At 40.2% G+C, this 243,793-nt stretch overlaps 1 long non-coding RNA gene across 1 annotated transcript; it reads right to left on the bottom strand.

Annotated features, from left to right (window-relative positions):
* Positions 1–21,645: 21,645 nt before the first annotated feature.
* On the bottom strand, positions 21,646–243,378 carry LOC139356192 (uncharacterized). The gene is made up of 4 exons (XR_011607646.1): positions 240,937–243,378; positions 210,314–210,374; positions 69,802–69,912; positions 21,646–21,729 (listed from the first exon to the last, which is right to left on the bottom strand). It is a non-coding gene; the product is annotated as an uncharacterized lncRNA (long non-coding RNA).
* Positions 243,379–243,793: the final 415 nt, after the last annotated feature.

Below are 243,793 nucleotides of genomic sequence, written 5' to 3' on the forward strand. Positions count from 1 at the left end.
TTCTAGTCAAGCCTTAACCCCATTCCTGACCTGATGTCCTTCACTTATTAAAAAGAGGAAGTAGAAAATATTTAACTCTTCTCTCCAGTCTTACCTCCTGCTTCTCATTAGAACATGACCTGTACTCCAGCCATACACTTTCTTCCAATAAATCACAATTCTTCCCAATTGCAAGCCATTGCTCAATCTATTTTATCTCACTGGCTAAAAACACCCCCTTTCCTCCCCTTCATCTATCAAAATTTTATTTATCCTCACAGTGAAGCTTAATCCCAACCTCTATCACAAATTACTTCCCAATAACTCCATGTTCAGCCTACTGACACTGACTTCCTAAAAAATGCATCTAAAACATGTTGCTTTCTGTTAAGTAGCCAATGGTTTCTAGAACTAGAACCGAAAACAGTGGGTAGATTCTAGTCTGTAGCAAGCCTTGCCTCTTTCTTGAGCAGCTTACTGTCTATGAGGCGGCGGGAAACACACACACACACGCAGAAGACATTTGTGTGCACAAAACAACAAAAGGTTTAAATATCCACTGATACAGAATTGTGCCAAGTTTCTGTGTGTTTCCTGGGAAGAGAAGAAATACCTTGTTGGAATACGAGGACAGAATCAAGAGAAATGCCAGGGAAATCATTGCTCCTAGAATGCTTTGACCAGAAACTAACAAGCAAGAGTTATCAGAAACACAAAGCTATTAAAAACCAAAAGAAATATAAAGTTTAGGTACCAAGCACTGCCTCTCCACATAATTTTCCTCCCATTCTATTCTATGGGGGTCGGGGGGGGTCTTAGCTCACTTGTTTGGAAACAGCTATATAGTACCTTGGTATGGCCCACTTCTCACTCCTTGATCCTCTGCCCCTGATCAATTGGAGCTGAGCAGAGGGAGGTGATCCTAGCTGGAGCTATGAGCCTCCCAGCCCTCTCACCCTGCCATACTCACATGCAGCAGTTGGCAATTTGAAAATGAAGGATGATGTAATAAAATTGTCAGTAAGTCAAAATCTCTATTAATTATAACATTTCAGGTAGCAATGGCTAGATTCATCATGCTGCATAATAGTTTTCACTGAAGGCACTGTCAAAGCCAGGAATATCTTCTGAATCTTCAAAAACAATTCCTCCTCCATTCACTCTGCTCCAGGCACATCCGCCTCCTTGCAGCTACTCAAGCACTGTGGGCACACTCAGATCTCAGAACAATTGAACTTATTGTTCTCCCTGCTTGGATAGAGCTAGCTTGTTCATATTCTGTGCTAGATATTCTCTGTTCTTTGTCCCTCCATATCACTTTCCACTGCTCAGTCTCAAGAAGCTGACCTCTGTGGACAGCATCATCAAGCTCCTCTGCCTTCTGATTTCTGGTTGAGTTCAACCAACGTGAAGCATTGACAAGAATTAGGCATAAGGAAGAAAGAAGGTTAGGGCATTTCCTCCCTCAACTCCCTCTCTTCCAGCCTCAATTTTGCAGTGGCTGTGATGCTCCATTCAAGGCACAGTTCATGCCAAGCAAACCCTCTCCAATGGCTATAATATTCCTTCAAGCCTTGGTGGCTATAGTTTTTGAGGGCTTCACCATGCTTCCTAGACTTCCTTCCTAGGTATTCTTATTTTGGGGGAACCATCTTTTCATTAAACTCCGTTCAAACACTCATTTGAGTTAGTCAACCATTTCCTACAGAGACTCTGCCTAATATACCGTCTTTGAAACTTGGTACAAACGTGACTTGCTCATGAAGGCTTCCCTTACTACTCTGTTAAAAACTGTAGTTCTTCTGTGAAATAGTTTCCAGAATCAGACTTATTTAACCTAAAGATCTAGAGGAAAGGGAAGGTTTTAAAATCTCAGTACCAGGCTGGGCGCGGTGGCTCACACCTGTAATTCCAGCACTCTGGGTGACTGAGGTGGGCAGATCACAAAGCCAGGAGCTTGAGACTAGCCTGGCCAACATGCTGAAATCCCGTCTCTACTAAAAATACAAAAAAAAAAAAAAAAAAAAAGCTGAGCGTGGTGGCTCACGCCTGTAATCCCAGCTACTCAGGGGGCTGAGGCAGGAGAATTGCTTGATCCTGGGAGGCAGAGGTTGCAGTGAGCTGAGATTGTGCCACTGCACTCCAGCCTGGGCAACAGAGTGAGACTCCACCATGGCGGGGGGGGGAATAAATATCTGAGTACCAGCTAATGAAGCATTACAGTCTGCTTGCGTCTCCATTTCCAATGGGAAAGGAGGACATGAGGTCAACAGAGCAAGAAAGATTGAGGCAGGACCTCAAGAATATCTTGAGGACCATGAGGATTGGCAGACACAGAAGAGTGTTATGAGAGAGGATGTGGAGTTTCTGGGAAGTAACCCCTAAATCAGAACCTTCTGTTCTACATGTGGAGAGGCTCAGTGGGAAAACGTCACCCAGGTGGAAAGATCTTTGGTATGTATATGCCCACTGCAGTCAAGAAAGTATCCAGTAAATCATCTTAATTGAGGTTTCAGACTGAGCAGAGATTTTTTAGAGGAAGAGTCAGAAAGAGGAGATGAGTTTACTTGTATTCCCAAGGAAGCCACTTCTGGAGTGTGGAGCACACTCTGATTGCCATTTAGCTTCTCAAAAACTGAGAAGTGCAGCTCAGAGACCATGTGTCTGAGAGCATGGAAGAGTCTGGAATATCTCAGGTTCATTACTTTGTTATACCTCATCTCTCCCCTACATGATCAGAAAAGATCCTATGGGCTTCCTTCTGGGCCAACAGGGGGTATTTTTGTTAATCGCACCCCTCTCTACAGGCCTTTGTGCTGGAAAGGACGGAATCCCTAGAGACAGTTACCAAGGCGTGAGAGAGCAGGGGAAGTACACGTTTAAGAAGCCCTGGTAACCTTCTTACTCAGAGATGTGCAGAGATGAAAATAAAGGTAGGCAGGTATCTCCTGTTTTTCAGCTAGAGTCTTGTATTGAAGAGCCTCTTTAAGAACATTCCAGTCTTCTAAACTTATAAGGATACAAGCCAAGAAAATCCAACAAAAATTCAAAATTACAAAAGAATCTTTAAAGAAGTGACAAACTTGGTTGACCCTTCTCTTTCTCCTCTTTGTACAAGGCTCATCATTGTGCTCTTCTAAGACAAGACAAGGGATGCCAAGTTCCCAAGCATGCGTGCATTCATGCATCCACATATCTAGCTGATGTTTATTAAATATTTACCATGTGTCACACACCATGACAGACACTAGCAGTCTATTGGTGAACAAAATGGACAAACTCTGGACCTCCATGAAACTCACAGACTTGTTGGAGGTCATAGACATTTTTGTCTGTTTTTTATTTAAATATAAGATAAATTGTAAAATATATATATATATATATAGTAGTAAACACTTACTGTTTTCCTTTGCCTGAAATCACATTCTCAGTCCCTATCATTTGGGGAGGCTTTTATTCTCAGATTCTAGGAGGAGGCAGAAAGCCCATGCTTGGTCAAAAAGAGTTTAGCTTTGAGGACTAAGATCTGATTTTTTAAATCTTGTCCAAATTCCTATCTAAGGGGTCTAAGGAGTCATGCCCTACAAACCACAAATTCTCATCAGATGGTTTTTATTTAACCCTGTATATAATGACTTACTTTCCAATCTGACTCTGGAATAACAAGAAAGTAAATAAAATTATTTTACCCTAAAGCATATTTCTCTGTCACATCTTGAAATGACAATACAAAGGCATCCCTTGCAGGAAAAATCCACATTCTACAGAGAATCCTCCTTTCCCCCTTTTTTTTCCTTCCTTCTTTTCCAGATGCAGGAAATAATCAGCTAAGAGCCAGGCACCCTTTTATGTCTGATAAGAAACATTTTACAACCTGTTCTCTCTGAAGTCTGCTATCTGAGAGCTTATCCTGCACAATAAAACTTGGTCACCACAATCCTTCATCAACCTGAACATTTCCTTTCTCTTTATTCCAGGTCTTCAGATAAATTCAACCAACTGTCAACCAGAAAATGTTTAAATTTCCTTATAGCCCGGAAGCCCCTGCTCTGAGTTGTCCTACCTTTCTGAACCAAACCAATGTATTTCTTAAAAGTATTTGATTGATGTCTCATGCCTCCCCGAAATATATAAAACCAAGCTGTACCCCGACCACCTTGGGCACATGTTCTCAGGACCTCCTGAGGGCTGTGTCACAGGCCATGGTCACTCACATTTGCTCAGAATAAATCTCTTCAAATATTTTACAGAGTTTGCCTCTTTTTGTCAATAGCTTCTTGGGGCCACAGTGATTGTTTCTGGCTCCAGGCATGTACATCACCTAAGCCAGTCTGTTCAGAGCCAAGGGAATCAGGTATGGGTGCTTTAATATTGAGAAAGAGGACTCCACTAGGATTGCTGAGCTGATGGGATATAGATATGGAGCTATCTTAAATTCTAAATGCAATCATCTCTGAATTTCCTAATTACATGATTCAGGTTCCCTTCACTGAGCAGTTTAGTTTGAGTTGGATTCTATCACTGTGACCAATACTCTTTGGAGGGAATGGAGCAAGGAGTTAAGAAAGGAAACAGGTAGGGGAACTACGGTATTTTAAGTAGCAAGGAGAGGTTTCTGTGAGTCAGTAGCATCAACTGATGAAGAATTTGGAGGAAGGCAGAAGGTTGCTAACACTGATTAGGTGCCAGGCAAAAGCTTTGCCATGTCCATAAGCAATTACAACTAAGATAAAATCAACTTTTCAGTTTTTTTCTCCCAAGTCAGACTCTTTCTCTGTACCTGTCAACCTGCCATAACTTGTGTTAATCACTCCTTCTCTGCTGCCATGTTTCCAATTCACCAAAAGGCAGTAACCTGACTCAACACTCTCCCTGGGTCACATAGCTTATCTTTTCAAGTGACTGGCCAAATGGGGCTCTCCTCATGCCTGAATACTTGCTTCCGGCTTAAGATCTCTCTGAGGAGTTGGCACTCAACAGGTAGATGTTGTTTCAAAGCCTTAGGAAAGGAAGAATAAAAGAGAATCCCCGGCCTCATCTATATGTAGCCATGAGAAACACAGCATGGGCTCTTCACCACTTGGGCAGCCTTTTAAAGCTTCTGATCTCTGGTAGGGATTATTATGAAAGACAAGAAACCTATGGGTGTTTGATTTGTACCAATGACAGGCTTCTTTTAAATCAAATATGGATGGTTCTCTCCTTCATGGATGCACCACTGTCACACACATACACACACACACACACACACACACACACTGACATTTTACTTCTCAGACTTGAGTTTGTTTGCTGGAACCAAGGAAACCCTACTTTCAGATTCTTGCCCTAGAGACTCTTTGTCACAGACTGGATACAGCAATCAAAACCAACATAAAGTCAGAATGCCAGCTCTGGGCCTGCTCAGGGAGGGGGCCCTCTGTCTTGGAGGGTTCTGTATGTGTGTACTGCAGACAGGTGTCTCTTCTCCTCTTAATAATCTAGAGGGTGAGGATCCAGCAGGGCTGGGCCTTTTCTGCTCAAAGATGAATTTTCTTCTCAGAGATACGCCTCCCTTTTCTCCTCCTCAGGAAAGCTAAGAAGCTGAATTTAGTCTCAGGCCAGGTATACAAAGCCCAGGTTCAATGTCAACTGGATATGTTATATTGAGAAGCTCCAGGAATTGTTCCCAAGGTGACACTAGGATTCCTACATGGCTCAGTTCCCCAACAGGCAACCACGTCCTCAGAGCACATCAGAGACCCCTGACGATGAATGGTTAGATTGATCTACCAACGGGAGAACAAACGAAGGCTACTTGCAGCAGAAAATTCCTCTAAATTTCCAGTGCAGGATTACTCATCGCAGAGAAATAAAGACAGGTACCTCATTGGCACAGGCAGCAAAAGGAATCTAGCCAATGCCCAAGGCTTGCCACCATCTGAGTCTATTTCCAGACTGCATCGGTGACAGCAGCTCCAATGGCATCTGCTTTTACTTTCCTCACACAGGCTCCTGATGGAACAGACCTGGGACCACACCCCATTCTAGCACTTACTGTTGGAGATTGTGGGTAGGTTACTTAATTTATCTGACCTTCAGAGTCTTCCTATGTAGAATAGGGTTATGTGGAATAGCAATGAGGTTATGTAGAATAGGCTATGTAGAATAGCAAGCACCTGTCTCATGGATGGTTATGTGAGTTAAATGACAAATGTAGGTCAAGTATCCAGCACAACCTGACATGCAGTGAGAGTTCAATAAATGTGAGTCCTTCCCCTTTCCCTCTCTTCCCCACTACAGAAAACTGACAGCTTCACTCAAACCTGAGACAGCCCCAGCTGTGTAACCTGTGTGCCCCTTGAGGCCTGGCACCAAGATCCTGAGGTGATGACCAGGAAGATTATCTTGTTTTTGTACACCTGGTTAATAGCAACCAAAAAGCCTTTAAAATAACCAAAGAAGTGAAGATGAACAATAACAGATCAGAAGTGCCAATTGACTTAACAGTTAGCCTAGGTACACCAACAGCTAGCTGCTCTTCACATAACTGGATGCAGTATATTCACTCACCAAATGCCTCTTTAGCAAGAGATTCAGAAACTCTTCTGGCCTCAGGCAGCTTAATGCCTAACATAATCTCCTAATCCTGATCCAGGCACTGCATATGAAAATGCAGGCTGGACTGTGCTTCTGTAGGAGCCGAAATTCAGCCCAGGCTTCACCTGTAAGCCAATCATGTTGGCTCCAGGCTCTGACTGCTCAGAGGAAAGGGAACCTATTTTGCTTTGCACAATAGCAGTATATGCACCAGCAACAGCTCTGGTCCTATACACAATCCTGACCCTGTCTTCCCGAGTATTGTCCCCTCTGACTTCTATGTCTGTTTTCTGCTTTCATGTGGTCCTATACCAATTGGCTTCAGGAGTTCTGGGGTTCTCGGGTCCTACTCTATTTTGGCTGGAAGCTGATATTTTTCCAGTGAAAGAGCTTGTCACCATTGCACAAGAAAATTCCCTGCTGCTCTCCATCTGTGTGCTGTGATATATCTGCCCTACCTCAGGGCCTTCTCACACGCTGTTTCCTCAGCCTGGAATCAATACTTCCTGCGGCTGAATTCATCTCACCCTTCAAGCATTCCCTTAAACATCAGCTCCTCAGAGGGACCTTCGAAAGCACCCCAATTTAAAGGAGTCTCATCCTCACCCACGCTATTCTCTATTACCTTATTGGTAGTGATAAGTGCCATGTGATAAGCAAAAATAATTTATAATCATGTTTATTACTTATTAATTTCCTGTCCTCTGCTTTAAAAGCTCTAAATTCTCTGAAGCAGATAGCCATGTCTATTTTAGTCACCAATTACTTGTATTTCTAGTACATTCCCTGGCATAGCCTATTAATTGAATTAATTCCTATTAATTGAAGAGTGAATGAATGAGTGAGTGAGTGAAAGCTGGGATCATTCATTCCTCAGAACTCTTTTCTGGGCTGCTCAATATCCACTTTTAAGGCAGCCTATTCTCCTTGCACCAGATGAGACTTGATTCTAACAAACAGGGAACCAAACTCCTGAGGAGCCGTCTCCACTGGGCCAGTCTGGCTCAAGTGGGAAAACAAAATACTCTGCATAGTACAAAAAGAAAAGGTCTTTTTAACAGAATTAGGCCTTATGCAGCTACGACAGGAGCTGGGAAAGTGAACTCAGAGAATCAAAGAGATGGCTACTAACCAGCCTGCCTAGTCTACCTCATGCAAGTGAACAAGTTGGAGCTGACAGAGGAGTTCAAGAGGCCAAGCATGCCTGCCTCAAAGGCCTCAAAAGAGAAGCTCATAGAAAAGTCTGTGGAGCTGCTGCCTTTGTGGGCCAACACCAAGTGGCTGGTCGCGGGCCTGGAGCGCTATCAATGAGAGGGGCTGGCCATCAGCAAGATGAGCCAAGCAGGGAGAAAGACAGCACAGCCAAGCCAGGACCCATGAGCACCAGGGTCCCTCTGTCACTACAGATGGCCATGACCACTTTCCATGAGGAATGGCAGTTTCACTGCCATCTTCTAAATCCACACAAAGTCCTCTTTGGTTCCATCTTTGGTTCCACTCTGACCCAGAACCCTACAGTGATGAGATTTCTGAAAATAGCTCTAGCTTTTGCCAAGGTGACACAAAACTGCCTAATGAACTAACCCTGCCTTGTCAATGCCACAGCTTCTCCAAGGGTCCTGCTGATGCTGATGGCTCCTTGGCCCAATCCTGTCCACACATAAACTTCTTTCCCTACCTTCTATGACTGACTACCAGGGCCTCCTCTGACCATGTCCCCCTCTGCTCAAGTTTAAAGGTAACCCAGTGACAGAGCCCCACTAAGGGCAGGAGTGGATTATCTCATCCCTGTGGTTTAGAGAAAGGAGGAATAGCTTCTGGACAAAATGCACCCAGAAAGACTGAAACAAAGGAAGCTATAACTTTGGAGACAACCAATCTTTTCCTGCTTTCTCTTCACAACTATCCCTTAGATGTACCAGGTAAGCAAGGGTAAAAATCACACTCTTTACAGATCAAGAGTTTCCCTGTTCTGTATAAAAACCCCATTTTTCCATTTGCTTGTGTCCTCTCCGATTTCTTTGAGAAGCGTTTTGTAATTCTCACTGTAAAGACCTTTTACCTCTCCCCACCCCTACTTAGCTTTATTTCTAGATATTTTGTTCTTTGTGTGGCTATTGCGAATGGGATTGCATTCTTAATTTGGCTCTCAGTTTGGGAATTTTTTTATGTATAGAAATGCTACTGATTTTTTTTTACATTTATTTTGCATTCTGAAACTTTCCTGAAGTTGTTTACCAGTTCTAGGAGTCTTTGGGCAGAGACTATGGGATTTTCTAGGCATAGAGACATATCATCTACAAAGACAGATGGGTTTGACTTCCTCTTTTTCTATCTGGATCCCTTTTATTTCTTTCTCTTGCCTGATTGCTCTGGCTAGGACTTTTAGTACTATGTCAAACAGGAGTGGTGAGAGTGGGCATCCTTGTCTTGTTCTGGTTCTCAGGGGGAATGGTTCCAGCTTTTGCCCATTCACTTTGATGTTGATTGTGGGTTCCTCATCAATGGCTCTTATGATTTCTAGGTCTGTTCCTTTCATGCTTAGTTTGTTGAGGGTTTTTAACATGAAGGGATGTTGAATTTTATCAAAGGACTTTTCTGCCTTTATTGAGATGATCATGTGGTTTTTATTTTTAGTTCTGTTACATGATGAATGACATTTACTCATCTGCATATGCTGAACCAACCTTGCATCCTGGGAATAAAGCCTACTTGATTATTGTGGATTAGCTTTTGGAGGTGCTGCTGGATTTATTAGTATTTTTTTGAGGATTTTTGTGTTTATGTTCATCAGGGATATTGACCTGAAGTTTTCTTTTTTCATTGTGTTTCTCTCACATGAGTCAGAATGCCTATTATTAAAAAGTCAGAATATAACAGATGCTGGTGAAGTTGCAGAGAAAAGGGAATGTTTATACACTGCTGTTGGGAATGTAAATTAGTTCAGCTACTGTTGAAAGCAGGTTGGAGAGTTCTCAAAATGCTGAAAATAGAACTACCACTCGACTCAGCAATCCTATTACTGGGTATATATCCAAAGGAATATAAATCATTCTACCAAAAGACACACAGGCACTTCTATGTCCACTGCAGCACTGTTCACAATAGCAAAGACATGGAATCAACCTAGATATCCATCAGTGATAAACTGGATAAAGAAAATGTGATATATATATACACCATGAAATACTACACAGACATAAAAAAAAAGAATGAAATCATGTCCTTTGCAGCAACATGGATGCAGCTGGAGGTCATTTTCCTAAGCAAACTAATGTAAGAACAGAAAACCAAATGCTTCATTTTCTCACTTACAAGTAGAAGCTGAACATTGAGTACACATGGACACCAAGAGAAGTACAATAGACCCCAGGGCCTACTTGAGGATGGATGGTACGAGGAGGGTGAGGATCAAAAAACTACCTATCAAGTATCATGCTCATTACCTGGGTGATAAAATCATCTGCACACCAAAACCCAGTGACATGCAATTTACCCCTACAACAAACCTGCACATGTATCCTGAACCTAAAATAAAAGTTAAGAAAGAAAAAAAAAACTTTCTGAATTCCCTAATTCCTAATTATGTCCTCACTAGGTATGGCCAGGTCCCAGCAACAGGAAGGGTCAGGGAAGCCAAACCTCAAGGGCTTATCTGGTGCCCTCCCTGCTCTTTGCTTGCAAGTCAGTCTTGAGCAGTTGGATGGGAAGGTATTTTGCCACCTATTCTTCAGTCCTCCTTCAACTATCCACTCTCTTCTCTTCTCCCTGGCCTCCCCTAGGGCATGTGACAGCACCCCAGTGCTCTAGAACAAATGAGAGCTTCTAAGGCAGAAAAGCACCCTGCTTCCCCTTTCATTTGCTAGGCAGCTGTCACATCCCCACTGGTTTTCTTTGGAGGTAAGAACTGTCTGACTCAGCCCCCCCATCCTGCTCCAGAATGTAAATTACAGGAGGCCTCCTGCCTGGGAAAAACAATTAATATGAAATACCAGGATTACCGTCTGCCACGTTTACAAATCTGTCCAGCTTACATTTGCTCTTTCAACAACTTATGCCTTCACAGTGGGATGCTATTCAAATGCCCCATCTTTCCCCCAAGTGACTAACTGGTGGTGCTTGGCATTGCTTTGGCTATTCATTATAAAAACAAGGGCTATCAGCAGCAATAACCCATCAGAAGAGCTCATGCCATGAGCTCTGGGAAAGAGTTGTCATATTTCTCTTTCCTTGTCTCACCAAAGTGAAAGCACGTCACCTCTTTCCAGTGAAAAGGAAACACAAAACTCCAACTTTTGTTTTTTCTCTCTATGCTGGGCATGGTTGGCATCTCATTTCTGAGATGTTCAGCATAACTGACTATCCACAGTCCAAGTCATAAAGATAATAAACGGTCAGCACAATGGGTGTGTAACAATAATCCAGTGGCTCTCAACCAAGGGGACATTTGCAAAATCTGAAGAAATTTTTGATTGTCACAACGATGGGGTTGGGAGCAGGGGTTCTACTAGCATCTAGTGGGTAGGGGCCAGGGATGTTGCTAAACATCCTACATGGCACATAGGACACCCTCCTTCCTCTATAACAAAGCATTATCTGGCAACAAAATTTCCATAGGGTCGAGATTGAGAAGCATTGCAAATAACCCAATGAGTTGGCTTCTCTCACATTTTGCTTCATAAATCATATTTTAGAACATTGCTTCAAGGCAAGATGGATAACAAGGGAGAGAAGGGGCCAGTTAGATGAGTCAATACTTTCCGATCTCTCCAACACCTCCAAGAAACAGCCATCTGATAGCAAGACAAGGGAGAAAGAACACTTTACCAAACATAAGCTATACACATTTGGGTATTCATCACCTGCATGCTCAGTTTCCTTATCTGTAAAATGTGGCTACCTAGCCTGGCTCACAAGCCTATCCCAACACTCAACAGAGGTGGTGGTGTATTGGAAGACTCTCTGGGGCTCCAGGGATTTTAAGTAATAGGAGGATACATTGCAGTAATGATTAAATGAAAAGAAGTATTAGCCTAGCAACTGGCACAAGAATTTCTGATGAAGAGAATGTTCTCTTGCCTCTCTTCCTTCCTTGTTTCTGGGGGTGTGGGGGTGGAAATGATGAGGACACTTGAGGTGCAGAATCACCAAGGTTTCAGAGGAGAATTATTAAATTGCTTGGTGGAAGACAAAGAAGGAAATATGTTGTTCCTCACAAGGTGGACCCAGCCGAAACTCAATGGGATAAAGAGCTCCATGGAGTGAGGAGTCTGAAGGATTTCTTAAGGTAGCAATGCCAACATTTCCATTTGAGCTGGTTTAGGATGATGTGGTATGAATCCATTGATAGTTTGGATGTGTGTCACCACTTAAACCTCATATTGACATGTATTCCTCAGTGCTGGAGGTGGGGCTTGGTAGAGGTGATTGGATCATGGGGTGGATCCCTCATGAATGGTTTAGCATCTCTCTCGGTACCATCCTCGCAATAGTGAGTTCTCATGAGATCTAGTCCTTTAAAAGTATGTAGCACCTCCCCCCTCACTCTCTTGCTCCTGCTTTCACTATGTGACTTGCCTGCCCCCTCTTTGCCTTCTGCCATAATTGGAAGCTTCCTGAGGCCTCCCCAGAAGCAGATGCTGCTATGCTTCCTGTATAGCCTGCAGAGCTGTGAGCCCATTAAACTTCTTGTCTTATAAATTACCCAGTCTCGGGTATTTCTTTATAGTAATGTGCAAACGAACTAATATATCCATCTACTATCTTGCTCCCAAATTCTGGTTCTCATGAATGCTTTGGGAATGTGAGAGTGTATATGTGTGCCTGTACATGTGTATGTAAATCATAAAGGGTACTGAGTTTCACATTTGAATCAACATAATGTAGGGTAAAAGCAAGTTAAGTGGACATAAGAGCCCAAACACTGAGCCATCCCCTACACACACACACACACACACACACACACACACACACACACACAGAGAGAGATGGGGCAGGAGAAGAGATTCGCAGGCATCTTGAGAAAAGTCATAAAAGTTCAAGGAAGAAAACATTTGAATCACTGTTATCTATATCATAAGGGACAGGAAAGCACTCTGCTCAACTCTGGGTGTATTGCTGGCATCAAAGCAGGATTTTTGTTCATTTGTAGGGGGCCTGCATTCATAGCCTACTCCTTGGCATGCTGGAGATCTCTGGTGTGTCAACTCCCCACCACTACCAGTTGCTAAGGATGGGTTGCTGCAGAGATGCCTGCCTGGCCAGCTACATTAACTTCTAAAATACATCCAGCCAAAGTGCAACATGGCTTATTGTCAGTGCAGAGAGCCTCTCCCTCCCTGAAGAAACAAAATTCTAGAACCTGAAAATTGCTTCCTCTCTCCTCCCAGCTTTAGATGAATTTGACACTCACAATTTTGTCTAAGGAGCCATTGTTGGATAGTAGCCAAGTTGGCTTTTGGAAAGAAAAAGTTTTTTTAAAAGATCAGCATTGATTAGTTTGGTTCTTCATTAAGTGAAGCACGTGTGGTAAAGGGAATAATTAGTGAAGTTAATTGCGGCTTCACAGAGAACCAAGGGAAATCCAGCGAAATGTCCTGACATTCACCGAGAGCAATATGTTCATTGCTTCTGCAGCTAATTGCAATTAGCAAGTGAAGGAACATACATACAGTCTCCACGTGTAATTAATCATGTGCCTTTATTACAGTAGATACAAGCTGCTGACTGACAATAGACACCTGCCTTGTGCTGTGCCTCCACACTCCTGTGTAGATCCTGTTGGTTACTGCTGTATTTCTTTACCTTACTTGTATCTGTGTTTTGTGCTTCTTGCACATTCTAGTCCTATATTTCTGGGACAGGGTTTCTTGGTCATGTCTCCTCTTAAAACAGACATCTAAATATTCCTGACATAAAATGCACACTCAGTAACTATTTGATAAATGAATGGTGCATAAAGGGAAAGGATCTTCTCCCATTTGTACAGATTACAATGGCCATTGACTCTTGACAGTCACAGAAAGGCTGACTCTGAGGATATGACATAGTGAAAACAAGGAGACTTCTGAATGGGGCTAGGATGAGGCACACGTCTATAGGTGGTGGTTCCTGGGTTGCCTGGGTTGAATAAACAAGATGAACCCTGAAGAGAGTCCCCCTTCCTCTTTTTCTGGCACTATCTTCTCAACTATGACTTTGAATTGTCAGACACTGGCTTTCTTGTTACTGCCGTTGTCACCCTTAAATTGTATGTCTCTAACACCCCACCTCCAAGAGAATCCATGCTGACTTGTTTCTTCACTGTTTTTACAAACCTTAGATTAGCAAAGAGATAACGCCTTAGAAAAAGATTGAACCTTGACCCTTTTATACCCTGGAGACTTGAGAAGTTATTTCAGTTTTGGAGTGCATAAAGTCTTAGATATAAAATCATTCTAGAGTTGGAGCTTGGACTCAGAGTTTGACATGTATATATCCAGGAATTTGATGTGGTTAACAAAATCTAAGTTTCTGCTAGTCAAATGATGTCCATGTTCTTCTAAGTTACGTCATCACCTCAAAAAAATATGATTAATCTATTACAGTAGAAGCTATTTAAGAGATTCCCCCTAATTCTGTGGCTTAAAGTCTTGGAAGGTCATTGCTTTCTCATGTGCCGGGGCAGCTGGCCCATTCTGCTCCACAAAGTCATCCAGGGGAACAGGCAAATAGGAAGTCCCTGTTATCCTCAACACATGCTTTCCAAGGTTGTTTGGCATTGCCTTTCCAGTCAGTGGAGAATAAATAGTGGAAATTGGTAGCAAGGGATTTCCTTTTAAATAAAAGACACAGAAGTTACACTCATCATTTTTGCTCAAACTCTAGTAGGGAGAACTCAGTGACACCAACCTGAAAGCATGGTTGGAACACGCCTTCTCTCTAAGGATGCACTTTTTTTTTTACATCCAAAAAAAAAGAGAGAACAGATGGTGGTGGGAGACAAATACTAATAAGAGAAGGCTGGTTTTAGAGCCCTAAAATACTTAGTAAAAGTAGCTTTATCTTCACCATTTTAGTTAAACAGAGATACATGCCACATGGTATTATAATGACCCTTCCATCAATCTATCATGAGCTCTTTGACACAGGAATTGATATAGTGCCTAGCACACAGGAAACACTAAGTAAATATTTGGGACACGAATGATTGAATAGATTAATGAATGAATGCAATATCACCTACATCCCAATTTGGCTTGAGTCCAACCTTGTTTGGAGGACATATTTCTAAACATTTTCAAGTATCTTTTCTCTTCTCATATTTCAGCTGCCTAAATGAGGTCCTGAGTCTAATAATCTGGCAATCCCTTAAAGATTCATGCAACTGGAGGCTTCTGAACTGCACCCACCTCTCTGTCCAACTGACCTCTGGGTCCTGGTGTCACTAAGGCCTTACTATCTCCTCAGTTTTATTACACTTGATTTTTACCTAGAAAAACTCATGACAACAGTATAATACCTGAGAACAATTTAACTTTCAGGATTAAAATCAAATCAAACTAAAACATAATAAGACCTTCCATCAAACACAAGGGAAGAAGAAGGTAAAAGGGCATTTGCTGGGTACTTATTGCATTAGGAGTTTGAAAACTATCAAGGGAGATCTTGAGTACCCAGAATATTGACACCAACCCAAGGAGGTAGTTATTATTGTTTCCAATTTACAACTGAGAAAATAAAGGCTTAGGGAGGCTAATGACTTGCCGTAGGTCACCACTTAGTGAGATAATTCTGACCTAGCACTATCTGGATGAACCAGTTCAGTTCCCACTAAACAAAACCATTCACTGAAGGCCAGCAAACCCAGAGCTCATTTTAGAGTTGACTTGTGTAACTTATTAGGGTTTTAACTCATCTTTTTGTGTCTTGTCACTTTTTCTTAAGGCCAAAGTAAAACCATCCTGCAAAAATGGCCCAAGCTGGTAATTAGAGACCATAGCTTCAATCTCAAAGAAGGATTTTACTGAAAGGTTGGAGAGTCTCTATACCAGGGGAATTTGGGTTATATCACAGTTCACAGCACGAGCAGGATGAAGTGTTTTGCAATAACTGACTCAAGTGACAGGTGATGACTTCCCAGTTGGGAAGTCACTCTTTAGGGAAGAGACAACCTGATTATTTCAAAAGAAAGCCAGCCAGGCAGACTAACAAATCTTGCTCTTTTCTTTGTTAGGAAACCATTGACTTTTTAGAGATGCCCACTGCATAGATGATAAGAATGAGAAGGCATCAAACAAAATCATATCTGATGAGGTAATTAGAAATAACTGTTGAGGCCAAAACTTGCACATCATTGTCAAATGCAGATGTAGAGGTGCTGAACAAAGGGAGGAAAAGGAAAACTGTGTGTGGAGCTGCTTCTAGTGGTGATATGGTTTAGGACTAATAAACCAGTGTCCCACTAGTCTCTCAAGGGATCTTCTACCTTCGAAGCCTAGATTATGAATGGTAAATATCTAACACACATGCTTCGTGCCTATGCCGTAAGCACAAGTTATTTATGAAATACCATCAGACCCTGGAATCCTTCTTAATTAAACTAATCCCTCAGCCAGTAACAATCAATCTGAATTGGCAAAAAATAATAGCTAATTGTCACCATTTGCCTAAATCAACTTCCTGTAAAGTATCTTTGGTGAAGAGAAGCCAGAATCACCTTAAGTAATAGAGAAGCCTGAGAAAGTGTAAGGAAAGGGAAAAGCTACCCTCCCACATATTGGGCAATAGTTGCAAAGCATACTGGGTAATTCCCATAACTCTCAAACTCTAAACAAAGTCCAAAGAGACAGCCATAAGGCTTTCTTCCCTAGTCTGTCTAAAAGAGAGATAACACCAAGACTACGTCCGATACCACTTGAAGCACTGAGGAGAGAGTTGTCAACAATGGTTACATTCTCCTGAAGCTGTAAGTTGTTTCTAACCTGCCTCTGGTAGACCGATGGCAAGCTTAGTCCCATATTCTTGTTCACAGGACTCTCTCTTGTCCCCCCAGTTTTCCTCTACACATGTGTATCTCATTCACAGAGTTTCTCCCATTCAGTAGGTTCCCTTCTCCTGTTGTTGATTGTTTCCTTTGCTGCTCATAGGTTTTCAGTTTGATGTGGTCCCACTTGTTAATTTCTGCTTTTGGTGTCATATCCCCCAAAAAATCATTGCTAAGATCAATTTTCTATGTTTTCTTCTTCTAGGAGTTTTACTGTTTCAGATCTTACACTTAAGACTTTAATCCATTTCAAGTTAATTTTCGTGTATGGTGTAGACAAGAATCCAACTATTTTCCTTTGCATGCGGATATCCAGTTATTATCTCTTGCCTGTGGATATTCAGTAATTATAAACACCATCTACTTAAGAGACATTTCTTAAATAGTACTGGAAGTCCTAGCCTGAAAAATGAGACAAAAAAGTCATCCAGATTGGAAAGGAAAAAGTTAAATTGTCTCTGTTTGCAGATGACATGATCTTACATAGAGAAAATCCTAAAGACTTCACCAAAAAAACTATTAGAACCAATAAATGAATGCAGTGAAGTTGCAAGATATAAAGTCAACAAAATTAACAGGCACATTTCTATACAATAACAATGAACTATCTGAAAAAGAAATCAGAAAGCAATCATATTTTCAATAGCATAAAAATTACTAGGAATAAATTTAATCAAGTAGGTGAAAGATCAGTTTATTGAAAACTACAAGACATTGATGAAAGAAATTGAGGAAGACACAAATAAATGAAAATATTTATCTTGTTTATGATTGGAAGAATATTGTTAAAATGTCCACACTACCCAGAGAGATCTACAGATTCAATGCAATCTTAATCAAAATTCCAATGGCAATTACAAACAGAAAGAAAAATCATAAAATTCACATGAAACCAAAAAAGACCCCTAATAGCCAAGGCAATCTTGAGAAAGAAGGACAAAATTGGAGGCATTATGCTTCCTGATTTCAAACTATATTACAAAGCTATAGTATATTTTAAAAAACAAAAAAAGTCTAGTATTGGCATGAAAACAGACACATAGACCAACGGAATGGAATAAATCCCAGAAATACAATTGATTTTTACATATTGGTCTTGTATCCTGCAATTTTTAAACTCGGGTTTTATATTTAGCAGCCTTCCTGAAACTTCTTTGGGACTATTTAGCTTTTACCTAGGATATTTTCTCAGTAATATTGAAATAAAAAATACAGCTAGTTTCCTAGTTACAAGGCACACTCTCAAAGAGACAAGGTGACTAGCTATGCAAGGAGATTAAAATGGCAAATGAGGCACTTCTTTGTGTGGAATTGTCTATGCATATGTGTACAGGAGCACTCTATCTCTAAGCTTTTAACACAGACGTTGCAGAACTGAGGTCTTGAAAGTCTTCTAAGGACATGTGGTACCACAATGCTTGGTGTCTATTGATTATTCAAGGCTTCCTGATCCTCAGACAAGGAAGCCACAGAATACTGAAGACTATCTCAAGATGGTCTGTAGTATGTAGCTATTTAGGAAATATAATTATCACATTCATCCATAAATTTAGGCCAGCAAGTAACTGCAAAAACTGGTAACAATATTTTTAAAAATATTTTTCTGTTGTTTTTCTTCCCCCTATTTGTCTCCCTTATTTCTTCTAAGATCACTGAAAACGTTTCAGGTCAATCAAAATAAAATTTTAATTACTCGTTTGTGTGTGGGGTGCGGTGGGTATGTGGGCATGGGTGGGGCTGTAAGGTGCCAGTTATCTCAGAATAAAATGGCCAATCTTAGAAAATTCATTTAGCACACACTTAACATGTTTCGAAGTATTTGAATTCTAAGTTTGACATCACTTTTCATTTTGAGATGAACTCCTCTAGCTCCTTAAAAATGAGGCTGGGCCAGGTGCAGTGGCTCACACCTATAATTCTAGCACTTTGGGAGGCCAAAGTGGAGGGATTGCCTGAGCTCGAGAGTTTGAGACCAGCCTGAGCAACATGGTGAAACTCCATCTCTTCTAAAAACACAAAAAATTAACCGGTGTGGTGGTGGGCACCTGTAATCCCAGCTAACTGGGAGGCTGAGGCAGGAGAATCGTTTCAACCCGGGAGGCAGAGGTTGCAGTGAGCCGAGATCCCGCCACTGCACTCCAGTTTGGGTGACAGAATAAGACTCCATCTCAAAAAAAAAAAAAAAAAAAAAAAAAAAAGAGGCCGAATCATAGGCAAATTTTTGATTTCATCAGTAAGGGCTCATAAATATTTGTTAGAATAATGATGTACAAGGCACTGTACTTGATTCAGAATGCTAATTAGGGCTCCATTATAGTACTCTAATAATGCAGGTGTGTGTGTGCATATGTGTGTACATTTATGCCTACTTGTGTATTCATAGCTTTCTCTTCTGTTACTCTCATTCTCTTTCTTTTACTCTTGATCCTAATTACTCACTGAATCTTTTCTTTCAAATTCGTACCTTTTAGTCTTAATGGCTTGGACAACTGGTTAACCACTTAGTACTGTGTGCTACAAGAGTCAAGAAGACCAGGAAACAGAGAATTAGATACTTGAGGCAGAATTATTACTGTGTTCCATCTGGTTGTTTCCTAAACTTTAATGTGCAATGAAGTCACTTGAAATTCTTGTAAAATGCAGATTCTGATTTAGCTGGCCTCAGAAGGGACCGAAGATTCTTCATTTCTGACAAGCACCTGGTCATGCTAATGCTGCTGATTTACAGACTACACTTTAAGTAGGTTAGACTGTTGGGGATTAGCACAAATTTGGCTGTTAGTTTTAAAGGGCATTATTGTTAAATTTTATTATGTATATTTATCCAAATGCCATTTGCACATGGCACACTTTGAAAAGTGTTGGCTTCTAGAGAGTAGCGGGGATTAGAATGATTTAATGTTGATCCTTCAACATTGCAAAATGTTGACTCAAGCACCATTTAAAAATCAAGTACTCGATTCAGGTGATGGTTACATGAAAAGCTGAGACTTCGCCACTACACAACATATCCATGTAATACAATCACACTTATACTCCTTAAATTTATATAAATTTTAAAAATAAAGAAAAAAAGAAAGAGTTTGGGTGTTTTGAGATCCATGAAATACAACAGTTTAGGATAGATTACATAAAATTAAATTTATCGGAGTGCTTGATAGTATCTGGCATACCACAGATACTCAGTGACCATTATGTCCAGTTCATCTTTTATTTTCTTGATTGGTTCTGCATACTTTGTGCCTATCTTATGCTATTCTATCGTTTTTAAATACGTGTGTGAATTTTTTAATCCATGTGCTTATGATCTATGTCCCTTACTGAATCACCACTTCCTTGAGGGCACAAATATGACATATATATTGAGTGTTTCCTCATATTGCAGAATGTGGTCTCTTGTACCTGTGGTCACTTATCTTAACTCAACTGATTAGAAAAGTGCTAATAAAAAATGTCTGTCCATCCATCTCTCCCACAAGCCTGCCTGAACTTCCTCCATTACCAGTTAGTTCCTTGAGTTAAGCCAGAGCTCAGAGCAAATGTGAAAGTATCCACCAATAGAGAGGGAACACACTGATTTATTCTCAGTCTTTCCTACCTAATGAAGGAGTCTTTGGTCTGTAGTCAGAGTTCTTCCTCACGATGGGACGAATCAATTTGAGCAGGGAAGGAAGCCAAAGTCTAGGTTAAGGTGTAAAGGGAGAGTTGGACACCTGAGAGCTAACTTAAAAGAGGACATTAATCCAGTACCCTATAGTCAGCCAAGGACAGCACAGAGAGTCCTGAGAGACGTGGGGTAATGGGTGGGTGGCAGAGGCGGGAGGAAGGCAAGCAGAAGCACTAGGAAGCCACTGTATTGCAGATACCCTTCTGTTTGCCCACTCACCTTTCAGCCACTTGGTGGCACTGACCTCTCACACAGGCTCTTAAGAAACAGCAGCGTGTCACACACTGCAGCATGCAGTGTGGCAGTGTGCTCTGGTGCCTCCTACTAGCCAGAGGGGCGCCTGCAGAGAGGTTGACAGTTTCCATCCTGTCACCACAGGGAAGGGGCATTTCTTGGAGTATCTCATTCCCTTTGTGGTCAGTGCTCACGTCAGTGTGATCCTCTCTGTATCTTCTCTGAGCTCAGGAGCCAGTACTAAAGGAAAAACATGGGGGGCTGTATTCTAACTGAAGAAAGGTGAACTATGGTATTTTCCAGAAAATTCCACTAGTGCTTTCAGGACTCTGGGTACCACCTGGGACACATAAATAGCATTCACCCAACTCCATGGCCTGGCTATATCCTCAGCCTCCTCCTCGGAGCATCCATGAAGAATGACATTGAGCAGAAAGGATGAGGTCTTCCTTTAGGCTATTGCAAGGGCCAGATTTCTATGAAGAGGAAAGGCACATCCTTCTATATCCAAAAGCCAGCCTCTCTCTAGAGGCTTCTCCTACTCATATCATAGAGCAGAGTGGCCAATGCTGGGCCCTGAATCCACACCATGGCCCTGTTGACCGCTGCTGTGACTCTATCCACAGCCCAGAGAAAGGTCAGTGCTCATCGCAGAGGACAGTAGGCAGTGGGGTATCACAGGAAGAACTCACTGCTGGGCATGTAATGTAATCCAATTTTCTATTGTTTATTATATTTACATGTATAAAAGATCCTTGTTTAATATTAGTACTGTGAAGGACACCTGCTTGCTGCTAGGGGATACAATGCTAAATAAACATAGTTTTTGCTCATATTCCAAGCATGGAGAGTTTAGGAAGATGAATAAATACAATTTATTGACCATTTTCTAGGCACTGTATTATATCAACTTTTTATATCTTTTATATATATTTGTGAGTACATATATATATGTATACATACACATAAATATATACTTATACATTTATATATCTTTTTAAATATATATACATTTCTGTATATAGATATGAAATATCTTTATATATACCATTTATAACAGAATGTATTTCTGTATGTATGTGTGTGTGTGTATATATCTTTCTATATACATATGTATTTTGGAAATGACAATTCTTTTTCTAATAATAAAAGCAATAGAGGAGTGGTCAAGAGCACATGAATTTAAAGTCAGAATGCCTTTTACCTTAAACAAGTTACTTATCCTTCCTTGAGCCTCTTTTCCCTTCTGGAAGATAAAGAGATAGAAAATAATGTGAAGACTGAGTGAGATGAAGCATAATCCAAAAGTACATGCTTGATAAATAAGTTAACAAGTATTATCATCATGTGTATTGTTTAAAAAAAAAGAGTCAAGCAATTTTCAAAAGGCACAGAGAAGGAACTAACAGTGTCCTGTAAACCCATAATTCAGAAGTAGAACAGTTAATACCTTGCTAAATACAAGCAAGGTATTGCAATACAAGCAATTGTGTGCTTTCCCCAACACACAATTATGTACTCTGATTTTACAGAAAGGATATAATATTCTAGTGACCATACATATCCTATTTTTCCTCAATATGGAGGAAGCATTGTTATAATTCAGTACATAGAGAATCCTGTACTGTTTTAACAGTTTCACAGTGTTTTAGTCTGCAAATCATCAAGGTGTCTCCACTACTCATTTTATTTCTCTTTCTAATGGAATTGGCACATCTAGAAAAAAACACCACCAGATAGTATTTATGACAATGAACATTCTTTTCATGTTTCTTATCTTAATGGGAATTTTAACACTGAGTTTGAGGCTAGCCATGTTATAACGCTATGAACATATTCATTTATTGATATTTGATTGAAAGTTCTTGGATCAAGAATGGATGTTAATTTTTATCAAACGTTTTTCAGTATTTATCAAGTTGTATTACGTGTTTTTCTTTTGCTCTTAGTAAATTGAATTATAACCACTGATTTCCTAAGATTAAACAATTAATGAAGTCGTAGAAAGAACCCTCCCTCGTCATGGTGATTTTTTCTTTAACGTACTGCTGGGTTCTGTTTGCTGATGATTATAGATGTCCAAATCCCAAATATAATAGCTATAATACATACGATATTCTTATGTGCTCTTTGGACTTATGTTAGTGCTAATGCTATTTTTTATAAAAGTAATTGGAAGTATTTTGTTCTATTTTTATGCTTAAAAGTCTAGGTAGATTTGTTCCCTAAAGGTTGAAAGTACTTGCCAGGAAAATAATCCTTTACAAATTTCACAATATTTAACACTAGATCCCATGGTATTTTAGTTTCTACCTCTCCTAGGGTCTTTTTTGGTCATATAATTTCCCATCTGGGGGTAAAACTGTCACAAAGCCCTGAGGCTTTTCAGCTATCTTGTGGAGTCAGCATGTTTTCCCTCCACATAGCCATCTTTGTCTGATAGTGTTCCTCATTCGCTGTGAAAATGGCTTTTCCCTCCTCTCCTACTATTTTCCGAAATCTCCAGGTTAAGGATTCATTCCTCCTACAACATCAGAATAAAATCACATGGCTGTAGAAAAGCTGGATCAAAACCACACAAAGTCTGGTGATAGTTGACCTTGAGTTGTATCCTCCATTCCTAACAGTGCTGTTTTCACAGTGAAGAAAATTGGGCATAGCCTGCCATCCCTGGCCTTCCCAGCCCTCCAGCCCTCAAATCCTTAACAAAGGAAACCAATTTTATATCATTAAATATGTACTTTATGAGGACATAGCTACAACCTCCATTTTATAGAGGAAAGTGAACATGGACACATTTCTTCACCAAGCTGACCTCACAGCAGCACAGATCCAGCATTTGAATCAAGACTGCCTCCAAAGCTCATGGCCCCTCCATTGCTGTCACCAGCATATTTGAGATCTGGGCTGCAGTGGTCCTTGAAGCCCTATTGTACTTTGTCTCCTATAGAGTTTAGGGACACATGGAAATAAGTAATAGAGTTAGAATTCTGTCACTTGCAACTTAAAAGTACCAAATTAATAGAGGTGCTAATGTGTACTCATCCATCCCTACCTGATCGTAAACACACTTAATGGTGCACTGTGCTCCGTCCTTCAAATCTTTCTAGTGCAGAGACTCCAATGGAGTAGGAGCTCAAACTTCATAAACCATAACGAAGAAAATCAAGTTCCAAGTCAGTAATCATTAGATTGATTCTGTCTCTAGGTTCTAACTATAAATCATAGGAAAACTAACTTAAAATGTATAACATAATTAAACATTAACAAGCATGATATATAACTAGAGAAAAATGGCAAGCTAGAAGGGATAAATTTCAGCATCCTACACAGATATTATGTAGTCAATCCTGGCTAATCTGGTTATCTCTTTAGATTTTAATTTCCACAGCCATAATGTAAATCACTGAGCTCATACAGGATAAAATGTGTGTGAATCCTTGAGGATTAAGTGCTGGCTGCAACCAAATATTAATAAAACTTTTTTAGAGACAAATAGATCACAAATCTCAGATTCCCCTGATGACAAGAACATGATTACAAATCTGTTATCTCAGTTTCATGGATAACGAATCTGACCTTGGGCAAGTTTCTTCGCAAAATTAGTTTACCTGAAGTGGCACTAATCATATTAAACAATTCCTGAATTCCAAGGTATAAGAGAAGCTAAAACCTCCAGAAACGCCCCTCACTTCCTTTTTCACTTGTTTGGACTGGTCTAGAAGTCACTTTATGACATGGAAAATCAGTGCTAAAGGAGCAGTGAGATTTTTCTAAGGTTTTCTTTTCCAGGGTTTAGGTAGTTTCACGTTTAGAGATGTTTGCCTTATCTTTGGAAGGGAAGTATTTGTCATCCAGGAGCATACTGCATTTTTTGCAGTTCTTATATTGCTGATGTTGCTAAACACTATCATTTCCTTTAATGATATTATTCATAAGAACAGTAATTGCTCTCAAAATGACAAAATGTTCTGTGTTCCCAAACACAGTAACAGTCACTCTCCTGAAATGTGCCCACTTTCAAAGAATGGAAGGAGACCCATCCCCAGCTACCTAAGAATCACTTGAAGAATATTTACTACCATGAGCTCACTGTTAACTAAAAATGCCCCAAACAAATCATATAACAGTTATTTATTGGATTTACTCACTTAAAATGTATAAAATCCACTTAAAAATTGAACAGTTATTTCTTCTTCTATCTTCAGATATAAAAATAAATTATTTGCTTGAGATGATAGCTGAGTTTCAACCATCACCTGATGTGCTGGAAAAAATTAATTATGCAGCAAAGATTTTTGCTAAATCAGGGCTTTCTACAATCCTGAGATATAAACGTTGTCTATAACCATATCAAAGGAAAAGATTAGATGTTGAGCTCAGCTTTATTTTGCCAATGTAGAGGATGGAAAGAAAAAAAAAATGAAAAACACCTTTTCTTGAAAAGCAATTAGTCTCCAGGGGCTAACACTGTACTTGATGTGCCAAGAAAAATAAAGAGACAAAGAGAACATTTGCTGTGAAATTACATAGGATGTCTTTGCCTTTAAGAAAAGACCTTACAAACATAGCTCTTGACCTCTAAAAGTTGAAATGTGAATCTAGCCAATTAGTGGGAATTTCTGGGTATAAGACATTCTCCATATTCCCGCCTCTGCTTCTGCTGTTCTCCATCTAGATGCCCTCTCCTTCATCTGGGTGATGGAAAATCTGTCTGTCCTCCCACAATCTCTGGTCTTCCTCCAGGAATAGCCCAGTGATGGAGAACACCCTGTATGCTAGGTGCTAGGTCCTTTGTCTGCGTGACATCTAATCTTCACGACAGGTCTACTGTACAGATGTTTGTGCAATGGGCTGAGCCAATTAAGTCAATGGCACAAACCACTCAAAAGTTACAAGGGAAAAAAGGCAGGCCTTTACGTCAGGGAACTCATAGCTGAGCCTCTATGATAGTACACATATAGTTGTTGCTGACAGTAAAATCATACTGTTCTCCCGCTTGTCACAATCGCACAAAACATCCACTCAGACAGGGTCACTTCACAACACAAAATACAAATACCACTTTTTCCCTTGGCTAAATGAGTGGCTGCTAGTTCTTTGCCAGTTACAACTTTATTCTCTCTCTAGTCTACCCTCCCTATAGATAAGATTTATTAAGATAGTTTATCATAGAATTGCAGAATTCAGAGAGAATATCCAATTCCTTGGACACTCCCAAAATTACCCATACAAATCCTAAATTTTATTATACGTTCTTTCTAACATCCTGTTACTGAGAAACCTTGCAGTTTCACATGATATGTGTTCCCCCATGTGGCAAGAAGTAATTGACCCAACTTTTTCAACTATAGGTGTGTTTCTGTGGTCTAAAGTATGTGCTTTCTGATCACTCTGCCACATTCTCACTTGCTCCCTGAATGGCCTGGGCCTCTGTTTTCTCATCTCTAAAATGGGAATAATAAAAATATCTAATTCATAGGGTGCTTGTGAGAATTAAGTGAAATGATGAGATGAATAACTGTGAGCTGCTCTTATTATAATTCCCACTGCCGTCTTTACTATTTTTATTACTATGGCACCAGGACACCACACTGCTTTACCATGACCTTTTTGAAGAGCCTGGCTTCATAAGGGTCTCTCCCTCTATACCTCATACATGTATTAAGCTTCTGCTATATGCAAAACACTTTTCTATACCTCTCAGAATTCCCCTTGCTGAAAACATGCAAAATTTTCAAGTGGAAAGCCTTTGCTCACTATTAAAAATGACTTTTATGTTGCCTTGTATATTATTTCTACTTTTATGCCATTTGTCTATGATGAGATGGTTTCTGCCCTTAAGGAGCTTACTGTATCTGGAAGCCGTAACCTCCATAGCTCTTGGCACTTAGTATATGATCAATAAAACATGTGTTGATTGACAGATTGAAACAAAAGGCCAGCAGAACAGAAATGTACCACTGAGAGTGTAAAGTAGCACATTCTTCAAAACGTAGGGCTCTGAGGCCTTGGATGAGTAGAAATGAGCAATTCAGGAGCCCTTTGGCTTAAGGCCCCTCTTGCTGGCTGCTTCCCCCCTCTCAGCAGTTCTGGTTTTGCACCCTCCAGGTTAACAAGATCACAATGGTTTAAGCATTTGCCTGCCTTCATCTTAGGAAAAAAATAATACAAAAGGAGCGAATTTCATAGCATTATCTTTCAGGAATGGTTTTCTTATACTCCTCTTCTTTCCCATTCTACCACCTAACATTTTTTCTTGGCTCCAGATAGCGTAAGTTTCTATTAGTAAAAGAAAGTTCCTTTCTAATAACTAATTTTCCACACACCCCAAACAACTTCCAGTTTTTACTTTTTTATGATGCAGGGGAGGCTTTCAATAGAATATGAATGTTTAATTTGCTGTATGCAGCAAGCATTCCTTTGATGTCCTCCTAAGACCACTGTGGTAGATTTTCAGTATTCCTTGGAAGACCAGGTAGGGAAACTCCTTTTCCCTCTAGTAAATATATAACTTTCTTTGAAAATTGTTTGGTTTTTATTACCAAGGAAAGAGTTGTTTTCTTTAAAACTAATGAGCAATGCTCCCTACTCACAGCCTGATGGATTCTGAAACACCATAATGATTGGAGGGTCCTGGTGTGTGTTCTACCTGGACAAAGATGCTTAACTGTGCCACTCCCACAATCCAATTCAGATGGCAAAACTTGTCCTCCTTCTCCCCTTCTCACCATGGCTACTGCGAGAAGGACAATTCCTCTCCTATTCCACAACTATTTGCATTTGCTCCTTACTTAATGAAAATGAATCCCCAGGACTGAGACTGGGAAGGGGTATCCATGTCATGGCATACCATTGCATACATTCAGTCAGTATCTGCGCACCTGAGATAGCCTCCGTGCATTATTTTAAATAATAAAAAAGCAAGATATAGACATACATGGTATATTCCCAAATTCCCACTTATGTAAACTCTCACAACTAAAATCCCTGTATATGTGCTTAAATATTTATGTGATTGTTGAACATGTGGAAGGTATAGATGGACATATCTTAAACCACAGATTTCCCCTGGAGGCAGGAGACATGGGAGGAAAAGGGGAGTACAGTAGAAATTACCACCTTTCCCTGACATATTTTGGAAATTTTTTCACTTCTTAGATCATATGATTTTTTAAAAATAAAGAAGAAAAAATCACACAAAGAAATCTTTTCATCCTTTCTGACTCTTGAGGTTGTACCTGCAGTGCTCAGTAACTTTTTTCTGGCAAGGGTAAGCAACAGAAGCCTCAGAACACCACAGTGTGATGTGAGAAGAGGGTCCTGGGCTTGCAGCAGGAACATGTGGGTGTAAGAAAATTTGGAGTAAGCAAAACATATTATTGAGTATCTCCAAAGGAAAATTATGCAGTGTTTTGCTCATACCCTTCAGGATTATCTGATTCTAGCCTTTCATTGCCTTTGAGAAATTTTAAAACTCTGTACATTATAGATGACAGCAATGCAAAATAATTTCTTACTATACACATGCAATTGAATTTTTCCCAGTAGAATGACATATCTCTTTCTCTCTCACTTTTCTGATCTTTAAATGTGTATGTTCTTTGGATTTTCTGATTATACTCCGTCTCAAAAAAAAAAAAAAATCAGTTCTCTCATTAATGGGTGAATTAAATAAAATCTTTAACACATCTTCATTTTATATCTCAGTCATTCATGATTTTGCTTTTTTTAAATGAGTGGCCCTTCATATTGGATTAGACCCCACTGTGACCAGAACAAGCACCACCTATGTCACATAGAGGAGGTCTCTTCACTTCTCTGACCCCATCCATCCATCTCCCTACCCTTCTTTCTTTTGTTTTCTCTCTCGCTCACCCCACTATCTCCACATAGAATCAGAAGGCTACGTCTGTAATGATGCTCAGTGGTAATTTCTGGGTGGTGGGATTTGAGGATATTTATAGCTTTTTTTGTTTGTTTTACTTGTCTGCATTATTGAATCTTTTGTAATGGGCATTCACCATTTTGATAAATCAACAAAGTGTATGGGAGCAGAGTTCCAAAGCTTGTCAGGATTTCTCAGGTACTCCTTTCTCTCCTAATTGTTTTAAAAATGTTGTCTTCAAAGAACCAGTGCAGTGAGAAATCTGACATATTCATAGGAGTTGATAAACTTTACCAAAGAATAATCTTTAAAATGCCCAGAGTTCAAAGAGCAAAATTTCTGAAGGGCTGCCCCAGGTGCTCAGATGCCTCTGTCATAATATGGTCTTTTCAAAGGGACGTTCAGGTCCTGAGACACTACTAGAGGCCAGCAACTCTGTCCCTGGGTTTCTCCAGCACTACTGTCCCCATGGGGCCTTTTCAAGATGGACGTTTGTTGGGGCAGATTTCAGTCCCTGATGTATCCCTAGCTGCACCACGGAAACCAGCACATCCATTTTGTAAGAGTATGCACCACAGGCATTTAATGGAAATAAACCATTCTGACAGGTATGTGCAATATACTGAAGCTTACAAAGGACATTTATGGACATTATCTCATTTGATCTGCATCTAACCTAAATGAAAGAGGCAAAGCAGATGGTAAAGCACTCCTCTTTACAGGTGAGAAAACAGGTGCACAAGTTTCAGAGCCAGAAATCCCAGGAGCAAGTGTAGCCTTGATGTTCCGAAATGACCTCATGACCTCCTATATGTTCTCCACTATAAAGCGCTCATCAGAGTTTATGGTGGGGGAGGGGGCCAGGGAGAGAAAATTATTCTGGACTGTAACATTTTAAAATCTTGGTCTTTAACATCTTTAAACTTTCTGTTTAAAATTGTAATTAATGATATGTGATTAAATCTCAAAAAATTCCTCTTGAGAACTTATTTTATTTTAAAGATATTCTTTAGGGAGAATGAGGAGGTCAGGACTTAAACTCTCTTTCCATTTACTCACTCGTTCTGAGAAGTGGTGGAGGTTAACTTTGTGAATAATTGCAAAACACCAAACCTCTCTGAGCCTTAGTTTACTCTACACTTTCAGTGAATAATTAGGAGGCTTCAGGGCAGTATTGCATGTAAATGCTAAGCACAGGACCTAGCCCCTAGAAAGCATTCAAAAACTTATCAGTTAATAATGATTGGATAAGACACCAGTTATGACACCAAGCTCAGATCATGTAAACATTATATTAAAAACTAATAACTGCATTTTTGGCAGCTACAAAGCTTTCTTCTTCTAGATCTCCAGTAAACTCACATTGTATGATGAATAACATTAGATTCAATTTACCATGGGAATCACTCTCATTTATCCATACTATTGGAGGTAAACAAGGTATAGATCATTAAAAACCATGAATAATTGAAAAACGCTGTTACTTCAACTTTAAAATACACTACCTTCTTTCTCAGTTCCCTACTCTGCCCACCCTCTCTTTCCATCACATTTATTTCCAACTTTTGATAGAATTACACAGTGAATTCTGATTGTTGGAGACAAACGATCCATGGAAATAGACAACTTAATAATTTATGGGCATCCAAAGGAGTAGATTGGGATTATATACTTAATCTAGTGCAGTGCTTCTCAACCTTAACACTATTGAAATTCTGGGTAATTATTTGTCGTGAGGGGCCATCTGTTCATTGTAATATGTGTATGAACATCCCTGCCTCTGCCTACTATGTCAGTAACACACTCCCATTTACTCACTCCCCAGATGTGACAACCAGAAATGACTCCAGACATTGCCAAATGTCCCTTGGGGAGTAAAATCAATTGCATTTGGTTGACAACCACTGGAGTGGTTCATTGAGCTGCTTCTCTAAGGCACTGTGTTAAATTCTGGAATAAGAATGCTGTGTACAACTTGGTGTTTACAAGTTAGTGGGGGAGATTACCTAGGGGTAATGCACTTGCAGCCCCTTGAAATGGGACCTCATGATCATTTTAGCTGAAAGCAGCATGTAGGGCTTGTGTTTCATAAGATTCATTGAAGAATGCTGTTGAATATAGTTTAAAATTACTCACATACCCTATGATGCCATTTGCAGCATAAACCAATGCTACAAAAAAATACCTTATAACAACCCAGCATGTCTGTCCTTCAAAGTAATGCCCATCTATCTCTCTGGGTCCAGCTCAAATGATTATTATTTGTCAGTTTCATAATAGTCAGACACCAATACTCCTAAAACTCTTCATCTGATTGGCACATCAGATTATGTCTCTTCTGCAGCCCAGAAGGGTGCTTCAGTCGATTGTGGAAACTTGAAACAAAGCAGGAAGAATTGTTCAGGCACAGCTCATCCAATGAGAATGGAACCAACTAGAACTTCTAGTTCTCTTTCAAAGTACCAGTGTCTAGGGCTAAAGAAGATGAGGACCACCAACCATTTCAAGGATGGAAGCCTGAATTAATGGAGATAATTGGCCAAGGGTCACAGAAAATGTCCTTTTAAAAATAATAACGCTTACTCTTTTTCTTAACTGTCCCAGATAACACATTCAAATGAGCTTTTATTCATCTTCTTATATACTCACATAAAAGTCTGTTTTAAAATGTTTTTTGCTCTGTTGCCTTTTTTATTAGAAATTTTTATTGGAATTCTTTTTCACTCTTGTATCAAGAGCTGCAAAGCCTTGGAACATGAGATGAAGCCTAGTGCTGCTGTCTTATAGAATCTACCAGGCAGGTAAAATTTTTAACACAAGCAAATTCTGCATCCTTAGCTGTGCAAACAACAAGAAAGCAATGATTCCTCTCCAGTAGGTTTCTCCACATCTCCACACTGCTTCTCGTCACATAAGGGACACAGTGCCCAGCAAATGCAACTGCCCTGCTTACCTTGGCTAGGCTGTAGTCATGAGATGAGCCTGCAGATGGACTAAGTCCTCGGCATTTCAGCTGGAGATTCCCAGACTTGGCTGATCAACAGAATGATCTGGGAACATTTCAAAATTCAGTTTCTGGGTTTGCTTCAAAACTTGTTGGATAGAATCTCCGGCCATGATGATTTAAATTTTTGTAAAGTTCTGCAGGTGATTTGATGATTAGCTGAATTAGAAATCATTGTATTAAGTTTTTAGATTCTGAGACTTGGTGCTATCTTGGTAATGTCATTCTTCAATAAGGAGGTTCAATGATAATTGAATCAGCAGCGACCATATCCCCTAACTCAAAGATCAACTGTAGTAAAAATTAGAAAACCAAAATATATTAGCATTAACAAATGCTTTATTCTATGACAAATATGGGAAAAATGTATCAAAAAAATCTTATGCCCTGATTTTTCTGGAATATATTCAAATTAAATTATTGCCTTTGTAGCATAGTAAATAATTTAAAAATTTAATAAATTCTATTTATTACTACCAAAATAGGTAAACCAAATATGCAGACAACTTTTCACATACAGCACCTGCACAAAAATTTTCCCCAGCCCAACAGCTCAAATTTTGGTTCATTTACTCATTCATCAGAAATGTCTACTTCCAGAGACTTGATCTCAGTAATTAACTAGTTTTTGATATATTTGGAAGAATAAGCCAGGGATCAAAACTAGAATGCAAAAGGTCATACCTAATTGAGTGCTGAATAATAAATGTCCAATAAAATCAGAGATTGTTTGAGATTGGTGGTAGTTTACTAAGGTAGTCAGGAGAATCATCCCTGAGAATAGAGATAGGGTCTGAAGAAAGGGAATAATTAGAAGAGAGAACCTGGAGAGGTGCTTCAACCAACCTTTTACAGTTTCTCCCACTGCCTGATACAGTAGAAGACAGCTAAGAACCACTACTAGCTCTTAAAGATTTGATGCTTGGAAAATGGAAGTAGTAAGGCAATTTGATATTGACTGCAGGACCATCCATTGCAGCCAAAAACACTAACCATTAGTGAGTACATCTTTTTTCACCCAAGCTCTGATCTCAGCCAGCTTCATCCTCATCACCCATAGTAAAGGAGAATTAAAAGACACAAGCAAATTAGCTTCTAAATCAAGCTTATAACTAGTCATCTATAGGGATAGAGCAATTGCCACATTGTTGAGCTTATCGTAGCTCATTGCTGTCCAATGTGATATACCAGGTCTTTGTAGGGTACTGAATTCTAGTAAAACACAGATAACAGAAAATATATATATTTAGAAACTTGACTAATTTACCGGCAAAATGAAATATCTCAAGAAATGTGTTAGCACACTGCTCTCTATGTTCCGAAAGAAATAAAGAAGATTTTTGTTGTATTAGTGCCAAAAGCTTGTCTATTAATCTCATTTACATGCTTATCATAGATCAATGTTTTTGCCTAAAATGATTAAACATAAGTATGTCCTATGTCCTCTCTGCCCAAATCTTTTGAATTTGTTTTGATATGTTTAAATATCAACACAAATATAGTAATTTACACAGGAAGTTAGTTTTGAAAATAAAGTTCATAGATGTCTGGAATGTTCTTGGGCTAACCTCAATAGGAAAGCATTCAGAGCAGCAAATTAATATGAGAAAAGCAGAATTCACAACAAAGATTACTACCAGAGATAAAGGGCACATCACAATAATGAAGGGTCCAATTCTTCAAGAAGATACAACAACTCTAAAAGTGTATGTGCCTAATAACAGAGCTTTAAAACACATGAAACAAAAACTGATATAAATAAGAGAAATATACAAATCCATGATTGTACTTGGAGACTTCAACACTCCTCTCTCAGTAATTGATAGGTCAAAGAAGAGAAAAAAAAAAATCAGTAACACATAGAAAACATGAACAACGCTACCAACCAGTCTAAACTAATTTACAACTGTAAAACTCTTTACCAGCTGAAACAGAATACACATTGTTTTCAAGTCTACAAGAAATATTCACAAAAACAGACAATGATGTGAACCATAAAACAAAGCAGAATTCATTCAGAATACCTAAATTATACAAAGTGTTCTGGGTGTTTGCTAATGTTCTCCATGTTACAAAATAAACTAGAAATTAATAACAAGAAAATACCAGAAAAAGCTACAAATAGTTGAAAATTAAACAATATGCTTCTGATTAACCTATGGGTCAAAAAAGTACTGAGGCAATTAAGTTTTATCAAAAGTACTGAGGTAATTAAATTCAGGGGTGAAAGGTTTTTATAACAAATGGTGCTAGAACAACTAGATAGCCATATAAGAAAAAGTGTATATCACTCCTCACCTCACACCATATGCAGTAAAAAGTAAATTCTTAAACTATAAAGTACCTAGTAGGAAACAAGAAAATATTTGCAACCTTGAGGGACAGGAAAATATTTCTAAGACACAAAAACCATAAACCATAAAAGTAAAATTGATAAATTGAATTATATTAGTTTTAAATGTTTTCTCTTCACAAACAACATTAAGAAGGCACAACTACAACTGGCAGAAAATATTCACAATACATAAGCCTGAGAGAAGACTTCTATCCAGAACATAAAGAGAACACTTATGAAATAAGAAAACAAGGTATTTAAAGTCAGCAAATAATTTGAACATACACTTCACCAAGTAAGATACACAAATAGAGAACAAGCCTCTGAAGGGATACCTGACATCATTAATTATTAGAGAAGTTAAATATAAAATCACAATGTAATACCACTATACATCCCCTAGAAGGGCTAACATTTAAGGGAGTAATTTTCCACTGCTATACAATAAATAGCACAAAATTAGCAGCAAATTTTTATCTCACAATTCTGTAGGTCTGAAGTTCAGATGGATTTGACTGTGTTGTGTGTTTCAGGTTTCACCAGACCAAAATTTTAAGTATTGGCCAGGCAGGGCTCTTATCTGGAGGTCCAGGGTAAGTACCTGCCTCCAAGCTCATTCGGGTTGATGGGAGAACCCAGGTGCGGTTTTTTTGTGTGACTATAAAAATGAAGTTCTTATTTTTTGGTGACTGTTGCTGTCAGGTGGGAACCACTCTTATATCCTGAGGACAGCCCTCATTTCTTCAAAGAAGTAAAACCACATCAAGTTCTTCTCAAGCTTCAAATATTTAATATTTTTGACTTCTGACCTCTTCTTCTGCCACAAACCAGAAACGAACTAATTTTTTTTTTTTTTTTCTCTGGAGACAAGTCTCAATCTGTTGCCCAGGCTGGAGTGCAGTGGCACAATCTCGGCTCACTGCAAGCTCCGCCTCCCGGATTCACACCATTCTCCTGCCTCAGCCTCCCGAGTAGCTGAGACTACAGGCGCCCGCCACCACGCCCAGATAATTTTTTGTATTTCCAGTAGAGACGGGGTTTCACCGTGTTAGCGAGGATGGTCTCAATCTCCTGACCTCGTGATCCGCCCGCCTGGGCCTCCCAAAGTGCTGGGATTACAGGCTTGAGCCACCGCGCCTGGCCAAAACAAACTTTTTTATTTTTATTTTTTTGGTTGTAAAGGTTTATGTGATTAAATCCGAGACATTTGGATAATCTCTCTATTTTAAGGTCAATTGGGCCATATAACATAACACAATCCCAGGAGTGACATCTTATCACATTTCTAGGTTCACAAGCAGGATGAAATTCCACAGGCATGGCTAAAGCTGTTATCCACAGGTAAGATCTCTTCTCTATCTCCAGCCCATCGTAACATACTTGAGGAACAACGCTTTTAAGCTTCCTAGATGCCTTATTGTTTGCTTTAGAAGATACATGAGGAGCACCATTAATCTCCTGGAAGGGCTTTTGTGCAGCTGAATACTCTGGTCCTTGGATCTTTCTGAGGTTCCAGCAAAAGTTGGTGTAACAAGTTGGTGTCCTCAGCCTATTTTCTATGCCATGCTTTCAGCATCTATTTCTAAAACGCAGCCCCTTGTGACATCTGGACCTGCGAACAATTTCCCCATTATTGGGTTCTTGGTTTTTTTTTTTGTTTAACAGTTTTTCACACAATTTATCTCTCTCCTCTCACATTTTATTAGAAGCAGCAAGAAGAAACTAGGCTGCACCTTCGACATTTTGCTGGAAAATCTTCTCAGCTAAATATCCGAGTTCATAATGTGTGAGTTTGCTTTCTATTTAAGTATTGGAGACAATTGCTAAGCTCTCTGCCACTGTAGAGTAGCATATCACTTCCTCCAGCTTCCAGCATGTTCCTTACTTCCTTCCACACCCTCAACATTCTGAAAGTCTGTATTGCTACTAAGCCTTTTCAAGGTGATCTAGGCTTTTGTCACGCTCCTCAAAATTCTTCCAACATCTGCCCAACTCCAAAGTTACTCACACATTTCACTTATTTGTTATGGCAACACTCACATCCAGGTATCAAATGTATATTAGTTTTTTATGTTACATTAGAAATTACCACAAAATACAGCGGCTTTTAGTATCTCACAGTTCTAAAGGTTAAACTTCCCATTGAGTTGTTCAGGCTTTTTTGAGGTCGAAATCAACGTTTTAGCTTAGTTGGGCTTTTATCTGGAAGTCCTGGGAAAGAAGCTGCTTCCAGCTCATTCAGTTGTTGAGACTGACTTTTATTTGTAGAACTAAAGTTTCCGTTTCCTTCCTGACCATCAACCAGGAATCTCTCCAAGCTTCATCAGGAACTTCACCTGCCGTTCCTTTTCACGTGGTCTCCTCCATCTTCAACAAAGGTATGTTGTGTCCTTCAGATGCTTTAAATTTCTCTGATTTCTTCTGATGCTCCCAAACCTATAAAATGCTGTTTTATTTATTTATTATTATTATTTAAAGGGCTCATGTGGTTTAGGTCAGGTCAAGCTGAACAGTCATCCTTTTGTTGTACAGCATAATATCATATAGTCATGGGAGTAGCATTTCATAATGTTGCAGGTTCCATTTATACTCAACAAAGAGGGGATTATACACAGATAAGCTCCACTAGTGATCGTTCTTAGAACTCTGCCTACCAGCAAATCTTTTGGAGATGATAGAAATGGTCATTATCTTGATTGTAGTGATAGTTTTATCAGTGTACATAATGGTCAAACTCATTGAATTGTACACTTCAAATAGATGTATAAACTTATACATCAATTAAAGTTTAAATAGTCTACCTCATTATATTTAAGGATTAAGTATGTAAAACATTCCCCTTGATGTCAGAAGCAAGATAAGGATTTGGCTTACTCTATTTACATCCTTTATGATTGTGCTAGAAGTCCTAACTAGTGAATAAAGCAAACAAAAAGTCATGAAAGGAATGAAAATATGGAAAGAAATAAGTATAAATGTCGCTTTGTGCAAAAGACATGATTGGGTATGTAAAAGTTCCAACGAATCTATAAAACACAGCATTAGAATTAATAAGAAAATTACCAATGTTGCAAGACTGAGGTCACTATACAAAAATAAACTGTGTTAGTATATGTTAACAAAAATTGGGGAAATAAAATTTTTAAATATGTCCTTTCCAGTAGCATTTAAAAATGTCAAATGTCTCAGAATAAATTAAAGAAACATATATAATTCTCTACACTGAAAACAATAAAACATTGCTAAGAAAAATTAAAGACAAATAGAGAAATATACTATTCTCATGAATTGTAACAGTCAATATTAATGAAATGTCAGTTATTCCCAGACACATCTATAGATTTAATTCCAATCAAAATCTCAAGGTTTTGAGAAAACTGACAAGCTTGTTATAAAGTTTACAGAAAAATGCATAGAATCTAAAATAGGCTAAATAATTTTAAAGAAAAAATTTGAAAGACATTACCTAATTACAAGATTTCTTAAAATGCTATTATATCAATGTGCTATTAGTGCAAGATAGACAAATGAATCCGTGAGTCAGAATAGACTGTCCAGAAACAGACCATACATACATAGTCACTTGCTTCACAGTAAAGAAATAACTGCAGTGCAATGGGAGAAAGGTTGGTGTTTTATAGTGAATAGGCATCCATATGGGAAATAAACACCTTTAACCTTATTCCCTGTCCATGCCATGAATAAATATTAATTCAAGAACAGGCCTAGTAGGAAAAAAATGTATAGAACTTGTAGAAAAATTATAGGAGGAAAGTCCTGATCACCTTGGAGTAGGCAAAGATTTCTTAAGATAACAAAACAGGACTTCAACAAAATGTTTTTGAAGTTCATACATGTTGTAGCATATATCAATTTGTTTCCTTTATTAAAGAATATTGCACTTTATTAAAATACTGCATTTTGTTTACCCCTTCAGCAATTGATGAATATGAGTGTTTTTTTGTTCTAGTTTTTGGCTATTCTGAATAACGCTGCTGTGAACATTTGCCTGGAGGTCTTTGTGTGAACATACATTTTTATTTCTTTGGGGTAGATGTCTCCGAGACTTCTTCAGTTTCCTCTCTTTTTCCTTTTAGTAGTTTTTTCTCCATTTAGTAATTTTAGAAAACACGTAGGTTCAGATCCAGTTTGAGCTGGTTCACTGGTTTGAAACAATTGTTCAATTCAGTTAGAAAGTTAATATTTGGATTTGCTGTGGGATTTAGCAAATGAGTATATTCATTCTAGTTTCTGATTCATGTTCCACTTTAGTTCCTGTCCCTGATGGCAACTTAAAAGTGTGTAGCAGGTTCTGTGCTGGAAATGAAGACAGATTACTGTACACTGGGTTATACTCTTATGGAGGAAGAAAACTCATCTCTATATTAAACTCAAGCTTTGCAGTTAAATCACTACCTCTCCTCTTTCATCCTTTAACCCACATCCTTACACTCATTCTTGGGTACAGGATTTTATTTGTTTAATAAAACCTTTCACTGTCATCTCTGTTAGAAGGTCGTGGATTATTGTTCTGGAGGCCATCAGGGGAAGGCTTTCTGTGTGAGAGAGAGTAAATCAAGCTATAGCAGCATAATTCTGTTTAGCTGCAAAGTCAGGGGTATCTCCTCTGGGAGGACCATTGCATCACTGTAAAAAACAAGAACTGGCAAGATCAAGGCCCGTCCTTTCCTCTCTTGATGTGTTGTATGCAAATCATTGGACTTATTTCAATTCAAGCTTCAGCATTTGAGAGTAATTTCCCATACTAGTAAAAATGCATTTACAGGTAAAGGAAAGAGAATTGTAAAAATCTCACCTACTTCTGGCATCTTTTTAACTTTGGAGTTATCTGCTATGTATGTCCTGTTTTCCAAGTGATTGCAATCATTCTGGGGTTCTGGGATTACTTACGATAGAGAGTTAGCAAATGATTTAAGAAGTAATATTTGGCTTAACTATGAGAGCCCATGGGTATACTGTTTCAAACTTCACTCACAAAACATTGAAAGTTGCTCTCTCAAGCTTCAGTCACAAAACATTGAAAGTTGCTCTCTCAGCTAAATTTCCTCAGTATCCTACTAAATTTCTATCCCCTCCTCACATATCACCGTAAGACAGGATGAGAGTGGGGAAGATGAAAGGGAGTGTTATTGGGAGAGATGGATCTGTGTGCTTGCTGCAGTGACCTTTGTTGTTTAACCTGGGAGTTCTCCTCCTGCCTTCTCCTCGTGAACTTTAGGCACCTTACCTTTGGTATCTGATGATTAATTTCATGTGTCAATTTGACTGAATTACAGGGTGCCCAGATATTTAAACACTATTTTTGGGTGGGTCTGTGAGGGTGTTTCTAGACAAGATTAGCATTGATATAGGTAGACCCGGTAAATCACATTGCCCTCCACAACATGGTAGGTGTCATCCAGTCCCATCGAGGGCCTGAATAGAAGAAAAAGATGGAGGAAGGAAGACCACTCTCTCTGCATGACTGCTGAGCTGGAATATCAGTCTTACCCTGCTTTTGGACTAAGATTTACACCAACAGTTCTCCCAGTTCTCAGGCCTCTGAATTCAGACTGGAACTGTATCTGCAGCCTTCCTGGGTCTCTAGGTTTGTAGGTGGCAGATCATGGGACCTCCATAATCATGTGACCTAATTCCTTCTTCTTCTCTTTCTCTCTCTCTCGGGCTCTGTGTGTGTGTAACTTGGCCCTCAGGCAACAGTTTGCCAATCCCTGTTCTATAGGATTTTATTCATGTATTTTTTATTTGACCTCAAGTTCCAAGAATTAATCATAATACTTAATTCATAACCTGCTACCATCATTGGTTGATAATAGCCTTCTTTTATCAGTGTTATTAATTTAATAATACAATGAGCACAAATAAATCACCACCCACCCAAAATCTGAAACACTATTAACACAGCTGAGCTGGGTCTGGTGAGCATGAGTTCACCAGGAGAGGGTGGCTTTCTAGGCAGGAGGAACATCAGGGGCAATAACATGAAGATATATAGGGCATTGTGTATTTCAGAGCATGGCTTGGCTGAAGTGTGCAGTAAAGTATTGGACACAGTAAAAAAACAAACAAAGAGAGGGAGTCTGGTGCCTAATTATAAAAGACATTGCCCAAACATTGCTATATAGATAGAGATATAGTATGCATATACATAGATACAGATATAGATCGATCTCAGACTTCTGATTGGAGACATACTGAAAGGCCACCAAAGCCAAAAAACCCCTCTACGTAGTCCTTCCTAAGAGTCTGAAATTTGAGTTGCGAGGCACCATTTAAGAAACTGGGAAGTGAAGATTTTTAAAAGGTTAGTGTATTCAACAGTGGGGTAACTTATTCTCTAATTCTAATGGGCTCTGGGAATCGAGAATGCCGGGCAAGCTCTGGCTTGGATAATACCCGAGTAGGGTCAGATATTATCCTGAATATCTAAGCATTCAGAAAGCAGTAGGAATGTTGTGGAAATGCTGACTCTTGCAGGCCTGGGGAAGATAAGCTGACCTACGGATGCTGAATAAAGGACAGGAAGAAACAATTGCCCCCTCAGTTGGAGCAAGAAGAGAATATGAGTGTTCCTGTGAATTTGGGGGTTCCCATCTGTGGTGGTAATTAATACAATTCAACTACCCTAGAATATTGGATTTTCCTCTGTGCACACAGTAAGACTACCCTTCCCTGCACCACCCTCCTTGAAATTCTATGTGACCCTGTGACTTGCGTTGCCCAGGAAAAGTGAATGAAAGTGGCATGTGTCACTTCCAAGTGGGAATTTAAGAGCCAATGTGCAATGTAACCACCTCTCTTCTCTCTGCAAGGTGATTATGGAAGCACTGTTGACATGAGCCCTTGTCAGCCTGAGAACCTGAGCGGCCACGAGAGAAGAGTCATTCTTTTGACCTAAAGTAGACATTTAGTACAGTCATAAATAACACTTTTGGGGGTTAATCTGTGAGAGATGAGGTTTGTTTCTCATTTTTTTTTAAATGAAGAACTTAGACCAGGGTGAACAAACTACTGCTATCAGGCCAAATCCATCCCATAGCCTGCTTTTGTATTAATAACTAAATCTGTATTGGAGCACAGCTATCTACATTCATTTATGTATTGTCCATGGCTTCTTTCACATGACAAGGGCAGTGTTGAGTAGTTGTGATAGAGACCACATGGTTAACACAGCCTAAAAATATTCACTACTTTGCCCTTTACAGAAAATATTTCCTGACCCCTGACCTAGACAGTCCTAACTGAAACTACTCAAATTGGGAAGTCGTGCAGGATGATCCATTTGAGGAGTCATCCTCCACACTCCCTAATCTCCTTCTTCTCTGTATGTTCCCCTGTTGTAGGGACCCTGAACGGAGGGACTGGCTGGAACCGCAGCAGCAGAACATAAATTGTGAAGATTTCATGGACATTTATCAGTTTCCAAAATTAATACTTTTATAATTTCTTACTCCTGTCTTTACTGGAATCTCTGAACATAAATTGTAAGGATTTCATGGACATTTATCATTTTCCTAATAATACTCTTATAATTTCTTATGCCTGTCTTTAATCTCTTAATCCCACTGTCTTCGTAAACTGAAAATGTATGTCACCTCAGGACCATTATTGTACAAATTGATTGTAAAACATGTGTGTTTGAAGAATATTAAATTAATGCACCTTGAAAAAGAACAGAATAACTGATTTTCAGGGAACAAGGGCAGATAATCATAAGGTCTGACTGCCTGTGGGGTTGGGCAGAATACAGCCATATTTTTCTTCTTGCAGAAAGTCTATAAATGAACGTGCAAGTAAGAGAGATATCGCTGAATTCTTTTCCCAGCAAGGAATACCCTGGGGAAGGAATGCATTCCTAGGGGGAGGTCTATAAACGGCCACTCTGGAGGTGTCTCTCTTATGCAGTTGAGATAAGGACTGAAGTATGCCCTGGTCTCCTGTAGTACCCTCAGGCTTACTAGGATTGGGAAATTCCAGCCTGGTAAATTTTGGTCAGACTGGTTCTCTGCTCTTGAACCCTGTTTCCTATTAAGATGTTTATCAAGATAATATGTGCACAGCGGGACAAAGACCCTCATCAGTAATTCTAATTTTGCCTTCGCCTTGTGTTCTTTATTGCCCTTTGAAGCATGTGGTCTTTGTGACTTACTCCCTGTTCGTACACCTGCTCCCCTTTTAAAATCTCTAATAAAAACTTGCTGGTTTTGCAGCTCAGGGGCATCATGGTCCTACCAATATGTGATGTCACCCCCAGAGGCCCAACTGTAAAATTCCTCTCTTTGTACTCTTTCTCTTTATTTCTCAGAACAGCTGACACTTAGGGAATATAGAACCTATGTTGAAATATTGGGGACTGGGTCCCCCAATACTCCCCCCTCCAGTGGGCCTTCAATTCTGTCAAGAAATAATTTTCCATCAGTCATGTGTACCTCGGTGGGAAACACATTTGAGGTGCAGTGTGACTTCTTCCAGGAAAAAATTATGCCATGCCTTTAAAATCAGAGACCTCCCTAAAGAATGCAGTAGTAAAAAGGTGGAGGCCTTGTTTTGCAGAGAAGGTAGAGTTCCCTCATGTTATGTCATGCAGATGGCTGCTTTAATTCTGCATATAAGAACAGTCCTAGCAGTAACTTACTAACAGGTATCCTTCAATATCTCACCAGTCTACCCCCAAAATAGAAGCAGTCAGTTATCTAACAGTTTCATTAACCAAGAACATAGCTAAAAGGCAGGAGGTAAACCAAGACTTCTAGGCAGCCACAAAATGGTATTACCAATCCAACATGCTGGAGTATAAGGAAGTTACATCAAGGCAATTTACCCTAAATTTACACACAATTCTATCTGGCTTATGATATCTTATTAATAACTAATTTACAAAAAAAATTCTCACTAAATTTACCCATTCTTTTATCATATATTCATGCATTTATTCATTTCACCCTGATATGGTTTGGCTCTGTGTCCCCACTCAAACCTTATCTTGAATTGTAATCCCCACATGTCAAGGGAGGGAATTGATGGGTGGTGATTGGATCATGGGGACAATTTCCTCCATGCTGTTCTCATGATAGTGAGTTCTCGCAACATCTGATGGTTTAAAAGTGTTTGGCAGTTCCCCCTCACTCTCTCAGTCCCGCCAACATGTAAGCTGTGCCTTGTTTCCCTTTTACCCTCCTCCATGATTGCAAGTTTTTGAGGCCTCTCCAGCCATGTGGAACTGTGACTCAATTAAACCTCTTTTCTTTATAAATTACTCAATCTCAGGTAGTTCTTTATAGCAGTGAAAACGAACTAATTATACACCCCAAATTTACCCATTGACTCCTGTGTTTTAAAATGCCACTCAACATCTGTAGAACCATTCACAATCTAATTAATACTGCCACATACTTGAGCTGACTTCTATGGGAAAGACAAAGATGAGTCACACTGCCCTCATCCCCTCGAGGAAACAGTAATCCACTGGGAATATGGGAATGTCAACTACTGACCCTGACTCAAAGCAAGATGGGAAAGTGCCTCATAAAGGTAAAAGGGAGTTTGAAAAGTAGAAGACCAGTATCTGACTGAAAGGTCTCAGCAGGGCCTGGACAGGCACACACATAGTCAGCCACCAGGAGCAAAAGGGCAGACAATAATCATGAAAGCCGGACAGGGCAGACACAAAGTCACAAGGAGATTCTCACATCCCCCTGGCTAGGTCAGAGCAGCAGTAGCCACCTCTGTATCCCCCCAACACCTTCTTTACCTGCAGTCTGAGTGATCCTTCAAAATGTATATCTGATCATGTCACACTGCTGCTTAAAACCCTTGAGTGATTTCCTATTGCTGTGAGGACTTCTGTCCAGGCTATGGAGCCCTGTGAGGAGTGCCCCAGCCTGTGTATGGCCCAGCGAATGCCGCAGTGCCTCTTTTTCAGCCACTCCTCCATAGCCAGCTCCCTGTAGCTACGGACTTTGGGATAGGACGTTTAGTATTAGGATAAAGGTATTTGCCCTTGACATACTCCAAAAGCATCACAAACAGCATAATGCAGTACAAGTGTTCAAGTTTAGGTATCAGCCTCTCTGTTCCCAAGCTTCCTTTTCAGAAGGCAGAAAAGAAAAACAAAGCCTGGCATACAAAAGGCACTCAATAAATTCCATACACTCTAATTTAGGGAGCCAGGAAGAATGCCACATTTCAGAAAGATTTTTAATCAAAACAGCTAAATCATCTTAAGTCCGGATATTCAAAAGACTAAGAGCCTATTTTAAAGTTTTGGCCAAACAACACTTATTTCCCAAGGCTTCCACACTTGTCAGCCTTCCTCTAAGGCTCGATGCCCCAGCAAAATTGTTTGTATTCACAAAGCCTCTTGTCCTACCATGCCACTCCCCTCTCTCTGCCCTGCAGCACCAATACTGCTGAGTGAAGCAGCTCTTTCAGCCCAGGCGGAAGAGCGTTGATTCAGGTGGGAAATGAATTGTGAGAACAGATGTTCTCAAAATCAAATATCTGGTTTCATGCAAATATTGTCAGAAATAGACAATGCGAGAGCCACAGAGGAAGTGCAATTGACACATAAACCTTATTTCTAAAACAAATTTCTAAGCCGCCCACAGGCCTGAAGTGAGCCTCCAGGAGTGTGATTCAGAGACAGCCTGAGACATAAGCAAAATACTCAACTGTCTAAATTATACCCTTTTAGGAAATCAAGAAGTTCTCCCCACTCTCAAGTAGCTAGATTATCCTCGTGCTGAAGCACCAGAAATTTCACAATTAGAAATTCAATCCCTTGGATTTATTTTCTCTAATCTATTTTTAAAAGGAGGAAGGAGGTGTCATTTTGAAAAAAATGAAACACTACAGTCATACAGTGTTCGATAATAGTAATCATAATGTTTTATGTTGATACAGTATATTGTAGCTTCCAAATTCCAAATGATAGAATAAGTACTATTTATTCACATTTTACACATATGGAAATTGAAGTTCAAAGGGGTCATATGACTTGCACGAGATATGAAACAAGCTGGTGCAGAGATAAAGCAGAAGCAGGTCCCCTGGTACCCAGAGGTGGCAGCAATGGCAGAGCCAAAGGGGACATGGGCTTGGGAGTGGGTCTTCAGCTCACCCAGTAACGTCAACCAACATTTCTCTGATCTAAAGTTTTTTTTAATTGTAGATGAAGTGTTTTGCGCCTGCTCTGTCAAGAACACACACACTCACCTCCAGCCTTCTGAGCAGATGACACCTGTAGAGGATGGGGCCCTGAGGGACTACTAAGTAGCAGGCCCACAAGGCCCACTGGGGAGGACAGGCAGGGAAGGAGAGGGAAAAACCCCAGCAAGAAAAAGGAGCAGATGGCAGGAGTGTGTCATGCAGGCTTCTCCAGGGTTTTAACAATCATCATGTTTCCTCTGTGCCAGGTTCATTCACCTTGTCAGAATCCTCATAATTGCCCTGTGAGTAAATACCATTTAATTTCTATACTAAGGGGAAGAAAACTGAGCCTCAGAGTGACGTGATTTGCCCGAAACCACACAATATACGAGCAGTGTCTGAGCTCAGATCTTGGGTTTTCTACACCATATTTATGCCAGAAATTTCATTGCTGTTCCAAGAAACCAAGAGGATGCTCTACTTTATAACTTCTAGTCAAGTCTATAATGAAAATCTGTAAAAGACACATGGAAGAAAAAAAAGATTGTGAGTATGTACCCAAACCTGATTTATTTCCTCTAAAACATGGCAGCCATGGGAGCCAGAAAGTTCTATCTCAGCACTGGCAATCCCCAGAGTTGGAAATGCTGTTTCTTCCGTTAAGTGGGACCAAGGAGCATGTGAGTGAGCAGAGGAGACATGTGCTATGCCCTCATCCACCCTTCCTACTGTCCCACGTACATATAGCATCTCAATGCACACAGACCTCATGAGCACAGATTCCAGTGGACTGCACAGTCATTTAGCAAGACTAAAAACAAGCACAAGGGAAGTTTGCTGCACCTACAACAAAGTAAGCAGAGGCACTGACAACCCTGAGAACCTATACTTCCCAGTTGAACCAGAATTTGCTTTGCACATAGAAAGAGGGCAATAGCCTTCTAAGAAACACTACCAAAGGACCTTACCATATCTTTTCTTATGCATATATGAGCCAATTACTTCCACTAAACACCACTGTGTTCCCCTAACCACAGAGACACATATCAAACTCTCCAACTGGTCCTGCTGGAGCCCTACTCTCTTTCCACTTAAGTTAATGGAAGAAGCACTCAATCAAGAACATCCTCACAAATGCTCCTCAGGAATCCTACTCTCAAATGAAAATGCAGCTCACAAAAAATTTATGACAAACATTTAGCAAAAGAAAAAAAGGCTGGGAACTATGGCTCACGCCTGTAATCCCAGTACATTGGGAGGCTGACACAGGCAGAGCACTTGAGTTCAGGAGTTCAAGACCAGCCTGGCCAACATGGTGAAACCCTGTCTCTACTAAAAATACGAAAAAAAAAAGATTAGCCAGGTGTGGTGGTGTGTGCTTATAATCCCAGCTACTCAGGAGGCTGAGGCAGGAGAACCTCCTGAACCCAGGAGGTGGAGGTTGCAGTGAGCTGAGATTGCACCACTGCACTCCAGCCTGGGTGAGACTGAGACTCTGTCAAAGAAAAAAGAAAGAAAGAAAAAAATCCAAATAACTTAAATTGGTGAAAAAGTACACTACATTATATCCTTACCATGGAATCCTACTCAGCAGTAAGAAGGAAGGCAGTACTGATACACACAACAGCATGGATGAATCTCAGATGCATCATGCCAGGTGAAAGAAGCCATACTCAAAAAAACTGTATGGAAATCTTTTCAGATGGGCTTCGTCTTGCACAACAGAGGCTCAAAGGGATTAATGACTCCTGGGAGAGGTCAGGGCTCAATCTTCGAGGGACCCAACGGCAGAGGTTACAGCTGGCAAGAAGAGGCGATATTCAAAATCAGCCAAATATTTGGGTAAAACAAGGCCTTTTGTCCCACCCACCCTGGGCAGTCACGGAGCAGAATCTGGTGAATGAATCGGGCAGCGGTGCACAAAGCCACACACAACAGTCTTCTGCTACCATTAGCCCCATATTCATCCAGCTGACAAGCCCAGAACTAGAACTTTGCCTTGACCATAAGCTGTGACTTATCATGGTCAACAACAAATACCAAGAAAATCTTCTGAGCAAATAGATTTCTTTTTCCATCTCAGGACAAATGAAGCTATTTTTATTTGCAGTAATTTGAATTCAAAGTCAGCAGAAAAAAAGAAGGAAAAAAAAGAGGCCCTTATTCACTGTTTAAAATGTATCAAAAATTATGAGAAATAATTCAACCATTTCAGCTAAAATAAGGCTAAGCTAGACCTTGGCTGCAGCCCAATAGGCCTGCTGCCCTTAATCTGTTTTTTAAAAATCTCCTTTTCAAAGGAAACTTTGTTCTTGGCATCATTAGATTGTGCCAGTCCCTTGACCTGGCCTCAGCCCAGGACTTTACAAACACTAGACTCCCAAGTGGAAACTGGCACTAAGCATGCATAAGATGGGTTGCAACTATAGTCAACGCAGGAGAGTATCCATCAAGCATCTTTCACGGGTTGGTGATGAGCTGGGGGCAGTGTGAGATACAAGCCCTCAAGAACTTTATCCACTTCTTGCCTCATGCCTGGAATACTTTTCTCCAAAGAGGAAATGATGAAAGACAATATTAACCCAAGAGCTAAAATTCCTCACCAAGGTCACAATAGAGTTTAAAACCAGTGGTTCCAAAGCTGTATTGCACTTCAGAATCACTCAGGGTGATGATTAAAAATTGAAACTCCTGGGCCTCCTCTGACCTACACACAGAAGTTTTGCGTCTGTACACCTGGGGTCTATCCTAAGAATCTGCATTTTTAACAAGCTTCCTGCCCATGCCAGTAATTCTGACACTAATGGTCCTCAGACCACATTTGTGACCATCCACACACGAGTGCTTCTTCATGCAAGAGGACTACTGCCAAGAATGATCTGGGAAGGTCATGTAAAAAGGCCAAGCACCGTAAGGTAACTTAGAAGTGTTTCTCTTAACAAAGCAAATAAAACAAACCGGAGGACCTGTCATCATAAGAAAACAAGAAAGCATCTCCTCCACCCCCGCATTCTCATTTCCACCAATTTAAACATTCAAGTCCCCAGTCTCATCACTTTGATGAAGATGTCCTGTGATATGGGAAAGGTCAGTCCCTGAGCCTGCAGCTAAGAAAACATTTGCTCTAAGAACATGATGGCCAAGCCAGAGGTCAAGTGGAAGCCCCAAAGGGCAAGTCTGTGGTTAGCAGATGCCACTGTTGGTTTGCTGCTGTATGCAGTGCCTCTTGGGTTTTGGCTTTAAATGAGAGAAGTCCCTAGGAGGCTCATGTAATGGTGGGAACAACGGTGAAAGTTCTCCAGAGGCTCTGGGAGAGGCAGAGAAGGTTAGCGGGATGCCAAGATGACTCCCAAGGACTCCAGCAGCCATCTTCTAAATCTCCATCAATTCACTGGATCAAACCACTCTCTCTTTTTTGCTTTGAGGTTTGCATCGCAACCAATGCATGAGAAATGGCAGGAAAATGATTTCTCCTTGAAAACTGTCCTAACAGATCTCCACACCAAGGGAAGAAGGGAAAAACCAAGGAAACATTTCATGTGACAGTTAAATTCAAAAGAAAAGTGGCAATCTGGTAGTGTCTGTGCAGGCAAAGGAAATCTGAGCACATGTGGTTTCACTTATGAATATTTTAGGAGGATTTTGCATTCAGGCCATGTGAACTGCTAGTCCAAATGAGTAATACTTATATGTATAAAGCACTTAACACAAGGTATGTCATGAACAGAACCCTCTATGGACCAGTGGGTCTTAATTCCAGTTGCACTTCTGAATTACCTGGGGGCTTTTAAAATACTGATGCCTGGATCCCACCTTCAAAGACTCTGACCTTACCAATCTGGGGTGTGGCCTTGGCATCAGGAAAAATGTTATTATCTCATTCAAATCATATAAGGTAAATATTCTAAATCCCAATTTACAGATGAGAAGCTAATATATTGGTGGTTAAGATGTTTCTCCAAAATTATTCACCTACTATGTGAGTAACGTTAAAAAAATGATGCAAACCAGTCTTTTTGACTCCATATATTTATCTGCTTTAGAGGTATTTAGAAATCTGTCCCCAGTGGAAATATGTAAATATCTCTGTTGGAGATATTTAGAAAAAGAGGGAATTAGGGATTGGGAATCGAAAAAGAAAATGAAGTGTAGCATATGTAGAAGTTTGGGAAATAAAGCCTTGCGAAAAATCAATTAAGGTGCGGAGAGTGAAGCAGGCCCTAAACTAGCCTTCCAGAAGTTTCTATAAGGGAAGGAACAAAGCAGAGGTCTCCTGTGGAGGTGTGAATTTTGTCTCCTAAATAACTCTGTAACTTCTTTGCTTCTTCTCATCTCCACAGTGGCCATCCTACCCCGGGATGGGTTAGGTGACCAGGCACACAATGGTACCCCAGGATACCATTTCTCTCTCCTAAACTGCTTTAACCTACAGCATTTGGTTCCTTGCCACAGAAACACAACTATGTGGCTTAACCAAACAAAGGTCTCTATTTTTCAATAAATAAGGAGTCTAGAGATAAGCTGTGTAGGGTGAGACAGAAACTGCAATGTTCTCAGTGCTCTAGGAACCCTCTGGGTGCTTCCATGTGGGGATTTTTCCTTGTTCTTGCTCCATTGTGGATGTAAGATGCTTGCTCTACCTATAGTCTTAGGTTCATGTTCTTTTATTCACAAAAAAAGGGGGACATAAAGAAAGAATAAGTGGCATCTACATTAGGAGAGGTAAAACTTGACCAGAAATCTTTAGCATATTTTAGCTTATGTCTCATTGGTCAGATCTGTGTCACATGGCAATCTCTAGCTGCAAGAGAGTCTGAGTAGATATAGGCATACCTCAATGATACTGTAAGTTCTGTTCCAGACCACTACAATAAAGTGAAGATTGCAATAAAGCAAATCACACAAGCTTTTTGGTTCCCCAGTTCATATAAAAGTAACATTTGTACTATACTATAGTCTAGTAAATGTTCAATAGCATTATGTCTAAAACAAGATGTATATACATTAATTTCAAAAATAATTTAAATGTTAAAAAAGTCTAAAGATTATCTGAGCCTTCATTTAGTCATAATCTTTTTCCAGTGGAGCATCTTGCCTCAGTGTTGATGACTGCAGACTGATTGGGGTGGTCATTGCCAAGGTTGCTATAGCTGTAGAAAATCCTTAAACTAAGACAAAAATAAAATCTGAAACACTGATTGACTCTTCCTTTCATGAAAGATTTCTCTGTAGCAAGTGATCCTGTTTGATAACATTTGACCCACAGAACTTCTTTTGAAATTGAAGTTAATCCTCTTAAATCCTGCCACTGCTTTACCAAGTAAGTTTATGTTATATTCTATGTCTTTTGCTGTCATTTCAATATCCACAGCATCTTCACCAGAAGTAGACTCCCTTTCAAGAAACTGCTTCCTTTGCTCATTCTTAAAAAGCAGCACCTCATCTTTTCAAGTTTTGTCATGAGATTGTAGCAATTCAGTCACAATTTCAGACTTCACTTCTATTTCTATATCTCCCTCTATTTCTACCACATCTACAGTTACTTTCTCTACTGAAGTCTTAAACCCCTTGGAGTCATCCATTAGGGCTGGAATCAAATTCTTCCAAACTTCTATTAACATTGACCTTTTGACCTCCTCCCATAAATCATGAATGTTTTTAACGACATCTAGGATAGAGAATCCTTTTCAGAAGGTTTTCAATTTTCTTTGCCCAGATCCATCAAAGGACTATCTGTGGCAGTTATAGCCTTACAAAATGCGTTTTTTCAATAAGACTTGAAAGTCAAAATTACTCCTTGATCCACAGACTGCAGAATGGATGTTGTGTTAACAGGCATGAAAACAACATTCATCTCCTTGTACATCTTCATCAGAGCTCTTGGGTGACCAGGCACATTGTCAATAAGAAGTAATATTTTGGGAGAAATTTTTTCTGAGTAGGACTTAAAATATTCAGTAAACCATGCTATAAACAGATGTGCTGTCATCCAGACTTTGTTGTTCCATTTACAGAGCACAGGCAGGGAAGATTCAGCATAATGTTCAAGGGCCCTAGGATTTTTGAAATGGTAAATGAACAATGGCCTTAACTTCAAGTCACCAGCTGCATTAGCCCCTAACAAGAGAGTCGGCCTGTCCTTTGAAGCTTCGCAGTCACCATGTTGGCCAAACTGGTCTCGAACTCCTGACCTCAAGTGATCCAACCGCCTCAGCCTTCCAAAGTGTTGGGATTATAGGTGTGAACCACCGCACCTGGCCTCCACCTTTTCTTTATCCAGTCAACTCTTGATGGACACTTAAGTTGGTTATATGACTGTACTATTGTGGGTAGTGTTGGGGTGAACATACAAGTGCAGGTGTCTTTTTGATACAATGATTTCTTTTCCTTTGGGTAGACACCTGGTAGGATTGCTGGGTAGAATGGTAGTTCTATTTTTAGTTCACTGAGAAATCTCCATACTGTTTTCCATAGAGGCTAAACTAATTTACATTTCCACCAATAGTGTGTCAGTGTTCTCTTTTCTCCTCATCCTTACCAACATCTGTTCTTTTTCGACAATAACCATTCTGACTGGTGTAAGATATCTTGTTGTGGCTATAATTTGCATTTTTTCTAATGATTAGTGATGTCGGGCATTTCTTTATGTGTTTGTTGGCTGTTTGTGTGTCTTTTGAGAAATATCTGTTCATATCCTTTGCCCAGTGTTTAATGGTGTTGTTTGCATTTTGCTTGAAAATTTAAGTTTCTTATAGGTTCTGGATATTAGACCCTTGTCAGATGCATAGTTTGCAAATATTTTCTCCCATTCTGTCTGTTCTGTTATTTCTTCTGCTGTGCAGAAGCTTTGAAATTTAATTAAGTCCTATTTGTATATTTTTGTTTTATTTGCTTTTGGGGTCTTCATCATAAATTCTTTGCCTAGGCCAATGTCCAGAAGAGATTTTCCTAGGTTTGTTTCTCTGATTTTTATAGTTTCAAGTCATACATGTAAGTCTTTTATCCATCTTAATTTTCATATATAGTAAGAGATAGGAATCCAGTTTCATTTTTTTGTGTTTGGCTAGCCAATTTTCCCAGCACCAGTTATTGAATAGGGTGTCCTTTTTCCTATTTTTATTTTACCCTTTCTCCATATTTTATTTTGTAAACAAAATATTTGCAAACTATGCATCTGATAAGGGTTTAATATCCAAAATCTGTAAGAAACTTAAATTTTCAAGCAAAAACCAAACAATCCCATTAAAACCTGGGCAAAGGATATGAACAGGTATTTCTCAAAAGATGACACACAAGCAGCCAACAAACACATAAAGAAATGCAGGGTAAAAGATCGGTTGGTTGTAGGTACATAGCTTTATTTCTAGGTTATCTATTCTGTTCCATTGATATATGTGTCAATTTTTGTACCAATACCATATTTTAGTTACTATAAGCTTGTAGTATAATTTGAAGTCAGGCAATGTGATGCTTCCAGCTTTGTTCTTATTGCTTAGGATTTCTTTCTCTATTCAGACTCTTTTTTGGTTCCATATGACCCATAGGATTATTTTTTCTAATTCCGTGAAAAACAATGCTGGTAATTTGATAGGTATTACAGTAAATCTGTAGATTGCTTTAGACATTATGGTCATTTTAACAATATTAATTCTTCCAATCCATGAGTATGGGATTTTTTCCATTTTTAGATGCCATCTACCATTTATTTCACCAGTGTTTTGTAGTTTTCTTTGTAGAGATCTTTTACCTCCTTGGTTAAATGTATTCATAGGTTTTTACATTTTTTTATGGCTGTCGTAAATGAAATTGAATTCTTAATTTGGTTCTCATTTTGAATGTTATTGATGTATAGAAATGCTATTGACTTTTGTATGTTGATTTTATATCCTGCAACTTTACTCAAGTTGCTTATCAAATTTGGGAATCTTTTGGAAGTCTTCAGGGTTGTCTAGGTATGCAATTATATCATCAGCAAACAGAGATCATTTGACTTCCTCTTTTCCAATTTGGATGCCTTTTCTTTCTTTTTTAAAATATATATATATTTTATTATTATACTTTAAGTTGTAGGGTACATGTGCATAACATGCAGGTTTGTTACATATGTATACTTGTGCCATGTTGGTGTGCTGCACCCATCAACTCGTCAGCACCCATCAACTCGTCATTTACATCAGGTATAACTCCCAATGTAATCCCACCCCCCTCCCCCCTCCCCGTGATAGGCCCCGGTGTGTGATGTTCCCCTTTCTGAGTCCAAGTGATCTCATTGTTCAGTTCCCACTTATGAGTGAGAACACGCAGTGTTTGGTTTTCTGTTCTTGCAATAGTTTGCTGAGAATGATGGTTTCCAGCTGCATCCATGTCCCTACAAAGGACACAAACTCATCCTTTTTTATGGCTGCATAGTATTCCATGGTGTATATGTGCCACATTTTCTTAATCCAGTCTGTCACTGATGGACATTTGGGTTGATTCCAAGTCTTTGCTATTGTGAATAGTGCTGCAATAAACATACGTGTGCATGTGTCTTTATAGCAGCATGATTTATAATCCTTTGGGTATATACCCAGTAATGGGATGGCTGGGTCATATGGTACACCTAGTTCTAGATCCTTGAGGAATCGCCATACTGTTTTCCATAATGGTTGAACTAGTTTACAATCCCACCAACAGTGTAAAAGTGTTCCTATTTCTCCACATCCTCTCCAGCACCTGTTGTTTCCTGACTTTTTAATATTTCTTTCTTTTGACTGATTGCTCTGGCTAAGATTTTCAGTACCATGTTGAATAGAAGGGTCAAAGAGGACATCCTTATCTTGTTTGAGTTCTTAAGGAGAATGCGTTCAACTTTTCCCCATCAGTATGATGCTGGCTGTGGGTTTATTACTCTCAAGTATGTTCCTTTAATGCCTAGTTTGTTGAGGATTTTTTTTTTTTTTTTTTTGAGACAGAGTCTTGCACTGTCACCCAGGCTGGAGTATAGTGGCGCAACCTCGGCTCACTGCAAGCTCCGCCTCCTGAGTTCACACCATTCTCCTGCCTCAGCTTCCTGAGTAGCTGGGATTACAGGTGTACGCTACCACACCTGGCTAATTTTTGTATTCTTAGTAGAGACAGGGTTTCACCATGTTAGCCAGGATGGTCTCAATCTCCTGACCTCATGATCCACCTGCCTCGGCCTCCCAAAGTGCTGGGATTACAGGTGTGAGCCACCACGCCTGGCCAAGGATTTTTTTTATTATAAAGAGATGTTGGTTTTTACTGAATGTCTTCTGAATTTATTGGGATGATCATATGATTTTTGTTTCTAGCTCTGTTTATGCAGTGAATCATGTTTATTAATTTGCATATGTTGAACCATCCTTGCAAGCCTGGAGTAAAACCCACTTGATTATGATCTTTTTGATGTGCTGTTGCATTCAGTTTGCTAGTATTCTGTTGAGAATTTTTGCAGGTATGTTTATCAAGGATATTGGCCTTTGTTGTTGTTGTTGTTGTTGTTGTTGTTGTTGTTGTTATGTCCTTCCCTGATTTTGGTACTAAGCTGATATTGGTTTCATAGAATGAGTTAGGAAGGAATCCATCCTTCTTGATTTTCTGGAATGGTTTCAGTAACATTGTCATCAACTCTTCTTTGTATGTCTGATAAAATTCATCTGTGAATCCATCTAGTCCTGGGCTTTTGCTGTTACTGTTGATGATGTTTTATTACTGATTTGACTTCATTAATCATTATTGGCTTGTTCAGGATTTCTGTTTTTTCCTGGTTCAATCTTGGGTAGTTGTATGTTTGCAGGAATTTATCCATTTCTTCTAGGTTTTCTAATTTGTGTGGTTAGAGATGTTCAGGGTCTCTAATGATCTTTTGCATTTCTGTAGTATCAGTTGTAATGTCATGTTTATCATTTATGGTTGTACTTATTTGGAATCTTTTCTCTTTTTTTCTTGGTTAAACTAGCTTGTGGTCTGTCAGTTTTGTTTATCCTTTCAAAGAACAAACTTTTTGTTTCATTGATCCTTTGTATTTTTTTTTCTCAATCTCATTATTCTGATTTTTATCCCTTTTCTTCTGCTACTTTTGGATTTGGTTTGTTCTTATTTTTCTAGTTTCTTGAGGAACAACATTAGGTAGTTAATTTGAGATATTTCAATCTTTATGATGTGGACATTTAATGCCATAAACTTTCGTCTAAGCACTACTTTTGCTAAATTCCAGAAACTTTGGTATGTTGTATTGCTATTTTTATTTGTATCAAATGGTTGGGGTTTTTTTCCTTAATTTTGTCATTTAACTAAAGGCCTTTCAGGAGCAAATTGTTTAGTTTCCATGCACTTGTGTAGTTTTGAGATTTCTTCCTGGTATTAATTTATAATTTTATTCCACTGTTGTCCAAGAAGATACTTCATATCATTTTAATTTTTTTGAATTTATTGAGACTTGCTTTATGGTCAAGCATTCTTAGTTGTAGAATTCTGTAGTGGTTGGATGAAATGTTCTATACATATCTATTGGTCCATTTAGATTGCCCAGTTTAACTCCAGAGTTTCTTTGTTGATTTTCTGCCTCAGCTATCTGTCTAGTGATGTTAGCGAAGAGTTGAAGTGCCCCACTAGTACTGTATTTCTATCATCTGTTTTCATAGGTCTAGTAGTACTTGTTTTATGAACCTGGGTGCTCCAGTGTTGGGTATATATACATTTACAACAATCCAATTTTCTTGTTGTATTGAACCTTTAATCATCATATAATGCCCTTCTGTGCTTTTTTTTTTAACCATCGTTAAAGTTTGTCTTATCTGATATGAAGATGGCTATTCCTGCTCATTTTTGTTTTCCATTTGTGTGATATGTCTTTTTTCTACTCCTTTACTTTGACTCTATAGCTGTCTTTAGTCAGTAGATGGGTCTCTTGTAGGCAGTAAGAGACTGTTTAATCCCATTTGCCATTCTGTATCTTTTAAGTGGAGCATTTAGGCCATTTACATTCAAGGTTAATATGAATATGTGAGGTTTCGTTCCTGTCATAGTGTTGTTAGCTAGTTGCCTTGAAGTTTCGATTGTGTAATTGCTTTATAGGATCTATGAGCTTTGAACTTATGTGTCCTCTTATGATGATTAATATTTTCCTCTCATTTCCATGTTTAGAACTCCTTTGAGCATTTCTTGTAGGACAGGTCTAGTGGTGATGAATTCCCTTAGTGTTTGTCTGGGAAAGGCAATTTCTTGCCTAGCACTTTTTCTTCTTTAACAAGGTTAAAAATGGGCTCCTAATCTCTTCTGGTAATAAAGCAGAAAACATGGGCATATTAATACAAACTGACATCCATTATTATTTTTGCCCCACACTTAGGTGAGGAAGAAAGCAGTGTTTTAAAAATGGAAATCTTGCTACCAAACTGGCACAATGAACAGTAAAACAAGTTTCATGAAATATCAAGTCTATATCAGTACACATAGCTGCTCATAAAGATCAGCCATATCATTCTTCAATGTCTGGGCTTCTAGTCTAGCCAAATTGGCTTATAGAGAAAACTCCTTTAAGGCTGAAGTTCTCCCATATTCCTCTACTAATGCATTGACATCTGTAATATCCCAAACAGAAAACAATTCTTGCAACAGTTCTTGGCTGATCAGTTCTTCCTGATCAGCAGATCAATTAGATTTTCGGCATTTAATAAATTTTTTTTTTGAGGGTGGCAAGGCCAGAAATTCTTTTTTTTTTTTTTCCCCTGTCACGGTTTCTCATGGTCTTGGGCGAGGCTATACAATTTTCATTCACAACCATAGCCTTGCTGAGAATAGGATGATGTTTCTATAAAAGTCTCGTGGAACTGTGAATTTCCTCCTATTCTCAGGGAACATGAATGAGGATAGTTAGATGCACTCACACCCATTTTCTTCAGTCAAGCAGGCATTCCATCTGTGGTTTCTTCAGAGTGTAATCACAGAGGTCTTTACAAACCTTCAACCTTGGGTCCAGTGTTTTTTCATCCATTTCCTGGAGGCTCCTCTCACTGCTGCTGCTGCTGCCACTATTAGGACCACTACCATCACCCCCACGGCTACCGCCCCCACTGCTGCCACCAGAAGCACCACTGTCCACACCAGCACCTGCATCCACAGCCATCCTCCTACTGCTACTGCCATTGCCCGCTCCTCTCCTGTCAGTGGCTCAGGCTCTGGGACTGCTCCAGGTTTCCCTCACTGCCATTTTGACTCCTGGAGGGAGCACGGCATATTTTAAACCATTCCCTCAAAAACCATCAGTTTTTAGTTTTGTTGAAATAAAATTTAGCAATTATTTTATAGTTTTTACTTTTTATATCATATCTAAGAAATCTTTACCTGACCCAAAGCCACAGATTTTCTTCTTGAAGTTTTATGATTTTTAGCTTTTAATCATAAACCTAACAGCTTTTAACTGTTAGGTTTATAATACACTTTGTGTTAAATGTTGTATATAGTGTGAGAGAAAGGTTGATACTGATTTTTCCATATGCATATTCAATTTTTTCAACTATTTCAATTATTTGTTGAAAACCTGCTCTTCCCCTTTTGAATATACTTCAGCACCTTTGTCACAAAATCATCAGCTGTCTATGTATGGGGGTTAATCATCTGATTCTCTTCTGGTCCATTGTGCTATATATCTGTTTGTCAATTTGACATTGACTTAATTACTGTAACTTTTGGTAAGTCTTTTTTTTTTTTTTTTTTTTTGGGAAAACTACTTAAATTTCTTAAACTTTATTAGTTTTTTTTTTAATTTTTTAAATTTATTTATTATTATTATACTTTAAGTTGTAGGGTACATGTGCATAACATGCAGGTTTGTTACATATGTATACTTGTGCCATGTTGGTGTGCTGCACCCATCAACTCGTCATTTACATCAGGTATAACTCCCATTGCAATCCCTCCCCCCTCCCCCCTCCCCATGATAGGCCCCGGTGTGTGATGTTCCCCTTCCTGAGTCCAAGTGATCTCATTGTTCAGTTCCCACCTATGAGTGAGAACATGCGGTGTTTGGTTTTCTGTTCTTGTGATAGTTTGCTAAGAATGATGGTTTCCAGCTGCATCCATGTCCCTACAAAGGACACAAACTCATCCTTTTTTATGGCTGCATAGTATTCCATGGTGTATATGTGCCACATTTTCTTAATCCAGTCTGTCACTGATGGACATTTGGGTTGATTCCAAGTCTTTGCTATTGTGAATAGTGCTGCAATAAACATACGTGTGCATGTGTCTTTATAGCAGCATGATTTATAATCCTTTGGGTATATACCCAGTAATGGGATGGCTGGGTCATATGGTACATCTAGTTCTAGATCCTTGAGGAATCGCCATACTGTTTTCCATAATGGTTGAACTAGTTTACAAACCCACCAACAGTGTAAAAGTGTTCCTATTTCTCCACATCCTCTCTAGCACCTGTTGTTTCCTGACTTTTTAATGATCGCCATTCTAACTGCTGTGAGATGGTATCTCATTGTGGTTTTGATTTGCATTTCTCTGATGGCCAGTGATGATGAGCATTTTTTCATGTGTCTGTTGGCTGTATGAATGTCTTCTTTTGAGAAATGTCTGTTCATATCCTTTGCCCACTTTTTGATGGGGTTGTTTTTTTCTTGTAAATTTGTTTGAGTTCTTTGTAGGTTCTGGATATTAGCCCTTTGTCAGATGAGTAGATTGCAAAAATTTTCTCCCATTCTGTAAGTTGTCTGTTCACTCTGATGGTAGTTTCTTTTGCTGTGCAGAAGCTCTTTAGTTTAATGAGATCCCATTTGTCAATTTTGGCTTTTGCTGCCGTTGCTTTTGGTGTTTTAGACATGAAGTCTTTGCCCATGCCTATGTCCTGAATGGTACTACCTAGGTTTTCCTCTAGGATTTTTATGGTATTAGGTCTAACATTTAAGTCTCTAATCCATCTTGAATTAATTTTCGTATAAGGAGTAAGGAAAGGATCCAGTTTCAGCTTTCTACTTATGGCTAGCCAATTTTCCCAGCACCATTTATTAAATAGGGAATCCTTTCCCCATTTCTTGTTTCTCTCAGGTTTGTCAAAGATCAGATGTCTGTAGATGTGTGGTATTTTTTCTGAGGACTCTGTTCTGTTCCATTGGTCTATATCTCTGTTTTGGTACCAGTACCAAAATCTGGTAGTGTGTATCCTATAGCTTTGTTCTTTTCCAAAATTATTTTATCTATTCTAAGTTCTTTGAGTTGCTATTTAGTTTTTGAATCATTTTGTTAATTTCTACACAGATAAAAATCCTGCTGACATTTTTATTATAATTGTGTTGAGTCTATACACTAATTTAGTAGAGATGACACCTTAATAGTGTTGAGGCTTCTGGCATATGAACATGATGAATCTCCATATTGTTTAGGTATTCTTTAATTTCAGTCAGTAACACTTTGTAGTTATTAGTAAACAGCTCTTATGCATATTTTATTAAATTTTTCCCAGATATTTTACGGTTTGGATATTACAAATGCTATTTTTAAAATTTCAATGTCCAGTTTTTCATAGTTAGAATAAAGAAATATAATTGATTTTTTCTCTCTATTACTTTCTGTGACCTTGCTAAACTCACTTATTAGTTCTAGTATTTTTGTTTTATTGTTTGTAAATACCTTCGCATTTTCTACACAGACAACTGTGGGGATTAAAGCAGTTTCACTTCTTCCTTTCCAATAGATGTGACTTTATTTTTTTTCTTGATTACTGTGCTGGTCAAGAGCTCCAGTAAAACACTGAATAGATGTGGTAAGAGTTGACGCTTCTCTTATTCTCAAATTTAGAGAGAAATCATTGAGTCTGTAACTATTATGTTATAGACTAGACACTCTTTATCACACCTTAGTAGTGGGGCTACATTAACCCAAAAGACCCCTCAGGACATACCTTAAGAAAGCTTAAAAGCCAACCTTGTAAACATCAAACTGATCCACAAGTAACTTAACAGCATGCCAGAAAAAAACCTTAACACTCAATAGTTTTTCATTTAGGGCTGAAGTGCTCTGTCTTTTGTACCTTTAATTATTTGATAAACACATATCATTGGATAGATTATTTAAGATATGAGTTATTGTTTGCTCTTCTCATATTTCCTATCCCGGTTCACTTTACATTTCAAGTCAGTCATCAAGTCCTCTTCCAGTATTTCTGGAAAATTTCTTTCCTGGGGAAAAAGTGTAATATACGTAAAGTCAGTTATTCATCTCTTTTGTAAAAGCCTAAATCCGTTGAAGAAAAGTGAGGGCATGGACAGAGAGGGGAGGAAGGAGACCAAAAGAAAGGGAGAGAGAAAAATGCTTTCCCTAGACTGGAAAGTGGGACAAGAACAAGGATCCCAGGAGCAGCAGAATCCCCCTCCTGCTGCTTCCTGGTGGAACTGGTAAGACTTCAGAGGGGGAAAGGTCCTGTGGTCTAAGGAGGTTGGTTCTAACATCCTAGAATCTCAGCTTTACAAGACTTCCTGAACCCTTGACCTGGCCTAGAAATTACAAGCTATGGGGCCTCAGGGAGTTAGGCAAGCTGGGACAATAAGGAAATCAAGAGTGAGCCCGATGGATCCAGATTAGCGGATCCACCCTCAACCAAAAGCACTAAGTCTCCCAGATTCCTGCATATCCCCAGGAAGGGGCAGAAACTGGATGAATGAATAAATCTCCACTCTGTCAGCTTTGATATAGAGGGAAATTCAGTAGAAGAGTTGGACTGAAGTTGCTTTAGGAAGAAAAAAGTCTTAAATTCTATGGTTCTCAGAATCTTTCTGAGACTTGTGACCTACACTGATTATGTAGGTATTGAAGATCTAGAAATGAGCAAGCTGGGTTTGGGAATTAAGCTTAAAATCAATCTTTACATAGAAGCACTTTTCCAAACATCCACTAGCCTTGTTCAGGCACAATATTTTGGTATAAATGTATGCTTATGCGGTTGGCCTAATGTGGAAATTCAGAGAATGACAGCAACAATGTGGGACCCATCCACTATGGACAACACTCCTGAGCAACACACAAAGGATTTTCTTTGGAATTTTATGAGAAATAAGGATTTGCTGTAAGGAACTGTGCCTGCACATCCAGAGACATCACATTCCTCTGGAGATGCCTTTGAATGCCCTCTATCCTGTACTAGTGGGGTGGAGTGGGGCTCTAATCCTCTTTCTTGGGTAAGCATTAAGATATCTTCTGTGCTGAGCTGGCTAAATGCCTGTTCTACATCATTCAAAGGCTATTTCTTCTGGGGGTTTTTTTCCCTGTCCCCTCAATACTTCTATTACAGCATCTGGCCTAGCTGGTGCACACTGGATAAAATGACACTCACCCTTGCTTCTCTGGGAGTTTTAGTAATATTTTGTTCACAGTGTTGTTAAATTAAATCAAGCCAAAAGGATAGGATTGGCTGCCTCAAGGAATCCACAGGCAGTGAGCTACATGACAGAAGAACAGGAATGCAGCTAGGACCTAAGACATTCCAGAGTTAGAATCCTACATCCTCATGACCATCTCCACTTTTTGCTTCCCTCTGTATGTCTCAGTTTCTATTTCCTTCAGATCAACTTTCTGCACCTGATGGACTACATGAAACCAATGGCATCCAAATGTTTTACATATAGTTCTAACTTCAAGAGACCCTACTTTGTTGTTCTTTCTAGTCTTAGCACCAAAAGTCCCAAGGAAATAATTTACAGGACTAACTTTGGTCATGTGTCCACCACGAGATCAATAAGCTATGCATGGAAGGATGCAACCAGCTAAGAAAATGACAACTCCTGTGGGAATTATGCAGATAAAATGGGAGAATTATGGGTGGCTGGGGGATGAGAGGACCAGCAGTCAGGAGAAATAGAGCCCAGGAGTGCTAGGCACATAAGGCAATCATTGTTGCCTACATAGAGTTTCTGTAATAACAACACTTTTAAGACATGTTAATAATAAATTCATCCTGTTCATCAAGTACCAATAGCCTGAAATACCTGCACACACACACACACGAAGAGAGAGAGAGAGAAAAACAGAGGAAGAGAGAGAGAAAAAATGAAGATGGCAAACTGCATCATATTAATAAACCTTTAGGTTGCTTCCTTAAGACTAACAAGGCCAGAGACCAACATTGGTGAGGAATCTTCTCAGAACACATGTGCCTCAGTTTTCATGCCTGCCATATTAAGGAAGTTAGAACAACTGACCTCAAAAGTCCCTTCAGCTCTAATCTTCTATCTCATTCAGAAAGTCTCACTTGTGTGGAATTATGCCAAACCCAAATTGCAATTTTCATTCCAAAATGGAGACACTCCTAAATCTAACATTTGGGACATTTAATAGAAGTGTGGTACATTTTTGAGATCTTCCTCCATCAGGGAATCACCTAACGGAAGGAAAAAAACCCTTTTCTAATTAAACAGCTCTTGAACAAATTCGTTTGCATATGACTTGACTTTGTTAATAAAAACAAATTAAATATTACTTCTCTGCTGGGGCTGCAGTGCTTCCTTGCGAAAAGAACACCAGAGGACAAAATGAAATAAAGTATGATTTCCAGCACTCCACCAATGTGAAGTAGACACCATGAATAGAGTAGAAAGGACTATCAAGACAAACAGGGCAAAGGAGGGGTGGGCATGAGTTCAAATATTGGGAAGAGAAGTAGACGTCCACTTCCTGAGAGTCACAAAGTGGTCCAGAAACTGACCATTGCTCACGAACTAACCTTGATAGTCATCCTACTCTTGTTCATACCAGTTGCCATGATGTTGGGATTACATTAGGTAATTCTAATTTTATTCCAAAATTATTTTTCTAAAGGATAGCAATATAACCAGAGGCATTTGAGCTAACCTCAAGATCAAAAGTTCAAGTTTAAATTTGGGCAATCGGTCATTCTTTAGGAGTTTGAGTGATTTAGCCTTAACAACACTGGTGAACATTTAATGAGCTTGTGCCAAATGCTGGACATAGTGCTGTGTGGTTTAGTGAACCAGTCTCTTTAACTCCTCCCAACAATCCAATAAGGTATATATTATTATGATCATCAACGCAGTCCAGTGTGGAGGTAAAGAGCATAGCCCCAGAGTCAACCTCCTGACCTGAGACCCTGGTGCTACTGCTTTCCAGCACTGTGTCACTAGATAAGTTAGCGTTTTTTGTCCCTTAGTTTTTCCTTTGGTAAAATGGGGATGGATGCAATTACACATAATTCAGGTGTTGTTGGGAGAATTAGTAAGTTAAAGATAAAGAGCTTGAAACACAGCCCGACACTCAGTAAAGAGCCCAATAAATGTGAACCATCGTTAGTGGCTCCTCCATTATACTTTAGGCACAAGAAAGGCTAAGGAATTTGTCCAAGGTCACTCATTTAGTAAACAGTAGAGCAAGAGGGAAATTAACTACTACACACAGCCTCCTTCCTTGCTCAAGGAAACTGATATTGCACAAAAGCTGTTTGTTGTTATGGTTGTTGTTGATCAGTAAGTGCAACCTTAGAGATACATTTGGTTTCATGGTGCTTCAGTATTGTATTTGCATGCCAATTTTTCTCCATTAATGATTATTATAGCTAGGGATGCTCTCCAAGGGGCCTGGAATTGACGTCAGACATTCGAATTATAGAGAAATGTTTCTTTAAGAAACTAGATACTGGGCATAGATATCTGCTGTTCTTAACAGATTACCAAAGAGCAGCTTTTCCAGTGTTCAGTTTATGTCGGAGTAGATAAATTCAAAATGGCTTTGAGATGCCATTAAACTAAAAAAAGAAAAGAAAAAGAAGATGCTCAGCTCAGAGAAAACTGGTAAAATAAATGTTCCGTCGAGCGCGTGATTGATGTCGGCGCAAAGTGTAAGACAGCAAAAAAACGAAAGCGAAGTTACTGCTTTCTCTACTTCAGAAGGAAAACAAGGGGAAATTGATGCAGCAATAGGAAGAAAGCAAATTTGCTGGAGGACAGGGAAGAGCTGGATTAGTCTTGGTTTTGCTGAATTTTAAATGAAGCAAATAAACAACGATCACCCCTCAAATTATATTTTCCTCCCAGGGAATTTTTCCTCTGTATCTCTATTTTCTGGCAAGGGAAACAAGAAGTAGGAATCTGAAATGCCCTCTAGGGGATAACTGTTTCTTTTTTCTTTTTTAAAGAATGCATGGAAGGCAACTGCTTTGCAACACAACACTTCTGGCCAGAAATTCAGGCTGTGAGTTTGTATGGCTGCAGCTCACCTTTCAAAGCCATCTGCGTGACTAATTTGTTACTGTCTCCCGCTTTGCATTACAGTCCATCTCATGCCTCATTAGGCAGCTCCAGCCACTGCAACTTATTGTGCAACTCAGCACAGCAGGCTGGGCACCTTCATAAATGTCACCTGGATCTGGATTACATGCATTCTCAACTTAGGACCCTAAATAGGAAGTCAGAGGTCACCCCTTTCCTAAAACACCTCCTTATGGACCCCATCTAGTCTCCAGTCCATATCATAAACGGAGAGGCACATTCCCTCCACATCGAAAGTGACGACTGAACTGCTCCACAAGCAGGCAGGTATCACGTGGCTCTCATTTTTACAATTAACAATTTGATCCCCTACCTGTCTTATTAATAGGAGATAAGATGTGCATGTCTTCTTCCATTAAGATGTACCTCCTTGGCGTTCACACAACCCAAAGATGATCTTCCTTTTTTTTGTAGTTCTCAAATTGTTTGTTTTTAACCTTTGTTTTAGGCTCAGGGGTACATGTGCAGGTTTGTTATACAGGTAAATTGCATCTCGTGGGGGTTTGGTATAAAGATTATTTCATCACTCAGGTAATAAGCATAGTACCTGATAGGCAGTTTTTCAATCCTCACCCTCCTTCCACCGTCCACCCTGATGTAGGCCCTGGTGTCTATTGTACCCCTCTTGGTGTCCATGCATACTCAGAGTTTAGCTTCCACTCCTAAGTGAGAACATGCAGTATTTGGTTTTCTGTTCCTGTGTTAGTTTGCTAAGGATAATGGCCTCCAGATCCATCCATGTTGCTGCAAAGGACATGATCTCATTCTTTTTATGGCTATATAGTATTCCATGGTGTATACATACTACAAAACATTTTCTTTATCCAGTCTATTGTTGATGGTATTTAGATTGATTCCACGTCTTTGTTATTGTGAACCGTGCTGCAGTGACATGTCTTTATGGCAGAATGATTTATACTCCTCTGGGTATATACCCAGTAATGGGATCGTTTGGTCAATGGTAGTTCTAAGTTCTTTGAGAAATCACCTAACTGCTTTCCACAATGGCTGAATGAATTTACACTCCCACCAGTAGTGTATAAGAAGTCCCTTTTCTTCACAACCTCGCCAGCATCTGTCATTTTTTGACTTTTTAATAATAGAATGGCTATTAAAATGATAGCTATTATTAAAGTCCAAAAATTACGGATGTTGTAATTTTACAGAGTAATATAAATTGCTCTGCTATAAAGACACATGCACATGAATGTTCATTGCAGCACTATTCACAATAGCAAAGGCATAGAATTAACCTATATGCTCACCAATGACACATTGGATAAAGAAAATGTGGTGCATATGCACCATAGAATACTATGCAGCCATAAAAAAACAACAAGATCATGTCTTTTGCAGGAACATGGATAGAGCTGGAGGCCATTATCCTTAGGAAATTAACACAAGAACAGAAAACCAAATACTGCATGTTCTCACTTACAAATGGAAGCTAAATGATGAGAACTCATTAACACAAAGAAGGGAACAACAGACACCGGAGCCTACTTGAGGATGAAGGGTGGGAGGAAGGAGAGGGGCAGAAAAAATAACTATTGGGTATTAGGTTTAGTACCTGGGTGATGAAATAATCTGTACAACAAACCCCCATGACACGGGTTTACCTGTATAACAACCCTGCATGTGTACCCCTGAATCTAAAGTAAAAGTTAAAAAACAAAAAGATGAAAGAAAAAAATAAACAGCCATTCTGACTGGTGTGAGATGGTAACTCATTGTGGTTTCAATTTGCATTTCTATAATAATTGGCGATATTGAGCATTTTTTTATATGCTTGTTAGTCATGTATATGTCTTCTTTTGAAAAGTATCTGTTCATGTCCTCTGCCCACTTTTTAATGGGGTTGTTTTTGCTTGTAAATTTGTTTAGGTTTCTTATAAATTCTGGATACTAGACCTTTGTCGGATGCATAGCCTGTAAACATTTTCTCCCATTCTGTAAGTTGTCTGTTTACTCTGTTGATAGTTTATTTTGCTGTGTAGACACTCCTTAGTTTAATTAACTCCCATTTGTCAATTTTTGTTTTTTATTGCAATTGCTTTTGAAGTCTTCATCATGAAATCTTTGCATAGCCCTATATGCTCAGAATGGTATTTTCTAAGTTATCTTCCAGGGTTTTTATAGTTTTAGGTTTTACATTTAAGTCTTTAATTCATCTTGACTTGATTTTTGTATGTAGTGTAAGGAAGTGGGCCAGTTTCTATTTTCTGCATACATAGTTAACTAGTTATCCCAGCACCATTTATTGAATAAGGAGTCCTCTCCCCATTGCTTATTTTTGTCAGTTTTGTTGAAAGTCAGATGGTTGTAAGTGTGCAGCATTATCTCTGGGCTCTCTATTCTGATCCATTAGTCTATGTGCCTGTTTTCGTATAAGTGCCATGCTGTTGTGGTTATTGTAGCCCTGCAGTATAGTTTGAAGTCTAGTAATGTAATGCCTCCAGCTTTGTTCTTTTTGCTTAAGATTACCTTGGCTATTCGAGCTCTTTTTCTGGTTTCATATGAATTTTATAATCTTTTTTTTCTAATTCTGTGAAGAATGTCATTTGTAGTTTGATAGGAATAGCATTTAATCTATAAATTGCTTTGGGCAGTATGGCCATTTTAACTAATATTGATTCTTCTATCCCTGAGCATGAAATGTTTTACTATTTGTTTTTATCATCTCTGATTTTTTTGAGCAGCATCATTTTGTAATTCTCATTGTAGAAGTCTTTCATATCCTTGGTTAGCTGCATTCCTAGGTATTTTATTCAATTTGTGGCTATTGTGAATGGGATTACATTCTTGATTTGTCTTTCAACGTGGATGTTGTTGGTGTATAGAAATGCTACTGATTTTTGTACACTAATTTTGTTCCTGAAACTTTGCTAAAGTTGTTTATCAGATTTAGGAGCTTTTGGGCAGAGACTACAGGGTTTCCTATGTATAGAATCATATCATCTGCAAGCAGATAGCTTGACTTCTTCTCTTCCTATTTAGATGCCTTTCATTTCTTTCTCTTGCCTGATTGCTCTGGCTAGGACTGCCAGTAGTATATTAAATAAGAGTGGTAAGAGAGGGCATCTTTGTCTTGTTCTGGTTCTCAAGGGGTTCTCTAGCTTTTGCCCATTCAATATGATGTCAGCTGTGGATTTTTGACATATGGCTCTTAATTACTTTGAGGTATGTTTCTTCAGTGTCTAGCTTGTTGCAGGTTTTAACATGAAGGGGTGTTGAATTTTATCAAAAGCCTTTTCTGCATCTATTGAGATGATCATGTGGTCCTTAAGTTCTATTTATGTGGTGAATCACATTTATCAATTTGCATACATTGAACCAACCTTGAACACCAGGCATATAGCTTACTTGATCATGGTGGATTAGTTTTTTGATGTGCTGCTAGATTAATTTTGCTAGTATTTTGTTAGGATTTTTGCATCTATGTTCATCAAGGATGTTGCCCTGTAGTTTTCTTTTTTGCTGTGTCTCTGCCAGGTTTTGCTATCAGGATGATGCTGTCCTCATAGAATGAATAGGGAGGATTCCCTTTTTCTGAATTTTTTGAAATAGTTTCAGTAGGAATGGTACCAGCTCTTCTTTATACACTAAGATGATCTTCATAGAGTCTTTATCTAAATGCCGACCACTGAAATCTATTTGAGCCACTATTTTTCATGGCTTCTTGTTGCCACAAGAAGTCCTTGTTGGAAACCAGACCTATGCAGTCCAGTACTTGCCCACTGCTGCTAAGATCCTTTCCTGTGGTAGACATTCCAGACAGGCTGCTGTGGTTCTCTGAAAGAGGAGAAATCCCTTCCTCACAGCTAAACACAGTCAAGATTTCCAAGGCTGTAGCTTTTACTGTTCAGTTTTGTCAATGCCCAGAGAAACAATCAACCAGTCCAAGAATGAGTGAGCCAAGACAATCGTCCCACACCCAGTGGTGGGCACTACAAAGTTATCTGGCAAAAGTCATGAATAGAGGGAGGCATAAGGCATTAGGGCCAAATGATGTACCCTACCACAGCACCAGAATTAACCATCACATCATTATCAAGTGTGACCATGAAGAAGAGGGATCTCTAGATATCCACAAGAAATACCTTGTGTTTGGTCAGTTCATTGGCTTTAGATGCTAAAACTAAAATATTCACAACCTTTTCCATTTTTATATTCTACTTATTTTTAAAAATAATTTGAAATCGTCCTTAGGAAAATGATCTCACAATAAAAATTGAAACACAAACCAAGTAACAATGGCAGGTAAGGGAATAATTTGCTTTAGAAATCTGAAGCTATGGATGATCCTGTAATTGAGCTCCAAATTAGCCTTGAGCTTCCTGGCAGCCACAGCAAAAAGGGAAACCCAAAGACTTACATATTTCTCATTGTCTGCAGTGTCTCATAAAAGGACAAACTCCACTTCATTGAAACAGAGGAACATTTTTCTATCACTAAGAGCTGAGAATGTTATTGTGATAATAATAATTTGGTCTATTACAAATAAATATTTTATTTTTTTGAGACAAAGTCTCGCTCTGTTGCCCAGGCTGGAGTGCAGTGGCACAATCTCAGCTCACTGCAACCTCCGCCTCCCAGGTTCAAGAGATTCTCTTACTTCAGCCTCCTGACTCGCTAGGATTACAAGTGAGCACCCCCGATGCCCAGCTAATGTTTTGTATTTTTAGTAGAAATCTGGTTTCACTATGTTGGCCAGGCTGATCTCAAACTTCTGGCCTCAAGTGATCTGCCCACCCTCCCAAAGTGCTGGGATTACAGGTGTGAGCCACCATGCCCATCCCTAAATATTTTAAATTTTTAAAATAAAATAAAGATAGAACATGAAGTTTTAGACAGGGTGACCATATAATTTGTCACCTAAACCAGGACGCTTTTGAGTAAAATGAAGTACTATTAATAAGTGATGTTGGGACAATGATGTTGGTTGGAACTATTCCAGGAAAACTGGGATAATATGCTTACCCAGTTCTTGGGCATGTGATAATGTTGGGCCCAACTGGGCTCCACAGAACATGGTATTTCCTTTCCAGAGACATTCTCAAAGTTAGCTGCAAACTCCAGAAGCACTGTTATACTTCCCATAAAAACCTTTTAGACACTTACTTCAGAAGACAGAGAAGTTTTATTTGCTCTTAAATAGTCATCATAAGAATCTAGATGTTTAGCCAGCATGAAGACCAATTCAGGTGACTCCAGATACCTAAACAGGAACCCATAAATATCCCTGTTTATTTTGATTTAAAGTAAAAAATGGCTGGGCCTTTCTCAAGTGCCATTTACTCTTTAAGATATTTAGACATACTTTTCTCCAGGATTAAATCTCAACATTAGGGCAATTGTCTTCAGTTTCTCCATGTGAAGGCCCTGCAAATACACTGCTTCTGAAAGTCACACTGCAGCCCACTCTGGGAAAGGAGAGGCTGCCTTAAGATTTAGGAATTACACTTAAAATCCAAGGTGATTCTTCTGCCCCATGACTGCTGCAATGTATGAAGCATTTACATGCCCCAAAATTCAAATGTTGAAATCCAAACCTTCAATGTGATGGTATTGGGATAGGGGCCTTTGGAAGGTAATCAGATCATGCTTACAAAAAGGACCCCAGAGAACTCTCTTACCTGCTTTCCACCATGTGAGGATCCAAGGAGTCCTCATTCTACAGCCCAGAAGAGGGCCCTCACCAGGACCTGAGTATGCTGGTATCCTGATTCAACTTCCAGTCTCCAGAGCTGTAAGAAATAAAGTTCTGTTGTTTTTAAGCTGCCCAGTCTATGGTACTTTGTTAGAGCAGCCCACATTGACTAGGACAACAGTATTCCAACCTCTTTAGATAAATTAAATTGCAGTTAGTTAAGTTATACAAATACTGTAATAATAACAGATAACATTTATTGAACACTTACTATATTCCAGGCACAGTGCCGGATACTTATATTTTGTCATTTAATTCTTACAACAAGCCTAGGAGGTATTATCCTCACTTTACAGATGAAGAAATTGGATCCGAGAAGCTAAGCAACTTGCTTATTGTTGTATGAACAGTAAAAGACAAAATTAGAATTCAAACTTGAGTCTGTCTGATTTCAGGGATTAAACTCAGCCACTACATGTCTTCCCCTACCACCTTTTGTCTCTACTAATCCAGCAGGAAGTAGCATAGAAAAAAAGTGTTTACAAGAAAAGGCTTATAAATGGGAATATAAAATATCCTACATGACCATTTTCCTCTGTCTTCCTAAGAGAAGGGCACCCAGAAAAGGGCTTCCCAAAGGCCAAGCCAAGAGGTGGCCTCAGCATCAGCATCATCTCCACTACACTGGATCTTTGGTGACCCTAATCCAGGCCAAATTCTCTCTTTTCTTCCAACAAAAGGAGCACATTCCAAGAGTGCGTGTAGGACCTACCCTAAGAAATATTTATTGTGAGTTGGACTAAAGAAATGCTTTGGGAAAATAATGCAATTAGAGAATTAAATGACAGAATACTGAAAAGTCAAATTCTTGGGAAGAAGTTTTCTAAGATAATTGCATAATGACATTCTACATAAAACTAGAGAAATCTAAAGATAAAAGGCATGGGTGACAGCCTGAATGGCTAACTGCAGAAAATGATTATCATCTCCTCTTTTGATTATTAAAGATTTTAGAGTTTGCTTTTTATTTCTGAAGCACTGAATTTCAAGATTTTAAAGTCTACAGTCTCAAAAGACTAACAACCTCTCTTGATCCCATTTATCCCAAAAAGATGACCCCAGAGAATGAGGGTTTAGAATTGATTTACAGAGAGCCCTTGGAGATCAAGTCTGATGTATTCATTGCCATAATAAATTAATCTAAGATTGTAACAAGACTGTAGATTCTACCAAACTGCTAACAGATGTTTCAGGAGCTTCTCCTAGTGCAAACTTTAAAATCATTCTTGAGAAGAAATGAAGGAACTTGCACGTGCATACCCTCATGTTCTTCTGATGCTGTCATTCAAGTTCTGATCTTTCACAAGATGCTGCATACTGGAAGCTCATAGTCATTTCTACCCTCAGAATAAGAGTGAATAATGATAGCAAGAAAGTTGCCAGCCTATTCAGTTTTGAGCTGGCTGAGGATGAGACGGAGAAAGACAGGGCTGCTGTGCCAGTCTACATAATTAATTTAAAACTCATAGATCTCTACTCCCAATCCTGTCGTCCATTCTCCAGGAAAGTCAAACAAAGGGAAAAGTAATAAGCATATATTGAGCTTACTCCTGGAGAGCATGTGACAGAAATCAAACCTAAGCTAGATTATGGGAGAAGGCGCAGGATAACTTGCTGGCATAATTCAAACTGCAGTAAGAGCAGGCACAGAGCTGCTTTAAAAGCTGATTCAGAGCTCTCTAGCACTTGTCCCTGATTCTCTCCAGAAGTCAGTTGCATTATCTTCTACTGCACACCAACTCCTTCCACAAGGCTGGAACAAGGGCTGCTAATGCATCTTGGCCCAAAAGCTTTCCAGCATTAGTAATATGGCAGATTATTTGCGAATATTAATGTAGTAATTCCTTCTGTGTCCATACATGTGACTTTTTGAAATGTGATTTTGCTACTCCCTCCATCAAGAGGTGCAGTATATTCCCCTTTGTCTTAAATCTGAGCTGACCTTGTGCTTTATTTTAACCAAAATATAATAGAAGTCATGTTTTTTGACATCTAACCCTCAGCCTAAGAGGCCTCGTGCTTCCATTTTTGCTATGATGGTGTGCTTCCACTGTGTGACAGGAGCCCAGAGTGAACTTACATGGAAAGAGAGGCCCAGACCAATACCAAGGCCCTAAATATGTCAGTGAGGCCATCCCAGATGCTCTAGCCCCACTCAAGCCATCAGTTGACTGCAGCAACATAAGGGAACACATCTGAAAGCATCACAAGAACCACCCAGTAACCAAAGAATCATGAAAATAACGTCATTACTGTTTTAAGTCACTAAGTTGTGGGGTGGTTTTTCACACAGCATAGATGTAAAAACGGATGCAGGTAAAATTTAATTTAGACCAATTACTGTGCTCAAAAGGGTAAGATTGTCTTCTAAGATGTCAGGTCCCATTGAGCCCAGGTGAGAATGAGGAACAAGGCAAGGCAACTGCCCCAGAAGAAGGGTAATGCTATCCCTAAAGCAAGGAGGGTGGGTCTGGGAAGACAAATACATGCCTACTATCATTCTACAGCACTTTACAGTTGGTATATATTTTGGTTGAATTTTCACAATGGTCCAATGATGTTACAAGATCAAATATTGTTCTGCTTTTACTAATAAGGAAACTGGGGCTGAGAGGTTGCAAGTCTTTCCCAAGGTCACAGCGTCATTATATGCCAAGCCAGGGCTCAAATTGAACCTATCCAAATCTATGTCCAGTGCTCTTCCCGCTAAAGAGAGTCCTGGGATGAGGAGGCCGTTGTTCAGTCCAATGACAGCTGCTCCTTAGAAAGAAGAGTGGAAGCTGATGCAGTCTCTTAGCCAATGGCTAATGCACATGGCCAACATCATGCTCTCCTCCAGCCCCGGGCCCTCATGCTAATGAATGGGATGCATCGGCCTAATGTATTAATAATAGCTCCAACACCATTGGCAACACTGAGGAGTAAGAAAACAGGAGGAAGGCAGAATAAAAAATCTCAAAAATGGGGAGTTCCATTAGATTAAGGGACAAAACTGCTGCAGCATTTAAAATAAAAATGATTTCAATTTAGACTGATAATCGAAGCAGCTTCAGTAAGAGCCACCAAGGAGGAACACATTCTGTGATATCACCAGCTACCCCCACAATGACCAGAGGCAGAGCACACACCCACATGCCCAATCTCTTCACTGCAACAAGACCCTTCCATTTCTTCCCTCCCTAAACAGTAGGCTTTGAGAGTTTCAATTTCAGAATATAATGTAATTATAAATTAATAATTTACTTTCTGGGATTTTATGCATAAAAAAAATTTCTGAATTCAAAGTAAACGATCTACTCAGTGTGAGATAAAAGTGTTGCTGGCCGAGCACAGTGGCTCAAGCCTGTAATCCCAACACTTTGGGAGGCCGAGACGGGTGGATCACGAGGTCAGGAGATCGAGGCCATCCCAGCTAACATGGTGAATCCCCGTCTCTACTAAAAAAATACAAAAAAACTAGCCGGGCGAGGTGGCGGGCACCTGTAGTCCCAGCTACTCGGGAGGCTGAGGCAGGAGAATAGTGTAAACTCGGGAGGCGGAGCTTGCAGTGAGCTGAGATTGCACCACTGTGCTCCAGCCTGGGCGACACAGCAAGACTCTGTCTCAAAAAAAAAAAAAAAAGTGTTACCACACTGAGTTGTAAAGTCAAAAGCAAAGAAAAATTTTAGTTTGAATATTTATCCACTGACTTTAGACTATTTCTGTAAAGCTTATTTTAAATACTGAAGAGTTGAAGTCTCTCATTAATACCGTCTATGATTTCTAAGGGCCCAAGCTATTAAAAAAATTTTTTAAAGTAGAAAAAGAAAAGTAGTCAACACATTTGGATTATCAAAGATTCATAAGTATTCAAGAATTCTTACATATGTATATACATACAGATGTATACAGACTGATACACATATTTATACATATTTATATAGAGATTTAACAGTTTAACACTTCCCTCACTGCTGTAAAATCATGGGAAAAAAGATTGTAGACTTATTCTTTATTAAAATTGACAACCCACTTTGCAAGAGAATTTGAAGTAGTTTGTAATAAAATAATAGCATCATATAAATAGAAAAAAATAATATTTAGATCATTATATATAACTTTTAAAATCAGAAGAGAGAAGAAACACAAATTAATCAAAACCCATGGCAAATATAATTACTTTGATAAACAATAAATTGAACTCTGAGCTTCCTGGCAGTCAAGGAATAAAGGTAATGATTTGAAGTATATTTCTAGAGAATAAAGTATATAATCACATTAGAAAAAACATCTGTAGTTGTATCAGACAGATAACTTTTTGTGTATTTAGTATGTTAGTGTGTATCTAAGGTGAGTTAATGGCAACATCCTTTTTTTTTTTCTTTTCTTTTTTGGAAGAATTACACTTACTAAAGAAAATCTGGAAAAGACCAAAGAAAGTAAAATTCCAAAAACAAAATGTTACCCATGAGCCTAACAGCCAGTCACAAACCTTATTATCATACATTCTGGCATTTTTCTTTAGCCTTTTTCCTATGCATGAGGTGTTTTAAGCTCAATTTTAATCCAAGTGCTTATGCAATTTTATGTCCTATTTTGTCACTTTATATTATAATCATTACTCTATTTGATTACTTAATATCGAAACAATGATTGCAAAATACACCATTGTATAATTATTCCATATATTACTCAAATATTGCCCAATTATTAGACATGCTACCAATTTTTCACTATTATAAATAAAATCACCAGAGTAACTTTGTGCATAAAATCCTTTGTATATTTATTCAGTCATCTTAGGATACGTTCCTAAGAGTGGCATAACTATAAATGAACGTTTTTATTTATTTTCTTTCTTGTTTAAAAAGGAACACATATTTATTATGGGCAACTTGGAAAGTTTAGAGTACGAAGAAGGAGGAAAAGAGTTACATAATAACTTCTGACCACTTGTCATAGGTCTCTAAGGTACAGTTTTGTACGGCTGGGGACTGTGGTATATCAAAAATGCTGTATCCTGCTTTATCCACTAATCATGCCTTACCTATTTTGTCATCATTGTAAACTGTTCTTAAATAATGGCATGACAATCTTCTGCCGTATGGCTAAATGCAATTTACTCCTCCAAAGCCTTCTACAAGCCAAACTTCAGAAGGTCAAGACCACAACTCTCAATGATTCTTTAGAACAGAGGGTGCACATTGGAAGGAGACGTCAAATCAGGCATCAAATCAGACAGGTTTTGTTTGGTTTGCACAATGCTTTTGTTTTGTGTGTGTGTGTGTTTTTATTTTTTTGAATTGCCAAAATTTAAAAAGTGAGAAATTTCATTTCAAATCTGGACTTACTATTTCCCTTAAATGACTGGAAGTTCTGAGAACACAGGGGGCCCCGTTTTCCTCTTGGCAGCAATAGGCCAGAGCTCAGAAGAAGGTGGTGGCTTCGATAGACATGTGTGACCTGGTCACCTCCTGTCCTCTGCCTGCCTGGTTCCCAGGAATATTTGGGTCTGTCTTCAGTTATGGATGTGTTTGTGTGGAAAGTATAGCAGTACCCATCCCCTGGGAAACAAAAAAGTGCACCCACAGAAAGTTGCCTCCTGGACCTGAAACACAAATATTTTCAGTACAGTGACTGCGCGAGATGGTTAAAAAGAACCAGGATGACCAACCAAGCACGCTCTGGGTCACCACAGGCCTCAGTGAGGCTCTCTAGCCTCACCTTCTGTATTGATAAAAGGGGATTAGACTGAATGTGTGGCTCCCATGGCCCATTCTGGCTATTAAGACACTAATTAATCAATTAAAATAAAATAAGTCCCTGGTCAATGGTATCTAAGATCAGTTTCTGACTATGCCGTGCTGGCCAGCGGGACTGTGAGCAACACAGTCCCCACCTCCACAGACCTTTCCCGCAGTCCAGAAGTCCTGCACAGACACCCCCTCTACACACCTGCAAGGGAAGGACAGACGGACTGGAGGGAGGCTTGTGGCTGCTGCGCATCACTCAGAACATTCCAAACCATTCCTGTGTGAATCTGGATTTCAACAAGGTACCTAAATAAGTTGGCATTCAAGATCCACTTTCCCAGCACATCAATGAACACAGAACACCCACCACCTGCCCCCCCATACACAGCACACCTACATCAAGAAAATACATACATGTCATATAATTTCCAAGTATTAAGAAAATATGTCATTTTTTTTTCAAATACAGAAAATCCAAAACATACTTTAATGTTTCTAAAATCAGGATGCATCTTCAACTATCTAGATTTAAAAGGTGACTGTCATTTGAATTGATGATATGCTTTATAACAGAGCACCTTAGAACCGAGGAGATACTGAGTATCATTTCTTTTTAAATGCCAACGTAAAGTTTCCAACTGTCTTTTCTAAATAGAGACTGTTTTATTCTGAATCTCTACCCTTTTCTATTTTTTTTATTGTTAAAGTATATTTCTATTTAAGAAATGCTGGTACTAGTCAACGGTTGCTTTGTAAAAATATACTTACCTACCAAACAAAAAGTTGTCAACTCACTCAGCCCAGATATTTCTTTGGCCTATGAAACCAAAATGTCTAGGAACCACTGAACTAGATGACCTCAGGCATCCCTTCCAGACCTTAATATTACCTAGTGTTCTTCCCGGGATCTGATTTTTTCATTTGATGAGTCCTCTTAAACTTTCACTTTGCCTGCTTCACCCTAGAATTCCCCTTTTTCAACCAATGTGGTCTATCCCAGAAGGCTCACCATTATTTGCACTTTACTTACTAAGTTCAATCAATGAACAAAGCCCTCCCAGAACCTCAGAACCCCCAGGACCACACACTAACAAGCCTCTCTCTATTCCACTCACTTGCCATCTTTGATGGGAATGTCATAGTATATTTCGTGGCATAATAGCTCTTTCCAGCACAGCCTGAGGTTTTGAGACACCATAAGTTGGTTTGAATCCCAGCTGTGCCATTTACAAAACCTGTCAGCTGGTACAAATATCTTAGCCTCATTGGTACCACTGAGAATAACATTAGATTCTACCTCATACAAACACAAGGATGAAATAAGCATTTGTGGCCAGAATGCTTAGAAGAGTACTTGACATGTAGTAAACTCTCAAATGTTCTGCAGAAACAAATTAACTTCCAAGACTGTTCCGGGTCAGGCTTCAAACGCCCATGACTAATGAAGCCATTGGTTATACACTTCAAAGGAAACACACATGCTCATTGTTCTGCATTATCTCCCAGGAAAGCTGACTGACGCCATTGAGTACAGCTCTACATCTGTTCAACAACCACAAAAAACTTGATCAAGTAGCATCTGCTGAATGTTCGACTTAAATGACCTCATTGGAAAAATGAGGAGACAGCTTTGGAGAAATGAGGAGCAGGTCATGCTTTCTTTTGCCCTAAACAGCATGCATTCATGTCTTCCTTCTAGTCACTCATCCAATCCACAAACATGGAAGCGAGTGCTTACCAAACTCCGGGAACTGTGCTAGGCACTGTGGATATAAAGAAATAGATGCAGCCACTGCCCCAAGGGAACCCCTAGCAGAGTGGGGCAGAGGCATCATCACTGCCAACTCCAACGGGAAGGCACATGTCCGTTTGAGCAGTGGCCAGCACATATTGGAAGAAAGGGCAATTTCAGTAGACACTTGTACACTCTTCCCTTTAGAAAAACTTGGACATGATTTTTTTTAATCAATTTTTCTTCCTGGTATCACTAAAAGTGATGTACTGTTGGTAGGATGTACTTTTTGATGGGAGAGCGTTAATAATGGGGTAACTAACATGTAGCTGCCTCTGCTTGGTGGTATCTATTTCACCATTGGCTCTGTCAACGTGCAAACTTTTAGGGTTTTATTAATTCCTCTTTTGGTCACACTGAGAGGACCAGATCATTTACCATCCTACTTTTCCCATCAGGCATTTTTTTTTATTTGCAGATAGAAGGCAAAGTGTGTAAATGATTTTGCAATGGTGGGTTGGTACAGCTTGCAAAACTTGAAAGGGAACAAAAAAACAAGGTTGCAGAGTGGCCTCTTAAAGCAGAAATTACAACAACAAGGGGACCACTGGTCAAGACTACAAGAACACGACAGCCTGGGCGGAAGGGCCATTAAAGGGCAGTCATGTCTCTGTTCTCAAGCCAGACCCAGGCAACAGGAACTGACCACTTCTCCCCCACATTCTTCCAGCTTGGCTTTCATTTCCAGCAGTCCCTGAAGGGGCTGCCATGGTGATAGCCAAAAATCATATCAAAGCACTACTTGCCCACCGTTCAGCCTTTTTGATACCCCTATGAGCCCTTACAAACTTCATTTCAGATACACTAGATCTGCCTTCGCTATTGTGGCTGCTGTAGGCACAATCACTGAGCAGATTAACTTAAAGCAAATTACTTGCCCTGAAACCTTCTTAGGCTCCTCTTAAGCCTCTGAACACACAGAGGCTGCCACTTACCAGGGTCTTTCAGAGACGAGAGGACTAATCCACATCTATTTTTTGTTTTGTTTTGTTTGTGGCCCCCAGAATGTTGAAAAATGAAGAAAAGCTGTATCATTGTTACACAATTATAACATATTTTAAATGCTTAAATTTCACAAACTGTCATCTGATAAAGAGATACAGTTTAATATCATATGATTTTTTTTTTTCAATCTTATCAGAGGCACTCAGGGACTGCATGAAAGGGTGAAAGGGTGGCAATAACAACAATGTCTAAACTTGAGGCCTTTGATGACTATGAGGCCCTCCTGGCCCCAGCTGGAGATTTCTTTAGCCATGTCTGCCCAGCAAAGGGGGGGCAACCACATGGGGAGGAGGTGGCAGAAGATTCTGGGGCAAGCTTCTCAGGCTTGCAGGGACCCCTGGAAGTGGTGCTCTGGGGTCTGCAATATTAACTCACTTGAGATGTGTGTCTCTGTCTTAACTTCTGTGTCCCTGGAGCTTGGCCCAGAGGAGGTGCTCAGTGAAGCCTGGGGGTGGAGTACAGTGGCTTTCCTGGGGCCCACCATGCTCCAGGGATTAAAAAGGAAAGACAGAAGTTGCTATTACTAGCATAGAGCTGTACTCAATGACACCAAATCTCCCTCTTGATTTGACTAATCCCAGTTCTGGAGATGATTACATTTTCCAGATTCACAAGGGGAGCTAGGGGAAGGCAGACTGTGGGGCTATTTTCTACAAGAGAGGAATTTCAATTAGAGGCCTAACTCCCTCATGCAGAGGTGGGAGCAGCAGGGAAGTTAACTTGGTCAGAGTATGGGCTTTGGAAGGGGTATTGAGCAGTGATGCAGAGGTGGACGCAACCAGGGAGTGGCAGGGCCTTGGTACATGACACTGTGAGATATTCTACCTGTGATGCTCTAGAATGCTCAGAACAGGCCAGAAGCCAGCACCTCCATCGAGGGCACATGGTAAAAATGGGAATTTGCAGGCACCAAGATGAGTCTGTATGTTTGGGAACAGAGGCTGCACAGCAGAGGGAAGCCTGCAGAAGGAAGGCATGGGGCTCTGTATTAGTCCGTCTTCACACTGCTATAAAGAACTGCCCAAGACTGTAATTTGTAAAAGAAAGAGGTTTAATTGACTCACAGTTCAGCATTGCAGGGAACACCTCAGGAAACTTACAATCATGGCAGAAAGCAAAAGGGAAGCAAGGCACATTCTTCACAAGGCAGCAGGAAGGATAAGCTCGTTATAAAACCATCAGATCTCATGAGAACATAATCACTATCATGAGAACAGCATGGGAGAAACCGCCCTCATGATTCAATTACCTCCACCTGGTCTCTCCTTTGACACATGGGGATTATGGCGATTACAATTCAAGATGAGATTTGGGTGGGGACACAACTCCAACTATATCAGTCTCTCAAAAATCCAAAGGAATGGTTTTAGCTACCTTTGGGCCAATGTTTACCCAGATCGCTGAGGGACCCAGGGCATCAGCCAACTTCAAGATTACCTGAATCACACACTCCCTTGAGCAAAACTCCCACCTTCTCTTTTCCTTCCCCAATATATGTCCCCTTTCTATTCTTACATCAGTGCCCCTGCCCCATTACTGGGTTCTCAGGGACTCTGGCCTTAGACTGAGAGTTACACCATTGGCTTTCTTGGTTCTTAGGCCTTTGGACTTGGACTGAGCCATGCTATCAGCATTTCAGGGTCCTCAGCTTGCAGACAGACCATCATGAGACTCCTCAGCCTCCATAATCACACGAGCCAACTTCCCTAATAAATCCCCTCTCATACATCTACATCTATATGACTGTGTGTACATATACATACATGCACACATGCATGTATGCATGTGTACACATACATGTGTGCGTATCCATGCGTATGTGCATACGTGTATACATGCATGTATACATGCGTGCATGCACATGTGTATACATATGTGTATATGCAATCACACATGTATACAGGTATGTATACAGGTGTGCATATAGGTATGTATACAGGTGTGTATACATGTCTATACATGTATGTATGCACACACACCTATATATCTATATATCTACATCTATATGTCTATGTATCTATATCTAGATATAGATAGATATATCCTATTGGTTCCATCTCTCTGAAGAACCCTGACAATACAGGAAGGCATCACGGTGCCCAATCATTTCACTCACCTCAGCACTGCAACAACATCAGGGAAATCTCAAACTGGCCCCTATTCCAACTGGAAAACCCTCAACAGGGATATAACTGAGAAATTGGGTAACCCCATGTATTAGTTTGTTTTCACACTGCTGATAAAGACATACCTGAGACTAGGCAATTTACAAAGGAAAGTGGTTTAATTGGACTTACAGTTCCACCTGGCTGGGGAAGCCTCACAATCAGGGTGGAAGGCAAGGAAGAGCAAGTTACGTCTTAAATGGATGGCAGCAGGCAATGAGAGAGTGCTTTTGCAGAGAAACTCCCATTTTTAAGACCATCGGAGACCATTCACTACCACAAGAACAGCACAAGAAAGACACACCCCCATGATTCAATCATCTCCCACCAGGTCCCTCCCACAACACATGTGAATTATGAGAGCTACAAGATAAGATTTGGTTAGGGACACAGAGTCAAAACATATCACCCTGTTAGGACTGCAAGCTATGGAGTAAAATCTTACAGGTAAATAATAGTAATTATTACTCTTGTATTCATTCATTCATTTAGTAAATGTCAACTGAGCTTCTACTCTGTGCTAGGTACAAGGTAGGCTGCAATAAAGGTTTATTGAATTAATAAATGACTGAATAAGATATCACCCTGACCCTGATGAGTTAAGAAATGTGAAAGCGTTTCATGAATCCTACGCCATTTATTCTCCTTTGATTTCAAGTGATCTTTACACCAAATCTATAAAAGGGTATTACAAACAAATGAGCAAGCAAAGCTTAAAGAAATATTTTAAAATGTCTATGATGTAATGGTTAAACTAAGATTCAAACCACTTCTTTTTTTAAGGCAGAGTCTGGCACAATGCCTAACATAGAATAAAAGCTTCTCAATTAAATATTGGCCAAGTCAACATAATAGAACCAACTTACCCATGCCCTTTGTCTAATCGAATGTCTGTTCAAAGACAAACTATCCCATCAAACAACTCAAGAATAAATCCCTACTCTGAAATCCAGAGAGAATATATTTGTTTCACAAGATTTCTAGAACATTCAGCAATCAAGGAAAGCCTAGCACATTCAGCTCTCCTGTAGGAATGGCTGCATACCATCAAGCCTAAAATACTGAGATGCCCATTTAATGTTCCAAGAAATTCAGAAGAGGATGCTTTCATATCTGAGAATAGTAGACTCTCAACAGTGACACTGGAAGTCATTATACTTAAGAAGGACATTTAAGTCACTGTGAAAAAAAACTAAAGATATACAAAGTGATGGGTCCACCAGTTCAGGAACAAATGTCCCAGGTTCCTGATAAGGAAGGTCTTGGCTTACTGTCCTTATCATCTCTTTTCTGTTCAGGATCAAAACCTCTGCCCACACTACTTATGCCCCAACAAAATCTTAATGCCAGGTTTCCTACCATGAACTGTCCCTCTCACTCCTACATTAAAGGATTTCTCTGCTAAGGCCACCATTCACCCAAAAACCCATTCTCCTCCTCCTCAGCATCACACTGAATCTGAAGTTGAAGGTAGCACTAAGCCTTTCCTGGTTCAATGCTAGTATTAGTCCATTTTCACACTGCTATAAAGAACTACCAGAGACTGAGTAATTTATAAAAACAGAGGTTTAATTGACTCAGTTCTGCACAGCTGGGGAGGGCTAAGGAACCAAGGCATGTCTTACATGGTGGCAGAGGGTGGGGTGGAAATGCCACACTGTTAAACCATCAGATCTCACAAAAACTCACTCATTATCATGAGAACAGCATCGAGGGAAACCACCCTCATGATCCAGTCACCTCCCACCAGGTCCTTCACTCAACATGTGGGGATTACAAATGGAGATGAGATTTGGGTGGGGACACAAAACCAAACCATATCACTGGCCTTTGCCCACAATATAGAGACTCTCTCCTCTCCTTTGGTACTTTGCAATCCCTCTGGATGGGCACATCTCCTTATCCATCCATGAGCCAAGCAAAGGACTCTGCTCTAACCTCCTCCAAGAAATTTCTGTGGTCAGACCTCTTCTCTTCAAGTAAAACACTTGGGCTCTTACGCCTTTGATATGTTTCAGAAATAAGGAGCAAGAAATTAAATGATACAGCATTGTTCCAGTTCTCTATTGCTGCATAATAAATCACACCAAAGTTTAGTGGCAGACAATAATAATTATATGACTCTCACAGATTCTGTGAGTTGGGAATTCAGAAAGGGAACAGAGAAAAAAGCTCTTCTCATTCCATAGCATTTGAGCGAGATGACTCATATGGCTAGAGGAGTCTGGAACAGTCAGGACCAGACCAACTGGAGCAGGAGGATCCCCCTCCATGATGGCTTTTTCATTTACACATCTGAAACCTGGGCTGGCATGGTGGAAGGACTCACTTAGCTGAACTATTATCAGAGCACCCATATGTGGCCTTACCAGCATGGCCAGACATCTCAGGGTAACTGGAAGTTTATGTGGAAGCTGATGGCTCCAAGAGCAAGTGTTTCCAGCAGCACAAGGAGGAAACTGCATGGACACTTAAGACCTGACCTCAGAAGCCACAACTTCTGCTGTACTCTATTTGTCAAAGCTGTCATAGTCCACCCAGATTCAGAGAAAGGGATAAAAGTGAAAGAACTTGTGGCCATTTAAAAACAACTGCGGTCTTGCTGTGGTCACAAATCATTTACATCCTTCCCACTCAGCCCCCTTCCAAGACTCTCTGAGAGTTTCATCCCATTACAGCATCAGGCTCAGGCACAAGGTTCTGAATATCATCTTCTAAATCAGGGCAAGGTGCAAAATGAAGCTCTTCAAGTTCAGCACCCAGTCTACAGTTTCTCTTGATTTTAAAACCTGTTAACAAAAAAACATCATTTTTATGCACCACCTTGCAACACACACACACACAAATTAGACTGGTGGAACAGGCTTAAGTTAATGAATATAGACATTCTCGTTCAAATTTGGGGAAACCAGAGACACACAGCAGTCATGGATCGTGGCTCTTCTAAAATCCAGCTGGGACAAGCCAGTCTCTTCTTTAAGGCTTATCTCTGCCCTTTGGGGGTGATTTTCTAGAGAGCTCTGGGCTCTGCCCTCTGAGTCATCCTTTTCACTAAGGCACCCCTGTCGATAGCTGAGTAGTTTCTCCACCTGCCTCCTGGGGGAGGTGGGGAGATTTCAAAGACCTCTTTTCATTTTCTATTGTCTCCTTCCCATTCTGTTCAATCTGTTATAGTTCCTTTAAGAACTCTGTGGACCTCTTATGATCAATTTAAAACCTATTCCTTTATATAGAAGCTATACCCACAAATCTCTTCAACATAAACCCTCTCTTCCTCTTCCCTGGGCTCCCCGTGAGGTTACTATGGGACAAAACGATTAAGATTCTTAGGGTTTGTGAGGCACATTCTTAGGATTCTTAGTTTTTATCTATTTGAAAGTGTCTATGAGGCATCATCTTAAACCATTCTGAGGTTTTACCAAAGAAAAGGGTAGGGAGGCCAGGGTTACAGTCACATCCCTGCCTTCATCTCTACCTTGAGACCACTTTTTCCTGACAATGCCCTTGATTTAATTTTTCCCCTAAGGCTCTTCGTTAGTTTGAGAATATTTTAATGGGTAAATGACTGTCCAGAGATCTTTATGTTTGCTCCAAATTCCATTCAAAAAGTCAAACAGGGCCAGGCATGGTGGCTCATGCCTGTAATTCCAACACTTTGGGAGGCTGAGGTGGGTGGATCACCTGAGGTCAGGAGTTTCAACCAACATGGTGAAATCCCATCTCTACTAAAAATACAAAAAAAAAAAAAAAAAAAAAATTGCTGGGCATGGTGCTGCATACCAGTAATCCCAGCTACTGGGAGACTAAAGCAGGAGAATCCCTTGAACCTGGGAGGTAGAGGTTGCAGTGAGCTGAGATCACGCCATTGTACTCCAGCCTGGGCAACAAGAGGAAAATTCTGTCTCAAAGAAAAAAAAAAAAAAATCAAACAGTACATTCTTTAATGTGTGTTTCTTTACTCACATTTGATCAGGGGCATAATGGAGGTGCCAAGTGGCCCTTTCAGCACCGTGCCTTATTCCACACTGTGTATGAAATTTTTAGTTATATTATTCATTCCATTAAATATATTCTTTATTTCCCAGCAGGTCACAGTATTAACCAATGTCTCACCACTACAAAACAGAACTCCCCTTTTCTCTAGCTTCTGACAACACTGCCCTCATATCTCTTCAAGCCCTCACAGCAGCCTCCTCAAGACTGCTTTCTGTGTCCACCTACTATCTAGTCCCAAAGCCAGAGCTATTTGTTTTAGGTTTTGTAATGGTAACATTCCAATTCCAGGTATCGTATTAAGTTATAATAATTGTTGCATAACAAACCACCCTAAAACTTAGTGGTGTCAAACAACACTAGTTTTTTATGCTCATGGATACTGTGGGTCAGGAATGGGGAAATGGCACAGCAGGGCTGGATTTTCTTTGCTTCAGCGTCTGAGCCCTTAGCTGGGATGACTCACATGACTCAGGAAGCTGAAGGCTAGAACAGCTGGTTTGGAGAATCCAATTCCAAGAGAGCTTTCTCACTCAAATGATTGGTTCTCAGTCTGGAATAATGGAAGGCAGGCTTGACTGGGACAGAAAACCCACTTGTGACCTCTCCAGCATGACAGTTTCAAGGATGCTGGACCTATTCCATGGCAGCTCAAAACTCCAAGAACAAGTATTCCCAGCAACTAAAGCCCGTTATGACCTAGCCTCATAAGTACCACAGCTTCACTTACAGTGTATTTTATTGTCTGAGCAGGCGTGCCCAGATTTGAGAAGGGACACAGACTCTCAATCAGAAAGGTGTCACAAGATTTGCAACCATGTTTGAAAACTTCTAACAGTGTTTACTGCCAAATGTGCAGTCAGCAACAAAGATGAAGAAGTTGGAATGAAAAGACTCCTTGAACAGTTTATGAAAAGTTTATTACCCATCTGAAGAGATATGGGACCAAATCCAAGGAATCTAATGGGCATAAATAAATTTTCATCCCACAGGGGTAGAAACCAAAAAGAAGTCTTAACTATAGTAACCAAAACAGCATGGTATCAATACAAAAAAAAAATAGACACATAGCTCAGTGAAACAGAATAGACAACCCAGAAATAAAGACACGTATCTACAACTAATTGATATTCAATAAAGTCAACAAACAGACAGTGGGGAAAGGACTTTCTATTTTCAATAAATGGTGCTGGGGAAACTGGCTAGCCACATGCAGAAGAATGAAATTGGACTCCTATCTACCACCACATATAAAAATTAACTCAAGGTGGATTACAGACTTAAATGTAAGACCCAAAACTATAAAAATCATAGAGGAAAACCTAAGACAAACTTTTCTGGACATTGATCTGGGCAAAGAATTTATGACTAAGACCTTAAAAGCAAATACAATAGAAACAAAAATCAACAAATTGTACTTAATTAAACCAAAGAGCTTCTTCTGCACAGGAAAAGAAACAATCAACAGAGTAAACAGACAACCTGAGGAATAGGAGGAAATATTTGCAAACTATGCATCTAACAAAGTACTAATATCCAAAGTCTATAAGGAACTTAAATCAACAAGGAAAAAAATAATCCCACTAAAAGGTGGGAAAAGGACTTGAATAGACAATTCTCAAAAGAAACCATACACACAGCCAGCAAGCATATGAAAAAGTGTTCAATATTGCTAATCATAAGAGAAATGCAAATTAAAATCACAATGAGATGTCATCTAAAATAAGTCAGAATAACTTTATTAAAAAGTCAAAAAGTAACAGATTTTGGCGAGGATGTAGAGAAAAGGGAACGCATATATACTGTTGGCAGCAATGTAAATTAGTTCAACCCCTATAGGAAACAGTTTGGAGATTTCTCAAAGAACTAAAATTAGAACTACCATTAAACTCAGGAATCCCACTAACTAGGTATCTAACTAAAGGAAAAGAAACCATTTTATCAAAAGACACCTGCACTCATGTTCATCACAGCACTACTTGCAATAGCAAAGTCATGGAATCAACTAAAATGTTTATCAGTGGTTGACTGGATAAAGAAAATGTGATATCTGTATCACATTATATATATAAATACTGTATCACATTGTGTGTGTGTGTGTGTGTGTGTGTGTGTGTGTGTGTGTACAATGGGGAAATACTATGCAACCATAAAATTGATGAAATCATGTCATTTGCAGCAACATGCATGGAGCTAGAGGCCATTATTCTAACTGAAATAACTCAGAGACAGAAAATCAAACACCATGTATTCTCATTTGTAAGTGAAAGCTAAACAATGGGTACACTGGACATAAAGATGGAAATAATAGATACTGGGAACTACAAAAGAGGGAAGAATGGGAGAGGAATGAGGGTTGAAAAACTATCTATTAGGTACAGTGTTCACTATTTGGATAAGGGGTTCACTAGAAGCCCAAACCTCATCATTACACAAAATATCCATGTAACAAACCTGCACATGTATGCCCTGAATCTGAAATAAAATTCAAAAAGAAAACTCAAGAGAAAAAAAATCACAAAGGGAAGACAGTTTCCAAAAACAAAAGACTACATTTAATCAAAAGATGTACCACCCACAATGAGAGGGAGGGGAGGGTCAGGGAGAAAGGGAGACACAGAGGAAAGGAAAGAGAGGAGGAAGGAGGAAGAGAGAGTCATGTAAGTATGCAAGTGTCATGAACCTTCAGCTTTAAAGAGAAAAGCATCACAAAAATAGTCTGGGTGTTTGTTTGTGTATATGGTTCTATGCAAGGAAGGTTCCATCCTATAATCCTAGAGGAAAATAAAAACAACTTTGCTAAGACATTAAGTGATTGAAATAGGAGTTTTCATATGAGAAGGGGTGATGGAGAAGGACTGGGGATCCTCTCAGGAACGTGACACCTGCATTGCTGTGCTGCACTGAAAGTCAGGGACCTGAGTCTTAATCAAGGCTGCACCCTGACACAGATGAGAACACTGGAGCCCAGAAAGAAGAAGTAAATTGCCAGAGACGATCCCAGGAATCAGAGTTTCTCAAACTAAAGACCCATGGGGCACCAATATTTCATGAGTATATGTAGTGGTATTTCTCTACTAAAACCAAATGACAGTCTTCCAGGTTATGTAAGATTAAGTTAGTGTATGGTCTTTTCTCAATTAATGATATTTTCCCCATAAAATTTCTTAAGCCATGAGTATACTTTATGACTTTGAAACCTGACTTACTAGGCTTAATATATCACAAAATGGTATATTTCATGGTGTTCCAAAGAGTACAATGAATTCAGAGACTTCACTGCTGGACCAAGTTTAAGAATAATCTCAGCACTGACATCATATGTTTGGGAGTAAGATGTGTTCTCATTCTTTATTATTCCTGAAGTGTGACCTGGCACGACATCTCACAAACTGGCACTGGTAAGGGAACAATCAGTGGAAAATGTACTGGATGTGAAGGCAGGGGACTGGCCAGGATGACATCTCAGGGAGGATTTAAGATATTTTACTTAGAAAAAAATATCAGAATCATCTATGTGAAGAAAGTAATAGTATATATTCTGGGTGGGGGAATTTCAGAGATTTTTTTCTCCCCTTTGGCTAATCTGTGCTTCCTCACTTTTCTGCAATGAATATGTATTTCTTGTTGTTCATAGGTAGAGAAAAATAACTTGATCAATAGCTCTTCCCTCAGCCCCTTTTTAAAAGTTTTCACATCCCTGAGGGAGTGGTAGTAGGACATACATGAGCAGTAGCTGTAGGCAGGTCACCGTGGGGTGAACATGAAGAGCCCAGGCTCTCAGGCAGAGTCTGTGGTCTGCTCAGAAGAACAAAGCTCTCCAGACACAGCCTGATGGGTCTTTTGTGCTTTCAGACCCCTGCATCCTCTGAGCACGGGTCTGCCTTTGTGACAAGGCCCATATACTATTAATATCTTGCTCAGGCTTTATTGGAATAACGCCTCAGTATCGCTGGGATTTTAATGTGCTGGAGAAGCAGATCTAGAGATAGATCAAGCACTAGTCCACCCCTGCCCTCCATATCTTCAGCTAAAATAGCTGTACTGTCTTCCCAGACCCAGAAGCCAGCTCTCTGCTAGCTAGCTTTATCTTCACATGATGATTATTGTCAATATGTTGCTTTTTGACCCAAAATATGAAAAGTATTTCTACTCTGATCAAAAATCTTCAAATTTCCTCATATTAATATGAGTAATCCATGGCTATTACAAAGATCTGGCCCGCCCAAGGTATGGGTCATGTGGTCTTTGTTGGGATGGTTCCTGACACAGAAGTACAGGATATAACACATTTCAAGTACTAAGAACTGAGTTTGAATTCTGACTCTCTTATTTACTGGCTGCTGTTTCTTGGGGAAATCAATAAACTACTCAGCTTCCTCCTCTATAAAACAGGAATTGCAACACTCTCTACTTCACGGGTAAATGGAGTACTATGAACTCATTGACCAAGGACCAAGAAAATCTTAAATGTTCCCTGAGGGGCATTTTAAATCCCTCATAAGTCCCAAACACCTTCATTTCATAAGGCCCAAACACCTACCCCAACATGGTATCAAACATATTAAATCATAGCTACATCCCATAATAGATACAAATGTACATGTGGATATAAATAAGTATTCACTGTAAAAATATCTTGAAGCACAGCTTTATAACTCTGTCTTTGAAATGTGGGTACAATTGATTATGGTTTTCTAATGATTATCATACATATTCAGAAACTTTCGTGAAGTGCAAAGAAAATCTAGCCTACAAATTGTTTTCAAATGTAATGAAACCTTTATGAATACTAAATTTAATAATGGATAGAACTGGCATGTTATATTTGGTAGATGGTTTTGATTTTGCAGTTGTCTATTCCTAGTTTGGAGCCAACACAATTTTTCAGGTCTCAAATATTTCTGTCAGCCCCAGAAAAGCTTGTAGGCCCCAGATACTCTGCCTAGAATGCCTAGATTAGTTACTAGGTGCCCCAACAGTGCCCTTAGAGATGTGTAAAACAGTGCCTACCAGGGATGCTGATTAAAATGCAGATTCTCAGGCTTCATCCTACACCTCATGAACTAGAATTTTTGGTGGTACTTTTCAGGAATCTACAGGTTTTTCTAACAGGCTTCTCAGGGGATTGCTTGCATTTCAGCATTTGGGAATCCATGATCTGGGGCCCCTGGACCGGGAAAGTAGGAATGACTGGAAGAAGCCGATGGGAACATCGATTGCCAGTCTCCCTCTATATAACAGCCCCTCTGCGGGCACTCAGAGAGCAGAGCAACCTGCAAGGTAAGGGAAAAGGAAGTCGTACAGGCGCCTCGATTGAAACAATTTTATTTTTATAGAAATAGCATAAGTGATCTGAAACACGCTGCATTCAACTCCCAGATGTTGAGTCAAGTTCCTTTTTCCAACCATGGATGAATAATTTATAATTCCATTGTCTTAAATTCACAATAATAAGCCTGTCTGTTGAAGCAGTGCTGAAGTCCATGCTTTGAGGACATACTCATAAATCCTTAAGCACTTTTACTAGTTGAAAAAATTTATGAAGTGGCTTCTGGGAAAGACTGAGCTGGAGTTCTGCAAAAGTGTGATCTGAAGAGCACTTGCAACAGAATTACCTGGTACTTGTTAAAATGCAGATTCCTAGGCACTACACCTCCAACCTAATAAACCAAAATGTTACCAGGTGGGATTCGGGAAACTGCAATTTTAATAAAGGCCGCAGGCGACTCTTGTGCATCCAGGTTTGAAAACTGCTGCTTCCGCATCAACTGACAGCTTCACCTTCTGGGCCTGGATTTGAGCTGACACCCTGGAGGCTGATTTCCCCCCAGAATTTATCTGTTTTCTAGGTAAAAGTGTGACCTCCACCAAGAGGTCAAACCTATTCCCAGCGTTGAAGCATAACTGCAAGAGAAATGGCCATCTTTGCTCCCTTCCCCCCCAAATTCTGAAGGTATAGAAACAGCCAACTAATTCCCCAAAGACTGGAAAAATGCACAAAAGTCCTCTGCAGCTTCCCACCCTGTCCCCAGGGGCCATTTCCCAGGTCTTTCCAAAGACAGAGGCCACCTTGTGAAGTATCTGGTATATTCGGATGCTGCCCAGGAAGGGAAGGAAAGCGTTGTGCCTCTGCCCTCTTCTTTCTGACCCACTGGTTTGCCTTAGACAGCCTAGATTGTGGTTCCCAATTGAATCAAACTCACCTCATTTGTCTGTGTCACCCTGAAATAAGTGAAGCAATTCTCACCTCATTGGTCAAAATAATGACTCCTCCAGCATTACTGGCCACAAAACCACCCCAAGCAAGAGCTTATACCCTCCCAAGAGGGGACTTAATGGACCCAGAGAAGTGATTTATTTTTAAAGATTAGTTGCCACATTTACAGAGTTGGTACCATGGGAGCAAAAGCAATTGGTTCTTGCAGGAAGTGTTTTACTGCATAATCTAGACAATATTCTTTGGGCCTGTCTGCATTGCCTCTGCCCGTAAGGGCTACATCTTTTAGTGCAGGGATGTAGATGGGGCAAGAGGGGCCAGAAAGTGGAGAGAGAAGAGCCAGCTCGATTCGACACTGTCATCAGCAACAATAATGAAGTCTTTCTGTGTACAGATCACTTGCTGGAGCTGAATTATGATTAAAAGAGAGAGAACGGCACTTTTTTTTAAGAAGTTCCTCCTTAGGAACTTCTTAAAGTAAAAGAAAATCAAAGAGCTTCTTGGCATGGTGGAATGGGGCCGCCTCTTCACAGGCCTGTTTGCAAATACAAAGCTGAGCACTCCACCTTGCAGCCAGGGAAACCGCCAGTGAACTCAGTCAGCGAGTCAGCCACGAACAGCCAAGTCCCCTCCCAAGCACAGGGTCAGGCCGGCAGACTACAGAGAAGCCTAGGAGGCCAGCCAGGAAGATTCTTCACCTCCATCAGAAAGAAAAGAAAAGAAAAGAAAGGGAAGGGAAGGGGAAGGGGAAGGGGAAGGGGAAGGGGAAGGGGAAGGGGAAGGGGAAGGGGAAGGGGAAGGAAAAAGAAAAGCAAAGGAAAAGAAAGAGAGAGAGAAAGAGAGAAAGAAAGAGAGAGAGAGAAAAAGAAAGAAATGGTCACTCCTACTTTTCTTGAAAGAAGCTACCCTTCTCCTGACTATAATTTAGTTTGTTGCTTTGGAGACATGAATATGGATAAATATTCTTCAATTATAAAATATTATAATAATAGTGTTAATGTAGAGGTAAAAAGTCATGAGCCCATGCCTCAGTGTTGAGGAGTGGGGTGAGGTGAGGCCCGGGGCAAGCAGAAGTGCCTGGGAAAGGAGAACTGCTCCTCCCGGGCCCCAGGTGACTCCTGGCACACATAAATGTGGACTGAGTTTTGCCAGATATTCCCAATTTGCAAAAGAAGCTAAGTATTCAGATTTGCAAGTGAACACTACCGACATTTAATTATTAGATCTTCACTTTTAAACACTATCAATAAAATTGGTGCAACTTCTGCTCTAAAACTGGGGGCAAAAATAGAAGTCCCAGGAGCTCCCCAGACCCCAGGGACTGAAGAAACAAAGGGACTGTCACCGTCCAGATCTCACAGGATTTACCAGTGGACTGAGGGCTCTATCCTTTCTGAGGTGCTAAGGCTGGCGTTAGGTTTGAGCCATCTGATGACATGAGAGATTAGTGCTCAAACAGTTAATGTAGGCAAAACGCCCAGCCTTCTACATCAGATCCCATAAGTGGGACTTCCTGAGCCTCTTTTCTCTCCAGCCAGATGAGCTATATGTGATACCCAGAACAACAGCCAAAGAGTCTTTCTTTCTTTCTTCCTTTTCATAGTGAAATCCTCATCAGTCTTTACGACCCAGTTCAAATGTCACCTCATCTGAGCTGCCCTGCTCCATGCTTTCAGGAGCAGCTAATCTCTCCCTTTCTCCTTCCTTTGTGTCCCATAACAGTCCAGATAGATTTAGCAACTACAGAGCAGGGTGACAGATGCTACGACCTATTGGGAAGCCCACGAGGAATGAGATAGGATGTTGGGATGGGGATATCTGTTCCTGAGAACATTATTATCATGGGTCCGGTGTTTAATAATCATTGTCCCATTTTTATTTCATTGGTTCTGAGGTGGGGAGGCTTTGCTCTTCCAATTTCACAGAGAGGAAAGTGAGGTAAGGGAGCTTAAGTAACCTGTCCAAGATCATGCAGTTGGAATGAGGCACGGCTGAACTTGAATTCAGGCCCGGCTTACCCAGAGCCTAGTGTCTGGGTGTGTGTTTCTACACCCCAGGGCCTAGTCCAGGGCCAGAAGAATTTCTGATTCAAGAAACTAAAAAATAATAATAATAAGATCTATTCTAGATGACTTATTTAGAACATAAAATATAAAGTTCTACAGAGGTTTAAATGTGTGGGTGCCCTACAATGGAACTCTAAATAAACACACACAAAGTATGGCATTAAACAACCTCCAGGATATTTTCATAATTAGGCAAAGGAAGGTATCAAAAAGTGGGTATAGTGTGCTGCCCTCTGTGTTTGGATCTGTAGGTTTAAGCTTGGGTTACCCCCAAAGCAGACCCCCAGACAAAGATTTGAGAGTAAGTGGGTTAGTAGGTTATTTGGAAGGAAACTTCAGGAAGCTCCATTAAAGGAGGGGGAAGTGGGCCAAGGAAGAGAATCAAGCTAACGCGGGGGCCTTTCACGAGCAGGTTTTCATGTGGGCACCTGGGATTCAGCCCTCTGGAGACAGTGTGAACACATCTCGGGGCCATGTGAAGATGTGAGCTTCTTTTTGAGAGTAGAAGAGGGAAACAGAGAGGAGGTAGAAAGACAGGGATAGAGAAGGAAAACTTCCACCTACCTAGTCATATGAACACTAGAAACTATTCCTAACAAAAATTAATTTTAGGACATCTATGACCCAAGCTAGCTGGCTGTAGTTATTTGTGAAAGAGAACCCCCACCACTGCCACCCCACATCAGACACAAATACTTGTCCATCTCATTGAAGAAAAGCTGGTCTATTTTTTTTTTTTTTTTGAGATGGAGTTTCACTCTTGTTGCCCAGGCTGGAGTGCAATGGTGTGATCTTGGCTCAATGCAACCTCCACCTCCTGGGTTCAAGCGATTCTCCTGCCTCAGCCTCCTGAGTAGCTGGGATTACAGGCACGCACCACCACGCCCAGCTAATTTTGTATTTTTAGTAGGGACGGGATTTCTTCATGTTGATCAAGCTGGTCTCGAACTCCCAACCTCAGGTGAACCGCCCGCCTCTGCCTCCCAAAGTTGGTGTCTATTTTTAAGTCCCTAGAGCAGTTAGCTGCTCAATCTTTCATGCCATTATCAGCTCTGAGTCTCAGGCCTAAAGATTCCAGTGGCCATCCATAGGGAAAGATTCAGGTTCCCATGCAGCAAGTTAGCACCAAAATCAAGGTCAAAAGGCAAAATGAACCACTGACAATGCTTAAGCTTCATTCAAGCACTTAGGTAATAATACCCTTCCCTGGCCTCCTTTCTCAGTGACTCAAAAGAGCCTGCTTAAAAAGCAACAACGTCGGCTGGACACGGTGGCTCATGCCTGTAATTCCAGCACTTCGGGAGGCCGAGGTAGGTGTATCATGAGGTCAGGAGTTTGAGACCAGCCTGGCCAACATAGTGGAACCCCGTCTCTACTAAAAATACAAAAAATTAGCTGGACGTGGTGGCGGGCACCTGTAATACCAGCTACTTGGGAGGCTGAGGCAGGAGAATTGCTTGAAGCCAGGAGGCGGAGGTTGCAGTGAGCCGAGATTACACCATTGCACTCCAGCCCAGGCAATAGTGCAAGATTCCATCTCAAAAAAAAAAAAAAAAAAAAAAAAAGCAGCAGCAACATCAAGCTAGTAAAATGCTGAAGATAACTTTGCCCAAATTGTATTTTTGCTTTGTTTCAAGGAATATCTGTAGTAATGCAGTATTACGTCATTGCTCATCTCATTCCCCTGCCTCTCTCACATGGTTAAATAGTGGTTTCCATTCCATTACCTTTACAGACTGCTTACTTTCTCACTTCTTTTCCAGTCTCTCAGCTCACGTATGAAAACACGAATTTCAGGAAGTACTAAGTCACATTGTTTCCACCTCTGGAGAATCCCAGGAAATATGGTCATGGTGTTATGGGAAGGAACAATGCTAGAAAGTAAAAATTAGCTAAAGGAGAAAGGGTTGGTGGGGGTCCTTGAGCATCTGCTTAAGATAACTCCATGACAGCTGGTAGCTTGCTTCATTCACAATGCATGCCCGTGCCTAGAATAATGCCTGGCACATAGCAGGTCCTCATTCAGTATTTGTTGTATGGATAATCTCAATCAGCTGCGCACCTTGTCTTCAAATAAACTTGAAGTCCACCTAGAAAGAGTAGGCTTGCTCTGCGTTGGGGAAGAAGACCCCTAGCATCCTACACCCTACCCACCTGTAATCAGACCAGTGCCCCTCCTGTACAGACATTCTGGAGATTCCACAAAATCACACTCAGATGCCTACACCTACGCTAGGTTCCTTCCCACCCCTCTTCACACACACACCCTCAAGCTGGGCAGCCAGTGCAATCTGAGGAAATGAAGGTGTCTGTAATGTCTGGGCTGTGAATTTCTATAGGTAGAAGTTGCTTCCTGGGCCTGTCTTATAGATAAAAAGATGCATGCTTGCAAGCTAACCAGCCTTGAACCAACAAAACTTAGAGCCTAAACAGCAACATTAGTCAAAATTAGGTATGAAACAAAGAGAGTGTGCTACCTCACAAAATGCCTGGATTCCCAAAGGCTCAATACTTAGAGAAAACTTTAGACCTAAAGTTTTTTTTTTAAAAAAATCAGTTTTGACTACATATAAAGTATTTTGCATGACTGGACACTTGTGATTGACTGTCTTTCATGCCTTCCAAAGCTCTGAAAGTTCTGTCTCCAAGACTCTAGAGCTGTCGATGGGAAAAGGGCTTATTCCAGTTCAGTTCCTACAGCAAGGTGATGACAAAATCAAGATCTAAAAGCATTGATAAAAGAGGAAGCTACATTGGCTTTTCAATTATAACCTTGCTGCTGTGTCAGGAAGCAGGCTCCTGAAAGGGCCAAACTGATCAGGAGAGGTAGAAGTTTCACTATATGTTTAAACAGTTTACCACAAACCCTACAGTGCCTAATACAGGCTGCGAGACTCCAGAGAGCAGGTGCTGCATCCTTGTTGCTGTATTCCCAGGGACCCACTCACTGACTGGCATCCAGTAGGCACTCAGTCAGGGAGGGGTGAATTGAACAGAGTCTACCTGATCAACAGAAGGAAACTAGCTGAGGGCCTCCTAGGGATCAGACACCAAGCAACAGGATTTGCCTGGACTATTTCACCCAGTCCCTGTATCACCTCTTGAATAAGCATCAACTGTCTTTTGCAGATGAAAAAACAGAGATTCAATGGAATCCACAAGTGGCGGAGGCAGGATTGAAACCCAGATCCAAGTGACAGAGAAGAGGACACTTCCTCCAAATATTCACTGCCATTTAAAAATGCTCTGATTCCATGGGGCATTGCATCCTCCAAGGTACTCATCACTCCAAAAGCATTTGGGAATCTATGTAATTTGGAATGTTAAATAATTAGAAGTCATGGAGGTTCATCAAAATGTGAGTGAACCTGAACCAAAGAATGATGGAGAGACTGTTTTGTCGGCTCTGGGTCGGGTGACAAACGGGCAGCTCACCCAGCGGTGCCTGAGGTGGCAGAGAGCTTTCATGCACACTCGCACTTTGAATAAGGATCCTAGCACAATGCCGGATGCCCCTCCACATGAATTATGGCTCAGGCGAGAAACACAACAAAGCAATTTGCCTCTGTAACTAATTTCTCTTGTCTGTAGCGCTGAAGGAGCAATACTTTAGCAGCCAGTGAGCTGGATAATTGGAAAAAGGGCAACTCTCTGAGCAGGCTGAGGAAGGCTGGTTTTTATCAACCTTGGAACTATTTTTTATAATCAATGTCTATGTGCAAAAAATAAAATAAATAAATACAAAACAAGAAATAAACCTTCCTCACCCACCAGCACAGACATGTCTTTTTTTTTTAATACTACCTTGAAACTTTATTAAATAATAGTGAAACTCAACTTCTTGGCTTCAGAGGGAATCTTGGAGGCAGGTTATTAAACTAACACTTCTACAGAGTGAGCAAAATTTCACCAGAACCAATGTTCTTCCCAATATAGACAGAGAGGTGACAAGGACAGAAATTTTCTATAAGGATTTTTGTCTTCTGATTGCTAAGCAAGACTCAAGTGCCTCTTGGCTTTTGAAGTCACTCTTGCTGCCTGGAAACGCTCACAGGCCTGTGCATCCAAAGACCCAAAAGTTCAGACAGACAAATAGACACAGACACACACACACACACACAGACACACATACACACCCCTCTGCCAAACTCAGTGCCCCCTTCCCACATCTATCCCACACTTTTGCAATATCAACCAACTCACACCTCAAACCAAGCCAACATCCAACCTGTGGTTTAGAAAGTATAATGGGGGCCAGGCGCAGTGGCTCACATCTGTAATCCCAGCACTTTGGGAAGCTGAGGTGGGTGGATCACGAGGTCAGGAGATCGAGACCATCCTGGCCAACATGGTGAAACCCTGTCTCTACCAAAAATACAAAAATTAGCCGGGCGTGGTGGCATGCACCTGTAGTCCCAGCTACTCAGGAGGCTGAGGCAAGAGAATGGCTTGAACCTGGAAGGCGGAGGTTGCAGTGAGCCGAGATCGCGCCACTGTACTCCAGCCTGGGCAACAGATCAAGACTCTGTCTCAAAAAAAAAAAAAAAAAGAGTATACCCTGTGGGAGATAATTCAATCATGGGGGCAGTTTCCCCCATACTATTCTTATGGTAGTAAAGTCTCACAAGATCTGATGGTTTCATAAGGGGTTTCCCCTTTCACTTGACTCTCATCTTCTCTCTTGTCTGCTGCCATGTAAGATGTGCCTTTCACCTTCTACTGTGAGTGTGAGGCCTCCCTAGCCATGTGGAACTGTGAGCCAATTAAGCCTCTTTCCTTCATAAATTACCCAGTCTCAGGTATGTCTTTATTAGCAGTGGCAGAACAGACTAACACACCAACTCGCCAACTCATTTCTGATTTCTGTCCCCAAAGATTTTCAAGTCTAAGATTTCCCAGCAAAATTACAGGCTAAAGTCTTCCTTGGGCAAATGATGAAAGAAAAGCAACCTTGGAAGTAGGTTCTTTTTCCTCTTAGAGATTTTATAAACAACACAATGATTCAGGCACGACCTTCAGTGCTGACTATACAGAGAGGGAAAGATGGAAAATACTTCATTCACCAAATCTTTTTGGAGTGAACTCTGAATTTACTCTGGAGAAAATGCCTTGTGAAACTGCTGAGAATGAAGAGTAAGACTCCAAAAGCAAGTTCAAGACACAAAGGTCGGGAACGACGTACACTATTCTTGGGTGATAGTTACACTAAAAGCCGAGACTTCACCACTACGCAATATACCCATGAAACAAAAATGCACTTGCACCCCTGAAATCTATAAAAATCAGTAGAAAATAAAAAAGACAGAAAGTTGGAAATTACTCTGCATTAAAAAGAAATAAGAAATTTGTGCTTCCTGGGGGAAAATCCTGAAGAGGGAGAGGAGTGTAGAAGAATTGAGGCTGCTTGGCTCAAAGGAGGAGAGAAAAAAAAGAAAACTCTCAGGTGACAGAGTATGCAGTGGGTTTGATACAGAAAAAATGTCTGTTGGGGAATTTTCAACACTGATGGCCACTTAATCCTAATATGAGTCTTATAACATGGTTCCCTGCTCAGAAACATCCAGTAGCTTCCCATTGCTTCCGGGATTTAAATCTATAGCCTCTGCCTGCTATCTGCAGCTTTTCCACTCAAGACTGGCTCCAACGGTACCCCAGCTCCTTAACAAGTACCCCATGGAGGAGGAAACTGCAGCCTGGTGCCATCAAGGCAGGGGGGTTCCAGCCCTGGTACAGATCCCCCTAACTTGTGAAACCTCTTGATACGACACTATCCCCAATGACAAATAAGAGTTACACCAATGGATCTCTGAAGGCCCTTTCTTCACCACACTACAAAATCATGAGTGGCTTCTCTGGACCCCCTACTCCTACCAGCCCCAACTCTCCCCTCTCCTTCCTTTCTTATCACTACATCCACACCTTGAGTCACTCACATGGCTTTTTCCCTGTTTGCCTCACTCCTCTATGAGACCTACCTATCCTTTGAGTTGCAGCAGGAGTTGTATCAACTCAAATACCCCAAATGCCATGGCACATAGGCATGGCCTTCTGAGAACTACTGTGCCCCCACCCTCTGTCCTGTCGCCTCCCACTCTGCCCACTGTTTGCAGCGTTGCCAGCTCTTTGACGTGGGAACATCCTGCTTCTCATCCGTATCATAAACCCTCTGAAGCCTGAAATATTTTTATAGGATTACTACTATTTTGGTATCTCCAACAAACTCTTGGACAGTTCTGAATGCCAAATAAATACTGAATGAATAAACAAATCAGCAAAGTAAATTAGGGGGCCTCTCTCTTCCAGGCTCAGAGTTTTTGGCTCAGAACCACAGCGCTCTTTAACAGAGACGAGAAGTTTTCTGGAACTCCACCTGCTGGAGAAAAACTTTGTTGCTTCTTCACTGAGCCTGTTTATCCCAAATCTGGCGCAGCCCGAGGACTCGTACCAGCCTAGAGCGTGTATTTATATCTGTGCAGGCAAAGGGAGGGAACATGCATTCATTTATAAACTATCGCATAGATAACATTACCAAAGGTCAACCCCCGACTCCTGCCATAGCTGGCACCTAAGATGCCTCGCCTATCGGGAGGGTCCCAGTACACAGTGGGTGGGGGCGTCTTCACTCCATTCCATGTCTTCATTTTGGGAGTCCATTTCCTACCAGTAGAACGCAAGCTCCTTGGGAACAGCTTGGTCCGTCTGCCTCACTCACCATTGTGTCTCCAGCACCAACATGAGTTCCTAGGTAATAGACGTGTGTGGTGAAGAAGTGAATCCAGTAATGACCATATATATGAGCACTCTGAGAACCCTGGAGGGTGCCCACAACCTTCTCACTGATAGTTGAAGACCTTGTCACATGGTGGCTGCCATGGGGTCTTTCTTGGGGAGCAGAGTCAGAGACAGAAGTCCAGAACCAAATGAGGCTCAAATTTAGCCTTCCATTTCATCATTAGCAAAATGCGACTAATAATTCCGACCTCCCAGGAGGAGGAAGATGAAGGAGGCTGCTTCATGCATGGCCTATGCCAAGCTGCAGCCATATTGACTTCAAACCCCAGACCTTCAGTACATTCAAAACGATGCCAGGTGACCTTGCAGCTCCCCTGCAGGCTCAAGTGGGGTCTCAGGAGACCCCAATATGTGTGGATGAGACATTGCTTCCCTCAGATCCGGAAAGGGGTCTTCCTGGCCCATCACCAGCCCCTTTGCCTAGAGGAATGCACAGTCCTTTGGTTGTAAAAAGGTCGTGCCCTGCCAGAGCCTGATTCTGGATAGCCTATCCAGTGGTGGAGATTGTTCACATAAGACACTCATTCGTACCTTGCCCCTCCTCTTCCCTGGAACACAATACCTAGGGGGTGGCTGACCACTGAGCCGGCAAAGTGTGACCTTGTTTCAGGCCAAAACGAACCAAAGCCCATGCAATCAAACCTACGACTGTGGCTCAGGTCTAAGCCTATGACTCAGGGCACAGAAGGTACAGGCACCCCTGAAGGAGCTGAGAATCTGGGTAATGAAGTACAGCAGATACTAGCATGGACAACGGAGCCAGACTGCCTGGGTTTGAAACCCACCTCAACCACTGCTACATGCATGGCCTTAGACAAGTGAGCTAGCCTTCCTGTATGAGTTTTCTCATCTGTAAAGCCCTCAGGTTCCTCAATGTTAGTCCAGATCATGCATACTCAAAGTGAAGGGTAAATTATCTGCACTGAGTCAGTGAGACTGGACACTACAATGGTTGTCATGATAATTAAATAAGATAATACTTACCATGCTTGTCTCAGTTATCAATCATTGCATAGCAAACTACCCCAAAAACCAGTGGCTTAACATCACAGTCATTTACTTACCCATGATTTTGGAATCTGGGCAGGGTTCAGCATGGGCGGTTTGTCTTTTCTCTGTGTGGTGTCTGTTTGGTTCCCTCCTGGGCTAGAGAAATAAAGATGGCTTGACCCACATGTCTGGCATCTAAGCTAGGAGAGGCTGGAATGGTTTGGGGCTGACTGGCTAGGTTCCTCTCTTTCTTCATAGTCTCTCACCCTCCCGAGTAGTCCTTTACATGGCTTCCAAGAAAGTAAACCCAAAAGCTGCAGGGTCTCTTAAGGACTAGACTGGAAACAGGCATGGTATCAAGTCCTCTGCATTCTATTGGTCAAAGCAAATCACAGTGGCAACCCAGGTTCAAAGGGTGAGAAAATAGACTCCACCCCTTGGTGAGAGTAGTGGCTTATGCATCTAAGGAAGGCTGGAAGTGTTGGACACTGCATTTGCAGACAGTATACCAGAGCACTATGCAGTCATTCGCATGAGGAAAACCTCAAATCTAATCACCTAGGTGAGGCAGAAAAGTCATAATGCTCTTGACCTGAACTATCTCAAGTGACTACAGGCTAAACATAAAACACAAAGCTACAGCCAGGTAAAGTGCAAATCCCTGGACCACTGCTCACCAGCCTGTAAAATACCCCAGGTCCTCCTGCTCTCATGTAGGGGGAAATCTCACACCAGCAGTCAGCACATAGTGGATGCCTTGCTATTTGTAGATACTCAATTAACATTTCTGAAATGAATAAATTCTAATTTAATTGAACAAAGGACTTAAATTTGTGAGTGAAAGAACTGGTCCTTTTCCAGGGCTAATAAACCATCCCCAGAACAATTTATACCAAGGACTGTAGAGGCTAACGCTAAACACCTTTGAGTCCTGAGGTCCCTTGACCAACTGGGTGGCCTTGAGCAAGGTATCTTGTACATAGTAGATGCTCAATAAATACTTCTGCAATTCATGAATTCTAAAATGTGCGCAAAACAGTTAAATGAATGAACTGGTAAATGAATAAAAAATGATCTCATCAACACGCACCCCATGCTGGTGAACTACTCACCCCCTAACGATCCCTTTGTGTTGGGAATGCCATTTGGTGGAAAATTTTCCTACTCCTCTCCTGCTTCTTGTTTAAGATGGCAGACACTGTTAGCTCCACTGCAGAAGATCAGTATTTACGTCCTTGCAGGTAAAGGACATGCCCTAACTTACACTTCATTTTTGAGTATGCATGTCCTGGCTCAGCATTCAGAAAAGCTGAAGGCCTGAGTTCTGCTTAGGGACTTTCTAGGCCTTTTTGGCTGCAGTTAGGCTGAGCATCTGTTCTGCTTCTACCCAGCTGAGCACCCCTCCCTTTGACCTGCCTCCTCCAGCAGCAGAAACATCAACAGAATCACCAGCTAAGCAAATATCCTAACATTCGACTTAATTGTTAGTTGCCTGAGCAATGTTCCATAACGTGGGGCAACACTTGCCTAATATCATTACATCTAATGCTGCACTATGAGGACTGCTACTAATAAGTCTTAGCAACTACTATTATGTTTACAGTATATCAAAAATTAATATTACCTTCTTTAATTCTCCCAATAACTCCATGAAAGAGGCAAAATTATAATCCCAAATTTACCAATGAGTTCTCGAAGCTCAGAGTAGCTCACTTTCCCAAGTCCCACAGCTTCTAACTAGCCAAGCTGAGATGTTATCCCGGGTAGTCTGACCTGAAGGCTGCCTTGACCTGCCACAGTCACAACCACACTGTTCCCATTTCTTTGTCTGTCTTTCCTGTGAGATCAGCAACTCCTGGAAGGCTGGGACTGGTTCCTACTCATCCCCAAGACCTCTGTGTTCGACAAGAAGCTTGGAACCTGGCACAGAGATGGTGTCGAGTGGATGTGAACTGAATGCACGAGAGCTGTGTGACCTGACACGTGGGACCATTCATCCAGCAGCATGACCAGATGACAGCACATCCAATTCATCGGTCAGGCCTCATTGCTCTGGTGGAAAATGCATTTTAAATCCCTGCCCAGGGGCATAATTACCCTTTAGCTTGGGGAGATATTCAATTTGTTACTCCTGGCCAGCACAGAAATCAGGTTGAGTTGGGTGGAAATACAAGACAGATTAGATTCCTCAATACTGCCTTTATATTTTTAAGACTCTCCTCTTTCTCTCTTTTCCCCTCTTGTCTCACAGTATACAGGTGCCAAGTAACTTCAGCTTGCCACACTTGGGTAAATGATGACTGCTTTAATTTATACCTGCTGGGAAGCCCTCACCTAAGGAAAGCCTCCTCACCTTGCCTCATCCCCCTCCTTACCCTGTTCAAGGGCACAACCTAAACAAGGCCGGGATGAACCCCGGCAGTTGCCCCTGGGCCTTTTCTTAATGAAGCTCATCTGCCAAGAAGATGGCAGCATGTGAATGGATCCATAGGAGAGGGTCTGAGATGGGTAAAGAGCATGTCAGGTGAGTCTTGCCATGTGCCAGGTTGTCCTCTGGAGACATCCATACATTCTATTTCATTTAAGCAACAGGTCAGATTATTATGAGCACTTTTTTTTTTTTTTTTTTTGGTGTGAAAGGTAAGGCCAGCGGCTCCCAGATCCTAAGAAGCTGGCATTTAAACTTGAATGAACTAGCTCACATCACAGCCTCTCTCCTCCTCACCTTGGAGAATGTGGGACTAAAAGGAGGTCATTTCTGAGAATGTGGAAATAAGACAGAACTAGGCCAAAGTCATGAAGAATTCAAACAAGTTAGTCACTTTGGGAAATGGATCTTATTTCTGCCACAACTGGTCCAGATGGAGAAAGAAGGAATTGTTTCAATGTGGAAAATCTCCCAGAAAGACTCAAAGTATAACCCGTGAGCCACCTAGGGAGCCAGATAAAATACAGACTCTGGGGTCCCACCCCAGATCAACTGAATCAAAATCACGGAGGGCTTGGAAGTCTGCATTGTTAACAAGTTTTTCCCACTCCTGGGGATTCTGATATGCTCTCAAGTTTCTCAAGTTTAAGAACCTCTGTCCTAGAGGCAGAAGATGAGGTTCACTGCTCTGGAAAGACAGCAGGCCCTGGGAGTGGGATGGGAGAAGGGGCCACCACACACCTGGCTCCATGGATGTTACGCTCCTCCAGGTGCTGCGGGAGGTCCCAGCAGACAGACACAGGGAGCTTTTCTCCCAGCATACCTGGTGTCCCATTGCATGGCAATATGGACCTGACCTTTTCTCAGTGCCAGAACCATTGAAAGATCATGTACCACTTTCAGGCACAGGAAGTTTAAGGTCAGAATCTTTAGAAAATTAAGTTATTTTGTCTTAAAATGGAAGGATCTTATAAACAGAATTTTAGAGCTAACTCCTCTCTGCCTCTTCTACTTGGCATGCAGGGGACTAATTGGGAAAAGGAAAAACGTCCATAAATGAACTATTATTTCAAGCTTCAGGCATCCACAGTCTTGTTCTCTCCATGAGAGAAATGTCTCAACAAGTCTTGACACCTGTGCATTAGCACAGCGCAGCACAGAGAGTAAACTTTCCCAAGATCTTCTGTGGGGGCACAGCTGAGATTCTGGAAAACCATGGAACAACAACAAAAAAGTCATTTTTCAACTCAAAACTTCAGGTCTCTAACTTGCCCACCTAAGGTGCTTATTTAAATTATTCCAATCCCTGCCATCACAATCAGCCAGCACCCACCTGATAGCAAAGCACATTGGCCAAAAGTGGTTCTCTTTTTTCTTCTTGTGTCAAAGGGATGTAAAGGTTCAGCTTGTAAAATGTTCCCCAAGTTGAAAAATGTGATCTATAAACTCAGCACCCAGGGAAATGAAATTTGCTTGAGTGTAGATTTAGCCATTTTTTATAATTTGTGGAAAGGGTGAAAAAACCATATTGAATTTCATTCAATTTTTATCATGTCATAAAGTGAAAAGTCACTTTCCACTTAAAAGAACTCTAACAGCTTCTCAGTCCCCTGGAAAAAGGCAGAAGCCAAAAAGCCTAAAACAAAGCTGGGTGTTCCTGCTCCCAGAGATGGTTTGCCATTTTTTGGAAAAGGGCTACTGTGAAAAAAATATTGTCTCCCCACCCCCAGAGCAGGCCACCACGAGATATAAAAGAACACAAGCCCTTTGCTTCCTTTTCGAAATCATGTCTTCTAGGCTGTCAATAGATCTGTGATGGTGATGTTTTAATTTTTTTTTTTTTAGTTGCATGTTGATCATTCAGGTATGTGAATGCAACCATGGCAGGATTTCTGTGCCCCATCCCAGCTGGAACAGGGCTCCTGTAACCTCACCAATTGAACTGATTCAACTACTTGCCAGGTACCAGGACCTCCACCCAGGAAGAAAGATCAGCTTTCTCAGCCCTGGAACTCTGCTGTGTTGGCACTGGCTGCAAACTTTAAGAAATGAGCTCGTACTGCACATTCATGCTGGTTTCTATGGCAATGGTTATCAAGGCTTGGGCCAAGGTCATCAGACATAGTGAGTCCCTACAGGATCCAAAGACATTCCCTGCCTGGTAATTCCCAAGAACCGTTTTTTTTTTTTTTTTTCTTTTCTCCTACCCTGGCATGGCCCCTGCTAGTTACTGACAACTCAGCATAACATGTGTCTACTCCCCAAATATTCCCCATGAATTCCAGTTTCTATCAAGCTGTTTTCCTGCTTCCAAACAATACTACACCACAACATAGCAGGTTGCAAAGGCAGCAAGCTTTATCTAACTCATGGCTTTCTTGCAATAGAAGGTCATTTCCCCTGTTATTATCATTAGCTACCATTTAGTAAGTAGCTACGATATGCCAAGCACTGCAATAGGCATTCAACATACAAAATTTAATTCTTCAAAATAGTCCCATGAAATCAGTGTTATAATTCTCTTTTTATAAATGATGGAACTGAGGGTCAAAGAAGCTAAGTAGCATACCCAATGTTTCACCGTGGCATGTTGTAGATCTAAGGTTTGATCCCAGTTCTTACTGATTTCACCAAGGCAACTCTATCTTGCTATCATACCCTGCTGCCCTCCCCCGCTTAGACAACAGGGTACCTTTATCTTTCTTCTTAGAATACCTCATAACTTTTTAAAAGCGTTGTTTCAAACCTTCCACTCTGTGCTATCAACTATAATGTCTCCTTTAAACATTTCTACTGAATTTTATGTTTTAGTTCTTTGTCTGCCACCCGTTTCTGAATCATCTTAACTTTTCCAGCTTTCTCAGTAGAGCCCTAAGTGGGAAATATTGTCTTAATAAGAGCAATGGCAGTTTTCGAGTTTATATTGTTCAAAGCCTCGACAGTCCAAGATCTCGGTCTTTGGGGTACCTCCTGCAGACTTCTTTGGGGTGCCTTTATTCTGACAATTATCTTCAGGATTTCAATCTTCTGACAGAAGCAATAGTGGGAAAGGATTGAGAAAAGATGGGCAAAAGAACAGAGATAAATTGTCTGGAATAATTAAGCAATATGATGTATCAGGATGAAGTGAAAATAATAGGATTTCATCTTATAAAATACTCCAAAGCAATAGATGAAAAATGTTCACTGAATATTATGATTCAATGCTAATCTATCATGTAGGGTGAAGGCTGGTGTTATTATCCACTTGCAAAATTTTCCCAAGTACCAGCACTCAAGCCAGTGATTGTGGCAAATAGGCTGCCTCCTAAGTAAATTTCACATCTGTGAACTTGATTATTGCATTTTACAGGCATTAATGTGCAGAAAGGCTGAGAGAAATTGCAGCCATCTCTCAGTACACAGGTGAGGGTGACAGTGCTGGAGCTAGTTTCAAGGTTTTCTCAATCTTCAAACGCTATTATAAAACTTATCTTTCTCTAGGCTGTGGGTTTGTTTATTGGTCTATTCTCTTTTTATTGGGAGTTTTGGCTTTTGTTTTGTCTACAGCCTGGCTTCCATTTACTAAGTCTCAGTAAAGTTCCCTCTAGATTTAGGCTGTGATCCAAGCCCCCCAGAGAAACAACATACTACTAGACACAAAAGCAGGAACATAGAAACCATCTGCTGGCTTGGGACAGTCAAGGGCTTTCTACAAGGGCACAACTTGTCAATGCACAATGAGCAGAAAATGACACTAACTCGGCAGCAATGTAATCTTTAGAACCATTATTATCTTGTCAGAGACAAACTTTTTGAGCAGAAAGTCAAATTCAGAATCTTTACTCTGTGTTCAAGGCTCAGAATATTCTGATCCCATCGTATCTTCCCAACTCTGCTCTCTGCCCCTTAGGAAGGAAGCACTTTGCTTTGACCTAATGACAATTCATATTTATTGAGTCAACGCTGTGTCCCAGACACTGTCTGCAAACTCTTTTACATGAATTATTCTGAATTATGCCCAGTCGTAAATGAGATAACTAAGGCATGAAGAGGTTTGCCCAGCATCACACAACTTCCTAGTGGTAGACTCAGATTTTTAAACCCAGAAGTCTGCACCAGGAGGCTAAGCTCTTTACAAGGAGATTCCTCTGCCTCTCAAGAATCCAGGACACACTGACCTTTCCCCTCCAGTCACCCAAATGCTGCTTGACCTTCAAGGCCCATTTCAATCCCCACTGTCTAATGACACCTCTGACCACACACAGCCTGTGCTATATCTATTCTTTCTCCTTGGGTCTCCCCAGTATCTTACTGTCTCCACGTTGAGTTTGGCAATTGCCTTCTACTGCCCTCTGTTATGTGACAGTGGAGTTTAGTGGATAGAATTGGTTTCGAATCATAAGCCTTGGATTCCAAGCCCACCTTGGGCTCTTTCTAACTATGTGACTGTCCATTCACTCACCACTCAAATGTTCATTAAGCACCTAATTAACATGCGATAGACTCCAGAGTCTCAATGCTAAGCTCATCCTAGACCAACTCCTTGCCCCCTTAGAACTTAGATGGATCTTGAGCAAGTGACCTCATCTCTTTGAGCTTCAGTTTCCTCATCTGCAGAATGGGAATAATATTACAGTCTCATGTGCTCAGCTCATAATAGTCAAAAAGTGTAAAAGCACCCTGTAAAATGCCTAGCACATAACAGATACTCAAAAAATAGGACTATTATAACTATTAAGTTACAGTTGTCTTCGCTTCAGTCTTATTTCCCTAACCAGGTTATAAATATCCCCATTATTTATATTTGATTTATATTTATAGTAGTGAATCACTACTCACAGCACCTAGAATCAAGCCATGCACATGGGTCACCATAGGAAGCATTAACCAACCTTTGGAGTCAAGGCTTCACCAGGAACTTGCTGTATGGCTTGAGAGGATGAGTCATTTCTCTCTTCTTTTTTTTCTTCCCTTCCTTTCCCCTCTCTTTCCTTCCCTTTCTCTTCTCCCCTCCCTCCTTTCCTTCCCCCCTCTACCCCTCTCACTCTCTTCCCCTACCTTCCAACTTGTCCTCCCCTCTCCCTCTTCCTCTTCCTCCTCTGTCCCTTTCCCTTCCCCTCTCTCTCCCCTCTTCCCTCTTTCTTCCTTCTCCCTCTTTCCCCCTCCTCCCCTCTTCCTCTCATCCAGCCTTTCCCTATCTCACCTCCAGAATCAGGACCTTGTGATCAGAAAGAGAAACTTACAGAGGCAGTCACAGTGGTGGAACAGGGCTTCTATGGCTTCCACTAACCAAAACTGAGTGTAGCCCATCAGGTGTTCTTGCAGCCATACTGGAGTAGCTACCTTTTATGGGCAAGTCTGGCTAAGAACCCAAAGTCTTGGGGCTGATCCAGCCCCGCTGGCATTTTCTATCAGCTTCTGTTGAGCTCTGAAAAGTCCCCAACCCATCTCTTGGTTGGTGGTGTTCAAAATATCCACTTTAAAGGGAGATGACTCTCAAGGCCTCAGATAGTAACCAATTCTAATGCACCATAAACTCCAGCCCCCCTTGCAGTCATCCTTTCTTGATACAGAAGTTCCTTTGAGCCACAAAGGAGCTCAATGGCTTGAGGTATAAGCATAGCTGCCCGGGCCCCTGGCTCAGACTCTAGGTTAACAATGCTCCCTTCACTCCAGCCTCAAGGCTGGTTAACTCACAGTAGTGTGACTGATCCCTAGAGAGGCGAGGAGAAGGAAACAGGGATTCATTTCAAACTCATTCCCACTGCCAGCCAGCATGCTCTACTGGTAGCAACTTGTCTTCATTTGCAAAGTCATAATGAAGAAAAATGAAGAAAATTAAACATGGATGCAGAATTGATCCAGTGACTCACTTGTTCAGAAGCTCCCCACTATCTGGAGGGGAAGATTTAAGTTCCTGTGCACACAGGCATTGCCTTTCCTCAGCTGGCCCCCATCATCCTTCCCAGGAGCATTTCTTGCCAGCTCCCATCTTCTCACAGGCTGTACTCCATTCATCCCAAACCTCTTGCTGCCTTCCTAATCCACCATACTGTTTCTCCCCCATGTGCTTTCATCATTCTCCTTTCTCTTCCTCTTTATCTTGCCTACCTGGTAAATTACTGCTCAGCTCAAGCTAACCTCACAATGAACCCCTCCCACATTTCCCCAGAGAAAGCTGACTACTCCCTTCCTTGTCCCACATGCTCCTTGTTCCGTCCCTCTATAACAGCTCCTACTACCATATAGGACATTTATGTGTGAAAAAGAAAGGATATCCCAAAGTACATTGGATGCCTACCATGTACCTAACATAGCATTAGACATGCTGCAGAAACTCACCCTGTGGTGTGCATACTGCTATTCTGATAGATTACAAGAAAATTGAAGGCAGCAAATACTTACTTTTTCACCCCAGCATCCCTGCTGCCTAGCACTTTGTAGGTGCTAAAGGATTGTTTATAAATTTAAATTCAACTCACAAACAGCTGACAATTGAATGACCAATAACTACCATAAAAATTTCAAGCTGTTAAGATTCCATGTAGTAAGACCAGCAACAGAGAGTTTCCTATAGCTTCATTATTAAACTGAGCCCAGGAGGGCTACTTTTAAAGTCAGTTTTCAGATCTAGAAATAAGGGAATGCAGAGGAGGAGGAGGAAGAGGAGGAGAAAGAGGAAGGCGAAAAGCTCTCACTTACTGAAGCAAACAAACATCAACTGCAAAAAAAAAAAAAAAAAGATAAGGATAAGAAAGGGATATAAAGATTGCGGTGATATCCTAGAGCATTCTCTCTAAGCAACCTCATCACTCTGCTCTCCTAACTGAATGGGCAGAGATGCAATTTATATGCTCAGACTTCATCATCCTGAATGTTTTTTAAGGTGATAAGTTGTTTTAATCAACCTGGCTTATTCTTTTTTTCCCCCATGTCTGATATAGTCCTAAGCTAGAAAGCAGTTTTGTTCAATTCCTCTATTTGGCTGATATATTATGCTCTCTTCCAAGTTTTTCTCCTGAGAGCATCCCTCTTTTATTACTTTTCATCTCAGTTCTTATAATGAAAGTTTTGCAAAGCATGACTACTGTTTTTATTCCTGATCAAAATGGGAGACTGTACAAAATAGAAAGAATATGAGTATAGTTGGAATAATTTTTAGCAAAACATTGTGCTCTTAAATGATGAACATCCTGCAAAATCTAGAAGCCAGCAGTGGCGGGGAGAGGGGTCTTCACAATTACAGCAAAAGACTCTTTCAAAGACTGTTTCGGAAGGTCCGAAACAGAAATAAAATGAAACCAGGTGGCAACTTGCCCTTCCTCACCTAGATGATTGCTCTTCTCCTGCTGCTTTATGGATTACTGTCTTTTTTGATGAAGACCACATCCATATCTGTGTTTGGCACTGTACTAGCTACACTGTCAGCACACAATAAAGTCTGATCATGATTAATGGTGATAATAATCATGCAGAGTGAGAAAGTTTCTATCAATTTCCGACAGCCTTATTTACCAGCTTCTTTGCACCTTCCCTGCAGTTACTAAAAAGAAAAGGACTTAATTTGCACATACCTATCCTCTGTGTTTCAACCATCCCACTTTCTTTACATGCCAGATGAATCTCCCAGGAACGCAAGGTTCCAGGCAGAAAGCATGGCTGCCCTGAAGCTTTGTTCAGAAACACTTTGCAAATGTTGCTGTGTGTCCTAGAAGAAGTCACCTTCCATTCCTAGGATGGCTCCACCTCCTTGCCTGCAAAAGTCAGGGCCCCACCCCTGCTTGTCTGCAATATCAGACAGTGGTGCCTTGGGACCAATTGCACTGGTCAATGAAATAATGCTGCTCTTCTCATCTTCCTAGGGGTTTCTTGTATTAGTCTTCTCTCTTGTGGAAAACAAAATAAGATGAATAAGATGTTGGTTATGTTTGCTGACTGAATGACTGAACCAAACAGAATCAATCACTTGTAGATCATCTATTACTCACTCCTACAGGCTCACTCAACAGTCACCCAGTGGGGACCCAGAGCAGCCCTCAAGGAGATTGGTTGCAATGGTACAAACAGAGATTAACTATAAAAGCCAAAAATATGACGCACATGGAAAACCCAATTCAGTCATGAGGTGATACCATTCAAAGGATCTACTTCAGTTAAACTGGAATGGAAACCAGAAGTCACAGTGTAGGGCCAGAGAGAACCAGAAGACAGAAGAAGATGGGTGGGTGTTTGCTGTGGTTTTCCTGATTCTCTGGCTCTTAAAGCAAAAATGCACTTGTGTCTAGAGCTTACAGGCAATGGTAGACCTAGAGGCTGTCCATGATTGGTCTATGACCATCTTCAAGACAACTGACCATGACAATGGTCCATGATTGTCCTTGAGAAAGAATGGGAAGATAATCACAGACGATGGAGGCAAGAAAACCAGAGCAGACATAAGGTCATTAGGACCAAGAAAATTGCTCAAAGCAAAGAAAGAGCTGTAAACATCATAGAGAAAGCATTCTAGTAAACCTGTCTGGTTCTGTAGTATTTGACACTGAAAGTGTTCTCACAGATTTGCATGGCATATAAGTTCCAGTAACAATGAATACAATTAATACTTGCTCAAATAGGACTCATTTAATCATAAGAAATGGGAAATTCAACTCAAGCTGCTTTAAATTGCAAACGACACTATTGCTCACTTAAAGGGCCTTAGACCTAAAATTTCAGGCATGGCTTGGAATCAGGTGCTCAAATGAAACCATCAGAAATCTTTTTCCAGTTACTAACAAGTTCTCTCTGAGTGGAAGCAAGGGTAGTCATTGAAAGCACCAGGCTTAGAAGCAAATAACTGAAGAGACTCAAGGAAAAGACAGACAGCTTCTTTCCATCAACTTCAGCAAAAATTCTGAGATTGAGAATTACTGTCCTGGCTTAGAACACATGACAACGTCTGAACCAATCACTGTAATGACGTGGAATGCCCCAATGGACATCTCCATCATATATCAGAAAAAGAGAGAATGGATATAACCAGGTCAAAACAAAGAAGAGTGGATGGACAGGCAGACTTACACATCTGTCTCACCAGTATTTAGCAATTACTAGGTGCCCCCAGTATCCTAGGTATAGTCAAGAAATAGCATTCAGTGCTGTGTTAGCTTTTTCTAAACACTCATCAAGGAAGACCATAAAGAAAAGCTTTCTTCTATCCAGCACCACCTCTCCTCACAAAGTATCTCCAACGATGGACAATAATTTTTTCCAAGCAGTAGTCATTGTGTTTGACACATTTTAGGAACCAAGATCAAAAGATTAATGGCAAAAATTATACAGGAAGAGGTTCTAAAAAATCTCTATTTGCAGATGATATAATCCTAAAAGCAAAACAAACCATGGACAAATTACTACAAGCAACTCTTCGTAAAACCAAGGAATATACAATTATCATGTTATGCCAGCTACTAAGCTCTTGTCGCTCAGCTCCAGACCCAACCTTCTATACTCACTTTTGTGATGCAGGAGCTAGGACTCCACAAATCCAGTTTCAGCTTTGCCAGCAGCTCCCTCTATGGCTTCAATAGAAGGGGTCCCAGAGGGAGACTGCAGGTTGCAGGGGAAGGAGGAATTTGCTTGTTCCTCTTGCCTTCCTGCCAGCTTCCTATTCCTGCGAATGTCTCCAAGCAATAGTTCCTCATTTCTGTAGCATCAGTGGAATCCAGTTTGTAATTTCTCCAAGAATTACAGAACCAGCCATGTTGTGTACCCTTCAGAGACACCAGCAACAGCCGGCCAATGTCCAGGTCCCATGACCCTTCCCTCTGAGTTTGGAGGTTCCAGCAGCAGCCAAGCAGCTTCCTCCTCACAGAGATTCAACTCCATGGGATCCCCCACCCTAAACTTCTAGATTTAATACCTCTGTCCCTGTGCCTTTGTTATGCAGCCCTAAGGATGGTAACTGCTTCCTGAAGTTTTCTTCTTCTGTGATTACTTAGTATCGTCTTTTTATCTTTTCAGTTACCCACTTTACACCTTTATACCAGTTAACAATTCTTTGTCTTAAATAATCTCTGTTAAAATCATTGGTGCTATGCCTGTCTCTTGATTGGACTCTGATTAACACCTATGCAGAAAGCAATAGGCTTCACATATACAAAATAACCAATTAGAACATACAAGGGAAAGGAAGAGAAAACCCCATTCACTAAAAAAAAAAAAAAAAAAAAAAAGTAAAACAAAATACCCAAGCATTAAACTAACATGAAATGCACATAATCTATATGAGAAAAACTTTAAAATACTCCTGAAAACACAAAAATAGTTTGAACCACAGAAACATACATGCTATTAGAAAAACTCAACATCATAACATCAGAAGGATGTTCATTTTCTCTATGTTAACTTTTGATTATTGAGATCTCAATAATGATCAGGCTTTATTTCTTTCTGGAGCTAAACAAGTTGATAACAAAGTTCATATGGAAAAAGCAAAAGGAAAAAATAACCAAGAAAACCCTGAAAAGCTAAGGCAATTCTGGGGAGGTGGGAGCTAGTCCTACTGGATATTAAAATATGAAATATCTCCATGAATAAAACAGTGAACTATTATATAATTAATAGGCAGGCAGACCAGTGGTCCAGAAGAGAAAACCCAAAAATAGACCTAAGCAGACAGGGCAATTTAATGTATGATGAAGGCAGTAAGTATATCAAATAAATGAGAAAAGGCAGAGTTTAATAAATGATGACCTGACTACTGGATGACTACATGGAAAAAAAATTCCATACATTAGAATAAACGTACATTAGAACAAATCCCAAGTGAATTAGAGATTTAAAAGTTTTAAAAAATGACTGAGGAAAATTTTTCCTGGGTACAACTTATTTTAAAATTGTCTAAAAGCAATTTTAAAATATATTTAAATTTGAGGACATTATAAAAATTCTGAACAGCAAAAAGAAAAAATTATAAAGTTGAAAGAAAATGGCAAGCAAGGAAAACTACTGTAATGAATGAAACTTCTAGACCAAAAACTAATATCCCAACTATATGAAGATATCCTAATTTTAAAAAAAGACAAGCAAATTTTAAAATAAGCAAAAGTATGAGCTGATCAGTTCAAAAAAGATAATGACCTATTAATAAAATTAAAATATGCTCAACTTCCTTCAAAATCAGAACAAACAAAAATGTTCATAATAGCATTATTCAAAAAACTGGGAACAAACCAAATGTCTATCAACATAATTAACATCAAAATGTACGTAATACATTGAAATACTACACAATAAGGAAAAGTAACCAACGTACTATATATACACAACATAGACCAGTCTCACAGATGTTAGGTTGTACAAAAGAAGCCAGAAAAAAAATAATACACACTCTATAATTCATTTATATGAGGTAAACATGTCTAAGGTACTAGAAATAAAAATACTGTAACTTCTCATATCAATATTGACTGAGAAGGAACAGAAAGAAGTCTTCTGAGTTCTGGAAATATTTTATATCTTGATAAAAATGATAGTTACACAGAAGTCATCAGAGGCAAACAGGGCCATTTATAAACAGAAGATTATTAAACTTTACACTTAAAATTATTTCACTATACATATTCACTTATGTTAAGGCTCAAGAATATGAAAAAAATCAAGCTGCAATACCATTTCTTACTGCTAAATATGCAAAAAATAAAAAGTTTGGGAATACACTGTTGGTGAGATTATGCTAAAACAGGCTGATACGTTGCTAATATAACTTTCATGGAGGGAAGTTCGGCAATGTCTAGCAAAATCACATGTGCCTGTATCCTTTCACCTGGCAATTACACTTCTAGAAATCATCACTGTCAAAAAACACAAAATGGGCCAGGTGCAGTGGCTCATTCTTGCAATCCCAGCAGTTTGGGAGGCTGAGGCGGGTGGACCACTTGAAGTCAGGAGTTCAAGACCAGCTTGGCCAACATGGTGAAACCCTGTCTCTACTTAAAAAAAAAAAAAAAAAAAAAAAAAAATTAGCCAGTCATGGTGGCGTGTACCTGCAATCCCAGGTACTCAAGAGGCTGAGGCAGGAGAATCGCTTGAACATGGGAGGCGGAAGTTGCAGTGAGCCAAGACTGCGCCACTGCACCCCCAGCCTGGGTGACAGAGTGAGACTCTATCTCAAAAAACAAACAAAAAAATACAAAATGATGTATGTACAGATATTTATTGGGACATTGCTTGTAATGATAAGAGATTGAAAACAAGACCAGTGTTTATCAATTGGGGGCTTGGTGAATAAACAATGAAACTTCCACATCATAGAGAATCAGACAGTTTTAAAAAGGATATAAAACACTGTCCTGGTTACCTCCTTCAGTGACAAAAGATATGGAACAGAATACTCTTTAGAGTATGTGAGTTGAAGAGGGGAGTGGGAGGGGAATGGTCTAAAGATAGGTTTGAAATTTTTGACACTTGTTTTGTCCAGAAATGGAACCTATTTTCCTTCCCTTGAATCTAAGCTTGCCTATGACTGCCTTGACCAATAGAATATAGGGGAAAAATGACACAAGGTCAGCCAGAGCCTATACTTTGAAAGGACTGTCAGCTTCTACTTCACTCTCTTAGAACCCTGAACCACCACGTAAGCAGTCCATCTACCCCGCTAAAAAGGCAACCACCTAGAAAGGTCCTGAGGCTACTTGGAGGATGAGGAGATCCCAGCAGAGCCCGAATATCCAGCCATCCTTGTCAAGGCACCAGCATGTGAATGAGCTGTCTTGAGCCAACCCTGACAAGGACTGTCTCAGGAGCAGAGGAATTGCTTAAGTCGTAATATGGCTACAGTTATTTTTAAATTATTACGTGTGTGGTTTTTTGTTGTTGTTTGGTTTTGTTTGTTTGTTTGTGAGATGGAGTCTCGCTCTATCACCAGGTTGGACGGCAGTGGCATGATCTCGACTCACTGCAACCTCTGCCTCCCAGGTTCAAGCGATTCTCCTGCCTCAGCCTCCCCAGTAGCTGGGAATACAGGCGCATGCTGCCATGCCTAACTAATTTTTGTATTTTTAGTAGAGATTGGGTTTCACCATGTTGACCGGGATAGTCTTGATCTCTTGACCTCATGATCCACCCATCTCGGCCTCCCAAAGTGCTGGGATTACAGACGTGAGCCATCGTGCCCAGCTAAACTATTACATGTGTTTTATAGCAAATGATTACAATGATGCCACTAGGAACCAAAATGTTGAGTTTAAAAGAGCATAAATCAGACAAATTAAAGAAAGACCCTGCAAAGGTACATTTGAATGGAAAATATCAGTATGTTTTTCTGTTTCTAAAAATATGTATTTCCCAGTTCAGATCACTGAAGAGGCCTAGTAGCAATGACAACCCAGTAGCATTGAGCAACCCAAATGCCCAGTCTGTGCTCTCTAAATACCATTGTCCACAAAAACACTGGGATTTCTTGTAGAAATGACTGAGTCCAAGTCTGCAGCTGGAAATATACAACATGAGCCTGAGCTCTCGTGGTGCGCCAAGAAAGCAAGGAAGTCATCAGAGTCAAACAGGGCCATACGAACAACACTCAGGAGCCAAGTCAAAGGTGCATAATGGCCTAAGATGACATAATGTGAGAAAAAATGATGACTGCAAAGGATTGAAATATATCAAATATATAAAAATTTATGAGCTAATCATGATATGAAAAAATAATCTCATTCATCACCACTGGAGGTTGCTAAGGCACCAACTTATTACCCCAAAATTTGATAACGTGCAAAAATCAAATATTTATTCTGATTTTCCTGTATAGATTTTATTCAGAGTAATGAAAATATTGGGAACAAGTTCTTCTTTACAGAAAAATCCTAGGTAATAAAGACAGGAGGAGTGATGGAATTAGAATATCACCTTTTGGTAACACAAATAAAATAATAGATTTAGGCAATAACAATGAACGAATGCTAAAAACCACTAATGACATTGAAAGACTGATGGGAACATTATAATGGAGAGAGCAAGCTAGCACTATTTAAACACACAATTCCATCTTTAAAGCACTAAAAATGGAAGAACCACACATTATATGCCTCACAGTGTATTACAATGCCAAACACATAACTCCACTCTGAACCTTTGAAGTGTTCCTCTTCAAAAAAAAAAAAAAAAAAAAAAAAAAAAAAAAAAAAAAGAACCAGAATATTCTCAGTCTCTAGGTATGGCTGTAAGATAACATGAAATACAAGGAACCGAATAACAAGCTAAATGGCATAATGAAAGACTGATCAGTCACATCTAGAATGTTCTACAAGCTAAATGTTCTGGTACTTCAACAGATAAAATCGCATGAGAAGGGAATCATATGGTAGTCGTATGTTTAGTTTTTTTAGTTATTTTCAGACAATTTTCCATAGTGGCTGTACTAATTTACATTTCTGCCAACAGTGTCCAAGGGTTCCCTTTATCCATATCCTTGCCAATACTTGTTATATCTCATCTTTTTGATAAAGTCATTCTCACAGGTGGTTTTAATTTGCATTTCTCCAATGATTAGTGATGCTGAGCATTTTTTCAACAACCTGCAATGAGGTATGAATAAACAATGAAATACTATCCAGCTTTGCAAAGGAATAAAATCCTGTTACTTGGGAGAATGTGGGTGAATCTAGAGGAACTTGTGCTAAGTGAAATAAGCCAGGCACAGAAAAACAAATATTACATGATCTCAACTATACGCAAAATCTTTAAAAAGTTGAATTCATAGAAGTAGAGTGTAGAATGATGGGTGCCAGAGGCTTGGGGTAGGGAGAGTTTAAGGGAATGAGGAAATACTCACCTTAGGGTACAAAGTTTCAGCTAGATGGGAAAAATAAGTTTTGAGATCTATTGCACAGCAGGGTCATTATAGTCAATAATAATATATCGTATATTTAACAATAACTAAAAGGGTAAATTTCAAATCTATCACCACAACAAATGTCAAGTAAGTGAGGTGATGAATATGTTAATTAACCTGATTTAATTACTCCACATTGTATACATATATCAAAACATCACATTGCATTCCATAAATGTCATGCAAATATCATTTGTCAACTTAAAATAACATAAATAAAAATAGATAAATGTTTAGAATGGGGAAAGAAACTTATCAACACATAAAAACTAAATGCAATATGTACCTTGTTTAGATCCTATACAGTTGCAAAACCATCTGGGAAAAGAAAGCCTAAGTTTATCAGTCTCTTAGCTGATGAAGTAAAAGCTAAATATTCACCTACCCTATGACACAGAAATTTTACCCACTAGTTTGTATTCAAGAGAAATAAAAGTATGCCCACAAAAACACATGTGCAAGAAAGTTCATAGTATTTTTATTTATAACAGCCAAAAATGGGGGACTGCAGGGGTAGGATAAATGTCCATCAACAGGAGAATGGATAAACAAATTGAGGTATATTCATACAATGGAATACTAGGTCTTAATAAAAAGGAATGAATTACTATATACACAACATGGAGGAACTAACAGATATCATAACTAAAAGAATCCAAACACAAAAGAATATTGTGTGATTCCATTTACGTGAAGTTCTAGAATAAGCAAAAGTAATCTATGGTGAAAAAAAATAAGTGATTAGCTCTAGAAGAGAAGTTAAAACTGGGAAAGGGTATAAGAGGATTTTCTAAGGTGATGGAAATGTTATCTTGAGAAGGATGTGAATTACAAGAATGCATGTATTTGTCAAAACTCACTGAAAGGTACCCTTAGGATTTGTACATGTCACTCTTGATCAATTTTACCTTGAAAAAAAGAATATAAACAAACACTAAATTCTAGTCAATACATTTTGTTTTCACATTGACATGGATTAACAATTCTAAAACCACTTTCTGTGTTTTCTATGCTTGAGCAAATAAGTAAATACCTTGAGGATCACAGGGGCCAGGCTTCTCAGTATTCTAGTATGGAGATATCAAACATGGAAAGGGAACAACTAGAATTCATTGGATTAGGATGGGAGGCATCAGTATAAATGTATAGTTTTAATTAATGTATAGCTTTTAATAATTTATAATTTTATAAAAGTAAATGCATGTGCACATGTATTTTCTAGCTCTGTCCACTGAAACATCCTAGAAGCTATGATGTAACAATAGCAATGAGCACATTAGGCACACAGATTTTGGATTCTAAGTAATATTATTCTCTAAAAAGAATAAGAACTCTGAAAACGCTAATTCCAGAGCTGGAACAATGAAAACCTAGGAGATCCTGGAGCACCTTGTTGATCCAGAAATTAAGGAAGTGCTTAAAGAACAACGAGGACATAGGAAAAGGACACAGGAGCTGGCTGGACAGGATTCCCACTGGCCAAATCTGGGAAAATTTAAGCATCGAAAATAAATAATAATTGATTATCACACATTAAGTAAAATAACAATCTGCAAGTCCACACTGATATAAATAAATCAGTGACTAAATAAATGGTGGAAGACTCATGTATATAGAATGCCAAATAATAAATTAGACGATAAACTTAGAAAATCACAATGGATACTTAAAACTTGTGAGTAAAAGTTTGATGAGGAGTAGGATATTTACATAGTCTCCCAAGCTCCCCACTAATTACTTATAATTAACTAAACAATGAAGAAACCCGGAGACACCACCATAGCCACATGATCAAAGTCAACATGACCAATATCGCCTTCCAATAGTATGCACGGAGAACATAGTATCACGTCTTTGGTGTTTCTGTCAAAAAGGCATAACTGAAATCTAACCATAAGGAAACTTCAGACAAATCATGAGACATTCTACACAACAGCTGGCCTGTACCTTTGAAAAAATGAAAGAGTCAAGAAATACAAAGGCAAGGGAGATGTTCCCTACGAAAAAGACTAAAGAGACATGACATCCAAACGTATGATCCTACACTGCATCTGGACTAGGGAAAATACATAACTCTAAAAAGAATTTTTGGGGAAACTGCCAAATTTTAAAAGTGGACGAGGATAAATAATAGAAGTGCAGAGTTTCTTGTTCTTGATAATTATACTGTGTTATACAAGAGAATGTCTATACACTGAAGTGTTTACTAGGAATGGGATATGATGTCTCCAATGTACTTCATATCACTCAGGAAAAACATTTATATAAATAATAAATCAAATACAGCAAAACATAAGCATTTGGTGAATTTAGGCAAGGTATATATGAGAGATTCTTACAACTTTTTGTCAGTTTTATATTTTTTTACAGTATCAACCAAAAAATTCTTTAATAAATCAGGGATATGAACATAGACAGTTAGAAGATATGAAGCAATTCCTAATAATGGCATGGGAGTTGTATTTGTTAAATCTTTGCTAGAGATACAAATTACCTGTGGGTGATACAACACAGTATCTGGAATTTTCTTTAAAATAATCCAGTAAGAACAAAAGGTAAGGAATAGATAAAAAGTCATCTGCAAAATGAGGCTAAGGAAATTGCCTCTGTCTGTCTCACGGTCAGGGCTGCTGGGAGGGGCGGTGACTGAGCAGGCAGGGCTTGGGAGGGCCCTCTGGAGCCATTCTGCAGAAGGCTGTCCCCTCTGCCCAGCTGGGTGACTGCTGGTCCACTGAGCCTGCTGTCTTCACAGTCCCCTGTAGCAGAGCTGCAACCTGCAGAACTCACTTTTCTGCTTTTCCAAGTACTTTGGCAGCAACAAACATGGGGGTGGGTAGCAGGAGGGGGAGCTGGGATAAGCTTGCCTTCATTGCAGAGGAAATAAATCTAACAGATTTTTCTGTCTTAGGAACACTTAGCATACTTTCTAAATGAAATCATGAGTTTCTTGAGAGTCATTTGCCAGGCTTATGACCTCAGAAGCAGTCCATGTCTCCCTCTCTCTGTTGGCCCCTCAACAGGCTGACTGGCTTTCTCTGCTTTGTCTTCGGATTCTTGCCTCTAGTCCTGGTGGAGCTCACCTGGCAACACCCAAGGCTTTTCTCCCTCCTCAGAATAGGAGACAATGAGGCATCTAATTAAGGTGATGGTTGGTGAACACTGCTCTGAAAGACAAAGTCCAACTTGCTGGGAAGGCTTTTCCACTGGCTTGGGATAAGGGGTAGATCACCTCAGGGACCACCAGCCTTTTGCATGCCTGAATGGACCATTCACAGACATGCACAGCTGTGGGGCAAACCTGGCCTCCATCAGATGAGGAAGAGGACCCTGGAAGACCCTCTTGGGTAAGCCAGTGACAAGACGTCACACTGCTGTGATCCTGTCACTGCCTACCTTTTAGACTGAAGCTAGTCCAGCCAAGGAGACCAGATGGGGTTGGGAGTGCACTGGGCACTTTTCACTTAGGGCAGAAAGAGTACCCATCTCCAGAAAAAAAAAAAAAAAAAAAAAAAGCAGAAACACAAAAGTGGTATCCCTGATGAGGATGATCATTTACTAAGGGCTAAAATTTTGAAAATTCCTTCCTTCTGAAAAAAAAATGTTGTTGTATACTTTTATTGTCTCCATTTTTATTATACCATATATTTAAATTACATCATAAAAGTATATTTAAATACCTTTATGATATCCACATGAGAAACCTGAAACTGAAGATCAAGTAGTTTCCCAAGGCCACAAAATAATAAGTGGGAAGTGGAATTTGAACCTAGAACAGTTTGAGTCTTAAGTTCCTGCTCTTAACTTCAGGGATATACTGCTATCAATTCACGGGAACCAAAGCCCAAACCTTAATGTCAATTCCCTGGAGGACTTCCATCTCCTAGAATGGAGGACTCGGTCAAAGGGACTCTGGAATGCAGGAGCAAAAATGTTGACCTTGGGCCTGGGGTATGAGACTGACATCCAGACCCTTAGAAGCCACCAGGAAAATAGTCAGGGAGGTGGAGGTGAGGTATCTGGCCTCTAGGAAGAGAAGTCCAGGGCAGCCATTGAACCAGAAAACTGCTTTTGCTGAAGCTAGGGAGAAAAGACTTGGTGGTAAGGCTACTAAAGATTAATTAGGAGCCACTCTAAGTGTGGCTGGCTGAGTTCAGTTGAAAAGGGGGGTGGGGTGGGGAGGAGGGAACAATCTTAAAGCGGGAGTCACAGAAGGCTTCCAGGAACGGGGAGCCATCCAGCTGAACCCTGATGGCAGGTAGGATAGAACAGAAGGAGAAGAGGAGGAGATGCCTTCAAATGGTCACCAGGATGAACAGAGCAAAGATGAACTTAGTATCTCTTTCTCTGGACCAGAGTTTCTGGTTTTGCTTCCCTTTTAACACAGATCTCTGCTGAAGGACCCCTTTCTGGGGAACAGCATTTTATAAGGTACACAACATATAGTCACTATAATCGCCCTTCTCATCTACTCCATGTCACTACCTCATGAGAACAAGAAGATGCCATCATTTTACAGAGGAGGGATTTTTTTTGTTTTTTGTTTTTTTCTTTTTTCTTTTTTCTTTTTTTCTTTTTTTTTTTTTTTTTTTTGAGAGGGGTCTCGCTCTGTCACCCAGGCTGGAGTACAGTGGTGTGATCTCAGCTCATTGCAACCTCTACCTCCCGGGTTCAGTAATTCTCCTGCATCAGCCTCCCTCCCAAGCAGCTGGGATTATACCACCATGCCTGGCTAATTTTTGTACTTTTAGTAGAGACAGGGTTTCACCATATTGGCCAGACTCGTCTCGAACTCCTGACCTCAGGTGATCCACCTGTCTCAGTCTCCCAAAGTGCAGGGATTACAAGCAAAACTCACCACGCCTGGCCCAGAGGAGAGATTTCAAGGTCAGAGACATTGCTTAAGGAAAGACAAAGTCAGTTTCAAAGCCGGGTCCTGAGAGACCTTCATCCCAGCCTTTGCAGGCACAGTGGAGTACAGAAGGCCACTTGTTAATGGATTTGAAGAGTTGACTGTGGCTGCTGCTGAGGGGAAGAGTGAGATTCTAGATGTTCCTGCTGCATCTCATCTTCTTATGTCACCAAGCTAAGGTCAGGATCTCTGGCTGGCAGGTAGGAGCCAGTGTTGGGGAAGGAGGCAGTGACAGAAGAGAATGAACCCAGTCATTCATCATTAATGCATCAATTCATCCATCCAATGTATATTGAGCATCTACTCTGTGTTTGATTCCAGTTCCTAGCAGACACAGTTCCTATGCTCATGAAGTTGTGCAGATTGGAAGAAGTGAAAAGTCTTGATCAAATAATAGCACACAGAGCTACAATCTGGAATAAGCACAATTTAAAAAGTACAGGGGGGTATGAGAGTTGTAATACGGATCCTGACCTAATTTGGGACGTAACCTATTTACTAGGAAGTGACATGTAAGCTAAGATGCAAAAGAAGAATAGGAACTAACAAGAGTGGCTTACAGAGACTTCTAGAGATACCCACTGGGGTCAAGACCATGAGGCAGGAGGCAAGAGGCAGGAGGCAGTGGTGAGAGGCCAGCTGAGCAAGCAGACTAGCCTGAGGGGACACTGGGAGGCAGCAGGGCCAGACTGTGGAGGGCCAGGCAGGATGGGATATTTTTTTTTAAATTATTTATTTATTTGAGATGGAGTCTTGCTCTGTCACCCAGACTGGAGCGCAGTGGCGCAATCTCGGCTCACTGCAACCTCCGCCTCCTAGGTTTAAGCGATTCTTCTGCCTCAGCCTCCCCATTAGCTGAGACTACAGGTGTACACCACCACACCTGGCTATTTTTTGTATTTTTAGTAGAGATAGGGTTTCACCATGTTGGCCAGGATGATCTCGATCTCCTGACCTCACGATCCACCTGCCTTGGCCTCCCAAAGTGCTGGGATTACAGGTGTGAGCCACCACACCTGGCCTTAATTTTTTAATTATACTTTAAGCTCTGGGATACATGTGCAGGATGTGCAGGTTTGTTACATAGGTATACATGTGTCATGGTGGTTTGCTGCACCCATCAATCCATCATCTACATTAGGTATTTCTCCTAATGCTATCCCTGTCCTTGCCCCTGAACCCCCAACAGGCCCGGGTGTGTGATGTTCCCCTCTCTGTGCCCGTATGTTCTCCTTGTTCAACTCCCATTTATGAGTGAGAACATGCAGTGTTTGGTTTTCTGTTCCTGTGTTAGTTTGCTGAGAATGATGGTTTCCAGCTTTATCCATGTCCCTGCAAAGGACAGAAAACTAACAAACAGGATGGGATCTTATCCTCGGAGCACAGGAAGCTGAAGAAGGGATTATGCTTGGGAATGCTTGATTAGAACTGTGTTTTAAAATGTCAGTGTGGCTGCCATGTAGATAATGAATCAAATTGGGACGAAAGTGGAGGCAGAAAATTGCTAGAAAATAGTGCAATAGAATAAGTGGAAAGTAAAAGTGACTTCTTGGGTAATGGCCATAGAGGCAGATATTGATGGATTCCAGAGTTACAAAGGAATTATTATCAACAGAATTTTTTTTTTTTTTTTTGAGACAGAGTTTGCTCTTGTTGTCCAGGCTGGAGTGCAATGGCACTATCTTGTCTCACTGTAACCCCCACCTCCCGGGTTCAAGTGATTCTCCTGCCTCAGCCTCCCAAGTGGCTGGGATTATGGGCATGCACCACCACGTAGGCTAATTTTTTTGTATTTAGTGGAGACAAGGTTTCACCATGTTAATCAGGCTAGTCTCGAACTCCTGACCCAGGTGATCCACCGCCTCGGCCTCCCAAAGTGCTGGGATTACAGGCATGAGCCACTGTGCCTGACCATTAACAGAACACTTCTGAGTGAGGAAGAGAGATCCTACATGACATGCCTCCTGGTCATCCAACCCTCAATAGGGGCCTTCTGGTCCAGCTTCTTCATTTGATAAAAGAGGAAACCGTCAACCCAGAGGTGACTGAACTTCCTAAGGTTACCCAGCCAGGAAAAGAGTCCCGGTCTCCAAACCCCTGAGAAGAGCCTATGCCACATGGCACATCTCTTCCTAGGGGAGCACCAAGGGATAGTGCTACCACGAAATGCCCCTCAGAGCTTAGCCTTTCCGTAAAACAAGACCCACATTCTAGTGACATATTTCACACTCTTTTCAAAATTGGTCTTAAACACAGCCCATTCACCAGCAGACCTGACTTCCCTGAATCCCCATGGATGGACAATTCAAAAAGCCACTTACTGCTGCTGCAACAAATTACCATAAGCTTAGTGTTTTAAACAATGTAAACCTATTCTTTCCCAATCCCATAGGCCAAAAGTCTGGAATCAGTTTCACTGGGCTAAAGTCAAGGTGTCGGCAGGGTTAGTTCCTTACGGAGTCTCCAGAGGAGGATCTATTTGCTTGCTTTTTCCCACTTTTTGAGGCAGCCTACGTTCCTTCATGCATGGTTCCTTCCTCCATCTTCAAAGCCAGCAGTGTCACATCTTATTTTCATTATTTCCTTCTTCTGTAGTCAAATCTTTTTCTTCATCCTGGCTGGAGGGCAGTGGTGCGGTCTCGGCTCACTGCAAGCTCCGCCGCCCGGGTTCAAGCGATTCTCCTACCTCAGCCTCCTGAGTAGCTAGGACTGCAGGTGCATGCCGCCATGCCTGGCTCATTTTTTGTATTTTAGTGGAGACAGAGTTTCACCATGTTGCCCAGGCTGGTCTCAAACTCCTGAGCTCAGGGAATCTGCCTGAGCTCCCAGAGTGCTGGGATTACAGGCGTGAGCCACTGCTCCCGGCCTTCTTCCTCCTCCTTCTAGAGATACTTGTGATTACACTTTGGGACCACTTGGATAATCTCCCCATCTCAAAATCCTGAATTTAATTACATCCGCAAAGTTCCTTTTGCCAAATAAAGTAACATTCATGTGATCTAAGGATTAGGACCTGGATACCTTTCTGGGACATTATTCAGTCTATCATAGCTTCTACTTATCCGAGCCAGGGGGAGATAGGAATTGGAACCCTTTCAGACATGGGTAACCACCTGCTTACTCTTAGGGAAACAGGGTTAATATTAAACTTGCTGTCCTTACCTCAAATATAGACAGGTAGGACACGAAATAGGAAACAGAAGTTAACTGAGGATGAGCCAAGAAGACTAACTTCATGTTGAACTAAGGATGCTCACCCTTTAGAGGCCACAGACCACCCCTCTTCCCCTCTTTGAAAATACAGTAAAAGCCTTGGATGTTCTCCTTCCAAAAAATACACAGACTCCCAAAATACTATTCTGTATATAATTTTAGATGTTTTGCAGACCTACTGAAGCCTATTAAAGCTAAACATTTGCTGTGTACAATCAAAGCATACCTAACAGAATTGACTGGGTGTTCAGGTCATATAGTCTATACAATTCTGTAACTGACTTTTGGTCAGACCTGCTGAGGCTGTCCGGGGTATCTGGGGTTGGCACACTAACCAGAACTAGTCATCAAGAAAGTGATATTTTTGGGCGTCTGCTGACAGTCTCCAGCTAGAATAGACCCCGCCCCCCTCCCCCGCACACACACAACAAAGAGATACTAGAAAATCTAACTGCACTCCTATAAATTTAATTTTTATAAACTGCACAATGAAAATGTATATATTTAGATGGATAAGGGCCTTTTATTTTCAGAATCCATCACATTAGATATAATTCAGACATTTACCTAAGACAAATAAAAACAATAATTCACTCTATAAGAAAAAGACAATCCAACAGAAAGAGTAGCGAAGATTTAAATAGACTGTTCACAAAAGAGAATAGGGCTCAATTGCATTAGTCATCCAGGAAATACAAATTAAATCTATGAGATAATAATACACATCATCAGAATGGTCTATGTGAAAAAGACAGATACTATCAAGTGTTGGTGGGGATGCGGAACATGAGGACTATCACATGCTGTTGCAGAGCTGGGGGGTGTGAATTATTACAATCACTTTGGAAAAATAATGGCAGCATCAACTAAAGCAAACATATGCATAGATTATGTCCCAATAATTCAAACAAAAATATAGATGTGTTTATCAAAGGATATGTATTAGAAGAATGTTTATAATAGCACCATTATTTTTTAAACCATGGTAGAGTATACATAACAAAAATTACTATCTTAACCATTTTTAAGCAGAGTTCAATGGCATTAAACACATCAACATTATTAAGCAACCATCACCAAAACTCATCTTTAGAATTTTTGTCATCTTTTCAAACGGAAACACCATACCCATTAAACACTAACACCCAAACCCTCTAGATCACCAGCCTCTGGCAACTATCATTCTACTTTTGCTTTCTATGAATTTGACTACCTTATGTATCTCATATAAGTAGAATCATATAGTATTTATCCTTTTGTGACTGACTTCTTTCACTTAGCATAATGTCTTCAAGATTCATCCATGTCATAGCGTGTGCCAGAATTTCCTTCCTTTTTAAAGCTGAATATTCCATTGCATGTGTATACATTTTGTTTGTCCATTCATTCACTGGTGGACACTTGGGTGACTTCTCCCTTCTACCTATTATGAATAATACTGTTGTGAAAAATGAGTGTACAAATATTTGTACAAATATTTTTGTACCCCAAAAGTCTCTGCTTTCAATCCTCTGGGGTTTATACCCAGAAGTGGAATTGCTGGATCATATAGTGATTCTATTTTTAATTTCTGAGGAACCTCCATACAGTTTTTCATAGAGGCCACACCATTTTCCATTCACATCAGCAAAGCACAGGGTTTCAATGTTTTCATATCCTGGCCAACACTTGCCGCTTTCTTTTGTTTTGTTGTTGTTGTTGTTGTTGTTTTGTTTGTTTTTTTTTTTGAGACGGAGTCTTGCTCTGTCGCCCAGGCTGGAGTGCAGTGGCCGGATCTCGGCTCACTGCAAGCTCCGCCTCCCGGGTTTATGCCATTCTCCTGCCTCAGCCTCCCGAGTAGCTGGGACTACAGGCGCCCGCCACCTCGCCCGGCTAGTTTTTTTGTATTTTTTAGTAGAGACGGAGTAGTTTTTTTTTTTTTAATAGCCATCCCAAGGTGTGAAGTGGTATCTCACTGTGGGTTTCATTTGCATTTTCCTAATGATTAGTGATGTTGAGCATCTTTCATATGCTCATGGGCCATTTGTGTATCTTCTTTGGAGAAATATCTATTCGAGTCCTTTGCCCATTTTTTAATCAGGTTGTTGTTTGTGGTTGTTTTTGACTTGTAAGAGTTATTTATATATTCTGGATATTATTCCCTTATCAGATACATAATTTGGTAATATTTTCTCTCATTTCATTCATATTACTCAGGGTTCTCTTAGAGGGACAGAACTAATAGGATAGATAGATAGATATACAAAGGGGAGTTTATTAAGTATTAACTTACATGAACCAAATTCCCACAATAGGCTGTCTACAAGCTGAGGAGCAAGGAGAGGCAGCCCAAGTCCCAAAACTGAAGGACGTGGAGTCCAGTGTTCAAGGACAAGAAACATCCAGCATGGGAGAAAGATGTAGGCTGGGAGGTTAGTCCTGTCTCTCCTTTTCACGTTTTTCTGCCTGCTTTATATTTGCTGGTGGCTGATTATATGGTGCCCACCCGATTAAGAGTGGATCTGCCTTCTCCAACCCATTGACTAAAATGTTAATCTTCTTTTGCAACACCCTCACAGACACACCCAGGATCAGTACTGCATCCTTCAATCACACCATGTATTGTCTTTTCACGCTAATAATGTCATTTAATATATATATATATATTTAATTATATGGATATATAATAGTTGTGCATATTTATGGGCTATATGTGATATATTGGAGCATACAATATAGAATTATCAAATCAGGGTAATTGGAATATCCATCACCTCAAGCATTTATCATTTATTTGGATTAGAAACATTCTAATTCATTATTTTAGTTATTTTGAAATATACAACAAATTATTAACTACAGTCACCTTGTGGTGTTAGCGAACACTAGATCTTATTCCTTCTATCTAACTGTATTTTTTTTTTATCCATTAACCATTCCCTCTCTATCTCCCCTCCCGACTCCCCACTACCCTTTCCACCCTATGGTAAGCATCATTCTACTCTCTATCTCCATGAATTCTATTTTTTGAGCCTCCACATGAGTGAGAACATACAATATTTGTCTTTCTGTGTCTGCTTTATCTCATTTTACATAATGTCCTCTAGTTCCATCCATGTTGCTGCAAATAATAAAATTTCATTCTTTTTATGATGTGATAATATTACATTGTGTATTAGTACCACATTTTCTTTTTTCACTTGTCTATTGATGGACACTAAAGTTGATTCCATATCTTGGCTATTGTGAATAGTGCTGCAATAAACATGGGAGTGCAGATATCTCTTCAATACACTGATTTCTTTTCTTTTGGATGTATAAGCCAGCAGTAGTAGCTATACTTATATCAGACAAAACAGATTTCAAATTGCTAGGTCATATGGGGTAGCTCTATTTTAATTTGTTTAAGGAATCTCCATACTGTTCTCTATAGTGGCTATACCAATTTACATTCCAACTAACAGTATGAGGATTATCTTTTCTCCAAATTCTCGCCAACATCTGTTATTGTCTTTTATTATTATTATTTTTAAGACGGAGTCTCGCTCTGTCACCCAGGCTGGAGTGCAGTGGTACGACCTCGGCTCACTGCAACCTCTGCCTCCCGGGTTCCAGTGATTCCCCTGCCTCAGTCTCCTGAGTAGCTGGGATTACAGGTGCCCACCACCACACCTGGCTAATTTTTATATTTTTAATAGAGACAGGGTTTCACCATGTTGGCCAGGCTAGTCTCGAACTCCTGACCTCAGGTGATCCATCCACCTCAGCCTCCCAAAGTGCTGGGATTACAGGTGTGAGCCACCACGCCTGGCCATATTTTGTCCATTTTAAATTAAATTATTTGTTTTTTTTTCCTATTGTTTGAGCTCCTTAGATATTCTGGTTATTAATCCCCATCAGATGGGCAGTTGGCAAATATTTGCTCTCATTCTGTGGGTTGTGTCTTCACTTGGTTGATTGTTTCCTTTGCTGTGGAGAAACTTTTTAGCTTGATGTGATCCCCTTTGTCCATTTTGCCTTTGGTTGCTTGTGCTTTTTGGTCTTACTCAAGAAATCTTTGCCCATATCAATGTGCTGTAGTGTTTCTACAATGCTTTCCTCTAGTAGCTTCATAGTTTCTTGTGTTTCATTTAAGTCTTTAATCCATTTTTATTTGACTACTGCTTATGGTGAGGAATCAGGTCTATCTTCATTCTTCTACATATGAAGAATGTGCAGTTTTCTCAGCACAGTTTATTGAAAATATTATTCTTTCTTCAATGTATGTTACTGACTTTTGTCAAAAAATGAGTGGACTGTAAATGTATCAACTTATTTCTGGCCTTTCTATTCTCTTCCATCAGTCTTTATGTCTGCTTTTATGCCAGTACCATGCTGTTCCTCTTGTTATTTATTTCTAGTTCTATGCCATTATGATCAGAAAAGATACCTGATTTCAATGTTTTTGAATTTTTTGAAACTTGTTTTGTGGCCTAACATATGTGGTGAGGAGAAGAATGTGCATTCTGCAGCTATTGGATGAAATGTTTTGTAAATCTCTATCAGGTCCATTAGTTTTGTGGTACAGACTAAGTCTAATGTTTCTTTCTTTTCTCTCTAGATAATCTGGCCAATGCTGGAAATGGGGTGAAGTCATCAGCTATTACTGATGGGGTCCATCTTTCCCTTTAGCTCTAGTAATATTTACTTTATATACCTGAGTGCTCCAGCACTGGGTGCGTATGTATTTATAATTGTTTTATCCTCTTGCTGAATTGACCCTTTTATCATTATATAATGACTATCTCCTTTTGTTTTGAAATCTACTTTTTCTGATATAAGCATAGCTACTCCTGCTCTTTTTTGGTTTCCATTTGCATGAAGTATCTTTTTCTATTTCCTTGTTTTCAGTCTATCTGAATCTATAGATGAAGTGAGTTTCTTGCATGTAGCACATAGTTGGGTCTTGTGGTTTTTTTGTTTTTGTTTTTTAATCCATTAAGTTACTATGTCTTTTGACTGGAGAATTTAGTCCATTCACGTTTAATGTTCTTATTGATAGGTAAGGACTTACTACTGCAATGTTCTTATTTCTTTTCTGGTTGTCTTATCTTCTCTTCGTCATTCCTTCATTCCTTCCTGTCTTCCTTTGTGTAAAAGTTATTTTCTCTGGTGGTATGTTTTTCTTGCTTTTTATTTTTTTAATTTCTTGCTTTTTATTTTTTATATACCAATTTTAAGTTTTTCTTTGTGGTTACCATAAGGCTTGCAAGTAACATCTCACAACCAATTATTTTAAACTGATAACAACTTAGCTCTGATAACAAAGAAAAAAAATATAAGCAAAGACAAAACTAAAACACTTTATACTTTAACTCCATCCCCTTTGCTTTTTGACTTTATGTTGTCTCTATATGTTTTTATATTGTCTGTATTTTTTTAAAAAATTGTTGTAGTGATTATTTTTGATGAATTGTCTCTCAGTTTTTCTACTAAAGACATGAGTGGCTTTCACTCTGCATTTATAGTGGTAGAGTATTCTGTATTTCTCTGTGTACTTATATTTACCAATTATTTGTTGTTGCTCATTAATATTCTGTTCTTTCAGATTGAAGAATTCATATTAGCATTTCATGTAAGACAAGTCTGGTTTTGACAAAGTCAGCTTCTGTTTGTCTGTGAAAGTCTTTATTTCTCCGTCATGTTTGAAGGATAATTTTATTATCTCATGGACACCGCAGCTGGCACCACACTGGATCACACCTGAGGCTGAGGGCCTTCCAGACCAGCACAGTACTAATGCTCATCCAAAGCCTATGGCTGTTACTGCCTGACTGTTGATGTTTATTCAAGGCCAAGGCCACTTGAATCAGCAAGTGGTAAATCCTGCCTGGACTGGGTTCATACCAACAGGGAAGTAGACTCCCTTCTGGTCTAGGGTGGGTCTAGAAACACTGTCCAAGAGTAAAGGCCTAGAATCGAGAGCTTCAGGGATCTGCCTGGTGCTTTATGTTACTGTGGCTGAGCTTGTACCCAAGTTGTCAAAGTCCTCTGTACTCTTCCCTCTCCTTCCCCTGAGTGGAAGGAGTATCTCCCCAAGCTGCACTGCCTAGAATTGGAGGAGAGTTTATGCAGGTACTCTTGTGGCCACCACAGCTGGGTGACACCCCAAGCACACTGCCACTGAGACCAGGGCTGCACAAGCGCTTTTCCACGGACTACAGTCACTGTGACCTGACTGCCACTCAAATTTATTCAGGGCCCCAGGTCACTTTAGTCAGCTAGTGATGAAACTGGGCAGGACTCAGTTTCCCCCCACTAGAGCAGAGCATTTCCCTCTGTCCCAGGACTCATCTATATGTCCCCTTAATGGGCACTGGTGGATTTTGCCTGGTGGCAGCACTGTGTTCCAATGCAAAGTCTTTCGTTCACTTTGCAAGCACATGAATTCTGTCTCTGAGCTACCTAGGGTTGGGAAGGATTAGTGTAGGCAATGCAAGACTGCCCTTCCTACCTTCTTCAATCCCTCTTTCCTGTTACTATGTTAAAACCAGATACTGTGATTGCTCACCTGATTTTTTGTTCCTATGAAGGTGCTCCCTTGCATGTATAGTTGTTCAATTTGGTGTTCCTGCAGGGGACAATTGCTGGAAGGTTCTATTTGACTATCTTGCCTTTTAATACACAAAAGTTTTTAATTTGAATGTAGTCCAATTGATCTATTTTTTGTTTCCTGTGCTTTTGATGTCATATTCAACAAATTATTGCCAAATCCAATGCCATTAAGCTTCCCCCTAATGTTTTCTACTAAAAGTTTTATAGTCTTAACTCTTACATTTAGGTCTTTTATCCATTTAAAGTAATGGTCCAGCTTCATTCTTCTGTAGGTGGGTATCCAGTTTTTCCAACACCCGTTGTTGAAAAGGCTGCCTTTTATCCATTGAATGGTCTTGGCACTTTTGTCAAAAATCGTTTGACCATATACATGAGGACTTACTTCTGGGCTTTCTATTTTATTCCATTGTTCTATATGTCTGTCAACAGCACCATTTTTAATAGTCCAAACATCAATCAATAGCAGAATGAATACATAGTGAGATAGTAACACTATTAAATGTTGCACAGCACCTAGAGTAAAAGTTTTACAACTAATAATAACAACATGGATGAATTTCACAAGCATACATTAAGCAAAAGAAGCCAGACACAAAAGAGTACTTATTTTATAATTTCATTTACATCATATACAAAAGCAGGTAAATTTAATTCATGCTTCTAGGAGTCAGGATAGGGGAGGGAAGCAGTAGTGACAGGAAGTGGGTCAGGCAGGGGCAGGAGGGGCTTCTGAGATGGTGATGTTCCATTTTTTAATTTGAGTGCTGGTTTCCTGAGTATGTTCAGTTAGCAAAATCCATCAAATGATACATTTATAATTTGTGCATTTTTACGGATGCATATATGATAAAAAAGATTTTTAATAAACACATACTTTATAGATACAAAGCATGAGAAACATCATGATACTACAGAAACCATTATCACAGCTTACAGGTCATCACTGTCAGCTGACCTATTAGAAACCTCAATGAATCAGACTTCAGCAATGCCAGACTGTGCCATTCACATACATGGGGTGGCTATCAGCTGAAAATGGCTTATAAAGTTCTCAACAATGTCTACTCCAGTTGATGTTCTGAGTTCCTAAAGCCAATATAAACAAAGTACATTATCCATGATCAGTGTCTAATAATAAAATAATATGATTATACCTGTTGCTCATATGTCTATGACTGGGAGACAGCATGACAAGGGCAGACAATTAAATCAGGATATGCAGTAAGTTAATCCTGGGAGACTCTGGAAAAATCAAACTTTGCCTCATCTATGACTGTCATCAGGGGCCATATGAGTCACTCCAAAGCACCTCTAGCTACAGAAACCTCAGGAAAGATGCCTTTCAGCTGTCTTGTCCCTTTGTACTGTTTCACATGGGCTGTGTCTCCTTTGCTCCCCTCATGCCTTTCAAATGATTCCAACACTTGTGAACACTCACTACAGGCCAGATACTGGGCTGAACACTCTCCGTGTGTCTCTTTTATATCCGCATAGTGAACCTGTAAGGTAGAGACTATTACAGCCCTTTTTCAAAGGTGAGAAAACCCAGGCTTAAGATGTCCAAGCATCTAACATAACCAGTAAGTGACAAATGTGGAATTCAAAACTAGGCATTTAGATGCTGCACACTGAACTCTTAAGCACTATCACGCAGTACCTGAGGGCATTACTCAGGGCTCTCCAGAGAATAGAACCAATAGAAGATATATAGATAAGAGGAGATTTATTATAGGAATTGGCTCACAAGATTATGGAGGCCAAGGAGTCCCATAGTCTGCCATCTGCAAGCTAGAGCACCCGGAAAGCCTGTGGTGTACTTCAGTCCATGTCCAAAGGGTTGAGAACCACAGAAGCCAAAGGTGTAAGTCCAGGAGTCCAAAGGCCCTAGAACCAGGAGCTCCAATGTCCCAGGAGAGGAGATTAATGACCCAGCTCAAGGAAGTGATGGGGTAGGGGGAGGGGTAGAGAGAGAATTTTCACCTTTTTGTTCTGTCCAAGCCCTCAAGGGATTGGATGATGCCCACTCACAGTGCTGAGGGTGGACCTTCTTCACTCAGTCTGATTCATATGCTAATCTCTTTTGAAAACATCTTCACAGACACTCAGGAAAAAAAAAAAAAAAAAATGTTTTACCAGCCATGTGAGTATCCCTTAGCCCAGGCAAGTCCACACGTAAAATTAACCATCACACTGAGTATTCTGATTCCTCCCTGGTCACAAAGGAATTGGAGCCTTGCTGAAGAAATAAGATGTAAAAAGACAAAAGGACAATTCCCAGAGCTGTTAGCACATCTGCCGCTACAGTGCGGCTCTGTGATCAGTTCACCTGTCGGTCTTACTCACTAAGCAGGGTCCGTGTCCTATTTATCTCCGAGTCCCCAGTACAGAGGAGCACAGCATCACACAGCACGTATTTCATATATGTTTTTTGACTGAGAGGGAGGGGAGATGAGGAGGGATAAAGGGGGGAAGGAAGAAACAGTTCCCTTGACAGGAGACCATGGAACATTCTAGAAGCCATCATGACTGTCAAAAATCCACAGGGTTGGAGAGTCCCAGACAGTGTTCTCTCACCTAAACATTGGAACATAAAGGCTGAATTTAGGTTTCAGAGATGGCAGGGTGCTATTCAATTCCTTTGTTTTTTCAAAATTTTATTTTTTGTTCATCATGAGTTTTTTCATTGAGTTTTTAAAATAGTGCATTAAAATACTATTTATCCTGATTACTGAGTCTTGCGCACACCCTCCCATTGCCCTCCTAAAGCGAGTGTTCCCCTCTCCTCACCCTAGTCCCTGTGCTATTTTCACACTTGAAGCAAGAGACACACTCAGGTCACAGCAATTGTGTGAGTGCAAGCAACATGCTCTTAGCTCATAGCCACAGAGTTCACGCCACAGAACATTCCAGCCCCAACATCCCTGAGCAGCGGAAACACATTTGCTGGCAACTCTTCACCAGACTTGAACAATGTTTTGGTGTTTAATTAAATTCCAAGAACACCTGTTTCATCAGCTTATAAATTCCAACTGAATTTTAAGTGACTTCTGTTTGGCATGCAGTTTTTATTTTCTAGGCTGTAACCACAGCAACATTTTTTTCCCTGAATATCTGTCCTTCACTCCTGCCACACAACTCACCCCCTTTCCCTGCCTTTGTGGGCACGCAGAGCTCTTCACTGCCTTTTCAAACTCCCCATTTAGCTCTCTGGCTGTCAAAATAGCAACACAATAACATGTTGTATTGTTTTTACTTTTTTTGACAATTGACCTCAAGTTTGGACATTTGCACAAGAGAGTACAATGTGATAAACTGAGCTTCCTTCACTAGCTAAAACCTACGCACTGAAATAGCTGCCATTTTTTAAGCATTTCTAATCCACATGCAGAGCCCTAGACTGGGCACTTCACATTCATTTGCTTTTTCTGACAGCAGTTCCCTGCACTGTGGACTGAAGGAGGGTACCCTCACCCAACAGCACTGCCAGGTGGATTATACAACTCTCCCTGGAGTCCCACAGCTAGTGAATGGTACAGTAGAGATTGGGAGCCAAGCCTTTCACACTCTAAAATCTTCCTGCCTCTCCAACTGATATCTGATTCCAGGACCCCAAAGCAACTCTGCTAAGGGTTATCTGGGAATACAGCAAGGAACAAATGTCAAATATGACAGGAGTCAGGATGAAAACATTAAAGAATACCATCACCTATGTGAAAGCTTGATTAGGAGGTCAGGAGGGGTGTTGGTAAATAGTTCTCCCCAAACTAAGATAAAGCCCAGACCTGAGTGAAGAGACAGATTATGTGACAGTAATGACAAAGAATCTGGAGTCAACTACAGTCTACACTGACTGACCTAACTTCTCTGTGCCTCAGTTTCTTCTGTTAGAAAATGGGAATAGTTTCTAACTCCCAGGCCTGATGTATAACAGGAATTAATGCAAAATCTTTTTTTTTTTTTTTTTTTTGAGATAGAGTTTTGCTCATTGCCCAGGCTGGAGTGCAATGGCGCGATCTTGGCTCACCATAACCTCTGCCTCCCAGGTTCAAGCGATTCTCCTACCTCGGGCTCCCAAGTAGCTGAGATTACAGACATGTGCTACCATGCCCGGCTAATTTTGTATTTTTAGTAGTGATGGGTTATCTCCATGTTGGTCAGGCTGGTCTCGAACTCCCGGCCTCAGGTGATCCACCAGCCTTGGCCTCCCAAAGCGCTGGGATTACAGCAGTGAGCCACCGTGCCTCGTCTATTATTGTGTACATTTAAAATACTTTTGCCAGGCCATCCCCAATTAACTTCCCACCATCTCCAAGATACTTGTCAAACACCTGGGTGCTTGGGCAGTCATCTTTCAGGCCCACCGTGTACTTTTCTTTTTTACTTTTCTTTTTACTTTTATTTTGGTAATTTTGGAGGTGCAGGTGGTTTTTGGTTACATGGATAAGTTCTTACATGGTTATTTCTGAGATTTTAGTGCACTCATCCCTAAGCAATGTACACTGTACTCAATATAGTCTTTTATCCCTCACCCCACTTCCAACTTTCCCTGAGTCCCCAGAGTATGTTATATCATTCTAATGCCTTTGCATCCCATAACTTGGCTCCCACTTATAAGTAAGAACATGAGATATTCGTTTTTCCATTCCTGAGTTGCTTCACTTAGAACAATGGCCTCCAGTTCCATCCAAGTTGCTGTGAAAGACATTATTTCATTTCTTTACATAGTGAGTAATATTCCATCCACCATGTACTTTTCTCATCTGCTTCAGCTTGCCTTTCCTCATGCTATCAGGTGGCCCAGGTGTGGCCTCTCCTAACCTAACTTTGAGGGCATTCTTGAGCTTGTCTTTGCTGTCAAGGCTTCCGTAACTATCCCAGGCCTCAGCAATCTCCCTGTCTTCTGCACTCCTTCCCATACTTGCTGCCTCCTTTTCCCATTCATGTGACACATCCAAAAGTCACCTTGCCTTGGCTATCCTGTGATGGAGACAGACTCTGGACCATCCCATGGCCTGTGCTCAGTGCACAACTCATCACTACCCATTCCTGATGCTCATTCATTCATTTGTCCCCCAAATATCTCTCATGTACTTTGTGCTAGAACCTGAGGGTACAGATAGCAATGAACGAAGCAGATGTAGAACCTGTCCTCATGGTCTTTAGAGCTCAATGAAGAAGATAATAAACAGGCTACCGGGGAAATAACTCTACAATTATATGCTGTATATAACATCTCCCTCAACATCAATGTAAAACTGAGAGCTTAGCCCCTCCATCCAATGATCACTTTATCTGGCACATCGTAAGTTATCATCTGTAAGTACAAAATCCTCCATTACATGAGGATGGGAAAAGGCCAAATGGGCCTCCCTCATTTTTCTTTTCTTTGGTAAAGGCAGGGCTTGTTGCATGGCACAGAACTTCCTGGGCCCAGGCTCCAAGGCGCTATTGGTTTGGCACTTGCCTCTGGCTTGCGCCTGAGCCTCAGGGAGGGAGCAGCTTATTTGGAATTCTAGCTAGGCCTCCAGGAGAGAACAGCCTTCAGATTCTCTTCACTAATTTCCAAACAAAAGCAGTGGTAGAGTTTTTGAAAACCACAAAACTAAGAGAGTTGTGGAAAAACAAGATACTGCAAGGAGAAAAAGATAGCTAAGGCTCATGTCCTGGGTCCAACCTAGCAAACATCCGGTGAATTATGAGTTCTAAATCTGAATGGAGTGTTTTGGGTGCTTGCAGGGAATCTTAAAATTTTGTTTTTCTATTCCCATCAGAGTACTCTCTAAAGGGATTTGGGGTAAGCCTGGCAGTTCTGCCTGTTTTTTCAGGGTGGAAGGCAGCCCACTTCCTCTCACCTTTACTCTTAAGTCTAACTTGCCATCCACTTACTCATTCTGTTCACCTTTCTCGAGACGGTCGTCACCTAGTGCATGGAGGCCCAGGTGACCCTCCTCTAAAAGGCAAGTCCTGCTGATTCTCCAGATGGCTCGTTTCCCAACAGCCTGTAGGCCTGCAGTGATTCCTGCTGTGGTCAGGTTTCACCTGCAAACCCCTGATCTCTTTCTAGCCCTTCCCTCCCTGTAAAGCAAATCAAACTCCTGGTCATAGCTGCGAGGTGTCCATGAGAGAACCTGGTCTTTGAAATCAGACAGGTTGGGGTTCAACTCCCAGTGACCATATTATTAGCTGAACTTCATCTTACCCATCTACAAATACAGGGTTCCATAAACAGAAAATAGAGGGGAAATATTTTTATTATTTCACATTTTGAATACATCCTTAATGACTATACATATATAGTGGGAAACTGGTCCCTTTCCCACTATTATAATATGTATCACATGCTAGATTGTCTTGATTATAGCCCTGTCTTTCTAAGCATGTGTGTGTGTATATATATACACACTGTATATATACACACTATATATATACTATATACACTATATATACTATATATATAGTCATTAAGGATGTCTTCAAAGTGTGAAAAAAATGTAATTTATATAATATATAATTTATATAATATACAAATATATAATATATAATTTATATAATATACAAATAGATATAATTTATATAATGTATATAATATAAAATATAATTATAAGTATATAATGTATATAAATACATAAAATAAAATTTGTATTTATATATAAATATATAATGTGTGTGTGTGTGTGTATATATATACACTTGGACTACCAGATTTAATGGACATCCTATAGTGATAACACCAGGCCCACAGGATTACCCTGAGGATTAAAGCAGTTAATATATGCGAAGTGCCTGAATGCCTGCCTGGTTCTTAGAAGAGGCTCAAAAAATATTGAGTCCCCTCTCTCTCTAGCCCAAACTGGTCCCTTTCCCACATTATAATGTGTGCCACATGCTAGACTGTCTTGATTGTAGCACTCTGTCTGTCTATGCAACTTTATATCAGAAAAATCCACTTGCTTGGTTGTGGGGGACAAAATCAGGGTTGGCTGTTGTCATTCTCACATTGTCATCTGGATTCCCATGGAGCTTAGGATTTTTACAAAAGTGTATCTTGACAGTTGCAACTATCTCAAGCTAAAATTAAGAAGTAAAGATGCTTATTACGTAGGAGCCCAAATTTCTGGCAACAACCTGTACCTTGGCTATTAGGAGAAATGAGCGGGTCTATATATGATTTGGAGTCTCTGTGGAGGTTTGGTTTAGATTGCCTCCAACCACATGAGAAGGTACATTTTCCAAGCCCAAGAATTTATGAGCATCACCTTCATCTGCAAGCCTGTCATTTATTTATGCTGTACATTACTTTGAAAAAAAAAGTAACAACTCTGCTTTGTAACCAAATGTTTTATTTTACTTGATCACAGGCTGTGGGATGAATTAATGTGACAAAAGGGGTTTTTGGAGAAAGCCTGTTATAAAGGTGTGGTAATAATTGCTTTCCAGAGGAAGTAACTAAATACATTCCAGTCTTGTTGAAGAGTTCACATCTGATGAAATATACATTTGATTTTAATGGAAGAGCAGCTCAAATTTGGTTAGGTTTTTTAACAATTTAACTCAGCTTCCCCCATGATAAAAAGCTTATAGACTATTTCAGTGTTTTGCATCCCAAAGATGCATTTACATCTGCGCATAAGTTTGTCTACATGTGCATGTGCTGCCCACGCTGTTCCATTTTAAACCTCTACTTTTCTCTGCTTAGGACCAAGATAAACCACCAGGTGATGGCTTCTAGGTACAAGGATGGGAACATAAGCACTTACTTCACAGACTTTAGCAAGTCCTCTAGGAAGCTGCCTTGCAGGTCAAGTCCCAGAAACACTTCTACCACCATCCTCTAAAGTTAACCTTCTTAGGCCCAGGGAAGACCCAGCAAAATAGCAAAGGTCATCCAATTCTGTCCCCATCACTCCTACCAAAATTCTGCAACTGATTTCCAGACGAGAGAAGAGCTAGATCAGTGTTTTTCAAATGTGTTCATCCCAGGACTCTTTTTGATTAATCATCTTATAAGACCACAGGAAGGCCTCATTTTATTGCTATTTGCTACATCATCTCTGCAGATAACTTTTTTATTTTATTTTATTTTATTTTTTTACAAACTGAAGGTTTGTGTTACTATAGGTTGAACAAGTCCATTGGTGCCATTTTCCCAACAGCATGTGCTCACTTGCTGTCTCTGTGTCACATTTTGGTAATTGTTACACTATTTCAAACATTTTAATTATTATATCTGTTACGGTGATCTGTAGTCAGTGATCTTTGATGTTAGTACTGTAATTGTTTGGGGGCACGACAAATCGCTTCATATAAGATGGCAACTTAATAAATGTTGTCTGTGTTCTGACAGTCCCACCAATGGGCCATGCACCCATCTTTCTCCCTCTCTTTGGGCCTCCCTATTCCCTAAAACTAAACAATATTGAAATTAGGCTGATTACTAATCCTACAATGGCCTCTAAGTGTGCAAGTGAAAGGAAGAATCACACGTTTCTCTCAAGTCAAAAGCTATAAATAATTCAGACTAATGAGGAAAGCATGTGAAAAGCCAAGCTTGGGAATCATTGCTTCCAGTGTGCCTTGTCTAAGAGGATAATGTAGAAGAGAAAGAGGGGCCATCCAAATAAATTCTTACCTCTCGTCATTTGGCAACCTTGATTGGCTCCAGATTTTTTACTAGAGGGCAGAAGCATTGATAATTCATAGGACTTCCTTAGTGAGGAAGTCCTGAGTCAAAAGCTAGGCCTCTTGTGCCAAACAGGCAGCCAAGTTGTGAATGCAAAGGAAAATTTATTGAAGGAAATAAAAGTACTATGCCAGTGAATACACAAACGATGAGAAAGCCAAACAGCCTTATTGCAGATAAAGTTTTAGAGTTTAATTGTTACAGAGTTTCACATTTCTTCAGGCCAAAGCCTAAACCAGAGTAAGACCCTAACTCTCTAATTCTATGAAGACTGAAAGAGATGAGGAAGCTGCAGAAGAAAAGTTGGAAGCTAGCAGAGGATGGTTCATAGGGTTAAAGGAAAGAAGCCATCTTCATAACATAGAAGGGCAAGGCGAAGCAGCAGGTGCCAATATAGAAGCTGCAAGTTATTCAGAAAATCTAGCTAGTTTATAAAGGTAGCTACACTAAACAGATGTTCAATGTAGACAAAACAACCTATCAGAAGAAGATGCCATCTAGGACTTTCCTAGTTAGGAGAAATCAAGGCCTGGCTTCAAATCTCCCAAAGACAAGCTGACTGTCTTGTTAGGGGCTAATCCAGCTGGTAACTTAAAGTGGAAGCCAATGCTCATTTACCATTTCAAAAATCCTAGGGTCCATGAGAATTATGCTAAATCTCTACCTGTTCTCCATAAATGGAACAACAAAGCCTGGATGACAACGCATCTGTTGACAGCATGGTGTACTAGATACTTTAAGTCCATCATTGAGACCTACTGCTCACAGAATAAAAGATTCCTTTCAAAATATTACTACTCATTGACAATGCATCTGGTCATCCAAGAGCTCTGATGGAGATATACAAGGAAATTAATGTTGTTTTCATGCCTGCTAACACAATATCTATTCTGCGATCAACGGATCAAAGAGTAATTTTTACTTTCAAGTTTTGTTATTTTAAAAAATGCATTTTGTAAGGCTATCACTGCAATAGATAGTGTTTCTTCTGATGGATTTGGGGAAAGTAAATTGAAAACTATCTGGAAAGGATTCACTATTGTAGATTCCATTTAAAAGATATTCATGATTTATAAAAGGAAGTCAAAATATCAACATTACCAGAAGTTTGAAAGAAGTTGATTTCAGTCCTCATGGGTGACTTTGAGGGATTCAAGACTTCAGTGGAGAAAGTAACCTCAGACGTGGTAGAAAGAGAAAGAGAACTGGAATTAGAAGTAGGGCCTGAGAATGTGACTGAATTGCTGCAATCCCGTGATCAAACTTGAATGAATGAGGAGTTGCTTCTCATGAATGAGCAAAGAAAGTGGTTTCTTGAGATGGGATTTACTCCTGGTCAAGATGCTGTGAACATTGTCAAAATGACCACAAAGGATTTATATTAATATTATATGAACTTAATTGACAAACCTACAACAGGGTTTGAGAGCACTGGCTCTAATTTTGAAAGAAGTTTTACCATGGGTCAAATGCTATCAAATAGTATCACATGCTACAGAGAAATCTTTTGTGGAATGAAGAGTCAATCCATGTGGCAAACATCACTGTGGTCTTCTTTTAGGAAATGCAGGAGCCACCTCAGCCTTCAGCAACCACCACCAGTCAGCAGTTATCAACATCGAGACTTTCTACCAGCAAAAAGATTGACTCTAAGACTCAGATGATTGCTAGCACGTTTTAGCAATATTTTTAAATTAATGTATGTATATTTATTTATAAATAATGCTATTGCATACTTAATGGACTACAGTGTCATGTAAAAATAACTTTTGTATGCACTGGGAAACCAAAAAAAAGTGTGACTTTCTTTTTTGCAATATTCGCTTTATTGCAGTGTTCTGGAACTGAACCCACAGTACCTCTGAGGTATGCCTGTAATATTTTGTGGATCACCGCTTAGGAGTCATTGCTTCAAATGTGCCTTGTCTAAGAAGATAATGTAGAAGAGAAAGAGGGCCATCCAAATACATTCTTACCTCTCATCATTTGGCAAACTTGGTTGGCTCCATATTTTTTACCAGAGGGCAGAAGCATTGAGAGGTCACAGGGCTTAAGCAAGCTCCACTCTGGAATTCAAAACCTCTAGAAAACACCACCAGGATCAAATGGCCTCCCAGGGGTAGAGACTGGAAGACACCCTTATTTTGGGTACCCATAGCTAGGGAGCACTATTAACAATGGTAGATGCCCAAGCGTGTGTTGAATTCCTTGAGAGTAGATCTTAGTTACAAGAGAGAAAACCCATCAGCTATTTTCCCTCTCCAACAAGGCTCAAACAGACACTCACCTTTGGGCTGAGAGGAGAAGTAATAACTTTTCTTTGGTTGTCCAAATGTGACCCAGGGCAGGCCAAGGTGAATCACTACATCTGTTTCTGCCCATTCCTGGAAAGACAGCCTTAGCACTGGGGAAAACCTTCTCAGGATACCAGAGACAGAAACCCAACACCTTCCTGACCCTTAGGGAATTAAATGGTAAAGAGTTCTCCTAGATCAGCTACTCTGTGCTCCAAACTCCTCTGGCTTTTGCATTAATTCTCAGGTTAACTCAATTATGACCCACTGTTTCCCTGGGCCCCAAACTTTAGGAACCATAACTGAAGGCTAGGACTTCCCAACACTAACACCAATTGAGTTCATTTATTCCTTCCTTGCCCCTTCAGGGACAGAATCGTTGCTATGTAGTATCAGGGTATTGCCGTTTAATTAGGACCTATACTAATTGATAAAACTAGCCGATCCACCCAGATAAAACTAGCTGAGTTAGCCAGTGCACTTAACAAAAAACATCTGCCAAATTTGAGGTCTATGTGGAGAAAAGGGAACACTTATACACTGTGGGTGGGAATGTAAATTAGTTCAGCCACTATGGAAATCAGTTTGGAGATTGCTAAAATAACTTAAAATACAACTACCACTTAACCCACCAATTCCATTACTGGGTATATATTCAAAGGAAGATAAATGGTTTTACCAAAAAGACACAAGCATTTCTATGTTCATCACAGCACTACACAATAACAAAGACATGGAATCAACCTGGTTATTCATCAATGGTGGATTGGACAAAGAAAATGTGGCATATATACACCATGGAATGCTATACAGCCATAAAAAGAACAAAATCATGTTCTTTGCAGCAACATGAATGCAGCTGGAGGCCATTGTCCTAAGCAAACACAGGAACAGAAAACTAAATACCGCGTGTACTCACTTATAAGTGGGAGCTAATCACTGGGTACTCATGAACATAAAGAGGGCAGCAATAGACACTGGGAACTGCTAGAAGAGGGAGGTAGAGAGGAGGACAAGACTTGAAAACTAATTATTGGGTACTATGCTCACTACCTGGGTGACGGAATCAATCATACCCCAAATCCCAGCATCATGCAATGTACCCATATAACACACCTGCACATGCACCCCCTGAATCTAAAATAAAACTTAAAATTATAAAAATAAATAAATAAATTTGAAGCCTAGAAAACATTAAGTTCTTGCTAAGATTTAAGTAGATGAAAGTACTACATACATCAGTGTAGGGGGAAAAAGGTTCTGGTGTCAAGGACATTCAGTTAACTGGTAGAGCTAAATCATATTTGCACCTTCATTTTATTAGGATAAGCTAACCCAGGACATAGCCATTTCAGTAATAATTACATAATAACGATGTTAAGTTAAATTTGAGGGCACTTTCTTTGGGCAAAAAGCACTCTGCAAAACCTTTTATGTATACTATTTTAATTCTCACAGCAACTCATCAATGTCCATGGTATTTAATCTCATTCTGTAACTGAAAAACTGAGATTTAGAGAGGTTAAGAGATCTATCCAAGATCACTCAGCTACTAAGTGCTGAAGCTGATACTGGAACTCAAATATGTATGAATTCAGAGCCTACACTTCCGATCAACACACACCACAAGGTATAGGCTGTAACTTCCTCATAGAACTGCTGCATTTAGGAGAGACTAAACCAAAATTCTAGTCTCTTTTTCACACGACTGGTTATTATCATATACCCATTAGGTCCCAAGCACCACCTGGGCTATTCTATACTCATCATCATTGAATCCCTATAGTAGTGCTTTGATATGGGCCATATTCCCACTTTCTATGCAAATAACTGAGACTCAGAGAGATTACCTGCCCCATTTCACCCTATTAGGAAATGACAAAACCAGTACCCAACCTCAAACCACGTCCCATTCCAAAGCCATGCCTTTCACCTCCAGATTACCTCTCACCATATCAGGAGTTTTCATTTACAAATGTGGAAAAACTTGAGATGGGTGGAACTATCAGAGCACACTGAGAATCATGACTGACTTCCCCCTGCAAATTTTCAGAGTAATTGCTTGGTATCCCTGAATTTTGAAAGTCAGGCAGCTGGCCCCAAGCAACCAGCATCAACTCAATATGTAGACCATCATGCTGAAATTTTTCCGAAGAACATTGGTGGTAAATGTTCCTCAAGTTATAAAAATTTCCACTAGTAGTGTCATGGAACATGGAAGTTTTTTTGTAAGCCTGGGCCTCCCTCCAGCTCTTCCTAGGGTTCCTCTTTGGACTCCTTCACTTACGAATTGTTAACTTCTTGAGTTAACTTTTAGATGAGGAGAGCCCTGCAGGAAGCTGTGACGTCAGGTGCCAGTTGTCTTCACAACTAACAGATGTGCACCCTCCCACTCCCCCCCTCCCCATCACCTAATGCACACTGGGTCTGAAACACTTCTCTCTACTTCTCACTCTTAATAACACAGGGTAGCTCAGGATCTGAGCTTGGAGCCCAAATGTATACCTTGCAAAGACTTTGGCTAGTTTTCTAAGAATTTCTTCTACTCCCAAGGCTGGCTTCATCTGCCTGCTGGAGAAGAGCCAGCAGCTCTCACCACAGCATTCCCAAGGCTTTCATCTCAGAGGACAGCTTCACAATAAAGTCAATCTAGCCCACTTTCCATCCTGTGCATTTGCTATTATTAAATATCCAAGTGGAACTAATGAATGCCTTTTACTTCCCTTGAACATAAAGAGTCTTGAAGAAATCGAACCACCACAGCCTGCCGACTTGAGGGAATTAGTCTGGTCTTTGAGAAAATGAGTTTGCCATTTCCACCCCACCCCCAAAAACAGTTCTCAGTTTCTTGTGCCCACCTAAAAGGATAATAATATCTTCCCTATTACCATGCCAGCAAGAAAAATGTTTCTTTCCCCAGGAGGCAGAGACACATTTTCTGACTGAGCCTGGGAGACAAAAATGCTATAATTTGAATTTATTTTCCTTAAAATATCTCTAAAATATCTGGGATCTGTCCCTGAGTTCTGTGCAGTCAGCAGTTTTCCCAATAAGCTCATTTATTCATGCTGCCTAGAACTGGAGTTTTTTCCCCAGTCCCATTCTCATCTCCCCTGAAAACTTCCAGAAGAATGATCCTAGTATCTAGGGGAAGAACAGATTAGGAAAAAAGGTATGAAAGGCCTGTCCTTGGAACAGAACTCCATGTGATTTCCTGAAGAAAGCAACATAGGAAAACACATCTCAGTGATTTTTCTCCATTTCCTTTTCTGAAGTTCCCCAGACAAAGCAAGTCCCTGAGAAAGCTCTGGGGAGGGGGCTTCAAGCATCTGCTTGTAATACTTCCTCAGCAATTCACAATGGTACCAGGAAGAAAATCCACTGGAGTGCAGGATGGGGCTAACACACTTTTTGGGGTCAGGAGCAGGGAGAAACTGCCATGAAGGGGAACAAAAAGGGAACCACATGAGGGCTCTATGCAAATGTTTAACCTTCAAAACTATAAAAGTGTTAGAGTCCTGAAACAAAAAAATCTGGTGAGATGAACTCTAAGGACAAGAAGGAATCATTCCCCATACTCCCTTTCCCAAGCCCCAAATCACCAACCCAGAACAATGGCATTGCCTTCCCTCAAACATTGGAAAGTTCTAAAAAGATAAGGATGTAACCTCTTTGAGGATCAGAATTTGCTTTAATGGATCAGTCAGTTCCATCCTTCAGTCTGTCTTCCTAGCGTCAAAGATCCCAAAGAGTTTAATAAATTCTGAAACTGTTCCCACATAAAAGGATGGCAATTGCTAAGACTGGACCAAGACACTGGAGCTGTCCCTGGTGCTGCCTCAATGGTAACTGTAGCCCAGGCTTATTAATCTGTCTATGGCTCCTGCCATGTTCAACTTTTTAGTATTGATCTTTGAGTCATATAGTTCCAGTTTATGCCTTTATAACCACACCCACTCTTAATAGTCACATGTTCTGCAACACCCCCCAACCTCAGTGGACTGAACTCCATCTCTTGATTTAAAATCCCTGCCCACAGCCTAGCCCACCACTACTTCAGATCACTGGGTGCAACATGAACATGTGAACTTTACCCTTAGAAGAATCTGAGGCCATTGAGAGGTTTTAAGCAGAGGAGTAATGGCAACACATTTGACCTCTAGAAAGACCACGATGACCTCAATATAAGGAATGTAGAGAAGAAACAAGAAACTAGGTAGAAACTGATGCATTATCCCTGGCAAAATATAATGAACTACATTAAGAATAGTGACTGAGGAACTAGAGAGAAGATGGTGGTTTCAAGAAATATTTAGGCACTAGAATAAGCAAGGTGTGGCTAAGGAAGACAGTTTATATACAGAGAAAAAGCAGCAGCAAATATCAAACATAATCCCAATGTCTCTGGATGGTCAATAGGTAGGATGGTGCTGCCAAATACTGGGTTAGAAATACCAGAAAATGAGCAAATTTGAAGGAAAATATGTCAAATTCAATTTTATATGTCCAGAGTTTGGGAAGTTTGTGAAATATCCATCTGGAAATGCTATGTGGATCATTGAATATAGATCTGGAACTCAAGAGACACATCTTAATATAGTGACTTTGGAGTTGCCAGACACGCGTGGTGATCAAAGACACGTGACTGAGTGAGTACCCCAAGTCAGAAGAAATCCAAGAGAGAATCTCAATGGACCCAATACTTGATACTTTGGAATATGGGTCTTCCAAGTGATTCAGTAATTGCAAGACAGGAGGTGCAAACAGAGGATTGTGTGTCAGGAAAAGTCCAATGAAGAGGATGTTTTTCTAAAGAGTGGTTCATGATGTCAAATAACACAGAGATCACATAAGATTAGACTTGAAAAGTGTCTCTAGGTCTTAAGGACAAAGACATCTTAGGCAATCTTTCACTGCAGGGAGTGGGTGATAGGAAAGCCAGTTTGGAGCAGGTTGAGGAGAAACCAGAAGGTGAGGAATTGGAAAACTGAATGGATACAACTGTTTCAGAAGTTAGGCTGTGAAGGAGAAGGAAAAGCAAGAGGAGTGGGTTGAAGACACTGTGGAGAGTTTTATTTTTGTTGTGAAGATGGAAATACTTAAATATATTTAAATGCTGAGTGCATTGAGCCAATTGAGAGAGGTTAAAGATGAGAAAAGAGATAACTGGTAGAGAGAGATTCCTGTGGAAAGCAGGGGTTGGGGGAGCTAGATCCAGGGCATGAGCCTCTCTTCCCTAGAGAGAGAAGTACAGAGGTCAGAAGGGGTGCCAATCTATAAGTGGGATGAAAGAGTGGCTGGAAGTTAAGGAGTTTCTGCCAACCCAGCATCAGATGCCAACAATAACACACTCGTCCCACCACTTTGTCACCCAACAGAAGAGAGAGATTTGTTCTATCAGGAAAACTGGAACATATTGGTGGGTGTTAGGAAGAGGCAGATTTTGACTCAAGAACGAAAGAAATTTTCTAACAACTGGAGCTGTCCAGCAACAGAATGGCAGCTGTAGCGAGCCACCTGCAAGAGGCAGTATTCACGTGGAGACAGGATGTCATGGACTTCCCGGCCAATTTTGATGAATTTCGTACTAGACAGAAGCTTGAGTTAGATGATGTCTGTTGGCTCTTTCAACTCTAAACTCTTTCTGCTTTAAAAGGCAGCCCCTGACTCTTCCCCAGGAATCCTGAAATTAACTACTATTTTGCCTAAGAAGGTTCCTGAAAGTTCTTAGACCACCAGGGTAACAACTGCCACTTGCAGTCCCCAGAAGGTGTTCTGGAGAAAAACTTGACCCTAATAAACAACCCAATATCCTGTCATTTCACTACTGAGACTGTTTTCTGGTGCCTTGCTTATCCTCAAGAATTCCCTGTAAAAATGCGAACATGCTTATGAGGGTTTGCAGTTTATATAACATCAGCCTACACCTGGGAGCAGACCTCTGTGGGAATGGGCAATCCATTTTCACGGTTGAGAACTGCATTCAAGGACCATACTGCCAGGATTTGAATACGGCTCCCTCAGTGTCAGCTGGGTTGACCACTGGTGTGTTACTTAACCTTTCTATGCCTGCTGTGAAAAATAAAAAACTAAATTCTTAGAACTGTACTGAACACATAATAAGCACTCAATAAATATTTATTAAATACACAATGGGGCAACTATGCCAGGAATTTGAGATAGAGTACAGTCACTGTTAGTGAGGAGATCCTAAAAGCCATTTTCACTTCATTTTTAAACCACTGAATCATTTTTAAAGCCATTTACTTCATTAGCCTTGATCAAAATTTATAATTTGAGATTGACCAAATCTCAGTCTTTTAGAATATCTCCTTTCAATGTTATATTAGCTCACCAGGAAACATGGATGTATTTGTATTTTCAATTAAAAATGCTCTGAACTGTGAAAATTGACCAAGAAGTAGGTTCAAGCTCCTCTTTATTATGCTCTAAGGGAGACCAATGGTCCAAAATTCATCTCGGTGGAAGATGCTGTACTGATTTCCACCTAAGTCATATTGATAACTCACACTTATTTAGTACTTATTGTGAGCCAAGAAGGTTAATTTCACATATTATCTCTAATCCTCACAATAACTCTGGAGGACAGGTATTAGTCTCAATTTACAGATGAAGAAACTTAAGGAACTCCTGCTGTTTTTCCAAGGTCATAGAGCTATCATGTTTGCTATTGTACCTCATTTCTTCTCCATTAAAGACCCTCCTAGATGATAAGCTCCTCGCAGGTGGTGAAATACCTTTGTGTCACCCGGACTGCCTAGCTCAATCACATGGAAGGGTCTTTGCAAATGCTTGTTAAACCAAACTCCCAAGTACATAATGGGAACTTGGTACTGTCCAGATTGTCAGCCACTATTGCTATGGCCTGTGCCTTACCTAACACTCAACAAACAAAACTCTACTAAAAAATTAAGTCCCCAAACCTCTTTACTTCCTAAGAAACAAACCTTGGACATCCCAGAGTTCTAGGTGGCATTCTACTGTATGCTTTTTAGCCTCACGGATGAGCTACACTTCCTACAGTATGTAGTAACCATCACTTGGAATTTACACAATATCTGATACAAATGGAATCAAACAGAGACAAAATTGGAGGGCTGTAGAACAAAGACAAAGCCTCCAACATAGCTAAGTCAAGAAGATAATTCTGCACTTCAGACTGTGGTCAATACATTATAGATTCTTTATCACCCAGCCTTCCCTGATCCATACCTCTACCCCTCCTTCCAGGATACTGTTCAACTGACCCCTTAACACACATTCACATTCATTTTCTCCTCTCTGGTTTGTAGCACTTCCTTTATCAGGCATGCCTCTTCCCATTACCTTGTCACTTCCCACTCATGCTTCAAGACCACCTCCTGGAAGCCTTCCCTGACTGCTCTAGCCCTCTCTCATCTTTGTGTCTGCATTTCTAACTCAAAATATGGTTTAGACATAACTATGTGCGGCCTTTCATTGGACCCCAGCACTTTGCACCTGTATTCCAAGAATTCCCAAGTAGATTGAGCATCCCTTATAAGCAAGAATGATGCTTTCTATTCTCCCCTCTCCCATTGCAGTGCTGGAGTCATTGCTTAATGAGCCCCAAAACACGGGATCTCCCCCAGACAAGTTTCTCATTCCGTGATATTCAGAATGCTCCATTCTGGTGATGATAGGAAGTACTCTTTCAGCAAACCCAAGAGCCATCCTCATCCCATTGGCTTTCCTAAATTATCTCTAACCAGATTATTCTCCTCCACAGAACACAGAGGCCTGGATGGATGCTGGCCTGAGCTCCTTAGCTAATTGCTCTCATCCTCTTCCGACACAAGTAAGGAATTATCCTTCCCAAAGCAGTATACTCCTGGAAAGATGTTAGTGGTGACTCATACAGGGATGATGTCGGGGACAGGAGAGGAATGGGGAAAGAAAAAAGAGGGCACACAGGCTAGTTATGGAGCCACAGAATGAGGCACATTAGCCAATTTAGCCAATTATGCAACTGAAACAATTAAATAACTTCACAATGGTAAGAGGAAGTGTAAACAGAGCCCACAACACTATCCTTTAGGCCAAGAAAGAAACAAGCTTGACTGCTGTGGTGTAAAGTCATTACTTCTATCTGTCCAGCATCCCTTTCCCCCTTTTTCATCTGATAATAGAACCCCTCCTTCCCACAAGAAGCCTATTTCATGTATTTGGAATAAGACTCACCTCTAGGTGAGGTGGGCATCGTACCATGATTAGCTGAGTGTGACACCTCTTAACCTTAATAGTTGATTCCAAGTTGGGCACATGAACCTAGCAGAACTGATTAGAATCTTGTCTGAGAATGTAAATACTCGTACTGGAAAAAATAAGATCCTCCTTTTTTTGGACTACAAACTTAGAGATGCCGGCGTGGGACCACCAGGGGCTACCTTTTCTTCCAAAGAATGTCCCTTTAGAATGAAGAAATGTGCTAAGGAGAACAGAGCCAAGAGGTGGAGAGAAAGTTGAGCTTCAAAACATCATTTGAGCCCTGGATCCATCCATGCCTGAAGCCTGTGGACTTACCACTCACAAAAGACAAAAACCTCCCCTTTACTCTCAATCTACTTAGAGTTGGGTTTTTGGTGTTTTGATTTGTTTTGTTTTTGTGAAACAGATTCAACTAACATACCCACTGGGAGCTAATTTATTCAGTGGGGGAAAGATGCCAAATATCAGGGAGAGATTTGTAAAACAGGATCACCCCCAATTTTATTGAAGCAACAATTTGGTAGGACCTTCAGCCTCTTCCATAGTAGAAGCAGAATGTACTTAAACCAAGAAGAGAGAGACATAAGTATAAGGTTCATGAATGAATGAATGTTTCAGGTGAAATGATCTCAGTCTTCACCTGAAATCTAAGCTTCAGAGTGGCTGGAAGTGCCATCCTAATTCTACAAGAGACTCATCACTAGCTTCTGTGCACTCCAGACCTACACATGAAATTCTTCTGAAAGGTCCTGACTTAATCCCTGAGTCAGCTTTTCTAAATTGCTTCTTGTGACATTGATCACCGCATGTGAAGATTCCCACAACTACCTTTCACTTCCAAAACCGAATGGTTGGGTATAGAGCCAGAGATGTCCACAAGTCACTTCCCTCATGGCCTCCCATTGCATTGCTCTCCTCTTACCTCCCAGGCAGAATGCTAGTCAGGCATCCACAACTCTCTGGAGGGCACAAAAGCAAGCTATTAATAATCAGGGATGAAAGAGACATACTTTCAAGGTTATTTATGCACTGAGTTCATGCAAGATCTGTTTGTTTAAAAGAGTGTGGCACCTCCCCACTGGCTCATGCCATGTAATCCACAGACTCCCCTTTTGCCTTTCGCCATGATCGTGAGCCTCCTGAGGCCTCACCAGAAGCCAAGCAGATGTCAGCATCATGCTTCCTGTACAACCTGCAGAACCGTGAGGCAATTAAACCTTTCTTTATAAATAACCCAGCCTCACATATTTCTTTATAGCAGCACAAAAATGGATTAACACAGTCTTCCTGTGGCAAGGAGAGGGTCTCTGGGCGGACTTGGAATAGATGCAAAACTGCCCCAGCCCACTAAATTGCTTTGCATTCCTTCTTTCAGAAGTCTTTGAAGGGATTCACACCCTGGTGCCACCAATACAAAGTGGTAGTATAAAGTGCTGATTGTGAACTTGGTGGCCAAGGCAGCAGATAAGCATACCTGATAGAAAACAAGCCACTTCCCAGAAGCTGATCCTTAAAGCTGCACTTGGGACCTTACATTTGCTTTCCAAACTACCATCAAGATAGGGGTTCTTAGCTCTGGCTACACAATAGAATCATCAGAGTCGTTTTACCTTTTTTTGATGCTTGAACCCCATCCACATAAAAAAATATAATTTTCAGAGAAATCACCCCAAGCAGGATTGAGAACTAGAGAGCCAAGAAAGAACCATTCTTCTGCTTTCTGTCACTTCCAAGGCACCTCGGTACAACTGGCCCAGAGATATCTAACATGACATCAGGGTCCCCCTTCCTCAATATGCACTCTCTCCTTCTTCAGGACACTCAGGTTTCCAACTTGCATTAAGCAGGGCTTCACCAAAAGTTGAGGACCCCAGAACTTGGATGCATAAAGCAGCAGAGAAGAGAACACAGGCTAAAACCCAGATGGTTGGTGACTCTTCCAGATCTTCCTTCAGGAGAATGACAGCTGAATGGACATCTCTGATTGAGGCACTGGTAAGGTAGGAATATTGAGTGGAGAGCAGGTTGATATTAAGGCCCCTATCCCCCATCACAGTAGATTGGATGGGGATGGACCCTTCAGACTCTCCCCTGGGATTGGAACACAGTTCCTATGGCCAGTCTCAGTATTTAAACTTCAAGGACATTTTGACCCATGTGCAGAGAGGATCAAGCTGCTGAGACAAGACAGAAGAAGGGAGCAGACACCCACAGATGCAGGAATAAGCTGCAGAGAGAGAAGCTCCTCCATCTCCTGGTGCCTTTCAAGTTCTTGCTCCAGCCTGTCATGAAACCCAGCACCCATCCCTGCCTTGGCTTCCATAAAACCCCCAGTGGCTTATATGGGTTTCTGCTCATTCAACCAGATGGACACATGAACAAAAAAACTGATGTCAGCCCTTCCAATGAACACACACCTCACCCCTCTGACTGTCCTCACTTTGGGAACCCTATAGTACTAGGGTTAGGGTTGCGGAAAGAAGGAATCTAAAGAAACCAAATCAGGACTCTCTTATGAGAAACCCTGGGCAAGTTTCTTATTTTGTGCCTCAGTTTTCTCATCCACAAAATAGGATACTGGTAAGAATTTTAAAAGTTAATACATGTCACAGTCTCTAAATAGTGCCTGGCACAATTGCTCTTAAGTCTGTTCCAGTAAAAGTCATGTTTTAATTCTCTGCAAAATCAAGTCCTCTTTAATTCTAATCCCAGGAAGGAAAACACACCATACAATAATCCACTGGGTACCCTGTGAGTATATGGTGGCATGTACAGCACCTAACTCTGTTGGAATCACACTGCTAATAGCTCAGAGGTCTCAGTGTCCAGGGTAGAGTTGCGTAAGTCATGGTCCTGGCCCTCAAGAGCCTTGCCTCCTATCTGGGGGATCAGATATGCATAAGGAGAAAAAAAAAGATAAACACCCAGCAAAGTTGTAGATGGTAAGTCCTGGGGGCTGGGGAGTGAGCACTGAAAACATAAGGCCCAGGTGGGCTGGTCATGGAGGTTTCACAGAGAAGCTGGGATTTGAGTTCCATGCTGCGGGTTACTGAGCCCAGCAAGCCCCCTGCCACACTCCACACACTTCTCCTGGGAGAAATTGGCCAAGCCAGTGTTGAAATGGCCACTGAAAGGCATTTTCAACAGTTTAAATATTTCTCTAATGAGCATACTCCCTCTGAGGTCCATCAGATCCTATTTTTTAAATGAGGAGGTTAGGGTTTGAAGCTAACCAGAAGCTAGTGTCCTTTCTGTTGCAAAAGGTGAGGCAGATAGTTATGCCATGCCCCTGCCCCAGTGCCAATTGCAGATAGGTCCCATAGCTGCTGGCTTCCCAGGTCTCTATGGGAGGTACACTCAACTAGCTGTAGGGAAGCTACAAGTGTCAGGGAGTTCATAACCCCAGTGCGACTCTCAACCAATGAAGAAGAGAAGTTCTTGATAAATGACCCCAGTTCACCTGTCACTGTGAGGAGTAAGGACAATTCTGAGGTGTGTTCCACACAGTTTCCCAGAGAGTCAGCAACAGGGCTGAGTCCAGATGCCTACAGTAGTCCCACTCATGAGCTCACCCTCTACTGGATCTCCTACCTTCCTTGGCTCACTTCCTGTATTAGCCTGTTATCACACTGCTAATAAAGACATACCAAAGATTAAGTAGTTACAAAGGAAAGAGGATTCATTCACTCACAGTTCCACATAACTGGGGAGGCCTCATAATCACGATGGAAGACAAGATGTAGCAAGTCACATCTTACATGGCGGCAGGCAAGAGAGAACTCATGCAGGGGAAATCCCATGTATAAAACCATCAGATTTCATGAGACTTATTTACAATCATGAAAACAACATGGGGAAAACTGCCCCCATTATTCAATTATCTACACCTGGCCCTGCCCTTGACATGTGGGTTTATTACAATTCAAGGTGAGATTTGGGTGGTGACACAGCCAAACCATATCACTTCCTCAACTCCTTCATGGTGGTTCCTGAGATCGCCTCCCAAATAAACTGACTGCATCAAATCCTCTCTCAGGTTCTCCACTCTTAGAGGAACCTAAACCAAGCCATCAGCCAGATGAGCTGTGGGACACTCTGAGAAAACATTCCCCAACTACCTTCATGCCTGCTTCTCCTGGCACAGCCTGGAATATTCACTCCTGCCTCTCTCCTCAGTTGTTTTAAATCATGTTTGTTCCTGTTCTCTGCTAATCAACACCATTTTGGTACTACTTGGTAGATCGCTGCTCTTGCAAGTGAATTAGCAATATTTCCAAGATGTTTTTCTAATAAGCCTCTTTATGGGAGGTTTTTGGTGCTCAGAAGCTACACTTGAACCAAAAGAGTCGTTAAACATGGAGAATAGAAGTAGCCGAATCCCAGTGTAGGCCCCCACTAGCCCTACTCAGTGATTCATTGGGGTGAAAGCAGAGCTCAAGTTAGACATTTGCGATTGAATCTCCTTATGGTTAAATTGGCCAGTTTCCCTGCTTGGCATGCGAGCTGGATGTGGGTGAGCAGGAGCAAGTCATTAGCCTGGCTGCTGCAACAATCCAGCTCCTAAATGAATGGCAGCATCCACAGACAGCCCCAGCTGCCAGAGTGGGAAACGTTAAGATGTTGGCTCAAGGGAGGGACACGTGAGAACACCATGGGTTTCTCAGGACTCTCTCTCTGTTGATTGATTTCAGTCTTGTTTCAGTAAATGCCATCTGCCTCTGAAGACAAGTATGAGATAGACTCAGAAGTGGCTGGTGGAAATAAAAAATAAACTGTGCCTCCTTGGTGTGCTAAGGGCTTGATCGCTCAGCAGCATTCAGTAGCAGGATGATTTACTGCAGGTATGTTGGCTCTCAGGACAAGAAAAGAGGAGAATATAATCAACCTGGGGACACAGCTTTCCCTGGTGTCTTAGGGACTCACGCCATGAGACTGGATCTGTTCCCTTTTATCCTGCTGCATCCAAGTATAGGGAGAAGAAAGTCAAAAGTAGGAGGGCTTGGGATGGGAAGTAAGGACTCTCCCCAATCACAAAGGGCTCTCCAACTCTGCCATGCTTGAGAAGGAGGTTGGGAAGGGAAAGGGAAAAAAGACAATAGGAGGCAGAAAGAAAAGGGCAGCTAGAGGAGACAGTAGGATTAGAGTCACCCAAAAGATAGACTCCTTTTTGAGCAGACACTTATCAGTACTGCCAACAAGAATCCCTTCATTCGACAAATACTGAACATCTACTCTTGCTATCACTGAGCCAGGTGCTGGGAATTTGAAGTAGACCTGATGCACATCCTCAAGAGTTTCCCAATAAATAAAAAAGAATTTGGGGAAAAAATTATGTTGATGAAGTTAGGGGAGTGTTACCTAAGCAGAATCAATGGAATGCTGGACAAATGCAGCAGGGAATAATGTCATCCAGTCATAAGGCAAGTTGCCCAGAGTCTCAGAGCTAAACATGCAGGTGTCAGCCAGAAGAAAGCGGCTGTGGGAGAAGGATTTGCCAAGCAAAGGAAACAGCATGTGCAAAGGTCTCAAAGCCAGAGCACATGGTTTCTTTGAAAGAGATGAGGAGAGAATACAAGCAAGAGGATGAGGGGAGGGAATGACGGAGAGGCAGAGAGAGGCTGAAAATGGGGCTTTCAACCACCATCCTGAAGAAAGTGCAAAGCCACAGAAGGAGCACAATCAGGCCTGCATTTTTGAAAGATCACTGAAGTAGCAGGTGAGGAATGGATTTCAGGGTTGGTGCAATCTGGAGAGGGGCAGACCAGTTGGGAGGCTACTGTGGTTTCCAGGAAAGATATTACTACGGTTCGTACTAGGGAGTAATTGTGAGGAATGAAGACAAGTGAATAGATAATCATAATCCCACATATTGTTTAATCCACCCCTTATGAAAGAGCACAATTTGGCTGGTAAATAGCATTGTGGTGAAGCTCTCAGACTCTGGGGGAGTTCAACAGTCAAGTTCAAATCTGGGCTCTAACTTCTAGCTGTGCCTTTTGGGCAACTGACTTAAACTCCAAAAGCCTCAATTTTATTTGTAAAATGGAAATAATAGCAACAGAATGGAGACTTTAACATATCCAGAATAAAATAATGTATGTCAATAATTTGGCACATTTAATAAACGTTATTATCCTTCATGCTTTATTTGTAATTGTTTCTTTTGCTCATAAGATCAGAAGAGGTGATCAAAAATAATTTCCCCTTGAAGTTTTCAATTCCTGGACTACACCCAGGAAAAGAAATTCTACCAGCTCCATAGGGAAGCCATTGGATAATATTTTTTCATGACAGACTATCAGCTTATTAAGAAGACATGAGGCGAATAAAACAGCAACACAGTTAAATTTTGAATGTCGGTGGAGATTATTTTGTTGGGCATTGTCTATTGGTACTCAGCACTATGTCTTCTCTTTAAAGCTCTGCCCTGTATCCCGAGGACTAGTTGCCTAGAAACTACATTTTTCAAACTCTATTGTCAGCAAGATTCTGATTTGGAATCTACTAATGAATGGAACTCACGTAATATTTAGAAGGGAAAAGAGAAGAAGGTACCATTCATTATCTTCTTTCAACAGTGGAAAGTAGATTCAGGGTGGTTGGCAGACATGAGTTTTGCAGTAAATCTTGGGCAATCTTCCATTAATCACCTGCTTCAGTGCTGCAGGCAGCTGGGTTCGCCACCAGCAGCATGCTGAGATCTTAACATTCTCCAATTTTCTGAAGGTTGTCCATGTTGCTTCCTGACCATTATCTCTCAAACCTTCGGAAGATTTTGTAAGCAGCAGATTTCCTCTATTAAATATTTTCATGCTAAAATAACTAGAGTTGTTTCTGTTTTTCTGACAGTCCCTTTATCCTTGAGCTTCACAGTATCAATCCCAAAGGGAAGGCATAGAATAGGTACATTTCATGGCCCAATGTGGGCCCAGCTAGCAGACAGCCTTTATTATACTGATAGCTTGCTGAGGTCAGATGTCAACAAAAGAGAGGAATCTCCCCAGCTCTCTGTTCTATTTACAAAAACTTTGTTTACTTTATTTCTGTTACTTTCTGTCCGTAGAACATAACACAGAAAAATCATATTTATTCTGTTAAGGAAAAGAGATGATCTTGCCTGAGTGTACTTCTGGTTCCATGATGAAGATACTTTGTATAATTAATCACATGAAATAAACACAGTCCCTTACAGCTCAAGTTGCCCAAGGTTGATATAATCTGATGAGTAAGAGAATTTTTTGCACAACAGACAGAGATGAAAGTAGTTAAGAAGAAAACTCAATGTCTGATCCCCAGTTCCCTCCTTCTCTCCACACCATGTATTTCCTCGTCAACTTTCCTTTCACCTTTTGTTGCTTTGCCTCTTACTCCCCACATGGCTATATCCCCACCTTTAAGCCTTCCCTTTCTCTCTCCTCTGTTCACTGAGTTTTGCATATGGTACTTGAGGAATGTTCTCCTTCCTACCTGGTATCCCCAACCCCTGAAGATTTTATTATAGAGTTAACAATGGCTCATTGAGTGCCCAACCACAAGCTAGAGTTTGGGTATGTTTGTAGCTAGATGGGAGGAGAAGACTGTCCAAAGAGCACAAAATCCTGTCTACCTGCATAATACCTCCTCGCTAAACTGTCAGCTCCTTGAATCTGAGAAAAAATAATAATGAGGGACACTACAGGTAGCAAAAGCACAGACACCAAGTGAAGGCTACAGACTACTTCCATATCCCAGCTCAAATGGAGCAAAGAAGACAGTTCTAGGAGACCTCCTGGAGGAGGTGACTTTTAAATTTAAATAAACCCTCTTAACTTGAGACAGCATATAGGATGGGGACTTTTTATTCCAGCTCTGTATTCATCTAGCTGGTGCCTTAGAACACATCACAAGATCATCACATCTAATGCCTTAGGTTGATTTTTCATAGTTGATCTTTTTCACCTGAGGCTAAGGGACATAGTATCTTTTAGATCCTATAACCCCACCCAATCCAGGGCTAAGCTTTACGGAAACATGGTTTTGTACCTCGTTAAAAATTAACTTAATTTTAAAATTGACTTATTTCATTCCATCTTTGGTCACCTGATTTCAAATAATAATTACATTAATTAACTTCTGGTCAATATACAAGACCGAGTTAATGCGGAAAGTCCCAACCCTGCCCTAGACATACAGAAATGACGGGTGGCAAAAAAAAAACTAACACGTTTAAACACATTGATGGGCCAGAAAGAGAGAAAAGAAAATCCCCCAATGCCAAGAATGAAAAAAAGACTCAAATCCAAAGAACTGAGCAGGAGGGATACACACAGTGCAATTATAACTTGTTACACACATTAGGGTCTGGAAGCCTTAACTCCAAAGTCTCTGTATATACAAAGGTGGCAGAACCTCTCTGTCTCCATTAAGCTAGAAGCTAGACAAGACTGTCCCATTGGAAAACTCAGCTTATTGTTCAGGTATACATCACAGAAGCAGGTCACCCATTCTAGGTCTTGGGTGAAAAAGATCAACTATGAAAAATCAGACTTCTAGGATTGTGCCACATTAAAGGTAGCATTCCAATTTGAACTATCCAGGAGATATGCTGCCCCAAAAAAACGAGAGAGAGCAAACTGGAAGAAGCCAAGAAAAAGATTTTTTAAACTTCTAGAGTCAGTGAAAGCTATAGAAGGTAAAACAAAATAATCTATAAGGGCATCTCCACAATCTAAAACATTTAAAATTCATGGGAAACAAACTCACTAAAGATGAATTCAAAGTAAGAACCTATGCAACACACAAATTACAATAAGAGATGGTCAAAAGATACAACAAGAAAAAAGTAAATACTCTGGAAACCATTAAAAATGAATTAACCATGATTTCTGGCTTCCACTCAGAGATGCAAAGAGCTAAAATGGGTATCACACACTCATACACTACAATGGAAAACATGTGGACAAACTTCTAATTCAAGGTGACCTTTTTTTTTAATCCATGGAAGAGTTGAGGTCTCAGAACAATGAAAAAATAAAAAAAGAAAAAAAAACAGAAAATAACAAGTGTTGGTGGGGATATGGAGAAATTAGAGCCTTGTACACTGTTGGTAGGATTAGCAAATGTTACAGCTGCTGTGGAAAACAGCCATGAAGAACTCAAGAAAATTAAAAATAGAACTACCATATGATCTGGCAATCCTACTTCTGGGTATATATCCAAAAAAATTAAAAACAGGAACTTGAAGAGATAGTTGCAAACCCGTGTTCACTGCATGATTATTCATAATAGCCAATATGTGAACATGAGCCTACATGTCTACCAATAAGTGAACGGAAAAAGAAAATGTGGTATAGACATACAATGGAATATTATTGTATTCAGCATTAAAAACGAAAGAAATTCTATCATTTGCTACCACACATGGATGAACGATGAGCTCACTATGCTAAGTGAAATAAGACAATCACAAAAATAATGAAAAATGCATGATCCCACTTCTGTGAGGTATCTAAAGTAATCAAACTCATAAAAACAGAAGGTGGAATACTGGTTGCCAGAGTATAGGAGGAGAGAAAAATGGAAAGTTGTTTGGTGTCTATAGAGTTTCAGTCATCCAAGATGAAAAAGTTCTAGAAATTGATAGTACAGCAATGTGCATATAGTTAACAACAGTGTAATACATTTTTAAATTGTTAAGGGGTAAATTCATTTGTTTTTATCACAATAATAAAAATAAAGATTTTCTTAGAGAAACTAAAACAGGCAATTCATTTGCCAGTAGATGTACTCTATAAGAAATGTTAAAGAAAGCTATTCAGGCACAAGGAATACGATATAAGATTGAAGCCTAAATTTGCACAAAGAAATAGGGAGCAATGCAAAGGATGAATGAAGGCAAAATGAAATGGATTTGTTTTCTCATTTTTAATGTAAGGCAAAAATAGTATCACCATATTGTTGGTTTATAGCATACGTAAAAGCAATATATATAACAGCAACACCACGAAAGATTGAAGGAAGGAATTGGAAATATAATATTATAAGGTCATTATAATACACCAAAGCAGCATCATATTATTTGAAGGAAGATTCTAGTCAATTATAAATGTATACTGTAAGCCCTGGAGCAACCACAAAAAAAATTTTAGAGACAAAAATAATAATTCAGTGAAATTTACAAAATATAATCGTTTTTTAAATGCTTAAATAACCCAAAAGAGGCAAAAAAATTTGGGGAGGTAGAAACAAAGAAGAAATGTAACTAATAGTAAACAGCTAACAAAGTGGTAGATTTTAATGCAAACTTACAATAATCACATTTAAATAAGAACAGACTAGCTGTCAGATTGACTTTAAAAAGAAACAACAAAAAAGACCCAGCCACATTCTGCCTGCTACAAACCTACTTTGAATAGAAAGACGTAAGTTAAAGGAAATGCATCTTTATAAATAAGTTAAAGGAAAATTATAAAGATATACCGCAGAGACACTAAACGAAAAGTTAGAATACTTGTATTACTATCTGACAAAGTGGATTTCAGAACAAATAATATTATCAGGACTAAGCAGGGACATTACTTAACAATAAATAGGTCAATTCTCCAAGATAATAAACAGTTCTCCAAGAAAAAAACAATTTTCAAGGAGTATACACATGATATAGAACCAAAATACATAAACCAAAAACAACAAAACTGGAAAAAGAAAAAGACAAATCACAGTTTTAGCTGGAGACTCCAATATTATTCTCTCACAAATCAATAGAACAAGCAGAAAGAAAATCAGCAAGTATAATGAAGAACTAAGCAACACTAGTAACAACAAGAGCTAACGGATATTTATAGAACACCCCGCTCAACATGAAATATTTACCCAGATAGGTTGTATTCTGGGCCATAAAACAAACCTGAACAAATGTAAAAGATGAGACATAATACAAAATATGTGTTCCAGCCATAAGAGAATTAAACCAGAAATCAATAACCAACATCTGCAAAGTTCCCAAATATTTGGACACTAAGCAACGTACTTAAAAATTAGTCATGCGTAAAAGAGGAACTATCAAAGTAGATTAAAACGCTTTGAACTGAATGAAAATGAAAACATAACACAAAAATATGTGGGTTGCAGTTAAAGCAGTATTTAGAGAAAAATGTATAGCATTTAATAACTTATATTAGAAAATTTTTAAAGTTTCATATTAATCACCTAATCTTTCTCATTCACAAAGTAGAAAAAAAGAACAAACGAAATCACAGCAAACAAAAGAAATAATAAACAGCAGAAAAAAAATTGGAAGCAAAAATAAATCAGTGATACCAAAACCTCGTTACTTGAAAAGATCAATAAAAGTGATAAACTTTTAGCCAGAGTGGCCAAGAATTAAAGAGAGATAACAAAATTACCAATATCAAGGACAAAAGACCTACAGCTAAGGAGAAAGACTGAACGCTTTCCTGCTAAGACTGGGAACAAGGCAAAGATATCTTCTCAGTCTTATTCAACATTATACTGGAAGTCCTCACAGTGCAATAACACAGGAAAAACTATTAGACTACATAATTATCTATACAGAAAGTGTTTTTTTTTTTAATCTACCGAAAAAGCTCCCAGAACTAATGAGTTTAACAAGGTTCAGGTTATAAAATCAACACAAAAATGTATTTCTGCTTCTATGTACTAGTAATGAACACTTGGAATTTGAAATTTTAAAAATAATACCATTCATGATAGCATTAAAAACACTTTGGTAGAAATGTAACAAAATATTGTGCAGGCGCTATGTGCTAAAGACTACAAAACACTGATGTAAGAAATCAAGTAAGACCTAAATGACTGGAGGAATACAACGTATTTGTGAACCGGAAAATTCAGTATTGTCAAGGTGTCAATTCTCCATGTTTTTAATCTATACAATCAGGGCAGTCAATGCCCATCAAAATCCCAGCAGGCCTTTTTATAAATCTCAACAAGCTGATTCTAAAATTTACATTGAAAGACTAGGAAATAGAATAGCCAAAAAGAAAAACAAAATTGCAGGACTAACACCACACAATTTAAAGACTTACTATAAAGACACAAATCAATACAGCAAAATATTGGTTAAAGGATAGACACATGTATCAGTGGAACAGAAAAGAGAGCCCACAAAGAAAAGACCCACACAAACGCAGTTAACTTTTTTTTTGCAAAGGCAGTTTGAGAAAGGAGAGTGTTTTTTTGTTGTTGTTGTTTTCAATTATACTTTAAGTTCTAGGGTACATGTGCACAGTGTACAGGTTACATACGTATACATGTGCCATGTTAGTGTGCTGCACCCATTAACTCGTCATTTACATTAAGTATATCTCCTAATGCTATCCCTCCCCCCTCCCCCCACCCCATGACAGGCCCCAGTGTGTGATGTTCCCCTTTCTGTGTCCAAATGATCTCATTGTTCAGTTCCCACCTATGAGTGAGAACATGCGGTGTTTGGTTTTCTGTTCTTGCGATAGTTTGCTGAGAATGATGGTTTCCAGCTGCATCCATGTCCCTACAAAGGATACAAACTCACCCTTTTTTATGGCTGCATAGTATTCCGTGGTATATATGTACCACATTTTCTTCATCCAGTCTGTCATTGATATACATTTGGGTTGGTTCCAAGTCTTTGCTATTGTGAATAGTGCTGCAATAAACATACATGTGCATGTGTCTTTATAGCAGCATGATTTAAAATCTTTTGGGTATATACCCAGTAATGGGATGGCTGGGTCATATGGTATTTCTAGTTCTAGATTCTTGAGGAATTGCCACACTGTTTTCCATACTGGTTTAACTAGTTTACAGTCCCACCAACAGTGTAAAAGTGTTCCCATTTCTCCACATCCTCTCCGGCACCTGTTGTTTCCTGACTTTTTAAAATGATTGCCATTCTAACTGGTGTGAGATGGTATCTCGTTGTGGTTATGATTTGCATTTCTCTGATGACCAGTGATGATGAGCATTTTTTCATGTGTCTGTTGGCTGCATAAATGTCTTCTTTTGAGAAATATCTGTTAATATCCTTTGCCCACTTTTTGATGGGGTTGTTTTTTTCTGGTAAATTTGTTTGAGTTCTTTGTAGGTTCTGGATATTAGCCCTTTGTCAGATGAGTAGATTGCAAAAATTTTCTCCCATTCTGTAGGTTGCCTGTTCACTCTGATGGTAGTTTCTTTTGCTGTGCAGAAGCTCTTTAGTTTAATTAGATCCCATTTGTCAATTTTGGCTTTTGTTGCCATTGCTTTTGGTGTTTTAGACATGAAGTCCTTGCCCATGCCTATGTCCTGAATGGTATTGCCTAGGTTTTCTTCTAGGGTTTTTCCAGTTTTAGGTCTTAAACATTTAAGTCTCTAACCCATCTTGAATTAATTTTTGTATAAGGTGTAAGGAAGGGATCCAGTTTCAGCTTTCTACTTATGTCTAGCCAGTTTTCCCAGCACCATTTATTAAATAGGGAATCCTTTCCCCATTTCTTGTTTTTGTCAGGTTTGTCAAAGATCAGATGGTTGTAGATGTGTGGTATTATTTCTGAGGACTCTGTTCTGTTCCATTGTTCTATATATCTGTTTTGGTACCAGTACCATGCTGTTTTGGTTACTGAAGGCTTGTAGTATAGTTTTAAGTCAGGTAGCGTGATGTCTCCAGCTTTGTTCTTTTGGCTTTGGACTGTCTTGGCAATGTGGGCTCTTTTGTGGTTCCATATGAACTTTAAAGTAGTTTTTTCCAATTCTGTGAAGAAAATCATTGGTAGCTTAATGGGGATGGCATTGAATCTATAAATTACCTTGGGCAGTATGGCCATTTTCACGATATTGATTCTTCCTATTCATGAGCATGGAATGTTCTTCCATTTGTTTGTGTCCTCTTTTATTTCATTGAGCAGTGGTTTGTAGTTCTCCTTGAAGAGGTCCTTCACATCCCTTGTAAGTTGGATTCCTAGGTATTTTATTCTCTTTAAAGCAATTGTGAATGGAAGTTCACTCATGATTTGGCTCTCTGTTTGTCTGTTATTGGTGTTTAAGAATGCTAGTGACTTTTGCACATTGATTTTGTATCCTGAGACTTTGCTGAAGTTGCTTATCAGCTTAAGGAGATTTTGGACTGAGACGATGGGGTTTTCTAAATATACAATCATGTCATCTCCAAACAGGGACAATTTGACTTCCTCTTTTCCTAATTGAATACCCTGTATTTCTTTCTCTTGCCTGATTGCCCTGGCCAGAACTTCCAACATTATGTTGAATAGGAGTGGTGAGAGAGGACATCCTTGTCTTGTGCCAGTTTTCAAGGGGAATGCTTCCGGTTTTTGCCTATTCAGTATATTGGCTGTGGGTTTGTCATAAATAGCTCTTATTATTTTGAGATATGTCCCATCAATACCTAATTTATTGAGTTTTTATCATGAACGGCTGTTGAATTTTGTCAAAGGCCTTTTCTGCAACTATTGAGATAATCATGTGGTTTTTGTCTTTGGTTCTGTATACACGCTGGATTATGTTTATTGATTTGCATATGTTGAACCAGCCTTGCATACCAGGGATGAAGCCCACTTGATCATGGTGGATAAGCTTTTTGATGTGCTGCTGGATTCTGTTTGCCAGTATTTTATTGAGGATTTTTGCATCGATGTTCATCAGGGATATTGGTCTAAAATTCTCTTTTTTAGTTGTGTCTCTGCCAGGCTTTGGTATCAGGATGATGTTGGCCTCATAAAATGAGTTAGGGAGGATTCCCTCTTTTTCTACTGATTGGAATAATTTCAGAAGGAATGGTACCAGCTCCTACTTGTACCTCTGGTAGAATTTGGCTGTGAATCTGTCTTGTCCTGGACTTTTTTTGGTTGAGTAGGCTATTAATTATTGCCTGAATTTCAGAGCCTGTTATTTGTCTACTCAGGGATTCAACTTCTTCCTGGTTTTGTCTTGGGAGAGTGTAAGTGTCCAGGAATTTATCCGTTTCTTCTAGGTTTTCTAGTTTACTTGCATAGAGGTGTTTATAGTATTTTCTGATGGTAGTTTGTATTTCTGTGGGGTTGGTGGTGATATCCCCTTTATCATTTTGTATTGCATCTATTTGATTCTTCTCTCTTATCAGTCTTACTAGCAGTCTATCAATTTTGTTGATCTTTTCAAAAAACCAGCTCCTGGATTCATTGATTTTTTGAAGGGTGTTTTGGGTCTCTTTCTCCTTCAGTTCTTCTCTGATCTCAGTTATTTCTTGCTTTCTGCTAGCTTTTGAATGTGTTTGCTCTTGCTTCTCTAGTTCTTTTAATTGTGATGTTAGAGTGTCAATTTTAGATCTTTCTTTTCTCTTGTGGGCATTTAGTGCTATAAATTTCCCTCTACACACTGCTTTAAATGTGTCCCAGAGATTCTGGTATGTTGTACCTTTGTTCTCATTGGTTTCAAAGAACATCTTTATTTCTGCCTTCGTTATGTACACAGTAGTCATTCAGGAGCAGGTTGTTCAGTTTCCATATAGTTGTACAGTTTTGAGTGAGTTTCCTAATCCTGAGTGCTAGTTTGATTGCACTGTGGTCTAAGAGACAGTTTGTTATAATTTCTGTTCTTTTATATTTGCTGAGGAGTGCTTTACTTCCAACTATGTGGTCAATTTTGGAATAAGTGTGATGTGGTGCTGAGAAGAATATATATTCGGTTGATTTGGATTGGAGAGTTCTGTAGATGTCTATTAGGTCTGCTTGCTGCAGAGATGAGTTCAATTCCTGGATATCCTTGTTAACTTTCTGTCTCGTTGATCTGTCTTATGTTGACAGTGGGGTGTTAAAGTCTCCCATTATTACTGTGTGGGAGTCTAAGTCTCTTTGTAAGTCTCTAAGGACTTGCTTTATGAATCTAGGTGCTCTTGTATCGGGTGCATATATATTTAGGATAGTTAGCTCTTCTTGTTGGATTGATCCCTTTACCATTATGTAATGGCCTTCTTTGTCTCTTTTGATCTTTGTTGGTTTAAAGTCTGTTTTATCAGAGACTAGGATTGCAATCCCTGCCTTTTTATTGTTTTCCATTTGCTTGGTAGATCTTCCTCCATCCCTTTATTTTGAGCCTATGTGTGTCTCTGCATGTGAGATGGGTCTCCTGGATACAGCAAATTGATGGGTCTTGACTCTTTATCCAATTTGCCAGTCTGTGTCTTTTAATTGGAGCATTTAGTCCATTTACATTTAAGGTTAATATTGTTATGTGTGAACTTGATCCTGTCATTATGATGTTAGCTTGTTATTTTGCTCGTTACTTGATGCAGTTTCTTCCTAGCATCGATGGTCTTTACATTTGGGCATGGTTTTGCAGTGGCTGGTACTGGTTGTTCCTTTCCATGTTTAGTGGCTTCCTTCAGGAGCTCTTGTAAGGCAGGCCTGGTGGTGACAAAATCTCAGCATTTGCTTATCTGTAAAGGATTTTATTTCTCCTTCACTTATGAAACTTAGTTTGGCTGGATATGAAATTCTGGGTTGAAAATTCTTTTCTTTAAGAATGTTGAATATTGGCCCCCACTCTCTTCTGGCTTGTAGAGTTTCTGCCAAGAGATCCGCTGTTAGTCTGATGGGCTTCCCTTTGTGGGTAACCCGACCTTTCTCTCTGGCTGCCCTTAACATTTTTTCCTTCATTTCAACTTTGGTGAATCTGACAATTATGTGTCTCAGAGTTGCTCTTCTCGAGAGTATCTTTGTGGCGTTCTCTGTATTTCCTGAATTTGAATGTTGGCCTGCCTTGCTAAGGTTCGGGAATTTCTCCTGGATAATATCCTGAAAAGTGTTTTCGTACTTGGTTCCATTCTCCCTGTCACTTTCAGGTACACCAATCAGATGTAGATTTGGTCTTTTCACATAGTCCCGTATTTCTTAGAGGCTTTGTTCATTTCTTTTTACTCTTTTTTCTCTAAACTTCTCTTCTTGCTTCATTTCATTCATTTGATCTTCAATCACTGATATCCTTTCTTCCAGTTGATCGAGTTGTTTACTGAAGCTTGAGCATTTGTCACATAGTTTTTGTGTCATGGTTTTCATCTCTATCAGGTTGTTTAAGGACTTCTCTGCATTGGTTATTCTAGTTAGCCATTTGTCAAATCTTTTTGCAAGGTTTTCAGTTTCTTTGCACTGAGTTTGTAATTCCTCCTTTAGCTTGGAGAAGTTTGATTCTCTGAAGTCTTCTCCCAACTGTCAAAGCCATTCTCTGTCCAGCTTTGTTCCATTGCTGGTGAGGAGCTGCATTCCTTTGGAGGGGGAGAGGTGCTCTGAATTTTAGAATTTCCAGCTTTTCTGTACTGCTTTTTCCCCATCTTTGTGGTTTTATCTACCTTTGGTCTTTGATGATGGTGACATACAGATGCGGTTTTGGTGTGGATGTCCTTTCTGTTTGTTAGTTTTCCTTCTAACAGTCAGGACCCTCAGCTGCAGGTCTGTTGGAGTTTGCTCGAGGTCCACTCCAGACCCTGTTTGCCTGGGTATCAGCAGCAGAGGTTGCAGAAGAGTGAATATTGCTGAACAGCAAATGTTGCTGTCTGATCATTTCTCTGGAAGCTTCGTCTCAGAGGTGTACCCGGCCATGTGAGGTGTGAGGTGTCAGTCTGCCCCTAGTGGGGGATGTCTCCCAGTTAGGCTACTTGGGGGTCAGGGACCCACTTGAGCAGACAGTCTGTCTGTTCTCAGATCTCAAACTCCATGCTGGGAAAATCACTACTCTCTTCAAAGCTGTCAGACAGGAACATTTACATCTGCAGAGGTTTCTGCTGCCTTTTGTTTGGCTATTCCCTGTCCCCAGAGGTGGAGTCTACAGAGGCAGGCAGGCCTCCTTGAGCTGTGGTGAGCTCCACCCAGTTCGAGCTTCCTGAAGGCTTTGTTTACCTACTTAAGCCTCAGCAATGGCAGCCGCTCCTCCCCCAGCCTTGCTGCTACCTTGCGGTTAGATCTCAGACTGCTGTGCTAGCAATGAGGGAGGCTCCGTGGGTGTGGCACCCTCCGAGCCAGGCGCAGGATATAATCTCCTGGTGTGTCATTTGCTAAGACCCTTGGTAAAGCACAGTATTAGGGTGAGAGTAACCTGATTTTCCAGGTGTTGTGTGTCACAGTTTCCCTTGGCTAGGAAAGGGAATTCCCTTCTCCCTTGCACTTCCCAGGTGAGGCGATGCCTCGCCCTGCTTCAACTCTCGCTTGTTGTGCTGCACCCACTGTCGTGCACCCACTGTCCAACACACCCCAGTGAGATGAACCCAGTACCTCAGTTGGAAATGCAGAAATCACATGGCTTCTGTGTTGCTCACGCTGGGAGCTGGAGTCTGGAGCTGTTCCTATTTGGCCATCAGGAGAGTGTTTTTAACAAATGGTGCTGGCAAGGCATAGTGACTCATGCCTGTAATCCCAGCACTTTGGGAAGCTGAGGTGGGCAGATCACAAGGTCAGGAGTTTGAGACCAGCCTGGCCAATATGATGAGACCCCATCTCTACTAAAAATACAAAAATTAGCTGGGCATGGTGGCAGGTGTCTGTTGTTCCAGCTACTCAGGAGGCTGAGTCAGGAGAATCACTTGAACCTAGGAGGCGGAGGTTGCAGTGAGCTGAGATTGCACCACTGCACTCCAGCCTGGGTGACAGAGGGAGAGTCCATCTCAAAAAAAAAAAAAAAAAAAAAAAAAAGTACCAAAACAATTTGACATTCATGTCCCAAAATTAAACCTTTTCCTATCCCTTACAATTGACACAAGAATTAGCTGCATAGGTTACAAATGAAACGTATGTAATGTAATACTTCTAAAAGAAAATCTAGGTGGCCTTGGGTTAGGCAATGATCCTACACCCAAAGCACAATCCAAAAAAATATTGGACGTTATTAAAATTTAAAACCTTTGTTCTGTAAAAGACTGCTAAAAAGGTAAGAAGAATAGACTGAGAGAAATTATTTGCAAATAATGTTTCTGACAAAGGACTTTTATCCAGCATATAGTAAAGAACCCTCAAAACTCAACCAGAAAACTAACAACCAAATAGAAAAATGGGCCAAAGATATGAATAGACACTTCATTTAAAAAGACTGATGGATAACAAATAAGTATATGGAAGGATTTTCAGCATTATTACAGAAATGTAGAAAACATAATGAGATACTACTACATACTTATTAGAAGGTCTAAAATCAGAAAACACTAACAATATCATTTGCTCATGAGAATACAGAGCAACTGGAATGCTTACAAAAAACTGTTGGTTGGAATTCAAACAGCCACTTTGGGAATAGTTTGGTAGATCCTTACACAAATATAAGCACACGCCTACCATATGATCCATCAATGCTACTCCTAGTTATCTACCCAAGAAAAATGAAAACTTATGTTCACATCAACCCCCACATATGAATGTTTATTACAGTTTTATTTATAATCTCCTCAAACTAAAACAATCCAAATGTCCTTCAGGTGACAAACAGATCAACAAACTGTGGTACGTTCATACCATGGAATGTATTTTTATTCTTTTGTTTTGTTTTGTTTTTTACTATTACCATGGAATGTTACGCAGCAATAAAGGAACGGACAACTGATGCATGGGACATGTATTAATCTTAAATGCACCTTATTATATAAAAGAACCCATGCCCCAAAAGCTACATATTAAACAATCTCATTTATATGAATCTCTGGAAAAGGCAGAACTATAGGAAATCAAAATAAATTAATGGCTGCTGGAGAGAGGGTTGAATGTAAAAGGACAGCAGGGAATTTCAGGGATGATACACCTGTTCTGTAGGGGACTATGGTGATAAGTACATGTCTGGACATTTGTTAAAATCCATAGTACTGCACATAGTTTTAATCAACCAGCATGTGGGGGATGAAGAGTTGGAAGGCAGACTGATAAATGACTAACTACATTTCAAATTAATCTCATAGCCACCCTGAGGAAAAAGGTAACTGAACTAAGTAACTCTGGAATGCAATATATGTTTGTAGTACACTAAAGTTAAACAAGTAGGTAAATACATTATAGACGGTGAGAGCCAGTTTCTTACTATGTAGGAGAAAGAAATTACAAATAAGTAAAGGAAAAGCAGGCCAGAGTGAATCTTATGGTGCTGGATTAGAGTGGGATGTATCAACATGAACCCAGCATTTTTGTATTTTGGAGTGGGGGATGGGAGAGAGCTGTGCGTGTATATGAGTTAGTACACACATACATTTTTCCTATCTCTGTCTGCTGAGACAATGATACCCAGGTTGCAGTGAGCACACCTAGCACCCAGAACTTGGTTTCTAAATACCATTTCTCCATAAAAGAAATAAGAGCTCCTTGGAGAACAGATTAATTCCACAGTTGAGGCAGTATAAAAGAAAGATGAGTCTGGATCTTCTTCTGATGTCAGAAAGTAAAGAAGTGCTTTTCTAAAAGACGGTGCTGTGTTGAAAGAGCACAGACGCCAACCTGAAAGAATTCCTAGTAGCCAAAATTAGAATAACTTGAGCAACAAAACAAGTAAGGGTAGAACTGAATTATACCCCCAGTTAATAAAATAAATCTCCATGGGTCCATGTTAAGATAGATTTAAAAAGAGAGAAAGAGAAACAAGACAATTTCTCTTTACAGAAGAAATTTCAATTTGTAAATGTGGAAGAATGAAGGAAATACAAAATCACTATTAAAACACCACAAAAATAATCAATGCAAACAAGATCCATAAAAAGATGCTAAAATGAGTGGGGAGAAATTTAAGCAGAAACCAAGTATTTATATAGTCTCAAAGTATCTCCAAAATTCTTAGTAATTAAAAAGGGGGCTATAACAGCTTTACAGTGAAGGATCCTGACAGATGCCACTTTAACCAAGGAATTGAGGTCAACATCATCAGTAGTATTTATCAATATCTTGTGCTCCCTGGTGCGAGGCACTGAGAAAGGCACACCACCTCTGCAGCATCTCCTCAATAATACATAAGCTCAGTATAATCAGGAGAAAATGTTAAACCAACATGAACTGAGGGACCATCGACAAAATAACTGACCACTGCTCTTCGAAAGTGTTGAGGTCACCAAAGACAAGAAAAGAAAGAGAAATTGTCACAGATTGAAGGAGATTGAGGAAATAGGGAAATAAATGCCACATGGGATCTGATTGGATCTTAGAATAGAGAAAGGACATTAGTGGAGAAACGGCTGAAGTCTGAATAAATTCTGTAGTTTAATGATATTGTACCAAGGTTAATTTCTGAGATTATTCTTCTATGGTTATGTAAAACATTAATATACAAGAAGGCAGGGTAAAGGGTTTACAGGCCTTCTCAGTAATATTTTTAGAACTTTCCTGTAAGCCTAAAATTTTCCAAAAAATAAAAAGTTAAAATAGATTAAGTGGAACATTTTTAACACAGTTGTTGTAAAATATTTTTCAAAAAGATAAATGTAACTTTAGAAGCTCTGAGTCAAGAAAATAATTTAAAAAAAATACATTTTAGACATATTTAAACAGAATTTTATGAAATAAAAATATAATCACTGAAATTTAAAGAAAAAGAGAAAACATAGGTAAATGACTGGTTAAACTGTAGACATAGCCAACCAAAGAGGGAATTAGTAAGTGAACATTCAATATCAAAACTTACTCAAAGTAATGCATAGAGATAGCAGATGGGGAATGTGGAAGAGAAGTAAAGAGTATGGAAGAAAGAGCAAGAAGTAAGGAAAATAGATGATGAAGGGAAGGAAAGGATACATCCAAAAACATGATAGTAGGAAATTTTCAGGGTAAAAGAGAGATTCCTCAGATTCAAAAATCATTAGTCATGATCAGGATAAACTTAAGCACCTTCAGAATTGTTAACCCAAACCCTTGTGAGAAACAAATTTACCAACTGGAGTATTATGTTTCTGTGCAATTCTTTTGTCTGTTTTACTAGATACTTTAAACATACACTGCATTCCAAGGTTCCTTCAGTTAACTCCTTTCTTCCTTTCAGTGGGATTACATGATTTGTTTTAAAATGCAGTTACATTCTTTTGCCCTAAGTCTGCATTCTAACTCTCCCGCACACACATATATACTAGTTGATTTTTCTGTATTTACATACAGTAAGATATATTTTTTGTGGTTTGTCATTCTATGCATTTTAAGAAATACACAATCACATACCCACCACCACACTTTCATACAGAAGAGATCTACGTATGATTTAGAAACTATAATTATCTCCATTTTACATATGAGTAAATGGGAGGAAGAAGAGGTAAGTAACTTTACCTGAGGTCATCCAACTAGTAAGCAGAGAGCTAGACTCACATTTGGGCAGTCTTGGCCCCAGAACGCCTGCTGAAAAACTCTATGCTACCCTTGAGTTTCCACACCCAGCCCAAGTCTACGTGAACATTTGATTGCCAGAAACCCTACCACCAAGGGATCCCAAAGGTGCAGGTGCTGAAGTCCACCACTAGGGAATGTTGAGAGCCTGATCCAACCTTCTGGGAAAAGAGTCATGAGGACAAAAACAGCACCTCTTTCAAACTATCAAATAGCTTGAGATTGGAGAACAAAGGAGACACATCTTGACTTCTAGTTTCATATTTCCTGAAGATTAATCATCTGTGACCCTTTGAAGGCACAGATGACATTGTAGTCATCTCTATATTCCTATTACTTAGCACATGGCTGGAGTCTAATCTACATTTCTTGAATGAATGCATGCAGCTATCAATGAAAGATTATAAATTTAAATATCAAGAGATACCAGAGAAAAGTTATGGACCGTAAGATTTTCTCCCCCTTTCAAATGACATTCTACATCCTTCTCATCACATGGGAAACCTTATACCCCAATCCTCCAGTCCTACTAGCAAGGTCTCAGGCACCATGGTCCCCTCACTCTGCATAGGCTGTAGATTTACTTGACCTGTTAGCTAAATTATTGATAATGGCATGGGGCTTAGTGTTTCTCTGAAGCTCTTTCAGCCACATGGAATTATGTGGCAATGCAAGTCAATGTGAAACAAACATGAATAGATGATGGGAGATGGATCGATGTACCAAAAGATTCCACTACATTTTAAATAAAAAGCTACATTTACACAGGATTTTTTGGTCCTCTTTTATAGCCATATCCCCAGTGCCTACCACATGCCTTAAACACAATCATTTCTCAATAAATATTTATTGAGTAAAAGAGGAATGAAAAGGAAATAGCTGACAAGTTGTCGCCTCTACCAAATGCTAAAAGGTAGAGGCATTCTCAGCTTGTACATATATATATGTGAGACAGGGTCTCACTCTGTTGCCCAAGTGGCACAATCATTACTCACTGCAACGTTGACCTCCCAGGCTAAAGTGATCCACTCACCTCAGCCTCTGGAGTAGCTGAGAATACAGGCATGGGCCACCATACTCAGCTAATTTTTTTTGTATTTTTAGAAGAGATGGGGTTTTGTCATGCTGCCCAGGCTGATCTCAAACTCCCAGGCTCAAGTTATCCACCCATCTCAACCTCCCAAAGTTCTGGGATTACAGGCATGAGCCACCATGCCCAGCTTGTCCATATAATTATATAAGTATATAATTATATCAGCTTCTCTAACAATTTCTGTGAAGACCTATAAGAAATTTCAAAAACTAGCTCCTTCTAGACTGACTTTTGCATATCCAGCCTATATAATGTGGGGATGCCTCGAAGTTAAACAGATTTTCTAAAGCCCTAGTAAAAGAATGCAAAGTAGAGAAAGAAACTTCCCAAGGGTAAGATCTACTGAGATACCATCAACTTTCTTCACTGCACGCACTAGAATCTGCAGGCAATAATGTTCAGAGGCACCACACTCCTCACGTTATCAGAAGATAAAGCATTGCTAATGACATCCAGGGAGACCCTCACTAGAGCAAATTGGGCTGGATGGAAAGCAAATTTGCGTGGCAAGGCAAGCAGCCAACAGACTGTAGTGGCAGATGCTCTAGGCCTGACTGTGTAAAACAGAATCATAATTTTAATGTGCATCACTTCCTTTGGTCATGTTGAGTTCTGGAAATGTGAGGGCAGATTTTCTATTCCACCTTCCAGCATAGCCTTCTACTCAATAATTCCTTATGCGGGATCATGTTTATTTAATCAACAAGTGCATACACTGTCCTTGAAATCAGTGTGAATATGCTCAACTTAAAAATAACGAGTGTTGCTTGGTCCCCTGGGCATTCCCTGAAGAATTTCTGCCAAGGAGAGGGTCTGCTCCTCAGGAGAAAGAATTTATAAAGGAGACAGCATTTCATAAATCATAAAATTATTTCTGTAGAAGCAAGCTGTCTCTTTAGGACGTGCAAGACCACAATCAATAGCAAGCTTTGAATAAAGTCTTCATAGAGACAGCATGCAAATGCTGTCCCTCAGAATCTGAAAATTAGGATTCAAGGCACCCTGCCTGTCATGGTGGAGTAGGGCTTTGTTAGCGAAACCCAATTTCAATGTTTGTCCAAACTCACCAAGCACACTCCCGTGAATCATTCATGCTAACTCTGCAGAGCCCATCTACCGTGGAACCTGGTACATTTCTGGTAGAGAGTTGACCAGGGAATTCTCTGTCCTGTCACTCATTCTCTTATTCTCACAAGAGGAACATTTTCCTCCACCATGGTCCTCAGGAAGACAAGCCCCTCTCAGAACAGTAGATGGCTCTGAGGCTGAGAGAACATGAGGCACATTCACAAATACTAAATTCACTACAAAGTACACAGAGGGGTCAGGAAACCTGCCCTGCAATGTGCTGGAGTCTTGCCCTGTCACTGTCCACTACCCTGGAGGAGGGAATGGCTACATCATGAAGTCATGGTGGTCATTCTGTTTGCCTCCTTGGCATCAATCTCCATCCTTCTCTGCCCTGGGGGTTTGTCTCCAGGAAATGCATCTTCAGGGCTCCTTTGCTGCTTGCCTACCAGCAGGTGAGAAGACTCGAAGGTCAGGTAGGGGTCAGAGGGCCATCTTTGGGTCACTGTGCTGGCAGGGGCTTCTCCCCTCTGCATATCAGCCCCTACTGGGCAGCCACTTCTCCCCCTCATTTCTCACTGGGTTCCAATAACACTGTTTTCTGACCTTGATGCTTCAAGCCAAGAGGTAGCAAAGACCCCTGCTCTTGCTTTTTCTGTGGGTGCCTCAATATCCCTTGTTGATCCTCATAACCCTACCCACTGCTCTGCAAGTCTTCCTTTCACCAAATCATCCATCAGCCTTGTGTTTCCTGGCAGGGCTCTGGCTGGTGGAGAGGTGCCATTGAAAGGGTATTCATCTTGGATTAAGGGAAGCTGAGTTCTGGACGCTGCTCTGCTTCTGACTAGCTGTGTGATCCTGAGGAAATCACTTCACTTCTCTGGGCCTCAGCTGCCTCATCATCAAAATGTGGAGGGTGAATGGTCCAGGGAAGCCCTCACCAGCCTGTGGGCTCCGTTTTTCACACACGCACACACACACACACCAGCAGTCCCAGGGGCATCCCTCCAGATCCCCAGGGCTCTGAAGGCTGTGTTTGAAAGCTAGATGTAGTAACTCTTGTTCTCTTATTGACTTTGATATTTATGATTAGATGACCTTCTCTGGAGAATTTACAGAATGACTATGACAGCAACGCACTTAAGAGACACTGTTTAGGGATTTACAGGCCACCCTGGAGGAGCCTGCCGGGGCGCCAATTGCACCACACATTGCTCCCTTCCTATGGCAAGGAGGCCAGTCTTCTTCCACATCATAAGCAATACCCAGGGGCTGTTGGAGGTAGGGAGAGTGGAGGGGACCCTCTGTGAGGAGACACCTGCTGCTCTGAGGTCTCAGAAGGTCACAGCTATGCACCCTCAAGGCCAAGACTCTCAGCACCTGGGGTGCAGGGGGCCTCCCATAGCAGCCACTCCTGCAACCCCTCTGTTTCTAAGCACCCCATGGCTTCCCAAGTGCTTTCCTGTAAATCACCTGCCATGATGCTCGCAGCATCCTTGTGAGGGCAGCTACATTTGACAAATAATGGACAAGCATGTTTGAGGTACCTGAGAGTCAGAGAGGCCTTCCCCAAAGTCATCCAGCCCAGCCAACAGGGGACACTGGAACCAAACTCCAGGCCCTGTGCATCCTTTCCGGAACTATACATTCAATTCATGTAGATGATTAAATTACTGGTTTTGAGGGCTTCATATTTGGAATGAGTCCGACCTTTGTGTGTTTCCTTTCGTGATGAAAAGCTTGTCCCCTGGCTCTTCTCCATATCGGTCACAGGCCTACCCTGAAATAAAGACAACTCTCTGTAACCTTGACCTCTTACCTGTACTTCCCCACGTGCTCTTGTGAAGGGAATCTCACACAGGTGGGGCTGCTTTGGCCAAGGTCACACGGTTATTTGCCCCCCACCCAAGTTTGGTCTAAAGTTCATGTCCCTTGATTCTCAGTCTGGTACTGTTTCTGTCCCCCTCATGGTCCTTTAGTCATTGAACAAACATGTGTAGAGTCCTACCATGGACCAGGCCAGTGCTAGGAGCTGGGTGAAGAAACAGTGGTGAGCAGGGTCCAGTCCCCACGCTTAAAGGAGTTTAGAGGCTGGTGGGAAAAATTGATGCAAAGGAATTGCTGTGATGAAGGTGTGTGTAGAGTGTGCTGGGACACAAAGGAGGAGCACTTCAGCCTTCTTTGGGAAGACTGTACAGAGGTACAGGGGAAGGGCTGAGGCTGGAAGCTTCTGAGGATGAGTAGGTGTCCTCCAGGTGGAGCACGGTGGGAGGAAGCAGCGTTCTGAGGAACAGAAGGAGCTACCTGGGCAAAGGCATGAGTCCGCATGGCCCACATGATAGCTCAGCATGGCAGAAGTATCCAGTTCAAGGGGCATGGCCGTGATGACCTGGGACAGGTCATCAGGAGCCCAGGAACACAGTATCTTCTCTCAGTTCATAAGTAGAGCAGCAATTTCCTGGGGAGGGGCCCACAATGAAATTTGGGCTTCAGAGTCATCAAAGGATTTTCAAGTGAGTCACAGCAGTATACCTGTGCAATGACTGCCTCACCTAGGCATGGTATCTGAGCCTTTGACAGAAAATGTTAGAAAACCACAACAGCAAAAATAACAACACTTACTAGAGCAGCTCACAGACATACAGCACTTAGCATGGCAAGCACCAGAATGAGCCCGCCCTAGTGTTATGAACAGAGTTTTATTGCAACATGCTTGACTTATCTCACTCTGTGCAAAGATGTGAACATGCTTTAAAAAATAGTCACACCCCTGCCCTGTCATGGCCATCAGGATCAGCTCTCTCAGGAAGCTGCTCTGAGCCTAGTAGGATGAACTGAACTCTGGGTCTCCTGCACCTTGGCTGAGAACCCAATATCCCCAAGATGAGTTGCCAAGAGTTTCCTGAGTTCTATGCTTTGCCTCCTTGGTGAGTCTGGGGCTCCTGGGGCCAGAGATCACATATGTATCTTTCATATTACCGAGAGCTATACTGCACACATTGAGGATGTTGGATAAACAAAGATGAAAGGAGGTGGCACCCTCCTCCACCCCAAACACAGCTACAAGGTACAAGCTGTGCATGTCCTTCCTGACAGCTTGTCTGTCCAATGTGTCTTCCCAGGAGGGAGAGCAATTGATTCCCTGCCATCTTACCTTCCTGTGATCAATTTCTCTTGACATTTGTCAGACTCTAACACCTCTTCTGCCGCCCTTCAAGGGGTGGGTTCTTTCCATGGAAACTGTGAACACAGCCCATTTGAAGGGAGATGGCTGTTTTCTTCTGTTTTTCCTCCACTTTTTAGTGGAGAAAAATCCAGGCAAAGGAAACCAGAGAGAAGAGGGGCTAAACAACTGCAGACAAACAAAAATGCAAGGTACAGGGGTTCAAGTACTAGATGTTCTCAAAGAGTCAGAAGGTAGCCTAGCAGGGGCTTAGAGTTAGCCACTTCCTCCATGGTGACCTTCTCCCCAACCTCTGGCAGAGCCTGGAATTCCATGTTACAGAGTCATCCCTGTGGATTCTGAGTGTTTTCCCATCTCTTTCCTCTTCCAGTAGCTGAGGAAGGTGGGTATTAAACCAGAAACACTTAGTAGCCAAGATCTCAGAAATTAATTTAGCAAATGCTGCTAACTTGTCCTCATGAAAGTGGGACCACAATATGGACTACAGAGAAAGCAAGACTCCAGGAAGTTGGAAAAATCAGAAGAAGGAAGGGATATCCAACACACCCTGACCAGGCACCCATCCTATGCCAAATGCTTAACAGCCGCGATCCATTGTCACTGCAATCCTTATAAGAGCAGGTATCATTTTCCTGACTTACAAATAAGACATCTGAGGCTCTCCAAGGGGAATTTACTTGGCCAAGGTCATTGTCTTAGTCTGTTTGTGTTGTTATGAAATAATACCTGAGGCTGGGTAATTTATAAAGAAAAAAAGATTTAATATTTGGCTTGCAATTATGCTGGCTGTACAATTGGGTATCTGGTAAAGGCCTCTGGCTGCTTCCACTCATGATGGAAGGGGAAGGAGAGCCAGCATGGTGAGAGAGGAAGCAAGAGAGGAGAGGAGAGGCACCAAGCTCCTTTTACAAACCAGCTCTGGCAGGAAATCATACAGAGAGAATGCGCTGGTTACCATGAGGATGGCACCAAGACACTCATTAGACGCCCACCTTCATGACCCAAACACCTCCCATTAGGCCCCACCTCCGACATTGGGGATTGGATTTCAACATGGTATTCGAGGGGCTAAACATTCAAACCATAGCAGTCACATAGCTAGGACAGGGCAGGTCTGGATTTGCTCCCTACTAATGAGCATAGCGTCACATGGGGCCCCCCTTCCTTAGAGATTCTGATGCAGTTGATGTGGGTGGAAAGGTCAAACAGGCTGTCTTCTTTTCTCCCTGGACTCTCTAACCATAAACTACACACACACACACACACACACACACACACACACACACACTAAAGTACCACCGGTCTCTCCCTGTGGCTCTTAAAACAGCTCAATGCACTTTCTCACGTTCACTGTTATCCTTTCAACCGCCCTGTGAGGAGGATGGCAGGGTGGCCATACCTGTTTTTTGGATAAGAAACTGAGAAATAAAAGAATTATCACTATTGTGGTACTGATCACTTTTTACATTATCAGGCCTGGAGCTCGATGGATCTGGCTTCAAATCCTTGCTCTAGTCCTAGGAGCTAGAGCAAGCTATTCTCTTCCACCACCCTTTGCTTTCTCGTCTCTAAGATGGGAAAAATACATGCTTTGAGTATTATAAAAATTAAAGACAATCATATATGAAAACTAGTTAACACAGTCTAACAAATAGTAAGAATTCAACAAATGTCATTATTATTTCCCTTGTAATGTTGGGAACATAGCTTACCCCTCCGACCAATCTGCAAGACCCTTGCCAAGGCCACAACCCACATTTAATTTCAGATCCCTCTTCCCTGCAGCACTGAGCACAGCATCTGGGATATAGCAAATATTTTATATATGCTTGAAGTATAAGTAAAATAATTTAAAGTAAATGAGAAGGATAGAAGAAAAATTTATTCACAAAATCCACAGTACCCTGATCTAAGCCATGCCCAATCAGCCAGGACGCCAGCTGAAAGGGCAACAACAGCAAACCCTAATTCCTACCAGGACATACTCTCATGTGTCAGCTTTGATTCAGGCTCTAGCCAGGCTGGAGAGGGACTGGGAGAAGGAGGTTTGAGAACGATCTGGGAAAACAGTTGACATTAAATGACTCATTTTCAAAAGCCAAAAAACTAAATTCAAACTGTATAGAAGATTGCATGAATAAAACTTATTATTTTTATATATGTTTTATATTTTATATATAATGCATATATATTTACATATATGTAATGCACATATTAAAAATGTACATATATATAGTTTCCTTGGACAGTTTGGCAACTCCCTTGGGGCCCACTTTATGACAGGGAAGCTATTTTCAGACAGACGTTAAGAAACAGTCTCTGCTGAGGACCTTGGCGTGCGCCTCTATTGCTCAAAAGACTGGGGAGGGGGGCCTCCCATTGGCTCCTCCAAAGTGATCTGGGGACAGCCTCCCCTCTTCCTCATTCAGAGCAGGGCTGGGATTCTAAGCCAGGAAAATAGTTCCCAGAAAAGAGATGGGTCATGAAGGACCAGGGCCAGAAAACTAGAGGAAAGATCAAGTATTTAAAGGAATCCAGGGAATTGAAGTGACTTTGTTTTCACAACAAATTAATTTGGGGAGAACATACATTCATTCTCCTTTGAGCCTGCTTTAGAAAAATATCCATATTAGCCGTGGCAAATAATCAGAATGACACTCAAGTGATTCTAATGTGATCCATATTCCCAGTGCATTCTGCGGATTTGGAGCCAGCTAAGCAATGGTGAGAAGGAAATTAGAACTGAAATTTTTAAAGGAGCAGGAGAGTCCTACCCAATCAGAAGGAGACTTGTCCCAATCCAGCTCTCCCAAGCACCCTTCGGCGTAAGCCTGTTGGGTCACAGATGGACTCCAGGGCTCCTGAAGTGGCCCTCCCCACTCTGAACACCTGCTGCAGTCACCCACAGTCAGTCATCTGAAGCCTCTGATCATGACCCATGACTGGCGTGTAGTATCTTCCAGTAGGCCCCTGACTCTGTTGACAAGAAGTGGGGTGCACAGCCAGGCCTTCTGCCCTTGGTAGGCTGCAGGTCCCCAAACCCTGATCTAACCTTCCCTACCTAGACAATCCTGTCTGCTGGGCCCTCCCATGCCCATAGTGTTCTCCCAGCCAGCCCCATCCGTGGGCTCTGTCTGTGCTCCTCCAGCTGAGCTTTTGGATCTTTCCCAAAAAATATACCAAGATTTGGTATGGGAAATACAGAACCTGAGGGAAGGATGGAGGAAAAGAGAGGAGGAAGGAATTCAGAAAAGAAGGGCGGTGGTTGGGGAGGGAAGAGAACATTGCTCAGGCATCCTGACCACTCCATGAAGTAGGTCATGTAATGCTTTATTTTACAGACAAGGAAATTCACCCCGGAGAGATTCAGTAACTATCAAGTTCACACAGCTGACCAGTGCAAGAGCTGACAGTTTAACCCAAGACTCCCTGGCTCCCAGTTCACATCCTACACATTTTCCCGATGAGTCAAGAGTGAATTCATTTCTGGAATTGTTAGAAGTTAGCAAATTGCCTAGGAATAAAAAAATAAATCATGAAACTCAACAGATTCCAAACTCGCTGTGCTTACTGTCACATTTGCACCCAGCTGGACCCAAATTGAGGGTATTTGTTTGACCAGTGTCACAAGACAGGCACCTCTCCCATACTGTGAATGGCAGGGAAGTCCTGAGCTGCTTGTCACACCACTCAGAGATGTCTAGCACATCTGGAAAAGGCCAAGCTTCCCCCCAGAAAGATTTATTTTCCTCTCCTTATTCAGTAATTCCGGGGAAAAGAATGCTGCAGGTGGTCCTGGTGCCCATCCCAGGGTTTACAGTAGTCAAGAACCTGTCTCCTCAGGGACACATGAAAGTTCTGAGGCCCCAACTGCTACCCCACATCATTCCAGTATATATATGTATGTAGATATAGATGTAGATACAGGAAAAGATTTATATTCATGTGCAATTAGTCTCATTTTAAGATCTATATATATAATATATATGGTACCTACATCTGCATCGTATATATATGTGTATGAATATAGATATTGACATTAAAATAAAAGAAAATGAATTCCTCATTGGGATGTCTGCCTTGCTGACACCTTAAATGTGCATGTTTTTTCCCTGTGGGCGAAGTTAGCACTATACTAACTGAAATGCTCTTCTCAGAAACATTACAAGAGGGGTTAGAGGGGTTGGAGGTGTGTAGAAGAAAGCTGCTGCCTCGCATAAAAGAGTGTGCGGCTTGGAAAAGCCCCTGTGTCTCTCCCTTTCCATTTCTGGGTGCCCAGGAGGCTCTATCGTTTTTTTGTTTTTTTGTGTTTTTTTTTGGTTTTTTTTTTTTTGGAGACGAAGTCTCACTCTGTTGCCCAAGCCAGAGTGCGATGGTACAATCTCAGCTCACTGCAACCTTGACCTCCCGTGTTCAAGTAATTCCCCTGCCTCAGCCTCTCATGTAGCTGGGATTACAAGTGTGCACTACCACATCTGGCTAATTTTTGTGTTTTTAGTAGAAATGAAGTTTCACCATGTTGGCCAGGCTGGTCTCAAACTCCTGACCTCAAGTGATCCACCCGCCTCAGCCTCCCAAAGTGTCTGTTGATATTAGATCAAGACAAAGTACTCCTGGGTCCTCTCTCAGAAACCGGTTTATCATCACTCAGGCCTCAATGGAAAAAGCCCAGGTAAAGGAGCCATCATGAACGAGGAACATGAGGGCATCAACAATGCCACTGCCTCCACCCCCAAAGGAGCTATGGAGCTCACACATTGTGCCTCTGACTTTACCATGACTTGGTTTCTACAACTGAAAAAAAAAAATGTATTTGGAATATTTCAGGGCCCCTTAGAGAGGCATATACTGTGTTCATCTACAAATGTGGCTTTCCTAAAATAAGACTAGTACATTTTGATTTTGACACAAACTGAAGATAATCATTAAGGCAGGTAGATCAAAGTGGCTTTCTGGACCATTCATGAGCTTGTGATTTCTTTGAATAGGATGCTTATTTTTCACTGCGTGTATTGCTTGAGCATATTACTCTCTCGATAATAAGAACCCTCCCTCCCATCACTCTTTTTCCTCGGGTGAATTCAAAGCCTGTAGATTCAGCTTTTTAGATAAAGGACACACCTCCTCCAAAGCTCTCCTTCCCTGATCTCTCGGTCTCTTTCTGCACCCACAACACCTGGCTCTTAAGGAAATAAACATGTGGAAGCTGCAGGGGAGAAGCCCATGAGAAAAGCCAGGTGTACGACAGGTGCACTTGGTCTAGGAGGAAAGGAGCACTTTAAATTGTCCTGATAAGGAGGAATCTGAGAGAGGACAGAGGTGAAAAGCCGGCTTTCAAATCACACCAGGTGGTGGGTGGGGATAAAAGACTTGAAAAATCAATAGGATTTGAGATAAGAGAAGAACCGTGGAGGAATTGGAGGAATTGGTAATCTGAGGCCACTAAATTTCAGAGGATGTAGGTCAAAGTCTTTGCTGTGGTCTCTGTGGGTCTCTGTGGCTCTCCAGGCACGGCAACAGGGCAGGAGAGAGTGACCATGGGGGAAAGCCAAATTAATGGCTATACATTTAATAATCAGGAGTGAACTCACAGCATCTATAAATTTAAATATGGCCTACCCTCGGCCAGGCACGGTGGCTCATGCCTATAATGCTAGCACTTTGGAATACTCAGGCGGGTGAATTACCTGAGCTCAGGAGTTTGAGACCAGCCTGGGCAACATTGTGAAACCCCACCTCTACTAAAAATACGAAAAAATTAGCTGGGCATGGGGGTGGGTGCCTGAAATCCCAGCTACTCAGGAGGCTGAGGCACGAGAACTGCTTGAATCCAGGAGGCAGAGGTTTTAGTGAGCCAAGATCATGCTACTGCTCTCCAGCCTACATGACAGAACAAGACTCTGTCTCCAAAAAATAAATATTAGGTTGGTGCAAAAGTTATTGCACTTTTTTCTTTACTTTTTTTCTTTTTTGAGACAGAGTCTTGCTCTTTCACCAGGCTGGAGTGCAGTGGCTCAATCTCGGCTCACTGCAACCTCCGCCTCCTGGGTTCAAGCGATTCTCCTGCTTCAGCCTCCTGAATAGCTGGGACTATAGGCATGCACCACCACACCCAGCTAATTTTTGTATTTTTAGTAAAGACAGGGTTTCACCATGATGGCCAGGATAGTCTCGATCTCTTGACCTCGTGAGTCACCCTCCTCAGCCTTGTCATTACTTTCAATGGCCACAATTATTTTTGCACCAACTTAATAAATAAGTATTGCCTACCCTAAATATTGTCAACTTAGAACCAAGTGAGTTGCACATCCAATGGATGAGCTCAATATTACTGCTATATGATCAATGCCTGTGGGCCAAGGCCATGCTCAGAGGGAACATCAGGCAAGGCCCTCAGCTTACTGTGACCTCCTGCCAAACATCTGACTCCCTTAGACTTGGCAGCTTTCCTGTCTGAATATAGCTGGCAGAATTCTCCTGCAAAACTGGATTCTTTTGCCTAACTTGAAACCATGTATTTGTGTGTACATATGCGCGTGTTTTCTCTAATCTAGACAACAGTGAAATAATACTATGGACTGCATTGTGTCCCCCAGAATTCATATCCCTAACCCATGATATGATTGTATTTGGAGATAGGACCTTTAATGAGGTAATTAAGGTTAAAGTCATAAGAGTAGGGTCTTAATTCAATATGACTGCTGTCCTTATAAGGAGAGACAGAGGTCAAGAATGGGGCACACAGAGAAAAGGTCTTGTGAGGACATAGCAAGAAGGTGGCCATCCACAAACCAGAGAGTTCTCAGAAGAAAACAGACCTGCCTACACCTTGATCTTGGACTCCTGGTCTCTAAAACTGTAAGAAGGTAAGTTTCTGTCGTTTGAGCCACACCATCTTTGGTATTTGGTTATGGCAGCCCTAGCAAACAAATACACAGAGTGAGATGGCTAGGAGAGCAAGCACCTGAGAGGAGATGGAAGGGGAGGGAATAAACAGGTCTTGTGGTGGAAGCAGCCATTGAAGGCTGGGACTATTGAAAAAGGAAAGCCTGTCTTCCCTAAGTTTTACCCTCAGGCAATGGCATCTGCTTAAGAAACAAGATCCCTCAGGCAGCGGACACTGAGGCCTGCTTCTCTCACTAGCTGGAAAACTTCTAAACAGTTCCAAACCAATCTCTCCCAGATAACATGCACTTCCAGCTGAGCCAAATAAGGAGAGAGCTGCAGAACAGGCACCCCACGGCCCACAACAGGATGCTTTCCTTCTTGAGGGGATCCCAAGCAGAAGCAGCTGACATGAAAATTAGATTTGCAATTTTTTCAGAACCACTGAGATGGTTGATGGGTGTGAGTCATGAGCCATTAGGAGTAAGTAGGAATGGCCAGGACAGTTCACCCAAAAGAGGAACAGACAAAATTAAGGTATCTCTTTCAAAGGAATAAAACAAGCAATGAATGTCTTCTGGTCCCCCATGAGAATCAGAGGTAGAGGGTGATATCTTTCTCCACTCTACTGTGAGTCCAAGATATATGCTTGGATATGCAGCAAGACCCATGTCAAGGTTCATTCTCTTTACCCAGAATACCATTTCAAGGATTTTTTCTAAAGGAAACAGTAAACAGAAGCAAAAAGCATACTATATGAAAAACAAAACAAAACATAATAGCATTATCTTGAATGGCCCAAAACTGGAACTAGCCTGTCAAACAAAATGTAAATGAGTCATAGTGATCTGTATTTGCACTATAGACTACTGTCCAGACACAAAAAGGACAATTATAAACATTACATAGAAATGTGAAAACACACTTATGTAATTTTAAGTGAAAAAGAGTTTCAATATATTGAGCACTTACTATGAGCTCAGCATTATGCTATTAATTTACATATATTATCTCTTTTAATCCTCACAGAACCCCATGGATGGGGAGGGTACCATTACTATCCTCATTGTATAGATGGAAAAATGGAGACAAAGTTGCTTAGTAATTTTCCCTAGTTCACACAGTTAATAGAGCCAAGATTCAAACTAAGCAAAGTAATATCAAAGCTGTTTCTCTTTATCCAACATGCTATAAAAACTCTAGATTCCAGAGGATAATAAGCAAAGGTAAAAAATATGTGTGTGTAAAGGTTGGTGTGGTGGCTCACGCCTGTAGTCCCAGCATTTTGGGAGGCTAAGGTGGGTGTATCACTTGAGGTCAGGAGTTTGAGACCAGACTGCTCAACATGGTGAAACCCCATTGCTACTAAAAATACAAAAATTAGCTAGGCATGATGGCGTGTGCCTGTAATCCCAGCTACTCAGGAGGTTGAGGTACAAGCATCACTTGAACCTGGGAGGCGGAGGTTGCAGTGAGCCAAGATGGCACCACTGCACTCCAGCCTGGGTGACAGGGCAAGGCCCTGTCTCATTCTCATTCTCTCTCTCTCTATATATATATGTGTGTATGCATATGTGCATATATATATATACACACACACACACACACACACACTTGTGTGTGTGTTATCAGAATAGAGGCATTCTGTGAGTGGTCGTATAATTGTTGCCTTAGTATCCTTTCAATTACAATGAAAAGGCTAAATAACAAATTATATATGCTTGCTTTGACCCAATTCTTGTCTCCTGTATGCTTGAAGATTCTGCTCCCTCAATGTCCCCATTTTACAGAGAATAAAGCTGAAGAATAGCAAGATTAAGAGCTTTACCACAAGGCAAACAATTAGCTGGTGAAAGACCCAAGATTAAACCCAAGTTTTCCTGTTTCCAAGCTCAAGGACACTTTCCAGTACATTCTGCTGCACTCTACTGTTTCAAGGCCTTTTCAGCCCTCTTAACAAAGTAACCAGGAATCATGGTAACAGAAAATAAGTGAACCAGGAAGAAAAAAGCAAAAAGCATCTAATATTTGAATGAATCAGCCAGTATGACCACAGTAGGCTCTTACCTTTTTTTATATTTACCAAGACCCATCTTCTTGAAATTGAATCACTTTAAGCTATATTAAAAATTGTGTCTGTATGAACAAATATCCATTTTTCTGGAGTGGATTTTCCATATCATTCTTTATATTACCAAAGTGATTGATTAAAAAAAAATTTAAGTAACTGGTATACAATTAGTTGAACCAGTGAGTAAATCTTAAGGAAGCACTCATTTTTTTTTTTTAGAATTCAAGGAAGATTTGAGAAGTGTACATACACAGTTTAATATGGATAGAGCATTTCACTTCCACTTAAGATGTGGCAAGTCACAAAGGAATATCATTCCCATTCTAACAACAAAACCAGTGGGATAATCTAAAAACAAGAACTTTTTTAAGCCCAGCAGAGAGTTGCAATTGAAAGGCAATCAGGTGAACTGAGTTCCAAAGAGTAGTGATCCCCTCTGAGAGCAGAGATGGGAACACAGAAGCTATTTGCCTTCTGCAGAACATGACAGAAAAGGCAGCAACTATAAAATCTGGTAATAAAGAAACAACGGAAAGTTTAACAAATTCTTAAAGGTTAATTGTAAGTTTACATGACAGTTTAATATCCCTGGGAGTCCCAAACACAAGGAAAGCCCACATCCACTAACTAGCTCTTTTGTATAGGCCTCTAATAGGTGCCCAGGAGAAAGACTGAGTGAAGGACAAGACATCTGAGAAGCTCTCCCTCACTGGCATTCCTCTGACCTCGCAGTCTCAGACAAATGCCAGTTGCCACTGGCTGTAGGATAGAAAAGCTGTTCTTTCAAGGCTGGGCGTGGTGGCTCAAACCTGTAATCCCAGCACTTTGGGAGGCCGAGGCAGGCAGATCATGAGGTCAGGAGATCGAGACCATCCTGGCTCATACAATGAAACCCCGTCTCTACTAAAAATACAAAAAAATTAGCCGGGTGTGGTGGCAGGTGCCTGTAGTCCCAGCTACTCGGGAGGCTAAGACAGGAGAATGACGTGAACCTGGGAGGCGAAGCGTGCAGTGAGCAGAGATCGCGCCATCATACTTCATCCTGGGCGACAGAGCGAGACTCCATCTCAAAAAAAAAGCAAAGCAAAGCTGTTTCTTCAAGCTACATTGACAGTAGATGGAAACCACTGACTGCAGGGAAGGGCCAAGAAACACACAAGCCAAGATTGCTACATTGATAAAGCAGAGGTCTATTCCCACTGGGGGAAGGGCAGAGTTGCTAAGAAAACTCTACCCCTGAGGTTCTAAAATACAGGACCTGATAAGACTGAGGCTATCACAGGAGAACCAAGATTCCCCCTCCTCCCACCATGAAACTTGCACTGAGCTGTAAACAACAGCAATCTACCTATGGTAAGGAAAGGAGCAGAGAGAGAGGAATCGTCTATGGTATAGTATGTTGAACCTGTTGAAAGCTGGGTGGAGCAGGAACACTGATACTGCAGGTACTGTAGGCCTTACATTAAGGCCTACACTAACATTAGGTACTGTAGGCCTTACATTAAGCACAAGGTGGCAGCAATGCAGGACTGGAGTAATTTAAAGTGTGTGTTGCACTAGGGGTAACAATAACAGCAGCAAAACTCAGACCCAGTTGAACTCCTGATTACATTGACTTAACACTAATTAGCTGAAAACAGAAGCAGTATGCCCATTTCTAGGCATAAATACTGTCTGCCTCAGCTCTACTATTCTTTCATACAAAACGCCTGGAAAATTTTACAAGATTCACTTAAAAAAGCAAGAAAAAATACTGTCTGAAATGATCCATTGTCAAATCTTAAAGAAGTTAACAGAGTCAGACCAGGAGATGGCTTAGACATTAGAAGAGACTTTAGAATAGTTATTACTAAGGGATCTAGTGGAAATGGTGTACAATATGGATAAGCATGTGGAGATTTCAAAAGAAAGATGGAAACACCAAAAGAGTCTAACTGCAATACTAGAAATGAAAAACATGATATCAAATGTGAATCCTTTAAATGGGCTGATCAGAAGGCCGGAAAAGAGTAAAAGAAAGAATTAGTTAAATTGAAGATCGGTCAATAGAAAATAACAAAAAAAAGAAGGAAAAACACCCACATGACAGAGCATCTAAAGGCTGTAGAACATAAAATGATATAAAAAACATAGCATTGGAATTCCAACCCCAATGCTTCTCCTTCCAAGGAGAAGAGAAAGAAAACAAAGCAAAAGAAGTATTTGAAGAGATAATCACCAAGAATCCTCAAATATTAATGAAAGACAACCAACTACAGGTACAACAAACTCTGAAAAATTCAAGCATAAAAATTTGATAAAAATATACCTAGGTACATAATAACCATACTAATAAAATTAATAATAAAGAGAAAATCTTAAAAGCAAATAGAAAAAAAATTTCGAAGGAACAAAAGAAGAATGGTAGCTGACTCCTTGTCTAAAACTACACAAGTCAGAAAAAAAGGATGGCATTTTTTGTACTACAAGAAGGGAGGAAGGAAAACAGAATTCTACACATGGTAAAAATGACCTTCAAAAATAAAGACAAAACAACTGTTTTCTCAGATAAGCAAAATCTGAAAGAATTCAATGCCAGCAGAACTCACACTATGAGAAATGTTAAGTAAAGTGACTTAAATAAATGAAAAGTGATACTAGATACACGTGTGGCTATACGATTTAACAGAAGGAAAAAAAAGAAAAGGAGTAGGGAAGGAAAATGCCACAAAAACAGAAGCAAATGGGTAAATGTAAAAGATATTATTTTATTTTGAATGTCTCTAAGATAACTGTATAATGTAATAATCAGTTTATTATACCAACATTGTATGCATATATCAAACATGCATACAATGTTTGATAAATGGGTAAAATAGATGATAATGGTAACACAAAGAATAGGAAAAATTAAATGGAATTATATTTTAAAGTTTTTATACTATATATGAAGTGATATTATTTTAAAGTAAACTATTAAAAAGTTGAGTGTATATTGTGAATCCTAAAGTAAGCAGTAAAAGGTAAAACAAAAAAAAAATACCTAATATCCAACAACACAGATAAAATAGAATCATAAAATCCTCAATTCAATGAAAGGCAAACAAAGATTAAAATGGGAGAAATAACAAATGGGTCAAATAGAAAACGAACAGCAAAATAGGTCTAAACTCAATCGCATCAATAACATCATTAAATATAGCTTAAACAGCCTAATTGAAAGGCAGAGATTGTCAAATTGGATTTTAAATATATCTAATTTTACATAAAGACACTCATTTTAATAAAAACATATATTAAAAAAGGATTGACAAAAAGATAAACTATGCAAATATGAATCAAAATAAAACTGGAGTGGTTATACTAGTATGAGAAAAAAATTGACTTCAAAATGGGGAATATTACCAGGGATAAAGAGGATCATCACACAGTAATAAGGGGGTCATTTAATCAAGACAAAATAACAATCCTAAATTTATATCTTTAATAACAGAGCTTCAAACTATGTGAAGCAAGGACAAAGAGGGAAAACAGACTAACCTACAATTATGGTTGAAGATATCAACACTCCTCTACTGATAATTTTTAAAACAAGTAACAGAACATCAATAATATATGTGACTTAAACAGTTTCAAGCAACTCGAGCAAATTGACATCTACAGAGCTCTAACAGCAGCAGAATACATATTCTTTCAAGTGCAATGGAACATTCACTAAGATATCCAGGATCGTAAATCTCAACAAATATGAAAGTATTTAGATTATAAAAAATATGTTTCAGAGCACAATGGAGTTACTAAAAATTAAAAACAAGATGCTTTAAAAAATTCCCAAATATTTAAAAATTAAGCAACACATTTCTAAATAACCTATGGGCCAAAAAAGAAATTACAAGAATAGTAATTAGAAAATATTTTGGTGCAAATTAAAATGAAAACACAGCACATAAAAATGTATGAGATGCAGTTAAATCAGTGCTTAGAAGGAAAATTATAATATTAACTGCATAAATTAAAAAAGAAAAATATCTAAGCTTGCATTTTAGGAAACTAGAACATTAACATGAAATTAAACCCAAAGCAAGTAGAAGGAAATAATGAACAAAAATCAGTGAAAGAGACATCAAGAAATACAAGTCAGAACATAAATGGAAGAGAGAAAAAAAAAGTTGCTTCTTTGAAAAAGTCAATTAAACAGAAAAAAAAGATACAAATTGTTGATATCAAGAATTAAAAAGGGAACATCATCACAGATAGTATAAACTTTTACAATAAGGAAACATAATTTATAACTTTATGCCAACAAATTCAGTAGCTTAGATGAAATGGCAAATTTATAAAAGACATGAACCCTCAAAGCTCACTCAAGATAAAATATAACAATCATAATATAATATACATTTAAGAATTGAATTTGTAGTTTAAAACTTTCCAACAAGGAAATTTCCAAGTCCGTCCAGATGGCTTTAATGGTGAATGCTACTTTTTTTTTTTTTTTCTTTTTCAGACTCTCACTCTGTCACCCAGGCTGGAGTGCTGGAGTGTAGTGGCTCAATCTCAGCTCACTGCAACCTCTACCTCCCAGGCTCAAACAACACTCCTGTCTCAGCCTCCCAAGTAGCTAGGACTACAGGTGCTCACCACCAAGCTTGGCTAATTTTTTGTGTTTTTTTTTTTTTTTGTAGAGACAGGGTTTCACCATGTTGCCTAGGCTGGTTTTATACTGCTGAGCTCAAGCAATCCACCCACCTTGGCCTCCCAAAGTGCTGTAATTACAGGCGTGACCCACTGGAACTGGCCCTACCTTTTAAGAAATAAATATAAGCAACTCTACACAAATACTTCCAGAAAATAGAATGGAAGGTAATACTTTTCAAGTCATTCCATGAACCAAAATTGTCCTGATACCAAAATATGACAAAGATGGTACAAGAAAAAAATATTGCAGATCAATATCTCTGCAATATTAGCAAATTTTATCAAATAATATTGATTAGCCAAAAAATCAATATTAGCAAATCTAATACAGTAAAATATAAAAATGATAATATATCATGAGCAAGTTGGTACTGTCACAGAAATACAAGATTTGGTTCAAAGTTTGGAAATAACTATGTAATAATTCACTACATTAACAGATTAGAAGAGAAAGATCAACTCAAAAGATGAAGAAAAAAAGTGTTTAACAAATTCAACACTTATTCATGATGAAAGTACTCAGTAAACTAGGGAAAAATGGGATTTACTCAACCTGACAAAAAGGATCTATGAAAAACCTACAATTTACGTTACACTTAGTGATTTAAAAAAAAAAAAAAGTTTTCCACCTAAGACTAGCAACAAGCAAGGATGCCTGCTCTCACTACTTCTGCTAGAACATTATACTAACGGTACTATCCAGTGCAGTAAGGTGGAAAGAAGGGAAGGAAGACAAGAAGGGAGAGGAGGAGGGAGTGAGGGAGGGAAACACAGGCTAATGTATTGGAAGGGAATAAACAAAAGTGTTTTATTTGTAGATGGCGTGATTGAATATGTAGGAAATCCCAATGAATCTACCAAACAAAATACCTACCAGAATTAATAAGTGAATTTAGGAGGACTGCAGGATACAAGGTCAATATACAAAAATCAAGTATATTTCTATATACTAAGAGCAAATAATTGGAAATTGAAACTTTAAATACAATAGCCTCAAAGAAAAAGTATTTATGAATAAATTTAACAAAATTTTTAGTGTATTTGTACACCAAGAAGTACAAATTTTACTGAGAAATTAAAGACTTAAATAAATAAGAGATCCACAATGCAAGTAGAAGACTCATAACTAAGATGTCAATTCTCCGCAAATTAACCTATAGATTAAAAGTTATGCCAATTAAAATCTTAGGTTTTTTTTGTAGAAATTGGCAAGCTGATTCTAGAATGTATATGAAAATTCCAATGACTTAGAATAGCAAAGTAATTTTGAAAAAGAACATCAAAATTGGAGGACACATGTTAACAGACTTCAAAACTTAGTATAGAGCCACAGAAATAAAAAAAACAGTGTGGTAATGGCATAAGAATAAACATAGAAAAATAAAATGGAGAGTCCAATTGATTTTTTTATTATTATTATTATACTTTAAGTTGTAGGGTACATGTGCATAACGTGCAGGTTTGTTACATATGTATACTTGTGCCATGTTGGTGTGCTGCACCCATCAACTTGTCATTTACATCAGGTATAACTCCCAATGCAATCCCTCCCCCCTCCCCCCTCCCCATGATAGGCCCCGGTGTGTGATGTTCCCCTTCCTGAGTCCAAGTGATCTCATTGTTCAGTTCCCACCTATGAGTGAGAACATGCGGTGTTTGGTTTTCTGTTCTTGTGATAGATTGCTAAGAATGACGGTTTCCAGCTGCATCCATGTCCCTACAAAGGACACAAACTCGTCCTTTTTGATGGCTGCATAGTATTCCATGGTGTATATGTGCCACATTTTCTTAATCCAATCTGTCACTGATGGACATTTGGGTTGATTCCAAGTCTTTGCTATTGTGAATAGTGCTGCAATAAACATACGTGTGCATGTGTCTTTATAGTAGCATGATTTATAATCCTTTGGGTATATACCCAGTAATGGGATGGCTGGGTCATATGGTACATCTAGTTCTAGATCCTTGAGGAATCGCCATACTGTTTTCCATAATGGTTGAACTAGTTTACAATCCCACCAACAGTGTAAAAGTGTTCCTATTTCTCCACATCCTCTCCAGCACCTGTTGTTTCCTGACTTTTTAATGATCGCCATTCCAACTGGTGTGAGATGGTATCTCATTGTGGTTTTGATTTGCATTTCTCTGATGGCCAGTGATGATGAGCATTTTTTCATGTGTCTGTTGGCTGTATGCATGTCTTCTTTTGAGAAATGTCTGTTCATATCCTTTGCCCACTTTTTGATGGGGTTGTTTGTTTTTTTCTTGTAAATTTGTTTGAGTTCTTTGTAGGTTCTGGATATTAGCCCTTTGTCAGATTAGTAGATTGCAAAAATTTTCTCCCATTCTGTAGGTTGCCTGTTCACTCTGATGGTAGTGTCTTTTGCTGTGCAGAAGCTCTTTAGTTTAATGAGATCCCATTTGTCAATTTTGGCTTTTGCTGCCGTTGCTTTTGGTGTTTTAGACATGAAGTCTTTGCCCATGCCTATGTCCTGAATGGTACTACCTAGGTTTTCCTCTAGGATTTTTATGGTATTAGGTCTAACATTTAAGTCTCTAATCCATCTTGAATTAATTTTCGTATAAGGAGTAAGGAAAGGATCCAGTTTCAGCTTTCTACTTATGGCTAGCCAATTTTCCCAGCACCATTTATTAAATAGGGAATCCTTTCCCCATTTCTTGTTTCTCTCAGGTTTGTCAAAGATCAGATGGCTGTAGATGTGTGGTATTATTTCTGAGGACTCTGTTCTGTTCCATTGGTCTATATCTCTGTTTTGGTACCAGTACCATGCTGTTTTGGTTACTGTAGCCTTGTAGTATAGTTTGAAGTCAGGTAGCGTGATGCCTCCAGCTTTGTTCTTTTGACTTAGGATTGTCTTGGAGATGCGGGCTCTTTTTTGGTTCCATATGAACTTTAAAGCAGTTTTTTCCAATTCTGTGAAGAAACTCATTGGTAGCTTGATGGGGATGGCATTGAATCTATAAATTACCTTGGGCAGTATGGCCATTTTCACGATATTGATTCTTCCTATCCATGAGCATGGTATGTTCTTCCATTTGTTTGTGTCCTCTTTTATTTCACTGAGCAGTGGTTTGTAGTTCTCCTTGAAGAGGTCCTTTACATCCCTTGGAAGTTGGATTCCTAGGTATTTTATTCTCTTTGAAGCAATTGTGAATGGAAGTTCATTCCTGATTTGGCTCTCTGTTTGTCTGTTACTGGTGTATAAGAATGCTTGTGATTTTTGAACATTGATTTTGTATCCTGAGACTTTGCTGAAGTTGCTTATCAGCTTAAGGAGATTTTGGGCTGAGACAATGGGGTTTTCTAAATATACAATCATGTCATCTGCAAACAGGGACAGTTTGACTTCTTCTTTTCCTAACTGAATACCCTTGATTTCTTTCTCTTGCCTAATTGCCCTAGCCAGAACTTCCAACACTATGTTGAATAGGAGTGGTGAGAGAGGGCATCCCTGTCTTGTGCCAGTTTTCAAAGGGAATTTTTCCAGTTTTTGCCCATTCAGTATGATATTGGCTGTGGGTTTGTCATAAATAGCTGTTATTATTTTGAGGTACGTTCCATCAATACCGAATTTATTGAGCGTTTTTAGCATGAAGGGCTGTTGAATTTTGTCAAAAGCCTTTTCTGCATCTATTGAGATAATCATGTGGTTCTTGTCTTTGGTTCTGTTTATATGCTGGATTATGTTTATTGATTTGCGAATGTTGAACCAGCCTTGCATCCCAGGGATGAAGCCCACTTGATCATGGTGGATAAGCTTTTTGATGTGTTGCTGAATCCGGTTTGCCAGTATTTTATTGAGGATTTTTGCATCGATGTTCATCAGGGATATTGGTCTAAAATTCTCTTTTTTTGTTGTGTCTCTGCCAGGCTTTGGTATCAGGATGATGTTGGCCTCATAAAATGAGTTAGGGAGGATTCCCTCTTTTTCTATTGATTGGAATAGTTTCAGAAGGAATGGTACCAACTCCTCCTTGTACCTCTGGTAGAATTCAGCTGTGAATCCATCTGGTCCTGGACTTTTTTTGGTTGGTAGGCTATTAATTATTGCCTCAATTTCAGAGCCTGCTATTGGTCTATTCAGGGATTCAACTTCTTCCTGGTTTAGTCTTGGAAGAGTGAAAGTGTCCAGGAAATTATCCATTTCTTCTAGATTTTCCAGTTTATTTGCGTAGAGATGTTTATAGTATTCTCTGATGGTAGTTTGTATTTCTGTGGGGTCGGTGGTGATATCCCCTTTATCATTTTTAATTGCGTCGATTTGATTCTTCTCTCTTTTCTTCTTTATTAGTCTTGCTAGCGGTCTGTCAATTTTGTTGATCTTTTCAAAAAACCAACTCCTGGATTCATTGATTTTTTGGAGAGTTTTTTGTGTCTCTATCTCCTTCAGTTCTGCTCTGATCTTAGTTATTTCTAGCCTTCTGCTAGCTTTCGAATGTGTTTGCTCTTGCTTCTCTAGTTCTTTTAATTGCGATGTTAGAGTGTCAATTTTAGATCTTTCCTGCTTTCTCTTGTGGGCATTTAGTGCTATAAATTTCCCTCTACACACTGCTTTAAATGTGTCCCAGAGATTCTGGTATGTTGTATCTTTGTTCTCATTGGTTTCAAAGAACATCTTTATTTCTGCCTTCATTTCGTTATGTACCCAGTAGTCATTCAGGAGCAGGTTGTTCAGTTTCCATGTAGTTGAGCGGTTTTGATTGAGTTTCTTAGTCCTGAGTTCTAGTTTGATTGCACTGTGGTCTGAGAGACAGTTTGTTATAATTTCTGTTCTTGTACATTTGCTGAGGAGTGCTTTACTTCCAATTACGTGGTCAATTTTGGAGTAAGTACGATGTGGTGCTGAGAAGAATGTATATTCTGTTGATTTGGGGTGGAGAGTTCTATAGATGTCTATTAGGTCTGCTTGCTGCAGAGATGAGTTCAATTCCTGGATATCCTTGTTAACTTTCTGTCTCGTTGATCTGTCTAATGTTGACAGTGGAGTGTTGAAGTCTCCCATTATTATTGTATGGGAGTCTAAGTCTCTTTGTAAGTCTCTAAGGACTTGCTTTATGAATCTGGGTGCTCCTGTATTGGGTGCGTATATATTTAGGATAGTTAGCTCTTCCTGTTGAATTGATCCCTTTACCATTATGTAATGGCCTTCTTTGTCTCTTTTGATCTTTGATGGTTTAAAGTCTGTTTTATCAGAGACTAGTATTGCAACCCCTGCTTTTTTTTGTTCTCCATTTGCTTGGTAAATCTTCCTCCATCCCTTTATTTTGAGCCTATGTATGTCTCTGCGTGTGAGATGGGTCTCCTGAATACAGCAGACTGATGGGTCTTGACTCTTTATCCAGTTTGCCAGTCTGTGTCTTTTAATTGGAGCATTTAGTCCATTTACATTTAAGGTTAAGATTGTTATGTGTGAACTTGATCCTGCCATTATGATATTAACTGGTTATTTTGCTCGTTAGTTGATGCAGTTTCTTCCTAGCCTCGATGGTCTTTACATTTTGGCATGTTTTTGCAATGGCTGGTACCGGTTGTTCCTTTCCATGTTTAGTGCTTCCTTCAGGGTCTCTTGTAAGGCAGGCCTAGTGGTGACAAAATCTCTAAGCATTTGCTTATCTGTAAAGGATTTTATTTCTCCTTCACTTATGAAACTTAGTTTGGCTGGATATGAAATTCTGGGTTGAAAATTCTTTTCTTTAAGAATGTTGAATATTGGCCCCCACTCTCTTCTGGCTTGGAGAGTTTCTGCCGAGAGATCTGCTGTTAGTCTGATGGGCTTCCCTTTGTGGGTAACCCGACCTTTCTCTCTGGCTGCCCTTAAGATTTTTTCCTTCATTTCAACTTTGGTGAATCTGGCAATTATGTGTCTTGGAGTTGCTCTTCTCGAGGAGTATCTTTGTGGCGTTCTCTGTATTTCCTGGATTTGAATGTTGGCCTGCCCTACTAGGTTGGGGAAGTTCTCCTGGATGATATCCTGAAGAGTGTTTTCCAACTTGGTTCCATTTTCCCCCTCACTTTCAGGCACCCCAATCAGACGTAGATTTGGTCTTTTTACATAATCCCATACTTCTTGCAGGCTTTGTTCATTTCTTTTTCTTCTTTTTTCTTTTGGTTTCTCTTCTCGCTTCATTTCATTCATTTGATCCTCAATCGCAGATTCTTTCTTCCAGTTGATCGAGTCGGTTACTGAAACTTGTGCATTTGTCACGTATTTCTCGTGTCATGGTTTTCATCTCTTTCATTTCGTTTAGGACCTTCTCTGCATTAATTACTCTAGCCATCAATTCTTCCACTTTTTTTTCAAGATTTTTAGTTTCTTTGCACTGGGTACGTAATTCCTCCTTTAGCTCTGAGAAATTTGATGGACTGAAGCCTTCTTCTCTCATCTCGTCAAAGTCATTCTCCGTCCAGCTTTGATCCGTTGCTGGCGATGAGCTGCGCTCCTTTGCCGGGGGAGATGCGCTCTTATTTTTTGAATTTCCAGCTTTTCTGCCCTGCTTTTTCCCCATCTTTGTGGTTTTATCTGCCTCTGGTCTTTGATGATGGTGATGTACTGATGGGGTTTTGGTGTAGGTGTCCTTCCTGTTTGATAGTTTTCCTTCTAACAGTCAGGACCCTCAGCTGTAGGTCTGTTGGAGATTGCCTGAGGTCCACTCCAGACCCTGTTTGCCTGGGTATCAGCAGCAGAGGCTGCAGAAGATAGAATATTTCTGAACAGCGAGTGCACCTGTCTGATTCTTGCTTTGGAAGCTTCCTCTCAGGGGTGTACTCCACCCTGTGAGGTGTGGGGTGTCAGACTGCCCCTAGTGGGGGATGTCTCCCAGTTAGGCTACTCAGGGGTCAGGGACCCACTTGAGCAGGGAGTCTGTCCCTTCTCAGATCTCAACCTCCGTGTTGGGAGATCCACTGCTCTCTTCAAAGCTGTCAGACAGAGTCGTTTGCGTCTGCAGAGGTTTCGGCTGTGTTTGTTATTGCCCTGTCCCCAGAGGTGGAGTCTACAGAGACAGGCAGGTTTCCTTGAGCTGCTGTGAGCTCCACCCAGTTCGAGCTTCCCAGCAGCTTTGTTTACCTACTTAAGCCTCAGCAATGGCGGGCGCCCCTCCCCCAGCCTCGCTGCTGCCTTGCCGGTAGATCACAGACTGCTGTGCTAGCAATGAGGGAGGCTCCGTGGGTGTGGGACCCTCCCGGCCAGGTGTGGGATATGATCTCCTGGTGTGCCTGTTTGCTTAAAGCGCAGTATTGGGGTGGGAGTTACCCGATTTTCCAGGTGTTGTGTGTCTCAGTTCCCCTGGCTAGGAAAAGGGATTCCCTTCCCCCTTGCGCTTCCCAGGTGAGGCAATGCCTCGCCCTGCTTCAGCTCTTGCTGGTCGGGCTGCAGCAGCTGACCAGCACCGATCGTCCGGCACTCCCCAGTGAGATGAACCCAGTACCTCAGTTGAAAATGCAGAAATCACCGGTCTTCTGTGTCGCTCGCGCTGGGAGTTGGAGACTGGAGCTGTTCCTATTCGGCCATCTTGCTCCGCTTGTCCAATTGATTTTCAACAAAAATTCATGGCAATGTTGTAGAGAAAGGAGAGTCTTTTCAAAAACTGGTTCTGAAACAGTTGGATATTAATAAACAGATGGACGGATGACCAGGAGGGAGGGAGGGAGGGGAAAGGAGGTTCTCTAATATTTATCTCAGACCATATATAGAGACCTAAATGCAAGAGCTAAAACTATGTAATTTCTTAAAGAAAACAAGAGAAAATTTTATGACTTTGGATTACTCCAGATATCCTAGATAGGACACAAAAAGCATAAACCATAAAAGAAAAAGAGTAAGATAAATCTGACTTCATAACAACTTTAGACTTTTGTTCTTCAAAAGTCTAAAAGACTGCTGTAAAAATTAAAAGAAAAGCAACAATATTGGGTGAAAATGTTTGAAGATCATATATCTGACTAAAAGCATGAAAATGCAGAATACATAAAGAAATCTTACAATTCAATAAGAAAAAAGCAATTAGAAATTTTATAAAAACTTTGAATAGACACTTTACCAAAAAATGTAAACAATTAGCTAATCCATGAAAAGATGTTCACATTACTTACCTTTAATGTAACTAAAATTAAAAGAACTGACAACATCAAGTATTGATGATGTGTGGAGCAGAAAAGAAAGATGGAACATCCACTTTAAACAACCTGACAATTTCTCATAAAATTAAATATATACTTACCATACAACCCAGCAATCTACTAGTTTATTATCTAAGAGAAATGAAAATCTATGCCTACACAAAAACCTGTATGCAAATGTTTATAGCAGTTCATTGAGAATAGCTGAGAACTGCAAGTAACTCAAATCTCTTTCATTAAGTGAATGGATAAACAAAATTACATCAGTACAATAGGACATTACTTGGCAATTTTTTAAAAAATTACTAATACATGCAACAACATGAATGAATCTCAAAGGCATTATGTTAAGTGACAGAAGCCAAACACAAAAGCCTCCACTATACTCTATGATTCCATTTATATTACATTCCACAAAAGTTAAAACTATAGGGACAGGAAACAGATCCATGGGTTTGGGGGTAGAGTTCGCAGGGAGGAATCCGACTGCAAAGGAACACAGGGAATTTCTGGAGGGTAATGAAAATGTATGTTTATTGTAGTGGCTACATGACTATATACATTTGTCAAATCTCACCAAATTATAAACTTTAAAATGGTAAATTTTATGAAAATTATGCCTCAATAAACCTGACATTTCAAAATGTGATGGAGTTTGTCAGGTGTATTAAATATAAAGTTAGTTAACAGAAATAAAGCAATGATGGGAAGCCCTCCCTCCAATCTTGGAACTCTCTTGAACTTTGTGAATTATGAGCCTCTAGGCCAACATTCACCTTTGGGGTCCCAGATTCATTTAACTGGGCAAAGCAATTTGCTGCCTGCAGAAACTCCTGTGTTCTGCCTTTCTTAAAGAGGCTCAGAAGATCCATATTTCTTTAAGTGACACTTACTAGTTCACTGAGCGATGTGTTAACTGAAAACACAAGCACATAGACTGAAATGCTCCTTGAAAGAGAGACTGACGTTTATTATACAAAGGAGAAGGAAAATATTGAAAAGAAACTTATACAGCAACTGAACCTGGAATAATAGTACCAGAAGACAACTAGACTCTTCCACATACCCCATCACTCTGTCTTTCCCAATTCATTCTGGCTAAGAGACCAGAGAGAAGAATTTGCTGTTGTGGATGAGGATGACAACAATACCAACACCAGCAGCAACACAGCACCAGGTATACATAGCACCCTGAGCACTCGATAGATTGTAGTTACAAGTTTATTATGTATTCCCATTATGATCAAAGACAACCCTAGGAATAAGCACTTTAATCATCTCACTTTATAAAGGAGAAAAATGAGACACAAAGTCGTTAGGTAACTTGTTCAAGTTCACACAGCTTATATGTAGCAGAGCCGTGCTCTGAATTCATGTGCCACCTTCCCCATGCTACCATCTTTAAGACACAACATGGCAATGAAAAAATCAACTTGTTTTCCTAAAAGTTGAATGTCTCCTCCAAGTGTTAGTATGTCTAGAGTTGAGGTCTTTTTGTTTCTGTTTTGGGAGGGGTGTATGTGAGAGAGTGAGTTTTGCTTCCATGCCTTACTCTTCACTGCTACTGAAATACGAACATAGAATGCTTTGATCCTATTTGGCTCTCCTAAATCCCATGTGGGGACACACAGTTTTGCATCTCTTGGTAATAACCTCAAAGTCCTTCCTGAATTCCAAGACAGAACGAGGGCCTCCAGTTTCATTTGAATTTTTGTCCAAAGTAAGCAAATAGAGTATCAAATACTGAGATGAGGAGACAAGGCAGCCAGGGAATAAAAGTTTAAAGAGCTAGGTGACAACATAAAATTGTAGGAGAACTAAAAATCTAATTCCCATGCTGCCCCCCTTCCAGACTCTAAGATCTCTAATCATTTCCACCAAGCTCCAACCTCAACATCAAGATTTACAAGGAGGTAGGGATAGAAGACTAAGAATTAGAAAAATTCCCAGAAAATGGACCAAGAAGAAGCCCAGTTTACCACCTGGGTCTGTGATACAATGTACTATATTAAAACATTTTCATCTCAGCCAGAGCCTCCAAAGTGGCTCCTACAGCTAAGGAGTGCTTCTCAGTTTTCACTGACAGGAATCTATTATTCATACATAGATCTAGTCCTTCTAAAAGGGCCTATTTCTGGATTTTCCCACTCCTCAGATTGTATGTTTACTGGATAATGCTGTACCATCTTTAAGATATCTCAAAAAATCAATGAACTTGTGGAGTGCTTTACAGCTTACAAATCATTTTAGCATGATCCTGTTTCTCCTGTCTATGACCCATGTAACCAGTTCTTGCCAACGAGTTGTGAGCAGAAGTCATGCGTCATTTATAGGCCAGAGCATTACAAGCTGTGCAGGATGCTCCAAACTTATCTCTCCCTCTGCTAGAAAAACTACGGTATTTTGGGATGGGCTGCTTCATCAACCAACAATCTCAGGAAGAGAAAAAATAGAACCAAGTTTCCAGTAGATGTGCAATGGACATGTGATGTGAGTTGTTAAAGCCACTAAAACTGGGAGGGGGGTTGTTTATTATAGACACAAAACAGTCTTGTAGTGGTAAAAGTACTACTTATTTTATGCCTCAAAATGTATATTCACATATTCGATGAGCTAAGCCATGCTGACTTTTCTGAACCATTCATGAGTTTTCGGCTTTGATACAATCCCTCAACAGGTTTGGTATTTCCAGTCTGAAGTACCCTAGCACTTAGAGTCCATCATGATATATTTCATCCACCATGATCTCTGCCTAGCCCATTCATACATAGATACACCCACACATGCACACACTCACACATCCTGCTTCACTGGATGGTGCCAGCTTATCAAGGACCTGACAATCCAGTACCTTCCTTCTTCCATTGGTTGAAAGCTACACAGAGCTACAGACGGATTTCATATAAAAGGAGTAACCAGCCAGAGTGGTCTCTTCCATTTTATAACCTTGGGCTGAGGAGGCGAAAGCACAGCAGATGGGACGTGGACTGCTGAATCAGATAAAGCCGAGACAGAGCGGAGAAAGTGAGATGAGCACTGGACTCAGGGACAGAGAAGGAAACAAGACTATAGAGCCTCAAACAAATTCCTAATCTTGGAAAAATCACCAGGCATTCCCCAGCCAGGCTGTTCACCAGAATCCCCAGCTGTTTGTTAAAGTGTAGATTCCTGGGCTTCATCCCAGATCTTCTGAATCTGAATCTCTAGGGGTATGAACAGGAAATACAATTATTTCATAAGCCCCCATGATATTCAGATAACCAGCCAGGTCGGTTTCCCACTGGACTGGGTAAACAATGAAGCCCCTGCTAGTTTTGAAATCTCATGGTTTATAAACAAAGCCAGGAATATCAGAAATCAGGGTCCCAAGATAACAGAACAGGTGCTAGTCTTTGCTCAGGTGAGCCTGTGCTTATTAGGTGAACTTTGATAAATCAATTGAGGGGCTATGCATATTAATATAAATAGTAAAATCTTTGAAGAAAGGATAAACTTGAGACCAGGGTTAGATATGAGGGTGAACTTCCTGGCAATGGAGACGCTCTACCAAAACTAAGGTAGGCTGCAAGTGGTGAGTAACTTGTATCCCTTCTACTTGCCATACTCTGTATCTCAAGATGGGACCGACTTCATGAGTACATGGCCTCCACATGTAAGTCACAGCCAGAAATGTTCTCAGAAGGTGCCCTGTACTTGGTTTAATGATCTACTGGTACTGTCTTGAAATTCTTAATAATTTTATCTTTGGACAAGAGTTTTGCAAATGAAGTCTGATGAGACAACAGAGCACGTGTGTGAGCAGAGCAGGATATACCAGGCAGCAACCCATGCAAGCACAGGCCTTGGGGCACTGCATGCAAGGGGCTGTGTGCATGCCAAGCAACTGAACTGGCATACCAGAGGCAGTCCAGCCTGCCATGGGGTCCTCAGGGGACAACTAGGGATGGGACTTGAGCCCAGATGGGTAATGACAGTGGCAGCAATAGCAGTAAAGCAGCAGCAATAATCACAGCGGTGGGAAGACAGCTTGCCCATCAGTCCTTGGAGCCCATCCCTATGATATCCCCATAAACATTAACTCTCCACCTTCAGTGTCAGGACAGAACTTGCTGGTGCTCAGGCAATGTAATTTGTTAGTAAATCATTACAAAATAAAAATGTACACATGAACATTGCAATAAAATATATCCAAGAGTTATTAGAATGTTTTAGAGTTTAGAATCTCCAGTTTTGATAACTCCTGCAACATTACAAATATTCACAGGCTTTGAATTAGAAATTAAATTTTGAAATTGTCACAACAGAAAAGAATGTAATTTTCATATAAAACTTCAATGAACCAATTATTAAGAAGAAATAATTTTTGGATTAAGTTTTCCTCGTACTGAAGAAACACATTAGGCTATATAAACAGGCATTTTGATCACAGTTGACCCTTGAACAATGTTGGGGATAGGAATGCCACCCCACCACATACAGTCAAAAATCTGCAGGTAACTTTAGAATCCTCCAAAACTTTACATAGCCTGCGGTTGACTGGAAGCCTTACTAATAACATGCATAGTCCATTAACACGTATTTTGTATGTTATATGTATTACACACTGTATTCTTACAATACAACTAGAGAAGAGAAAATGTTATTTTAAAAATCATAGGGAAGAGGGGGGTGCCAGGCGCTGTACCTCAAGCCTGTAATCCCAGCACTTTCGGAGGCGGGCCGATCACAAATTCAGCAATTCAAGACCAGTTTGGCCAACATGGTGAAAACCCATCTCTACTAAGAATATATGGTAGAGCATGGTGGCACGTGCCTGTAATCCCAGCTACTCGGGAGGCAGAGACAGGAGAATTGCTTGAACAGGGACCCTGGAGGCAGAGGTTGCAGTGAGCCGAGATTACACCACTGCACTCCAGCCTGGGCTAGAGAGCCAGACTCCATCTCAAAAGAAGTAAATAAATAAAAATTTTAAAAAATAAAAATCATAGGGAAGAGGAAATATATTTACAATTCATTAAGTAGAAATGGATCATCATGAAGGTCTTCATCCTCGTTGTCTTCTCACTGAGGAAGAGGAGGGGTTGCTTTTGCTGTCTCAGGGGTGGCAGAGGTGGAGAAGGCGGACATGAAGGCAGAAGAGGCAGGCACATTCAGTGTACTTTTATTGAAAAAAAAGTGTGTAAGTGGACTCACAGTTCAAACCTGTGTTGTTCAAGTGTTAACTGTATATGCAAATTGTAAAGCTACTTTCAGTTGCTTATAGGCTCTCTATAAGTTACAGGAAATGCCTGAGAAAACATTAAAATTGCCACTGTGTGTGTGTGTGTGTGTGTGTGTATATATATATATATATATATACACACACACACACACACACACATATTTACATTGATAATTAAATCCAAACTTACACAAAACAGATTTGTATAGAGTTAAATCTTTTTAGAAAAACGGTTTGACAAGAATCATCAGTTCTAGGTATATACTGAAGTTTTTTTTTTTTTTTTTTTTTTTTTGAAACGTCTCACTCCATCACCCAGGCTGAAGAACAGGGCGCAATCTCCACTCACTGCCAACTTCCACCTCCTGGATTCACACAATGCTTGTGCCTCAGCTCTCCCCCACCCCCACGCCCAGTACCTAAATCACAGGTGTACGCCACCACGCCCAGCTAATTTTTGTATTTTTAGTAGAGATAGGGTTTCGCCATGTTGGCCAGGCAGGTTTCAAACTCCTGGCCTCAAGTGATCCACCTGCCTCTGCCTCCCAAAATGCTAGGATTACAGGTGTGAGCCACCATGCCCAGATCCTGAAGTCTTTTTTCAAAATAATTTCTCAAAAATGTATCCAAATCCTGCTACAGCCAATAAGATTCTCCTACACAATTCCAGTAACCATTGCGTTAGCAGAAATATGCTTCTGAAAATTAAAAATTGTCAAAAATTATTTGTAATCTTGGCAAAGAGCAACAAATGTCCTTTTCATTTTTGTATCAATTGAAGATGAAATTGATAAAAGTTTGATAAATTTTGATAACCTAGTAATTTGCAGAAAAAGAGAGGCAGAAAAACCTTATTGTCAATAAGATGCCAAATTAATAAATTACTTTTTATTGTATGACACCAAAAATATTTTTGATACTCATGTATCACTATTACATAACTATAAATAGTATAAAAAATTATAAGTACATTATATAGTAAAATATTTTAGAAGAAAAACATATTTTAATAACTTCGTACTTTTTTTCCTGCTCTTTGAACAAGGGGCTCCTAATTTTCATTTTTCACTGGGCCATATTTATGATGTCACCACCCTGCTCAGAGGGTAACTATTCTGAGGTTTTGCAGGAAACTTCAGAATGAGTCTAAGATTCCCATCTTGCCAAAGGTTTTCAGTGATTTCATTCAGTACAAGAGAGTCTATGTATCCTGTAATCCAGAGACAAGGAGCATTATAGCAGCTCTATTCTCAGTATCAACATTCTTAGGAGTTTTGGGGTGGCCTTGACTTTGGGTTCCTCCTTTGGACCAAGGCCCTCATCTTCTGAAACATAAGAAGCTTTAATCCAAGACTTCATCTAATGATTCATGAAGCCAGTGTCTTTAAATCAAAACAGGGCAGGAAGGAGAGAGAGCACATCAGGCTTCTTTGAATTTGGGCCAGTGTTTCCAAATGCAAAATACTCAACAGCTCAGGCTCCCCTGGCTTTGTAGATAAACAACAAGATGACCTTTTTATGTCAGAAAGGAGCAGTGAAAATTCCATTTCCTTGTGGAATGTTAAGTTTGGAACCAAGTTTCTCTGTGTTTCTTCTCAAGATCACAACCCACAAAATGTCTTAATAAATGCAAATTATAGGATTTCTGTGGCTAATCCAGATATTCCAACAAGTGATCTTGCCTTTTCTCCAAATACATCCTAGGAACCTCTCCCCATAAGAATGGAAATCCCCCTTTCCCTATAATGTTGCATCCTGGGCTCCTGGAAATGACATTCTGTCCAATGATTAGGTACTGTGAGAGCAGGGCATGTCCCCACTCTCCTTCAGCCATTTCAGAATGAACTGAGGCCATTTCATCAAATCCCTTCCAGAGGGGAATCCATTTCCCACAATGGAGAAAAATGCAGCCATTGTCCACTCTCTACAGAACTTTCAATTCACTTTCTCTTCTTTCACTATTCCCAAACTTCCTTCGGAAAAAAAAAAAATACTTTCCCAGGCCCCACCAGCCTGGGGATAAAACCAGGGTGGCCATAAGAGTCATGTTCCCACCCTCCTTAAAAAAAAAAAAAATCCACTGCCCCCGCCAACCCTAATATTCAGCGGGGGTCTGGTAATTATTCTTTTTACTGGATTGCTTTAAATAACAACTCTTCAGGGTGAATTTAAAATAGAACTTGAGTTACAAAATTCAGTTAACAAGCAACCCTCCAAGAATAGGTCAAGCACATGCAATGAGGTCTACTCAATGATCATTTTACTTTTAACCTCTCACAAGATATTTAATTCAACAATAACATTCTGAAGAAAAAACCTTTTAAATATCTGTGTTGTGTTCTGTTTAATTTACTTTTTAAATAACTCTAATATAAAACCTCTTTATTAGAGTTGAAAACATGAGGAAGATCTTTGCCCAGCTATCCAATAGGAAAGAGGGAGACAGAGAGAAATCTTGACCTTTACCTCGAGGATATGAGAAGAAATGGATAAAAGTGAATTAAGTGACTGTGTCTTTCGCTGACTCCACAATGGAATCATGATCCTTGCCATTCATTCCATCTGTATCATTAACATAAACATTCTTTGCAGGCAACTGGACCAAAGAAGCAGTGGTCAGAGTCAATGCTCCCATCAGCACTAACATCTTGGCAGTGATTCAGGGCCTGTTGGAGGTGCAATGTCCACATATAAGATTGCCAGGGGTAAGTGGACTCTAGAGTGGTAACAAGCACTGCCATGGCCATGTGAGTCCTATGCAGCCAGACCCAGGAACTGTGCCTGACCCAGAGCAGCCGTAAAGTATCTATCTATAGGGAGAATGCCTGAGTGGCATCTCTAAAGAGCTTACCATCCAGCTAAAGACAGACAAACTCCACTCAAAATTTGAATGTGAAGAGCTACAAATGAGTGGGTCAAATCAGAGCCATATCAGCTCAAGGCAAAAAGAACTCAGAAGGTGTTTGAGGATGGAAAGGCTAACAACTTCAGCCATTGGTTTTCCATACATATCTTCATTTGTCCGCCATCAGACTGAGGATGGAGATGAAGATGATAGCTACAAAATTATGGTGATGATGATCTCATAGGGTGATAGTAGTTTACCGATACCAAATAAATGGCCCTTGCTGATGGGAGTTACTCTCAGGGTTATAACTCTCTGTACATCTTTACTGCCTAAATGTGGAACTGCTTGAGCCTCCCAAGTTCCAGAAGACACAACAAAATCATGATAAAACAATTACCTCTCTATACGGCTGGGAAACAAACACAGCATAGAAAATCATCTTCGGCCATCACATTCCTGTTGCCTCACCACTGGTAAAAATAAGTGGCCAAAAGAGCCTTCCTGCCCCATCAACTATTGAGCAAAGCAGACTTGCAAACAGGGTCCAGACTATGTCTGTGATTCTGTTTAGTGATGATGGCCTGAAAGGATCCATGAATGGCTGATGCCCTCTGAATTAGCTTTTTTGAGGGCTGGCTCTGTGTTCTGGCTAGAATATTACTCTATCCTTGGATATTACTTTATTGTTCTCTGCCTTTCTTTCTTCTTTTTGCTTTAGTAGCTAAAAAAAATTTTAATGAATGGTTTAAACAGCTTATGAAGTTGTCATGTTACACACTAGCTAGGCACCAAAACAAACAATCCGTTCACAAGAAATATCTCAAGGAGGAGCCATGTTGTCAACACCATCCCTGTGCTGTGCTCTTAAAAGGACTCACCGTGTTTGTTAGTCTGTTCTCGTGCTGCTGTGAAGAAATACCCAAGACTGGGTAATTTATAAAGGAAAGAGGTTTAATTGACTCACAGTTCCACATGGCTGGGAAGGCCTCGGGAAACTTACAGTCATGGCAGAAATGGAAGCAAACACGTCCTTCTTCACAAGGCAGCAGGAGAGAGAAGTCCTGAGGAAAGGAAGAAAAGCCCTTTATAAAACTGTCATGTCTCATGAGAACTTACTCACTATCATGAGAACAGCATGAGGGTAACCACCCCCATGATTAAATTACCTCCCACCAGGCCCCTCTCACGACATGTGGGGATTGCAGGAACTACAATTCAAGATGATATTTGGGTGGAGACACAGCAAAACCATATCACTATGCCAAAACCAAGACTTTTCGTGAGAATACTCTCATGTGAAATCCCACATGAAATTGGCATGATTCATTTTATGCCTTATTTGTTTATAATAACCAAGATAATAATATCAGGAAAGTGGAAGAAGGCTCAGAACTGAACCATCCTTACCTGTTCTTATCACTACACAGTAAATGTGAACTGAAATTTAAAAGGCAGGGCCAGTCAGTGGCTCACGCCTGTAATCCCAGCACTTTGGGAGGCCGAGGCAGGCAGATCATGAGGTCAAGAGATCAAGACCATCCTAGCCAACATGGTGAAACCTCATCTGTACTAAAAATACAAAAATTAGCCGGGTGTGGTGGTGCATGCCTGTAGTCCTAAGATACTCGGGAGGCTGAGGCAGGACAATCGCTTGAACATGGGAGGCAGAGGTTGCAGTAAGCTGAGATCATGCCACTACACTCCAGCCTGGTGACAGGGCAAGATTCTGTCAAAAGAAAAAGAAAAGAAAAGAAAAGAGGAAGGGAAGGGAAGACAGAAAGGAAGAAAGGAAAGGAAGGAAGGGAGGAAGGGAAGGAAGGAAAGGAAAGGAAGGAAGAGAGGAAGGGAAGGAAGGAAGGAAAGGAAGAAAGGAAGGAAGGGAGGGGAGGAAAGGAGAGGAGAGGAGAGGAAAGGAGAGGAGAGGAAAGGAAAGAAAAAAGAAAGGCAGAGAGTTACTGACATTAAGAGAAGAAATGTTGCCTTATTCTTTTAAACAGAGATTTAGGAAACAGTTGCTTGATGGTCTTGTCTTTCCTAGTCAACAGACATTTCTGTTTTCTTTATGCCAAGATTTGTCAACTTTGCATAACATTAATACAGGCTGGGAAGGAAGGTAGAAGATTGATAAGCCTTACATTTCAGGAAAGAACAAAAAAAATCTTTTCTGATGAAACTTCACCTGACTGCTGGCTGCCATTACGTGTATATAGTTCTATGTTATCTCCACCTTCATGAAAATATATGAAAGTTCAGCCTCTCTAGGGACATAAAACCGTAAGGTTTTAGAAAGAGAAGACCCTGAAGCATCCTCTAAGGCTGATTATTCTCCCCATAAAAGGATTAACCATGGGGGCTCTTAAAATGGCAAGCTCCTTGTATGTCTTGAAATAAGATTCAATTACAAAAATTAAATTCATATGGACAAGTCCACAGTTCCAGGAATATGCCTACTATCTATAATCAGGTGGATTTGTAACATTATTTGGCTTATCTTACAAGAGTTATGATGCAAAAGGACAAAATACAAAATGAAAGGTCTGCAGTCATCTTGTAATTAGGGAAAATATAGTGGTTATTGTTCTCAAGCCTGCTTCTACCCCAGAGCCTTTGACCTCACTCTTCTTTCTGCCTAGAACATTTTTTTAAAACCAGGAGGATGTATGAATAGCTGGTTCCTTACTTCATTCAGGTACCTGTTCAAATGCGGCTTCTCCAAGAAAGTTTCACTGATCGTTCCAGGTAATGTAGTTCCCCCTACCCCACCTGTCCCTAATGCTATCTATTTCTCTTCATAATGCCAATCCCCATGTGGCTTATCAGATCTCTTTATTTATTGAAGAAATTATTAGTTTATTTATTTTTATTAGTAGTAGCTATCCCTGACTTTACTTATTATTATATTGTCTCTGACTAGAATATAAGCTCCAAGACATGGATTTTTGTTTTGTTCACTAGTCATATTTCTAGCACGTACAATAATATGGCACATGAGGTCAATAGATATTGAATAAATTAGGAAATAAAGGAACAACCAAGCAAACAAGTAGTTGGCCATGTCTCAAGTAGATTCTGGAAACATCTTTAGAATCTTCCCATGCTGCCACTCATCTGTGACTATCTCAAGACATTCTTGCAACATGAAACCGTGCCCTCTTTTAACAACTCTCTCCTAGCTGGCAGTGGGTGCTGAGAACATTGTGTAATCTCTCTGACCTCTATTGTTTTATTTATCAAATTAAATGATTAACTATCTTCCCTTCTCATTTCCTCAGCTATTCAATAAAATACCTGCTCTGTGTCAGGCCATGTGTAGGAACAAACAGGAAATGACTAACTGGTACAATAAGAACTAGAATCAGAGTAAGTGGCAAGAAAGAAGCTGTGACCCAACAAGGGGGTGAGTTTTACGGGATGAATCAGGGTGGGCAAACAAGATGGAGAAATAGGCTTTCCAGAAGGAGGTAGTAAAAGACAGAGATACTAGAACAGCAGAAATGATGAACAGATCAGGAAATAACTGGCCAGATGAAGTAAAGAAGTGGGAGAACAAGAAAATGAAACTTGGGTTTCTTTTACTAGCAAGAAACAAAAGAGATGAAGTGAACATGCATTGTTTACCCTTCACCACTAACACCTGCTCGCACCTCCTGCAATGGAAATAATGGTTGCAATGGTGTACAGGAGCTGAAACTCATATGGAGGATGCCTAGAACACATGAATTCCACACACACACTCTCACAAGAAAGATTAAGCTTTAAAATACTCATGTGGGTGATAGATATCGGACACCTCCCCTCTTAAAAGATGAAGAAAACAGGAATCAGAAATTTTAACAAGAAGAATGTGGTAAATTAGAAATTCTAACAAGCAGAATACAATAAAACCAAGACTGAAATCCAGATTTTCATAGTATGTGCAGTGATTTTTCTTTTTCTCACTGCTGAAGTGCTTTGAACAGGAGGCTGAACAGCTCCTCAATCTAAAGATCTCCCAGCAACCACTATGGTACCTGAAATTTCCACCATTTCAGAAATCATTGAGAATAATATATGCTCTCTGTCTAGATGAAAATTCATAGCCAGACTCAAAGGGGTAGTCTTAACCCACTAGCACCTACCCACTGTGCTTGCATCAATCAATTAACCAGGCTAGAGACTACCAAACAGTGTCCCAAAAGAATGAAACAAAGAACAAGGGGAAGAAAAGAACAATGGGACAGAAATGGCTGTCCACAGAGCTGGGCCTGAACACATCAAGTACATTTTGATGGAACTAGAATCTGTAAAATCCAGAGTGTGGAAGATCAGGAGCAATTAATATAAACAGGAGGAGGCTGAAGCTGAGCCTTGTCTAGCAATCAGGAGTATGAGAGTGGCGCTGGGAGAAGGCATGGACAGGGATAGACTAGAGAAGCACAGAGCATGGTGGCTCACCCTCAACCACTCATCAACTCTCTAAACTCAAGCAGCCCCTGAACTCTCAGTCTGTAAAATGGTGAGAGAGTATCACTTACATCACAGGATGCCTGTGAGGATCAAACGAAATAATGCATACAAAGTATTTAGCACAGGGATTAGTACAAGATACACACTTTACATATTGGCTATTTAAAAAGAAAAGGAGAGGAAAATAAAAGAGAAAGGAATTGAAATGAAAGCCTGATAAAGACCAACTTCACAACTTCTCGAACATCCCAAGGGCCAGTCTTGACAAAGGAGTTCCTGCTATGCACAGTTGAACAGGTTGTGCAGTGCACAAATGTGCAGTGTGCATGGCAGCACTGACAAGATTGCCCTTCTAAACAGACAGGAGCACCATTGAGACTTCCCTTAACACTACTTCGTTCTGCCTGGATGAGGAACCTATCCAAACAAAGATGATTAGGATAAATTATTGCCATAGCGCTTTTTAACATTTTGCTCTTGAAGCCTCTCTGGGCTTTTAATTTTTGCTAATTCATAAAAAATATTAGCCCAGCCTTTCTGTTCACATTGAGTGAAAAAAAATTCTTTGGTAAAGGTCCAGCACCTAAGTGGCTAAAACTTGAATGCAGATTCTTCAGTGGTGATCCTCATTAGTGTAACAGCCTGTCCTGGTAGCAGCTGCTGGCAGCCCTCCTGGGAAGGCTGGATGGCTGACCAGTCATGCTATGTGTGAGGGACTAAAACAGCTGCCCATACAGCCAGGCCTGACCACTGTCAGATAAAGGTAAGCCTTATCTGGCAGACTCACCAGACTTTCACAACCATGAATTTGATGATAACCTTGGTGGAGATCATCTGCCTGGTTTCCTTTTCTGGTCTGTAAGCAGAGAGAGACAAGGAAATGACACAGAGAGTCAACTGGGGTATCAGGTGGTACCGTGCTCTGTGCCTCTCTACTCTATCCCTATCCATGCCTTCTCCTCGTGCCACTCTCACACTCCTGCATGCTACATGGGGCCAAGCTTTGTCCTCCTCCTATTTACATTAATTGCTCCTGATCTTCCACACTCCAGATTTTCCAGAGTCTAGCTCCACCAAAATGTACTTGTTTTTGTTCCATTCTTTCTGGACCCTGTTTGGTAATCTCTAGCCTAGTTAATTAATTGATCAGATTAGGGGACTCCTGGGGGCCTGGAGGCCCCCAGCCCAGCATTTTACACCTGATTTTATAAATAAACCCTACAGCCAACTAGAGAGAACCTACCATGACTCAGACACTATACCCAGTGCACTTGAAGATATTATCTCAGTTCAACTTGCAGATCACCCTATGAGCAAATTATGCTCATTCCCTACCTTACACTTGAGCAAAAAGAAGCTGTGAAGGTGTAGCACAACCTTCCTAACACCATATAACTATTGAGTGAAAAAGCTCAACCTCAAGCTAAATATGTCTGACCTCCAACAGTCACACTTTTCCCACTTACATCCAGCAGCTTGGACAGCAGGATACCTATTCACAAGTATAAGTAATTATTTGACAAAATGCAAAGTCAGGACATGATTTGAGAGAATGAATGAAAGTGCTCTTATCCTAGAGGACACCTGCTTTGTCCTTATGGAGCTCCAGAGTTCATGTCCTACTTACCCCAGCTCAGTGTCTCCTTCTCCCCCTTCCATCTGCCAATGCCCCATGAGACCCAGGCCAAGTTCCAGCACACACCTGAACCTATTCCTGGCCTTCCTTGCTCTTCAGTCAAAATATACAGGCTTATACAATAGAATAAGAGGCGACCATTTGAAATGATGTTCCTAAATAGTTTTTAATGATGAGGAAAATACTTTTGAAAGAAGGTTTATTTTTTAAAGCAGATCAAAAGTCTAGACGGTACAGGTCTTAATATGCAACAATAATGGATATGGCTTCTCACTATAAGCAACTAGAAAATGGGACATACAACCAATGGTTTCCAGATATTCAATATAGGACTGTGACTTCTGAAAAAAATGGATATTAGGTGAGCCCTGTTATTGCCCTAGCAATTTGATGGAGGCACTTTATAGACCATAGACAGGGAGGAGAATGCCAAGGAGGGCTTGGAAATCTTGCTGGACTGAGGATACAGCAACCTGAATTTGAGTAGGCTAAGACAGCTGGACTTTGGCAGGAACGGGGGGGGGGGGGCGGTGCGGGCAGAATTCCAGACAGGTGAGAGACTTATGCAGAGAAAGAGCTTCAGATAACTCAAGGGTCCCCTTTAGTCTGTTGCCAAGTTCTAAGCTGTATATTAGCATGGTGAAATTCCACAAAGCCAGGAAAATTAAAATCTATGAGCTGAAAACTTCCCAGAACTAAAAGCACTAAGAGAAATTTAAGCTCTGACCAGCCAGAGTAGAGACTCATTATTGATCATTGCAATATTCAGTAGAGAGTCTAGAAGGGCCATGCCACAACAATAGGGCTAAACCAGATTTAGAGTAAAGGCTACTGTAAAATTGCCCTAACGAAATTAAAAACAATCCTCAAAAGATTAAGCTGATCCCCAAGCAACAAAACTACCTTTCAGAACAAAGCCTGGCACTCATTAAATGAAACTAAAACAATAATATTATGGACTGAATTGTTTTTTCCAAAAAAATTATATGTTGAATTTCTAAACCCCAATGTGACTGTATTTGGAAACAGGGCCTTTAAAGAGGTAATTACAATTAAATGAGGTCATAAGGGCAGGACTGTAATCCATTATGACTAGTGTACTTATAAGAAAAGAAGAAGATGCCAGGGAAATGAACACACAGAGAAGAGGCCATGTAAGAACTCAATAAGAAGGAGGTGGCTGTCTGCAAGCCAAGAAGAGAAGCTTCAGGAAAAACTAAACCTGCCAACAACTTGATTTAAGACTTCCAGCCTCCAGAACTGTGAAAAAATTAATTACCACTGTTTAAGGTATCCAGTCTGTAGTACTTTTTAATGGCAATTCTAGCCAACTAATACCAATAGTAACAATAAAAATCCATCATTAAATAATGTAAAATTCAAAATGTCTAGCATGCAATCAAAAACTAATAGACAGCATGATGACAGGAACAAATTCACACATATCAATACTAATTTTGGTAAATGGGCTAAATGCCTCCAATTAAAAGGCACAGAGTGACAAGTTGGATAAAGAAGCAAGACCCAAACGTACACTGTCTTCAAAAGATCCATCTCATGAGAACCCACAGGCTGAAGGAGTGAAGAAAAATTTACCAAGCAAACAGACAACAGAAAAAAGCAGGGATTACTATTCTAATTTCAGACTTGAAAAAAAGATTTTAAAGAAAAAAATGTGGGGGACATTACATAATGGTAAATGGCTTGATTCAACAAGACCTAACTATCCTAAATACATATGCACCCAACACAGAAGCACCCAGATTCATCAAGCAAGTTCTTTGAGACCTATGAAGAGACTTAGAAAACCCCACAAAAATAGTTAGAGACTTCTACACCCCACTGACAGTATTAGACATATCATCAAGGCAGAAAATTAACGAAGATATTCAGGACCTGAACTAGACACTTGACCAAATTAACTTTATATCTACAGAATGCCTCACCTAAGAACAACAGAGTACACATTCTTCTCATTTGCACATGGTACATACTCTAAAATCAACCACACAATGAGACATAAAAAAAATCCTCAGCAAATTCAAAAGAACAAAACATACCAACCACCCTCATACCACAGTGCAATAAAAACAGAAATCAATACTAAGAAAGTTGCTTAACATTATATAATTACACAGATATTAAACAACCTGCTCCTAAATGACTTTTGGGTAAATAATAAAATTAAGGCAGAAATCAATAAATTATTTAAACTTATGAGAACAAAAATACAACATATCAGAATCTCTGGGACAAAGCTAAGGTAGTATTAAGAGGGAATAGTACTGAACACCCACATCATAAAGAAAGATCTCAAATTAACAACCTAATATTACAACAAGAGGAACTGGAGAAACAAGAGTAAACCAACCCCAAAGCTAGCAGAAGACAAGAGAAAACCAAAATCAGAGCTGAACTGAATGAAATTGAAATGCAAACAAACAAACAAAAAGAACATACAAAACATCAACGAATTCAGGAGTTTTAAATTCATAAGACGTATAGACCACTAGACTAATAAAGAAAAAATGAAAAGATTCAAATACGCACAATCAGAAATGGCAAAGAGGACATTAACACTGACCCTACAGAAATACAAAAACCCTCAGAAACTATTATGAACATCTCTATACACACAAGCTAGAAAACTTAGAAGAAATGAATAAATTCCTAAACACATACAACCCCCCAAGACTGAACCAGGAAGAAATTGAATCCCTAAACATACCAGTAATGTGTTCCAAAATTAAATCAGCAATAAGAAGCCTGCCAATAAAAAAAAAAAAAACTTCATGAACAGCCTAATTCTACCAGATGTTTAAGAAGAGCTGATATCACTCCCACTGAAACTATTCCAAGAAATTGAGGAGGAGGGACACCTCCCTAACTCATTCTGTGAGGCCAGGATCATCCCGATACCAAAACCTAGCAGAGACACAACAAAAAGAAAGGAAGCTTCAGGTCAATATCCTTAATGAACATCTGCAAAAATACTCAACAAAATACTGGCAAACTGAATCCACTAGCAAATCAAAAAGCTAATCCACCACGATCACATAGGCTTCATCCCTGGGATGCAAGGTTGGCTCAAGATACACAAATCAGTAAATGTGACTGATCACACAAACTGAAACCACATGATCATCTCCACAGATGCAGAAAAGGCTTTCAACGAAATTCAATATCACTTCATGTAAAAAAAAAAAAAAAAAAAAAAACCCTCAACAAACGAGTCACTAAAGAAATATACTTCAAAATAATAAGAGCCATTTATGACAAACCCATAGCCAACATCATACTGGATGGGCAAAAGCTGGAAGCATTTCCCTTGAAAACCACAAAAGACAAGAATGCCTTCTCTTGTCTACTATGCTGAATCACTCTTATTCAGCATAGTACTAGAAGCCCTGGTCAGAGCAACTGGGCAAGAGTAAGAAATGAAAGCTTCCAAATAAGAAGACAGGAAGTAAATGATCCTTGTTTGCAGACAATATGATTCTATGCCTAGAAACTCCACAGTCTCTGCCCAAAAGCTCCTTGATCTGGTAAACAACTTCAGCTAAGTTTCAGGATACAATACAAAATCATTGTGCAAAAGTCAATAGCATTCCTATATACAAATAATGTTCAAGCTGAGGGCCAAATCAGAAAATACAATCTCAGCTGGCCGCAGTGGCTCATGCCTGTAATCCCAACACTTTGGGAAGCCGAGGTGGGCGGATCACGAGGTCAGGAGATTGAGACCATCCTGGCTAACACGGTGAAACCTCGTCTCTACTAAAAATACAAAAAAATCAGCCGGCCATGGTGGCAGGTGCCTGTAGTCCCAGCTACTTGGGAGGCTGAGGCAGGAGAATGGCATGAACCTGGGAGGTGCAGCTTGCAGTGAACTGAGATCAGCCACTGCACCCCAGCCTGGGTGACACAGCAAGACTCTGTCTAAAAACAAACAAACAAAAAATACAATCTCATTAACAATAGCCACAAAAAAAATGAAATACTCAGGAATACAGTTCACCAAGGAGGTGAAAGAACACTACAACAAGAATTACAAAACACTGCTCAAAGAAATCAGAGATGACACAAATAAATGGAAGAACATTCCATGCTCATGGATAGGAAAAATCAATATTGTTAAAATGGTCATACTGCCCAAAGCAATTTATAGATTCAATGCTATTCCTATCAAACTACCAATGACATTCTTCGCAGAATTAGGAAAAAAAAAAAAAAAAAAAAAAAAAAACTATTGTAGAAGGCATATGGAACCCAAACAACCAAGGCAATCCTAAGCAGAAAAAAAAAAAAAAAAAAGCTAGAGGCATCACACTACACAACTTCAAACTATACTACAAGGTTACGGTAACCAAAACAGCATGGTACTATTACCAAAACATACACATAGACCAATGGAACAGAATAGAGAGCCCAGAAATAATGCCACACGCATACAACCATCCAACCTTTGACAAAGTCAGCAAAAACAAGCAAGAGAGAAAGGGCTCTCTATTCAATAAATGGTGCTGGGATAACTGGCTAGTCATATGCAGAAGATTGAAACTGGACCTTTTCCTTACACTATATGCAAAAATCAACTCAAGATGGATTAAAGAATTAAATGTAAAACCTAAAATTATTAAAAAAAAAAAAAAAACCCTGGAATATAATCTGGAAAATATCATTCTGGACATAGGCCCTGGCACAGATTTCAGGTGAAGATGTGAAAAACAATTTCAACAACAATAAAAATTGACAAATGGGACCAAATAAACTAAAGAGCTTCTGCACAGTAAAAGAAACTACCAACAGAGTAAACAGAAAACCTAGGGAATGGTAAAAATATATATATTTGCACATTATGCATCTAACAAAAGTCTAATATATAGCATCTATAAAGAACTTGAACAAATTTATAAACAAAAAACAAACAACTCTATTAAAAGATAAACAAAGGGCATAAACAGACACTTTTCAAAAGAAGACATACATGTGGCCAACAAGCATATGAAAAAAAATCTCGACATCACTAATCATTAGAAAAATGCAACTCAAAACTACAATGAGATACCATCTCACACCAGTCAGAATGGCTAGTAGTAAAAAGTCAAAAAATAACAGATGCTGGCTAGGTTGTGGAGGAAAGGGAACTCTCACACAGTGCTGGTGAAAATGCAAATTAGTCTGGCATTGTGGAAAGCAGATTGGCAATTTCTGAAAGAACTTAAAACAGAATTACCATTTGACCCAGCAATCTCATTATTGGGTATATACTCAAAATAATATAAACCATCCTACCATATATACAATGCATGCATATGTTCATTGCATCACTAGTCACAATAGCAACATATAGAATCAACCTAAATACCCATCAACAGTAGACTAAAGAAAGTGTGGTACATATACAACATGGAATACTATGCAGCCATAAAAATGAACGAACTCATGTTCTTTGAAGAAACATAGATGGAGCTGGAGGCCATTATCCTAAGTGAACTAATACAGGAACAGAAAACCAAATAGCACATATTCTCACTTATAAGTGGGAGCTAAACATCAAGTACATAAGAACATAAAGAAGAGATCAAAACACTGGGGCCTGCTTGAAAGTGGAAGAGAGAAGGGTAAGGATTGCAAAACTACCTATCAAGTACTATGCTTCTTACCTGGGTGACAAAATAATCTGTTCACCAAACCCCTGTGACACAAAATACATAATAAACTTGCATATTTACTCCAGAACTTTAAATAAAAGTTTTTAAAAACTAATAGAATAGACATACAGAGAAGCAGAACAATGTGACCCATAACTGAAGAAAGAACAGTCAAATGAAACAGATCCAGAAATGATGGAAATAGCAGACAAGGGTTTTAAAACATCTATTATAAACATGTTCAGGAATAAAACATAACATGAGCATAGAAGGTACTGATATAAAAGTCATGAAAAAAGAACCAAATGGAATTTGAGAGGTATAAAACAAGCAAAAATGAAAAATTTACTGAATATAATTATATTAGTCAGTGATCTTCAGAGAAACAGTATCAATACGATGTGAATATACATAGAGAGATTTATTTCCAGGACTTGCTTCATGCAATTGTGGAGGCTGTCAAGTTCAATATCTACAGGGTGGGCCAGCAGACTGAAGACCCAGGGAAGAGATGATGTTTCAGTTCAAGCTCTCTGCTGACAGAATTTCTTCCCAGGAATTCTGGGTCAAGGGAAGTCAGCCTTTTTTCTACTGAGGCCTTCAACTGATTGGATAAGGCCCACTTACATTATGGAGGTCAATCTGCTTTCCTAAATCCACCAATTTAAGCATTAATCTTATCCACAAAAACAAAATTAAAAAAAAAAAAAACCCTCAAAGAACATCCAGAATAATGTTTGACCAATTATGTAGGCACCATGGATGGCCCAGTCAAGTTGACACATAAAATTAACCATCCACTATTAAAAGTACATCAGGCACTATATTTAAAAGACCAAAGAACTGGAAGGTTTAGCAATACAAACTACCTAAACTGAAGCAGAGAGAGAGAAGGAAATAAAGGATTTTTTTTTTTTTTTTTTTTTTTTTTTTTTTTACAAAATTACCAGAGTCCCAGTGATTTGTGGGACAACATTGAACAGTATATAGTGTTGGAGGTAGGAGGATAAGAGCAAAAAATACATATTTGAAGAATAATGGTCAAAATTTTTCTAAATTTGACAAAAACTGTAAACCTTACAGATTCCAAAAGCTCAATACATCCCAAGCAATATAAACATAAAGAAAACCACACCAAGTTATACAATAAAATTGCTGAGAAGACACTAATAATATTAAAAGCAATGGAGGATGGGGAGGGAAATATTACATACAGACAAGACAAGAATGACTGCCAACTTCCAGTCATAAGTGATACAAGTCAGAATGACAGCTTTAAGGTGATTTCTTTTAAATCAAAAAAAAAAAAACAAACCTGTAAACTTAAAATTGTATTTGAATCTATTCAAAAATGAAGGCAAAATAAGACTTTTTCAGACAAACATAAGCTGTGTTATTTTGTCTACAGTAGACCTGAAGTGCAAGAAAAATCGTAGGAAGTTCTTCAGACAGAAAATATATGAAATACGGAAATTGGAGAACTAATTTTCATATGCAAATTTTAACCTAACCCAAAGGAATGAAGAGTTCCAGAAAGGGTAAATATATGGGTAAGTATAAAGTCATTTCTCCCATTTTAAAAAAAAGTATTTAAAAATTATTTGACTTTTTAAAGCAAAAATAATATAATGCATTGTGGGGTTTATAAGACATACAGAAGTAAAATGCACAACCACAATAGAAAAAGGGAGGGAATTGAAGTATACAGAGCAAGTTTCTTATATCATACACAAATTTGTAAATCTAAGAGCAACCACTAAAATATAAAATAAAACAAACATTTAGCTAATAGGCCATTGGTGGTAAAATCAGAATATGAAAAATAATCCACAAGAAAGCAGGAAATAAGGAAAAAAAGAGAATAGATCAGACAACTAAAAAATAACTAGTAAAATGGCAGATTTAAACATAACCATATTGATAATCATATTACATGTAAGTAGTCTAAACACTTCAGTTAAAACTCAGACTGCCATGCAGGGGAAAGTGCAAGATCAACGATTTGCTGTCTACAAGAAATCTAATTTTAATATAGAAACACGGGTAAATTAAAAGTACAAAAAAAGATTAACTATGCAAACATTAACTAAAGGAAAGCTGAAATGATTATCTTAATCTCAGACCAAAGAAACTTTAGAAGAAGGAACATTACCAGGAATATAAAGGGGTGTTTTATAAAGATAAAGGAGGCATTCTGAGAAGATATCTCTTAAATGCATATGTACCCAATAAGAAATCTTGAAAATACATGAAGCAAAACCTAACAGACCAAAGGAAAAACAGATAAAACTAGAACTATCATTCGTGGTATCAACACTCTTCTCTCATTAATTAAAATAGAAAAAAAGTCTAAGGATATAGAAGATTTAAACAGCACTTTGAATCAATTTGACCTAATTGATATTTATGGACACATCACCTAACAACAACAAAATATACAATGTTTCCAAGCATTTATGGATCCAGAAAGATCACCTGGACCATAAAATAAATTTCAATAAGTTTAAAGGAATTTAAAGCATGCAAAGTATGTTTTTCTGACCACAATGAAATTAGGTTAAAAAGAAATCGGAGAAAATATCTGAAAAATCCTCAAATATTTGGAAATTAAACAAATATGAGTCAAAAAAGAAATACCAAATATACAATCATGTCATCTGCAAACAGAGACAATTTAACTTCCTCTCTTCCTATTTGAATATCTTTTATTTCTTTCTCTTGCCTGATTGCCCTGGCCAGAACTTCCAATACTATGTTGAATAGGAGGGCATCCTTGTTTTGTGCTGGTTTTCAAAGGGAACGCTTTCCAGCCCATTAAGTATGATATTGGCTGTGGGTTTGTCATAAATAGCTATTATTTTAAGATACGTTTAATTGATACCTAGTTTATTGAGCGTTTTTAGCATGAAGGGGTGTTGAATTTTATTGAAGGCCTTTTCTGCATCTATTGAGATAATCACGTGGTTTTTGTCACTGGTTCTGTTTATGTGATGGATTACATTTATTGATTTGCGTATGTTGAACCAGCCTGGCATCCCAGGGATAAAGCTAACTTGATCGTGGAGGATAAGCATTTGATGTGCTGCTGGATTGGAACCCCACTGTCTCAGCCCAAAATCTCCTTAAGCTGAGAAACAACTTCAGCAAAGTCTCAGGATACAAAATCAACAATGTGCAAAGGTCATTCCTTTACACCAAAAATAGAGAGCCAAATCATGAGTGAACTCCCATTCACAATTGCTGCAAAGAGAATAAAATACCTAGGAATATAACTTACAAGGGAGGTGAAGGACTCCTTCAAGGAAAACTACAAACCAACAAACCACTGCTCAAGGAAATAAGAGAGAACACAAACAAATGGAAAAACATTCCATGCTTATGGATTGAAAGAATCCATAGCATGAAAATAGCCATACTGCCCAAATTAATTTATAGATTCAATGATATCCCCATGAAGCTATCATTGACTCTTTTCACAAAATTAGAAAAAACTACTTTAAATTTCATATGGAACCAAAAACGAGCCTGTATATCCAAGACAATCCTAAGCAAAAAGAACGAAGCTGGAGGCATCACGCTACCTGACTTCAAACTCTACTACAAGGCTACAATAACCACAACAGCATGGTACCGGTACCAAAACAAATATACAGACCAACGGAACAGAACAGAGGCCTCAGAAATAACGCTACACATCTACAAACCTGACAAAAACAAACAATGGGGAAAGGATTCCCTATTTAATAAATTGTGTTGGGAAAACTGGCTGGCCATATGCAGAAGACAGAAACTGGACCCCGTCCTTACAACTTATACAAAAATTAACTCAAGATGGATTAAATACTTAAATGTAAGACTTAAAACCATAAAAACCCTAGAAGAAAGCCTAGGCAATACCATTTAGGGCATAGGCATGGGCAAAGACTTCATAACTAAAACACCAAAAGCAATAGCAACAAAAGCCAAAATTGACAAACAGGATCTAATCAAACTAAAGAACTTCTGCACAGCAAAAGAAACTATCATCAGAGTGAACAGGCAACCTACAGAATGGGAGAAAATGTTTGCAATCTATCATCTGACGAAGGGCTAATATCCAGAATCTACAAGAACTTGAACAAATTTACTAGAAAAGTGGGCAAAGGATATGAACAGAAACTTGTCAAAAGAAGCCATTTATGTGGTCAACAAACATGAAAAAAGCTAATGATCACTGGTCATTAGAGAAGTGCAAATCAAAACCACAATGAGATACCATCATCTCACACCAGTTAGAATGGTGATCATTAAAGTCAGGAAACAACAGGGGCTGGAGAGGATGTGAAGACATAGTAACGCTTTTACACTGTTGGTGGGAGTGCAAATTAGTTCAAACATTCTAGAAGACAGTGTGGTGATTCCTCAAGGATCTAGAAGCAGAAATACCATTTGACCCAGCAATCCCATTACTGGGTATATACCCAAAGGATTAAAAATCATTCTACTATAAAGACACAAGCACACTTATGTTTATTGCAGCACTATTCACAATAGCAAAAACTTGGAACCAACCCAAATGTCTATCAATGATAGACTGGATAAAGAAAATTTGGCACATATACACCATGGAATACTATGCAGCCACAAGAAAGGATGAGTTTATCTCCTTTGCAGGAACATGAATGAAGCTGCTGTCTATCTCTGCCTCAGGAAAGTTTCGCTTGAGAGGAGCGTGCCCTGATGTATTCTGCAATTCATCTTCATCAATAACAAGGTTAATACTATGATCTGATTCCCACTTGGCATCATGTGCTTATTCCAAATGGTTAGAATCTTGAGAAAAGGAGAGGGGAGTTCTGACCTGGCCTAACCCCTTTTAAGTATATTATTGGATTCATAATCTGCTCCTCTCAGATAATGGAAGATTTATCCTGATTAAAGTTTACATGAGTGACAAATGAATTAACCAAATTACAAATGTATGGCATAACTTCCCTGGAGGGGAGAGGGAAAAACGGAGCTGATCTAAGTCCCTCTGGAAAACAATGTTTTGTCTAGATACTGAAAGGCTAAAGACATAAAGAACTGTACAATAGGCCAGGCGTGGTGGCTCATGCCTGTAATCCCAGTACTTTGGGAGATCGAGATGGGCAGATCATGAGGTCAGGAGATCAAGACCATGGTGAAACCCCATCTCTACTAAAAACACAAAAACTTAGCCTGGCATGGTGGCAGGCGCCTGTAGTACCAGCTACTCAGGAGGCTGAGGCAGGAGAATGGTGTGAACCAAGGAGGCAGAGCTTGCAGTGAGCCAAGATCGCACCACTGCACTCCAACCTGGGCAACAGAGGAGATTCCGTCTCAGGAAAAAAAAAAAAAAAAGAACTGTACAATAACATAGCACTCTAGTTGATAAATTTGCTTCTCACAGTAGCACAGGTTAGCAAGCCTAAAACTACATATGTAACTAAGATTGAACAATAAATATGTGGTACATAATGAGAACCAGGTTTTCTACTATCAGAGAAAAAAGAAACAAGCAAAAGCAGAAGGGGTTAAAATGAGCCCTGTGGCGCCAGATTTGAGTCAGAGATATCAACAGAAACTCATGTTTTATACAAGCATATATAAATGGATTCAGAAATAAATTTAGATGTGGAATAGTACATATAGCTGTGTATATGTGTGTGTGCTTTTATATTTTATAATATAATTCTACATAACAATTATATTTTTATAATAAATATAAACATTTACTAGCTTTGCCCACTGAGTAGAACCAGTGGACATCCCAGTAGCAATGAGCACAACAGCAGATCTTGGCTTCTAAATACCATTTCCCTATAAAAGGAAATGGCTGGTTCTTAGTCTGAGGTCTGAAGCACCCAATAGTACCAGAAAATAAGGGAGTACAGAGAGAGAGACTATCAGTCAAAAAGGCACAGGAGCCAACCTGAAAGAGTCCCCAGTGACCACAGCTCAAAAAACTTGAGCAACAAAATAATTAGTAGTATGAGAGTATAACCTAAACAGTAAATATTCATGAGTCCATACTGATTTAAATGAATGAATGAGTGAATAAATGAAGGAAAAGAGAATTTTTTTTTTTTTTTTTTGAGACAGTCTCACTCTGTCACCTAGGCTGGAGTGTAACCTCGGCTCACTGCAATCTCTGCCTCCTGAGTTCAAGCGATTCTCCTGCCTCAGCCTCCCAAGTAGCTGGGACCACAAGCACGTGCCACCACGCCTGGCTAATTTTTTTGTATTTTTAGTAGAGATGGGGTTTCACTGTGTTAGCCAGGATGGTCTCGATCTCCTGACCTCATGATCCACCCGCCTTGGCCTCCCAAAGTGCTGGGATTACAGGCGAGAGTCACCGCGCCCGGATAGAAGAGACAATTTTTTAATAGAAAAAAATCTAGCTTTTTTAAAAGTGGAAGGAATAAGAGAAGTAGAAAATCACTATCAGAGTACCACAGCAATAGCTGCTGCAGGCAGTTTTCACTGATCTATACTAAGATTAGTGGGTGGACTTTGAGAAACAGGATATTTGCAGAGCTTAAAGTATCTTCCACCAATACTAATTGATTACAGTGAAAGTCGTAAAATGTTCACAAAATTTTTGCTACTCCTTTGTCCCGGGAGCAGAGTTTTCTTTCTCTCACTTGAGTGAGGGCTGGACTTAGCAGCTATCTTCTGATGAACAGAATATAGAAAGGGAAAAATGGTCACTTTCTAAGGGAGAAACCTGACAGACAGCACCTTAACTAAGTGATAAAAGTTAATATCACCAGTACTATGTCATATTGATATCATATAGCCCTTGATGTGAGGTAATGAGAAGGAGTCATCATCTCTGGAGGCACCCTTCCCCAGTCCATAATCTCAATCTAATCATGAGAATATAACAGACAAAACCAAACTGAGGGACACTACAAAACACTGAACCAACAAAATGACAAGGCCATGAAGAAAAAAAGAAATAATGAGAAACTGTCACAGACTGGAGGAGACTAAGGACACATCACAACTAAATGTAGTGTGGTGTATTGGATTGGCTCCAGAATGAGGAGGGGGAAAAAAAAATTAGTGGAAACACTTGTGGGGATGCAAATAAAGCCTGCAATTTAGTTAATAATATTTGTTGTACCAATGCTAGTTTTTTAGTTTACAGAAATGTACCACAGTTGTGTAAGATGTTAACATTAGGGGAAGCCTAGTGAAAAATATATGTGAAACTCTGCACTATCTTCACAATTCTTCTTGTAACTCTAAAATTACTTCAGAAGAAAACTCCTGAAGAAAAAAAATGTTTCCAAAAAGAAAAAGAAAACACACGGCTTCAATCAACAAAGTTTTCAAAGTTGAGACACTGAAAGATTAATAAAATGGAAAAATTCCTAGGACAACTGATCGATAAAATACAATTAATAATAAACAATAAAAAGATGTCTACACTGAAAACTACAACACTTTATTGAAATAAATGAAAGAAGGTGCAAATAATGGAGGAATAGACCATGTTTATGAATTAGAAGACTCATTGCTGGAAATATGTCAAATTCCAAATTGATCTACAGTTGTGTGTAATCTCATTCAAAATTTCAGCAGGTTTTCCTTTGGAAGGTGACAAGTGATACTGAAATATATAGAGATGCATGTAAAGCAAAAAGTAGTCTTGAAGAAAAGCAATGAAGAACTTACGCTACCTGATATCAAATTTTCAGTGAGGTATTGGATGAACACAAAATGACCAACAACACAGAAGATTATCCAGAAACATAGAAAGATGGCAGTCATCTGGTCTACGACAAAAGTGGATACACAGTTCAGCAGAAAAAAGATGACCTTTTCAATAATGGATGCTGATTCGCTTAGATATCTATATGGGGAAAAAATTAGCCCTGACCTCTACTACACACCATACACGAAGGGTTTCAGATGAACTGTGGATCTAAATGTTAAAGGCAACACCATAAAACTTTCAGAAGAAAACATGAGACTATTTTTAGTACATTAGGGTAGAGAAAGATCTCTTAAATCACAAAATACACTAGCCATAAAGGAAAAAATTGATAAATTAAAGTTAAGAACTTCTGTACATTAAAAGATATCAGGAAGAGGATTTTTTTTAAAAAAAAGAACTTGCCCAAAAATATATAAAGAACTACAACCAATAAGTAAAAGGCAGACAATCTAATAAAACAACGGGCAAAAGACTTGAACAGGTGCTTCACAAAAGAGGATATCCAAGTTAGTTAATAAGTAGACGAAAAGGTGCTTCACTTCATTAGTCATCAGGAAAATACAAAATTAAAACACCACAATCAGATACCACCATAACCCCACGAGAATGGTTAAAATGAAAAAGGCAAACACTGGCAAGTGTTGGGTACAATGTGAAGCAACCAGAGCTCTCATACGCTGCCACTGGTGGGAATGTGTATTAGTACAAGCACATTGAAAACTGCTTAGCAATTTCTACTAAAATTGAGCATATGCATTCCCTATTATCCAGAAATTTTATTCCTGGCAATATAACCATCAGATATATGCATATATGTTAACCTACAGACATGTACAAAAACGTTTATAGCAGCATTACTCATAACATCCTAAAATTCAAATAACCAAACATCCAGCAATAGTAGGATGAGTATTCATAAAAATACTACACAATTAAAATGTTCAAACTACAAATAAATGCAACAGAGATAAATCTCAAACAAATTTGAACCAAAGAACTAGAGATGCACAAAAGTATGAGTCTATTTGTAGTTTAAAAACAGACAATCTGTACTATGGCATTAGAAGTTAGGATATCAGGTCTCTTGTGGGGTAGTGGGGGACAAGTACTGACTGGTACTCAAGGGAAGCTTCTTGCTTGCTGGCAATACTCTGTCTTCATCTGGGCGTTGAATAGAAATGTGTGTTCTGTTTCTGACTATTCATCAAGCGACACATTTATGACTCATGTAGTTTTCAAAATGTATATTATGTGCAATAAGATTGCTAGGGGGTGGGGAGAAAACCATATACATTGCTCTAAAAGATCCTCAGGAGCGTTGCAAGGGAGGATGGTATTAGGAGAGAGATGTGAGCACCCCAAAGCCTGCTTCACAGATTAAAGGGGAGTCCAGAGGCTATGTATGGGGCCAGGCAGTAGGGAAAAAATCCATAGGAAATAGACTCCCACTCAGCATGGATTAAAATCTCTGATCATATATAGTTCCTTTCAGACAAGCAGTCCTTGCCCTAACTCTCTCCCATCTTTCCCCCCAAATTGCCTATTTCTCTCTGTTTCCTTCTTCCTAACTCTTTAGCAGAAGAATAGGGTTGGAGAGAGACTGCTCACTTTCTCCTCCCTAAACTACCTTCCCTAACAACCTCACCAAGTCAGGATGCCAAGGTCAAGCAAGGAGCTTTCCAGGTAGTTGTGACACCAGAGTCCAATTCTAAAGGCCAGAGAAAATGGAAGCAGGTCTCCGAAGTGTCCACGAGACCCCTTCATGGGATAAAAGGATGTGAGGACACTGTGAAAAATGCAGTTCTTTTTGTCAGCAAGAAACTTGAAGCTCTGTTCTTCACCCTGCTATCAATCAAAGTATCTCAGTGATTTCATCTCTAGATAAATATTCACTCTGATGACATGCATGTCTTGCCTCTGGACCATCAAGTCAAGATTTAAGAACAATGTGCTACAGGAAGCTTGGGGGTTAATTAGAATTGTCTGGAATTTGTCCTTAGATCAGCAACTAAGCTCTGATTTAATGCCAAGTTCTTCCAAGAGAGGGAAGAAGCAGTATCATGTGGCTGGTCTGTAGAAAATTTGAGTTGACCCTCTGTTCCTCCCTTGGACCATCTGTCTCTAAATGTCCCCTGCACTGTCTGGCCTCCCATGGCATTTCATGAGTCAGAATGTCCTGGGGACTGAGCTACTTTCTGAAGTTACCAACATGCTCGTGACCGTTTTGAATCTTTACTTGGCATAGAGCTGCCTTGTCATGGTCACTCTATGTGTCCTTCCAGAACACACTCAGATAACCTTCTCTGCTACCCTCTTCTAGCCTCTACCCCATGCCCTGCCACACAGCTCCTGTGCCCCTTGTACACGGTTCTGTCATTGCAGGCTCAGATGGTGGTACAACTTGTTTTATGTGGCTTTCTCCCCTACTAGACTTTAACCTTTACAAGGGTGGGGTCTATAACCTACGCATTATGCTCTCCCCAGCTCCCCACACAGTATCTTTATTGCTTTCTCTGATAGCAAATGTAATACTAGGCAACATAAAATTCAAATCTTATGGAAATACAAAGTGCAGGCTCTGAAATGTCCCGAGATTCTCACTGTCACAAGATAACCACTGTCAACTGGGTGCATATTCTGCCAACAAGTAGTACATTAAAAATACATAAGTTGGCTGGGCGTGGTGGCTCATGCCTGTAATCTCAGCACTTTGGGAGGCCGAGGAGGGTGGATCATATGAGGTCAGGAGTTCAAGACCAGTCTGACAAACATGGTGAAACCCCTTCTCTACTAAAAATACAAAAAGTAGCCAGGCATGGTGGCAGGTGCCTGTAATCCCAGCTACTCAGGAGGCTGAGACAGGAGAATCACTTGAACCTGGGAGGCAGAGGTTGCAGTGAGCTGAGATTACACCACTGCACTCCAGCCTAGAAAAAAGAGAGACTCCATCTCAAAAATAATAATAATAATAATAAGTTATCAATGTTGAGATTTTTCCTAAGAATGAAATCATTATCTACAGGCTGTTTTGCAACTTATTTTTATCACTAAGCAATGTAAAATAGGAGCACGATCCCTTGATGAAGCACATGGCTCTATCTTGTTCTTTTTAATAGCTGTATACTATTCCATTTTAGGGAGAATTGTGGTTTATATAACTACTTCTGTATATAATGTATATAGCTTTGTGTTATATACATTACTTTTGCTATACAAACTATACCACCATGAGTCTTTTGTGCACATCTCTTTGTGCCCATGAAGGGGTGTTTTACTGAGATAAATTCTAGAAGTTGAAACATACAGCCTTCCTTCACCTCCGCACAGAACTGGTACAGTATCCATAACCAATGGCGAAGCAAAAGCAATTAACTGACTAAATGGTGGGATTCGATAAAAGAAATGATCCTAAAAAGACAATTCCTGGTTTGGGGTAATAGCTTTTGGAGACAGGCCCCTTCCTGTGTACTTGTTTCCTTACACAATGGTTCACATAATAAACTCTTCCCCTACTAGGCAGAGAGCAAGGATCATGGCTCTCATTTATGTTTCTTCAGTTCACCAAATAGCTTCTGAGCCTACCCTAAGTTAGAAACTTGGGTGAAATTACCAACAGTAATTGCTGGTAAAACATCTATGGTTTCTGATGAAATGCTGAGCATCTTTTAGCCGCTAATTTCCCTTTATTCCCTGTCTGCCAGGAAGCTCCATACTCAGCGTTGTGTATGCACTTCCTTTGGCCTAGGGTTTCTGCTATATGAAGGTGCTCTTCTGCATTCCATTGCATTGCTTTGTTACCTTTTTTAACCCATATTTCTATAGCTCTATTGTATATGAGTTTTATTGCAAACTACCTCAAACTCCTAGTAAGGGTAATAACAATAACTAATTTCTTTTTAAGGAAATTACCCGTTATTTTATTTAATCCTTATTTTTTAAGTTGTCATGAAGGTAGAAGAGGGATTATCACTGTCATCTGAAATTTGTGGTAAAATCAATGAAGAGCAGGAAAATTAAGTGGTCCACCCAACATGGTAACAGCTAGGGGAAAACACTCACAAATCTAACTGGGTTTCACAACTTTATAACTTAAAGAAAAAAAAAAACAAATGAGAATGAACTGATTGCACTGAGTCAAATGAACACCTATCTCCTCTCTTCTCCCTTACAGATAAGTAAACTCACCTCCTCTCACCTGAGGTCCCACATTCTCAAAGTAAACAAATAAGACATTCCTAGAGGAGGGATAGGGAAAACAGAACCTGTCTTAGCATCAGACCTGTAGCAAGATTCAAGTTGCTGCTGCATCACCAGCACCAAACACCTGGCACGGTCCTCCACCCAGACTTCATAAGTTTCTCCAATGTTTCTTATGTTTCCTGCCTAATTCTTCTAGCAATGTGAAACCATAGGACAAAAGGAGTAAAGGAGAAAGGAGGTTAGGGGATGGAAATGGAGGAGGGAGAAAGGAAGAAAGAGAAAGAGAAGAGAGAGAATGTTAAGGAAATTGGACTGTTGGATAGAACAGCCCGTGAAAAAGTAATTCCAATGTCCAAACGAAAGCCCTTGCTTTTCTTCTTAGCTTTTCTCTGCTTCTATTTTCTATTTTGATGGGGGTATAGAAGATGGTGCTTTTTATGCTGTTGCTAAACAAATAGGGCTATGAGCTACGTTTCACAATTTCTGCAGCGATTTCATGTCATTTTGGCACTCTGCTCAAGTTCCAACAGTTATGGTTTCTTTCCTCCCGTGGGAAGCTTGGGCAGCACGGGCCTCCACCCTTCCCAGCACCACACATTTGTTTATGACTCCATGCCCTGAGCATTCCACAGGCTGGTTTCTACTGATTTTCCCACCAACCTCTCCTGACTCAAGGCTTTTCTCTGACCCCTGGCATCCTTGATCTCCTTCCTTGGAGCTTACTTACCTGACTTTCCAATGGCTTTTGAAACTCATGAGTTGTTCTCTAGCCTAGATATTCAGGTGTGCTATTTCCATCTGCTCCCTAGCTGATGAAGCAAGCATGGTACCACTGTGCCCACTGCCCTAGCTCTCTGGACACTAGACTCTCAGCTAAACAACAAAAGTTGTAGAAATAGAACAGTGCTAAGAGACTTCCACTTTGAAGGAGTTTCGTATACCACTTATTCAAAATGCAAGTTGGCAGAACAAATGTCTGGCACTTTCATGAATCCTGCATAGCAGTTTAATGTTCTTTAAGCAAGCAAGGGTCACTCAAAATCAAGGAAAATTTGCACTAGCGAATGGTGAAATTCCAAAAATGTATCTCTCTGGGGCAGAGTTGCTTTCTTGACGACTCACAGGCAGCTTCAACTTCACAAGCACAAAACTGAACCGGTCATCTTCTCCCATCCCAGCCCTCTCCGGGCTCCACATCTCAGAAAAAAAGCACTTCTGTATGTTCAAAACAGAAATGCTGCAATCACTCTGACACCTCCTTCTCCCTCATTCATCAGTACTTTTACCTTACAGATATTTCTCCAATATATTCATTCCTCTCCAACTTCATTTCTATCATACCTTTTAAACCACCATGATCTTACTGCTAGGATATTTCTGTGGCCTCCTGGCTTGTCTTCTTGTCTCTTCAATCAATTTCAACACTAGAGGAGATTTAAGAACTAAGCCCTCACATAACCTCACATAAACACCAATGGCTTTCTTCTGCTTTTGAAATTAAGTACACTGACTTGGCTCTGGCTTACAGAGGGCTGCATGTCCTCCAGTCTCATCTCTCACCATTCTACACCATATTTGCCTTCTTTTAGTTGCTCAAATGCACCACACCCTTCCCCATCTCTCTGGTCTCAGCTTCAATGCCACCTTCTCAGGGATGTCTTCTAGACCCTCTAAACTGAGCTCCCATGGTACCCTGTATTTTTTTTCATATTTAGGAAAATAGAAATAACATTGTTATTATCTGTTGAATGCCTATCTCCCTGTTCTCCATTCTAATTCCAAAACTGGAAGCTTAGTGAGGACAAAGACTATACAAGTTGCTATCCTACATTCTGGGAATGCAAATGTGAATAAGACAAACTCAAAATAAATGCTCAGTAAATGTCTGTGGAAGGACAGATGAAAAATGAAAGGGGAGAAAAGAAGATGGTTGGTTGGTTCTCTTTTTTTAACTGATTTCTCCTTTATGTTTGGAATAGAGGAAATAGTTTCCTAGATGACTTGAAGGAAAACTCTTTTTGAAAAAGTGTATGTGTATGTATATTTTTTCTTCATTACTTTAGTAAGGGAAGTCCAGAAAAATCCAAGCTTAGACTTACACAAAAACTTGGTAAAAAATGGAATCATTTGAAGAAAAGGTGCCAATTATAAATAAAGACCATCTATGTAGAGAAAACTCAGTATGGCAAAATTCCATTTTCCTAGATTCCAAATAACTGAAATAAGTCAAGAACTGAAGGCATCCCCTAGTGGTTATTTCACTTTTTTGTATGTTAATCTTCTTTACATAACCCTTTCTCTCCTCTTTCCAAAAATTGCACACATCCCTTGGAGATATTCCAAATCTTTGCCAGAATCAGTGTAGCTCTAGAATCCATGGCTCTGAGACATCAACAGATCTCTCAAATGAAAATGGAGAATGTCTAACCCAAAATGCTCTGCAGTGAAGCTCGGCACAAGCACCCCTCACACAAGAGGAGCTTTCCCTGGGTGCAGGGCTACTGTAGAGACCACAGAGCAGACACCTCCATTCCCACAAACATCCCTGTCCACAGCAGTCCCCTTGGGAGACTGAACATGTATTCCAAATACAAAGCTGTTACCCAAATTAATTTTGCAGCTACCTTTTCCAGATCTTTAATGGTGGCAACTTTTCCTGTTGAGGTTCAAAGAATGAGACATTTGGAGCCAAGCCTGGTACACAACTGGAGAACCAAACTGAGAAATGAGTTTGTGGTTTTCAAAATACCTGCTGCTCTTATCATGGACGTAGAAAATCTCAAGTCTCATTCAACTTTTCTGCAGGGGCTTCCTGAAAAACTGTCTTGAACTGTAGCAGCACATCAGAAAACTGTCCGATGCATTTCCCATGACAGTGCAGGCTGCGGATCAGCTGCATCAGAAACCCAGGGTTGGGGGAGCTTGCTAAAACTGTAGATTCTGAGCCCTGCCCTAAACCTATGAGGAAATTATGCTGAATCCATGGATGGAGAATCACAAGGGAGACTGACAAGACCTAAAGAATATAAGGAACGGTCATAGGAGCAGCAGGAGGCAGAGTGCTCCAGGCAGGGGGAACAACTCAGGAAGCCTCCAGCATAGGGGTGTCCTTCAGGGACTGGAATAGAGTCCTGTGTGATGGGGTGGAAGGAGAGATTGAAAATGGGGAGTCAGTGGAGAATGCTAAATGGGACAGTGCTCTGGTGACTGGTGTTTTATAAAGACTGCTCAGATGCTATGTGGAGGAGACATTTGGAGGAACAAAAGAAATCAGAAGACAATTCAGGTTTGAACAAGGCTGGTAAAGGTGGAATAGAGAGATGTATGAGCTCAAGGTACAAGATAGAAATGGCACAAGTTTATGGGCTGAAGGCCAGGAGTTGGGAGGGGAGATAATCTGGGATGACAGTCAGGTTTGTAGCTTTTACATGGTGGAGAGCAGTGCTATTTGCTCTGATGGGCAAGCCTGGGAAGGAACAGGGTGAATCAAGAACTCCCTTTGGACATGTTCACTGTGGTGTGTCTTTTCTTTAAATTGGAAATAATTCCACTTGCCTGCCTGGGCATGGTTTTTGTGATGACTGGAGATGATACATGCAAAGCACCTCAAGAAACATGCTAACAGCTCAATGAATGATATCTATTTTTAATTAGTATTATTATAGATACAATGTAAAATATTTGTTGGCACACTGAACATGTTTAAATCAGTATTCATTTCTTATTGTTGTTATTGTTCTGAAATACCATTTGCTGACGCAGGAATGAATGACAGCTTCCATGCCCGCTCAATCTCAGAGACATCTTGCCTAGAGATTTTCTCTGCCTCCCCTTAGCCCAGCATAGGATATCTGACACTGTACAGCTGATCCACTTTGTTCTTCTTGCTGAAGAAGAAACATCCAGAACTGGAAGAATGATGGCCTTAAGGACTTGTAGGTGAAGGCAATTTGTAAATTCTCAGCCTCACATGCCAGTGCTTCTTTCCTCTTTGATCCCACCTTTGCACCCCTCAAGCCCATGAACCTTCTCAAGGTTTCCCAGGACTGATCCAACCACAATTTCACCACTCCTGAGAGTCAAAGATGTTGCAAAGAAAATTAATCTTACCCTGAAAATCCACAAGTCAAAGGAGCCCTCACTTGATGAGGAGAGGAGGTGGGTGATGGCTGGGGAAATCAAATCCCTTAAGTACATTTTAAGTGCCTTAATGTGATCAAGAATGCAGCCCTGTTTGCACAAGAAGAATTCTGATGGGCTCCAAGGAATTAAGTGATTCTGAAAATATTTGCTGGAGGAATCTGAAAAGCCACTTGGGAGCAAACAAAATATCACTTCGAATAAACTATTCCCCAACATCAGGTGACAGCTCAGCCTCTGCAGCCATTTATCATGTCTTATTGGGGGGTGGTAGAGCCGACATCAAAAGCCTTATGTTTCCAGAGGTACAGAAAAGTGACAATTGTGGCTAAAGGGACAAGTAAGCTGGGAAATAAAAATTATTCAATAACTACAAAGCACCTAGTAAACAACATTAATGAGGACAGACTTGGAGCTCATCACACCAGCCTCAGCAACAGACAGTCAACGGACAGTCAAGCCTGTCTGTGCCAGGACCACAAGCAGAAGGTGAGGGCTCACAGTAAAAGTATCAGGAAATCTCAGGAACTGGAGAGCTCAACCCAAAGGCAGGAGCAGTCCTTACCAAGGGACCACACCATTACAACCCAGCCATTCTGTGAGTTTATGATAAAAACAATTCAATGAAAGGGAGAGGGGTGGTGAGGGGCAGAGAGCAGGCAAGCTGAGATGGTGTTGATGCAGTTGCCAGTCCCTCCTCGTTCATCCTGGTAGGACTGGGCTTCCCCCACCTCTCCAGATAGAGAGGCTGGCATGCAGGCAATCTAACAAGGGAGAAGGCAATCATCGGCTTGAAAAACTTCCAACATTACTGGGACTGATACAAATGTCTGTCTATGGCTGCATTCACTGACCAATGGAATGTGAGACTACTACATCATCCTCTCCCCAAAACTTTGTCCAAAGAGCATTTAATCCAGACCCTGCCCCAAAATATTGCATTACCAGCACCAGACTAGACACAAGCATATCAGGATCATTTATAAATTATCTTCTAGAATCAATATTGTGAAAATGGCCATACTGCCCAAAGTAATTTATAAATTCAATGCTAATCCCATCAAACTACCATTGACTTTTTTTTGCAGAATTAGGAAAAAACTACTTTAAATCTCATATGGAACCAAAAAAGAGCCTGTATAGCTGAGACAATCCTAAGCAAAAAGAACAAAGCTGAAGGCATCACGCTACCTGACTTCAAAGTATACTACGAACATACAGTAACCAAAAGAGCATGGTACTGGTACCAAAACAGATATATGGACCAATGGAACACAACAGAGATCTCAAAAATACTACCACACATCTACAACCAGCTGATCTTTGAAAAACCTGACAAAAACAAGCAATGGGGAAAGGATCCCCTATTTAATAAATGGTGCTAGGAAAACTAGCTAACCATACGCAGAAAACAGAAACTGGACCCCGTCCTTACACCTTAAACAAAAATTAACTCAAGATGGTTTAAAGACTTAAATGTAAAGCCCAAAACCATAAAAACCCTAGAAGAAAACCTAGGCAATACCATTCAGGACATAGGCATGGACAAAGACTTCCTAACTAAAACACCAAAAGCAACGGCAACAAAAGCCAAAATTGACAAATGGGATCCAGTTAAACTAAAGAACTGCTGCACTGTAAAATAAACTACCATCAGCGCGAACAGGTAACCTACAGAATAAGAGAAAAATTTTGCAATGTACCCATCTGACAAAGGTTTCATATCCAGAATCCACAAGGAACTTTAACAAATTTACAAAAAAAAAAACGAACAACCCTATCAAAAAGTAGGTGAAGGATACAAACAGACACTTCTCAAAAGAAGCCATTTATGCATCCAACAAACATATGAAAAAAAGCTCATCATCACTGGTCATTAGAGAAATGCAAATCAAAACCACAATGAGATACCATCTCACACCAGTCAGAATGACGATTATTAAAAAGTCAGGAAACAACAGATGCTGACAAGGCTGTGGAGAAATAGGAACACTTTTACACTGTTGGTGGGAGTGTAAATTAGTTCAACCATTCTGGAAGGCAATGTGTCAATTCCTCAAGGATCTAGAACCACAAATACCATTTGACCCAGCAATCCCATTACTGAGTATACACCCAAAGGATTATGTATCAATTTATTATAAAGACACGTGCACATGTATGTTTATTACAGCACTATTTACAATACAGAAGACATGGAATCAACCCAAATGCCCTTCAACGACATACTGTATAAAGAAATCGGGGCACATATATACCACGTGAGACTACTACATCATCCTCTCCCCAAAACTTTGTCCAAAGGGCATTTAATCCAGACCCTGCCCCAAAATATTGCATTACCAGCCACAAAGAAGAATGAGTTCATGTCCTTTGCAGGGACACGGATGAAGCTGAAAGCCATCATCTCAGCGAACTAACATGGAAACAGCAAACCAAAAACTGCATGTTCTAACTTATAAGTGAAAGCTGAACAATGAGAACACATGGACACAGGGAGGGGAACATCACACACTGGGGCCTGTTAGGGGATGGGGGGATAAAGGGAGGGAGAGCATCAGGATGAATACCTAATGCATGCAGTGCTTAATACCTAAATGACGGGTTGATAAGTGCAGCAAACCACCATGGCACATGTATGCCTATGTAACAAACCTGTACTTTCTGCACAGGTATCCCAGAACTTAAATTAAAAACAAATAGAAAAGACAAAAAATAAAAATAAATTATCTTCTAGCCATAGACCATTCAAACGATCAGTAATCTTGCTTATCCCTATCAGGATTGCAAGGGAAGTAGGAGATCAGAACCTAGAAGAGTGACAGTAGACACAAGCCTTTCTACTGCACAGCTATTACCAAAGGATCAGGACTTGCATCTTCTGAAAGAGAAGTTCAAAAGAGGCAGGGTTGAGGAGTGTTTATTTTTCCTTTTATCTTTTTAGAAACAGCAGGAGGTAATCAGCTTGTGAATTAAATAGAGACATTTGTGTGGTTCTACCTGCGACCTCCCAGCTTGCTGTACACGGCTCAGATTGCTTTTAATAAAGCAATAGGATAAAGGGGTATAAACACCACACTCACACATGAAATGGAGAGTTGTACCAGCTCTTCCTGCTGCCCTCCCACACCACCCCTCTATGCTTGATTCCCTGCTACCCAAGAGTAGAAGCACTGTGCTCTCAGACAGGTGAGAATGAATGGACAGCCTGCAGCCAGAATTTACCAAAATGCCACAGCATCTAGAGGAACAGGGAAGGGCAGCTTCTAGGAAAAAAAAAAAATCCTTCAAGATTGAAGTGTTCCCTGTGAATTCACAATACTGGGGAAAATGATCACAAACAGGCACATAAAGAAATGAGCATGGGAATACAAAAAAAACCGAAAAGGGTGATAGAGTCACGAGGCGGGGCACCTGCTCTGAGTGTCAGGGAAAGCCACTCCAAGGGTGTGACACTTGGGTCAAAGCCTAGAGGATATGCAGAAGGCAGCTTCCAGCAAAGGGAGCAAAGAAAGCGGCATCAGCAGTACACACTGCATGAAGCTATTCCCAGCCAGGTAAGGGGAAAGAAGAGAACAGACTATTTGCAAGGAACTGAGCACCAGGCAGTTCCACCTCATCTATGTACCTGAAACGGCGGGTGCACATGCATGTGTGTAGTTATATCGAAAATGTTTCATGTTCCTTCCATAGCTGGAGCCTTTTTAAAATGTATTTAGCAGGTTCAAGGCAGGCCCAGAGCATGGAAATAAATGACCAGAAGAACACATCAGCCTGGTTCAGCAGGCCATGTCAACAGACCATAGAAAACCATTCCTCACCAACATCAAGTCTTCCTTTCCTTTTCACTTTGAGTGTCGCATCCCCCGGCTTTTCCTCTGTGCTCTGGGGAAACCTTCTGTCAGTCACCCACGGAGTGCAAGGCACCTTTCCCTCCAAACAGTTTGGAACAGACAGAGCTCCCTCCCATTTCACAATGAGCTCGGCCAGATTTATGCTGGGTCATTGAGCTCCATTAAGGTTGCCATGGTTACTCCAGGCCTGTATTACCTGGACTTCTGATGTGCTGGATGCAGGGGCAACAACTGCTTTGCTTCTTCTGTAATTTGCCAGAAAAGTGGCAGAGAGGCTCAAAAGGTAGAAATGCCGGACAAGAAAGGTGCCACGGAGTTAAGAGAGATGGTTGGTGGGGAGAACACATCATCCACCAATGGAAAATGAGGCTCTTTCCTAAACCCACCAACCTGTGAGCTTCACCAGGGTGGGGCCTGAGATAGATAAATCTTGGTATCCTCTAGCACCTACAACAGGGCCTAGCACATAACAGATGCTCAATAAATGTGACTGATTTTGTGGCAAGAAAAAAAAGTAGCCTAAGAATTCAAAGAATCCATCTTGGACACTCCTGTTTTAAGAAGTCAGGGGATAATGAGAAGATTACAGGTAAAACTATGCCTCTCTCATTGCAAACCGAAGATCACAGACAAAGAAAATTTTCCAGGTAAGAGAAAGGACACGAATATGTGCGAGGGGAGGCATGTCAGTTTCAGTCCTCCAAGAAGTAAATGTCAAGAGAGCAACAGATATGCAAGAGATTTATTTGGGGAAATGTCTGTAAAGGATGAAAGGAAAGAGAGCAGTAGAGGAGAGGAGAACGTTTCGTTCACAATGCAAGTCTAACACCAACGAGAGGAGAAAGAGGGAAAAAGGAGGATTGGCTAGAAAGAGCCTCATAGTGTAGACCAGCTCTGGGAAAGTCTCTGCCGGGTGGATCAAGAGGCTCTGAGCAAAGGTTGCCCATTCGAGGGGTCCCACACTGAGCAGGAATGGCGATCTCTCGTGTCCTCACTGTGCCCACTGGCTGGGTGAGGCCCACAGGAATTGTGGTCTCAGCATGAACATCACAGTGGACCCAAAAGTGGGCAGCTGAGTCTCTTCGGCAACTGTGCTCCCCACAGTGAGGAGATCTGTGAGCAGAGCCATCTCCATGACCACCCAGGGGCTTCAGGAGTAGAAGAGGGTTGGGGAGGAAGCGGAGAAGATCCTTGGGAGGCTGCAGGCTGGAAGGAATGTGGTCAGAGGTGAAGGGAATGTCTTTGGGGCACAGGAGCAGGACAAGAGGTGGCTGGGAGACTGTGCTTATCCCTGCTGTTTGTCTGCCCAATGTGTGTTCTGCCCTTCTTAAGCACAAAACCTCTGTATATCCCTCTAGATCCCCTTCCATCTGGAAGCAGCCATGTGACCCAATTATGGCCAGTAAGGTATAAACATGGAAAGATAATTCTACTGGATGTTCCTAATAAAAAGAGACTGGCAAGTGCCTGATGCCCTCCCCTCTTCTCCTTCCTACCTGGACCATGGATCTGAGGCCAACAGGAAAGCAGTCATCTCACTACCACGAGATAACAAGCAGGGGAACGAAAACCACATGCTGGAGATGGTGGAGTGCAAAGATAGGTCACACCTGGAAAACTGACACCACGGCAAAGTTGCTGCCCGTGGCAATCCCACCTCCAGAATTCTTGTTATGTGAGAGAAATAAATCCACCTGGGGTTAAGCCATGAAGTCAAGCTAGCATCCCATGCAACCAAATGCAAATCCTAAATAATCCAAAGGAGACTCAGGTGGAGGGCTGCTCCGAGGTGAGCTGCAGGCCTACCTCCTCATCGTTCAGAAAAATCAGCATTACTCATCACTGCAGCTGAATATCCTCGGCAGGATCAGCGCCCAGAGAGGGGGGTGGGCATGACAAAGTCATTCTGTCTTACGAATGGACAAGTCCCAAACTCTGCCCTCAGGTAGTTTGCAATCTAATTGAGGAACTAGAGCAGAGAAATTCTACACTGGTCTTAGTATTCACCCTTACATTCTATAGTTTCACCGCTATCAGCTTGGGCTTTCATTCCTCCGCCACTGTCTTACCCACACACAAACTGTGACGGACTTTAGTAAGAGCCACATCATCCTTTCCCCTTTCCACCCAGGGAAGGCTTGGACTCCTCCCTGCCTTCCAGGCCACCCATATCACTCAGTTAAGGTTAGCCCTTGAAATGAGACCATTTACCTGCGTTGATGTCATCTGCAAACTTGAAGATTTCAGACCACAAAAAAAGAGTTAAAATACACCTTTTCCCATCTCAACAGACTTATGACAATTTACCCCTAGAGACCCTCAGAAAATTATTTGCCTCCCAGATTCCAGTGATAGTAAAGCAGCACCCAAACCCACCCATCCCCCATCCCCACTCACTAGCACTGGAAAGCGATCCAACCCCTCAGCTGGTCTACCAGCAGGAACTCCTGCTTCCAAAGCTCAGGAAGAGGCCTGGCACAAAGCAATTACCCTGCTAGATCCCCTTGCATCTAGAAGCAGCCATGTGACCCAGTTATGGCCAGTGAGGTGTAAATATGGCAACAGAATTCTGCTGGATGTTCCTGATAAAAAAGAGACTGGCAAGTGCCTGATGCCCTCCCCTCTTCTCCTCCTTCCTACCTGGACCATGGATCCGAGGCCAACAGGGAAAGCAGTCATCTCACTACCACGAGATAACAAGCAGGGGAATGAAAACCACATGCTGGAGATGGTGGAGTGCAAAGATAGGTCACACCTGGAAAACTGACAGCATGGCAGAGCTGCTGCCCGTGGCAATCCCACCTCCAGAATTCTTGTTATATGA

The sequence above is a fragment of the Macaca nemestrina genome, chromosome 9, assembly GCF_043159975.1.
Source record: "Macaca nemestrina isolate mMacNem1 chromosome 9, mMacNem.hap1, whole genome shotgun sequence".
NCBI lineage: Eukaryota > Metazoa > Chordata > Mammalia > Primates > Cercopithecidae > Macaca > Macaca nemestrina.